Below are 266,600 nucleotides of genomic sequence, written 5' to 3'. Positions count from 1 at the left end.
AGTGGATGAGGAAAGTTGAGATCTGTACCATGCAGTCACTTTTAGAGTTGGGGATGTGGCAACTGTTAATAAATCATTAAGAACACATTGTGTGTCAGCATTTATTTATTACATTCTCTGTGTGTTCCCTTACAGACACCATGGGGATGTATCCCTCAGGGATAACTGAGGTAAGACTGTTTTGCTTACTATTCTTATAGGCAGTGGCAGACTTACTATTAGGCAGTAGTGGCAATTGCCTCAGGCCTCACATCATCAAGGGGCCTCATGAGCTGGGCAAAAAATAATACAATTATTTCTCCGCTTGATGCTCCCCCATGCTACAATCAGAGCGGGACTGAGAAAATAAGAAAGAAAGATTTAATTTTAACAGAAAAATGACCCGAGCTAACACATTTCTTAAGTAAAAAGTCAGGTGCTGCTAATAATACTGCCATTGTTGCCAAGGCAGAGCACATGTATGTGTTGCCCATGTATCTGATGCTGTCTGGCCAAAGAGAGTATGGCATATCAGATACACCAAAAGTATGTGAACACCTGCTCTTTGAACATTTCATTCCAAAATCATGGGCATTAATATGGAGTTGGTCCCACCTTTGCTGCTATAACAGCCTCCACTCTTCTGTGAAGGCTTTCCACTAGATGTTGGAACATTTCTGTAGGGACTTTCTTCCATTCAGCCACGAGCATTAGCGAGGTCAGGCACTGATGTTGGGCGATTAGGCCTGGCTCGCAGTTGGCGTTCCAATTCATCCCAAAGGTGTTCGATGGGGTTGAGGTCAGGGCTCTGTGCAGGCCAGTCAAGTTCTTCCACACCGATCTTAACAAATAATTTCTGTATGGACCGTGATTTTTCCACAGGGACATTGTCATGCTGAAACAGGAAAGGTCCTTCCCCAAACTGTTGCCACAAAGTTGGAAGCACAGAATCGTCTAGAATGTAATTGTATGCTGTAGCATTAATATTTCCTTTCACTGTAACTAAGGGGTCTAGCCTGAACCATGAAAAACAGCCCCAGACCATTATTCCTCCTCCACCAAACTTTACAGACGGCACTATGCATTGGGGCAGGTAGCGTTCTCCTGGCATCTGCCAAAGCCAGGTTCGTCCGTCGGACTGACAGATGGTGAAGCATGATTCATCACTCCAGAGAATGCGTTTCCACTGCTCCAGAGTCCAATGGCGGCGTGCCACCGCTTGGCATTGCGCATGGTGATCTTAGGCTTGTGTGCGGCTGCTCGACCATGGAAACACATTTCATGAAGCTCCCGACAAACAGTTATTGTGCTGAAGTTGCTTCCAGAGGCAGTTTGGAACTTGCTAGTGAGTGTTGCAACCAAGGACAGATGATTTTTACGTGCTTCAGCAATCGGCCTTAGTGTTTTGTGAGCTTGTGTGGCTTACCACTTTGCGGTTGAGACATTATTGCTCCTAGACGTTTCCACTTCACAATAACAGCACGTACAGTTGGCTGGGGCAGCTCTCACAGGGCAGAAATTTGATGAACTAACTTGTTCGAAAGGTGGAATCATATGACACTTGTGTGTGTGTCTGAAATAACCGAATCCACTAATTTAAAGGGTTGTCCACATACTTTTGGCGTATGATCCACTATTGCTAGAGATCCTCAGGAACAACCACACGAACGTGACAGAGGAAAGAAAGGTAAACTCACGATGTAATGGAATGATGCAAAATGTAAGGAAACTAACACTGAAGTCGGTAACAGTTATAAATGTACAGTATGTGGGTATAACTGACAGTGGCTACAGATTGCGTAATCGATGTCATTTCAATTTCAATTACGTTGAACCAACGAGCAATACACGTTGAATTGACGTCTATGCCCAGTATGAAATTAACTCGGTAGGTTTGGCCCAGTACCATCATATCCGCATGACTACAGAAGTCGATAGCTTGGGTCTCCACATTTCATCCCAAGTTATAAGGCCAGCATTTAATGAACTTCAATGTGGAAAAGGTGACATGTTGATCAGTGATATGTTGATCAGGCTGCTGAGGGGAGGACGGCTCATCACAATGGCTGGAACAGAGCGAAATGAAACCATGTTTGATGTATTTGGTACCATTACACTGATTCTGCTCCAGCCATTTACCACAAACCTATTCTCCACAATTAAGGTACCATCAACCTCTTGTGATGTTGATATGCTTCAGTTTGCTGCCATATGACTGTTTTCACCTGTTCAGCAATCATAAGGTAAAATAGATCGAAAACTGTTTATTTATATATCCAAATGGCTTATTCATTTACCTAGCTCTTCTCAATATCTCTTCTCAATGTGTAGATTACAGTGCATGGAGAATGTTATTTCTACCGGGAATTTTTTTTGTAGATGTTCTACTTGGAACCAACAAGAAAAGTTGAAGATGAGATCTGTACCCTGCAGTTACCCTGAAAGATAGTGGTGGTGACCTATAGGATTTCCTGATGCTCTCATTAGCTAAGCTTTTCAAACATGCTTTCATGACGAAAATGGATGAGCGATAAACTAACATGGTTCTTCAAACAATAGCCTTGTAAGAAGAGAATGTATATTGGTTCTGTAAATAACTCTTATTAGGTTGGTGTTTTCATTCCTCAAGGGGGCAGCATTACGTTACCTTTCCCTAGAATCTGGAGTAGATAACAGTGGGGAGTAGATAACTAGTGTCTGTTTACACATGGTTTCAATCTGCTGACCCAGTGAAACTGCTTTACATTCAACAGTAAATGTTACAGACAATTGACCTTAACTTTCCACCATAGTCATATCATAACTTGCCTAGTGAAATAAAGGTTCAATAATATACCAATATAAAATAATTGACCCCATCCTTGTCTGATTAGAGATCAAATGGACCAGTTGGACCATATCCTAACTTCGGAACACACACACACAGAGAGACATGAGTCACATGACTGACAGACAGACTTTTTGCATTTTGAAGTCTTAGAACCACCTGGTGGAGATGCCCCATTTCACATCAATGTGTTTTTCATCTGCCACAATCCAAGAATCACAACTCTCTTTCCTCTGATGTCAGAGTAGCAAAGACACCAGCACCTGTGCCTCAGTATCACCATCACTTTGTACTTCAGACTATAGTTATCATGACCACTTTTTCTCAGCCTTAGCTCATCTTTGTCTTCTCAGATCACTCCTATTCCCCAGCGACACACTCTCCACCCTGCAGTGTCCCCCACTCACTCACCCACACCGGACCTGCGCTCTGCCCTGTATGTGACTGAGTGGTGGACGGAGGTCTGGTCCTTGTGAGTCATATGTTCTCACCTCTCAATGGCTGACTGCTACAGAGCTCCATATGAGAGGCCCTGAATCACAGCTCTACCATAGTCCGGCTGTTAGACTGGAGGGAGAAGAGTAGGGCCTGGTGGGTGGTGGTCCGTGTGTCACTCCTTTCCTCATATGAAATGAACTGTCACAGATTGGAGAGGTGAAAAGTGCTCCTTCCATATGGTGTTTCTGTGTGTGTTAATTATATAAGTGTGACGTGTACCTACATGTGCCTGTGTGTTGTGGGTGGCAGGGGGAAACGTCTTGCCTTACTGTATGTCGGGATATGCAAAGCTTGTTCTCAAAGGCAATTAATGGGGATGGGGAAGAGAGAGAGATATGGTAACAACAATAAAAATCACTGTGTGACGTGTAAAATCACTGTGTGACGTGTAATGCCTCTGTTGACTCCCCAGCCGTTGTGTCCGTCTGTGAGGGTGAATGGAGCCGTCCTCTATGCAGCACACAAACTTTAACAACAAGTGCTGTGCTTTGGCAAAATTAGTTATGCAAGAAATGTCGGTGGAAACGATATATACATATAACCATCAATTCGAAGTAAACTTGGGAGTCACGCGATGACATGTTACGTGGTCCTCCCACTACGACTCGTTGGGAAAACATGCGTTTTTTTAGGCTTACAGATGAAAATACAGTATGAGTGCTGTTGGCTAGAGCGCATAATATCAGTGGCACACACTATATAACGCAACCGTTTTTTGTGAGAAAGCCATCAGTTGAGTTGGGGAAAAAAATATTTAACGTGTATTGGTAATTTAAACGCAAAAATATACAGTATTTTCTGTAGCCTACGTCATCACGCACAGCCTTTTATTTGCAACAAGTCAATTTGATGGAAACATCTCTGGTTGGAAAATGTTCATATTGTTTTGATATGGATTTTAGAATATTTGCATGAAAATCAGATTGCTGTACACAAGACTGTGATCATCTCAAGGACCTTAAACGGTGTTTTACCAAGTAACTGGGTAAGAGTTCTGCAATCCATAATAAATTAACTGGGTTATGTCATAAAAAATTACACTGGCAGTGGACTGTAACGGTTTGACATGGTTGCAGCAAAGCATACAATGATAGTCGAAAGCTAAGATGTTTGTCATCCTATATGCTCTAAAAGTTAGGGGTTCAACAGGGGTTCTCCTACGATCCTCAAAGTTCTTTGAAGAACCATAGGGTTCTTGGCACTGAAATCCGCCCCCAAAAGGTTCTTCCAAGAACCCCATAGGAGGTGGGGTTCATCGAGGAAAATCCTTAGTTGGTGGGGGTTCTTGCAGGAACCTGACTGCCCAACTGAAAAATGTGGATTTGAATTTGAAAGGATAGCAGGTGCAGGCACTTAACTGAAAAGTGTAAAGATCTCCTCAATGTAAGGTAAGGTTTGTCCCTTGTATGATCAAAATGTATATTGTTTTCTGATGATACTATCTATCTTTTCATATTTGTGCAAATCTTTCTATGACAGAAAATGGACAAAATTCAATGGATATCAATCAACAAAGTGGTAACAATATGTAGGCTATAAGAATATGTTGAAGGTTATCTGTATTGGGTGCAGATGACTCATTTTTGTGTCTGTCTGCAGGTATACAGACGAGAACGCATACAAAGGTACAGTATGTCAATTGGTATTGGTATGTTATGCAGATCACATTTACCATCCTCCTTCCTTACCTCTTCAATGAATATCCCATAGGCCTCTACATTATGGATAAGGTATATGTATGAAAACCATTATCAAAACAGTTTTTTTTTTTTTCATTCACATTTACCACAAAAACCAAGGTATGAATACTATTGTGTGCATGTTTTGTTAATCATCAGTATAATTACATTTTTTTTGATTCACAGACTTTACCCTCCCGACATCTCTGAATATAACAGAAAACCTATTTGATCACCATGCACTGAAAAATGATTCTGGCTATGGATACAGAGAACATCAACACATTAACATCAACACGCCAGAGGATATACCCATTGGACTTGGGGCTCTGTTGGGAGTTTACCTCGTATTTTGATTTTTTAATTCTGCTTTGCCACTAAAATCATAAACACTGCCAACTAAAATATTGTTATTGTTATTTTTATGCATATTATTATTATTCATAATAATACTTGGTATTTGTATGTTACGCAGATCATAATAATAATAGTAGGGGAGGGGGTAGTTCAGATATTAGCCCCAAAAGGTTCTTTGAGGATCCATTAAAAGGGGTCATTTGAAGAACTGTGGGGTTCCCCCTGAAGGATCCTCCAGGAACCTTTTATATTTAGAGTGTACATGTGTTTACCTCTTCAGAACAGGTTGAGTCATGAAGTGTCAGAGTTAAGACTGTGTTTGTCATAAGGCCAGTCTACCTACCTACAGCCTTAAGTTCTGTCTCTTCAGTGTCTCTGTTAAAGCGTCAGGTGTGTTATGGTTAAAGAGACTGACAATTCCAATTAAAGTCTAATCCAATTGTTAATTTACTATAGGGCCTCCTGTTTGTGTGTCAGCACCCAATTCAATTAGGTGCAGGACAGATAAAGGGCATTGTCTGCCCCAGGAGCAATGAGGTGCCTGTAGGTTTCCATAGGTGTCTGGCTATACCTCTCACAAACAGGTAAGGAAGAATAGAAGCAATGGTTATATTTTGGGAGAATAAATTACATGCTGATGAAATGTTCATTGTATTTCACAACACAATTCATGGGCCACAGAGTGGCACCTCTGACAGTTGCGAGGCCTTTTCAGAAAATAAACTGACAACTAAGTGAAAAATGTGAAAAATGCAATAGAAAAGGTCAAACTGAAATGTTTATGAAAAGTGTCTGTAGCAGCAAGTCACTGACATTTTGGTCAGGATATTGTGCTGCGCTCAAACCTAGATGCTTTGATAAAACAATTTGTGGGCCCATGTGCCTTCGCCATCATCCACCTGATCTTTTCTAAAGAGTCTTCTTCCTCCCATTTTTAGACACAGAAAATCTATTTGTTGCTGAGGCAAGGTTTCCAGGGAAACAGATGGGTTGATCTAAACCTGAAGAAGGACCAAACATCTGTAAATTATATCATACAGCCAGCTGCACTGGGAAATGCTCCACTGAGTTCACGTTCTGCTGCTGTAGGTATACAGTAGCCTATATCCCAATAAATGTCTAAACATATTTGGCAATGTCAAATCATGTTCCATTGAGAGTTCCAATATGTGAAACAGCACTTGCCCAATGTCTGGAACTCTAAATCACTGGAAATGTCTGCATTATACAGAAAGTGAAAAAACGGATCGAAACAACTGTAAGATGGGAGCCACATGTTAACCATTTTGTCATTTTGCTGTATGTTTTTCCTTCTCTTTTCCACCAGTGTATCATATTTTTATTTTAAAGCCTATATGGTTTTGACTGATGCTGGAAATTAGTGCAAACTATTTGATGTTGCAGTGTATCTGATATAGATTGTTGTTGTTTTAATTGTATTTGTCTCCATCAAATAAATTAATGGTCACTCTTCACACTAACTACATAGGGTAATTACTCATGAGGGATGATCAACTGGTCAATTATTGATGCCACTTTCTGCATGATGCGATCTAAACACAACAAGAACAACTTAATACGTTTATACTCCTGTCTAAACTTGTGTGCTCAAAGCCTGTTGATTCCTTCATATATATCATGTAAACACGTCCTGTAAGAGTGTATCTTCTGACTAATTCACGAGCTTCAGTGATTGTGACTGGCTCTCTTGAGGATCTCATTTTCTCTTATTGGTCGGCACCCAACATCGCCCGGGAGAGTGTATAAAAAGCATCATATTATTCCATCTAGCGCAAGTCGATCTCTAGGGTGCGGAGGAGACTATATAGTTCTGCAAACAGTGCGCGATCCAGAGGAGGCGGGAGAAAACACCTGTTACGGAAGAATCAATTCGACAAAGCAGCCTCCACGTCTTCAGTAAGTTTATTAAGCTGAATTCAACCGGTGTCTAAAATTGAACATTTGTCTCACTCAAGAGCGCATAATGAAATATATTTCGGCACCGAGAGCATATAAACTTCTAATTTTCACTTGTTGCACTTTATTTCCGCGTTAAGATAGGCATAGGCTAATGTAAACTACTACATGATTTACTTTTTAAATAACACATTGACTTTATTCCAGTGCACCACGTTTTGCTAAAATCTAAGGAGATCCGTCTTGATTCTCTATAAAGGTAGAGTTATTATAAATTCAAGCTTGTGCAAATTCATCACAGACCAGACCTTTAGCCTATAATTTTGTCCGATCTTCCATATCGTAGTTAATATGCACAACATGTCAGTTAAATGTAACTTAACGGAATTACAATACAATAGAATAGAATACCATGACTGTTAATAAAGTGGATTTCAATGTGCTTATTAAGGGTGTTTATTGTTACGTAAAATTTTAAAACGAACCAAATCAAACCTCAACCAACTTAACAGTGGTTCTAAAATGAATAAATGTAATCTATTGAAAAATTAATGAGTGAAGGCTACATGTGTTATTCTGACTAATGCAGCAGTCTTTATTACTCCACAGGAGCAATATGCTGTGCTGCATGTTGACATATACTCACTGCTACCTAGACAACATGTATGAATGTACTACTGTATGAGTACAAATAATAGTGTTTTCTTAGCCTTTGTAAATAAAGCATGTGCTAACATTGCATGTATTCTTTCAGAGATGCAAACTAGTCACCTTTCGGTGAAATTCGGCGTTTTGAATCCAAAATAGGTGACTTGCGTGATTCGTGTAACCGACAAATTACTGTCGTTTGGAAAGTTTGAGGTGAGGGAGAAAGTTTGGTGGAACAGGTATTAGCATTGTTAAGTATCTTGCTAGCTGGATTGAATTCTCCGTTAGCTAGCCAGAGAAATGTTGAGCAACATTAGCCAATTTATCTGATCAAATAATTGAGTTCATGGTGTGAAAATTAGCTTGCTAATAACGTAGACAGCTAGCTAACGTTACAACATCAAATTAGCTAACATTACTAACCTAACCAATTGTATATAGTATTAACTGGTATACGACACCTTGCCGATGTTGTGCCGAAAATCTCACCCTGCCTGTTCTATAGAAAGTATTTGACTCGAGCCACAAAATTAAGGAAATTAGAAGGGGAGGGGGGGAGTAACATTTAGGGAAGCAATAAATATTTCAGAACAACTACTAGTTGAATAAGACATGTAGAAATGACGAATTTTGGCAAAGATATTTATTTATAGACTAATACACTTGAAACAAATAGCCAAACCGAAACTGCAGACAATACTTGCTCCCCCCGCGATCAAACCGACATAAAATATAAAATGAAACACAGCCTAACGTGATGAGAAATCTCAACTAGCAAGCAAGTTGCAGCAATGAAGAATTGAGTGCGTGCGCGTTCACACGAAGGGGGAGGGGGATTCTGGCAGGGGGGAGATTTTCGGCACAACACTGTTCCTCAAGTTATAACGCGTTAGTTGCTTACTGGACCCTGGAAATCTGTGTGAAATGTTAACTAGCTAACGAACTAACCACTATCTGTTAACTAATGTTTCCCTATACAGTATGTGGTTCATTTTCAGATTGAGAGAATTAGGTGAAAATGAGGCGTTGCTTGTGCAAGTGGAGCTGGAGCTGGGCCTGGTTTAAACTGGATGCCACTATAGATGTGAAAAGAAAGCCACACACTTTCCCTCTTTCTCGCTTTTGCTGGCACATTGTAGAACAGATGTCCACAGGCATAAAGTGTACAATGTAATAATGTGCAGTGTACTCCGAAGATATTGTTTTTGTTGTGTTGAACTTGACAGTAGCACGTGTGTGTGTGACTGAGGGGGGATTATATATTGTTTTACTCAGTGAACGTTATTTTTGCGCACATGTAGCTTTGTGCACTTGATCGATGTCTATAGTGGCCACTATAATAGAGTAAAAATAGAATGCCTGTTTGTTTTTCCCAAGTGTGTGGTTTTTTCCCGTTTATGTGTGTGGTCACAAGCGTTTTATTAAAAAGGTTGTCATGGATAACTGCAATATTAGGGTATTGTTTTTTTCTCAAGACTTGAGTGTCATTTGCAGTGAAGTCTAGGCAACAAATAACATTGGATTGCTTTCTTTACATTTTTTAGCTCTAAGTTAGGTTCACATGAACCACTTTATTTTACACACAGACTGATCATGTATATCATATTCTTGGTTGTTTAATTAGTTAAAACCTGCATTTGCCCCTAGCAGGGATTTTTTTCCATGTTTCAGTGAAGAGAAAAAAAGTGTCACTTTTTTGGGCCCTCACCAGTTTGCATCCCTGATTCTTTACATACAGTTGAAGTCGGAAGTTTACATACACCTTAGCCATATACATACACCTTAGCCGAAAACTCAGGTTTTCACAATTCCTGACATTTAATCCTAGTAAAAATGCCCTGTTTTAGGTCAGTTAGGATCACCACTTTATTTTAAGAATGTGAAATGTCAGAACGATAGTAGAGAATTATTTATTTCAGCTTTTATTTCTTTCGCCACATTCCCAGTGGGTCAGAAGATAACATACACTCAATTAGTATTTGGTAGCATTGCCTTTAAATTGTTTAACTTGGATCAAACGTTTTGGGTAGCCTTCCACAAGCTTCCCGCAATAAATTGGGTGAATTTTGGCCCATTCCTCCTCACAGAACTGGTGTAAATGAGTCAGGTTTGTAGGCCTCCTTGCTCGCACACGCTTTTTCAGTTCTGCCCACAAATGTTCTGTAGGATTGAAGTCAGGGCTTTGTGATGGCCACTCCAATACCTTAACTTTGTTGTCCTTAAGCCATTTTGCCGTAACTTTGGAAGTATACTTGGGGTCATTGTCCATTTGGAAGACCCATTTGTGACCAAGCTTTAACTTCCTGTCTGAGGTCTTGAGATGTTTCTTCAATAAACACATCATTTTCCATCCTCATGATGCCATCTATTTTGCGAAGTGCACTAGTCCCTCCTGCAGCAAAGCACCCCCACAACATGATGCTGCCACCCCTGTCCTTCACAGTTGGGATGGTGTTCTTTGGCTTGCAAGCCTCCCCCTTTTTCCTCCAAGCAGAACGATGGTCACCTTGACTAAATAGTTCTATTTTTGTTTCATCAGACCAGAGGACATTTCTCCAAAAAGTACGATCTTTGTCCCCATTTGCAGTTGCAAACCGTAGTCTGGCTTTTTTATTGTGGTTTTGGAGCAGTGGCTTCTTCCTTATTGAGTAGCCTTTCAGGTTATGTCGATATAGGACTCGTTTTACTGTGGATATAGATACTTTGGTACCTGTTTCCTCCAGCATCTTCACAAGGTCCTTTGCTGTTGTTCTGAGTTTCATTTGCACCTTTCGCACCAAAGTACGTTCATCTCTAGAAGACAGAACGCGTCTCCTTTCTGAGCAGTATAATGGCTGCGTAGTCCCATGGTGTTTATACTTGCATACTATTGTTTGTACAGATGAACGTGGTACCTTCAGGCATTTGGAAATTGCTCCCAAGGATGAACCAGACTTGTGGAGGGCTACAATTTTTTTCTGAGGTCTTGGCTGATTTGTTTTGATTTTCCCATGATGTCAAGCAAAGAGGCACTGAGTTTGAAGGTAGGCCTTGAAATACATCCAGAGGTACACCTCCAATTGACTCAAATGATGTCAATTAGCCAATCAGAAGCTTCTATAGCCATGACATAATTTTCTGGAATTTTCCAAGCTGTTTAAAGGCACAGTCAACTTAGTGTATGTAAACTTCTGACCCACTGGAATTGTGATACAGTGTATTATATGTTAAATAATCTGTCTGTAAACAACTGTTGGAAAAATGACTTGTGTCATGCACAAAGTAGATGTCCGAACCGACTTGCCAAAACTAGTTTGTTAACAAGACATTTGTGGAGTGGTTGAAAAACGAGTTTTAGTGACTCCAACCTAAGTGTATTTAAACTTCTGACTTCAACTGTACCTCTTATTTAGGCTGCAAAATATTATTTTTTTTCAACACCTCTATAATTAAGCAATAAGGCACGAGGGGGTGTGATATATGGCCGATATACCACAGCTAAGGGCTGTTCTTATGTACGACACAATGCAGAGTGCTAGGTCACAGCCCATAGCCATGGTATATTGGCCTTATATCACAAACCCCGAGGTGCCTTATTGCTATTATAAACTGGTTACCAAAGTAATTAGAGCAGTAAAAATAAATGTTTTGTCTTACCCGTGGTATACTGTCTGATATACCACAGCTTTCATCCAATTAGCATTCAGGGCTGGAACCACACAGTAGTGCCTAAGAACAGCCCTTAACCGTGGTTTATTGGCCATATTCCACACCCCATCAGGCCTTATTGCTTAAGTATACACTTGACACATTGGGGTCAATTTAATTGATTTCATCGTTTTTAGATTCAGTTAACCATTTCTTACACAGATATAGCAACAGTTGCAATGTGATTTACTCAGTGTGTTAATTCATGTATTTCATAACTGCTGCCATGTTTGTGCTTTTGCCTCCAGACAGAGAAACACCCTTGTATCCCACCTGGTGAAGCCCAGTGGGATAATGTGGGTTCTGGACAAGATCCGTGGGTCGGTAGAGACCACTGTTCTCCGGCGGGGGGAGAATGGGGTCAAGGACAGCAATACTCCAGTCTACAGCAACGTCCTCACCCCTGATAAGATCCCTGACTTTTTCATTCCCCCCAAGCTGGTCTGCTGCCCCCCAGAGCCTGAGACCCTGGACGTCGTCAAGCCGAAGGAGGGGCTGCGGCCTTCGGCCTCTGAGCAGACCATTGGCAGTAAGAAAATCAGCAGCCCTCGCAGCCCGCGTCTGGTTGCCAAGCTAGCTGGGGACACCAAGAACCTATTGAGGGCCGCCAACCGTCACATTATCCAGATAGAGAGCGCTGATGACATGGTGGCAGGGGACACCAACGCTGACCCTCAGTCTCAGACCGCTATGTCACTGCCCTACGTCCCCAAGACCCAGACTTCCTATGGTTTTGCCACTTTGATGGAGAGCCCCCACACCCGCCGCAAGGAGTCCCTTTTCCACTGTGACCAGACCAGCCCCCTGACCTCTCCCAACTCCCAGAGGAAGGGGAAGAGCAGCGTTAGCGAATGCAACCACCTCAACCCCCCTGACTTCAACGCCTCTCACAACCCATACCGCTACTTTAGTGGAGGGGAGAGTGATACCTGTTCCTCGGCTGAGTCCTCTCCCTTCAACTCCCCACTTCTCTCCCGCTCTGCCTCGCTGCTCAAAGTCTTCACCCACGAGACACAGGCAAAGGTGGTGAAAGCCAAGAGGACGTTTGCCCGCCACAGCTCCTTGTCCACAGACGAGTGCAGCTCAACCGAGCCCAGTCCCAATGTGCTGCGGCGGCTCCACTCCTCTTCACTCCATGGCGGTGGGCCGTCGGACCGGGAGCACACCGTCAACCTACACAAGGGCGGCAGGGTGAGGCTCATCGCCGACTACGATGCTGGCACGGCCCGCCTGCGCATTCGCATTCTGGCTGCCGAAGAGCTCTACGACAAGATGTACGACATTAAGAGCATCAACTGCTGCGTGTCACTGTACCTCAACCCTGGCAAGATGCAGAAACAGCGGAGCACTATCATCAAGAACAGCCGAAATCCTGTGTTCAACGAGGACTTCTTCTTTGACTCTGTGACATCAATGCAGGTGAAGAACCTAGCAGTGAAGATCAAGGTGGTGAATAAGGGCACCAGCCTGAAGAGAGACACTCTGCTGGGGGAGAGAGAGATCCCTCTGGGGAAGCTGCTCCATGGCCCCTAGGTCTGTCCTGACGATGCAGAATGGTACTCTGACTAACACAGAATGAGACCATGAATGATGATGTGCGTGAAAAAAGATATATAACTGGGGTTAGATGTTTGCTTGGTCTCCCCTGTATTCACATAGAACTGTCTGAAAGGAAGTCAATGTCTGGTCTGGTCTAGCAGTTTGTCTCTTAGCTGGTCACCTCCTCAACCTTCTATTTCCTGAACCTGAAGCCCTGCACAGCCCAACTTGTAAATCATGTGGTGGACAATCGAATATGGCACAGATCAAAAAACACCTGCTTGTTTGAGGGACTCACTTTTTGTACTCTCTTGATCTCGACGTTGAATGTCGCATGGTTGCAATTACATGTGACTCAGACAATACAGGATGCGAGTCTCTATGATTCAGTTTTTATTCAGCACTACAATGCTTTTATGGATCAGGGCGTCTTTGATGTTGCCACTATAACTTGATGTGCAAATTATCCTTTGATCCTGATTGTTGTTGCGATCCACAGTAGCCTACTACCGGAAGGAAGGCCAGTCTGTTATGTGACCACAATGTCCAAAACCTGGAGAATAGAGATCAGACGTCACCGTCTGCTTCCCTAGCGCTTGGTATGAATATGTAAATGCAGTGATATGTTAGCAGTTTGTACTTCAGTTTCATAACACCCACAAGCCTTACCAAGAGTGATAGATAGACAGAAAGAGAGAGTGACAGAGGGAGGGAGGGTGTATGCATTACATTTTAAAGAGTGTGACATTCAAAGGTGTTGAACATAATTTTATACATAGATGTTGTATTTGTATAAGACATATGCTTCAGTATGATGTATACTGCATGACCAAAAGTATATGGACACCTACTCGTCAAACATCTCATTCCAAAATCATGGGCATTAATATGGAGTTGGTCCCCCCTTTGCTGCTATAACAGCCTCCACTCTTCTGGTAAGGCTTTCCACTAGATGTTGGAACATTCCTGCGGGGATTTGCTTCCATTCAGCCATTAGTGAGGTTGGGCACTGATGTTGGGCGATTAGGCCTGGCTCGCAGTTGGCGTTCCAATTCATCCCAAAGCTGTTCGATGGGGTTGAGGTCAGTGCTCTGTGCAGGCCAGTCAAGTTCTTCCACACTGATCTCAACAAACCATTTCTGTATGGACCTCGCTTTGTGCATGTGGGTATTGTGATGCTGAAACAGGAAAGGGCCTTCCCCAAACTGTTGCTGCAAACTTGGAAGCGCAGAATCATCTACAATGTAATTGTATGCTGTAGCATTACAATTTCCTTTGACTGGAACTAAGGGGCCTAGCCCAAACAATAAAAAACAGCCCCAGACCATTATTCCTCCTCCACCAATCTTTACAGTTGGCACTATGCATTGGGGCAGGTAGCGTTCACTGAAAAGTCACTGAGCTCTCAGTGAGTTCTCATGCTACTGCCAATGTTTGGCTATGGAGATTGCATGGTGGTATGCTTGATTTTATACACGTCAGCAACGGATGTGGCTGAAATAGCCCGAATCCACTCATTTGAAGGGGTGTCCACATACTTTTACAACATTATGACTTTGTAAATTATGTACTGCTGGAGAGTGAATGATTAGCAGCCCTCTGACCCTGAAAACCTTATAATTTGCTGACTTCATTATTATGATGGTGTTTTCCACTCCTGGCAGTGTAGACAAGCCACTAGGCCAGAGGACTGAGAAAGGAAAAACATTTACAATAAAAAATATTTACAATAAACATGATTTGACATGAAGGATAGCCTTCTACTCTCTGCATGTGCTCTGCTGTCCTTTAAAATGAATTACAATACATCTGATCTGATTGCAATTTCAAGAAGGAGACAGAGGAAAGAAGCAGAGGTTGTTTCTGCAGATGGTTAAAGGGTCACCACACACATTCATCTTTGAGATATGGAGTCATTTAATCATGTCAAACATGACTATTTTACAGAAAATAGCCATTGTTTTTGTGAGTTATACATTCCCTGTCATGTTTTAACCTAGACTATACAATAGAGCTCTCTACAATACCATTGCTTTTCTCCATGCTTATACTTTATATAACTTTGTTTGGCTCTAACTGAGGATTTTGTTATTGTGGGAAATCTGTAATCTGCTACGATACTATTAAATGATTCATCTGTGTGTGCTCAATGCTCATGCTATGCCTGCTGTACATGGGTGTGTGCTCACTGAGTTGTAACCAATCCCTTCTTTGGCTTACTAAATCCCTTCTTTGGCATGACTAAAAAGCTAAAATATTGTCAGTAGATTTTATAATACTTCTTTGTAGTAGGCAGGGTCAAAATGTAGCCTAAGTGCTTTTATGATAAAAATGTAATTAAATCAAAAAGTGAGTTGTGTATTTTGGGGATTGCCAACTATTTTTGTAATTGATTGTCTTTTCTTGTTTCTCATCTACAGATGTAGGATTTTAATTTGAGCCAGTTTTCTACAGCAGTAAAATAATCCTGTGGCAGCAGGAAATGTGAATTATTATGTGGATTATAATTAATGGACATTGTTGTGGGCTTTGATACATTTTTCGCATATCAAGTCTGAATTTTCCAAGTGGAAATTGCAATCTTTAGAATCCTTTTTAAAACTCAAATACACGACAAGTTTGCATTTCCTACTGTGCAGAAAAATTCTCAGCAACAAAAGAGTTATCAAATTAAGATCTTACATCTGTATTTAAAAAAGACAGCCCAATGTACATTTGAACTAGGAATAATTCTCCTGAGAAATGAAAGCTTCCAGCACAGTCATCTCACTCAACAGGTTAGATACGTAATTAAAACATGTAAAAAAGATCAGCAAACATTTCAAATGGATTCAATTAACTTTCTCCTCATGACTGTGTTTTCAATTATGCTCTGATTTGAAGTGCTTTAAATACTGTAGGCCAGATCTCCTTGCTGATTATCTTCTATACCAACCACAGGGTTAATTATCCTGGTTGAATACACTGTAAATATATATATCTTACTAACTAGGCTGCTTATGATGCCCAGGTGTGTTGTTTTGTGGGATGCCAGTGGGAGGGCTTACTGTCAGCTAAATAATGGATAAATATATGTTTTATACATGCAGTCATGTATCAAATGAATACAGTGATTTTAGATCTGAGCACCTGATGTCTAACAGTGGAGGAATACCCACTATCCTCTAAGATGTGTGTTTTTCTCTGTTTGTTATGGGGAAGCCCAACACCTCTATTGGGGGTGCAGAAAACCTGCAGATGTATAATGTATATAGCCACTTTAAATGGGTTTGCCATCATAGTATGGACTTGCTTTTTAGAATTAGACCTCTGCTTGATGCAGTAGATACACAGTTAGCCAATTTGATTGGCAACCTTGATTTAAGTCTCTGAGGGATTGCCAGAATGAACTTTACAATTAGCTAGCTGTTGGTGTTCGGAAATCATTCCTTGTTATTCTGTGCTAAATGGCTATTTAATTACACAAGCTAAAAAGGTGTGACTGTCAATTTTTTAAAATTAAACTCGGAAGACTGCTTATGCGAAATAATGAAAGTGGGGAGGATATTTATTTCCTGTGATCTAATTTCTGCAGTGGAGAGAAGATGTTTAATATGCTGAACTTGTTCTGTTTCTCAAGAAAATGAAACAAGTGCCAATCCGTCATACTTGATGCCAAATTCTTTAATTGTTATCTCAAGGTGTTAGACAAATGATGGATGCTAGTTAGTTTCTATCTACTGTATTGTTATTGTTGGTGTGAGTACTTATGTATTTTATACTATGATGTCATTAGTAATGGACACCTGTGGGTTTTCCTGACTGTTCCTCAAACTGTGTTGATATAGGCCTATGTATGACTATGAAATGCCTTGATTAAAAGCAAATTTATTGTAGATTCTTCATGTCATCATTACTACTTTGTTGACATAATGACATTATACAAATCAGTGCTATAGCAGTGACCTCACATTGTGTTAATCATCAGATCTGATACAACAGTGATTCTCATATTAGGGCTCTATTCAATTGGTATTGCGAAATTCAGCTTTACAGTGTGATTGAAAGTTAAAGGCAATGTTCCTGTGTTAGCGGAGACTGCGTTCACGGTATGTCGGCTCAATCGGAAATTACCTTGCCATTCCTAGTGTGCAATCTATAACGATTCAGTGATACTGATTGAATAGAGCCCTTAGTGTGCTAGTCAGAATAAGAGTTCAGAGAATACATTACTAATAATGATTTTAGAGTCCCAAAGGCACATGGCTCCATTATCTCTACATAATTGTACACCTCTGCCTAAGAATATGTCTTCTGTGTGAATCAGTAGGGCACCTAATCAGAGCAGGTTCTGATGAAGCAGCAGTCATTAAAGCAGCAATCCTCTCTACAGTGTCTAAGGGTCAGTCCAATTACTGCAGTCACCCACTGTCAGCTCTTTATCACATGAACTCATGGAGTCAATTAGATCCTGGATTGTGCCAAGGAAACTCAGTCTGTAGTGTCCCGTATCTTATCAACTTATGCTTCGCAGCTGTAATATGTGTCCTATAACTCCTTATCTGATCTCCTCTGATGGCAGTTTAAGTTCAAATTATAATCACTAAGAAGTATTTCACATTTTGTTATACTGTCCTGTGAGTGTGAACTTTCTTAAGGTATTATCCGACAAGTGGTCAGGTTCCTTATTAACCTCTAAAAATCTAAGCCGTTGGCTAAATTGTTTTAAGATGGTCATACCATGGATCGTTTAGCTATTTGATTTTGAATTTTAGGACCCCTTTAGGTATCCCCCAAAAATAAAATCAAAATATTTGATAAAACATTGAATTTGGCCTTTACGGCTATTGCCCATAGAAACGCATTGAATAACATATTCATAAATGGCAAAATAGACAGTAAAAAGATCAATCATAAGGAATAAGGTAGAAAGAAGCAATACAACTTCTTTAGACTAGTTGAGTGTCTGGAGCATCAGCATTTGTGGGTTTGATTACAGGCTCAAAATGTCCAGAAACAAAACTTTCCTCTGAAACTCGTCAGTCTATTCTTGTTCTGAGAAATGAAGGCTATTCCATGCGAGAAATTGCCAAGAAACTGAAGATCTCGTACAACACTGTGTACTACTCCCTTCACAGAACAGTGCAAACTGGCCCTAACCAAAAGAAAGGTCTTTGTATCTGGCCGTTTTGAGCCTGTAATCGAACCCACAAAGGCTGATGCTCCAGATACTCAACAAGTCTAAAGAAGGACAGTTTTACTGCTTCTTTAATCAGGACAACAGTTTTCAGCTGTGCTAACCTAATTGCAAAAAGGTTTTCTAATGATCAATTGGCCTTTTAAAATGATAAACTTGGATTAGCTAACACAACGTGCCATTGGAACACAGGAGTGATGGTTGCTGTTTCCAGCTACAATAGTAATTTACAACATTAGCAACGTTTTTCAATTTGATGTTATTTTAATGGACAATAAATGTGCTTTTCTTTCAAGAAGAAGGACATTTCTAAGTGACCCCAAACTTTTAAATGGTAGTTTATATACAGTACCAGTCAAAAGTTTGGATACACCAACTCATTCAAGGGTTTTTCTTTATTTTTACTATTTTCTACATTGTAGAATAATAGTGAAGACATCAAAACTATGAAATAAGACATGGAATCATGTAGTAACCAAAAAAGTGTAAAATAAATCAAGATATATCAAGAATGCCGTTCAGATAGTTTGTACCGTGAGAAGACAGATTTTTGGGTTGTCTCATGGTCTCTCACAAACACCTCTGTAGCTCGGCCTCCTTCCACCGCAGATGTGGAATGTCCGACATTGGCGAATGCGGAGGATTGAGTCGAAGCCCACTAAAAAAAATGGATATCTCTAGCTTAAAGATCCACTATGCAGAAATCGCTCTGCCATTTCCAGGTTGCTAAAATTCTAATAGTTGGCCTAATTTCAGTTTATGTGACAAAATAAGCATTGTATCTAAACCACTGTGAAATATATTTTCCATTACCAAGAATATTGTACATTCTGCTGTTTGAAGCTGGATCGCAAAAGCAAAAGGAAAAGATGCAAAAACGAAACTTCAGAACGGGAAGCATAGAAATAGCACACATAGAACAATCTACTGCTTCTTAGACTTGCTTCAATGTGAATTTTCTATGATACTTAGATTGACACATGGGGCCTCCTACCCAGATGCACGCTCTCTCTCTCTCTCTCTCTCTTTCTCTCTCTCTCTCTCTCTCTCTCTCTCTCTCTCTCTCTCTCTCTCTCTCTCTCTCTCTCTCATATACTGTATATATTATCTGATCTAGCTGTATGGCAGCATGGCACACCTGTTCCTCCAAATTAGGTCCAGACCCTGTACCTGTCTCTACTTACCCGGCTGTGCCTTCTATGAAGGAGCCTCTGTCCTCTTCTGTTTTTTTTGGGCTACAGGCTGTTTCCAACCATCCATAAACAGCAACAGCAGATCTTGTTTCTGTTTAATTGTCAGTTTCAGTTTACATATTCTAAAGTCAAACCATTTGTTTGGAAGTGTAGAACCAATCTTGGCAGCCACATCATGAGGGGGGTGAGTGGGAGTTGGTTCCAAGACAGCATGCAGGAGAAAACAGCTGGTACAAACATGGATACAGATGGTAATTTCTGTCATGGCAGAAATCAAAAAAGAGATATAAAATGAAGTAAATAGAAACAACCAGTCAGAACATACAGGTAACTGTCTAAATAATGAAATCACTTGAGTAAATGAGGGATACAAAGTATATTAAAAGTCAGTGCTTCCACACAGGTTTATTAACATCCCATCATGCTTATGGTCATGTATAAAAATGCTGGGCAGGCCATTATTTTGGTTATCATGGCTATGCCCCCATAGGATGACAATGCCCCCATCCATACGACATGAGTAGTCACTGAATGGTTTGATGAGCATGAAAACGATGTAAATCATATGCCATGACCGTCTCAGTCACCAGAACTCAACCCAATTGAACACTTATGGGAGATTCTGGAGCGTTGCCTGAGACAGTTTTTTCCACCACCATCAACAAAACACAAAATTATTGTATTTTTTTGTGGAAGAATGGTGTCGCATCCCTCCAATAGAGTTCCAGACCATTGTAGAATCTATGCCAAGGCATATTGAAGCTGTTCTGGCTGTTGGTGGCACAACGCTCTATAAAGACAGTTTATGTTGGTCTTTCCTTTATTATGGCAGTTACAGTTGAAGTCAGAATATTGCATACACTTAGGTTGGAGTCATTAAAACTTGTTTTTCAACCACTCCACAAATGTTTTGTTAACAAACTATAGTTTTAGCAAGTCAGTTAGGACATATACTTTGTGCATGAGACAAGTCATTTTTCCAACAATTGTTTACAGACAGATTATTTCACTTATAATTCACTGTATCACAATTCCAGTGGGTCAGACATTTACATACACTAAGTTGACTGTGCCTTTAAACAGCTTGTAAAATTCCAGAAAATGATGTCATGGCTTTAGAAGCTTCTGATAGGCTAACTGACATCATTTGAGTCAATTGGAGGTGTACCTCTGGATGTATTTCAAGGCCTACCTTCAAACTCAGTGCCTCTTTGCTTGACATCATGGGAAAATCAAAAGAAATCAGCCAAGACCTCAGAAAAACAATTGTAGACCTCCACAAGTCTGGTTCATTCTTGGGAGCAATTTCCAAACAGTTGAAGGTACCACATTCATCTGTACAAACAATAGTACGCAAGTATAAACACCATGGGACTACGCATCTGTTATACAGCTCAGCAAGGAAGAAGCCACTGCTCCAAAACCACAATAAAAAAAGCCAGACTACGGTTTTCAAGTGCACATGTGGACAAAGATTGTACATTTTGGAGAAATGTCCTCTGGTCTGATGAAACAAAAATACAACTGTTTGGCAGTAATGACCATCTTTATGTTTGGAGGAAAAAGGGGGAGGCTTGCAAGCCGAAGAACACCATCCCAACCATGAAGCACGGGGGTGGCAGCATCATGTTGTGGGGGTGCTTTGCTACAGCAGCACTTCACAAAATAGATAGAATCATGAGGAAGGACAATTATGCGGATATATTGAAGCAACATCTCAAGACATCAGAAGGGAAGTTCAAGCTTGGTTGCAAATGGGTCTTCCAAATGATCAATGACCCCAAGCATACTTCCAAAGTTTTGGCAAAATGGCTTAAGAACAACAAAGTCAAGGTATTGGAGTGGCCATCACAAAGCCCTGACCTCAATCCTATAGAACATTTGTGGGCAGAACTGAAAAAGCGTGTGCAAGCAAGGAGGCCAAAATCCATCCAACTTATTGTGGGAAGCTTGTGGAAGGCTACCCGAAACGTTTGTCCCAAGTTAAACAATTTAAAGGTAATGCTACCAAATACTAATTGAGTGTATGTAAACTTCTGACCCACTGGAATGTGATGAAATAAATAAAAGCTCAAATAAATAATTCTCTCTACTATCATTCTGACATTTCACATTCTTAAAATAAAGTGGTGATCCTAACTGACCTAAGACAGGGCATTTTTACTAGGATTAAATGTCAGGAATTGTGAAAAACTGAGTTTAAATATATTTGGCTAAGGTGTATGGAAACTTCCGACTTCAACTAGTCAATACATTTCACTGGCTGTCTGCTTTTCCTCCTCATCAAAACCTCCATCCCTAATTTACCAGAGAGACTGTTAGGTTTCACATAAACAGCAGTGGCAATCAACAGGCGGGCCACCTGCACAGATTACACTGCCATGCTGCTCGAAATGTTTTCACATTTTCTTCATCTGCCCCTGTACATTTCCATCTCCCCTGGTTTGTAAATTGATTTATGATGTTGTCTCTGCTGAGTGTCGGGGGTGGATGGTGCTGGCATTAGAATACAATGGAGCAGGGATTCTGACTGAATGCTTCACTCCCTGTATATTTTTTAACTATGAGCCTCTATAAAATTCAATTGTGGCAATTTCCATCCCCGGCTTCCTAGACTTTAGGGAGTTAAGGTTGAGGGCTATTATTGGCATTCAGATTACTATGGCAACCACAGAACATGAAATCCAGAGATGGGTCTGAGTGAAGGAAGGAGAGCGAGAGAAAGATGTTATGTTATGAAACTGTTTCCCTGTAAAAAAAAAAAAAAAAAAAAAGCCCAAATGATCAAGAACAGATTCAAGTCAACACCCGGCTTCCTTTCAGGCCTGATCAGAAAGTGACTGCACACTGAACATCCCTACTTACCAATGTAGACGTAATGGTTTAAAAATACTTATAGAGCAGGTGTGTTATCTTGTTATTATAGAGCAGGTGTGTTATCTTGTTATTATAGAACAGGTGTGTTATCTTGTTATTATAGAACAGGTGTGTTATCTTGTTATTATAGAGCAGGTGTGTTATCTTGTTATTATAGAACAGGTGTGTTATCTTGTTATTATAGAACAGGTGTGTTATCTTGTTATTATAGAACAGGTGTGTTATCTTGTTATTATAGAGCAGGTGTGTTATCTTGTTATTATAGAACATGTGTGTTATCTTGTTATTATAGAACAGGCGTGTTATCTTGTTATTATAGAACAGGTGTGTTATCTTGTTATTATAGAGCAGGTGTGTTATCTTGTTATTATAGAACAGGTGTGTTATCTTGTTATTATAGAGCAGGTGTGTTATCTTGTTATTATAGAGCAGGTGTGTTATCTTGTTATTATAGAACAGGTGTGTTATCTTGTTATTATAGAGCAGGTGTGTTATCTTGTTATTATAGAACAGGTGTGTTATCTTGTTATTATAGAACAGGTGGGTTATCTTGTTATTATAGAACAGGTGTGTTATCTTGTTATTATAGAACAGGTGTGTTATCTTGTTATTATAGAACAGGTGTGTTATCTTGTTATTATAGAGCAGGTGTGTTATCTTGTTATTATAGAGCAGGTGTGTTATCATGTTATTATAGAACAGGTGTGTTATCTTGTTATTATAGAGCAGGTGTGTTATCTTGTTATTATAGAACAGGTGTGTTATCTTGTTATTATAGAGCAGGTGTGTTATCTTGTTATTATAGAGCAGGTGTGTTATCTTGTTATTATAGAGCAGGTGTGTTATCTTGTTATTATAGAGCAGGTGTGTTATCTTGTTATTATAGAACAGGTGTGTTATCTTGTTATTATAGAGCAGGTGTGTTATCTTGTTATTATACAACAGGTGTGTTATCTTGTTATTATAGAGCAGGTGTGTTATCTTGTTATTATAGAGCAGGTGTGTTATCTTGTTATTATAGAGCAGGTGTGTTATCTTGTTATTATAGAGCAGGTGTGTTATCTTGTTATTATAGAGCAGGTGTGTTATCTTGTTATTATAGAGCATGTGTGTTGTCTTGTTATTACAGAGCAGGTGTGTTATCTTGTTATTATAGAACAGGTGTGTTATCTTGTTATTATAGAGCAGGTGTGTTATCTTGTTATTATAGAGCAGGTGTGTTATCTTGTTATTATAGAACAGGTGTGTTATCTTGTTATTATAGAGCAGGTGTGTTATCTTGTTATTATAGAACAGGTGTGTTATCTTGTTATTATAGAGCAGGTGGGTTATCTTGTTATTATAGAACAGGTGTGTTATCTTGTTATTATAGAACAGGCGTGTTATCTTGTTATTAAAGAACAGGTGTGTTATCTTGTTATTATAGAGCAGGTGTGTTATCTTGTTATTATAGAACAGGTGTGTTATCTTGTAATTATAGAGCAGGTGTGTTATATTGTTATTACAGAGCAGGTGTGTTATCTTGTTATTATAGAGCAGGTGTGTTATCTTGTTATTACAGAGCAGGTGTGTTATCTTGTTATTATAGAGCAGGTGTGTTATCTTGTTATTATAGAACAGGTGTGTTATCTTGTTATTACAGAGCAGGTGTGTTATCTTGTAGGCGGAAAGTAGGAACAGAGACACATGATCTGATTTGCCCGAAGTGGGGACAAGGAATGACTGTGTACCCATCACAGATATTTGTATATATACTGAACAAAAATATAAACACAACATGCAACCATTTTAAAGATTTCACTGAGTTACAGTTCACATAAGGAAATCTGTCTTTTAAAATAAATTCATTAGGCCCTAATCTATGGATTTCACATAACTGGGCAGGGGTGCAGTCATGGGTCCCCGCCCACTGGGGAGCCAGGCCCAGCCAATCAGAATTAGTTTTCCCCCCACAAAGGGGCTTTATTATTAAATACTCCTCAGCACCCCGTTTGAGGTCATTTGGACATACTGCCAAATTCTCTAAAATGACGTTGGAGGCGGTTTATGGTAGAGAAATGAACATTGAATTATCTGGCAACAGCTCTGCTGGACATTCTTGCAGTCAGCATGCTCCCTCAAAACTTGAGACATCTGTGGCATTGTGTTGTGTGAGAAAACTGCACATTTTAGAGTCATGATTAAACGTGCTGTTTAATCAGCTTCTTGATATGCCCCACCTGTCAGGTGGATGGATTTTCTTGGCAAAGGAGAAATACTCGCTAACAGGAATGTAAACAATTGTGTGCACATTGAGCCACTTTGTGTGCTTTTTGTGCATATGGAACATTTCTGGGAATTTGTTTTTCATCTCATGAAACATGGGACCAACACTTACATGTTGCATTTATATTTTTGTTCAGTGTACATAGTCCAGCAAGTTGTTTCCTTTCGTGTGGCAGGATACATGTTGGTGATATTTTGGAAAAATGTCTTTTAAACGTGCTTGGTTAAAATCACCTGCAAATTAAGACTGCTTCCGGGTGAGAGGATTCTTGCTGGCCAAAGGTATTTTACAGTTCGCTGAGGGCCGCCTTGGTGTTTGCTCGTGGTGGTATGTACACAGCTGTGATAAGAACACACATTAATTCCCTCTGCATATGGTGGGGTTGGCATTTTAGCATCAGAAACTCCAGGTCAGGTGAACAGGAGCTCGAGATGTTTTCAACTTCGGTACACCAGGAATTGATGAGGAATCATACACCTCTCCTTACTCTTACCAAAAGCCACTGTTCGATCCATATGGAAAATGAAAAGCCGCATGGTTGAATAGCAGAGTCAAATGTATTGTCTGTAAGCCATGTCTCTGTAAAATCAAAGACACAGCATTCCCTGATGTCCCTCTGCGAACGAAGCCTTGCTTTGAGTTCACAAAGTTTATTTTCCGCGATTGGACAATAGCCAGCAGGATACTAGAAAGAGGAGGCCATGTAGCCCAGCCTAGATTGGAGTCAAAAAATACCATCAGGTTTTTATTTGGGGCCTCTGAGAGAAGGTAAGTAGGTTTAGGTGTACTCTTAGAAGTAAAGGAGCCTCTAATAACCTTTTGGGGTTCAAAAGATTGCCACTGTGGGGGAACCGTTTCAGGTTAAAAAGGTTCCTTGAAGAACCCCTCTAAAAAGTAAAAAGGTTATTCAAGGAACCCCTGTGTAAAGGTTAAAACAGGAATCCTTTTGTTATGGGAGGGGTTTGGTCGATGGTAGATGTCATTCTTGTTCATCAAGTTTGTACAATGAAAATTTAAATTCTCCTTGAAAATGTATGCATATCACATATTCTAATATAATATTAATAATATGAACATTGCTGATTGCATATTGTACCGAAGTGGCAATTATTCCAACATCGGTATTTGTACAGGCGCTTAAGGAATTCATTCATCTCTGTAAGCCTCATTGAAGCTATGAAACTGTCAGTGTTCAACCTTATCATGAGATGACAATAAAACAGAACAGATGAAAATAAATGACATTTACTCTCACTGGTGGCCAAAAATAACCATATGAAGACCACGCCCCTACAAAGCCATGTCTTAATAACACAGCATCAATAACCCAACCTGGTTCTTTTTAAAGAAAGCAACCCAACTAAGTGACCCAATGCATGTAACTCAGCAGTTGGGTCATCCAAACAACCCAGCATTTTTAAGTGTAGGCTAGGTTGAAAATACTGTAGCTAGCGACCTAAGCTAACACCTAATAATTATCATATTTTCCTCTTCTTCTGAGTATGGCAGCACAACAAATCCAAGTGCTCTGCAAGTGCTCTAATTCATCAAGACAAACACAAGTGTTACTTGTATGACGCTTTGAGTAAATATTAGTATTGGTGTATTGGTGTTCCTGACATTTTTAGTTGCATAATGCTTGAGGTCCTTGTGTCATAAAGTGGTCTTAATTTCCTATGGTAACCTTGGGAACCTGTGGGGACCTTTGACCCTAGACAGCCTATGATTGAGGGGTAGAATGGGAAGAAATTATATGTTTATTGTCATGAACCATGAGTGTTTTCTCATGGATGGACTGACAGATTGGATTGAACAATGTATTCCCAATATCCTGGTTAAGCCAGGGTGAGTGATCACCACACAGCAGGCATTGTTTGTTGTCCAGATTAATCAGTACTGATAAAATGTGTGTGTGTGTGTGTGTGTGTGTGTGTTTGGGGGGGGATTACATGGCATACCTTGGAGTTGCCATGGTGACAGGCAGGACATGGACAGACACCTGTGAATTAACATTAGGCTGGCTGGGGTAGTAGCTCACCAAGCTCCCAGTGCTGTTTTAATTACTGGAAGGCAGGCGGGGGGAGCGGAGACGAGAGGATAGGATAAGAGAGGAAAGAAGAGGTGAGGAGAGGAGGAGAGGAGATGAGGAGATGAGAGGAGGAGAGGAGATGAGGAGATGAGAGGAGGAGAGGAGGAGAGGAAAGGAGGAGAAGGAGATGAGAGTGGTGCACTCAACAACCTGCATTATTCCAGCCCTTTAACAACACACTGCTGCCATAAAATCAAAGGGAATTGTCTTTGAAATAGACAGGTGTCCAGGGAGACAGAGTTCTCTGTGAATGAAGGGGCTCCACCAGGGCCAGTTACTCAATCTGATTTGGTTAACCAAGACACTGAACTGTACTCACCGTCACACCTCCTGATCCATTCTGGGAAGTGATGCTGATTTCCATGGAAGGCTAAACACAGAGGACTATGTGTGCATATTAAAGTCACGCTAGTTCAGTCTAACAACCTGACTCACCTAACAAGGGCACACGAAATGGGGCTAATATTTTTCAATTGACCTTCATGGGAGAAATATGACTAATCTACATGCAGTATCTCTATCATTTTCTTTGTCAAAAATTGAGGACCACTGATGTGTGTGTGTGTATATATATATATATATATATATATATATATACAGTCAAAGTCAGAAGTTTACATACACTTAGGTTGGAGTCATTAAAACTCGTTTTTCAACCACTCCACAATTTTCTTGTTAACAAAATATAGTTTTGGCAAGTCGGTTAGGACATCTACTTTGTGCATGACACAAGTCATTTTTCCAACATTGTTTACAGACAGATTATTTCACATATAATTCACTGTATCACAATTCCAGTGGGTCAGAAGTTTACTGTTGACTAAGTTGAGTATGCCTTTAAACAGCTTGGAAAATTCCAGAAAATGATGTCATGGCTTTAGAAGCTTCTGATAGGCTAATTGGCATAATTTGAGTCAATTGGAGGTGTACCTGTGGATGTATTTCAAGGCCTACCTTCAAACTCAGTGCCTCTTAGCTTGAAATTAATGATCTGCCTTCTGTCTGTACTGGGTCTGAAGTTCAAATGTATGCAGATGATACAGTGATATATGTGCAAAGAGCAAACAACAAGCTGCACAAGAACTCACTACTGTAATGGTCCAGGTTACAAAGTGGCTCAGTGACTCGTGTTTGCATGTTCTTTACAAATAGGGCAACAGATGCTACTGAGCCAGATGTCTATGTGTCAGGGGAAAAGCTCCAGGTGGTATCTGATTTTAAGTAACTTGGCATCATACTTAATTCCAACCTCTCTTTTAAAAAGCATTTGAAAAAGGTAATTCAAATAACCTAATTCAAGCTAATTTCCGATTTATACGAAATTGTTTGACTACAGAGGTAGCAAAACTGTACTTCAAATCTATGATACTCCCCCACTTAACATAATGCTTGACTAGTTGGGCCCAAGCTTGCTGTACAACATTAAGACCTATTCAGTCTGTCTACAAACAGGCTCTCAAAGGGCTTGATAGGAAGCCCAATAGCCATTATCACTGTTACATCCTCAGAAAGCATGAGCTCCTGAGTTGGGAAAATATTGTGCAATACACCGATGCATGTCTTGTATTCAAGATGCTAGATGGCCTGGCTCCCCCTCCACTCTATTTTTGTTAAACAGAAAACCCAAACATATGGCAGCAGATCCACAAGGTCTGCCATGAGAGGTGACTGTATAGTTCCCTTAAGGAAAAGCACCTTTAGTAAATCCGCTTTCTCTGTGAGAGCTTCCCATGTCTGGAATAGACTGCCATCAGATACACATAACTGCACCACATATCACACTTTCACAAAATGCTTGAAGACATGGCTAAAGGTCAATCATATTTGTGAACATGGTCCCTAGCTGTGTGTTGCCACTTTCCATGTTGTCTGTTGTCTGTAGCTTGTGAGGTGTGGAAACACTTTGTTGCTTTTATGAATTTTGTCTTGCTGCTTTTTGTTCTATGTTGCTCTGTCTGTATGCTACGTCTTGCTTGTCCTATGTTGCTCTGTCTGTATGCTATGTCTTGCTTGTCCTATGTTGCTATTGTTTATATTGTAATTGTTTTTAATAACCTGCCTAGGGACTGCTTGTGTACTAACACCATGGGACCACACAGCCGTCATACCGCTCAGGAAGGAGATGCGTTCTGTCTCCTACAAAATGAACGTACTTTGGTGCGAAAAGTGCAAATGAATCCCAGAACAACAGCAAAGGACCTTGTGAAGATGCTGGAGGAAACAGGTACAAAAGTATCTATATCCACAGTAAAACGAGTCCTATATTGACATAACCTGAAAGGCCGCTCAATAAGGAAGAAGCCACTGCTCTAAAACCACAATAAAAAAGCCAGACTACGGTTTGCAACTGCAAATGGGGACAAAGATCGTAATTTTTGGAGAAATGTCCACTGGTCTGATGAAACAAAAATAGAACTGTTTAGTCATAGTGACCATCGTTCTGCTTGGAGGAAAAAGGGGGAGGCTTGCAAGCCAAAGAACACCATCCCAACCGTGAAGGACAGGGGTGGCAGCATCATGTTTTGGGGGTGCTTTGCTGCAGGAGGGACTGGTGCACTTCACAAAATAGATGGCATCATGAGGATAGAAAATGATGTGGATTTATTGAAGCAACATCTTAAGACATGAGTCAGGAAGTTAAAGCTTGGTCACAAATGGGTCTTCCAAATGGACAATGACCCCAAGTAAACTTCCAAAGTTTTGGCAAAATGGCTTAAGGACAACAAAGTCAAGGAATTGGAGTGGCCATCACAAAGCCCTGACCTCAATCCTATAGAAAATTTGTGGGCAGAACTGAAAAAGCGTGTGTGAACAAGGAGGCCTACAAACCTGACTCGGTTACACCAGTTCTGTCAGGAGGAATGCACCAAAATTCACCCAACTTATTGTGGGATGCTTGTGGAAGGCTACCCAAAACGTTTGACCCAAGTTAAACAATTTAAAGGCAATGCTACCAAATACTAATTGAGTGTATGTAAACTTCTGACCCACTGGGAATGTGATGAAAGAAATAAAAAGGTCAAATAAATCATCCTCTCTCCTATTATTCTGACATTTCACATTCTTAAAATAAAGTGGTGATCCTAACTGACCTAAGACAGGGAATTTTTTCTAGAACTAAATGTCAAGAATTGTGAAAAACTGAATATAAATGTATTTGGCTAAGGTGTATGTAAACTTTCAACTTCAACTCTACATTTACTGTACTTTTCATGGCATTTGTTGATAACAAAATCTGAAAATACTCTGGATACAGTAACCTGATAAGAATATTATTGCAAAATTTGAGGTAGGTGGAACATAAGACAAAAAAATACAAGGGTTTGAGTGAGAGGTCCAACTCTCACCTCTCCAAAGTGTGTACAGTTCCTAAGTAATTTTATTGCACTTAACGTGTGTCCTCCATAACACAACCAAGCCGTACTGCTTCTTGACACAATGCCCACTTAACCCAGAAACACCAATGTGTCAGAGGAAACACTGTGCACCCGGCAACCATGTCAGCATGCACTGCACCTGGCCCGCCACAGGAGTTGCTAGTGCACAATGGGATCCCTGCTGGGCAAACCCTCGCCCTAACCCAGAAAACACTGGGCCAATTGTGTGCCGCAACATGGATCTCCCGGTCACGGCCGGCTGCGACAGAGCCTGGACTTGAACCCAGAATCTCTAGTGGCACAGCTAGCACTGCGATGCAGTTCCTTAGACCACTGTGTCACTCGATAGGCCCTCACTGCACTTTTATGACTCAAACTATAAGGTGCTTTTTTTAGCTCTCCTAGCTGTGCCCTTGAGGAACTAGAGCAAGCACACTTGTAGTTGTTTTTATGGAACTCAGCCCTGCATCACCGCCTTTACACAGTTACTGTTGTTTTACGGCATCAAAAAATGTCCCATTATAAATCGCAATCTGGGTCAGGTGGGAAAAATGTGAAAGCTTGTTCTATTGCCAACATGACTAGCTAAATTGTAAAATAGGATCTTACAGTGTTAGGCTTTCACAAGGAAATTCAGAGAAGCAGATCATAATTTTGGTGCACATTGAATGGAGTCATAAGTGCATTCAGATGCATGGTCTACGGCAACATTACTTTACAATACAACAAACATAGGCTCATTCTGTTCAGGACAACACAGGGTATAATTCCATGTCATCTTGTAACTGTACATCAAACATAGTGATCATAAACATCATAAACAGCCTAGTGGTTAGAGCGTTGGACTAGTAAAAATCAGATCTCTGAGCTGACAAGGTACAAATCTGTCGTTCTGCCCCTGAACAAGGCAGTTAACCCACCGTTCCTAGGCTGTCATTGAAAATAAGAATTTGTTCTTTAACTGACTTGCCTAGTTAAATAAAGATATAATGAAAAAAAAATCAACATTGAAGCTGTATTTTGCACTTGCGTGTGTTTGGCTTGCTTGTATCACATCGAAGTGCTATTTATTATAATCCTCATTGTCTCATGGGAGGGATGGGGGCAACTTCTTGTTGTGCGCGTCGCTCAAGTTCAGAATGGCTGTCAGTCAAAACCCATACAGCGCTGGGAAGCGCAGAGCCAGAGCTCTGACGGCATGTATAACATGTTACTGTACAGCCACTGCGTTCCAATTTAGGCAATTTTCATTGTCCACATCGGCCATTTTCAAACCGTATACAGGCACGACCCACTGGGCACAGACGCGAAATCAATGTCTATTCCATGTTGGTTCAACGTCATTTCATTGAAATGGCGTGGAATCAACGTTGATTCAACCAGTGTGTGCCCAGTGTGTAGTGTAAAGGGCCACCAAATGGGGTTTTAAAGCTAGCCTGACCTGGCGTGAATCTATTCCCAACACGTTTTGTCTGCATATGCCTTCCCGCTGGACTCAGACTGGGTGAGTCAACGTGGTTTCCACGTCATTTCAATGAAATTACTTTAAACGAACATGGAATAGACGTTGAATAGACGTCTGTGACCAGTGGGTTTTTACGTTGAGAAGAGGCAGACAATCATGGTGAGGAAATTTAAATGATGAACATCTATTTTAAAATCACTATTACTCTCCTCCCACCCTAAATCGACTCTCCCCTCACTTATGTCTCTCTTTCTCTCTCTATATACATGTTCTCTATCTCTCCCTGGCGCATGTAAATGCTCCCTAATTGCTGAAGGAACTTAGTTATAATGCTGTGCCTATACTATGTCACATCTTTTTCTGTGGCAGCAAATCCATTTTTTCTGCTGTTTTCTGAAACATGTAGAAAGCCCCTGTATTGCCCTCTGTGATGTTGGCACGATCTGTTGGTGTAATCCCCCATTTGTTCCAATGCCAAGAAATCCATAAGACCAAGAATATCTCATATTTTATATTGTTACAGTCACCATGTAACATGCCATTCTATTTGAAAACGGCAGTTGACTCAATGTTGCAAGAACACTATGATACTGTGAGTCTGGTAGTGATGGGAAAGTCCCAGTCACCTAGTTGTAATGAGGGTGAAATTCAGTCTAACAAACTCTCCTATTCCTCCACAGGTGGATAAAGAATGAATCATATTTTTTACAATTATTTCTATCATGGAACATGGACAGTCAGTGTAGAACACCTAATGCTAACCCTCCTTTTTAATGATCCAGAGGAGACAGTTTAAATTGACACAAAGCTCCCGTGGAGATGGTTTTATGAGAGAGTGATATGGCCGCTTAATAAGACGGGTTACATCTGAAGAAAATAGGTAGGGCTATTAGTCAGAGTTTCTACAGAGGCAAAGAGCAAAGAGCAACTTGGCATCTCTAAAGAGCATAACATTCAAAACCTCTGCTGTGAATGTAAATTAGTAGACAGTACTGTTTTACCTCTTATTATTTGTTGATAATCAGGAAATGATTAATAGATGGGTTTTTTCTATGCTAGTGATATATAGATGGGGTTATCTATGCCAGTTATAGAGAGATGGGGTTATCTATGCCAGTTATAGAGAGATGGGGTTTTCTATGCCAGTTATAGAGAGATGGGGTTTTCTATGCCAGTGATACAGAGATGGGGTTATCTATGCCAGTTATAGAGAGATGGGGTTATCTATGCCAGTTATAGAGAGATGGGGTTTTCTATGCCAGTGATACAGAGATGGGGTTATCTATGCCAGTTATAGAGAGATGGGGTTATCTATGCCAGTTATAGAGAGATGGGGTTATCTATGCTAGTGATATATAGATGGGGTTATCTATGCCAGTTATAGAGAGATGGGGTTATCTATGCCAGTTATAGAGAGATGGGGTTATCTATGCTAGTGATATATAGATGGGGTTATCTATGCCAGTTATAGAGAGATGGGGTTATCTATGCCAGTTATAGAGAGATGGGGTTATCTATGCTAGTGATATATAGATGGGGTTATCTATGCCAGTTATAGAGAGATGGGGTTATCTATGCCAGTTATAGAGAGATGGGGTTTTCTATGCCAGTGATACAGAGATGGGGTTATCTATGCCAGTTATAGAGAGATGGGGTTATCTATGCCAGTGATAGAGAGATGGGGTTATCTATGCCAGTGATAGAGAGATGGGGTTATCTATACCAGTTATAAAGAGATGGGGTTATCTATACCAGTTATAAAGAGATGGGGTTATCTATACCAGTTATAAAGAGATGGGGTTATCTATGCCAGTTATAAAGAGATGGGGTTATCTATGCCAGTGATAGAGAGATGGGGTTATCTATGCCAGTTATAAAGAGATGGGGTTATCTATGCCAGTTATAGAGAGATGGGGTTATCTATGCCAGTTATAGAGAGATGGGGTTATCTATGCCAGTTATAGAGAGATGGGGTTATCTATACCAATTATAAAGAGATGGGGTTATCTATGCCAGTTATAGAGAGATGGGGTTATCTATGCCAGTTATAGAGAGATGGGGTTATCTATGCTAGTGATATATAGATGGGGTTATCTATGCCAGTTATAAAGAGATGGGGTTATACATGCCAGTTATAGAGAGATGGGGTTATCTATGCTAGTGATATATAGATGGGGTTATCTATGCCAGTTATAGAGAGATGGGGTTATCTATGCCAGTTATAGAGAGATGGGGTTTTCTATGCCAGTGATACAGAGATGGGGTTATCTATGCCAGTTATAGAGAGATGGGGTTATCTATGCCAGTGATAGAGAGATGGGGTTATCTATGCCAGTGATAGAGAGATGGGGTTATCTATACCAGTTATAAAGAGATGGGGTTATCTATACCAGTTATAAAGAGATGGGGTTATCTATACCAGTTATAAAGAGATGGGGTTATCTATGCCAGTTATAAAGAGATGGGGTTATCTATGCCAGTGATAGAGAGATGGGGTTATCTATGCCAGTTATAAAGAGATGGGGTTATCTATGCCAGTTATAAAGAGATGGGGTTATCTATGCCAGTTATAAAGAGATGGGGTTATCTATGCCAGTTATAAAGAGATGGGGTTATCTATGCCAGTGATAGAGAGATGGGGTTATCTATGCCAGTGATAGAGAGATGGGGTTATCTATGCCAGTGATAGAGAGATGGGGTTTTCTATGCCAGTTATAAAGAGATGGGGTTATCTATGCCAGTTATAAAGAGATGGGGTTATCTATGCCAGTTATAAAGAGATGGGGTTATCTATGCCAGTGATAGAGAGATGGGGTTATCTATGCCAGTGATAGAGAGATGGGGTTTTCTATGCCAGTGATACAGAGATGGGGTTATCTATGCCAGTTATAGAGAGATGGGGTTATCTATGCCAGTTATAAAGAGATGGGGTTATCTATGCCAGTGATAGAGAGATGGGGTTATCTATGCCAGTTATAAAGAGATGGGGTTATCTATGCCAGTTATAAAGAGATGGGGTTATCTATGCCAGTTATAAAGAGATGGGGTTATCTATGCCAGTGATAGAGAGATGTGGTTATCTATACCAGTTATAAAGAGATGGGGTTATCTATGCCAGTTATAGAGAGATGGGGTTATCTATGCCAGTGATAGAGAGATGGGGTTATCTATACCAGTTATAGAGAGATGGGGTTTTCTATGCCAGTTATAAAGAGATGGGGTTATCTATGCCAGTGATAGAGAGATGGGGTTATCTATGCCAGTAATAGAGCGAGATGGGGTTATCTATGTCAGTGATAAAGAGATGGGGTTATCTATGCCAGTTATAAAGAGATGGGGTTATCTATGCCAGTGATAGAGAGATGGGGTTATCTATGCCAGTGATAGAGAGATGGGGTTATCTATGCCAGTTATAAAGAGATGGGGTTATCTATGCCAGTTATAAAGAGATGGGTTTATCTATGCCAGTGATAAAGAGATGGGGTTTTCTATGCCAGTGATAAAGAGATGGGGTTATCTATGCCAGTGATAGAGAGATGGGGTTATCTATGCCAGTGATAGAGAGATGGGGTTATCTATGCCAGTTATAAAGAGATGGGGTTATCTATGCCAGTGATAGAGAGATGGGGTTATCTATGCCAGTTATAAAGAGATGGGGTTATCTATGCCAGTTATAAAGAGATGGGGTTATCTATGCCAGTGATAGAGAGATGGGGTTATCTATGCCAGTTATAAAGAGATGGGGTTATCTATGCCAGTTATAAAGAGATGGGGTTATCTATGCCAGTTATAAAGATATGGGGTTATCTATGCCAGTGATAGAGAGATGGGGTTATCTATACCAGTTATAGAGAGATGGGGCTATCTATGCCAGTTATAAAGAGATGGGGTTATCTATGCCAGTTATAAAGAGATGGGGTTATCTATGCCAGTTATAAAGAGATGGGGTTATCTATGCCAGTGATAGAGAGATGGGGTTATCTATGGCAGTTATAGAGAGATGGGGTTTTCTATGCCAGTGATACAGAGATGGGGTTATCTATGCCAGTGATAGAGAGATGGGGTTATCTATGGCAGTTATAGAGAGATGGGGTTTTCTATGCCAGTGATACAGAGATGGGGTTATCTATGCCAGTGATAGAGAGATGGGGTTAACTGGCATGTTAAATGTACAACCAGAGGAAAAAAAACTCTGGACCAAATTTACTCCACACATAGAGATGCATACAAAGCTCTCCATCGCACTCCATTTGTGAAATCTGACCATAATTCTATCCTCCTGATTCCTGCTTACAAGAAAAAATTAAAGCAGGAAGCGCCAGTGACTAGATCAATAAAAAAGTGGTCAGATGAAGCAGATGCTAAGCTACAGGACTGTTTTGCTAGCACAGACAGGAATATGTAGCGGGATTCCTCCAATGGCATTGAGGAGTACACCACATCAGTCATTGGCTTCATCAATAAGTGCATTGATGATGTCGTCTCCACAGTGACTGTACATACATACCCTAACCAGAACCAATCGATTACAGGCAACATTCGCACAGAGCTAAAGGCTAGAGCTGCCGCTTTCAAGGAGCGGGATTCTAACCCGAAAGCTCATAAGAAAACCCGCTACAGCCAAAGCGTCAATACAGGACTAAGATCGAATCGTACTACACCAGCTCTGACGCTCTCCGGATGTGGCAGGGCTTGCAAACCATTACAGACTACAATGGGAAGCACAGGCGAGAGCTGCCCAGTGACACTAACCTACCAGACAAGCTAAACTGCTTCTATGCTCGCTTCGAGGCAAATAACACTGAAACATGCAGGAGAGCACCAGCTGTTCCGGAAGACTGTGTGATCACGCACTCCGCAGCTGATGTGGGTAAGACTTTTAAACAGGTCAACATTCACAAGGCCGCAGTCCCAGACGGATTACCAGGACGTGTACTGCGAGCATGCACTGACCAACTGGCAAGTGTCTTCACTGACATTTTTAACCTCTCCCTGTCCGAGTCTGTAATACCAACATGTTTTAAGCAGACCACCATAGTGCCTGTGTCCAAGAACACTAAAGTAATCTGCCTAAATGACTACCGACCTGTAGCACTCACATATGTAGCCATAAAGTGCTTTGAAAGGCTGATCATGGCTCACATCAACACCTTTATCCCAGAAATCCTAGACCCACTCCAATGTGCATACCACCCCAACAGATCCACAAATGATGCAATCTCTATTGCACTCCACGCTGCTACTCTCTGTTGTTATCATCTATGCATAGTCAGTTTAATAACTTTACCTACATGTACATATTACCTACACTAACCGGTGCCCCCGGATATTGTCTCTGTACTGATACCCCCCTGTATATAGTCTCGCTATTGTTATTTTACTGCTGCTCTTTAATTACTTGCTACTTTTATTTCTTATCTGTATTTTTTTTAAACTGCATTGTTGGTTAGTGGCTCGTATGTAAGCATTTCACTGTGAGGTCTGTTGTATTCGGCGCATGTGACTAATACAATTTGATTTGATATAACTGTTGGAATTCAGTCAGGGTCTCAACTTACTGTTAAGAGTTAGAATAGTAGAACACACAAGGTGCAATTTCTAAACTTGTTTGTGCATCAGCAGTTTTTCTCTTGTTATATGTCACTCACTGACAATAACTCAATTAGCCCATGTTAGTAAAAATGTTTCAAATCAAATAAACATGAGCAGAATTCAAGCCCTTAATTAAATTCAAGCCCTTAACCAACAATGCAGTTTTAAGAAAAATACCTAAAAAAATAAGAAATAAAAGTAACAAATAATTAAAGAGCAGCAGTAAAATAACAACAGCGAGATTATATAAAGGGGGTACCATTTATAGTAAATTGGTAAATTAGTCCATTTAGTCTAGTCAGCTATCTTAACTTGTAATAACCACGGTCGATTTACCGTGCCCAGGGGCCCTGACCTCCAGGGGGCCCCCTTTAATTTGGTTAGTCACTCTCACTCAGATATCATATTAATATGGTATAAGTCACAAGTCATAGCAAAATGTGTCGGAAAGCAGGAAATTAGCTGTAAAACTGCAACAAAAAGTTATGTACAGCAAACATTTGTTCACCTTTTGTTAATAAAATACTTTTTCTGCTAACACATTCCTCTATATGTATAAAATTATAGTTTTTAATCTCGGTGCTATAAGTCAATGTGACTTAATGTGTAGCATCTCATTGTATAGCTAATAGGCTATGTGTATGTAGATCAACTGAGGTGAGTAAAGCTACAGCAACCAATGTGATAATGGCTGGGGAAATTTTTGCTTGTTTTTTGCTGTTCTCCAAATTGCATTTTATAGTTTTTGTTGTTGTTGTTTTTAGCAGCAGGATCATCAGTGGTCCCTAACCGTAGATCTGTTCTTGTAAGGGTTTGGGCAGCCAGACAAGTATTGCAGATCATTGTGATCTGTATTTAATAGGACAGATATACTGTAGCTTATGTTGTTTGCTTGCATCTGTTTTTCTGTCCCTGAATAACAGGGGGAGTAAGGAGAATAAGAATAACATTACCCAGTTGGGACTATTTCTGTCTCATGGTGTATGCAGGACAGGTGCATTTTCACTTTCTCATTTGACACTTTATATATCTCTCCACTCTCTAATCTAAAAACAATCATCTTTCTCACCTCAGCTTTGAAAAATCTCAATTGTTGTAAAGTCATGTAGGAAGGATTTTCACATACTGAAACATGAATGGAGAGAAGGACTGTCAGTTTCCTCCTCCTCTCTTCCTCTTCTCCACCGTCACTCTCTAATCCTGACTACTCCCTCCCTCCCTCCCTCCGCAGGATTTGAGTCGCTGGCGGCGTAGTGTGTTACTGATGGTAGGCTTTGTTGCTTTGTTACTCCCTCCCTCCCTCCCTCCCTCCCTCCCTCCCTCCCTCCCTCCCTCCCTCCCTCCCTCCCTCCCTCCCTCCCTCCCTCCCTCCCTCCCTCCCTCCCTCCCTTCCTTCCTTCCTTCCTTCCTTCCTTCCTTCCTTCCTTCCCTCCCTTCCCTCCCTTCCTTCCCTCCCTTCCCTCCCTTCCCCTTCCTTCCTCCTTCCTTCCCTCCCGCCGTTTGTTGCTTTTATTTCCTCCTGTCCCTCCCATCCTATCGTTCAGCCACTATGCTCCCCAGTGTTAGGAATAATCTCTGAGCAGCCTTAACACAGCGCAGGCAGGCAGCTGAGACTGCTGATCTGGGCTGCTGGGCTCTGAGTCTCCTAATGCATCTGGGTATCATGCACAGCAAGGGGCTCCACCTCTGTGACTGCACTGTCCCCCTCCAGCTGTCGTTATTTCATACGGCCCCATAAATCAGTATTAAGAAATATGAGTACTTATTTGTAATGCAATTAGGCTGCTAGATCTGCACAAGTCTCAGCTCTCTGCTTACTGTCTTTGAGGTGAGGCAGAATAAAAGTCTCCCCAGTCTGAGCACTCTCTCTCTCTCTCTCTCTCTCTCTCTCTCTCTCTCTCTCTCTCTCTCTCTCTCTCTCTCTCTCTCTCTCTCTCTCTCTCTCTCTCTCTCTCTCTCTCTCTCTCTCTCTCTCTCTCTCTCTCTCTCTCTCTCTCTCCCTCTATAAGCTAAATTATATATTGTATTATTCTCTTTTTTTAAGGGGTGGATCAATTACTGCACCAGTAAATCTGTGTGAGGGATATGGTCTGTCTTGATATACACGTTCTACCATAGCACGTTAATTATGGGGCGGCAGGGTAGCCTAGTGGTTAGAGCGTTGGACTAGTAACCGGAAGGTTGCAAGTTCAAACGCCCGAGCTGACAAGGTACAAATCTGTCGTTCTGCCCCTGAACAGGCAGTTAACCCACTGTTCCTAGGCCGTCATTGAAAATTAGAATTTGTTCTTAACTGACTTGCCTAGTTAAATAAAGATAAAATAAAAAAATTAAATGCCTGTGCTGATAACTAACTACATGCAGACAGAAAAGGCCCAATGGCAGCACTGTCTAAATTCATCTGATAAGTCAGTGCATTGTATAAACAATATCCTTCTCCTTTCATTATCAATTATCTTTCACATTAGCATCCCTTCAGTCTATACAGATGTAGGATCTTAATTTGAGCCAGTTTGTTACAGCAGGAAAATAATCCTGCAGCAACAGGAAATGTGAGTTATTATGTGGATTATAATTAATGGAACTTTTTATAGGGGTTGATAAATTTTTTGTAAGGGAAAATCAAGTCTGACATTTCAAAGTGGAAATTACGAACTTCAGAAGCCTTTTTAAACCTTAAAATATACATTTACAAGTTTTACATTTCCTGCATTACAGCAAAGTTTTCCTGCAACAGGGTGATCAAATGAAGATCTTTTTTCAATGCTTGTTGTGCTACTTCTAGTCGGTCGCACTGCAGGTAACAATAACTTATTACCATACTCTTACTGTGCTATCTGAGCTGTTATTAAGTGCTACCCTCTAGCCTCCTCACTCTCTCCATGAATTCTTGTCTGCTTCAAGCAAACTGCTACCTCACTAATCCCCCTCCTCCTCCTTCCTGTCTCTCCTCCTGTCTTATCTTATCTCCCATCTCTTGATTCTGATTTGCAACTTAGGGGAGGATATGAAAGGATTAGCTTTAGATTCTCTTCTCCTCAGCAGCATAAGTCCATGTGGTCCTGACTGGCAGGCTGAATGGATTTCCTATGTAGTCTGGGTAACACATTTCTGTCACTCTCAACCAACCACCACCAGCTCCCTGCTCCTACCTTTTGAATATGTCGCGTGTCATATACAGTGGGGCAAAAAAGTATTTAGTCAGCCACCAATTGTGCAAGTTCTCCCACTTAAAAAGATGAGAAAGGCCTGTAATTTTCAGCATAGGTACACTTCAACTATGACAGACAAAACGAGAAAAAAAATCCAGAAAATCACATTGTTGGATTTTTTATGAATTTATTTGCAAATAATTCTGCCACTATGGCCTATTTATTGCTTCACCCCCTTATCCTACCTCATTTGGACACATGTATATAGAATTTCTCTATTGTATTATTGACTGTATGTTTGTTTATTTCATGTGTAACCCTGTGTTGTTGTTTGTGTTGCACTGCTTTGCTTTATCTTTGCCAGGTCGCAGTTGTAAATGAGAACTTGATCTCAACTAGCCTACCTGGTTAAATAAAGGTGAAATATATATATTTGTTTAAAGATGAAGATCAGATCAAATTTGATGAACAATTTATGCAGAAATCCAGGCAATTCTAAAGGATTCACATACTTTTTTCCTTTCACTGTAATTGTTCACGCATTGTTCACGCATTTTCATCAGCAATTTATGCTCTTTCTCCCTCTTCCTCTGCCTGTTCCCTCCGCTTCTCATTTGAGAGTTGTGTTGTGCTCCAGAGAGAGCCTCCCTCCTTCCTGCCATAGCCAGGCACAGTGCATGGAGCCCAAGGGATGTTGTGCTCAGTGCAGGGGGATCGGGGTCACCCCTGTTGTTGTCTGGATCCAGTTGTTGCCACCCGGTTAAGGGGTTTTAATCACGTTGACAGGGGCCTAGGATGGAGGGTCCATTCTACTACCTGATCTCTCTGATGAAGTGGAGAGACACTGATGGGCTGATGTTGCTTTCCACAACAATATAATTCCCTGATGCCCTGAGCTAATTTCACAGCCATTTGGAGGAGGAGATAATTTTGTTCAATTATTCCCCCTTTAACACAGAACTACACTACCGGTCAAAAGTTTTAGAACACCTACTCATTCAAGGGCTTTTCTTTATTTTTTACTATTTTCTCTATAAAGAATAACCCTTGAATGAGTAGGTGTTCTGAAACTTTTGACCGGTAGTGTCAATATAAATAAAATAATATGCAGTATGTACACAAACAATATCAATAACGATAGTGATATACAAGGTAGTTGTATGCATATAATCAGAGGTAAAGTGGCTGAGCAGCAGGATAAAAAAATAAATAGTAGAAGCAACGTATGGCGTGTTAGGAGTGAGTCATTTGAATAGAGGCACTGCAGATAGTGCTGATGACTAGTCCGTCTGAACCACGCATGAACAGGGAATCTATGTTCGGAGAGCCTGTTTCTGTCCTGCCCTTGACTTTGGTGCAGGGCATGTGATGTCAATATCCTCTTCGTCGCAAAACTCCTTGATCTTCTCAAAAAGATACTTTGTCTAGCTGTGTCCAGTCCAGGTGGTGCTTGTACAGGCAGACCATCTATGGGAGGAAGGATGTCAGCGTTGCGCAGCAGCTGAAACCTGGTCCCGACTGAGTCCGAACGCTCATTGGCGATAACAAGACCACCTCCCAAGTTTAGATAAGACAAATGACCTCATATAATGCAATGAAAATTATATTCACCTGAAGTGCTGGCACTGCTTGATCTGTGGCAGCTGCCTGAAGGACGGAATCAGGTGTTGTTGCCAGCCATAGCTTTCCACCAGCACCGTACCATCCTCCAGTCCAACCAGCTGTGAGATGTTGACCCCTGTCACAGTGCTGTCCTTCACAACACCAGCAATCTCAGACAAAGTGTTCACTTTCTACCAAAGTGTTTGTGTCCTGGGTGGCATCCTGGCAATACTATTGCATTATCCTCTGCGTAGTTGTTGATGAAGTTCACCACTCGCTGCAAGTCCTCATGCTTCAGGTGTAACCTGTGCTTGCTTGGGCCAGCTCTCTTTTCGATGGGGGGGATTATACTATTCTCTTTGTATGACTTGTGGAGGACAGTTAGGCGTGATGCTGAAAGACAAATTCCAGACACTAAGGTTACACACACTTCATACATGTAAGTTCATGTTAGCTAGCAAGCCAGTCACCTAACCTCCACTAACGTTAGCTAGCTAACAGCAAGCTTTAACTTGGGGTCTTTGTTTAGACATTTAATATTGCCGTTAGCTAGCTAGCTAAAACATGAACTAAAATCCCAATCCGTAGAGTAACGTTAGCAAGCCAGCCATCGAACTCCAGCTGGCTAACTAACAGCAAGCTTTAACTAGCAATACAAACCGATTGTCATAGCTAGCTAAAGTTAATCAAAATAAGTTCAATGTTAGATTCTTTCCCGTATACATGGACAAAATATTATTTTATTAAATAAGACGTCCTGTGTCATTTCCGTTTAGTTTGAACAGCTTGTTTGGCCCGTTGTGTCAAATCCCTCTGGTTCACACGGACCATGTGCAATACCATAATAATCATCAGATCTTTCTCCATCTCTGTCACCGATACCATGGTTTTCCTTAGTTTGAAGATGTAATCCGGATACATGTGTTATATATAACAGCATTCTGTGTTCTCTTTTCAACTCCTTATGCATTTGCAATCAAACAGCAGAATTCCATTAATCTCCTTATCATACTCTGATTCTACCAGAAATTCCACAGATTTCAAAACTAAGGTCAACTTCTTCCGTGACAACAACACTGTTGATTGTCGCCATTTCTTCTCCATCACTGTCATCAGAAGACTCTAGAATGTCTTCTTCAATGAAAATGTTTTTACCCAAATCAGGGATTTCCTCATCGCCTGATTCATTTTCAGAGTCAGAGAGAGTCAGCATGGCACGATCGTCCTCCAGAAAGTAGTCCATTACAACTTTTTCCCACTGACCTTTGTCGATAGTGCTTGATAAATTCAGGGCAGCAATGTTATTGAGAGCAGTAGCAACATATTTGCAGGTCTCCATGGATAACGTTATATCTTTTGGAAAAAAACTGCAGTAGAAAGGACTATCTACACATTACGAGCAGCTCATCTTATAGACACAAGGTGCTACACCGCAGACCAATCCAAACTCATCTCTCGACACTTCCAGCCCACTCATTATCTCTGCCCACCATAGCTAGCGAGAAGGTTGCTGGCTTTTTATGTGGCTAAACCAACTAGGCTCGTAATTTCACAATTTTATTCGTAATTACAGGTGGAAAACAAGTTTGATATTAAGGCACATGAAAGTTCATAAGTTTGAGAAGGCATTTCTGACAAAAAATGCATTTTGATAAAAAAATATTTTTTATGTTCAAACGCCTCTCCTGTGAAGTCCTGACTTGCGACATACGCCTAGTTTCCTGAATCAGGTCACGTGTATATGTATTTTATCCAATTGAAGATGGAAGTTTACATACACCTCAGCCAAATACATTTAAACTCAGTTTTTCACAATTCCTGACATTTAATCCTAGTAAAAAACTCCCTGTCTTAGGTCAGTTAGGATCACCACTTTATTTTAAGAATGTGAAATGTCAGAATAATAGTAGAGAACGATTTATTTCAGCTTTTATTTCTTTCATCACATTCCCAGTGGGTCAGAAGTTTACATACACTCAATTAGTATTTGGTAGCATTGCCTTTAAATTGTTTAACTTGGGTCAAACATTTCGGGTAGCCTTCCACAAGCTTCCCACAATAAGTTAGGTGAATTTTGGCCCATTCCTCCTCACAGAACTGGTATAAATGAGTCAGGTTTGTAGGCCTCTATAGGATTGAGGTCGGGGCTTTGTGATGGCCACTCTAATACCTAGACTTTGTTGTCCTTAAGCCATTTTGCCATAACTTTGGAAGGATATTTGGGGTCATTGTGCATTTGGAAGACCCATTTGCGACCAAGCTTTAACTTCCTGTCTGAGGTCTTGAGATGTTGCTTCGATATATCCACATAATTGTCCTTCCTCAAGATGTCATCTATTTTGTGAAGTGCACCAGTCCCTTGTGCAGCAAAGCACCCCTACAACATGATGCTGCCACCCTGTTCTTCACAGTTGGGATGGTGTTCTTCAGCTTGCAAGCCTCCCCCTTTTTCCTCCAAGCAGAACGATGGTCATTATGGCCAAACAGTTCTATTTTTGTTTCATCAGACCAGAGGACATTTCTCCAAAAGTACAATCTTTGCCCCCATGTGCAGTTGCAAGCCGTAGTCTGGCTTTTTTATGGCGGTTTTGGAGCAGTAGCTTCTTCCTTGCTGAGCGGCCTTTCAGGTTATGTCGATATAGGACTCATTTTACTGTGGATATAGATACTTTTGTACCTGTTTCCTCCAGCATCTTCACAAGGTCCTTTGCTGTTGTTCTGGGATTGATTTGCACTTTTCGCACCAAAGTATGTTCATCTCTAGGAGACAGAACACGTCTCCTTCCTGAGTGGTATGACGGCTGCATGGTCCCACTGTGTTTATACCTGCGTACTATTGTTTGTACAGATGGACGTGGTACCGTCAGGTGTTTGGAAATTGCTCCCAAGGATGAACCAGACTTTTTTTCTGAGGTCTTGGCTGATTTCTTTTGATTTGTGATGTCAAGCAAAGAGACACTGAGTTTAAAGGTAGGCCTTGAAATACATCCACAGGTACACCTCCAATTGACTAAAATTATGCCAATTAGCCTATCAGAAGCTTCTAAAGCCATGACATCATTTTCTGGAATTTTCCAAGCTGTTTAAAGTCACAGTCAACTTTGTGTATGTACATTTCTGACCCACTGGAATTGTGATACAGTGTATTATATGTTAAATAATCTGTCTGTAAACAATTGTTGGAAAAATGACTTGTGTCATGCACAAAGTAGATGTCCGAACCGACTTGCCAAAACTATAGTTTGTTAACAAAAAATTAGTGGAGTGGTTGAAAAACGAGTTTTAATGACTCCAACCTAAGGGTATGTTAACTTCCGACTTCAACTGTATGTATATATAGTACCAGTCAAAAGTTTGGACACACCTACTCCTTCAAGGTTTTTTCTTTATTTTTACTATTTTCTACATTGTAGATGTAATGAACACGATGGGAGACAGAGATTTGGTTTCAAGCACAGGGTGCAGCAGGTGTTTATTGTAAAGGACCACAGGAGGAGGCAGGTAGCTGGGTCCAGGGGCAGGCAGAAAGTCATACACAGGAGGAGGCAGGTAGCTGGGTCCAGGGGCAGGCAGAAGGTCATACACAGGAGGAGGCAGGTAGCTGGGTCCAGGGGCAGGCAGAAGGTCATACAAAGGGTCCAAAAATGCAACAGTACAGGCAGGGAAAAGGCTAGTAACATCTTCTGGGAGATCAGGCAATAGGTTGATAACAGGACATCCGATAGGCTATGCTAAAGTACAGGCAGGGAACAGGCAAAAGGCAGGAAAAAACTATCATACACGGGAGGAGTAAATTATGGGGGGGGGGGTGCTCCGACTAGAAGTGTGTCACAAAACAATCAATACCTCACATTGATGAGGTGCAAAGAACTGAATTTAATAGTGTGTGATAATGACATACAGATGTGTGAACAGGTGATCAGAATTCAGGTGATTGGGATCTGGAGAGTGAGCTGCGTTCAGGTGATCTATGTGTTTGAGAGTGTGAGCTGGAAAGTGGGCTGCGTTCAGGGGATCTGTGTTTGAGAGTGTGAGTTGGAATTAGTTGGAAGAACACCAAAAAAGTGTTAAACAAATCCAAATATTTTTGAGATTCTTCAAAGTAGCCCCCTTTGCCTTGATGACAGCTTTGCACACTCTTGGCATTCTCTCAACCAGCTTAATGAGGAATGCTTTTCCAACAGTCTTAAAGGGGTTTCCACATATGCTGAGGACTTGTTGGCTGCTTTTCCTTCACTCTGCAGTCCAACTCATCCCAAACCATCTCATTTGAGTTGAGGTCGTGTGATGGTGGAGGCCAGGGCATCTGATGCAGCACTCCATCACTCTCCTTCTTGGTCAAATAGTCCTTACACAGCCTGGTGATGTGATTTGGGTCATTGTCCTGTTGAAAAACAAATGATAGTCCCATTAAGCGCAATCCAGATGGGATGGCGTATCGCTGCAGACTGCTGTGGTAGCCATGCTGGTTAAGTGTGCCTTGAATTCTAAATGAATCACAGACAGTGTCTGCATCTCCACACCATCACACCTCCTCCTACATGCTTCACAGTGGGAACAACATATGCAGAGATCATCTGTTCACCTACTCTACATATCACAAGGACACAGCGGTTGGAACCAAATATCTAAAATTTGGACTCATCAGACCAAAGGACAGATTTCTATCGGACTAATGTCAAATTCTCGTGTTTCTTGGCCCAAGCAAGGGTCTTTTTCTTATTGGTGTCCTTTTGTAGTGGTTTCTTTGCAGCAATTAGACCATGAAGGCCTGATTCACGCAGTCTCCTCTGAACAGTTGATGTTGAGATGTGTCTGTTACTTGAACTCTGTGAAGCATTTATTTGGGCTGCAATCTGAGATGCAGTTAACTCTAAAGAACTAATCCTCTGCAGCTGAGGTAACTCTGGGTCTTGAAATGTTCCGTATTAACTGACCTTCATATCTTATTTTTCAGTTAAGAACAAATTCTCATTTACAACGACGGCCTACCCCGGCCAAACCCTAACCCGGACGACGCTGGGCCAACTGCTCTATGGGACTCCCAATTACGGCCGGTTGTGATACAGCCTGGCATCAAATCAGGGTCTGTAGTGATTCCTCTATCACTGAGAGGCAGTGCCTTAGATTGCTGCGCCACTCGGGAGCTCACAATACCACAGATTAAGTAATGATGGACTGTCGTTTCTCTTTGCTTATTTGAGCTGTTCTTGCCATAATATGGCCTTTTTTTTAACCAAATAGGGCTATCTCTGTATACCACCTCTACCTTGTCACAACACAACTGATTGGCTCAAACACATTAAGAAGAAAATAAATTCCACAAATTAACTTTTAACAAGGCACACTTCTTAATTGATATGCATTCCATGTGACTACCTCATGAAGCTGGTTGAGAGAATGCCAAGAGTGTTCAAAGCTGTCATCAAGGCAAAGGTTGGCTTCTGTTTTTGGTTACTACTTGATTCTATATGTGTTATTTATAGTATTGATGTATTCACTATTATTCTACAATGTTGAAAATAATAAAAATAAAAACCCTTGAATGAGGAGGTGTGTCCGAATCTTTGACTGGTACTGTATATATTTACCCCAAAATATATGGGGATGGGAAATTATGCAGACAATTACATTGATATAAGATAAAAATCTATCTGCAATTTTGAAGCTGATCTACCCCCTAATTTTTACAACAACATAAAAAAAATAATAATAAAGGTTACGGGTATATACGGTAGACCCTTGACTGTGTCTCTCATTGTGGATTGGACTGTATGGGGCCATAAGCAAACAATGAAGGACTCATCCAGAGGCGGTGCTCCTAGAGGCCGGTGATTTTAATGCAGGAAAACTGCATGCCATCTGTGCAGCTGGAGGCAAAAAAAACTCTAAATCACCTTTACTCCACACACAGAGATGCATACAAAGCTGACCCTCGCCCTCCATTTGGCAAATCTGACCATAATTCTATCCTCCTGATTCCTGCTTACAAGCAAAATCTCAAACAGCATGTGCCAGTGACGCACTTAATACAGAAGTGGTCAGATGAAGCGGATGCTCAGCTTCAGGACTTTCGCTAGCACAGACTTGAATATGGTCCGGGATTCATCCGATGGCATTGAGAAGTTTGCCTCATCAGTCACCGGCTTCATTAATAAGTGCATCGCCGACGTCATCCCCACAGTGACATTACGTACATATCCCATACAAAAGCTAGGGATTACAGGCAACATCTGCACTGAGCTAAAGGCGAGAGCTGCCGCTTTCAAGGAGCAGGACACCTATAAGTTGCTCAGGATGACTGTGTGATCTCCGTCGCCGATGTGAGTAAGTCATTTTTGATTGTAGTTTTTTAATGATAATTTGTTTTGTACATGTTACCCCTTTTTCTCCCCAATTGGTAGTTACAGTCTTGTCCCATCGCTGCAACTCCCGTACGGACTCAGGAGAGGCGAAGGTCGAGAGCCATGCTTCCTCCGAATCATGACCCTGCCAAGCTGCACTTCTTCTTGACACACTGCTCGCTTAACCCGGAAGCCAGCTGCACCAATGTGTCAGAGGAAACATTGTACAACTGGCGACTGAAGTCAGCGTGCATGTGACCAGCTTGCCACAAGGAGCCGCTAGAGCGCGATGGGACAAGAAAATCCTGGCCGGCCAAACCCTCCCCAAACCCGGACAAAGCTGGACCAATTGTGTGCCGCCTCATGGATCCCCCGGTCGTGGCCAGTTGTGACACAGTGATGCTTTTAGCACTGCGATGCAGTGCCTTAGACCGCTGCATCACTCCGGAGGCCAGTAATACTTTTAAACAGGTTAACATTCAGAAGGCTGCAGGGCGAGACGGATTACCAGGATGTGTAACCGGTCTGAAATGACTAGTTAGTTAGCGGGGTGCGCGCTAACAGTGTTTAAATCGGTGACGTCACTTGCTCTGAGACCTTGAAGTAGTTGTTCCCCTTGCTCTGCAAGGGCTGTGGCTTTTGTGGAGCGACGAGTAACGATGCTTCGTGGGAGGCAGTTGTTGCTGTGTGCAGACGATCCCAAGTTCGAGCCCAGGTAGGGGTGAGGAGAGGGACGGAAGCTATACTGTTACATTGATGCTGTTGACCCGGATCACTGGTTGCTGTGGAAAAGGAGGGGGTGAGTGTAACCAGTGTGAAATGGCTAGCTAGTTAGCGGGGTGCGCGCTAACAGTGTTTAAATCGGTGATGTCACTTGCTCTGAGACCTTGAAGTAGTTTTTCCCCTTGCTCTGCAAGGGCTGCGGCTTTTGTGGAGCGATGGGTAACAATGCTTCGTGGGAGGCAGTTGTTGATGTGTGCAGAGGATCCCTGGTTCGAGCCCAGATAGGGGCGAGGAGAGGGACGGAAGCAATACAGTTACAGATGCATTCTCATAGCATGGGCTGACCAGGTGGCAAGTGTCTACACTGACATTTTAAACCTCTCCCTGACCCAGTCTGTAATACTTAGATGTTTCAAGGAGACCACCATAGTCCCTTTGCCCAAGAACACCAAGGTAACCTGTCTAAATGACTATCGACCCGTAGCACTCACTTCTGTAGCCATTGCTCACATCAACACCATCATCCCAGACACCATGGACCCATTCCAATTTGCGTACCGCCCCAACAGATCCACAGATGACGCAATCTCTATAGCACTCCACACTGCCCTTTCCCACCTGGACAATAGGAACACCTAAGTGAGAATGCTGTTCATTGACTGCATTGACTATCTACGTTTAACACCATAGTGCCCTCCAAGCTCAACACTAAACTAAAGACCCTGGGACTGAACCCCTCCCTCTGTGTTTATGGGATAGACAGTAATTCGGTGGGTTATGGGTATTTATGGTATATGCTTGACTGTGTGCGTACATCTCTCGTTGTGGACTATTGGAGATAGAGATACAGATAGAAAGATAGAGATTGATTGAGGTAGGGGGAGGCAAAAGGGAGGAAAGAAATAGAACACAAAGAGGTGTTGATATTGACAGGTTCGGAGTCAGACTGAAGGTAGTCTCATTACACAGCATGTGAGTTGATTGAAAGACTTCAAGTGAATCATCATCCTAAATATTAGTGAAAAATCTGTCTCCTTTCATCCAGTCATAGCTTCAGTGAGGTTTTAAAAATGTCTTAATTTGTCCAATTTTTTAGTAAGGTACAGCATCTATCTGCTGGTAATTCTCTTTATTTTCAAGTCACATATTTTGAGGAGCATTAATCAAATAGCAATTATTCATCATTTAGCAATATTCTTCCCTATCATTTTCCCCATCCATATCCTTTCCCCCATTCTTTCCCACCGGAGGTCCTCTCTGTTTCTTCAACCTTTACTACTTTATTTCTCCATTCCCCTCTTTAATTACATTGCTGATTTGCTGTCTAAATCTACTCCCCAGCATAGACTGCTACTCCATCCCTGTGCTCTGTGCTTGATAGTGACTGATGAAGGTTGTGCAGCCATTGGCCAATTATAGCCGAGATGTGAATTCCCTGTAATGGATTCCATTACGTTAGCGGACATATTATCTGAAATGACTGAACTCCCTTTGGAGCATCCGTGTTATCTGTTGTCTGACGTGTTTGAAGGCACTTTAATCTACAGCACAATCAAACATACCATCCCCCCAAACATACAGTTAGTAATCTGTGTGCCTGGATCATCTTGGTTCATTATAATGGTCTTGAGTCACTAATAAAGGGCTGTTATAACTGGACTCCACGGGTCAAGGGGCGGGTGCATAAGGAAAAAACAGCTGAAAAATCTAAACTAAACTATAAATAATAAATAATATGGACTCTAAAATTCTGTAAATCATGTTATGTAATTGTGAGCTCAAATGTATTGGTATGAAAGTTGAATTGTAGTTACAGTTGAATTCGGAAGTTTACATACACCTTAGCCAAATACGTTTAAACTGCATTTAAGCCGAGTAATAATTCCCTGTCTTAGGTCAGTTAGGTTCACTACTTTATTTTTAGAATGTGAAATGTCAGAATAATAGTAGAGAGAATGATTTCTTTCATCTTTTATTTATTTCATCACATTCCCAGTGTAATGGCCACTCCAATACCTTGACTTTGTTGTCCTTAAGCCATTTTGCCACAACTTTGGAAGTATGCTTGAGGTCATTGTCCATTTGGAAGACCCATTTGCAACCAAGCTTGAACTTCCCTTCTGATGTCTTGAGATGTTGCTTCAATATATCCACATACTTTTTGTTCCTCATGAAGCCATCTATTTTGTGAAGTGCACCAGTCACTCCTGCAGCAAAGCACTCCCACAACATGATGCTGCCACCCCCGTGCTTCGCGGTTGGAATGTTGTTCTTCAGCTTGCAAGCCTCCCCCTTTTTCCTCCAAATATAACAATGGCCATTATGGCTAAACAGTTGTATTTTTGTTTCAGACCAGAGGACATTTCTCCAAAAAGTACGATCTTTGTCCCCATGTGCAGTTGCAAACCGTAGTCTGACTTTTTTATGGCGGTTTTGGAGCAGTGGCTTCTTCCTTTCTGAGCGGCCTTTCAGGTTATGTCGATATAGGACTCGTTTTACTGTGGATACAGATACTTTTGTACCTGTTTCCACCAGCATCTTCACAAGGTCCTTGCTGTTGTTCTGGGATTGATTTGCACTTTTCGTGTTCATCTCTAGAAGACGCGCCTCCTTCCTGAGCAAAATGACTTCTATGTGGTCCCATTGTGTTAATACTTGCGTACTATTTATTGTTTGTACAGATGAACATGGTACTTTCAGGCTTTGGAAATTGTTCCTAAGGATGAACCAGACTTGTGGAGGTCTGCAATTGTTTTTGGAGGTCTTGGCTGATTTCTTTTGATTTTCCCGTGATGTCAAGCACTGAGTTTGAAGGTAGGCCTTGAAATACATCCACAGGTACACTTCCAATTGACTCAGATGATGTCAATAAGCCTATCAGAAGCTTCTAAAGCCATGACATAATTTTTTAAATTTACATCGAATGTGTCGTCGAAAATGGAATGAGACGGAATTCACGACACAAGCGGTTCACAAGCGGTTTTGTGTTAGGCTATAAAAATGTATTTGATCAAACAAAAGACCATTCATTGTGTAACAATGAGCATTGGGATTGCAAACAGAGGAAGCTCATCAAAGGTAAACAATTTATTTTATTGCAGTTTGTGATTTTGTTACGCCTGTACTGGTTGAAATAGTTGTTTCTTATGGGGCTCTATCTTCAGATAATCGCATCGTATTCTTTCGCAGTAAATCCTTTTTTAAATCTGACAATTCAGTTGGATTAGCAAGATTCTAGGCTTTCGATACATGTGAGACACTTGTATTTTCATGAATGTTTAATATGACTATTTATGTAGCGATCACCGTATGTTGTCGAATTTCATCCCGCTAACGGGTTCGGTGCGCAGAGAGGTTAATGACCCGACTAGATCATAAAGGAACAATTGTCCAGACAGAGGATTGAGTTTACGAATTTATGGTTTATTAACCCAAGTTCACACAGGCTACTGTTTGACCGTAGCCTACTCCAAATAAATGAAGAATACCCTATATCCAGGGCTTTAATGTCCATGGGAATGGAGAGGGGCTGAGTGGGGATGCCCAGCTCAGAAGCCAGGGTAGAGTCCAAAAAGCTCTCATCGGCCCCAGAGTCGATGAGGACCCGGAGCGATCTCGACTGGTTCTACCACAGCAAAATGGCATGAAAAGGGGTGCGGGTAAGGGAAAAAGAAAAGTTTCCCGTATGTCCCACCAGAGTACTCGCTCCTGATGGTGAGCCTGGTTTTAGTGGACATGTGGACACAAAAGGACCACAATACAGACAACTCTTGGTTTGGAGCCTGTATAGCCATTCAGCTGGAGACAACCCAGCTCTGCCTAGTTGCATAGGCTCGGGAAGAGGTGGATCATCAGGCTTTGGCGACTCTCGGGGGAACTTGGGTAGCCTCGGTCCCTCTAGGCAACGGAGCCGTCGGGGAATTCTGGGATGCCTCAGAGGCAATTTGGAATCCTTGGATGGGCGAGTGCAATCAAATCTCCTCTCTCTCTTTCGTTTCCGTAGTCGCCCATCGATCCTGATGGTCAAGGCGATGAGGAATCAAAATCCATTGGTAGTTCCCAGGCTGCAAGCTCAGTCTTCACTTCCTCCGATACTCCATGCAGGAACACGACGAACAGCGCTTTGGTGTTCCAGGCACTCTCCGCTGCCAATGTGCGGAAATCCACAGTATAATCTGCAACACTGCGGGATTCCTGCTGAAGCTGGTGTAGCTTCCGGGCAGCCTCTCTCCTGGACAATGGGGCATCAAAAACCTTCTTGACCTCCACCACGAACTCCTCCAGACTGAAGAATATGGCCAACTGTTGTTCCCATACTGCTGTACTCCAGGCGAGAGCCTTCCCGGACATCAGTGTGATGAGGTACGCTATTTTAGAGCGGTACCAGGGGAAGAAGGAGGGCTGAAGCTCGATGATGAGGGCACACTGAGCAACAAATGCCCGACTCTCCATCGAATCATTCCGGTGGAGGTGAGCGGGGTTCCCGGGAAACTGGGATGACCAGTGAGGCGGCGCCGCTAACAGCTGGGCTACTGAGGGGCTGTGAGATTACCGTCATGGTAGGCTGCCTCCCAGACAACCCGCAGAATTGCTCCAGCAATGAGTTCAACGCTTGGTCATGGCGTTCGGCCAAGGTCTGGACCCCTTCCACAAGGCCACGAAGCAACTCCTCATGCATACCAATGGTGGCTCCTTGGGAAGAAATGGCGTTGCGAAGCTCGTCCGAGTCTACTGGGTCAGTCATGGCCAGTTCGTACTTTCACGCTTAAGGTAAGACCCAGGTGCAGACAGTGTCGAAATAACAAAAGTTTATTATTCAAACAGGGGCAGGCAAAAGGACAGGTCAAGGGCAGGCAGAGGTCAGTAATCCAGATAGGTGTGGCAAATGTACAGGATGGCAGGCAGGCTCAGGGTCAGGGCAGGCAGGAATGGTCGAAACCGGGAAACAAGAAAACAGGAACTATAGCAAAGACAGGCGCAAGGGAAAAAACGCTGGTAGGCTTGACAAACAAAACGAACTGGCAACAGACAAACAGAGAACACAGGTATAAATACACAGGGGATAATGGGGAAGATGGGCGACACTTGGAGGAGGGTGGAGACAATCACAAAGACAAGTGAAACAGATCAGGATGTGACAATAAGTACAATCATGTGTGAGATAATGACATTTCACTCCATCATGTGAGATGTAATTCATTCAAAATGAATTGAGGATAGAATGGTGGCTGTAGGACCAGTCATTCCTAATCAGAGGAATCATCAAAATGCCAATACTGCTGGCCTCTTTTTGACTCACAGTCTCACTATCTTATGTCTCCTCAATGGAGTCAGGGTTCAGGAGTTATTTTACACACAGACACACAGACACACAGACAGACAGGCAGACAGACAGACAGACAGAGAGAGAGAGAGAGAGATATGGTCATTTAAACTTTGTGTAAAAGGGTCAAAGGGGGAATATTCAGCATTACTAGCTGAATTAACAATGTATGGTTCCACTGTATTAGTAACGAAACTTGTCATATGAATGGGCAGATGAAATGGGCAGATAAAATATGATAAAATATGATAAACCTGCCACCAGTCCACCCACAGCCATCTCACCCTCTCCTTCCCTCTCTCTCTTCTCTCCGGTGTATCAGTCACACAGTGAAGCAGGACGAGCTGTCTGGGTGAAGACAACACCAGGGAAAAGCAGAGGCAGCAGAGGCAGCTGAAAACCTTTGAATCAAAGGTTTAAACTGTAATAAAAACAGAAACATTCAGTCTGATTTTTTGAGACAAAGGTATTACAGAAGATAGAGATGGTTATAATGGCAGATCGAAGTTCATGCATAAATTGTGGAGAAAGGTGTGCAGGTGGGAAAATTATATTGGGAAGTGAGCTGGCAGCCGGAAGGTTGCTGGTATCAAATCCTAGATGCCATTGCCTACTGTTGTGCCCTTGAGCAAGGCCCTTAACCCCCGAAAATAACTGCTCCATGGGCGCCCAGTGTGGCAGCCCCCTCTCCAATATGTGTTTTTTCTGAGTCAAATTTAGTTAATAATTAACAACTAAAGTAGTCTTAATATATGAGGAGTCATTTCAGTTGCAGATCATATCATATAGATTAAATGTATATCAAACATCTACTGTAGAACTGAAAACCAACTTAAACTATGCTTATTCTTGATTCCCTGACATAGGCTACACTCTTAGAAAAAAGGGTTCTACTATGGGGATAGCCAAAGAACCCTATAAAGTTCTAGATAGCACCTTTTTTTCTAAGAGTGTATCTATCCAGTGACTCAACTCATTTCTAAAGTGTATGAAACGCCATGACATTCAATCATCTTTGTAGAGTTCCATAAGTGGCAAGATACATGCATACCAATGTTCTGATGTACATGGGAATTATTTACATACACACACACGCATACACCCCAGTGGCGGACAGTGACGTTTACGATGAGCATGGCCTTATTTCTATTACAGCATATTGGATGGCTGTCATTCAATCCCATTCACACAGCTCAATGTAACATCGATAGGTTTAGGCTACTACATAATACTCCAATTTCCCCTATACCCATCATGAGGTTGCTACAACCTAGCTTATGAATGAAAGTTTATAACGAAGGTGCACAGGTCAAGAGAAAGGTTTGAGTAATCAAGGTGACAGAGAGTGACACATTCAATACCACCTTGCACACTCTTGCCCGTATCTAGCTGATCTAGGGTGTAATCATTAGTCCAACAGTTGGAAACAATAGTTTCTATTGGACAAATTCAGATGTTTATCCAGGTTTAGTTTGATTCCATTTAAGGTATGTTTGGAGCATAATGTATTTACAGTTTTATTCACATGTTTTCAAGTACTTGTAACAAATAATGCATTCCGATTATTGCATCTATTGTAATGGACACCTATGATGTGTGTAAAATACTTTTTTAAAGGTTGTACTGATGATAATGAGCTAAGTTATTTGCCAGCTATGTGTGTCGTCATGTTTGTTGACATTATACAACAAACATGTATATGACATTCTGGGTGTCATCTGTCAGACCAAAGATGTTATAATGAGGTGAAGGAATGGTTCACTCGTCTTTTTCCGGAAGTGAATGAATTCCCTGGGTGAAGTGAATTCCCTGGATGATTGTAGACGTATAAACAGACCAAACTCATCTTGTCTCCTCTTATTATCTTTGGTTGATGTGAAAAAATAAACATTCCGGCGTGCACAAACTACCCATCATCGGATTACTTTCGATTTCTACAAAGTGTTTTATTCAATTATTTCGATCAATGGTGAGCTCACCCGTGATGTGATTCATTATAAATAGTAATTGCTATTAGCTCATTTATATTGTAGTTTCTGTCAGCTGGGAGTTAAAAAAATATGATTGCTTGTGTTACGTCAATCTTTCCTCAGCTAGGACAAATGTAGCCTACATTTTCTGGTTTGGATTATTGTGTTATGCTGTAGCTACATCTGTGAATGTCTGAACATTGCATCCAAAAACGGGTCACATTCTGGACATAACTTTGTGCAAAATGTTTATGTGAAAAAAAAGTGTGGCCAGCTCAAATGCTGATTGTTGCGTCAATCGAAAATGGACGTTCTAAATAAGCACTCTAATCAAGTGTTCTAATCACACCAGTTTGATCATAAGCAACAGGGACCACTATAGAATGATCACACCCGTTTGTTGGTACGTGGGAAAAGGTTAAGTCTCCTCAGATTCCTGTGGTATTGAGATTCTCCTGGCTCCAGCGACACAATCCCCCCCGTTCTGCCACCCCTATTGCCTGAAGTCAGCAGAACCTGCCCCGGGACGTCTTCCTGGGGGCTCGGAAGTCACCCTGGACCTTCCGGAGGTGTTCAACAAGGCCCAGGCAACTTCGCTTCCGCTGCACCAATTGACTGTGGGATTGACCTTCTCCCAGGCACCACTCTGCCCCGGGGACGACTGTACTCTCTGTAGGGACCAGAGACCAAGGCGATGGAGACCTATATTGGGGACTCCCTAGCTGCAGGATTCATCAGACCTCCTTCTTCTCCCGCCGGTGCAGGGTTCTTTGTGGAGAAGAAGGACAAGACCCTGCGCCCGTGCATCGACTCGCGGGGTCTCAATGACATAACGGTGAAGACCTGCTACCTCTCATCTCCTCTGCCTTCGAGCCACTCCAGGGGGCCACCGTGTTTTCCAAACTGGATCTACGGAACGCCTACTACCTGGTGCAGATACGGGAAGGGGACGAGTGGAAGACCACCTTTAACACGGCCAACGGTCACTACAAGTACCTGGTCATGCCATTTGGCCTTACCAAAAGCCCATGCTGTGTTCCAGGCTCTGGTCAATGATGTTCTCCGCGAAATGTTGAACCGGTTCGTCTTTGTCTACCTCAATGACATCCTCATCTTCTCCCACTCCACCCAAGGACATGTGCTCTACGTCCGACAAGTTCTCCAACACCTCCTGGAGAACCAGATGTTTGTAAAAGCAGAGAAGTGCGAGTTCCATCGCTCCACCGTTCCTTTTCTAGGTTACATCATTGCTGCAGGGAGTGTACAAATGGATCCCGGGAAGGTGAGAGTGGTGGTGGATTGGCCCCAGCCTACTTTCAGGGTGCAGCTGCAATGTTTCCTGGGGTTCGCCAACTTCTATCGCCGCTTTATCCGGGGTAACAGCACCCTGGCTTTCGCCAGTGTCAGCACTCACCTCGCCCAAGGTTCTGTTCACGTGGTCTCCAGCTGCTGATTTCACTTCACCACAGCTCCCATCCCGTTCATCCTGACCCATCCAGGGCAACAGGGTGAATAATAGCCTATATTACCTGGGCTCTCCATGTATCACCTCTTTGGGAATGTTACAGGGGGATTTGAGGAATTATAGCCAAGTGTATTTGTTCCTTGGTTTAAGGGTGATACTCTCAGGCCCGATTCATCGGCAAGGTTTTCATCTGCAAAAGTTCTAGCCTGAATAAGACAGGAATCTTTGCTCTGTGGTAGACAGACACATATCTGCCCAGACGAGAACTACAGTTCATGGAAAATAACAAGTGTAAATAGACTGTTGGATGAGATTAATCCAACCCCCATGGCCCTCAACCTCAATAGCCGAGATTCAATCCGATCGGAACCCACACGAATACACACACGCACATGGACACACACACACACACACACACACACACACACATTCACACTACTATAGCCTTGAAGGTCTGGCAGGCCATTTCTCTAGTCTGGAAAATATCATTAGGCCTATACAATGGGTTGGTAGTGTAAGTGTTCTGTAATGTCTTCTTTGAAAGCGTGTTTTTAAATATCCCCCAGCACTCCTCATCCACAATCAGCATAGCGCTCACACTGCACACCAAGTGGGACTTGCCCCCAGCTCCATCAAGTGGAAAATTACTTTGTGATGGGAATATTATCGTTCTTTTGCAAAGATGGGCTCACACCTCTGCTTGTGTGTTTTGGTTAAGAGTGTGTGACTGTGTGTAGGTGTGTGCAGGTGTCTGTGTGTGCAAAAGCAAGTGTGTGTGTGCGTGTGTGCGCGTGCGTGTGTTATGAGGGTGTACCTGCAGTACAATTAGTCCCACTGCTCACAGAATGGACCTCATCACAGGTTTTACACAGCAGGAAAGGTCAGCCTCATTCACCACTCCTAATCAAACAACCATTAGTATGCAATATGTAAATAAGACACCTAGCACTCCCCATCCACTGATCCACTGACGCAACACGGGCCACAGCCTTCTTGACACTACAGGTGAAGGATCTTAATTTGATCACTGCTTTGTTGCTGAGTATTTTCCTGCACTGCAGGAAATGCAGATAAGCTTTGTGATTTATATCAATTCACTGAAAATCTGAGCTAAAACATGGTTATGTTAACAGTATTGCACTTTTCATGTAGCAATACTTTTCAAGTTTGGCTAGCTAATAGCCTAACCATCAATCAAGTAACATTATGGACTACACATTCAAATCCTTTTGCTGCAGGATTATTTTGCTGCGACAATACTGGTCAAACTAAGATCTTACATCTGTACCCCCAAATGTTGACAGATTTGAGAGACATGCTTTTACGAAGCAAATTGGAGTGTAAATTGTGAGAGACAAAACACCACAGAAGGTAATTGCACACTCACCAACCACTGGATATGAAGTGAGAACAAAGACAGAGAGGAGGGAGGTATAAGTGGATCAGGTGTTTTTATCAGATGTTTTTATCATCAAATGTGAAGCTAAAGATACTATTTTTGGTAAATACTGGTTCTTACTCATCAAGTAATCCAAGCGTGTGTTCTCATCATCTGAGTCAGATGCTTGACCAGATTTGCAATAGAGCAGCCAGGTGTGCTATCATACGAGTGCATAATTGGCTCTGGCAAATGATATGCATTCAAATATCTGTTGTTCTGAGTCCACTATGACTCTCTTCTCTCTGTACAGTCAGGTGTAATGACAGGCTATAATGACTGTGTCATTTGTGGAGATAGACAAAAGATGGGCACAGTGAGTGTGTGTGGGTGCTGTTACTATCCAAAGCCCTGACCATCCTCCTCAGTGAATTTCATTAAAAAAATACATTTTTAAACATTTAAAAAGTTCTCTTTTTTAGATAAAACTATACTAAATATAATCACAAGTCACCAAATAATTGATCAAAACACACTATTTTGCAAAGAAGGTCTACAGTAGCCTCAACAGCACTCTGTAGGGTAGTACCATGGTGCAGCCGGAAAACAGCTAGCATCTGTCCTCCTCGGGATACACTGACTTCAATACAAAACCTAGGAGGCTCATGTTTCTCACACCCTTCCACAGACTTACACAGTAAATATGACCACTTCCGGAGGACATCCTCCAAACTTTCAGAGCTCCTCCAGCATGAACTGACATGTTGTACACCCAATCAAAGGATCAGAGAATGAATCTAGTACTGAACGCATAAGCTACAGCTAGCTAGCACTGCAGTGCAAGTTTTATCTCCCAAAGATTAATTGTTTTCACAGACAATCGGGCCAGTGTTTAAATTGTAGGCCTACTTGAAGTTCAGTAGCAGTTGTTTTGATGTACCTTCTAATAAATGATTGTAACTTTATGGCAGGATTTTTTAGGTGTCTAGAGTAAATCTGGAGAGAGAGAGAGAGAGAGAGAGAGAGAGAGAGAGAGAGAGAGAGAGAGAGAGAGCACTACAATATATTTTTTTGTTGTCATATTGATGTGTCTGTCTCATGGCTACCCATGTATTTCCATGGAAATATTACATTTATTTGGAAAATAATAAATATATATATTTTTTAAAAGCATTCATGATTTCGGTAAATGTAATATACTATTACTCTTGTTAAAAATCTCTATTAGTTACTCTTGTTAGTTACTCTTGTTAAAAACCTCTGTCTATTAATTAGTTCTATTTGCTAAAGTAACACGTTACCATTTGTCACTGTCTGTCACCTCAAATTTGTCTCTCGACCTGTGTGCACCTACATTATATGCTTTCATTTATAAGCTAGGTTGTAGCAACCTCATGATGGGTACAGAGAACATTTAAGATTGATGTAGTAGCCATAACTTATTGATGTTACATTGAACTGATTGAATGGAATATGAATGACAGTCATCCAATATGCTGTAATAGAAATAAGGCCATGCTCATGGAAACATTTTTGTCCTCCCTCATCTTAAACGGCACTGACCACCAAATTTTGCCTTTGCTGGGATTTTGCCTGCGTTTTTTTTATTCTGAAAAATTCCCCAGTCCTTAACGATTACAAGCATACCCATAACAAGATGCAGCCACCACTATGTTTGAGAAAAGAGAGTGGCATCCGCCAAATCCAGATTCGTCCATCAGATGGTGAAGCATGATTCATCACTCCAGAGAACGTGTTTCCACTGCTCCAGAGTCCAATGACAGTGAGCTTTACACCACTCCAGCCAACGCTTGGCATTGCGCATGGTAATCTTAGGCTTGTGTGTGTCACACCTTGGTCTTAGTATTTTGTGTTTTCTTTATTTATTTGGTCAGGCCAGGGTGTGACATGGGTTTATTTTGTGGTGTGTTTGTGTATTGGTTTTTTTCGTAGGTTTTGGGATTGTGGCTTAGTGTGGTGTTCTAGCAAAGTCTATGGTTGCCTGAGGCTGTTCTCAATCAGAGGCAGGTGATTCTCGTTGTCTCTGATTGGGAACCATATTTAGGCAGCCATATTCTTTGAGTGTTTCGTGGGTGATTGTTCCTGTCTCAGTGTTTTGTATTTCACCAGATAGGCTGTATAGGTTTTCACGGTCCGTTTGTTGTTTTGTATTGATCGTGTTTTGTCTACATTAAACATGTATCGAATTAACCACGCTGCATTTTGGCCCGACTCTCCTTCAACGGAAGAAAACCGTAACAGTTGTAGGCTGCTCGGCCATGGAAACCCAATTCATGAAGCTCTTGACAAACAATTATTGCAGTGGCATTGCTTCCAGAGGCAGTTTGGAACTTGATAGTGTGTGTTGCAACTGAGGATAGATTATTTTTTACGTGCCATGCGCTTCAACACTCGCCGGTACCGTTCTGTGAGCTTGTGTGGCCTACCACTTTGCGGCTAAGCCGTTGTTGCTCCTAGACATTTCCACTTCACAATAACAGCACTTACAGTTGACCAGCAGCTCTAGCAGGGCAGGAATTTGACAAACTGACTTGTTAGAAAGGTGGCATCCTACGATGGTGCCACCTTGAAAGTCACTGAGCTCTTCAGTAAGGCCATTCTACTGCCAATGTTTGTCTATGGAGATTGTATGGCTGCGTGCTCGATTTTATATACCTGTCAGCAACAAGTGTGGCTGAAATAGCCGAACCCACAAATTTGAAGGGGCGTCCACATACTTTTGGCCATGTAGTGTATCACTGGGAAATTGATATTGCAACAATGTTACATTTTGATATTGTTTCTGTATTCACTTGACACTGATCTTTTTTTTTTTGTATATGAACCTTTGTGCTTTTTGTGTCATGTTCACATCAAACAACTACTTCACAAGGTGCATATTCAAATCAAGATAATCATGTTGATCAAAGAAAGATAAGTGTGTGAGCATGTGCAGTAGCATGTATCCGCGGAGTACCAAGTAGTTCACTCAGAAAGAGTCACATTCTCATTTCTCAAGGAATTGTAATTGTTCAGATTAGACTCTGGACATCATTGTTGAAGAGCTGTCTCAGGAAGCCAGTTTTATCTGCATTATCTGCATGCTCTGATGAGTGCAATAATAACTTCTATTACATTGGAGGAGTTGTCCAAAATAGCCCAGCACCCTCTCAGATATGGAGAGGCTATCACTATCTCAGACAGTTATACCTTTACACACACACACACACACACACACACACACACACACACACACACACACACACACACACACACACACACACACACACACACACACACACACACACACACACACACACACACACACACACACACCCGCCCACCTTTCCATCCCTGGTTTCCTGGAAGCCCAGAGCTATAATGTGTTTCTAGACAGAATCAGTGATACAGAATACAGAGGAACAGACACATAGTCCCCTGAGGCGTAAAGGAGAGCACATATAAACAGACTCTCTCCCCTCCCATCAAGCTGACCTGATCTGGATGTGATGCCTGTTAGATGTCCTGGTGGCACAATTAGACCTGTGTTTACTTTCGCATTAGCTCAAGTGTCAGCAGTGTCAGCAGGGCCGTCATCATCAGAACACAGAGAACTGTCTGTCTGTCTGTCTGTCTGTCTGTCTGTCTGTCTGTCTGTCTGTCTGTCTGTCTGTCTGTCTGTCTGTCTCTCTCTCTCTCTCTCTCTCTCTCTCCCTCTCTCTCTCTCCCTCTCTCTCTCTCTCTCTCTCGTTTTGAGTGGGAGGTGAGTGAGACAGATAGAAGTGTGTGTGTGGTGAAGGGATATACCATTACCAGGGGCATGAACTAGATAAGAATGTTACACACTGTTGCACCAGATCCTTAAAGAGGTAAATGGCTGATGTTTCAAATATTTGTCTTTTAAATTTAGGATTGGTAGTGATAGAGAGTTATACCATAACATAAAGTCATAAAGAATAAACCTAATCTAGAACATACCATTCTACCAATTAGTTAACATGACATAAACTAACATGGATAACATGAAGTGATAATCTGCAGTTTAAACCTATAATTTAAGAACACCATGAAGTTATAATCAATCAATCAAATTGTATGCAATGTATTTGTGCACAATGTGTTTATAACAAAGTGGTTAACGTGGTATATACTAGCACATTGTATATAATCTCTTATAACACACTGCAGACAAATATACTGTTTGCCGACTGGAGGTGTCCTGATGTTGTCTTCCACAGCCCTAGGATCAGACATATACAGTACATTCGGAAAGTATTCTTTCCTGGCTGGGCCATTCAAGGACATTCAGAGACTTGTCTCAAAGCCTCTCCTGCGTTGTCTTGGCTGTGTGCTGAGGGTCATTGTCCTGTTGGAAGGTGAATCTTTGGCCCAGTCTGAGGTCCTGAGCGCTCTAGAGCAGGTTTTCATCAAGAATCTCTTTGTACTTCGCTCTGTTCATCTTTCCCTCGATCCTGACTAGTCTCCCAGTCCCTGCCACTGAAACACATCCCTATAGCATGATGCTGACACCGCCATGCTTCACCATTGGGATGGTGCCAGGTTTCCTCCAGACGTGATGCTTGGCATTCAGGCCAAAGAGTTCAATCTTGGTTTCATCCGACCAGAGAATCTTGTTTCTCATGGTCTGAGAGTCCTTTAGGTGCCTTTTGGCAAACTCCAAGCGGGCTGTCATGTGCCTTTTACTGAGGAGTGGCTCAGTCTGGCCACTACCATAAAGGACTGATGGGTGGAATGCTACAGAGATGGTTGTCCTTTTAGTACGTTCTCCTATCTCCACAGAGGAACTCTGGGGATTTGTCAGAGTGACCATCGGGTTCTTGGTCACCTCCCTGACCAAGGCCCTTCGCCTGATTGCTCAGTTTGGCCAGACGGCCAGCTCTAAGAGGAGTCTTGGTGGTTCCAAATTTCTTCCATTTAAGAATGATGGAGGCCACTGTGTTCTTGGGGACCCTCAATGCTGCAGAATGTTTTTGGTATTTTTCCCCAGATCTGTGCCTCAACAAAATCCTGTCTCGGAGCTCTACGAACAATTCCTTCGACCTCATGGCTTGGTTTATGCTCTGACATGCACTGTCAGCTGTGGGACCTTATATAGTGTGCCTTTCCAAGTCATGTCCAATCAATTGAACTTACCACAGGTGGACTCCAATGAAGTTGTAGAAACATCTCAAGTATGATCAATGGAAACAGGATGCACCTGAGCTCAATTTCGAGTCTCATAGCAAAGGGTCTGAATACTTATGTTGTCACGACTTCCACCGAAGTCGGCATCTCTCCTTGTTCGGACGGCGTTCTGCGATTGACGTCATTTTCTAGTCATCACCACTCCATTTTTCTTGTCTTGTTTCCATACACACCTGGTTTTCATTTCCCCAATCAATCTACTTGTATTTAACCCTCTGTTTCCCATCATGTTTTATGTGTAATTGTTTCATGTTATTGTGGTGTCTTATTACGCGCTTTACTTTTGTTATGTTCTGTGTTTTGAGCGCATTTGATTTATGTAGTGCTCTCGTTTTGGAACTAAAATAAAAGTGCGCCTTTTTACCTCATGCTACTCTCCTGCACAAGACGTCGCCTCTTATACACCCGGTTGACATATGTAAATAAGTTCTCTGTTTTTTATTGTTAATAAATTTGCAAAAATGTCTAAAAAGCTGTTTTTCCTTTTGTCACATCTGCTCCCGCTCCCCCTCTCTGGCACTCGAGGTCACCAGGCTGCTCATCATTACGCTGTCACCAGCGCTTCATTGGACTACCCTAAACTCCCTCATATCATTGATTGTTTCTCTTGTCCAGACGTGGTTCTTGTTTCGTTTCATGTATGTTCATTATTAAATCATCACCCTGCACTTTCTTCCCGTCTCCCAGTGTCTGTAGTTACGGAACCGTGTGTATATTGATGAGTAAAACAAATAATTTAATCAATTTTTGAATAATGCTGTAACTTTATAAAATGTGGAAAAATACTGAATTATTTTCCCGAGTGCACTGTATATTAGAGCAGAGCTGGGAGGGATTGTTTTAAGATGGTCATAACATTGATCATTAAGCTATTTGATTTAGAATTTTAGGACCCCTGTACAGTACCAGTCAAAAGTTTAGAATAATAGGGAAGACTTCACAACTATGAAATAACACATATGGAGTCATGTAGTAACCAAAAAAGTGTTAATTTAACATTTTTAGGGCAAGGCATCCCGTCAGGGACACCGTGACGGGACACTTGTCAACAATTTCCGGTGAAATTGGAGGTCGCGCAATTCAAATAAATAATCGTAAAGATTATGGATATTAAACATGTAGGCACATACAAGCGTCTTATATCGGTTAAAGCTTAAATTCTGATTAATCTAACTGCATTGTCCGATTTACAGTAGGCTTTACAGTGAAAGCATGCCATGCGATTGTTTGAGGACGGTGCCCCACATGAATATATTCAACCAGCACAGGCTTCATAAAATCAAAAATAGCGATTAAATAATCACTTATTTTTTGAAAATCTTCCTCTGATTTGCAATCCAAAGGGTCCAAGCTATAACATGCATGGTTGTTTTGTTAGATAAAATCCTTCTTTATATCCCCAAAAGTCTGTTTAGTTGGTGCCATCGATTTGAGTTCAACATGCAGACAAACTAATCCAAAAAGTTATCACTAAACTTTATTAAAACAAGTCAAACTACGTTTCTAAGTAATCTTTAGGTACCCTAAAATGTAATTAAACTATAATATTTCATACGTAAAGAAGTATGTTCAATAGAAAATTTAAATTAGAAAATGCGCGTCCTCTTCACCGCGCTCCCACAGACTGATTTCCAACTGTGACCCCCAGTACCAAAACTCATAATAAACAAGCCTGAAACCTTGAACAATGACTGTTGACATCTAGTGGAAGCCATAGGAATTGCAATCTGTGAGCTGGAATTGCATAGGACCCATAGCTTTCAATTGTAAGAGAATGGCACCTAAAAAAACAAACATTCCGGTTGATTTTTCTTTGGATTTTCTCCTACCATATCAATTGTGTTATAGTCTCATACATTATTTCTATTTTAACATTTGTATTTTAACATTTCAAACTTCAAAGTGTTTTCTATCCAATGGTACCAATTATATGCATATCCTGGCTTCTGGGCCTGAGTAACAGGCAGTTTACATTGGGCGTGCAAGTAGCCACCCATTGCCTTGATGACAGCTTTGCATACTCTTGGCATTCTCTCAACCAGCTTCATGAGGTAGTCACATGGAATGCATTTCAATTAACAGGTGTGCCTTGTTACAAGTTCATTTGTGGAATTATTTTCCTTCTTATTGCATTTGAGCTAATCAGTTGTGTTGTGGCAAGGTAGGGATGGTATACAGAAGATAGTGTCACGTATACTCCCTCTCCGGCCTCTAGGTCATCAGGATGCTGATTATCCCACACACCTGTCACCATTGTCTCGCACACCTGCGCCTCATGACACTCACCTGGACTCCATCACCTCCTTGATTATCTTCTCTATATGTCACTCCCCTTGGTTCTTTCCTCAAGTGTTATTGACTCTGTTTTCATGTCGGTGCGTTGTTTGTGTTAAGTGTTAATTGTTTCATTTATTTATTATAACACTCACTCCCTGAACTTGCTTCCCGACTCTCAGTGCACTCGTTACAGATAGGTTAGGGGTTATACAGAAGATAGACATATTTGGTAAAAGACCAAGTCCATATTATGGCAAAAACAGCTCAAATAAGCAAAGAGAAATTACAGTCCATCATTACTTTAAGACATGAAGGTCAGTCAATCAGGAACATTTCAAGATCTTTGAAAGTTTCTACAAGTGCAGTCCCAAAAAACATCAAGTGCTATGATGAAACTGACTCTCATGAGGACCACCAGGAAAGGAAGACCCAGCGTTCCATCTGCTGCAGAGGATAAGTTCATTAGAGTTACCAACCTAAAAAATTGCAGTCCAAATAAATGCTTCACAGAGTTCAAGTAACAGACACATCTCAACATCAACTGTTCAGAGAGGTCTTCATGGTCGAATTGCTGCAAAGAAACCACTACTAAAGGACACCAATAATAAGAAGAGACTTGCTTGGGCCAAGAAACACGAGCATTGGACATTAGACCGATAGAAATCTGTTCTTTGGTCTGATGACTCCAAACTTGAGATTTTTGGTTCCAACCACTGTGTTTTTGTGAGACGCAGAGCAGGTGAACAGATGATCTCTGCATGTTTAGTTCCCACGATGAAGTATGGAGGAGGAATTGTGATGGTGTGAGGGTGCTTTGCTCGTGACACTGTCAATGATTTATTTATAATTCTAGCTGTACTTAACCAGCATATCTACCACAGCATTCTACAGTGAAACGCCATCCCATCTGGTTTGTGCTTAAAAAAGCTTAAACATTTAAAAAAAAAAATATTTAACCTTTATTTAACCTTTCTAGCACAGCAGAACCACTCAACAACATTCCGCTGAAAAGGCAGCGCGAGAAATTCAAATATATTTTTTTGAAATATGAAACTTTCACACATTAACAGGTCCAATACAGTAAATGAAAGATGAACATCTCATTAATCTACACAATTTCAAAAATGCTTTATAGCGAAAGCACCACATATGATTATGTTCGGTCATAGACAAGTCGAAAAAACACAGCCATTTTTCCAGCCAAAGATAGGAGTCACAAAAAGCAGAAATATAGATAAAATTAATCACTAACTTTTGATGATGTTCATCAGATGACACTCATAAGACATCATGTTACACAATACATGTATGTTTTGTTCGATAATGTGCATATTTATATCCCAAAATCTCTGTTTACATTGGCACCTTACGCGCAGTAATGTTTTGATTCCAAAACATCCGGTGATTTTGCAGAAATACTCATAATAAACATCGATGAAAGATACAAGTGTTAATCACAGAATTAAAGATAGACTTCTCCTTATTGCAAATGCTGTGTCAGATTTAAAAAAAACTTAATAACATAAGTTACTCTAAGTTACTCTACTCAACAAAATGGATGCAGTCTATCACAGTGCATCCGTTTTGTCACCAAAGCCCCATATACTACCCCCACTGCAACCTGTATGCTCTTGTTGGCTGGCCCTCGCTTCATACTCGCCGACAAACCCGCTGGCTCCAGGTCATCTACAAGTCTCTGCTAGGTAAAGCCCCACCGTATCTCAGCTCACTGGTCACCATAGCAGCACCTACCCGTAGCACGCGCTCCAGCAGGTATATCTCACTGGTCACCCCCGAAGCCAATTCTTCCTTTAGTCGCCTTTCCTTCCAGTTCTCTGCTGCCAATGACTGGAATTAACTGCAAAAATCACTGAAGCTGGAGACTCATATCTCCCTCACTAGCTTTAAGCACCAGCTGTACATAGCCCATCCAACTACCTCATCCCCATACTGTATTTATTTATTTATCTTGCTCCTTTGCACCCCAGTATCTCTACTTGCACATTCATCTTCTGCACAGCTACCATTCCAGTGTTTAATTGCTATATTGTAATTACTTCGCCACCATGGCCTATTTATTGCCTTACCTCTCTTATCCTACCTCATTTGCACACACTGTATATAGACGTTTTCTACTGTATTATTGACTGTATGCTTGTTTTTTCCATGTGTTGTTGTATGTGTTGAACTGATTTGCTTTATCTTGGCCAGGCGCGGTTGTAAATGAGAAATGAAGCACAGCCGAGAGCTGCCCAGTGACACGAGCCTACCAGCCGAGCTAAACTACTTCTATCCTCGCGTCGAGGCAAATAACACTGAAACATGCATGAGAGCACCAGCTGTTCCGGAAGACCTTTAAACAGATCAACATTCACAAGGCTGCAGGGGCAGATGGATTACCAGGATGTGTACTGTGAGCATGCACTGCCCAACTGGCAAGTGTCTTCACTGAAATTTTCTAACTCTGCTCGTCCAATTTTGTAATACCAACATGTTTTAAGCAGACCAACATAGTCCCTGTACCCAAGAACACTAAGGTAACCTGCCAAAATGATTACCGACTTGTAGCACTCACGTATGTAGCCATGAAGTGCTTTGAAAGGCTGGTCATGACTCACATCAAGGAGTCATTAACACCATTATGCCAGAAACCCTAGACCCACTCCAATTTGCATACCACCCTAACAGAACCACAGATGATGCAAACTCTATTGCACTCCACACAGCCCTTTCCCACCTGGACAAAAGGAAAAACCTATGTGAGAATGCTATTCATTGACTACAGCTCAGCGTTCAACACCATAGTGCCCACGATGCTCATCAATAAGCTAAGGACCCTGGGACTCAACACCTCCCTCTGCAACTGGATCTTGGACTTCCTGACGGACCACCCCCAGGTGGTAAGGGTAGGTAACAACACATCCGGCACGCTGATCCTCAACACAGGGGTCCCTCAGGGGTGCTCAGTCCCCTCCTGTACTCCCTTTTCACTCATGACTGAACTGCCAGGCACGACTCCAACACCATCATTATAGTCTGCGCCGACAGAGATGGCCGCCTCGCTTCGCGTTCCTAGGAAACTATGCAGTTTTTAGTTTTTTTTACGTGTTATTTCTTACATTAGTACCCCAGGTCATCTTAGGTTTCATTACATACAGTCGAGAAGAACTACTGAATATAAGATCAGCGTCAACTCACCATCAGTACGACCAAGAATATGTTTTTCGCGACGCGGATCCTGTGTTCTGCCTCACAAACAGGACAACGGAGTGGATCCCATGCAGCGACCCAAAAAACGACTCAGAAAAAGAGGGAAACGAGGCGGTCTTCTGGTCAGACTCCGGAGACGGGCACACCGTGCACCACTCCCTAGCATTCTTCTTGCCAATGTCCAGTCTCTTGACAACAAGGTTGATGAAATCCGAGCAAGGGTAGCATTCCAGAGGGACATCAGAGACTGTAACGTTCTTTGCTTCACGGAAACATGGCTCACTGGAGAGACGCTATCCGAGGCGGTGCAGCCAACGGGTTTCTCCACGCATCGCGCCGACAGAAACAAACATCTTTCTGGTAAGAAGAGGGGCGGGGGCGTATGCCTTATGGCTAACGAGACATGGTGTGATGAAAGAAACATACAGGAACTCAAATCCTTCTGTTCACCTGATTTAGAATTCCTCACAATCAAATGTAGACCGCATTATCTACCAAGAGAATTCTCTTCGATTATAATCACAGCCGTATATATCCCCCCAAGCAGACACATCGATGGCTCTGAACGAACTTTATTTAACTCTTTGCAAACTGGAAACGATTTATCCGGAGGCTGCATTCATTGTAGCTGGGGATTTTAACAAGGCTAATCTGAAAACAAGACTCCCTAAATTTTATCAGCATATCGATTGCGCAACCAGGGGGGGGAAGACCTTGGATCATTGTTACTCTAACTTCCGCGACGCATATAAGGCCCTGCCCCGCCCTCCTTTCGGAAAAGCTGACCACGACTCCATTTTGTTGATCCCTGCCTACAGACAGAAACTAAAACAAGAGGCTCCCACGCTGAGGTCTGTCCAACGCTGGTCCGACCAAGCTGATTCCACACTCCAAGACTGCTTCCATCACATGGACTGGGATATGTTTCGTATTGCGTCAGATAACAATATTGACGAATACGCTGATTCGGTGTGCGAGTTCATTAGAACGTGCGTTGAAGATGTCATTCCCATAGCAACAATTAAAACATTCCCTAACCAGAAACCGTGGATTGATGGCAGCATTCGCGTGAAACTGAAAGCACAAACTACTGCTTTTAATCAGGGCAAGGTGTCTGGTAACATGACCGAATACAAACAGTGCAGCTATTCCCTCCGCAAGGCTATCAAACAAGCTAAGCGTCAGTACAGAGACAAAGTAGAATCTCAATTCAACGGCTCAGACACAAGAGGCATGTGGCAGGGTCTACAGTCAATCACGGACTACAGGAAGAAATCCAGCCCAGTCACGGACCAGGATGTCTTGCTCCCAGGCAGACTAAATAACTTTTTTGCCCGCTTTGAGGACAATACAGTGCCACTGACACGGCCTGCAACGAAAACATGCGGTCTCTCCTTCACTGCAGCCGAGGTGAGTAAGACATTTAAACGTGTTAACCCTCGCAAGGCTGCAGGCCCAGACAGCATCCCCAGCCGCGCCCTCAGAGCATGCGCAGACCAGCTGGCCGGTGTGTTTACGGACATATTCAATCAATCCCTATACCAGTCTGCTGTTCCCACTTGCTTCAAGAGGGCCACCATTGTTCCTGTTCCCAAGAAAGCTAAGGTAACTGAGCTAAACGACTACCGCCCCGTAGCACTCACTTCCGTCATCATGAAGTGCTTTGAGAGACTAGTCAAGGACCATATCACCTCCACCCTACCTGACACCCTAGACCCACTCCAATTTGCTTACCGCCCCAACAGATCCACAGATGATGCAATCTCAACTGCACTCCACACTGCCCTTTCCCACCTGGACAAAAGGAACACCTATGTGAGAATGCTGTTCATTGACTACAGCTCAGCGTTCAACACCATAGTACCCTCCAAGCTCGTCATCAAGCTCGAGACCCTGGGTCTCGACCCCGCCCTGTGCAACTGGGTACTGGACTTCCTGACGGGCCGCCCCCAGGTGGTGAGGGTAGGCAACAACATCTCCTCCCCGCTGATCCTCAACACTGGGGCCCCACAAGGGTGCGTTCTGAGCCCTCTCCTGTACTCCCTGTTCACCCACGACTGCGTGGTCACGCACGCCTCCAACTCAATCATCATCATTATTTGCGGACGACACAACAGTGGTAGGCTTGATTACCAACAACGACGAGACGGCCTACAGGGAGGAGGTGAGGTCCCTCGGAGTGTGGTGTCAGGAAAATAACCTCACACTCAACGTCAACAAAACTAAGGAGATGATTGTGGACTTCAGGAAACAGCAGAGGGAACACCCCCCTATCCATATCGATGGAACAGTAGTGGAGAGGGTAGCAAGTTTTAAGTTCCTCGGCATACACATCACAGACAAACTGAATTGGTCCACTCACACAGACAGCATCGTGAAGAAGGCGCAGCAGCGCCTCTTCAACCTCAGGAGGCTGAAGAAATTTGGCTTGTCACCAAAAGCACTCACAAACTTCTACAGATGCACAATCGAGAGCATCCTGGCGGGCTGTATCACCGCCTGGTACGGCAACTGCTCCGCCCTCAACCGTAAGGCTCTCCAGAGGGTAGTGAGGTCTGCACAACGCATCACCGGGGGCAAACTACCTGCCCTCCAGGACACCTACACCACCCGATGTTACAGGAAGGCCATAAAGATCATCAAGGACATCAACCACCCGAGCCACTGCCTGTTCACCCCGCTATCATCCAGAAGGCGAGGTCAGTACAGGTGCATCAAAGCTGGGACCGAGAGACTGAAAAACAGCTTCTATCTCAAGGCCATCAGACTGTTAAACAGCCACCACTAACATTGAGTGGCTGCTGCCAACACACTGACACTGACACTGACTCAACTCCAGCCACTTTAATAATGGGAATTGATGGGAAATGATGTAAATATATCACTAGCCACTTTAAACAATGCTACCTTATATAATGTTACTTACCCTACATTATTCATCTCATATGCATACGTATATACTGTATTCTATATCATCGACTGCATCCTTATGTAATACATGTATCACTAGCCACTTTAACTATGCCACTTTGTTTACATACTCATCTCATATGTATATACTGTACTCGATACCATCTACTGTATCTTGCCTATGCTGCTCTGTACCATCACTCATTCATATATCCTTATGTACATATTCTTTATCCCCTTACACTGTGTATAAGACAGTAGTTTTGGAATTGTTAGTTAGATTACTTGTTGGTTATTACTGCATTGTCGGAACTAGAAGCACAAGCATTTCGCTACACTCGCATTAACATCTGCTAACCATGTGTATGTGACAAATAAAATTTGATTTGATTTGATTTGATCATTAAGTTTTCCGATGACACAACAGTGGTAGGCCTGATCACCGACAACTACGAGACAGCCTATAGGGAGGAGGTCAGAGACCTGGCCGTGTGGAGCCAGGACAACAACCTCTCCCTCAACGTGATCAAGACAAAGGAGATGATTGCAGACTGCAGGAAAAAGAGGACAGAGCACGCCCCATTCTCATTGACAGGGCTATAGTGGAGCAGGATGAAAGTTTCAAGTTCCTTGGTGTCTTCATCACCAACAAACTAACATGGTCCAAGCACACCAAGACATTCGTGAAGAGGGCACGACAAAACCTATTCCCCCTCAGGAGACTGAAAAGGTTTGGCATGGGTCCTCAAATCCTCAAAAGGTTCTACAGCTGCACCATTGAGAGCATCATCACTTGTTGCATCACTGCCTGGTATGACAACTGCTCGGCCTCTGACCGCAAGGCACTACAGAGGGTTGTGCGTACGGCCCAGTACATCACTGGGACCAAGCTTCCTGCCATCCAGGACCTCTATACCAGGCGGTGTCAGAGGAAGGCCCAAAAAATTGTCAGAGACTCCAGCCACCTTAGACATAGGCTGTTCTCTCTGCTACCGCACGGCAAGCAACACTGGAGTGCCAAGACTAGGTCCAAGAGGTCCATAATAGCTTATCAAATGGCTACCTAGACTTTTTGCATTAGTCCCCCCATTTTTACACCACTGCTACTCTCTGTAGTTATCATCTATGCATAGTCACTTTAATAACTCTACCGACATGTACATATTACCTTAATTACCTCGACTTACCAGTGGCTCCGCACATTGACTCTGTACCGGTACCCCCCTGTATATAGTCTCGCTATTGTTATTTAACTGCTGCTCTTTACTTACTTGATACTTTTATTTCTTATTCTTATTTGTACTGCATTGTTGGTTAGGGGCTCGTAAGTAAGCATTTCACTGTTGTATTCGGTGCATGTGACTAATACAATTTGATTTGATTTGAATATAACTCAGGACCTCAGCCTTGGAAGCCAGCTTGTCAATTTGTCAATTTGGTAGAGGAGGAAATGAGAGTTTAGCATATTTTACGACAGACACTGTCTGTTCGCTCTAACAAAATGGTTAATTGAACAAGCATGGGAAACAATGTTTAAACCCTTTACAATGAAGATCTGTAAAGTTATTTGGATTTTTACGAATTATCTCTGAAAGAAAAAGGGACGTTCCTTTTTATGCTGAGTTTAGTCATACACACACAAACAAACACACAATGCTTTTAACATAGCGTACAATGTCCCTGTGGAATGCTTTGGACACCTTGTAGAGTCCATGCCCTGACAAATTGAGACTGTTCTGGTGGCAAAAGGGGGTGCAACTCATTATTAGGAAGGTGTTGCTAATGTTTTGTACACTCAGTGTATTTTGTAGTAAGAGTATAATTGAATATAACAGGATAAAACAAATGATATTTTCCACACACAACTTGTCACAGGAAGCTGTGGAACCGTTGTCATATAAAGAAGTAATATTTTGAAACAGAGCCAAAGCCCATGCTTTTTTGATTCGCATTTCATATTTCCTACCCTCACTCCACTTTGTTAGGGATTAGTCATTGGGTCTTACATTGAGATGTTTCTGATTAGTGAGAGATGAGCAAACGAGTAGATGAGCTATACCACCTCCACTTATTTGCCCAGCCAGAAACAAATGAACCAAATAGGCTATTCAGGAGTTCAGTGAAACAAAATCACATTGATTGAGACAAGTCAGTGAACCCGTATGAAAAAAGATTGCAATCAGAGTGCAGTATAACTGCAGTATAAGTGCAGTATGCTGCAAATACTGTGTCCAAAATAACTGTTTTTTCACTGCAGTAATGTTGCAGTGTAACTGCCATTAGAGTGCAGTATAACTGCAGTTCGACGGCAGTACACTTGAGTTATTCAACAATTACATGCGTCCAAAATACCACAGTCCACTGCAGTTATTGCACTTTTACTGCCGTTTCAAAACTGCAATCTTTTTTGTATGGGAAGTCACAACAAAAATGTGACATTGATTGATTTATCAAGACGAGACCCCACACTTAGCTCAAGCAACGCGATGGACCTGACCCAATCAAAACGATGCTAAAATTATAATCTGGTTGACCACATGCGGGTAGGCTGCTTCAACAATTGGATGACTTTGGGAGTTTTAGTAAGCAACAATTTAATGCATGCCTTCAATTGTACCTGCCTAATTTATTCCAATAATTTCGTAACTCAGTGATATTTATTCCCACAGTAATTTGTAGTGGTGGGCTATGTGAAAAGATGGGAGAAGTGACATGCCTCGCAACGTTTAGAACTGCCAGGAGGATGGTTAACTGCCGCTGCCTAGCAACCATCAATAGTTTAAGAGTGTAGTGCGTGCCGCTGCCGCCTCAGCATTACGGCTCCGTTTCATACTAAGCCGTAGTCAAAAGTTTACTGAAATGATTTCTAGGTTATTAGGTGGAAAGAAAAGTTTCGGCTTTGATACCAGCAATACCTTAAAGATAAGGAAAAGACGGAAGAAATTAAGGTATTACTTGAATATGTGTGTGTTTGTGTGTGTGTGTGTGTGTTTGTGCGTCAGAGGAGGCTGGTGGGTGGAGTTATAGGAGGACCGCCTCATTTTAATGGCTGGAATGGAATTAATGGTACATATCAAATACATGGAAACCATGTTTGACTCCGTTCCATGTATTCCACTGCAGCCATTGCAATGGGTCCGTCCTCCTATAGCTCCTCCCACCAGCCTCCACTGGTGAGCATGTAGGCGGGGGTTTTAATAAAAGGGAAATAGTCACAGTGCAATGTCAGCGCAGAGCTACTTCGTCGCACACATAAAAATAGTTCATCTTTCATACATTGCCAAAAGTACCAGTGACATGAGATGATTTTGGCATATTCATGTCTGCCTGACATTTAAAGAGATTGATTTGTCAACTATGGCTGCAGTGCAAGCAGAGGCATCATGCCCATGGGGGGCACTGGGGCACGTGCCCCCTCAGATTTGTCTTTTCTTTTTTTCTTTTTTTTAAAGAAGAACAAATTATATAAGAGTATTTTTGTTGTTGATGTTGTTTCTCTGTAATACTATTAGCCACCTAGCAATATTATTAAGCTGGCTTTAGCTAGTCCAATCTCCCAACCTCATAACTAGCTACCAATAAGCCAATTCAGGCTATCAATCAAGTTAGAGTAGCTGTAGCTTGAACTGTTTAAAGTGGCATGCCTGCTGGCAAGATTGGTAGAAAAGCAAGCGATTACTAAATGTACTGAATCAGACTCACATTCCTTTCAATCGTTTACCCAGATTTGAGCAAAGATGCAGAGAAGCATATTTATTTTCTTTAAAAAAGGGGGGGGGGGTAGCTCACCCCCCCATCCTAACATATTTTGTGCCCCATCAGATTTTTGGGGTGCATGAGTGCAAGCTAGAGTGGGATTTATAAATAAGGTGGATTTGATAGCAGGTGGGATGTACACAGCTAACTCATGAAGATGGATCTGTTTTTGGGAACATCATACTGACACACACACATACGCACATTCATCTTCTCCTGAAATACCATTGCTATTGATTGATCCCTCTTGGAGCCAAAACTAAGCACACACACATGACACAACCTTTTCCTAGCTCCCCTGTGTAGTGATGAAAGGCCTGTGTGAGGATTCCCCTCGTCTTCTTCATTCCCAGCCGCACAGAACACCCTTCTAGAACACAGGTATCTTTGTGATGTGTTGTAGAGAGGCGAGGTAATAGCTCTGGCTGTTTGAGGGCTGGCTGTTTTCTGCCTTGTGGTTGTCTGTGTATTTCTGTGGGTATGCTGCTGTAGACTGGACAAGCTGATAAGAAACAGTCAAAGCCTCCCATCTTCATTAATGTCTCTCAAGGCAGATACACAGAGCATCAATCAGCTTGATAAACAATAATCTTCAAGAAAATGATATATCCTTTCAAATATTATTCTTGCTAATTGATAGAAATACAATTCTTAGACTGAAAAATTGCAATTTGTAGATATTGTAAATATTCTCCATTCACCCCCACAAAATAGCATTTCAGATCATTTCCACAGAGTGAAGCAAATAAGCTTTTCTTCCACAGGTCTTTTTCAATAATTTTCAGTGAATAGAAGACAATTTAAAATTGTTATCAACACCCAAAATGAATCAATTTGGCAGCATGGAATCAGCGCGGTGCTCTAGCCTTGGATACACCAGCTGGCTTGGGCTTTTCTACCGGGGCTTACCCCTCACTGAGACCAGAGCTGGCCTGCAGAGTGACGGAGAGCAAGGGGGAGTGGGAGGAACATCCATCTGAATACCCTGCAACGATAATCAACCAGAAGCAGCTCAGTCTTTTGTTGACTAGGAGTCCAAGACACGCAAAAGACAGGCTGTATATCAATAACCAATTACTGGCACAGCTGTTCCTCCATTGTTCCTCCTCTGAGCAGGAACAAAACCACACTGAAACACCATCTTTAGAAAGAAAATCTTCTCTTCTAATCGTTTCCAAAAGGTCTTGCTAGACCTTGTCCATCTACTAATATCCCCTTCTTTGTTTCTTCTATTCTCCTTATATGGAGCCAAGCCTATTTATTTAACCTTTATTTAACTAGGCAAGTCAGCTAAAAACAACTTTTTATTTACAATGACAGCCTACACCGGCCAAACCCGGACGACAATGGGCCAATTGTGCGCTGCACTATGGGACTCCCATTCACAGCTGGTTGTGATACAGCCTGGATTCAAACCAAGGTGTCTGTAGTGATGCCTCTAACACTGAGCTGCAGTGCCTTAGACCACTGCGTCACTCAGGAGCCTATCAGGTAATTTTGTTTTGTTGTGGTACTTTTTTCACCCCCTCTGCTCTGCAACATCAGTTGGAACTGCGTTAATTAAATAGAGAGAAAGAGCTGCGGGCCCTGGTTTTTTAATGTGGAAGAACAGCGCTTCAAACTAAACTCAAAATGTTCCCAATTAAAATGAAGATGAATTGCAGCCCCTAGTCCCCTATTGCGCCTCTGTGGCTGAACCTCTGAGTGGGTCTCCAAGCTACTGCCATTCAGACAGGCCTGTTGATGCACCCGTGCGTCAATCTGATTAACATAATAAAAAAATCCTCATCAATATCCGTCAGTTTAAGCTAGATATATGTTTTTTTTTGCATGGGCTGCATCTCAATTTGCCACATCCTCCTATGTCGGCATCTGCGGTGGAAAGTGGCAAAGCTACAGCTATACTTGTCAGACCAGGAAAACAAGTACCAGTCAAAGTTTAGACTACTCATTTTTCTTTATTTTAGGTTTTACAATTTTCTACCAAAACTATAAAATAACACATATGGAACCATGTAGTAACAAAAAACTGTTAAACAAATCAAAATATATTTTAGATTTTAGATTCTTCAAAGTAGCCACCCTTTGCCTTGATGACAGCTTTACACACTCTTGGCATTCTCTCATCCGGCTTCACCTGGAATGCTTTTCCAACAGTCTTCAAGGAGTTCCCACATATGCTGAGCACTTGTTGGCTGCTTTTCCTTCATTCTGTGGTCCAACTTATCCCAAACCATCTCAATTGGGTTGAGGTTGGGTGATTGTGGAGGCAAGGTCATCTGATGCAGCACTCCATCACTCTCCTTCTTGGTCAAATAGCCCTTACACAGCTTAGCAGTGTGTTGGGTCATTGTCCTATTGAAAAACAAATGATAGTCCCACTAAGCACTAACGTTAGTATTCAGCTAACCACGGTTTGTGGTCATCAGCTATCCTTTAGCTAGAAAAGCTATCGCCAGTTTTGTACAACGCGACTCAGACCAGAACATACCGGACCTATTTTTCTCTCCATATCCCTGGATTTCAACCGCAAGCTCTGGACATTTACTATCCTTGTGACTATTGGCTTACGTCGATCCCGGAGCAAACATAAATTATTCCGGAGCTAGCCAGCTGAAGAGTTCCATCAGCCACTCCTGGGCTACAATCACCTATCCGGACCCGTTTTACTGCCGATGCGGAGCCCCACCGGGCCTTCACGACTGGACTACCGACGTTATCTGCCCAACTGGCCCCTCCGTCGCAACGTTACCCGAGCGCCCATCTGCGGCCCGCTAATCGTTAGCGGTCTTATCGGCTGCTATCTGAATAGGTCTATCGGACAATTTTTCTTGGGTCACTATAACTATATCTATTTTGCCAATTGGATTGATCCCCTCTACCACACGGAACCCCACTAATCTACCGACGGAAACACACGAAGTGGCTAAAAACAGACCTCCATCCTATGCTAGCTTGCTACCGATGGCCCGGCAAGCTGTCTGAATCGCCGTGACCCCATCCAACCTCACTACTCACTGGACCCTTATGATCACTCGACTAAGCATGCCTCTCCTTAATGTAAATATGCCTTGTCCATTGCTGTTCTGGTTAGTGTTTATTGGCTTATTTCACTGTAGAGCCTCTAGCCCTGCTCACTATACCTTATCCAACCTTTCAGTTCCACCACCCACACATGTTATGACATCACCTGGTTTCAATGATGTTTCTAGAGACAATATCTCTCTCATCATCACTCAATACCTAGGTTTACCTCCACTGTATTCACATCCTACCATACCTTTGTCTGTACATTTATACCTTGAAGCTATTTTATCGCCCCCAGAAACCTCCTTTTACTCTCTGTTCCAGACGTTCTAGACGACCAATTCTCAAAGCTTTTAGCCGTACCCTAATCCTACTCCTTCTCTGTTCCTCTGGTGATGTAGAGGTGAGTCCAGGCCCTGCAGTGCCTAGCTCCACTCCTACTCCCCAGGCGCTCTCTTTTGATGACTTCTGTAACCGCAATAGCCTTGGTTTCATGCATGTTAACATTAGAAGCCTCCTCCCTAAGTTTGTTTTATTCACTGCTTTAGCACACTCTGCCAACCCGGATGTTCTAGCCATGTCTGAATCCTGGTTTAGGAAGACCACCAATAATTCTGAAATCTTCATCCCTAACTACAACATTTTCAGACAAGATAGAGCGGCCAAAGGGGGCGGTGTTGCAATCTACTGCAGAGATAGCCTGCAGAGTTCTGTCCTACTATCCAGGTCTGTACCCAAACAATTTAAAAATCCACCCCTCTAAAAACAAGTCTCTCACCATTGCCGCCTGCTATAGACCACCCTCTGCCCCCAGCTGTGCTCTGGACACCATATGTGAACTGATTGCCCCCCATCTATTTTCTGAGCTCGTGCTGCTAGGCAACCTAAACCGGGACATGCTTAACACCCCAGCCATCCTACAATCTAAGCTTGATGCCCTCAATCTCACACAAATTATCAATGAATCTACCAGGTACCACTCCAAAGCCGTAAACACGGGCACCCTCATAGATATCATCCTAACCAACTTGCCCAACACCTCTGCTGTTTTCAACCAAGATCTCAGCAATCACTGCCTCATTGCCTGCATCCGTAATGGGTCAGCGGTTAAACAACCTCCACTCATCACTGTCAAATGCTCCCTGAAACACTTCAGCGATCAGGCCTTTCTAATCGACCTGGCCGGGGTATCCTAGAAGGATATTGATCTCATCCCATCAGTAGAGGATGCCTGGTTATTTAAAAAAATGCCTTCCTCGCCATCTTAATTAAGCATGCCCCATTCAAGAAATTTAGAACCAGGAACAGATATAGTCCTTGGTTCTCTCCAGACCTGACTGCCCTTTACCAACACAAAAACATCCTATGGCATTCTGCATTAGCATCGAACAGCCCCCGTGATATGCAACTTTTCAGGGAAGCTAGAAACCAATATACACAGGCAGTTAGAAAAGCCAAGGCTTGCTTTTTCAAGCAGAAATTTGCATCCTGCAACACAAACTCAAAAAAGTTCTGGGACACCGTAAAGTCCATGGAGAATAAGAACACCTTCTCCCAGCTGCCCACTGCACTGAAGATAGGAAACACTGTCACCACCGATAAATCCACCATAATTGACCATTTCAATAAGCATTTTTCTACGGCTGGCCATGCCTTCCACCTGGCTACCCCTACCCCGGTAAACAGCACTGCACGCCCCACAGCAACTCGTCCAAGCCTTCCCCATTTCTCCTTCTCCCAAATCCAGTCAGCTGATGTTCTGAAAGAGCTGCAAAATCTGGACCCTTACAAATCAGCCAGGCTAGACAATCTGGACCCTTTCTTTCTAAAATTATTCACCGAAAATGTTGCCAGCCTGTTCAACCTCTCTTTCATGTTGTCTGAGATTCCCATAGATTGGAAAGCAGCTGCGGTCATCCCCCTCTTCAAAGGGGGGGACACTCTTGACTCAAACTGCTACAGACCTATATACATCTAGACCTATATCTAAGTATGGTTCCCAATCAGAGACAACGATAGTCAGCTGTCCCTGATTGAGAACCATACCCGCCCAAAACAAAAAATACAAAACATAGAAAAAGGAACATAGAATGCCCACCAAAATCACACCCTGACCAAACCAAAATAGAGACATAAAAAGCTCTCTACGGTCAGGGCGTGACAGTCAGCCTTCTTCTCTGGAGCCATCTTATACATACACACATATTGAGATGGATATTACACTCATATGTACAGAGACCGTATTGCTTCAATTGCACCAATATAAAATCCGAAGCCAGCTGTCTGTTTGTGGACACACACACCTGTCCTTACAGGTTCTCTCTCGGGCCACACCTTAAGCACACAGGGGTTTATTGAAATGATACATGGCAGGTTAAAGATCCTGTATGACTATTTGAAAAAACCTGTTAGGGAGGCTGCGAATTTTCGCAGCTTTTTGTTAAAAATCGCGCAACATTTCAGCGCCCTGCTACTCATGCCAGGAATATAGTATATGCATATGATTAGTATGTGTGGATAGAAAACACTCAGACGTTTCTAAAACTGGTTAAATCACGGCTGTGACTATAACAGAACGTGCGTTTCATCGAAAAGTGCAGGAAAATCTGATCACTGAAAATGGAAATAAATATCCATGCGCCACTTCCAGGAATTGTTAAAGGTGAACCGTATTAAATGAGGCCGAGGTTGCAGTACCTACAGCTTCCACAGGATGTCTAGAGTCTTGTCATTTGCTTAGGCTTTGATTCTTGGTCGAACCGACCCAAGGGAACCGATTCCCTCCGGCCTCAAACAGGATGTTTTGGTTGAGTTTTTTCCGGGCATTTTTTCCAGACGGTCACCTATAGAATTTACATCGCCTCCTGATGAATTTTATCGCTTATTAACGTGTACTAATACCTAAAGTTGCATTACAAAAGTATTTCGAAGTGTTTTGTGAAAGTTTATCGTCGACTTTTTTAATTTTTTAAAAATGACGTTGCGTTATCAAACTCAGTTTTTTCCTTGATTACACAGTCTTCATAGATCGATATCTAGGCTATATATGGACCGATTTAATCGAAAAAAAGACCCAAATAAATGTTTATGGGACATCTAGGAGTGCCAAGAAAGAAGCTCGTCAAAGGTAATGAATGTTTTATATTTTATTTCTGCGTTTTGGGTAGCGCCGGCTACCGCAAAATCTGTCGTGTTAGGTGACGTTGCAGTATTTTGGGGGTACATGCTATCAGATAATAGCTTCTCATGCTTTCGCCGAAAAGCATTTTACAAATCTGACTTGGTGGATAGATTCACAACGAGTGTAGCTTTAATTCACTACCTTGAATGTGTATTTTAATGAAAGTTTAATGAAATTATGAGTTTTATCAAAAACTATAGGTGGCGCTCTGAAATCCGCTGAGTGTTGTTCCTGCATGGGAACAGTATTTTGCGTCATCCTTAAGAAGTTTTAAGCTAAGCCCCTCCTCCTTGGAGTCATAAGTGACAGGAAGCTATATCAACATGGCAAGCAATTCAGCAGTACACTACATTTCCCATGAGTACCATAGTCTGAAGAAAAACAAAAAAACAGAATCTTTGTCAAAACATCTTTAATCTAATCTGAAAATATTTCCACCAAATTCTTGCCAAATCTATACAAAATATTTGCACCAAATAAGAGTTCTCCCAATGTTTAAGTCTGTAAGATATACAACAACTCCAGTTACTGTGGCTATTGATGAGGTTGTCTAATATAAAAATAAGCTGAACACAATTAATATTTCACAACAGCAGGGTTTATGTTCAGTTCTGCAGGGGAAGATACAGTATATAGCTATACAACAGTTGCACATTCAGACTCAAATCAAATATTTGGTCAAAAGTTAGAAAACACAGGTCAAATCCTTATACTGTATAGATTATTCACACTGTCCCAAAGCAATATTCTGAAATCTTGATTAAATAGATGCATACTACACTATATGATCTATGTCAATTTGTCATTACTGAATTCAATTAAATGGAAGAGGTTTTAATCTGATCTTGAAGTCCTTTTACACACACACACACACACACACACACACACACACACACACACACACACACACACACACACACACACACACACACACACACACACACACACACACACACAGGTTAGAATATTAATACCTGTATTATCAGACAGACTCCACCCTGCTCCACTCACTCATATTGAGATGGATATTACACTCATATGTATAGAGACAATATTGCTTCAATTGCACCAATATAAAATCCAATATAAAATCCTACCGACCTAGTAACAATTTGAGCACAGCCAAAGCCTACTGAGCTAAATATCGACTGAACATAAATTTGGATATCGGGACCAGAGTAAAAGAACTAGCCAACGATAAATAAAGAGATGTAAATAATAAATACAATGATTAAATCCTTGTTTTGCTGGGTAACCTTTGATGACACTCCGCAGCACAGCCCGAAGAGATGATCAGGAAACTCCACCGCTCAAATCAAAGCCCTACCGTGGGCTGTAGCCTATCACCATTCACATCACAACTACACTCTGTTCTTTTTATGTTGATTTTTAGAGGTATCAGACAGTAGCAAGACTTGAACCGCACAGGATACCAGGCTTTCATTTCTACTGGCCTCCCTCAACCACCTAATAGCATTAACAGCAGCATGCCTGCCAGCTAGTATTAACCCTGTACTTGGCTCCTGCTCTTAAAGGGATATTTCACACAAATTACACAATGACACATTAGTTTCCTTACCCTGTAAGCAGTCTGTGTACAAGATACAGTATGACAGCAATCCATTCTTTGGTTTAGTTTCCCTTGCACGTTTTCCAAATGCAAACATTTGTAGCACAAATCTGTCATGGGACCAATTTTATAATTTATGTCCAAATTATCCTAAAGTATCGTGAAGCTCACCAAAGTAACTTATAGATGATTTGAACATGATGCCCAAAAATTGCTAATAATCGGTCCCATGACTTGAATGGGATTTGTGCCACAAATGATAAACATTTGCATTTGGAAACAGTACCAGGGAAACTAAACCAAAGCATGGATTACTGTCATACCTTGTACATAGAATGCTACAGGGTAAGGAAACCACCCAGATTACAAAATGACACATTGAATTATCCCTTTAAGGACTCTGATTTGTTGGGCAATGTATTGATTCACTGGTATTGTTGTTCCCATATGAACTCAATGTATAGCAGTTCGTGATTGGTCGAAAAGCAAGCACATTATGGGATGAGACAAGAACATCCACAATGAACCAAACCAAGAATCCTAACAGTGTAGTACAGCATTGCATTGCATAACATACTGTGTCAGGGGAACCCATCGACTCTCACATTTCCCGCCTCCACCACACCTCACACCTGGAATACAGCTATCAAACAATAAAACAAATGAAAAGACTAACCAAATACAAAATGTTACACCAGCCTTATTTGGTGGCACCTTCTCATAAGTGTAAACTTATTAGTGTAAATGGTGTGTTGTGTTATGTAATGGCTACAACACGTGTACAGTAGCGTTCATTCAACACACAGATAGAGTGGAAGCTTCTGTAGTGATCTCTAGAGCAGAGGCATTTTCTATCAACATGGGGGTGTTGGTGATACATATGGGCTATAGAGTTCTCCTCTCCACATGCTAAAGTGATCACTAACATAATGGAGGCACAGCACTTCATGACATTTCTAGTCCAGTTTCAAGCACTGGTAGGGCACTGCATCTCCAAGCCCTTACACACAACATTATACAATAACAACCAGAGGGGGAAATAACTATGATCAGATCCTGTAGTGTGTGTGTGTGTGTGTTCAGGAGTCCATTCTGTCTGAGATTCCTTCCTACAATAAGAAGGTTTGGCCAGAAAGCATCCCCATCCCCAGCACTGAGATGGAGAGAGGAGAAAAGTGAGCGAGGAATGGATCGGGGGAGAGTCTCTTCAGCCCTGAGTGTTGGTTGAGTGTTGGTCCCCAGGCAGGAGGGCCCCAGGCCCATCAGATCACCCCATAGTCCCTGAGGGCCTTGAGGAGCACCGTGTCCTTGACGGCATTGAATACATTGCAGATGTTGTTGGTGTCGGTGGCGCAGGTGAAGTGGGGGTACAGCGTCTTGCTCTCCTCCTTGTCCCGGCTGCGAGTTTGCTGCTTATACATCTTCTGTATATACTTCATAGCATCCTGAGCATCACGTCGCTTTCCTTCAGGTGTGGGGTGAGGGGGAGGACAGGGGCAGGGTAGAGATGGAGAGGGAGGAGAGAAAGAGAGGGGAGAGAAGAGAAGAGGTCAGGGGGTGTGGGTAAATGGGAGAGAGAAATTGGAGGCCAATAGAAACAAAGATGAAAAGCAAAGGATAAAATCCCAAGATTGTACAGAAGTACAAAAATAATTAAATATGTTCTAAGGCAACCATCGCATAATGTTACCATCGCAACGCTATAGCGCAAAAAGTTTAAATAGCAACTTTACATCAAACGGCCAATATGGATGAACCTAACCTCAGGGCGTCAGGTAGCCTAGCGGTTAGAGTGTTGGACCAATAACCAAAAGGTGGCTGGTTTCGAATACCCAAGCCGACAAGGTGAAAAATCTGTTGATGGCACCTAATTTGCTCCAGGTGGCCGTACTACTATGGCTGACCCTGTAAAACAACACATTTCACTGCACCTATCCGGTGTATGTGATAATAAACAAAACTTCAATTCAGAGTTTATGGAGGAAGGAGTAAAGTCTCCCCAAACCCCCTGGAGGGATGGCTTGGCAATGCAAAGTGCAGGGTATTTATAGTTGCCATGGGCAACTTGCCGGGGGAGTGGAAGTGTGGTGGGGAAGCTCTAGAGAGGCTCGGCAACCTTCCTTCCACATCAGTGGAGGCACATCGTTAGTAAACTATGTACCCACACCATACACATGAAATCAATCACACATTCAACCCTTGCTGAAACAATAATCCCTGTATTAAGAAACAATGATTTGGTACTTAAAGAACATTATGTTTACTGGTTTTGCTATAGCCAGCATGGTTATGTATTCATGTGAGAACTCACCCTATGAAACCCCTTTCAAAAGAGGTTTGAAATTACTTTCTAAATGACTTTTTTGAATATCATAAGGCAGGGCATCAACTAGATTCTTGAGTGGATGGTCAAGGGGCTGGAACATAATTACAAAAAGCACAAACAGATATAATATTTGAAAAAAACAATCATTTCAAACCTTGCTTACTTATGTACACAATCACATATACAGTATCTCTCTATTACGCATGGGAATACTTTGGAACACATTTACAAAACTAAAATCACTTGGAGCTAATTTGCTGGTGGTTTTACAGTCTTTTTTACATGTCCAACTATAATGCAAAAACCCACCAGTTGGGGTCATAAGGTCTCTGTTATTCCAGCCAGAAGCAGCAGTTAGCTACAACTCCATCGCTCTGAGAAAGAAAAACTAACACCAAGGGATGTGACTCAATGAGTTTACATCCATCATCACACCGCTATTTACCTCGATGGAGGGGATGTGTGTGTGTGTGTGTGTGTGTGTGTGTATGCATGTGTGTGTGTGTAGACCTACCTGTGAACCCTGGGAAGTACTTCTGCAGGTCGGACGCCTGGATCTTATCAGCGAGGATGTCTGTCTTGTTGAGGAAGAGGATGATGGAGGTGTTTAGGAACCAGGGGGAGTGGATGGTGGTGTAGAACAGAGCCAAGCTCTCCTCCATACGGTTCTAATGGGGGAGAGGAGGGAGGGGGAGAGGGAAGGGAGAGGTGGGAGAGGGGGGAGAGGAGAGAATATGGGGGCAGGAGCACAGTGGAGGTTAATGAATTTAGAGAAAGTCTCAAAAGTGGCCAGGAAAGATAAGCGGCTTAGTGAGCCTTGGTCAGGAGGGAGGGAGGGTTGGAGAGATAGTGGTATGGCAGCAGGTTTTGATACGCAACACTGAAACCTGTTGGCCATGGCCAGAAAAACCTCTGGATAGAAAACGGAGGTTTCAATGTTTACTTGGTTGAGACCAAAATTCAAACTATGCTATGAAATGAAGGCCAAGGACAACACAGAGGATAAACAGATAGACAGACAGATAGACAGGCAGGCAGACAGGCCGGCAGGCAGGCAGACAGACAGATAGGTAGAGACAGACAGGCAGTCTGCCAGTCAGACAGACAGAGACAGGCAGCCAGCCAGTGTGTAAGACAGACAAGCAGGCCGAGACAATCAGACAGACAGAGAGACAGAAAGACAGACAGGTACTCACATCGGTCTCTCTCTCCTCCAGGACCTGGTCGTACTCACTGAGGGAAGCCAGGAAAATGAGGGATGTGACGTCCTGAAAACAATGGATCCACTTCCGCCTCTCTGACTTCTGTCCACCCACATCCACAATCCTACCCAGTGAGAGAGAGAGAAAGTTAGAAACACCTATTGGAGCATCTTTCAACAAACACACACACACACACACACACACACACACACACACACACACACACACACACACCATTGTGACCTTTATCAATAAGGTGTTTGTGATGCCACGCAAGGCAGGGGCCTTGTCTCAACGAGGCAGCTGGTCAGAGTTGATAATGAGCTAGAAGTGTTTGAGGTGTAGCTAACACTGTGAGAAAGGCTGAGAGGCATATCCTCCTGTGTGTGCCGATACTTATTTCTTCTTTCTCCTTCTGTCACACATCAAACCTGTTTTTCACAGTTTTCAAGTCCCCATGCAAATGAGCCTCATAGAGCATTTGGCTCTAAATAAAGGCCATAATTGATACCTCACCATTTCTATCCCTGTATCCTGCCTGCCTGATTACAGAGACAAATTACAGTCCAACCTTTCACAACAGGGGTGGTGAAAAACACCACACCTGAACACAGCTGGACCTTTCATATTAATAACACAAAGGTTTCGTAAAAAACAATGACATTGCCATGTTCAAAAGCACAAAAATAAATGTGTATGTTTTCAGCAAGTTCTCTGGGTAATGTGATTGTATGTGCTTGTAATTCCACTGTGTCTAAAACAGCCAAGGGTAGAGTCAGACAATATCAAAGATAGCCTATAGCTTAGTCCACAATCTCATCAGCAGCTCTGGTGTTCTATTAGTTCCCTTGAAGTCTGGGTGAGTCCAGGGTGAAAAATCTGAGTGATATGAGTGAGGGTGCGGTCACCTGAGTGTGATTTTCTCCACAGTGAAGGAGTAGTCATGGATGCCGGTGGTGGGGAATCGAACTCGCAGTACGTCCTGAGCAGTGGGGATGTAGTCTGGGGCTGATATGCGGTCCAGATTTGTCATGTAGCTGAAATGGACAGAAGCAGAGAAAGAGGGAGAGGGCAAAAAAGAGAGAGGAACAGACAAAGAAAGACCGAGAACACAAAAAAATGTGATACAATTATCTTTCCCATGGTAATGACAATGGTAGTAGCAAGTTCATTCTGTACATGACACATGTAATATCAACTGTATATTACATACAACAACAATCAACACAAGTTGAGTCGCAGAAGGAATTGAGCTGGGAAATTAGAAAAAGGCACATGGAGTCCTTACCACTGTGTTGGGATTATTGTTTTAATGGTTTATGTTGACACAACCTGTCATTAATTGGATGTTGACTGACTGTGTGCATGTTTCTTATCATGTTGATATAATGACTCAGAGCTAGCTGAGTAAATACTGAGAGAGCAGGGAGAAGGAGAGAGAGGACAGGAGGGGAGACAGGTAGGGACAGATAGCAGTCCAACATTAGGCCTATTTCATTTTCTCGTAATGTGATGCATCATTTACTCTGACATCAACTTGTTGACTTTGTCTGTATCAATCTATTCAATTTCAACTTAGTTAGTAAATTAATTATAAAAGGAAAATAACTTTACTATCGGGTAGCTTTCAAGAATGGGTGGAAAGTGAAAAAGTATACTTTTGAGAAACGATCTGTATTGTGACCGTGTCCACAGATGACGCAGTCCGTATTACACTCCTCACTGCCCTCACTCACCGGGACAAAAGCAATACCTATGTAAGAATGCTGTTCATTGACTACAGCTCAGCATTCAACTCCATAGTTCCCTCCAAGCTCAGGACCCAGTGACTGAACACTGAACACCTCCCTCTGCAACTGGATCCTGAACTTCCTGACGGTCTGCCCCAAGGCAGTGAGGGTAGGCAACAACACATCCACCACTCTGACCATCAACACGGGGGCCCCTCATGGGTTTGTGCTTAGTCCCCTCCTGTACTTCCCGTTCACCCACGACTGTGTAGCTGCGTACGACTCCAACACCATCTTCAGGTTTGCTGACGACACGACGTGGTAGAACTGATCACTGATGGTGATGAGGCAGCCTATAGGGAGGAGGTTAGAGACATGGCTGTATAGTGCCAGGACAACAACCTCTCCCTCAACGTCAGCAAGACAATGGAGCTGATCATGGACTACAGGAACAGGAGGGACGAGCACGCCCACATCGGCATCGATCGGGCTGTAGTGGAGTGGGTCGAGAGATTCAAGTTCCTCAGTGTCCACATCACTAAGGAATTAACATGGTCCACACACACCCACACAGTTATGAAGAAGGCACAACAAAGTCTCTTCTCCCTAAGAAGGCTGAAAAGATTTGGCATGGGCCCTCAGATCCTCAAAAAGTTATACAGCTGCACCATTGAGAGCATCTTGACTGGCTGCATCACCGCTTGGAACGGACTGCAAGGCACCAGACCAAAAGGCGCTACAGAGGCTGGTGAGTATGGCTCAGTACATCACTGGGACCGAGCTCTCTGCCATCCAGGACCTCTATACCAGTCGGTGTCAGAGAAAGGCCACAAAAATTGTCAAAGACTCCAGCCACCCAAGTCATAGACTGTTCTCTCTGCTATTTGATTTGATTTAAAAAATGAATTCAAATGGTGCCGGACAAGATGGCTGTTTGTGAATATGTGTTTTTAACATGGCTGAGATCTGGTTGTGCATTTATTTGTGGAGAATTAGCCCCCTCCAATGGACATCATGTACTTTGCAGTTGATAAGGACAGTGTACAACGCACAGTGCTGTACAATGGGGACACAGTTCTGTGAATGAAACAATTCTGTGAACAACAACAATTTTCATTCATTGTGATTATTAAGGTATAACATTTTGTATTGACATAGGTATCTTACCAAGGAAGCAAAACCATCTACTTCATATTTTTTCAGCCTCTACTGAAAAAAGCAGGTGCAAACTTAGCAAATATTGCACCTGGGGCAAACGCTTAGTAAATGTCTCCCACGGCGAGAGAGACAGAGAGAGAGAAAAAGACAGAGAGCGAGACCAAGAGATACTGGTGGTACTCACTACTCTGTGGAGTCCAACAGCTGGTACTCGCTGCGGCGGCTGTAGCAGACCCGGAGGCCTGGGTCGGCCCAGAGACGGCGGATGGCATCCACATTGCCTCTGTCCAGCTGGGTGACAGAGACATCCACATCCTGCACCCACCTGTCATACATCTGAGGGCAGATAGATAGATGCTAGAGAGGGTGCCTTTCACTCATGGTTAGGCCAGTTTGATTGAACAGTATGTAACCAGACCCTGACCTCATTCTCTGGGTAGGCATAGGGCAGTCTGAGGGTGATCATGGCCCGGGTCATAGCCTTCACAGCTGTGAAGATGTTCTGATAGATGAGCTTGGCGAAGTCCCGTCTTTCCTCCTCAGAGAAGCCTCTTCCATGGATGATCCTCATCTGTCTGATGAAGGTGGTTTTCCCACTCTCCCCCGTGCCTGAGGATACATAGCCCAGTGGACAGTCAGAGAGGAGAAGAATATGACCACTTCTCAGAAGATGATTAAACAATGCAATGTTACAATAAGTTGTTGATACACTGAAGAGAGTCAGAGCCATCATTACACCATTCAAATTTGCATTTGGAAACATTCAAAACCTCACACATGCTTTCAAGCGATACCAGCCATCTGCCTAGTGATATAACCTGGACTCACGGGTAGACATAACATAATTTACATTTACAATGTTACGTCTAGTCTATGAGACCAGGCTGAGTGACAAACCTTCTATGAGAGGAAACAGCCCTCAGGTAAACGCCTAAGAGGAATGCATAGTTAACCATAAACTAAAGCTTTCGTGAAGTTGACAGATTTTACAGCTGTAGGCCACCGTCAAGTCAGGATGGTAGTTTATTGTAGCCTAATTAATTGGTTATGATACAGTTATTACACTTGAGAACATATTCCACATCTGACTTGTCCTGTCCAATGTACCCTTTGCAAAGGATTCAGGTCAAATGTTGGGTTTATGTGCAGGCTACTAAGGTTCGAATAAATAAATCCTGTCCAAAGCGTCCTTTGCAAAGGCTTCAGGTCAAAATGCTGGGTTTATGTGCAGGCTAATAAATAAATGTAATAACATTTAATAATCTCTCTAGTTCTTCACCTTTTATTCCCCTTTCTTCAAATGGTTGAGTTTTTATTTGACAGAGTATTATGTGTATAGAACTCCAGGGATGCAACTTAGGTTTTAGAAGTGGGGGGGACATCATTTTTTGGTGCTCGGAGACGTCTGCATGGTCCTAAAGCACACCGTTACACAGGAAGTTCACCAGATGTGGCATCATTCATTTTCAACGAGTGCACACAGAGAAAGGTGCGGGGAAGTGTCACGTTCTGACCTTAGTTATTTTGTTATCTCTTTGTTTTAGTATGGTCAGGGCGTGAGTTGGGTGGGTAGTCTGTTCTTTTTTCTATGTTGTGGTTTTGTGTTTGGCCTGCTATGGTTCTCAATCAGAGGCAGGTGTCGTTAGTTGTCTCTGATTGAGAATCATACTTAGGTAGCCTTTTTCCACTTTTCCACTTCGTGGGTGATTGTTTTCTGTTATGTGTATGTCACCTTACAGAACTGTTTCGTTTCGTTCTCCTTTGTAATATTGTTTAGTGTTCTCGGTTTAATAAATATATGATGAACACTTACCACGCTGCACGTTGGTCCTCACCTCATTCCAACGACGAGCGTTACTGGAAGGTGTGAGAATGCTGCTACTGGATCAGTTGAAAAGCTCTGCTCAACTTATGCACATGTTACGCGGCCACCACTGCCGTTAACTAATCAAGTGAGAAGCAGATGTTTGCTTTAAAATCTTCCGTTCATGAAACATACTGTAGTTTAACTTGTCATTTGTTCCGGACAAGCAAAACCAACAAAAATATATTGAGGAAAGCCAATCATCTTTGTGTCTGGTTTTCCAATTCTATATGATGTAAATTTGTTAGAATACAGAGACAAAATCAGAAGGTCAACGGCATGGAGGATTGCAGAGATTGTTGGTGTTGATGGTGGGCGAAGAGAGATTTGCACAACGTTTGCTTGTGCTGCTAGCTAGCTATGAACTAAACCTAAACTTCAAAACTGTGATCAAAGCCACCATTTGTAAATGTGTTGACTAAATTAAATTGTGAAATTCACCAGTAACACACATTTATAATATTGTAAATTAAACATTTTAATTTCCCATGTAATATGTTACCAATTGGATTATGGTATCTTAACATTATGATCCTCATATTTTAGCTTAGTTATGGCTCTTTCATTATACCTGTGTCATGACGTTGATTATTATAGCTCACTTCCTATAAAATACATAGGCCTACATGTATAATGCACATGAATGCATTATAATGCTTCAGTCTGGTTTTAGACCCCATCATAGCACTGGGACTGCACTTGTGAAGGTGGTAAATGACCTTTTAATGGCATCAGACCAAGGCTCTGCATCTGTCCTCGTGCTCCTAGACCTTAGTGCTGCTTTTGATACCATCGATCACCACATTCTTTTGGAGAGATTGGAAACCCAAATTGGTCTACACGGACAAGTTCTGGCCTGGTTTAGATCTTATCTGTCGGAAACCATTCACAGTTTGTCTCTGTGAATGGTTTGTCTTCTGACAAATCAACTGTAAATTTCGGTGTTCCCCAAGGTTCCGTTTTAACACCACTATTGTTTTCACTCTATATTTTACCTCTTGGGGATGTCATTCGAAAACATAATGTTAACTTTCACTGCTATGCGGATGACACACAGCTGTACATTTCAATGAAACATGGTGAAGCCCCAAAATTGCCCTCGCTAGAAGCCTGTGTTTCAGACATAAGGAAGTGGATGGCTGCAAACTTTCTACTTTTAAACTCGGACAAAACAGAGATGCTTGTTCTAGGTCCCAAGAAACAAAGAGATCTTCTGTTGAATCTGACAATTAATCTTAATAGTTGTACAGTCGTCTCAAATAAAACTGTGAAGGACCTCGGTGTTATTCTGGACCCTGATCTCTCTTTTGATTAACATATCAAGACTGTTTCAAGGACAGCTTTTTTCCATCTACGTAACATTGCAAAAATTAGAAACTTTCTGTTCAAAAATTATGCAGAAAAATGAATCCATGCTTTTGTTACTTCTAGGTTAGACTACTGCAATGCTCTACTTTCCGGCTACCCAGATAAAGCACTAAATAAACCTCAGTTAGTGCTAAATACGGCTGCTAGAATCCTGACTAGAACCAAAAAATGTGATCATATTACTCCAGTGTTAGCCTCCCTACACTGGCTTCCTGTCAAGGCAAGGGCTGATTTCAAGGTTTTACTGCTAACCTACTAAGCATTACATGGGCTTGCTCCTACCTAATCTCTCTGATTGGTCCTGCCGTACATACCTACACGTACGCTACGGTCACAAGACGCAGGCCTCCAAATTGTCCCTAGAATTTCTAAGCAAACAGCTGGAGGCAGGGCTTTCTCCTATATAGCTCCATTTTTATGGGATGGTCTGCCTACCCATGTGAGATACGCAAACTCGGTCTCAACCTTTAAGTCTTTATGATTGATCATATGATTGAGTGTAGTCTGTCCCAGGAGTGTGAAGGTGAATGGAAAGGCTCTGGAGCAACAAACCGCCCTTGCTGTCTCTGCCTGGCCGGTTCCCCTCTTTCCACTGGGATTCTTTGCCTCTAACCCTATTACAGGGGCTGAGTCACTGGCTTACTGGTGCTCTTTCATGCCGTCCCTAGGAGGGGTGCGTCACTTGAGTGGGTTGAGTCACTGATGTGATCTTCCTGTCTGGGTTGGCGCCCCCCCTTGGGTTGTGCCGTGGCGGAGATCTTTGTGGGCTATACTCGGCCTTGTCTCAAGATGGTAAGTTGGTGGTTGAAGATATCCCTCTAGTGGTGTGGGGGATGTGCTTTGGAAAAGTGGGTGGGGTTATATCCTTCCTGTTTGGCCCTGTCCGGGGGTATCATCGATGGGTCCACAGTGTCTCCTGACCCCTCCTGTCTCAGCCTCCAGTATTTATGCTGCAGTAGTTTATGTGTCGGGGGCTAGGGTCAGTCTGTTATATCTGGAGTATTTCTCCTGTCTTATCCATTGTCCCGTGTGAATTTAAGTATGCTCTCTCTAATTCTCTCTTTCTCTCTTTCTTTCTCTCTCTTGGAGGAGCTGAGCCCTAGGACCATGCCTCAGGATTACCTGGCATGATGACTCCTTGCTGTCCCCAGTCCACCTGGTCGTGCTGCTGCTCCAGTTTCAACTGTTCTGCCTGCGGCTATGGAATCCTGACCTGTTCACCGGACGTGCTACCTGTCCCAGACCTGCTGTTTTCAACTCTCTAGAGACAGCAGGAGTGGTAGAGATACTTTCAATGATCAGCTATGAAAAGCCAACTGACATTTACTCCTGAGGTGCTGACTTGCTGCACCCTCGACAACTACTGTGATTATTATTATTTGACCATGCTGGTCATTTATGAACATTTGAACATCTTGGCCATGTTCTGATATAATCTCCACCCGGCAGAGCCAGAAAAGGACTGGCCACCCCTCATAGCCTGGTTCCTCTCTAGGTTTTTTCCTAGGTTTTAGCCTTTCTTGGGAGTTTTTCCTAGCCAGCGTGCTTCAACACCTGCATTGCTTGCTGTTTGGGGTTTTAGGCTGGGTTTCTGTACAGCACTTTGAGATATCAGCTGATGTACGAAGGGCTATATAAATACATTTGATTTGATTTGAATGTGTACTTTGGGTAAAGGAAATTGTGGCTTTGATTTGCAAACATTGTTGTGCAAATCTCTCTTCATCCACCATCAACACCAACAACCTCTGCAATCCTCCTCCATCCCATTGACCTTCTGATTTTGTCACTGTATCCAAAAAGAATTCTCAGCAAATAAACACGGTAGAATTACAATGCTTCCCACGCCCTATTATTTTCCTTTTTGACATTTGAATTAGCCCAGTCAGCTCCTTTTTTCATGTACAGTACTGTACCTAGAATACAAGGGTTGGATTTGCAATAAACAATTTCATATGTCAGAAAAATCATGTACGAAATCTGACTTATGGTTAGCCTCATATATATTATCTACTGGTATCATTGTCCCCCATGATGAAATTGGGAAAGGACTGTGGATCTGTCTCCGTCCGCTAGTATGTTCGTACTTTCATCACATGTGATATCTCAAGACAGCACTGGCCCGATTTTGACAAAACTTGGGTGAATGATCCGTCTTGCCATAGAGATCTGGCATTTACAAAATGACATTGATTGGCCAGATGGTGGCTCTATAACAAGTAATTGAAAATGCAACATTTGAAAGGTAATGTTTAAACTAAAGTCATGAAATTCGGGTACAATAGGTCCTTCTACTTACAAACAACAGATTTGCCTCAGGGACCCATAAAGTCCGGCATGATGGACTTTCCGCATTTTGTGAAAAACACTTGCAAGAAACTTGATATGTGGCATCTATGGACAGTCTCTCAATGCAATATTTCCCAGACTAGTACCTAAAACAATGTGTGAGTTTAGCTATTCTCTGCTTCAGATGTACAATGACAAGGGCGCATTGCACATGCCCATAAGGCCACTAATGTTATTATACTGCAGGCCTATGGCTGCATTGGTGATGCATGCCAATATAATAAGCTGCAAAATGGGTTCACATGGCTGATATCCTGAGACAGAGTGACAATCAATTAAAACAGATTGGAAAGCTCACAACTGGACAAAAAGCTCATGCTAATTTGAAAAAGCAACACAGAAACACAGACAAATTAAAGACAGATCCCCTTCACCCCTTTTTATTGCAGAATTGTGACCTGTGATTAATGAACATTGACACTAGTTCATCTTGAATAACAGTTTTAAGTTAACAATTTAAACAAGTTTAACAACTTTACTTCAATGAATCAACAATGAATAAATCAACTCAGTTTATTTGTACATTTTGTAATGACATGTTAACTTGTTCGTACATGTTAGACATCTTAGTAAGTAGGCTATTATTACTAAAGCATACTTTCAGTTGAACAAAAACTAGTCCATACCAGAGGTAGTCAACCTTGCTCCACACCCTGGTCTACCTGGTGAGCAGACTTCTATTCCAGCCCAGCAATAATACACATTTTTATCAACTCTTTAGGTTCGATAAGTTGTATCAGGTGTGTTACTACTGGGCTTGAACAGATGCCTGCACATCCAGCATAACTCCAGGAGCAGGATTGGTCTGCTCCAGTTGTAATAGGTTTGAAGCCTACATTGTGTGTGAATTTGAACTGTATTGTTGTGTACCTTTGCTAACATAAGTACACATACAACCCATGGCATACAAGAATGTGCCAGCAGTCTCTTGGGACATCCATTGGGACCACTTAATCTGAGGACAGACTTTCAAAGCTCGCCATATCTGAGTACAGAAAACATAAAAAAGAAACAGGATTCATTATATTACAATTAGCAAGACAACCATGACTAGTATGTTGCTATTATCTCACTGTCGTCATATTTTTCCTCTCTATGGACTAGAACTGGAGAAGCTTTTCATAATGTCCCCCCTCAAAATTACCTTCCATATACAGTGCATTCAGAAAGTATTCAGACCCCTTGACTTTTTCCACATTTTGTTACATTAGGGCCTTATTTAAAAATGTATTAAATTGTTTTTTTCCTCATCAATCTACACATAATACCCCATAATGACAAAGAAAAAACAGGTTTTTAGAATGTTTGTAAATGTATAAAAATAAAAAACTGAAATATCACATTTACATTAGTATTCAGACCCTTTACTCGTTACTTTGTTGAAGCACCTTTGGCAGCGGTTACAGCCTCGAGTCTTTTTGGGTATGACGCAACAAGCTTGGCACACCTGTATTTGGGGAGTTTCTCCCATTATTCTCTGCAGATCCTCTCAAACTCTGTCAGGTTGGATGGGGAGCCTCAATGCACAGCTATTTTCAGGTCTCTGCAGAGATGTTCGATCAGGTTCAAGTCTGGGTTCTGGCTGGGCCACTCAAGGACATTCAGAGACTTGTCCCAAAGCCATTCCTGCGTTGTCTTGGCTGTGTGCTTAGGGTAGTTGTCCTGTTGAAAAGGTGAACCTTCGCCCCAGTCTGAGGTCCAGAGCGCTCTGAAGCACGTTTTCATCAGGCCAAAGAGTTCAATCTTGGTTTCTCATGATCTGAGAGTCCTTCAAGTGCCTTTTGGCAAACTCCAAGTGGGCTGTCATGTGCCTTTTACTAAAAAGTGGCTTCCATCTGGCCACACCACCATTAAAGCCTGATTGGTGGAGTGCAGCAGAGATGGTTGTCCTTATAGAAGGGTGTCCCATCTCCACAGAGGAACTCTGGAGCTCTGTCAGAGTGACCATCGGGTTCTTTGTGACCTCCCTGACCAAGGCCCTTCAAACCCGATTGTTCAGTTTGGCCAGGCGGCCAGCTCTAGGAAGAGTCTTGGCTTTCCCCAGATCTGTGCCTCGACACAATCCTGTCTCGGAGCTCAACTGACAGTTCCTTTGACCTCACAGCTTGGTTTTGGCTCTGACATGCACTGTCAACTGTGGGACCTTATATAGACAGGTGTGTGACTTTCCAAATCATGTCCAATCAATTGAATTTACCACAGGTAGACTCCAATCGAGTTGTAGAAACATCTCAAGGATGATCAATGGAAGCAGGATGCACCTGAGCTCAATTTTCGAGTCTCATAGCAAAGGGTCTGAATACTTATGTAAATAAGGTATTTCATTTTTTTTTAAAGCAATTTGCAAAAAAAATCTAAAAACATATTTTCACTTTGTCATTATAGGATATTGTGTGTAGATTGATGAGGATTTGTATTTATTTAATCCATTTTAGAATAAGGCTGTAACGTAACAAAATGTGGAAAAAACAATGGGGTCTGAATACTTTCAGAATGCACTAGTAGTCTTTTCCTTTTTCTGACAGCTGGAGCAGCAAATCCTTTCACCCTCTTCCATTGCTGTTGTTATCTACAAATGCATTTGGAGCATGTGTTTTTAATTTACAGTGATAAAGAGACCTACATCAAGATAACAAGCTAATAGGAATTTAGCTAGCTGATGATATTTCACTTAGCTAGCTATACAGTATGTACAGTTGGCTAGCTAGCAGCTCATTAACCCACACAGAGTGGCCTTCCTATGCTAGCTAGCAGCTAATATATAGTACATTGTTTCTTTTTTTCATTTTCAAAATGTATACTTACTAGAATACATTCACACCTATGCCCTCGAAGCGGCCAGTCTTTTGCAGCGAAGAGTTGACAAGCGGAGGCCCTTTTCAGGTCAAACAACAAATTCAGCAGAAGTTCCACCCCCATTCATTTTCAAATTAAGGCACACAGAGAAATGTGCGGGGGATTGTGGGAAGATGAGCGGCGAGAACCCTGCTAGTGGAGCAGTACAAAAAGTTGAGCTCTGCTCTACTTTATGCAAATTGAAAACTAAATTAAGTGAAGCGTTGGAGCGAAGCGTTGTCAAGAGGAGGCACCGCCTCTGGTAGAAACCAGAGTGGCACCTGTTATCATACCATTATACCAGGCCCCACACGCAGAAATATCAGCTCACAGAGAGAAGGACAAGATTTAACTCAACTCAACTCTAGAGCAATGGTCACCAAGGCATTCCTAGTCAAATGCCAAACATTTCTGTAAAAAACCCAAAGATAAAGCCTTGTGTTCCTTTTTTTGTTGGCGGTAGATGCACCCGATTCAGCTGCCCCGCGCCGAGTAGGCAAGCTGTTGCCATTATGAATCATTTCATGTCTGAAGGTACAAACTCTGCCTTCCCAGCGGGCCCAGAGAGCAAATCAAGTGCACTATAGGCTTACCGCTGGCCAATCGGATGGCTCAGATTATAGTGTCTGCAGTAACGTAGCGTAGCAGGCATAAGAAATCTACAGCAAAGTTGATACTGTGATATTTCAAAATGTTTCAAACTATGACTACAGAGAGACTGTCAACGAATACAGCTATGAGCTGCTGTTTTTATGATTTCATGTTTAAGTTCTTACTCAGCACTGTCAACACTTTGTATTCAACACTTTTATTAGCCATAAAATGCGCTTTCTTCCTATTTCCACTCAGCGCTACAACAAGCACTAAAGCAGTAATGAATGAGTAAGTTGATCTGTAGGCTTCCGTTGTTATTATTAGCGGCTTGGGTCTTTTTTAATATCAAGGAATATTTCACTTTCTCTGTTCATAGGAGTAACAATATGAATTTGTGCATGATGCAGAAATAATGCGATGCGACTCGAGTTTCGCCATCAGCTGAAGACGGTGTCCCTTTTTGGTTAGTGTCAGTGGAGGAAAGGGAGAGCGGAGGGCTGTTGAGTGGCGAACCCTCAATCTTCTGCTCTTTCCCTCTGCTGAGACAGACCATCAGATGCATGCAACATCAGCCCAGTAAAATAGAAAGCAAATTATTTAAATCTCAACTTGCATTTTGACTCAGAAAGTGATCTTGACCTAGAAAAGGTTGGTGACCACTTCTAGAGTTTTCCCTGTTAACACTTTCAACATTTCTCTTTACTGTGGCAATTGTGATTGAATCAACGTAATATTAGCCACTTTCAATTCAACATACCGAAATAAAAGTAACTATGCAAGAGATTTTGTTGTAGGCAGAACACATCGGAGTAGGATTCTATTGCATTGACACCAGTGAATGGGAGTGGAGCGGAGCTAGAGCGGAGCATGCCCAATTTGACTGGTCTGAGGCTGGAGCACCAGCCTTCTCGCACCTTCCAATTTCCCTCCAGTAGCGCTCACTTCATGAGCTCAGGGCCTACCCGGCCCAGCATGCATTTGTAGTCTACTTGTGTGCTGCTATAGACCCTTGCTTTAGCTACTGTCATGGAGTTTGCTTAATATTTTCAGAAATAAACTGATAGAACACACACGTGCTAAATCAAGGTGACTTACATAGATGAGGACCGAGAGCAAGAAAGGGAGTGTGGTGATGTAATGTCCACAACTAAAGAATCGTTGTGGAATCTGAATAGACACATATCCCCAAGGCATGATGGTGTACTTAATATGTGCACATGCTAAAAGAAAGGAACGAGGTGTGTCATTGTAGCAAAGTATTTATAAACTAATAATCAGATCTCTTCAACGTTTCGTTCATTTTTTACAGGAGGGAGACTCCGGAAGCGCTGGACAAGCGGGAGCACACGGAGGGAAGAGACGGAGAGACAGCCTGGTGCGTGGGGCTGCCACAGGAGGCCTGGTGCGTGGAAGAGGCACCGGATGAGACCACCGAGCCTGCACAACCTGTCCCGGCTGGATACTCCCCGTAGCCCGGCAAGTGCGGCGGGGTGGAACAGACCGCACTGGGCTGTGCTGGCGAACCGAGGACACCGTGCGTAGGGCTGGTGCCATATAACCCGGGCAGAGGAGACGCACTGGAGACCAGATGCGCTGAGCCGGCTTCATTCCTCCTGGATCGATGCCCACTCTAGCCCGGCCGATACGAGGAGCTGCGATGTAGTGCACCCACGGTAAGCACGGGGAGTTGGCTCAGGTCTCCTACCTGACTTAGCCACACTCCCCGTGTGCCCCCCCCCAAGAAATGTTGGGGCTGCCTCTCGTCCCTGTTGTGCTGCCGTGCTAACTCCTCATATCGCCGCCGCTCGGCTTTAGCTGCCTCCAGCTATTCCCTGGGGTGGCGATATTCCCCAGCCTGTGCACAGGGTCCCTTACCGTTCAAAATCTCCTCCCATGTCCAGGAGTCCAGGACTTTCTGCTCCTGGTTACCACGCTGCTTGGTCCGGTTGTGGTTGGTACTTCTGTCACGATCGGCGTAGGTGGAAGAAGGAGAGGACCTAGGTGCAGTATGGTAAGTGTTCATGTTGTAAATTTAATCAAAACTGAACACTAAACAAAATAACAATGAGGAATAACGAGAACGAAACAGTTCTGTCAGGTGATACACACAAAACAGAAAACAACTACCCACAACTCAAGGGCGAAAACCCGGCTGCCTAAGTATGGTTCTTAATCAGAGACAACGATTGACAGCTGCCTCTGATTGGGAACCATACCAGGCCAAACACATAGAAATACAAACATAGAAAAAAACATAGAATACCCACCCACATCACACCCTGACCAAACTAAAAATAGAAACATACAAAGCAATCTACGGTCAGGGCGTGACACATTGAATATCCCTTTGAGCATGGTGAAATTATTAATTACATTTTGGATGGTGTATCAATAGACCTAATCACTCCAAGGACACAGGCGTCCTTCCTAACTCAGTTGACAAAGAGGAAGGAAACCGCTCAGGCCAATGATGACTTTAAAACAGTTACATAGTTTAACTACAGCATTGTAGCAAAAAAAAAGTACTTTATCCTGAATACAAAGTGTTATGTCTGGGACAAACCAATGAGTACCACTCTTCATATTTTCAAGCATGGTGGTGGCTGCAAATTTGTTATTGGTATGTTTGTCATCAGCATGGACTAGGGAGTATTTTTTAAATAAATGAAACGGAAGAGAGCTAAGCACAGGCAAAATCCTAGAGGATAACCTGGTTAAGTCTGCTTTCTTGTGAGACAAATTCACCTTTCAGCAGGACAATAACCTAAAACATTAGGCCAAATTTACACTGGAGTTTCTTACCAAGACAACATTGAACATTCCTGAGTGGCCTAGTTACAGTTTTGACTTAAATTGGCTTGAAAATCTATGGCAAGACCTGAAAATGGTTGTCTAGCAATGTTCAACAACCAATTTGACAGAGCTTGAAGAATTTTGAAAAGAATAATGTATAAATATTGTACAATCCAGGTGTGGAAAGCTCTTAGAGACTTACCCAGAAAGTCTCACAGCTGCTATCGCTTCCAAAGGTGCTTCTACAAAGTATTGACTCAGTGGTGTGAATACTTATTTATGTAAATGAGATATTTCTGTATTTAGAGATATCAGCTCAAAATAATCTACAATTTCTAAAAACATGTTTCCACTTTTTCATTATGGGGTATTGCATGTAGATGGAAAATGAAATCAGGCTGTAACACAAGTAAATGTGGAATAAGTCAAAGGGTATGAATACTTTTTTAAGGCACTGTAACTACATGCCCATCTCGTGACATCTTGGCACACCTGATCCAGGTATTGTAAAAAGAAAGAAGAAAAAAAAAGATCACTGTCATTATATCAAATTGTTAATCGAACTCTATGATGATGGCTGTAATGCCACATAGCACACATTTTTGACACAAATGTAAACAATCTTTGGGACAATCTCATTAGGTTTCAAAGCTATTGTAATTGCAGTTTGCACAATAACTTTAACATGTGACGCAGATGCACCAGGTTCAAATGTTTATTCGCGTTGTGTCCCTTGGACCTTGGGAGGATGGGGTTGTATGAGATAGCTACTGAGTAGAGGGGACATTGACGGGTCACCATCTCAAATGGCAAGGGTGGGCAGTTCAATATTGGTTTCTTGCTATTATAGTTCACGTGTCCACTGTCCACCTAGGTAATTGTTTTGGAGGGTGGGTGCTCCATATGTTAAACAGCGAAGTTAACTATAGTGTATAGCCAAGTTTTAAGGATATATCCTTTAGAATGTAATTTAAATATCTTTACAATTAGTTTTAGAACACCTACTCATTCAAGGGTTTTTCTTTATCTTTACTATGAAATAACACATACGGAAAAAACTATGAAGTAACACATATGGAATCATGTAGTAACCAAAAATGTGTTAAACAAATAAAAATATATTTTATATTTGAGACTCTTCAAATAGCCACCCTTTGCCTTGATGACAGCTTTGCACACTCTTGGCATTCTCTCAACCAGCTTCACATGGAATGCTTTTCCAACAGTCTTGAAGGAGTTCCCACATATGCTGAGCACTTGTTGGCTGCTTTTGCTTCACTCTGTGGTCCGAATCATCCCAAACCATCTCAATTTGGTTGAGGTCGGGGGATTGTGGAGGCCAGGTCATCTGATGAAGCATTCCATCAACCTCCTTGGTAAAATAGCCCTTACACAGCCTGTAGGTGGGTGTTGGGTTATTGTCCTGGAGAAAAACAAATGAGTCCTACTAAGCCTAAACCAGAAGGGATGGCGTATCGCTGCAGAATGCTGTGGTAGCCGTGCTGGTTAAGTGTGCCTTGAATTCTAAATACATCACAGACAGTGTCACCAGCAAAGCACCCCCACACAATCACACCTCCACCTCCATCCTTTACGGTGGGAAATACACATGCGAAGATCATCCGTTCACCCACACCGACACACCGGCAAAGACAAGGCGGTTGGAACCAAAAATCTCACATTTGGACTGCAGACCAAAGGACATGTCCATTGCTCGTGTTTCTTGGTCCAAGCAAGTTTCTTGTTATTATTGGTGTCATTTAGTAGTGGTTTCTTTGCAGCAATTTGACCATGAAGGCCTGATTCAAACAGTCTACTCTGAACAGTTGATGTTGAGATGTGTCTGTTACTTTAACTCCGTGAAGCATTAATTTGGGCTGCAATTTCTGAGGCTGGTAACTCTAATGAATTTATCCTCTGCAGCAGAAGTAACTCTGGGTCTTCCATTCCTGTGGCGGACCTCATGACAGCCAGTTTCATCATAGTGCTTGATGGTTTTTGCAACTACACTTGAAGAAAATGCCAAAGTTATTGAAATTTTCTGTATTGACTGACCTTCATGTCTTAAAGTAATGATGGACTGTCATTTCTCTTTGCTTATTTGAGCTGTTCTTGCCATAATGTGAACTTGGTCTTCTACCAAATATGGCCATCTTCTGTATACCCCCTTATCACAACACAACTGATTGGCTCAAACACATTAAGAAGGAAAGAAATTCTACAAATTAACTTTAAAAAAAGGCACACCTGTTAATTGAAATGCATTCCAGGTGACTATCTCATGAAGCTGGTTGAGAGAATGCCAAGAGTGTGCAAAGCTGTCATCAAGACGAAGGGTGGCTATTTGATTAATCTGTTTGTTTAACACTTTTTTTCATAGTTTTGATGTCTTCACTATTATTCTACAATGTAGAAAATAGTAAAAATAAAGAAAAACCCTTGAATGAGTAGGTGTTCTAAAACCTTTAAACGGTAGTGTACAGCTACAAAATTAATAGAAATCCAATAGGAGAAAAAAACATGTTAATCCTATAGGATCATATAGTATTCCAATACAAAGATCCAAATAGATTCCAATAGAAAAATTATTTCAGCTTTTGGAACCAGTCCTATTGGACTCCAACAGGATTCTATCCTATAGGATTTTATTTACAAGGATATAATAGAAAGATCCTGGTATAGCGGTCTAAGTTTCTGCCTCAGGACAACATATGCACATTGTGCATGAAGGAATAGTGAAGACATGAGACCCACAGCTCAAAAAGATCACCTATTGATCTTAAGGACAACGCCATATCCTACCTAGACTAGCCTACAACACCACAATGCAATGAATAATTCCATTATTGTTTTCAAGTGAGTACAAGATTCTACTCTAGGCTGCAGTAAAAATATCATTTGAATAACCCCACAAAAGCCTTGTAATTTGATTAGTTGTGGGTCTACTCTTTACAGTTTATAAGGTCTAGAAAGGCACAGTAGCAGGTCAGTCTGGCTGTTTTTTAAATTCTGATACTAAGATATGCTGCCTGTTGCGGATCATCATTTTCCCAAGTCGTCCTATAATACTGTGGCCACATATGCTCCAGGCGGGCCCAGTTATTCAGGAAAGCACACGCTCTGCCTCCTCTCCCCGTAACACACGCTCTGCCTCCTCTCCAATTCGAGCAGCTATTCCTCGCACACCTAGAACCTAATGCTTCAACTTAACTTTTAAAATGCATTACTTTTTATAAGTGGTAAAAACACAACCAGACACAATGTTTTAACCTGATTAGGTTACATCAAAAGTCTCCTGTAGGCATGCATACGTCCATCCAAAATATCATTCCAGCATCCTCAAAATGGCTTGACATTAACCAGGTTTCCATCCAACCTTTTTATGCGAGTCAAGTACATGTTGGATAAGAAATGTGACAACATCCTGGGAAAGCATTAGATTTATTAGGATACAAATAAATTAATGATGAACTTCACAGGGTGGTGAAAGTATACGGTGATAAGCTTGAAGCTCCTTTCAATAAATATCAAGGGTCTTATTCTGGTGACATGATGATCGATGCTCGGCTGCCGTTTTACAAGATTCTTGCCAAGAGCGAACTGTTGGCTAGAGCACACGTGCCAATACCAAAGTTGGCACATTCGCTATACCTACGCAACATTTTTTTGTGACAAAACCATTTGTAGGCCTAGAGTTGAAAATGTGATGGAAACGCAAAACAGTTATTAAAATGTTCCCATCACCTTCATATGCTGTGTAGTTGTAACACTGTATTTAATTACTGTATTTCTTCATCACCTGTTGAAAGGCTTATGAAATGTGATTTTGAAATTTCAGAAAAGATTCAACTAAATATGATTTAGTTTGAAGGTTCTGAGTCTGTATTTACAGTGGGGCAAAAAGTATTTAGTCAGCCACCAATTGTGCAAGTTTTCCCACTTAAAAAGATGAGAGAGGCCTGTAATTTTCATCATAGGTACACTTCAACTATGACAGACAAAATGAGAAAAAAATATCCAGAAAATCACATTGTAGGATTTTTAATGAATTTATTTGGAAATGATGGTGGAAAATAAGTATTTGGTCAATAACAAACAAGCAAGATTTCTGGCTCTCACAGACCTGTAACTTCTTCTTTAAGAGGCTCCTCTGTCCTCCACTCATTACCTGTATGAATGGCACCTCTTTGAAATTGTTATCAGTATAAAAGACACCTGTCCACAACCTCAAACAGTCACACTCCAAACTCCACTTTGGCAAAGACCAAAGAGCTGTCAAAGGACACCAGAAACAAAATTGTAGAACTGCACCAGGCTGGGAAGACTGAATCTGCAATAGGTAAGCAGCTTGGTTTGAAGAAATCAACTGTGGGAGCAATTGTTAGGAAATGGAAGACATACAAGACCACTGATAATCTCCCTCGATCTGGGGCTCCACGCAAGATCTCACCCCGTGGGGTCAAAATGATCACAAGAACGGTGAGCAAAATCCCAGAACCACACGGGGGGACCTAGTGAATGACCTGCAGAGAGCTGGGACCAAAGTAACAAAGCCTACCATCAGTAACACACTACGCCGCAGTGCCAGACGTGTCCCCCTGCTTAAGCCAGTACATGTCCAGGCCCGTCTGAAGTTTGCTAGAGAGCATTTGGATGATCCAGAAGAAGATTGGGAGAATGTCATATGGTCAGATGATACCAAAATATAACTTTTTGGTAAAAACTCAACTCGTCGTGTTTGGAGGACAAAGAATGCTGAGTTGCATCCAAAGAACACCATACCTACTGTGAAGCATGGGGGTGGAAAGATCATGCTTTGGGGCTGTTTTTCTGCAAAGGGACCAGGACGACTGATCCGTGTAAAGGAAAGAATGAATTGGGCCATGTATCGTGAGATTTTGAGTGAAAACCTCCTTCCATCAGCAAGGGCATTGAAGATGAAACGTGGCTGGGTCTTTCAGCATGACAATGATCCCAAACACACCGCCCGGGCAACGAAGGAGTGGCTTCGTAAGAAGTATTTCAAGGTCCTGGAGTGGCCTAGCCAGTCTCCAGATCTCAACCCCATAGAAAATCTTTGGAGGGAGTTGAAAGTCCGTGTTGCCCAGCAACAGCCCCAAAACATCACTGCTCTAGAGGAGATCTGCATGGAGGAATGGACCAAAATACCAGCAACAGTGTGTGAAAACCTTGTGAAGACTTACAGAAAACGTTTGACCTCGGTCATTGCCAACAAAGGGTATATAACAAAGTATTGAGATAAACTTTTGTTATTGACCAAATACTTAATTTCCACCATAATTTGCAAATAAATTCATTAAAAAATCCTACAATGTGATTTTCTGGATTTTTTTCCCCTCATTTTGTCTGTCATAGTTGAAGTGTACCTATGATGAAAATTACAGGCCTCTGTCAGCTTTTTAAGTGGGAGATCCTGCACAATTGGTGGCTGACTAAATACTTTTTTGACCCACTGTATTGAAGTTTAACTATAATATTTGTTAGATTCTTTTCTGGTGGATTAAACAGAAATTGCAATTTTTTATTTTTATTTTACCTTTATTTAACTAGGCAAGTCAGTTAAGAACAAATTCTTATTTTCAATGACGGCCTAGGAACAGTGGGTTAACTGCCTGTTCAGGGGCAGAACGACAGATTTGTACCTTGTCAGCTCGGGGATTTGAACCTTTCGGTTACTAGTCCAACACTCTAACCACTACCCTGCCGCCCGGTCCCTCCTGTCTCATTTTCCAGGATCTAAATAGCAAAAGAGATCCTAGATTTGTACTAATTTACAAGATACCTTGTAAATATGGGCCCAGAAGTACGCAGCATATAAAGAGGATTTTGTTGCCAGTATTTCCCTGGGTTAGTTACTCTGTCTAAGGCTAAAAAGGAAGCATGGAATTCCTGATTGACCATACTGCCATTCGGAAAGTATTCAGACCGCTTGACTTTTTCCAAATGTTGTTATGTTACAGACTTATTCTAACATGGATTAAATACATGTTTCTTCTCATCAATCTACACACAGTACCCCATAATGATGAAGCAAAACCTTTTTTTTCAGAAAATGTATTATAAATGTAAAACATATACTGTATTTACATAAGTATTCAGACCCTTTGCTATGAGACTCCAAATTGATCTCAGGCGCATCCTGTTTCCATTGATCATCCTTGAGATGCTTCTACAATTTGATTGGAATCCACCTATGATAAATTAAATTGATTGGACATGGTTTGGAAAGGCACACACCTGTCTATATACGGTCCCACAGTTGACATTGCATGTCAGAGCAAAAACCGAGCCATGTGATCGAAGGAATTGTCAGTAGAGCTCTGAGGCAGAATTGTGTCGAAGCACAGATCTGGGGAAGGGTTCCAAAACATCTCTGCAGCATTGAAGGTCCCCAAAAACACAGTGTCCTCCATCATTCTTAAATGGAAGAAGTTTGGAACCACTAAGACTCTTCCAAGAGCTGGCCGCCCAGCTAAACTGAGCAATTGGAGGTGAAGAGGGGGGAGGGGGGTGACCAAGAATCCGATGGACACTCTGACAGAGCTCCAGAGTTCCTCTGTGGAGATGGAAGAACCTTCCAGAAGGACAACCATCTCTGCAGCACTCCACCAATCAGGCCTTTATTTTATTTTTTTATTTCACCTTTATTTAACCAGGTAGGCTAGTTGAGAACAAGTTCTCATTTGCAACTGCGACCTGGCCAAGATAAAGCATAGCAGTGTGAACAGACATCACAGAGTTACAAATGGAGTAAACAATTAACAAGTCAATAACACAGTAAAAAAAAGGGGAGTCTATATACATTGTGTGCAAAAGGCATGAGGAGGTAGGCGAATAATTACAATTTTGCAGATTAACACTGGAGTGATGAATGATCAGATGGTCATGTACAGGTAGAGATATTTCGGTGTGCAAAAGAGCAGAAAAGTAAATAAATAAAAACAGTATGGGGATGAGGTAGGTAAAAATGGGTGGGCTATTTACCGATAGACTATGTACAGCTGCAGCGATCGGTTAGCTGCTCAGATAGCAGATGTTTGAAGTTGGTGAGGGAGATAAAAGTCTCCAACTTCAGCGATTTTTGCAATTCGTTCCAGTCACAGGCAGCAGAGAACTGGAACGAAAGGCGGCCAAATGAGGTGTTGGCTTTAGGGATGATCAGTGAGATACACCTACTGGAGCGCGTGCTACGGATGGGTGTTGCCATTGTGACCAGTGAACTGAGATAAGGCGGAGCTTTACCTAGCATGGACTTGTAGATGACCTGGAGCCAGTGGGTCTGGCGACGAATATGTAGCGAGGGCCAGCCGACTAGAGCATACAAGTCGCAGTGGTGGGTGGTATAAGGTGCTTTAGTGACAAAACGGATGGCACTGTGATAAACTGCATCCAGTTTGCTGAGTAGAGTGTTGGAAGCAATTTTGTAGATGACATCGCCGAAGTCGAGGATCGGTAGGATAGTCAGTTTTACTAGGTTAAGTTTGGCGGCGTGAGTGAAGGAGGCTTTGTTGCGGAATAGAAAGCCGACTCTTGATTTGATTTTCGATTGGAGATGTTTGATATGAGTCTGGAAGGAGAGGTTACAGTCTAGCCAGACACCTAGGTACTTATAGATGTCCACATATTCAAGGTCGGAACCATCCAGGGTGGTGATGCTGGTCAGGCGTGCGGGTGCAGGCAGCGAACGGTTGAAAAGCATGCATTTGGTTTTACTAGCGTTTAAGAGCCGTTGGAGGCCACGGAAGGAGTGTTGTATGGCATTGAAGCTCGTTTGGAGGTTAGATAGCACAGTGTCCAAGGACGGGCCGGAATATATAGAATGGTGTCGTCTGCGTAGAGGTGGATCAGGGAATCGCCCGCAGCAAGAGCAACATCATTGATATATACAGAGAAAAGAGTCGGCCCGAGGATTGAACCCTGTGGCACCCCCATAGAGACTGCCAGAGGACCGGACAGCATGCCCTCCGATTTGACACACTGAACTCTGTCTGCAAAGTAATTGGTGAACCAGGCAAGGCAGTCATCCGAAAAACCGAGGCTACTGAGTCTGCCGATAAGAATATGGTGATTGACAGAGTCGAAAGCCTTGGCAAGGTGAATGAAGACGGCTGCACAGTACTGTCTTTTATCGATGGCGGTTATGATATCGTTTAGTAACTTGAGCGTGGCTGAGGTGCACCCGTGACCGGCTCGGCTGTGATAGAGTGGCCATAGACATTCCTCAGTAAAAGGCACAACAGCCCGCTTGGAGTTTGCCAAAAGGCACTTAAAGGAGTCTAAGACCATGAGAAACAAGATTCTCTGGTCTGATGAAACCAAGATTGCACTCTTTGGCCTGAATGCCTAGCGTCACATCTGGAGGAAACTTGACACCATCCCTACGGTGAAGTATGGTGATGGCAACATTATGCTGTAGAGATGTTTTTCAGCAGCAAGGACTGGGAGACTAGTCAGGCTGAAGGAAAGATGAACAAAGCAAAGTACAGCATTATCTGTGATGATAACCTGCTCCAGAGCGCTCAGGACCTCAGACTAGGGTGAAGGTTCACCTTCCAATAGGACAACGACCCTAGGCTCACAGCCAAGACAACATAGGACTGACTTCAGGACATGTCTCTGAATGCCCTTGAGTGGCCCAGCCAGAGCCCGGACTTGAACCCAATTGAACATCTCCAGAGAGACCTGAAAATAGCTGTGCAGCAACGCTCCCCATCTAACCTGACAGAGCTTGAGAGGATCTGCAGAGAAGAATGGGAGAAACTCCCCAAATTCGTGCAAAGCTTGTAGCATCATACCAAAGAATGCTCGAGGCTGTAATCGCTGCCAAAGGTGCTTCAACAAAGTACAGAGTAAAGGGTCTGAATACTTATGTATACGTGATATTTCCGTTTTTTCTTTGTTTATTTAAAAAACACATTTATATAAACCTGTTTTACTTTGTCATTATGTGGTATTGTGTGTAGATTGACGAGGAAAAAAACAATTTAATACATTTTCGAATAAGGCCGTAACTGTGGAAAAAGTCAAGGGCTCTGAATACTTTCATAATGTACTGTATATACTGACAAAATAGAAGGAAAGAGAGATTCCCTGGTGGTGGAGAGGATAAAAGACCTGGCATAAGATCCAAACATTGCAGGTTCAAACCCTACATGTGCAGATTATCAACATAAAACATGGTTGTGTTTGTATGATTAAATGCTGTTAAAATGTCCTATGAATGAAATTAAAATGCATTGTGTCTCTATATCACCTACAACACAGTCCTCAAATGCATATTGCCATTACATTTGGAGAAAAACATAATGGGGATGATTTTCATGTTGTGGTAATATTAAGTAAAACTTAAATATGACATTTTCTAAATGTTCTTGAAATGTTCTGAGGACATCCAATACAAGGTAAAATGAATATTGTGTGAACATCAATGGAATATTATGTTAAACCTAAAACAACTATGCAATGAACATCATAAAAACTGACCTATTTCATTCTTACAACATTAAAGGCAATGTCCTGTGTAACATAACTTAAACATTGTATGAATGTCATCACAACTGAGCATATTTTGTGTTTTGGGAACCTAAACATGTTTATGTACCAACACTGTTCCCACAAACTAATTGCACTACCGTTCAAAGGCGACCGTTCACTTAGAAATGTCCTTGTTTTTAAATGAAAAGCACATTTTATGTCCATTAAAATAACATAAGATGTATCATTACATTGGTAATGTTGTAAATGACTATTGTTGTAATTGACTATTGTAGCTGGAAACATCTGCTGGAAACAGCAGATTTTTTTAGGGGTTATCTTCATAGGCGTACAGAGGCTCCTTAATCAGCATCCATCACTCCTGTGTTCCAATAGCACATTGTGTTAGCTAATCCACGTTTATCATCTCAAAAGGCTAATTGATCTTTAGAAAACCCTTTTGCAATTATGTTAGCATAGCTGAACTGATGTTCTGATTAAAGAAGCAATAAAACTGGCCTTCTTTCGACTAGTTGAGTATCTGGAGCATCAGCATTTGTGGGTTCAATTACAGGCTCAAAATGGCCAGAAACAAATAACTTTCTTCTGAAACTCGTCAGTCTATTCTTGTTCTGAGAAATGAAGGCTATTCTATGCGAGAAATTGCCAAGAAACTGAAGATCTCATACAACGCTGTGTACTACTCCCTTCACAGAACAGCGCAAACGGGCCCTAACCAGAATAGAAAGAGGAGTGGGAGGCCCCGGTGCACAACTGAGCAAGAGGACAAGTACATCAGTGTCTAGTTTGAGAAACAGACACCTCACAAGTCCTCAACTGGCAGCTTCATGAAATAGTACCCGCAAAACACCTGTCTCAACGCAGGTAGCCTAGTGGTTAGAGCAGACTAGTAACCGAAAGGTTGCAAAATTGAATCCCTGAGCTGATAAGGTAAAACATTTGCCGTTCTGCCCCTGAACAAGGCAGTTAACCCACTGTTCCTAGGCTGTAATTGAAAATAAGAATTTGTTCTTAACTGACTTGCCTAGTTAAGTAAAGGTAAAATAAACTAAAAAACAGCGAAACTGGCAGCTTCATTAAATAGTACCCGCAAAACAACCGTCTCAATGGCAACAGTGAAGAGGCGACTCCGAGATGCTGGCCTTCAAGGCAGAGTTGCAAATAAAAAGCCATATCTCAGACTGGCCAATAAAAATGAAAGATTAAGATGGGCAAAAGAACACAGACACTGAACAGAGGAACTCTGCCTAGAAGGCCAGCATCCCGGAGTCGCCTCTTCACTGTTGACGTTGAGACTGGTGTTTTGCGGGTACTATTTAATGTGAAGCTGCCAGTTGAGGACTTGTGAGGCGTCTGTTTCTCAACGTTTTGGTAACATATCTTTTGTGATGTTACCACAGTGTTCCCACCAGACTGTTTCCACAACCTAATGACACATTTCGGGAACATTTAATGAACAGATTAAATGTGTTATAGGAACGTTCTTGCAACATCAGGCAGATGTTTTATACAACAACAACAAAATATCTCCCTTTTGTGGAATGTTCTGTGGTGGTTGTTACAACATTTTTGTGAATGTTACAATAACATTCCAAGGATATTTCATATAAAACATTTTTGATAAATAAATAGATTTGATCAAAAACATTCTCTGAATTCTCTGAATGTTTTTGGGATGTTATAATCTTAATGTTAGATAACTTGAATATAATAGGAATCTTAGCTAATGTTCTGGGAATGTTCCTGGTTTTCTGGGGAATATCTATTCATTTTTATATTTAAAGAGGACATTTGCCATTGGCTACGCCGATTCGCATTTTGAGAAATCCCCCGGATTTTAATGTCTATGGAAATCCCATGCAGCCTATGTTATCCTCACAATTAATCCTGATAGGTTTCTGAAATGACCTTAGTGATCACTGTTTTACAGCCTGTGTTCGAAATAGCTGCTCAGTGAAACGACCTGTCCTGATTTGTCATAGACGCTTGCTAAAAAACTTTAATGAGCAAGCCTGCCTTCATAAACTTGCCTCTGTAAAATGGTATAGAATTAGCTTGATTCCCTCTATCGAGGACGCTTGGACCTTTAAAAAAAAATATATTCAGTGGTATTGTTAACAAACACGCCCCCATAAAGAAAATGAGAATTAAAAACAGGTTCTGCCCCTGGTTAGACCGTGATCTTGCAGAGTTACTCCACCTCAAGAATTGCATTTGGTGAAAGGCTCGGCACATGCAAACTCAGGCTAACTGGCTATCGTTCAGGCAAATGAGAAATAAGTGCACTCAGGCTATCCGGAAGGCCAAAGTTATTTACTTTAAGGAGCAGTTCTCTCTTTGTGGGTCTAACCCCAAGAAGACACCTGCCCATGTCCTTTAATGTTGATGATGTGGTTGTTACTGACACAAAGCACATAGCTGAGCTCTTTAATCACCACTTCATTAAGTCAGGGTTCCTATTTGACTCAGCCATGCCTCCTTGCCCGTCCAACATTTCCTCATCTCCTACCCCTTCTAATGCTACTATTCCTGATGCTTTACCTCTTTTTTCCCCTTTTTTATTTATTTTTTATTTAACCAGGTAGGCTAGTTGAGAACAAGTTCTCATTTGCAACTGCGACCTGGCCAAGATAAAGCGTAGCAATTCGACACATACAACAACACAGAGTTACACATGGAATAAACAAAACATACAGTCAATAATACAGTAGAACAAAAGAAAACAACAAGTCTATATACAGTGAGTGCAAATGAGGTAAGTTAAGGAAATAAATAGGCCTTGGTGTCGAAGTAATTACAATAGAAATTAAACACTGGAATGGTAGATCGGCAGAAGATGAATGTGCAGGTAGAGATAATGGGGTGCAAAGGAGCAAAATAAATAAATACCAGTATGGGGATGAGGTAGGTAGGTAGATGGGCTGTTTACAGATGGGCTATGTACAGGTGCAGTGATCTGTAAGCTGCTCTGACAGCTGGTGCTTAAAGCTAGTGAGGGAGATGTGAGTCTCCAACTTCAGAGATTTTTTACAATTCGTTCCAGTCATGGGCAGCAGAGAACTGGAAGTAAAGACGATCAAATGAGGAATTGGCTTTGGGGGTGACCAGTGAGATATACCTACTGGAGTGCGTGCTACGAGTGGGTGCTGCTATGGTGACCAGTGAGCTGAGATAAGGCGGGGCTTTACCTAGCAGAGACTTGTAGGTAACCTGTAGCCAGTGGGTTTGACGACGAGTATGACAAGTCTTTCCCCTGCCCCGCTACAAAGTTTCTCCCTGCAGGCAGTCACTGAGTCCGAGGTGCTGAAGGAGCTCCTTAAACTTGACTCCAAAAAAACATCTGGGTCAGATGGTTTAGACCCTTTCTTCTTTAAGGTTGCTGCCCCTATCATCGCCAAGCCTGTCTCTCCTTTCTGTGGAGGTTCCTATTGCCTGGAAGGCAGCCATGGTTCATCCTTAATTTAAAAGGGGAGATCAAGCTGATCCTAACTGTTATAGGCATATTTCTATTTTGCCCTGTTTATCAAAAGTGTTGGAAAAACTTGTCAATAAACAACTGACTGTCTTTCTTCATGTCTATATGATATTCTCTCGGGCATGCAATCTGTTTCCGCTCAGGTTATGGATGTGTCACTGCAACCTTAAAGGTCCTCAATGATGTCACTATTGCCCTTGATTCTAAGCAATATTGTGCTGCTATTTTTATTGACATGGTCAAAGCTTTTGATACAGTAGACCATTCCATTCTTGTGGGCCAGCTAAGGAGTATTGGTGTCTCTGAGGGGTCTTTGGCCTGGTTTACTAACTACCTCTCTCAAAGAGTGCAATGTATAAAGTCAGAAGATCTGCTGTCTCAGCCACTGCCTGTCATCAAGGGAGTACCCCAAGGCTCGATCCTAGGCCCCACACTCTTTTCAATTTACATCAACAACATAGCTCAGGCAGTAGGATGCTCTCTCATCCATTTATATGCAGATGACACAGTCTTATACTCAGCTGGTCCCTCCCTGGATTTTGTGTTAAATGCTCTATTTTTCTACAACAAAGCTTTCTTAGTGTCCAACAAGCTTTCTCTACCCTTAACCTTGTTCTGAACACCTCAAAAACAAAGGTCATGTGGTAAGAAGAATGTTTCTCAAATGTAAGATTTCGAAGTTGTTCCAAACTTCAAATTTCGAAGTGTTTGGTTACTTCTCTGTATCGTTCCAAAGTTACATTTTGGCATTAACTCCGAATTCTTAAGTATAGGCATTAACTCAGAATTCTTAAGGTTAGGCATTGACTCAGAATGGTTAAGGTAAGGGTTAAGGTTGGGGATAGGCTTAAAACTCAAATAGTTTAAAACAACTTTCTATTGCTGGATTTGAACATACAACATTTACGCCCTAGCAAAACCAAAGCCAACCTGAAGGTAACACTGCTCACTGTTGCCACTTGTGGCCGGTTCCCAAGTCATCTCCAGACATCCTCAGACATGGATGGTTGTCTAATACTGACTTGTGTGATACAAGTCAGTACTCACCTGAGTGACCTTCCTGAAAACATCAGCTATGCAGGTGTCTTCTATCGCAGGTTAACACTTAATCTGATTAAATCTAGGTCTAAGTGTACACCTCATGTATTCCTACCCACTAAATGGATTTTGTACTCCCATTCCTGGTGTCCTCAGTAGGCTATCTAATATAATACATTCTTTCTCAAAACATTGTTTGTTTTTGTAGTTAAATGTCTAATTTGGCTGTTCATCATGGGTTTAAATGGGTGAAAAGAAGGCTTCAACTTCCTGTTCATTTTGTCTGTCCTTATTCAACAATAATACGTTCTTAGACCAAAGAGTGAAGGAATAAAAACTTCACATTTTGTGATGACAGCAATGATACTGGTGAGCAATGACCGTTCTGTGGGCTATAATAAACACAATAGATTTCAAGTCCATAGAAAGGAAGACAGAAGATACTAACCGAGTAAAAGAACTTTGATTTCTCTGCGTTCTCTCTTCTTCTGCTTTCGGAGAATCCTCTGAATCTCCTTGTCAATAGCAATAGTCTGCCTCTCTTCATTGTCCAGGAAACAAACGCAGGTCCGACGGCACCATTGCCAGCACGCCATGTCAAACTCACTAAAATAGGTAGATAAATAGATGTGTTTATAAATAGGCATACTATATTTCTCAGGCTAAACCCAATAAAGTTGGCAGACATGTGCACCGAATATAGTCATTCACCTGCGCACCAGGAAATTATGAGTGGTGTTTTTTCCCTCAGAATCAGAAACGTGATCATTGCATAATGTTTCTCAAACTGCTTCTTCATACCATTGAAACACAAATGAGTCTCAATCATCAGACACAGATTGATTTTACTCTACTTTTTATTGCGTTTTTTTATTATGGTCGTTAAATCACAATTAACTTTCCCGTTAGAAACCCTATGACAATTCTTGTCACGAACAAACATGGAAGTTATTAAAAACAAATAAGTCATATGTTTTAATCAAAACGATTTACCTTCAATGTGTCACACGCCTTGTAAAGCAGATAGGCCTACAGAAGACTTTCGTTGTGCCCGATCCATTCTTCCCGTGTCTCTAATATATTTATTTTAACTGCATGAATTTTCCGTTGAAGCATGACAGACTATTTCCAGGTTTCAATAGCTTTTCATCTAAAACAAGTAAGCAGATCTGTGAATAGGTCTACGGGTTCCGTAGAATATGCAGAATATGTAGTTTGATGAAACACTCTCAGTCAGTTGAGAACACCAAATTGAGAAGTCCCTCGGGCACATAGCCTAGAATAAATACTTTTAGACTTTGCTGGAGTAGATTACTCATAATTTTCCTATTTCTAACGAACATTTCTTATGTATAATTACAGGGTCAATAGACATATGAATCATTCTAAAAGTGTTTTTGGTGTGAAATTAATGGCACAACAGGTATTTGTCACTCCTCTCCCTATCCAACTTTCTGTAAGTCAGTGAATCTTTTGTCTCAGCAGGCAGAACCGGTTAGTCAGGACATTCATGCACTCTCCAACAGGTATCAGATATTAAGATTGCCTGAGCTCCACATTGCCATGGGAACAAGGTGTGGTAAGCCACTGTTAAGAAAGGGAGGGGAAGTGAGAACGATATGGTGAATGGACAGTAAAAGGAAAGTTCCCTTCTTTCTGCTAAATAAAGTAAATTAGGTGATAATAGTGATAACCCAAAGTCAGGGATGAGTACATGGAAGAGGAAGCTCAGCTCAGGCAGTATGAGGTACAGCCCAGGGGAGCTGCCCAACCTATTTCTATCTGTGGAAAATGGAATGAGGTAGCCAATACAAGGCATTATCAATGATTAATCCCAGAACAAATCATCTGGTATTTCATGGATGTTGCACCTGCCTGTCTGCAATCTATGTTGCTATTGCATAGCAGCCTACCCTACGGTTCTACGATGCCTGATTACCTATAGTTCAACTTTGCTTTGTTGCCCTCTACTTGCTCCGCCCCACTCTGTGTATTGAGTGGAGTCCATCCACACAGGTGAGGAGGTTGATGACGTCAGAATAAGGTTATGTTAAGGCATGTTGTGAAAACAATAAAATATGCATTAATTTATGCATTTATGCAGCAAATCATGCTTTTCTAAAATAGTGCTAGTAAGTGTGTGTGTGACATACTCAAGAAAGACACACCTGTTTAACTACAGCACCAGTCAAAAGTTTGGACACAGCTACTCATTCAAGGGTTTTTCTTTATTTTTACTGTATTCTACATTGTACAATAATAGTGAAGACATCAACACATATGAAATAATACATATGTAATCATGTAGTAAACAATAAAGTGTTAAACTAATCAAAATATATTTTAGATTTTAGATTCTTCAAAGTAGCCACCCTTGATGACAGCTTTGCACACTCTTAGCATTCTCTCAACCAGCTTCACTTGGAATGCCTTTCCAAAAGTCTTGAAGGAGTTTCCACATATGCTGAGCACTTGTTGGCTGCTTTTCCTTCACTCCAACACATCACTTCACTCCAACTCATCCCAAACCATCTCATTTGGGTTAAGGTCGAGTGATTGTGGAGGCTAGGTCATCTGATGCAGCACTCCATCACTCTCTTTCTTGGTCAAATAGCCCTTACACAGCCTGGAAGTGTGTTGGGTCATTGTCCTGTTGAAAAACAAATGATAGTCCCACTAAGCGCAAACCAGATGAGATGGAGTAACACTGTAGAATGCTATGGTAGCCATGCTGGTTAAGTGTGCCTTGAATTCTATATAAATCACAGACAATGTCACCGGCAAAGCACACCATGACACCTTCACCTCCATGATTCGCGGTGGGAACCACACATGCAGAGATCATCTGTTCACCTACTCTGCATCTCACAAAGACACGGCGGGTTGGAACCAAAAATCTCAAATTTGAACTCAAACTAAATGACAGATTTCCACCAGGAGAGTACCTCGTGAAGCTGGTTGAGAGAATGCCAAGAGTGTGCAAAGCTGTCATCAAGGCAAAGGGTGGCTACTTTGAAGAAGCTCAAATATAAAATATATTTTCATTTGTTTAACCCTTTTGTGGTTACTACACGATTCCATATGTGTTATTTCATAATTTTGATGTCTTCACTATTATTCTACAATGTAGAAAATAGTAAAAAATAAAGAAAAACCCTTGAATGAGTAGCTGTGTCCAAACTTTTGACTGGTACTGTACATTGTTTAAATATACCATTACATGATGTAAGGCTACTTCTTTAATGTTATCAGTGAACTGACACTATCAGTTAAATAAAGGCAATAGGGTTGAAACCAAGCGCTCACCCTTTCTGTCAGATAGGTGAAATGTTAGGATGTCTATGAAGTACAGTACATCCCAAAAACGTGCAATTACCTTTATTGTCCACATGGTGTCACCTGGATCAACTTTATTAGAATACAGCAGTGGTGACAATGCATTGCTCCATTTAATCAATCAGCTGCATGAGTAAATTCTACACTGCAAAAAAACAAGATTGTTGTCAAATAAGGATAGTGGGAATGTGTGTGTGAAATACACTGGAATAAAGAAATCAATCAATCAATCAACTAATCATGCACGTTGCTGCATCAAGTACTCTTTTCTTTGTGTTGCTCATCTGTATGCATGACTTTGCCTGGAATGCAAACTATTTCTGTTTCACTTTCACATTGTTTTCAAAAAAGTGTGCGCTGAATACAACAGTGAAATGCTTACTTACAGACCCTTAACCAACAATGCAATTCAAAAAGAGTTAAGAAAATATTTACCAAACTAAAGTAAAAAAATAACAAAAAGTAACACAATAAAATAACAACAATGAGGCTATATACAGGGGGTTCCGTTACTGTGTAAATGTGCAGAGAGAGAAAGGTTAGTTGAGGTAATTTGTACATACAGGTAGAGGTAAAGTGGCTATGCATAGATAATAAACAGCGAGTAGCAGTAGTGTAAAAACAAATTAAAAACAAGTATCAAACCGGACAGCGGAAAACCCACAATATAACGAACACCTTTACATAACAGAAACAAGCCCACACAAACACAAGGGGGCTAATCAAACTTAAATAACACCAACCCAAAAACCCCAACAAGGAACAGGTGAAAACAATTAGACAAAACCAAACGAAAAGGGAAAAAGGATCGGTGACAGCTAGTAGCCCGGCGACGATGACCGCCGAGCGCCACCCGAATGGGAAGGGGAGCCACCTTCGGTGATATTCGTGACATCTCTATCCCCAACGCACTAGACGACCAGTTCTTATAGCCTTCAGCCGTACACTTATCCTACTCCTCCTCTTTTCATCTGGTGATGTAGAGGTTAACCCAGGCCCTGTAGCCCCAAGTTCCACTCCTATTCCCCAGGCACTATCATTTGTTGACTTCTGTAACCGTAAAAGCCTTGGTTTCATGCATGTTAACATCAGAAGCCTCCTCCCTCCTCCCCTTGTTTTATTCACTGCTTTAGCACACTCTGCCAACTGTGATGTCCTAGCCATGTCTGAATCCTGGCTTAAGGAAGGCCACCAAAAATTATGAAATTTCCATCCCCAACTACAACATTTTCCGCCAAGATAGAACTGCCAAGGGGGGTTGCAATCTACTGCAGAGACAGCCTGCAGAGTCCTGTCATGCTATCCAGGTGTGTGCCCAAACACTTTGAGCTTCTACTTTTAAAATCCACCTTTCCAGAAATAAGTCTCTCACTTTTGCCACTTGTTATAGATCCCCCTCAGCCCCCACCTGTGCCCTGGACACCATATGTGAATTAATTGTCCCCCATCTATCTTTAGAGTTTGTACTGTTAAGTGACCTAAACTGGGATATGCTTAACACCCCAGGCATCCTACGATCTAAGCTAGATGCCCTCAATCTCACACAAATTATCACGGAACCTACCAGGTACAACTCTAAATCCGTAAAAATGGGCACCCTCATAGATATCATCCTGACCTCTAAATACACCTCCGCTGTATTCAACCAGTATCTCAGCGATCATTGCCTCATTGCCTGTGTTCCTAATAGGTCCGCGGTCAAACGACCACCCATCATCACTGTCAAACGCTCCCTAAAACACTTCAGCGAGCGGGCCTTTCTAATCGACCTGGCCTGGGTATCCTGGATGGTTGTTGACCTCATTCCGTCATTAGAGGATGCCTGGTTATTCTTTAAAAGTGATTTCTTCACCATCTTAAATAAGCATGTCCCATTCAAAAAATGTAGTACTAAAAACAGATATAGCCCTTGGATCACTCCAGACCTGACTGCCATTGACCAGCACAAAAACATCCTGTGGCGTACTGCATTATCATCGAATAGCCCCAGTGATGTGAAACTTTTCAGGAAAGTTTGGAACGAATATACACAGGCAGTTAAAATGCTAGCCTTTGCTTTCCTAACAGAAATTTGCATCCTGTAGCACAAACTCCAAAACATTCTGGGACACTGTAAAGTCCATGGAGAATAAGAGCACCTCCTCCCAGCTGCCCACTGTACTGAGGTTAGGAAACACTGTCACCAACGATAAATCTATGATAATGTTTATGATAGCATTTTTCTAAGGCTGGCCATGCATTCCACCTGGCTGCCCCCACCCCGGTCAACAGCTCTGCACCCCGAACAGCAACTTGCCCAAGCCTCCCTATTTCTCCTTCACCCAAATCCAGATAGCTGATGTTCTGAAAGAGCTGCAAAATCTGGACCCCTACAAATCAGCTGGGCTAGACAATCTGGACCCTCACTTTCTTAAAATATCTTCAGCCATGGTTGCAGTCCCTATTACTAGAATGTTCAATCTCTCTTTCGTGTCGTCTTAGATCCCTAAAGATTGGAAAGCTGCTGCGGTCATCCCCCTCTTCAAAGGGGGTGACACTCTAGAACCAAACTGCTACAGACCTATATCTATCCTACCCCTGCCTTTCTAAAGTCTTCGAAAGCCAAGTTAAAAAGCAGATCACCGACCATTTCGAATCCCACTGTACCTCCTCTGCTATGCAATCTGGTGTCCGAGCTGGTCTTGGGTGCACCTCAGCCATGCTCAAGGTCCTAAACGATATCATAACCGCCACCGATAAAAAACAATACTGTGCAGCCGTATTCATCGACCTGGCCAAGGCTTTCGACTGTCAATCACTGCATTCTTATTGGCAGACTAAACAGCCTTGGTTTCTCAAATGACTGCTTCGCCTGGTTCACCAACTTCTTCTCTGATAGAGTTCAGTGTGTCAAATTGGAGGGCCTGTTGTCCGAACCTCTGGCAGTCTCTATGGGGGTGCCACAGGGTTCAATTCTCGGGTCGACTCTTTTCTCTGTATACATCAATGATGTCGCTCTTGCTAATGGTGATTCTCTGATCCACCTCTACGCAGATGACATCATTCTGTATACTTATGGCCCTTCTTTGGACACTGTTAGCAAACGTCAAGACAAACTTCAATGTCATACAACACTCCTTCCGTGGCCTCCAACTGCTCTTAAATGCAAGTAAAACTAAATGCGTGCTCTTCAACCGATCGCTGCCCGCACCTGCCCGCCCGTCTAGCATCACCACTGGACGGTTCTGACTTAGAATATGTGGACAACTACAAATACTTAGGTGTCTGGTTAGACTGTAAACTCTCCTTCCAGACTCCCATTATGCATCTTCAATCCAAAATTAAATCTAGAATTGGCTTCCTATTTCACAACAAAGCATCCTTAAATCATGCTGCCAAACATACCCTCGTAAAACGGACTATCCTACCGTTCCTCGACTTAGGCGATGTCATTTTCAAATTAGCCTTCAACCCTCTACTCAGCAAATTGGATGCAGTCTATCACAGTGCCATCTGTTTTGTCACCAAAGCCCCATATACTACCCACCACTGAGACCTGTATGCTCTCGATGGCTGGCCCTCGCTTCATATTCGTCGCCAAACCCAATGGCTCCAGGTCATCTATAAGTCTTTGCTAGGTAAAGCCCTGCCTTATCTCAGCTCACTTGTCACCATTGCAGCACCCACCCGTTATACATGCTGCAGCAGGTATATTTCACTCGTCACCCCCAAAGCCAACTCCTCGTTTGGCCACCTTTCCTTCCAGTTCTCTAATGCCAATGACTGGAACGAATTGCAAAAATCACTGAAGCTGGAGACTTATATCTCCCTCACTAACTTTAAGCATCAGCTGTCAGAGCAGTTTACCGATCATTGCACCTGTACATAGCCCATCTGTAAATAGCCCACCCAACAACCTCATCCCCGGAATTTTCTGGAAATGTTCCATGGGAAGTTAAGCCAGGATTTGGGGAATTTTGCTTCAATTCATCAAAAATGTTAGCATATAACAGTGAACCTTTTTTTGTGGGATACACATAAGGCAATTCTAGATCTTGTGGCATATTTTGGTTAAACTATCCCCAAATCAATGGAATTGCAACCCTCTGCATGCACAGTGCATTCTTCCATTACATGTGCAGTACACTCTTCCATCACATGTACAGCTGATTCTCAAGATCTTGCACATCAATGAGCCCACACGACTACAGTGTCTGTGCCAATGACTACATACTTTCTCGTATGGTGTGATTGCAATACTGGGTGGGGTGAATATATTTTATATGACATACATGATTCTTTTGTTAACTAGTAAATAGTAGCCTACAGCAAAGTGTGTTTAACTTCTTGGATATAGGGGGCGCTCTTTTAATTTATGGATAAAAAAACGTGCCCGTTTTAAGCGCAATATTTTGTCACGAAAAGATGCTCGACTATGCATATAATTGCCAGCTTTGGAAAGAAAACACTCTAAGGTTTCCAAAACTGCAAAGATATTATATGTGAGTGCCACAGAACTCATGCTACAGGCGAAACCAAGATGAAACTTCAACCAGGAAATGAAGGAATTTTTGAAGTTCTGTTTTCCATTGTCTCCTTATACGGCTGTGAATGCGCCGGGAATGAGCCTGCCCTTTCTGTCATTTCTCCAAGGTGTCTGCAGCATTGTGACGTATTTGTAGGCATATCATTGGAAGATTGGCCATAAGAGACTACATTTACCAGGGGTCCGCCCGGTGTCCTTTGTCTAAATTGGTGCGTAATCTACAAGCTGCACGCAGTCATCCAGTGATTGAGAGGAGAGAGGAGGCTTTCAACGAACGATATATCATGAAGAGATATGTGAAAAACACCTTGAGGATTGATTCTAAACAACGTTTACCATGTTTCAGTCGATATTATGGAGTTAATTTGGAAAAAAGTTCGGCGTTTTGAAGACTGAATTTTCGGGTTTTTTTGGTAGCCAGACGTGACGCACCAAACGGAGCAATTTCTCCTAAACAAATAATCTTTCAGGAAAAACTGAGCATTTGCTATCTAACTGAGTCTCCTCATTGAAAACATCTGAAGTTCTTCAAAGGTAATGATTTTATTTGAATGATTTTCTGGTTTTTGTGAAAATGTTGTCTGCTGATGCTAACGCTAAATGCTACGCTAGCCGCGCTAGCTGTTACACAAATGCTTATTTTGCAATGGTTGAGAAGCATATTTTGAAAATCTGAGATGACAGTGTTGTTAACAAAAGGCTAAGCTTGAGAGCTAGCATATTAATTTCATTTCATTTGCGATTTTCATGAATAGTTAATGTTGCGTTATGGTAATGAGCTTGAGGCTGTATTCACGATCCCGGATCCGGGATGGCTCGACGCAAGAAGTTAAATAATTTCTAACTTGTTAACAATTTCTGCTAGTTAGGTTTTGCTATCATGTGGGTTTTAGCTTGCTTGAGCCTGCAAACTGAGGAGTGTTAATTCACCTGTTTCCATACATGTTTCATTTTGAAACATTTATCTTACAAAGGAGTTGTTTAATATAACTGCTTAACTATTTATCTGTAAATGGAATTGTATTTTGTTTGTTTTACAAAATTTTTTCTAATCTTTACAGGAAAATGCAGCAGGCACTATCTGATGGGTAGAGACATTTCACTGCAGCTAATGTAGAAAGAAAAGCTGTGTACATTTACAAATACTGTGCCAAATCATATTTGAAGAATGCAACAAAGATGCAGAATCATCTGGCCAAGTGCATAAAGTTCCCTCAGCGTTCACAACAAGCAACCTCTGAAAAAAGTCCCTCTACTTCTATTCAAGGTGAAAATTATGAATCAGACACCTTATCGATAGCAACAGCTCATGGTCTTCCTGGAATCAGAAGTTGTTTTTGACTCAATGGAGGAATGTAGTCAGAGAAATGCTGATGAATGTCTTGCTCAAGCTTTGTATGCCACTGGTTCACCCCTGATGCTCACAGGCAATGTGTATTGGAAGAAATTTCTGAATGTTCTTCGCCCAGCATACACCTCTCCAATCAGACATGCTTTATCTACTAATTTGCAGGATGCAGAGTTCAGCAGAGTTCAAGTGAATGTCAAGCAAATCATAGAGAAAGGAGAATGTATTGCAATCATTTCTGATGGGTGGTCGAATGTTCGTGGGCAAGGAATAATTGACTACATCATCTCCACCCCTCAAGCAGTATTCTACAAGAGCACAGACACAAGGGACAACAGACACACCGGTCTCTACATTGCAGATGAGCTGAAGGCAGTAGTTAATGACCTTGGACCACAGAAGGTATTTGCACTGGTGACAGACAATGCTGCGAACATGAAGGCTGCTTGGTCCAAAGTGGAGGAGTCCTACCCTCACCTAACACACCCATTGGCTGTGCTGCTCATGCATTGAATATGCTCCTCAATGACATCATGGCACTGAAAACAATGGATACACTCTACAAGAGAGCCAAATAAATGGTTAGGTATGTGAAGGGTCACCAAGTTATTGCAGCAATCTATCTCACCAAGCAAAGTGAGAAGAATAAGAGCACCACATTGAAGCTGCCCAGCAACACCCGTTGAGGTGGTGTTGTCATCATGTTTGACAGTCTCCTGGAAGGGAAGGAGACTCTCCAAGAAATGGCCATATCGCAGTCTGCCGATATCGACAGCCCCATCAAGAGGATCCTCCTGGATTATGTATTTTGGGAGAGAGTGGTAAGCAGCCTGAAACTCCTGAAACCTATTGCAGTTGCCATTGCATGGATTGAGGGAGACCATGCCATCCTGTCTGATGTTCAGACTCTGCTTCCTGATGTAAGAGAAGAAATCCGTACCGTCCTGCCCACTTCACTGTTGCTCTAAGCAGAGGAAACTGCAGTTCTGAAATACATAAAAAAGTGTGAAGACTTCTGCCTGAAGCCCATACACGCTGCAGCGTACATGTTGGACCCCAAATATGCTGGCAAGAGTATCCTCTCTGGTTCAGAGATCGACGAGGCCTATGGTGTCATCACTACCGGGTCTCGCCACCTTGGCCTGGATGAGGGCAAGGTTCTTGGCAGTCTGGGAAAGTACACTTCCAAGCAAGGGCTTTTGGATGGAGATGCAATATGGCAGTCGTGCCAACATATCTCATCAGCCATCTGGTGGAAGGGACTTTATGGATCTGAGGCTCTTTCCTTTGTTGCCTCCATCATCCTCCACAATCCCAACAACATCAGATGCCTCAGAGTGCAACTGGTCCTTGTTTGGGAACACACACCAAAGCACGCAACAGGCTTGAAAAATTGGTGGCCATACAGGCAAATTTGAGGCTTTATGAGCCTTACAAAGAGCCATCCTCAACAAGGTTGGAAAGTGACAGTGAAGATGAGGCCTCAGTCTGATGTTTAAGAGGTGGACATTGAGGAGGTCCAGGGAGAAGACATGGAAGCCTGAGAGGAAGACAACCAAAGCTTTAGTTTCTAGTCTATCATTTTACAGATGTACCCCCTCCCCGGAGGCTGAACGCCCCGGGCGGCAGGGTAGCCTAGTGGTTAGAGCATTGGACTAGTAACCGGAAGGTTGCAAGTTCAAATCCCCAAGCTGACAAGGTACAAATCTGTCATTCTGCCCCTGAACAGGCAGTTAACCCACTGTTCCTAGGCCGTCATTGAAAATAAGAATTTGTTCTTAACTGACTTGCCTAGTCAATTTTTTTTTAACCGTCACGTATGATCTCTCTCAGGTTTCCTGCGCCTCAGCGGAGGTGACTGGTCCGCTCCTGAACCACGGGATCGTCATTTTGGTCTGTGTCCTGCAGCTGGAGCCGCGAGTCGGGGAGCGGGTCCCTCTCCAGCCTGCTATTAATGCGCACACCTGTCACCATCGTTATGCGCACCTGGACTTAATCACCTCCCTGATTACCTTCCCTATATATGTCACTCCCTTTGATTCCTTCCCCAGGCGTTATTGTTTCTGTTCCAGTGTCATGTCGGTGTGTTGTTTGTGTTTCTTGTTTTGCATTTAGTTGCGTTTTATTTATTAAAACACTCACTCCCTGAACTTGCTTCCCGACTCTCAGCGCACTCCTTACATCAACAGCTCGCAGATAGTATGGGTAGGCCTATAGCCTACATGATGAGATTATTGTGGACAAAATAATTGCATCCTGGCACGCATCGATGCTCATGTCACCAGAATAAGACCCTCGATATTTATTGGAAAGGATAATCAAGGTCATGCAGCTTGCACCTTCACCACCCTGTGAAGTTAATTTAATCTGTAGCCTAATAAACTGCATGGTTTCCAGACAAGTTGTCGTTGGAGGACCACACAACATGCCATGACTCAGAGCAGCGGTCTACCCTAAACCCTAAATCTTGTCATGAAAAATGTGGAAATTAAGCACGTTGAGACTAAACTGCTTGGTGTAACCCTGGATTGTAAACTGTCATGGTCAAAACATGGATGAAACAGTAGCTACAATGGGGAGAGGTCTGTCCGTAACAGCGCTGCTCTGCTTTCTTGACATTGCTGTCAACAAAACGAGTCCTCCAGGCCCTAGTTTTGTCACACCTGGACTACTGCTTAGTCATATGGTCAAGTGCAATAAAGAGGGACATAGGCAAATTACAGTTGACCCAGAACAGAGCAGCATGGCTGTCCCTAAAATGTACACGGAGAGCTAACATCAATGACATGTCAATTTCTCATGGCTCAAAGTAGAGGAGCAATTGATCGCATCACTACTTCTCTTTATGATAGGTATTGACATGTTGAAAGCACCAAGCTGTCTGTTCAAACATCTAGCACACAGCTCAGACACCCAAGCATACCCCACAAAACATGCCACCAGAGGTCTCTTCACAGTCTCCAACAAATGCGACCAAATATGTGATGAAAAAAAGACTTTGCATGATTCCATGGTACAGGGTGTATAAGTTGATATATAAAACAATGCAAGATTGAAGACTTTGTGCTTTTCAGCTAAAATTATTATATAGAATTCTTGCCACCAACAAAATATTGAATATTTGGGGCATAAAATCATCGAAGCTCTGACGATTTTGTTGTGAGCATACAGAATCAATAGACCCATTTATTTTGGTATTGCCCTTAGGTAGCCTGTTTCTGGTCTCAGGTTCAGGAATGACTGAAAATGCATAGCATTGATCTAAAATTGACCCTAGATGTCACGTTCTGACCTTTATTTCCTTTGTTTTGTCGTTATTTAGTATGGTCAGGGTGTGAGTTGGGGTGGGCAGTCTATGTTTGTTTTTCTATGATTTTGGGATTTCTATGTTTCGGCCTAGTATGGTTCTCAATCAGAGGCAGGTGTCATTAGTTGTCTCTGATTGAGAATCATACTTGGGTTTCACTGTTTGTTTATGGGTGTTTGTTCACCACACAGTACTGTTTTCGGTTATTCACGTTACGTTTATTGTTTTTGCATTTTAGTGTTCAGTTTGTCTTTAAAATAAACACCATGAACACTTACCACGCCGCATCAGATGAAGGAGGAAAACCATTACATTAGAAATAGAACTGTTCGGAGATCTGGAGAGACCGGGTCAGTCAATTACTAATATACTAATACTCCTAGTAAAAATATTTATCTTCAACTTGCAATCTGTGGATTCCATTCGATTAGATAGATTGAAATTGTACGTTAAACATCACAGCATAGTTAAAAGATATGTTTTGCGTAAAAATCCGAAGAGTGTGGCCAGCATAGATAGGTGGGATGGGCTGAGGGTTGGGATGTGGAATCGGAGACAAGTGGGAGTGGAGTTGCTGTGCGGGAGATATAATAATGGTCAAAGATAAGTCAAAAATAAAACATAATAAAAAGTATGTTTGAATGACACTGAGGGGCAGTGCTTTTACAGCTAATGCCAGTTTGCCTGAGGCTGACGCCGTGCAGGTGTTTGTACACATGCATATATGCACACTCTTGTTCAAATAAACGCATACAAGAACACACACACACACGTAATAGTGCCAGATATGCACACAAACATACAGTTGAAGTCGGAAGTTTACATACATTTAAGGTGGAGTCATTAAAACTTGTTTTTCAACCACTCCACAAATTTCTTGTTAACAAACTATAGTTTTGGCAAGTCGGTTAGGACATCTACTTTGTGCATGACACAAGTAATTTTTCCAACAATTGTTTACAGACAGATTATTTCACTGTATCACAATTCCAGTGGGTCAGAAGTTTACAGACACTAAGTTGACTGTGCCTTTAAACAGCTTGGAAAATTCAAGAAAATGATGTCATGGCTTTAGAAGCTTCTGATAGGCTAATTGACATCATTTGAATTAATTGGAGGTGTACTTCTGGATGTATTTCCAGGCCTGCCTTCAAACTCAGTGCGTCTTTGCTTGACATCATCGGAAAATCTAAAGAAATCAGCCAAGACCTCAGTAAGAAAATTGTAGACTTGCACAAGTCTGGTTCATCCTTGGTAGCAATTGGTAGCAATTTCCAAATGCCTGAAGGTACCACGTTCATCTATACAAACAATAATATGCAAGTATAAACACCATGGGACCACACAGCCATCATACTGCTCAGGATAGGAGACGCGCTCTGTCTCCTAGAGATTAACGTACTTTGGTGCGAAAAGTGCAAATCAATCCCAGAAAAACAGCAAAGTACCTTGTGAAGATGCTGGTGGAAACAGGTACAAAAGTATCTATATCCACAGTAAAACGAGTCCTATATCGACATAACCTGAAAGTCCGCTCAGAAAGGAAGAAGCCACTGCTCCAAAACCGCCATAGAAAAGCCAGACTACGGTTTGCAACTGCACATGGGGACAAAGATCGTACTTTTTGGAGAAATGTCCTCTCATCTGATGAAACAAAAATATAACTTTTTGGCCATAATGACCATAGTTATGTTTGGAGGAAAATGGGGGAAGCTTGCAGGCCGAAGAACAACATCCCAACCGTGAAGCACGGGGGTGGCAGCATCATGTTGTGGGGGTGCTTCGCTGCAGGAGTGACTGGTGCACTTCACAAAATAGATGGCATCATGAGGAGGTAAATTATGTGGATATATTGAAGCAGCATCTCAGGACATCAGTCAGGAAGTTCAAGCTTAGTCGCAAATGGGTCTTCCAAATGGACAATGACCCCAAGCATACTTCCAAAGTTATGGCAAAATGGCTTAAGGACAACAAAGTCAAGGTATTGGTATGGCCATCACAAAGCCCTGACCTTAATCCTATAGAACATTTGTGGGCTGAACTGAAAAACCATGTGCGAGCAAGGAATCCTACAAACCTGACTCAGTTACACCAGCTCTGTCAGGAGGAATGGGTCAAAATTCACCCAAGTTATTGTGGGAAGCTTGTGGAAGGCTACCCGAAACCTTTAACCCAAGTTCAACAATTTAAAGGCAATGCTACCAAATACTAATTGAGTGTATGTAAACTTCTGACCCACTGGGAATGTGATGAAAGAAATAAAAGCTGAAATAAATAATCCTCTCTACTATTATTCTGACATTTCACATTCTTAAATGAAAGTGGTGATCCTACCTGACCTAAGACAGGGAATTTTTAGGATTAAAAGTCAGGAATTGTGAAAAACTGAGTTTAAATGTTTTTGGCCAAGGTGTATGTAAACTTCCGACTTCAACTGTATAGTTGGCATTGCTGTTATGATTTTAGTTGTCCTTGATTTCCTTTGTTTTTATTTTTTTGCATTGTTTTTATTTTTTTTGCATTGTTTGCTGTTTTTATTGTTCTTATTTTTTCTCTTTAGTTCATTCTCTTGGTTGTTGGTGCATTGGGGGTGGGGAATGGAATTAATTGTATTTTATTTTTCTTCTTCGGGGGGAGGGGACTGTTGGATGGGTCTTGAATGGTTGAGGGACAGCTTTTGGGGAACTGTGGGGGGATCTTGGAGGTTTCGGGTTCACGTTTTTGGCCTGGTGGGAGATCTGTCAACGTGCCCTTGAGCAGGGCATTGACCCTGGATGCTTCTGTGTGTCGCTCTGAATGGGAGTCTGTTGGATGACTGGTATTGTGTAGTTGTTGAGCGGCTTCACTGCTAGTATATAGTATATTTCGGATATTCAATAAAAACTCTTTTTTTTTAAAGTTTGCCGATGACACGACAGTGGTGGACCTGATCACCAATGATGCTGAGACAGTCTATAGGGAGGATGTCGGAGACCTGGCAGTCTGTTGCCAGGACAACAACCTCTCACTCATCGTGGACAAGACAAAGGAGCTTATTGTGGACTACAGTAAGCGGAGAGCTATTCTCTCTGCTACTGCACAGCAAACGGTACTGGAGCACTAAGTCTGGGACCAAAAGGTTCCTGAACTGCTTTTACCCCCAAGCCAAAGGACTGCTAAATAGTTAGTCTGGGTAGCTACTTGGTTATCTCAATTTCCTCGCACTGGTACCCCATGTATAAAGCCAAGCTATTGCTTGCTCATAATGTATTTACTCGTGTTACTATTTTTTACTATTATTATTATTATTATTATTAATGATGCCCACTGCCTTCTTTTGTTCCTCAGACACACAATTAATCAGGACCTGGTCACTGATTGATCCCACTTTTCCCCGCACAAGATTCACCTTCTTCGAGACCCCAAATGGGTCTCACAGATTACCATCCTTATCAAAAATTGCATCGGAACAAGAAACAAATCCTTGTCTGACATACACTTATCATCCCCTTCAGTTTAACACTTTCTTCTTTATCATTCCATTATTTGATACTACTGTTCTTCATTCTTCTTCAACTCCACTCGCGTCTCGAAGTCTGATAGTCGAAATGGCGGCGAGTAGTGCGGACGAAATGGAGGAAATGGAGAAGGTTGGAGAATCAACAGCTGTGCTGGAATGTGTATGGGTGTCAGTTTTGATGATATGGAAGGGGAGGATGAGGGTCAAGGACCAGAATGGTCTGTAGTGGAAAGACATAGGAAGAAGAGATATCATGATACTGAAAGCAGTGGAGCGCATAGTAAAGAAAGTATATAGAAAGCCAAGGTAGGAAGCAAGAGTAATAATGTTTTGGAGTGGAAAGTGGTGATGGTGTTTGATAAGACCACAGGGCCTCATTTACACCCTATCCGACTAACCAACGTTGTAATAGAAAGAGATCGGTGAAGTCAAATTAGTTAATTGGAAATGGTAGATTGTTAATATGTTGTGTTAGCCAGGCTCAGCAAGGGAAGATTCTGCAAATGGAAAAGCTTAAAGTGAAGAAGATTAAAAGTCATGTTCTCTTATACTAGTGGAGTCATCACTGGGGTCCCAATATCTATTTCCATAGATAATATTAAAGAAAATGTGAATTGAGGCAGAGTTATTGAGGTTAAAAGGTTGATCAGTAGGAAAGAGGGTCAAAGAAGTGAAAGCTTATCAGTGCTGCTGAAGTTGGAGTAGGTTTTGCCTGGAAAAGTACAGATATATTTATTTTAGTTTAAATTCCGGAGAATTTGTCCAATCCCCATTGCGGTGTTTTAAATGCCAAATAATGGGACATATAGTTGTTCAGTGTAAAGGAAAGGAAATATGTGCCAAGTGTGGAGGTGGACATGATTACGGTGAATATGGGAGCAATGTGAAGGTTAAGTGTTGTAATTGTTGAGGGGAACATAGTGCAGCATTTGGTAGATGCCAGGTGCAGAGAGAGGCTAGAGAGGCTCACAGATATAGAATCAGTCATTATGTATTGTATGCAGAGGCTGTAAGATATAGGTGGAACTACAGTGTGGAATGATGGAGCTTCCATGGCGGCTCCTGTACTAAGTGGACCAAGTGTCGGGCTGGTGATTCTGCTGGTCCTGGCATGGTTTCGAGACCTTTTCAGCAATCTTGCACTCATTAATATGCCGTGTCAAAGGACACTTTGACAGTGAATGAAGTTAACTTCATAGCTTTCATTGGTAAGGTTATCAACACAACTTGGGTTGTGGAAATCAGAAATGCCAGGTTGAAGGTTATTGTGGATACGGCAAAATAGTTACTGGGGGTAACAGATGTTACTTTTGAAAAGGTTGCAGACATGCTGAATAATCCTAATTGTTTCAGCATGATATAGATTAAGTTTAATGGGTTGGGGGGCTTGGGAGGTTGTTGTTTCACTTTGGACATCCACTTCCGCCATGCTCCTTCACCTTGTATGGTGTCTTATTTCCATTGTAGAGTGGTAACTAATATCTTATAGGGTGTCCAATCAAAAATGCATTTTTTGACCAATGGGTAAAATAATATGTAAATTGTGTAGATACTCCTCTAGGAAAAACAAAGGACTGAACCTCATGTCTTTACCATAATCCGTTCAAAAGTTATTGGAGTTTTAACCCTTGTAGGATGGCCAGAATTAAGGTGACTAAATCAATTGAGGTCAGAATGAAATCAGAAAAATTGCATCGCATCAGCTAGAATGGATTCTGTGCGAGAATTAAGGCTAATGGCTACCTGACACACCTACTTTCCTAATGAACTCGTCATCTTACTTTACGAATCTGCAGAATACAAAACAGAGGTAAGATGGATATCGATTTTCAGACGTGACATAGTATTTTAATATTTTAGTAAACGCTCGTCCTACTAATTCGAAATTCCTGTTCTTTTTAGAAGATTTCTCACAAAAACAAGGGTCTCAGTGAAATGTCAACAGAGCACTGAGCATATCAAGCTTTTTATTTTCAAAGCCTTTTACATTTAATTCAGCTCCTGTCATGCTAATTTAGCTTTTTGCGACCCGCAGAAACAACTTTGAAGACGACGACTAAAAAGTGTAAAATCCTCAAAAGCTGTTACTAGAAACCTGCACCGTTACTGTCAACAGAGCTCCATGCTTATTTTCGGATGTATTAGGTTATGAAATGATTGCCCAAAAACACTTTTTGGATATAATGCAAATATGTTAGAGAAAGACCCCACTGAACGATTCAGAACCTTAATACTCATATATCTTGCAAAAATTGATTTTATACCATAAGGAAGTTAAATTCCATTACTGAAGGTACCAGTACCATTCAAAGGTTTTTCTTTATTTATTTTTTTACTATTTTCTACATTGTGAATAATATTGAAGACATCAAAACTATGAAATAACACACATGGGATCATGTAGTAACCAAAAAAGTTCAAAGTAGCCACCTTTTGCCTTGATGACAGCTTTGCACAATCTTGGCATTCTCTCAACCAGCTTCATGAGGTAGTCACCTGGAATACATTTGCAACAGTCTTGAAGGAGTTCCCACATATGCTGAGCACTTGTTGACTGCTTTTCCTTCACTCTGCGGTCCAACTCATCCCAAACCATCTCAATTGGATTGAGGTCGGGTGATTGTGGAGGCCAGGTCATCTGATGCAGCACTCAATCACTCTCCTTCTAGGTCAAATAGCACTTACACAAATTATAGTCCCACTAAGCACAAACCAGATGGGATGGCGTATCACCGTAGAATGTTGTGGTAGCTATGCTGGTTAAGTGTGCCTTGAATTCTAAATAAATCACTGACAGTGTCACCAGCAAAGCACAAACCCTTCTCCTCCTCCATGCTTCACGATGGGAACCACACATGCAGAGATCATCCGTTCACCTACTCTGCAGTTCACAAATATACAGAGGTTGGAACCCAAAAAATCTAATTTGGACTCTGACCAAATGACAGATTTCCACCAGTCTAATGTTCATTGCTCGTGTTTCTTGGCCTAAGCAAGTCTCTTCTTCTTACTGGTGTCCTTTAGTAGTGGTTTCTTTGCAGCAATTCGACCATGAAAACCTGATTCATGCAGTCTCCTCTGAACAGTTGACGTTGAAATGTGTCTGTTACTTGAACTCCGTGAAGCATTTATTTCTGAGGCTGATAACTCTAAAGAACTTGTCCTCTGCAGCAGAGGTACAAGTTCTGGGTCTTCCTTTCCTGTGGTGGTCCTCATGAGAGCCAGTTTCATCATAGCGCTTGATGGTTTTTGCAACTGCACTTGAAGAAAATGTCTAGTTCTTGAAATTTTCCGGATTGACTGACCTCCATGTCTTAAAGTAATGATGGACTGTCATTTCTCTTTGCTTATTTGAGCTGTTCTTGCCATAATATTGACTTGGTATTTTACCAAATAGGCATATCTTCTGTATATCAACCCTACTTTATCACAACGCAACTGATTGGCTCAAACGCATTAAGAAGGAAAGAAATTCCACAAATGAACTTTTAACAAGGCACACCTGTTAATTGAAATGCATTCCAGACGACTACCTCATGGAACAGGTTGTGAGAATGTCAAGAGTGTGCAAAGCTGTCATCAAGGCAAAGAGTGGCTACTTTGAAGAATCTCAAATATAAAATAGATTTTGATTTGTTTAACACTTTTTTGGTTACTCCATGATTCCATATTTGTTATTTCATAGTTTATGTATTCACTGTTCTAATACAATGTAGAAAATAGTAAAAATCAGGAAAAACCCTTGAATGAGTAGGTGTGTCCAAACTTTTGGCTAGTCCTGTATATATAATAGACAATATTTTATTAAACAATGTTGTATTCCTGAAATCACAACTAGGAAATAGTAACTTCGATGAATATTTGAACATGGGCGGTAGGTAGCCTAGTGGTAGGTCTGTAACCGAAAAGTTGCTGGATCAAATCCCTGAGCTGAGAAGGTAAAAATCTGTCGTTCTGCCCCTGAACAATGCGGTTAACCCACTCTTTCCCGGTAGGCCGTTATTGTAAATAAGAATTTGTTCTCAACTAACTTACCTGGTTAAAAAAAACGCGCCAGTGACTAACGACGTTTGACAGGGGGATGGGAGTTGTCCATCCAGTCATATCTGGAACGGTGGTTGCTGTTCCTCGAAAGAATATAGTTATTCACTAGTTGTCATAATGATATCTAAACCACGCCAATTTCTACAAATTACCGTCGTAAACTGTGATTTCAAACCTAACTATAACCACTGCTAACCTTATATAATGACCAAAAAGTAAATGTCTGATTTCATGAATTTGTACGAGCCAATTTCGACGTTGTGGCTGGGATAACTAGTGACAACCAAAGGAAAGAGTTTGTAGGTTTCTCTAGAAACTTTTAAAACCTGCCCGTAGACAGCGTAAACCCCACCCTTTCACTTATGATTAACCACCTCAATTCTCCGTTTTGATTTGCTTTCGCTCTGTCAGTCACTTTTTCCCGAAGTGTCGCCAGCAACAAAGTAGTGTGTACATCACACCGAGGGATGAAGGGAAAAAATTCAAAGGGAGGCGAAAAACAGATAAGGTCACTTTTGCTGTCAGTTAGGTTTTTGATAGCTAGTTTGAGTCTACCTAGCTAGCTACGTTTTTGGAAAATGTTACCACAATGAAGAACGTTAGCTAGCCATATTTGGCGTTTTAGCTAGCTAAATGTAACATAAATGGCTAGCTATCCATTTTAGCCAGCTAGCTAACGTTACCGCTGGCGAGTAAGCCATATTTAGCTAGCAAAAGCAACACACGAGATAGCTAGCTTGCTATCCTAGCTAAATAAATTAAAACGACTTAAGCATTATTTTTCGGCTTTTATTATTTTCTTAAATCCCCGTTGTGATTTGCCGTTTGACAACTAGTTACTCCTTTAGTTAGCTGATGGACAGTTTCACAGACGTTCTTTGTCACTTCTCGGGCGTTTTAAGGTATTGGTTCTGGGGCGGCTAGGCGAAGCAGGAGACTGTACAGATGTGGCAGCCAAGTTTGTCCCCTTGTCTCCGGGACCTGGGTTGGTAAGCACACGGCAATTTAGATGCGTTGGGGGAGTTGATGCTAGAGCTAACTACAACATTTGGCAATAAATAGATTGTTCGTTTTTGGAGAGAAACGAAAAATATCTAGCTAAGTTAGATATTATCCAGATGACTGTCAAGTGTTAGCTAGAAAATTCAGCTGGCTAGTTGTTGTCGAGTTTAGCAGAGCTAACTGGGCCTCATTATCTATATTTGTGTCTGCTTCAACTATATTAACCCAAACTTGACAATTGCACGAGACTTGCAGGCTGTGAAATATTCCGTGTAGCTGCTGCTAATGCTACAGTAGCTCGCACACAGGCGTCTTCGAAGGAGGGCAAACTTAATCGTAGGTAACTGACTACATTTGTTGCATCCACAACACTAATTTGTTTTTACCACTGGACTGTCCATTCTGATTTACAAAAGGGATCAGAACAATTATTTGCTACTAAGTGTGAGGCGTGGGCGCCCCATTCAAGTCGGGCTTTTAAATACTGCGGTGATGACTTTAGAATCCATGATGGCTTGTTGCCTGAGCGAGGAGGCGAAGGAGTCCAAACGAATCAACGCCGAGATCGATAAGCAGCTTCGCCGAGACAAGCGGGACGCGAGGAGGGAACTCAAACTGCTTTTATTGGGTACAGTAACATTAAACCATCCTTCCTCCATACACACCCCTAACCCATAGTTGAATTACGCAGAAAGATGCCTGAATTATTCAATTGCTGGAATTCGTATGTGATTGCTCTAAATGTCGGAGTCAATAAAGCATCATTGCTGAAGTGATACCATTCATCAGGGCATAAATTATGCTGTTGCTATGTCTAATGATATGACAGTGTATTTGCTGTATAAAGATTTATAGTATGCTAAGCAAGTTGCCCCCAATTACATAACGACTGCAGAAGTAAACCACAGTTTCCATATGTTGATAACGTTATCCGATAAATATAAAGCCGATTTAACTTTATGATTTGAATGGCATTGAGAAAAACACTGTACTCGAAATCCTGCTACTATATAGGCCCAACACCTATGATTCTACACAAATTATGGTAACATTGAAATGGCCCATCTGTCAAAGCTGTACATTCAACACCACCAGTGGTGGAGTGGTGCCTGGAGAAGTGTCTATACTGTAATTTTGCCAAAATCTTTTCCTATAGTTTATTTTTTCTGATCTTTCAGGTTTTCACCCTCTCACATGTTTTGTTGTATAGAAAAAGGACATGTGATGTAAGTCCTCAACAATGCTTATTATCCGGAGACCATTTTTGAGGTCTGGGAAAAATGGGATTTTTTTGTTGTTGTTGTTGGGTGTGGTTGCTGTTTAATACAATTGCTCACCTATCAAGATACTCTTTGTCTAGCAGTGTTTTTGTGCTGTATTGTTGTCCCATTTTTATTTTTAAATGTAACCTTTATTTAACTAGGCAAGTCAGTTAAGAACTTATTCTTATTTACAATGACGGCCTACCGGTGAACAGTGGGTTAACTGCATTTTTCAGGGGCAGAATGACAGATTTTTACCTTGTCAGCTCAGGGATTCAATCCAGAAACCTTTTGGTTACTGGTCTAACCACTAGGCTACCTGCCGCCATATGTGATGGCAGAGTTTGCAAATCTAATCCCGATTGATACATATCATATCATTCTACAAAGTAGGCCTACTTTGCAGTCAACATTTTAATTGGGAAGTTTATTTTGGGGAAGCCTTAAGACATTTTTATTCAAACAGAGGATGATGACTGAATTACGCATGGCAAAGATTCAACCAAGGCGTCGGACCAAACTTATTCAATACCTGGTTAGCATATCCTTAGTGACCATTTACTGGTAGATATCATAAGTTCAAATTACTTTCCTACCAACCCTACCGGCTACCGATGTCGTTCTTCTGCGAGCTGCTCCATGCAATGAGAGCTGTGCACTCTTGCTGCCTAGATGCTAGTCTATTCCACTGAAACGGTGCGCATGTGAATGTATATTTCACGTGGTTTGTGTAGGCTACTTTGTGCATGATTTCTCTCGTGTACTACATTTTTAATATGGCGTATACCTCCACTACACTACTTTGGGATTAAGAAGTGCCCACTGGAAGGAAAAGTGGGTATACAGCGTATAGCCTCAATGACACCACTGAACAACACACTGGCTCAGTTGACCTTAGTTCACTCTAGATTTCTACTGTTTTTTATCAAAGATGAATTATGTTATTAATTATGTTATCATAGATCTCTATAGTTTGAATGGCAAACTGAAATCAATGTTGAATGCATTACTAGAGCATAGGCTAGTTTACGCTGTTCAGTAAGTAAGCTACAGTGGGTTAAGTCTCATGGGTTCTGTAGTCAGAGCTAATGTCTTCAGATTGTTCTTGTGTTTTTATAGTTGGGGGGGGAGCAGCAATTAAGAAAATAATTAGATCAGAGACATAGTCTGGAGCTTGGGTCACAAAATCAGACATCCTCGTGGTGGGCCTTTTGTGCCTCCAGGGCTGACATAACTAAGCTCTATCACAGTGACTGTCAGGTTGATGACATGGTTGTAAAATAATACAACATGGTGGCTTCTTGGACAACATAGATGCATCACACAACTGACTTCACCTTGTTCATACTTTTCTCTTACACGCAGAGGAGTGTAGTATGGAGCGAAGTTGCATAATTTAACCCATTGGTGATGGTAAATAGGGCCATAAGTTTTCCCTGACCTGATAACTTATAACTAGAAACCAGAGTTTCTTGGTGGGTTAGGAAAAACTAATGGCCCTAGTATGGCTGGTTTAATCCTGATGGTTGCTGTAATAGTAGCAACTGATTTCTATAAGGAGTGACCAATGTACAGTATGAATACCAGCATGGACATAGTTTACTCTTACACAGCACTAAAGCTTGGATCAGCACAAAAGCTGGTGGAGTGGACATTATTGTTGCGCTTATACCGAAACTGGTACTTTTTCAGTAAATGGTTTGGTAGTAGAATTTGTTACGTTCCGCACTTCAGTCAAATGTGTCTCACGTGAAAGACAGACTTGATCCTCTCAATCTGTGCAGCCCCTTTTTATAGTGCAAAGTGTCTACTCTATTTACTAATTCATTGCTAGAGCTGTCTGGGCTGCATTGTTAGCTCCCCACTCATGCTGCACAGAAGTTAACACACTTCAATAAATGCAACACGGCATGTAGAGATGTTGAAACGGTTCATTACTGTTTTCGAAACAATGTCCATACAGGATAGAACACTTTTTAAAAACATTTATTTTTTATACAATTCAAGACGATACCAGCAGCTTCCAACTTTAATTGTAGGCTAACTTTCCATGCTAGTTTAGAGATGAATTCGCTACCCTAGTACTTTGTGATAATATTTCAACCGTAATGCAAAATGTTCTGATTTCTAAGATTGTCACCAGAAAATTATTAATTCACTTAGTCTCTCTCAACAAACTCATTCATGTCTTTGTCTCAGTCTCCCTCTCCTCCTGTCTGGTTTCCACCAGATTCCATAGCCACATTCTGACTTGGAAATTACATCATTACTTTCTTAAAGAGACAGCGCACACTTTTATAAAATAGTTTTTTTATGCAAATGTTTTTGATCAGTACAATAAAAATGTTCTATCAGTTGCCTATAAAATAAGTCCTAAATGGAAGGGATTGTCATCTCTAGTCCAATGAAATCACCTAATACAAGCTCAATAACTCTGCAGGCACACACTCCTATTGAATAAGCAGCATTCACCTGTATTGCTACATCTTGATTTACCCAGTTTATGAATAGAGATTTACCATTGTTATGTAGTTAGATTCGTAAAAAACAAAGTCAAATTGATTCATTAATGCATACATGGCTGTCTCAAAAAAATGGACATACAATTTTTAACGTGTAGTGATGTGGAACTCAAGATGCCCAACGATTGAACAGAGCAGTTGCTGTCTGGATCAAGTGCCATTCTATGACTGGCTAATAAACTTTTTTTTTCTTGTGGTATCGCAAAGGTCTTCCGTTAGAGTTCAGATGTCAGCATTTTCAAAACGCGGACATCAAATTAACTTTTTAAACTATTTCATCTGCATTTGAAAGTCTTTTTTTGGTCCAAAATAGGGATCAGGGGTATGCAAATATGCCACAAATTAATTGATAGTTAAAAAGCAAGGTAGTTTGTACAAAATTGATGCGTGGCCATCATATTTAATGGTTATCATAATATGATAGTATGATATATATTTGTAATAATGCAAATTACAAGAATACTGACTGAACAATTATTTTAACTTAATACATCAATAAAAATCAATTTAGTCTCAAATAAATAATGAAACATGTTCAATTTGGTTTAAATAATGCAAAAACACTGAAGAAAGTAAAAGTGCGATATGTGCCATGTAAAAAAGCTAACGTTTAAGTTCCTTGCTCAGAACATGAGAACATATGAAAGCTGGTGGTTCCTTTTTAACATGAGTCTTCAATATTCCCAGGTAAGAAGTTTTAGTTTGTAGTTATTATAAGAATGAAAGGACTATTTCTCTATACCATTTGTATTTCATATACCTTTGGCTGTTCTTATAGACACTATAGTATTGCCAGCCTAATCTCGGGAGTTGATAGGCTAGAAGTCATAAACATCGCTGTATTCAAGCATTGCGAAGAGCTGCTGGCAAACGCAGTAAAGTGTCGTTTGAATGAATGCTTACGAGCCTGCTGCTGCCTGCTGCTCTACAAAATATCAAATCAAATCATAGACTTCAATGTTATGTCATAACTATGTAGAATTCTGGAAAATGTATTACGGTCTTTGTTAGGAAGAAATGGTCTTCACACAGTTCGCAACGAGCCAGGCTACCTAAACTGCTGCATATACCCTGACTCTGCTTTCGCTGAACACAAGAAGTGACACAATTTCCCTAGTTAATATTGCCTGCTAACATGAATTTCTTAACTAAATATGCAGGTTTAAAACATATACTTGTGTATTGATTTTAAGGCATTGATGTTTATGATTAGATACATTGGTGCAACGACAGTGCTTTTTTTCATGAATGCGCTTGTTAAATCATCACCCGTTTGGCGAAGTAGGCTGTGATTCGATGATAAATTGATTATTTGCAAGGCGCAACAAGCTAGTTAAACTAGTAATATCTTTTTCCCCCTTTTTTCCCCCCAATTTCGTGGTATCCAATTGTTTTAGTAGCTACTATCTTGTCTCATCGCTACAACTCCCGTACGGGCTCGGGAGAGACGAAGGTTGAAAGTCATGCGTCCTCCGATACACAACCCAACCAAGCTGGCGCTGCAGTACAGCGCCCTTAACCACTGCACCACCCGGGAGGCTAAACTAGTAATATCATCAGCCATGTGTAGTTAACTAGTGATTATGTTAAGATTGTTTTTTTTTATAAGATAAGTTTAATGCTAGCTAGCAACTTACCTTGGCTCTTTGCTGCACTCACGTAACAGGTGGTCAGCCTGCCACGCAGTCTCCTCGTGGAGTGCAATGTAATCGGCCATAATGGGCATCCAAAAATGCGGATTACCGATTGTTATGAAAACTTGAAATCGTCCCTAATTAATCGGTCATGTCTCAAGTCCACAGTGCTCATTTGTGAATAAAAAATATTTAATTATTTATAGTAAAATAAATGTTGCAGTAGATGTTTTCAGTATTTCTGCCATTTTCTTCATAGCTGGTAAATTAATCACACGGAGTCTAAGAACTGTGAATTCTATATAGCCTATTCCACCTCGCACTGCAACACTGCCTGGCTGGGGCTGTGTGCAAGTGAAGAACTGCCCACTGGTGTAAAAGTTGGTCTAATTTACTTGAAACGGAAGTCTACTAATGTGAAACTTTGTCCTTGTGTTTCTTGCCCATTCACATTTTGTTCATAAGCTAGGTAGTTTTTCTATGTTTGAGTTTCAACTGCTAGGGAAAAGAAGACAGCGCTTCTACTAGTCAAGATTCAAATCTCGCAGGCACAAACATGACTGAGTGGTGTTACCATAGTAACCTCCCGCCCTTAAAGGGGAAGGTGAACATTGTCTCATTTGTGATATCTTGGTTAAAATAATCACATCACAAAAAATGAAATTAAACTATATACCACGTTACTTCTTACTACTAATACATTTGTTTTAGAAACATTACAAAGCATGCTCATGTTTTTTTGTCTTTTGTTGGTGTAATTTTACCTGCAAGAAAAAATTTACCTAGTAAAAAAGTCTTAGTGGTAGGTTTTTAAATCTACCTGCCGCAGTGGCTGGTAGACCAAAAATGTAATTTTATGCCCTGGTGATGGTATCGTGATTAGGGTTGCAAAAGGTCGGAAACATTCCGAAATGTTCCATGAAAGTTAAGCCCGGGTATTTTGCTTAAATTCATCAAAAAAGTTAGCTTACAACAGTGACCGAGAGACAGAAGCTGTTTTTCAATCTCAAGGCCGTCAGACTGTTAAACAGCCACCACTAAATCAAATCAAATCAAATCAAATTTTATTTGTCACATACACATGGTTAGCAGATGTTAATGCGAGTGTAGCGAAATGCTTGTGCTTCTAGTTCCGACAATGCAGTAATAACCAACAAGTAATCGTAACTAACAATTCCAAAACTACTGTCTTATACACAGTGTAAGGGGATAAAGAATATGTACATAAGGATATATGAATGAGTGATGGTACAGAGCAGCATAGGCAAGATACAGTAGCTGATATCGAGTACAGTATATACATATGAGATTAGTATGTAAACAAAGTGGCATAGTTAAAGTGGTTAGTGATACATGTATTACATAAGGATGCAGTCGATGATATAGAGTACAGTATATACGTATGCATATGAGATGAATAATGTAGGGTAAGTAACATTTATATAAGGTAGCATTGTTTATATATTTACATCATTTCCCATCAATTCCCATTATTAAAGTGGCTGGAGTTGAGTCAGTGTCATTGTCAGTGTGTTGGCAGTAGCCACTCAATGTTAGTGGTGGCTGTTTAACAGTCTGATGGCCTTGAGATAGAAGCTGTTTTTCAGTCTCTCGGTCCCAGCTTTGATGCACCTGTACTGACCTCGCCTTCTGGATGATAGCGGGGTCAACAGGCAGTGGCTCGGGTGGTTGATGTCCTTGATGATCTTTATGGCCTTCCTGTAACATCGGGTGGTGTAGGTGTCCTGGAGGGCAGGAGGTTTGCCCCCGGTGATGCGTTGTGCAGACCTCACTACCCTCTGGAGAGCCTTACGGTTGAGGGCGGAGCAGTTGCCGTACCAGGCGGTGATACAGCCCGCCAGGATGCTCTCGATTGTGCATCTGTAGAAGTTGGTGAGTGCTTTTGGTGACAAGCCAAATTTCTTCAGCCTCCTGAGGTTGAAGAGGCGCTGCTGCGCCTTCTTCACGATGCTGTCTGTGTGAGTGGACCAATTCAGTTTGTCTGTGATGTGTATGCCGAGGAACATAAAACTTGCTACCCTCTCCACTACTGTTCCATCGATGTGGATAGGGGGTGTTCCCTCTGCTGTTTCCTGAAGTCCACAATCATCTCCTTAGTTTTGTTGACGTTGAGTGTGAGGTTATTTTCCTGACACCACACTCCGAGGGCCCTCACCTCCTCCCTGTAGGCCGTCTCGTCGTTGTTGGTAATCAAGCCTACCACTGTTGTGTCGTCCGCAAACTTGATGATTGAGTTGGAGGCGTGCGTGGCCACGCAGTCGTGGGTGAACAGGGAGTACAGGAGAGTGCTCAGAACGCACCCTTGTGGGGCCCCAGTGTTGAGGATCAGCGGGGAGGAGATGTTGTTGCCTACCCTCACCACCTGGGGGCGGCCCGTCAGGAAGTCCAGTACCCAGTTGCACAGGGCGGGGTCGAGACCCAGGGTCTCGAGCTTGATGACGAGCTTGGAGGGTACTATGGTGTTGAATGCCGAGCTGTAGTCGATGAACAGCATTCTCACATAGGTATTCCTCTTGTCCAGATGGGTTAGGGCAGTGTGCAGTGTGGTTGAGATTGCATCGTCTGTGGACTAACATTGAGTGGCTGCTGCCAAAATACTGACTCAACTCCAGCCACTTTAATATTTGAAAAATCAATGTAAAAAATGTATCACTAGCCTCTTTAAACAATGCCACTTAATTTAATACCCTACATTACTCATCTCATATGTATATACTGTACTCTCATAATCGGTCAACCTTTAGTATATTTTTCAACACCGATACCAATTATTGGAGGACCAAAAAAGCAGATACCGATTTAAAAAAAAAAAAAAATATATATATATATATTTATTTATTTATTTGTAATAATGACAATTACAACAATAGTGAATGAACACTTATTTTAACTTAATATAATACATCAATAAAATCTATTTGGCCTCAAGTAAATAATGAGACATGTTCAATTTGGTTTAAATAATGCAAAAACAAAGTGTTGGAGAAGAAAGTAAAAGTGCAATATGTGCTTTGTAAGAAAGCTAACGTTTCAGTTCCTTGCTCAGAACATGAGAACATATGAAAGCTGGTGGTTCCTTTTAACACGAGTCTTCAATATTCCCAGGTAAGAAGTTTTAGGTTGTAGTTATTATAGGGCTATTTCCCTCTATTTCATTTGTATTTCTGTATACTTCTGGCCCCTCCTTGGACACTGTGTTAACTAACCTCCAGACGAGCTTCAATGCCATACAACTCTCCTTCCGTGGCCTCCAACTGCTCTTAAACGCAAGTAAAACTTAATGCATGCTTTTCAATCGATCGCTACCCGCACCTGCTCGCCCGTCCAGCATCACTACTCTGGACGGCTCTGACTTAGAATACGTGGACAACTACAAATACCTGGGTGTCTGGTTAGACTGTAAACTCTCCTTCCAGACTCACATTAAGCATCTCCAATCCAAAATTAAATCTAGAATCGGCTTCCTATATCACAACAAAGCATCCTTCACTCATTCTGCCAAACATACCCTCGTAAAACTGACCATCCTATCTCACTGGTCACCCCCAAAGCCTCCTTTGGTCGTCTTTCCTTCCAGTTCTCTGCTGCCCATGACTGGAACGAATTGCAAAAATCTCTGAAGCTGGAGACTCACATTTCCCTCACTAGCTTTTTCTCCTTGTGGAGTGCAACGAAAGAGAGGAAAGTCGTTATTGCGTTGGACTAGTTAACTGTAAGGTTAACTAGTTGCCACCAATTGTGCAAGTTCATCTACTTTGTGCATGACACAAGTAATTTTAACAATTGTTTACAGACAGATTATTTCACTTATAACTCACTGTATCACAATTCCAGTGGGTCAGAATTGTGATTTTTCTGGATATTTTTTTTCTATCATAGGTACACTTCAACTATGATAAATTACAGGCCTCTCTCATCTTTTTAAGTGGGAGAACTTGCACAATTGGTGGCTGACATTTTTGCCGCTCTGTACAGTGGGGAGAACAAATATTTGATACACTGCCGATTTTGCAGGTTTTCCTACTTACAAAGCATGTAGAGGTCTGTAGTTTTTATCATAGGTACACTCAACTGTGAGAGATGGAACCTAAAACGAAAATCACATTGTATGATTTTTAAGTAATTAATTTGCATTTTATTGCATGACATAAGTATTTCATCACCTACCAACCAGTAAGATTTCCGGCTCTCACAGTCCTGTTAGTTTTTCTTTAAGAAGCCCTCCTGTTCTCCACTCATTACCTGTATTAACTGCACCTGTGTGAACTCGTTACCTGTATAAAAGACACCTGTCCACACACTCAATCAAACAGACTCCAACCTCTCCACAATGGCCAAGACCAGAGGGCTGTGTAAGGACATCAGGGATAAAATTGTAGACCTGCACAAGGCTGGGATGGGCTACAGGACAATAGGCAAGCAGCTTGGTGAGAAGGCAACAACTGTTGGTGCAATTATTAGAAAATGGAAGAAGTTCAAGATGACGGTCAATCACCCTCGGTCTGGGGCTCCATGCAAGATCTCACCTCGTGGGGCATCAATGATCATGAGGACGGTGAGGGATCAGCCCAGAACTACACGGCAGGACCTGGTCAATGACCTGAAGAGAGCTGGGACCACAGTCTCAAAGAAAACCATTAGTACAACACTATGCCGTCATGGATTAAAATCCTGCAGCGCACGCAAGGTCCCCCTGCTCAAGCCAGCGCATGTCCAGGCCCATCTAAAGTTTGCCAATGACCCTCTGGATGATCCAGAGGAGGAATGGGAGAAGGTCATGTGGTCTGATGAGACAGAAATAGAGCTTTTTGGTCTAAACTCCACTCGCCGTGTTTGGAGGAAGAAGGATGAGTACAACCCCAAGAACACCATCCCAACCGTGAAGCATGGAGGTGGAAAACATCATTTTTTGGGGATGCTTTTCTGCAAAGGGGACGACTGCACCGTATTGAGGGAAGGATGGATGGGACCATGTATCGCGAGATCTTGGCCAACAACCTCCTTGCCTCAGTAAGAGCATTGAGGATGGGTCATGGCTGGGTCTTCCAGCATGACAACAACCTGAAACACACAGCCAGGGCAACTAAGGAGTGGCTCCGTAAGAAGCATTTCAAGGTCCTGGAGTGGTCTAGCCAGTCTCCAGCCCTGAACCCAATAGAAAATCTTTGGAGGGAGCTGAAAGTCCGTATTGCCTAGCGACAGCCCCGAAACCTGAAGGATCTGGAGAAGTTCTGTATGGAGAAGTGGGCCAAAATCCCTGCTGCAGTGTGTGCAACCCTGGTCAAGAACTACAGGAAACATATGATCTCTGTAATTGTAAACAAACGTTTCTGTACCAAATATTAAGTTCTACGTTTCTGATGTATCAAATACTTATGTCATGGAATAAAATGCAAATTAATTACTTAAATCATACAATGTGATATTCTGTATTTTTGTTTTAGATTCCATCTCACAGATGAAGTGTACCTATGATAAACATTATAGAACTCTACATGCTTTGTAAGTTGGAAACACTGCCGATTTTGCAGGTTATCAAATACTTGTTCTCTCCACTGTATCTTTATGTACATATTCTTCATCCCTTTACACTTGTGTGTGTATAAGCTAGTTGTGAAATTGTTCGGTTAGATTACTTGTTGGTTATTACTGCATTGTCAGAACTAGAAGTACGAGCATTTCGCTACACTCGCATTAACATCTGCTAACCATGTGTATGTGACAAATACAATTTGATTTGAACCTTTTGTGGGATACACAAGGCAATTCTAGTTTTTGTGGCATATTTTGGTTAAACTATCCCCAAATCAATGGAATTGCAACCCTCTGCATGCGCAGTGCATTCTTCCATCACATGTACAGCTGATTCTCAAGTTCTTGCACACTAATGAGATGCTATTGAGCCCACAATACTACACTTGTCTGAGCCAAGAACTACATGATTTCTGGTAAGTTTTGATTGCAATACTGGGTGGGGTGAATATATTTTATCACATTTTTTTGTTAACTAGTAAATAGTAGCCTAAAGCAAAGTGTGTTTAAATCATTTCTAACTTGTAAACAATTTCTGCTAGTTAGTTTTTTCTTCCATTTGGGTTTTAAGTTGCTTGAGCCTGCTAGCAGAGGAGTGTTAATTCACCTCTTTCCATACATATTTCATACAAAACATGTATCTTAAAAAGGAGTTGTTTAATCTAACTTCTTAACTTCACTGCTCAAAAAAATAAAGGGAACACTTAAACAACACAATGTAACTCCAAGTCAATCACACTTCTTTGAAATCAAACTGTCCACTTAGGAAGCAACACTGATTGACAATAAATTGCACATGCTGTTGTGCAAATGGAATAGACCACAGGTGGAAATTATAGGCAATTAGCAAGACACCCCCAATAAAGGAGTGGTTCTGCAGGTGGTGACCACAGACCACTTCTCAGTTCCTATGCTTCCTGGCTGATGTTTTGGTCACTTTTGAATGCTGGCGGTGCTTTCACTCTAGTGGTAGCATGAGACGGAGTCTACAACCCACACAAGTGGCTCAGGTAGGGTAGCTCATCCAGGATGGCACATCAATGCGAGCTGTGGCAAGAAGGTTTGCTGTGTCTGTCAGCGTAGTATCCAGAGCATGGAGGCGCTACCAGGAGACAGGCCAGTGCATCAGGAGACGTGGAGGAGGCCATGGGGGCAACAACCGAGCAGCAGGACTGCTACCTCCGCATTTGTGCAAGGAGGAGCAATGCCAGAGCCCTGCAAAATGACCTCCAGCAGGCCACAAATGTGCATGTCTGCTCAAACGGTCAGAAACAGTATGAGGGCCTGACTTCCACAGGTGGGGGTTGTGCTTACAGCCCAACAGCGTGCAGGACATTTGGCATTTGCCAGAGAACACCAAGATTGGCAAATTCGCCACTGGCGCCCTGTGCTCTTCACAGATGAAAGCAGGTTCACACTGAGCACATGTGACAGTCTGGAGATGCCGTGGAGAACGTTCTGCTGTCTGCAACATCCTCCAGCATGACCGGTTTGGCGGTGGGTCAGTCATGGTGTGGGGTGGTATTTCTTTGGGGGCCGCATAGCCCTCCATGTGCTCGCCAGAGGTAGCCTGACTGCCATTAGGTACGGAGATGAGATCCTCAGACCCCTTGTGAGACCATATGCTGGTGCGGTTGGCCCTGGGTTCCTCCTAATGCAAGACAATGCTATACCTCATGTGGCTGGAGTGTGTCAGCAGTTCCTGCAAGAGGAAGGCATTGATGCTATGGACTGGCCCGCCCGTTCCCCAGACCTGAATCCAATTGAGCACATCTGGGACATCATGTCTCGCTCCATCCACCAACGCCATGTTGCACCACAGACTGCCCAGGAGTTGTTGGATGTTTTAGTCTAGGTCTGGGAGGAGATCCCTCAGGAGACCATCCGCCACCTCATCAGGAGCATGCCTAGGCATGGTAGGGAGGTCATACAAGAACGTGGAAGCCACACACACTACTGAGCCTCATTTTGACTTGTTTTAAGGACATTACATCAAAGTTGGATCAGCCTGTAGTGTGGTTTTCCACTTTTAATTTTGAGTGTGACTCCAAATCCAGACCTCCGTGGGTGGATAAATTTGATTTCCATTGATAATTTGTGTATGATTTTGTTGTCAGCACATTCAACTATGTAAAGAAAAAAGTATTTAATAATAATCTTTCATTCATTCAGATCTAGGATGTGTTATTTTAGTGTTCCCTTTTTTATTTTTTAGCAATGTATTTATCTGTAAATGGAATTGTATTTTATTTTTTACAATTTCTTTCCTAATCTTTACAGGTAAATGCAACTATCTGATGGGTAGACATTTCACTGCAGCTAATGTAGAAGGAAAATCTGTGGAAGGTTTGCAAAGATGTAGAATCATCTGGCCAAGTGCATAAAGTTCCCTCAGCGCTCACAACAAGCAACCTCTGACAAAACTCCCTCTATTTCTATTCGAGGTGAAAATGATGAATCGGACACCTTATCGATAGCAACAGCTCATGTTCTTCCTGGAATCAGAAGTTGTTTTTGACTCAATGGAGGAATGTAGTCAGAGAAATGCTGATGAATGTCTTGCTCAAGCTTTGTATGCCACTGGTTCACCCCTGATGCTCACAGGCAATGTGTATTGGAAGAGATTTCTGAATGTTCTTCGCCCAGCATACACTCCCCCCAACCAGATTTACTGGATACAGAGTTCAGCAGAGTTCAAGTGAAGGTCAAGCAAATCATAAAGAAAGGAGAATGTATTGCAATCATCTCTGATGGGTGGTCGAATGTTCGTGGGCAAGGAATAATGAACTAAATCATCTCCACCCCTCAACCAGTATTCTACAAGAGCACCGACACAAGGGACAACCGACACACCAGTCTCTACATTGCAGATGAGCTGAAGGCAGTAGTCAGTGACCTTGGACCACAGAAGGTATTTGCACTGGTGACAGACAATGCTGCGAACATGAAGGCTGCTTGGTCCAAAGTGGAGGAGTCCTACCCTCACTTCACACCCATTGGCTGTGCATCTCATGCATTGAATCTGCTCCACAAGGACATCATGGCACTGAAGACAATGGATACATTCTACAAGAGAGCCAAAGAAATGGTTAGGTATGTGAAGGGTCACCAAGTTATTGCAGCAATCTCCATCACCAAGCAAAGTGAGAAGAATAAGAGCACCACATTGAAGCTGCCCAGCAACACCCGTTGGGGTGGTGTTGTCATCATGTTTGACAGTCTCCTGGAAGGGAAGGCGTCTCCAAGAAATGGCCATATTGCAGTCTGCCGATATCGACAGCCCCATCAAGAGGATCCTCCTGGATTATGTATTTTGGGAGAGAGTGATAAGCAGCCTGAAACTCCTGAAACCTATTGCAGTTGCCATTGCATGGATTGAGGGAGACCATGCCATCCTGTCTGATGTTCAGACTCTGCTTCCCGATGTAAGAGAAGAAATCCGTACCGCCCTGCCCACTTCACTGTTGCCCCAGGCAGGGGAAACTACAGTTCTGAAATACATCAAAAAGTGTGAAGACTTCTGCCTAAAGCCCAAACACGCTACAGCGTACATGTTGGACCCCAAGTATGCTGGCAAGAGCATCCTGTCTGGTGCAGAGATTGACAAGGCCTATGGTGTCATCACTACCGTGTCTTACCACCGTGGCCCGGATGAGGCCAAATTTTCCACTGTGCTAAATTTGAGGCTTTTTGAGCCTAATGACGAGCCATCCTCAACAAGGTTGGAAAGTGACAGTGAAGATGAGGCCTCAGTCTGATGTTCAAGAGATAGACATTGAGGAGGTCAAGGGAGAAGACATCCAAAGCTTGTATTTCTAGACTATCATTTTACAGATGTATGTTGAAAATGTTTGCGGGAGATCATTCAGCATTCCCTTTTGTTGTTCAGTGAAATCATCCAATTTCATTCATGTTCAATTTGTAACTACATTTTATTTATTTTTCTAATGGAAGGATTTAATCATTTCAATTATGTCTACTTATGTTACATGGTAAATATATCCAATACAAAAAAATTAATGGTATTTATATTAATTTGCATATATTTCCGTTAATTCCCATATTCCTTTTAATTCCCACGGATAGTTTCCACCGGAATTTTCCCACAAAATGTGCAAACCTAATCGTGATACCGAACCTGGTATCGAAGTCAAAATTCTGACATTTCGACACCACTTGTGTACGTAATGTGAATTTAAAAATCAGTCTTTTGTTCTTTACCAGGTCATATTTTTGGTGCTCAAGAATGAAGTATTAGGCTTATTGTAGATTACTATTTTATACTGGGAAATGTACAGTATTTTGAAGGTGTTACTGAAATGTTAGACAAATAGGCTGTTTTGCTACATTATCAGGTAGATTTCCCCTGATCCAGAATGTGTTAAACTTGTTCAGAAACTCTGTCCATGTCTCTACACACACATGGAACTGCCAGTTTCCCTCTGGTTGCTGCTCATAATTGCATATCTTAATTGGTTCTTCTCAGTGTTAATGAGATTTGTTTGGAAGCCTATTTCTTAGTCTGTTTAAACCATAGTCTTTAATCCGGAAAATCTGGATCATCAAGGTCTTTGTACAAGCTGATCTCTGTCAAGGGGCATTGGTTAAGCATACTAATAGTTTAATATAACCAGCCATGCTTTCTTTTTTGACCACTGCCTTATTAATTCTGCAACAGTTATTGCCAATTCATAAGCCAACTAAGGCATGACAGCCTTTTATGAAAGGAAATGCGAAGAACAAGGCCTAGCTGCTACACTAGCAGTGGGTGAACGGAGGCCAGGAAACCTGGGCATTCTGGGAGAGTCTAGCGACTCAAATCTTTTCTGTGTTTTTATGTTTCAGGTTAATTTAGGAGAGAATATAGTGTTTGGCCTATATCTGGATTAAGGGTGGCTTTTGGGAACAAATGGGTTTCCAGGGATTTGGACAAAGTTGGGCAAATTGTACATATTTTAATGAATGGCCTTAGGCTGAGTCTACACCTGACATTAAAAATAACTTCTGAAATCCAATTACATTAACAAACCATTCAGATGACAATCCATTCATGGGCTTTGTTCTGCAAATGTATCCCATCTCAAATATACACAGACCTGCCAACATGCACTCATTTTGCGTACCAACTACCCAATTCTCTGTCCATGTACGCATGTATGAGATCTGAGTTAAAAGTACACAGAAATGAATAGGACCTGATTTAAAAAAAAAAAAAAAAAACATTTGTTGCTTCTTTGTACAAATAAATCCACTGAGTAAATCGAACATCCCGATTCTCGAGCTGCAACACACAGACATGTATGGAGTTTGTGTCAACGGAAATGGAGGTTAATACATTGTTATTCGACATAACTACCCAGTGTATCCCCTCCTACTGTTTGATGTGATACTGAGTTTGCCGACTGTCAGCTGTACGTAAACACATGGACAAATCGTTTTTCCACGCCGTGGAAAGGTGGCACGCACCAAATTGGGGTTTACATCTCCAATTTTCCTCGTGTGTCTGGTACTCTAAAAAATTGGACAGGGTTGGCAGATCTCTATACAAATACATCTATGTTGTGATCGGCTCACACACCTAGAAATTGCTACAAAGCAGATTTAAAATATCCATGTCCATCAGTGGAGGTGGTCAATCACTATTAGATCCCAAGTAAGTCTGTGACGATTATAGCATTTTGGGTAACGATTAGGGCTAGGTTTAATTGTCATGCATATGCGCACAGTTACTGTCATAATTATCATTTTTTGCTGAAACATGTTTTGAGCTTGTAATATATCATAATGCACCTTTTCAAAATTAGCTATGACATACCTAATGAATACAACATCGTTTTGGTGACACCCCTGTCTCAAAGACAAGTAGTTTTTACCGCTTGGAACTTTTGGAAATGTAGCTTCTCCTCCTGACTGTGCCATACTGCTGGTAAAATTTATTTTACCAACTTTACACTCTTCATGTAAAAATGGAAAACTGCTATTGGGTAAACTACACTTAGTGTACAAAACATTAGGAACACCTTTCTAATATTGAGTTGCACCCCCTTTTTAATTTTTTTATTTTTTTTACCTCCGAACAGCCTCAATTTGTCGGAGCATGGACTCTACAAAGTGTCGAAAGCGCTCCACAGGAATGCTGGTCCATGTTAACTCTAATGCTTCCCACATTTGTGTCAAGTTGGCTGTATGTCCTTTGGGTGGTGGACTGTTCTTGATACACACTGGAAACTGTTGATTGTGAAAATCCCAGCAGCTTTTCCCTGTGGGACTCCCGGTCACGGCTGTTTGTGACACAGCCTGGGATCGATCCCGGGTCTGTCGTGACTCTTCAAGCACCTCGATGCAGTGCCTTAGACCTAACATCCGATCTCATTGAATTTGGCAACTCTCCAATCATAATGGTGCAGTTTCATACAAGGGTAACTTAAATAAGGCTTTAGACTGGCAAGCAGTGGACTGATTGTCTTGTCAGATAAGGTTTTTAGAGACACAGGTTGAAATATACTCAACAGAAATATAAAAGCAACATTCTACAATTTAAACTATTTTACTGAGTTAGTTCAAATAAGGAAATCGGTGAATTTACAAATTCATTAGGCCCTAATATATGAATTTCACATGGCTGGGAATTCAGATATGCATCTGTTGGTCACAGATACCTTAAAAAAATAATAATAGGGGCGTGGATCAGAAAAAGTCAGTATCTGGTGTGACCACCATTTGCCTCCATGCAGCATGACACCTCCTTCGCATAGAGTTGATCAGGCTGTTGATTGTCGCCTGTGGAATGTTGTCCCACTCTTCAATGGCTGTGCGAAGTTGCTGGATATTTATGGCGGGAACTGGAACAAGCTGTCGCACACGTTGATTCAGAGCATCCCAAACATGCTCAATTGGTGAGTATGCAGGCCACTGGAACATTTTCAGCTTCCAGGAATTGTGTACAGATCCTTGCGACATGGGGTTGTGCATTATCCTGCTGAAACATAATGTGATGGGGTCGGATGACTGGCATGACAATGGGCCTCCAGAATCTCGTCACAGTATCTCTGTGCATTAAAATTGCCATTGGTAAAATGCAATTGTGTTCATTGTCCATAGCTTATGCCTGCCAATACAATAACCCCACCACCACCATGGGGCACTCTGTTCACAATGTTGACATCCGCAAACCGCTCGCCCACACAACACCATACACGTGGTCTTCGGTTGTGAGGACGGTTGGACATCCTCTAAAGTGACGTTGGAGGCAGCTAATGGTAGAGAAATTAACATTCAGTTAACTTGCAACAGCTTTGGTGGACATTCGGGTCAATTGCACGCTCCCTCAACTTGAGACATCTGTTGCATTGTGTTGTGACAATTGTCCCCAGCACAAGGTGCACCTGTGTAATGAGCATGCCGTTTTAATCAACTTCTTGATCTGCCACACCTGTCATAGTATCTTGGCAAAGGAGAAATCTCGCTAACGGATGTAAATTTAAATATACACTACCATTCAAAAGTTTGGTCACTTAGAAATGTCCTTGTTTTTGAAAGAAAAGCAAAAAAACGTTGTCTGTCAAAATAACATCATTGATCAGAAATACAGTGTAGACATTGATGTCGTAAATTATTATTGTAGGTGGAAACGGCTGATTTTTATTTTATTTTTATGGAATATCTACATGTGCGTACAAGGGCCCATTATCAGCAACCACCACTCCTGTGTTCCAATGGAATGTTGTTAGCTAATCCAAGTTTATAATTTTAAAAGGCTATTTGATCATTTAGAAAACCCTTTTGCAATTATGTTAGCACAGCTGAAAATTGTTGTGCTGATTAGAAGCAATAAAACTGGCCTTCTTTAGACTAGTTGAGTATATGGAGCATCAGCATTTGTGGGTTCGTTTACAGGCTCAAAATGGCCATCTGAAACCCGTCAGTCTATTCTAGTTCTGAGAAATTAAGGCTATTCCATGTGAGAAATTGCCAAGAAACTGAAGATCTCGTACAAAGCTGTGTACTACTCCCTTCACAGAGTAGCGCAAACTGACTCTAACCAGAATAGAAAGAGTGGGAGGCCCTGGTGCACAACTGCGCAAGAGGACAAGTACATTAGTGTCTAGATTGAGAAACAGATGCTTCACAAGTCCTCAACTGACAGCTTCATTAAATAGTACCTGCAAAACACCAGTCTCAATGTCAACAGTGAAGAGGCAACTCTGGGATGCTGGCCTGCTAGGCAGAGTTCCTCTGTCCAGTGTCTGTGTTCTTTTGCCCATCTTAATCTTTCATTTTTATTGGCCAGTCTAAGATATGGCTTTTTATTTGCAACTCTGCTTAGAAGGCCAGCATCCCGGAGTCACCTCTTCACTGTTGACATTGAGACGGGTGTTTTGCGGGTACTATTTAATGAAGCTGCCAGAAAAAACATGGTTCTCTTTCAAAAACAAGGACATTTCTAAGTGACTCCAAACTTTTGAACGGTAGTGTGTAATTGTTTTTATTTAACCTTTATTTACCTAGGCAAGTTAGTTAATACCAAATTATTATTAACAATGACAACCTGCTGTTCCCCGGTAGGCCAACTGCCTTGTTCAGGGGCAGAATGACAGATTTTTACCTTGTCAGCTCAGGGATTAGATCTAGCAACCTTTTGGTTACTGGCCCAATGCTCTAGCCGCTAGGCTAACTGCCACCCCATGTAAACAAATGTGTGCACAATATTGAGAGAAATGAGCTTTTTGTGTGTATGGAACATTTCGGGAATCTTTTATTTCAGCCCATGAAACATGGGACAAACACTTAACATGTTGTGTATTTTTTTTTTTCAATGTATATTGTTTCTGAACGTTTACCTTATGGCTTCATGGAAGAAATGACCTCCCTACCACCATGTCACAGTTCTGTCTGTAGTTCACATAAGTTCTTGTCATGACTAGATTAGTCAGTCATGCTAGTTAGCAGCTGGCTTTAAGTGTATGGTCCCAGTCATGAACACTGCTTCATACAATATCTCTCCTCAGAGATAACAAGCCTGGCCTTCCTCACCACAGTTGGCCTTGGTGAGGTCTCTGCAGAAAAGGAGGAAATTAATCAAGATTAGACTTCACTGGCCCTTCTATAAGACCATAAAGTCAGGTTTCTTGTCGGTTGAATTCTGATGGGGAATTTCAAAAACCTCATTGGAGTTTTTCCTGATCATGTGACTCGTTTAGGAAAGCTCCAGGCTGCATAGCTGATTCCTGGCCCTTCCCACTGGTTAATACAGATGGAGAAGGTGCAAGGAAGACATAAGGTAGGCCAAGGTAGTCTTGCCAGAAGTGTGAAAGGTTTTAGCAGCTCTGTTAAGAGTAAGGCATCAACAACTCCCCAGTTCAGTGGCAGTGCTCAAGCAGGCATCTGAATTGGCAAGGATATTGATAAACATTGACTAAAAATATCAGAGGAGAAGGGAAAAATATTGCCCTGCTTTTCCTCCTAAATAAATGAGATGGTAAAATGAAAATGTTGAAAGAAACTCTAAATTGCAGCATAGTGGGAATGAATACAAACAGATCAGCAGAGCTTCTTATTTTTTTTCTCTTTCCTGTTATCCATGTGCACATTGTTTTTTACCTTATAGCCTCTTAAGCACAGCATAATAATGCACATTCCTCATGCTAGCTGTTTAATCTATGGGCTTTTGCAATCATCACCTTTGTCTCTCATCCAATGTGCATAAATCTTGATGTATTTATGTCAAATTACCCTCTTCTCTCATAAGGTGATTTTCAACAACAGTTTTCGAAAACCATCCACCTCCCCACCAGCAGCAGCTATAATAAATAACCTTAAGGCTTGTCATTGGAACTCCTTTCCCCCTCAAGGCCATTCCCCAAACTATTTGTATAATGTCATATTGCATTGCTTCTTTGTTTGTTCATTTAAACCTGAACTCGATTGAACTTGAGTTCTATCTAATTCATTCTCACTTCATTTGGGATCTATATTTACTACTGTTGATTCTGTAGTGCACTGTGCTTTGTCGTTTCGGTGTTACGGTGGCATTTGTGTCACTCGACTTTGCAACCATTAAAAACACGTCATGTGTTTTTGTTTATATTGAACGGTTTATGATTAAACGATGCAATTCCTTTCTACTGCAATTTTATTTTAAGGTACTTAGTGCAAGCGAATTGGGTTGTTTTTGAGATTTTAGCATTTTATTTTTTGAATGCTAGAAATGAAAGGTATTTTATATATTGTATAGCTCAATAAAAACAAACGCTATTAAAATACGTGTCCCTAAGTTGTATGTCATTCAGGGCTCAACATTCGGATAGAGGAAATGTCTGAATTCAAAGTAGGCTGTTCCATGATGACTGAGTTGCGCATTGCTAATGTTCCAAGACTTTTAAATACCTGGTTTGCATACCCTTTCTGTCCCTAACATTTACTGGTAGATATAACTTGCAACATTTTCCCTACCCCTACCACTGTCTGTCTTTAGTGAGCTGCTCCACTCAACAACCAGTTTTTTGAGCGCTGCGCTCTCTCTGCCCTACCGATTATCGAGGTATATATATATATATTTTTTTAATCTATTTATCCGTTATTTTATATGTGTGGCGCACGTGTAATAAACAGTCGACATAATGAACTAACCGCTTCGGAAATCCATATTTTAAAAATTTATATAGCTTAGATAAAAAATTGCATTATTTTTTTTATTTTTTACTGACTGGGATAATTGACTGGCCCGAAACATTTCTAAATCTTCCACGGGCCAGCGGGCAGCCCTGAATGTCGAGCCCTTTTTCATTGGTGTTACTGCCTTGAAAATCACTAATTGCAAAGATGAACAAGGACCTTGAGGTTTCCCTCCAGTGGCAAACTGTTATCAGGGGGAGGGGTCTATATTACAATACATTTGTTTTTAGCTAATCAGTCACATTTGAGAATTACATTGATAATTTGTCTGAATAGTGTTCACTACACACAGGTTGACAGTCTTTGTTACTCATTTTTAATGAGGGAAATTACATTGTGAGCAAAATGATTAATCATTTCACTTTCATAAATTGTTTTTAAAGGGTTAATGACCTTGGATTTGAGCATCTGTGGCCTCCATTTAAGAACGCCAATGTAGTGGTGGTTTTGTCGTGTTTCAGAACAAAATAAATGTGCAGTTCCTTTGTGATCTGTGCTCTTCTCAGGGGTGTGGCTGATTGTGTTAGCTGTTTAGAGGAGCTGGCAGGCCGGCTTAGGAGGTGCACTCCTCGTTGTAGCAAATGAAAGTCACAAGTGAATAAATGTGCACCGAACTGAGCTGGAGAGCAGCAGCAGCAACAGCCGCGTATGAGGTTTACTCTGTTACACAGTCTGGCATGAATGAAAGTGTGTGTGTCGGAGTGCATGCAATGTTCTTGTACACATGCCTTTTTAGTTAGGTAGCTGTAATTATAGGTCAAGATAGATGGCCACCTAACCCCCCCTGGTCCTACATTTTTGGTGTTTTGAAAGATCCTGCTCTCTGGAACAGAAGGAAGTGTATTTAGGCTGCTGAGCTCCAGATTCAGATCCCAGGCAGCTCAACTTGTTGATGTCCAGGACGAGCTCTCCTCTGGCTAATGAGAGGCTGCTCTGCTGTGAGTGGATTTGTGTCTCCAGCCCCCTCTGCCTCCCACTGGGTGGCCCACCTCTACCTCCCTCCACCGCCACTGTGCCAGGCAGCACATCCACTGACACACTCAGTCCCTGTGCTGAAATCCTCCAAGATATGTGTGTGTGTGTGTGTGTTTGTGTTAGAGAGCTGAGTGCCAGGACTCAGAAGTGTGCGTGTTCTCGGCTCTGTGTTCCAGCTGACACATCGACTGCAGAATAGGGATGTAGAGATTCGCCGATATGTATTGGTCCCCGATTTAGAATTCTTTTAAGATGGAGTGCATCAGTCTGCAGACCCCAAACCAATCTAAATGTAGCATACATCTGTCAGAAAAGCGATTTTCATTGTACCTTCCCAAATACCTAATATTTTGTGACAACTGATGCGTCCTCTCCGTTCTCCTTCAGTGTCAAACTGCGTGTAATTGTGTTGAGTCATTGATCTACAAGTCATTTTGTATGTCGAACAGACCCAGGCAATATCAGTAGGCTAGTCAAACTGTGCTCAGCTTCAGGAGCTGACCAATGTGAGGTAGGTTGCCTGTTCCTGATCTGCGTGGTACTTTCAGCTAAAATGGCTTATGGGATATTGGGCTTTATTAGTTGAGAAACATGTGTAATTTGCTAGGTTATCTACAGTGGCATGAAAAAGTATGTGAACCCTTTGGAATTATCTGTATTTCTGCATAAATTGGTCATACAATTTGATCTGATCTTCATCTAAATCACAGCAATGATTAAGCAGACACAGTCTGCTTAATAAAACACAAACAATTATATGTTTTCATTTCTTTATTGAACACACTGTGTAAGCATTCACAGTCCAGGGTGGGAAAATTATGTGAACCCTTGGATTTAATAATTGATTGACCCTCTGCCTTTGGCAGCAATAAGCTCAACCAAATGTTGTATGTAGTTGCGGGTCAGACCTGCACAACGGTCAGGAGGAATTTTAGACCATTCTTCTTTACAAAACTGTTTCAGTTCAGCAATATTCTTGGAATGTCTGGTGTGAACTGCTCTCTTGAGGTCAGGCCACAGCATCTCAATCGGGTTGAGGTCATGGCTCTGATTTGGCCACTCCAGAAGGTGTATTTTCTTCTGTTGAAGCCGTTCTGTTGATTTTACTTCTGTGTTTTGGGTCATTGTCCTGTTGCATCACACAACTTCTGTTGAGCTTCAATTGACTGACAGATAGCCTTACATTCTCCTGCAAAATTATAAACGCAGGAATTAATTTCTATCGATGATTGCAAGTTGCCCATGCCCCGAGGTAGCAAAGCAGCCCTAATCATGATGCTCCCTCCACCATACTTAACAGTTGGGAGGAGGTTTTGATGTTGGTGTGCTGTGCCATTTTTTTTTTCCCACACATAGTGTTGTGTGTTCCTTCCATACGACACAACTTTAGTTTCATCTGTCCACAGAATATTTTGCCAGTAGCACTGTGGAACATCCAGGTGCTCTTTTGCGAACTTCAGACGTGCCGCAATATTTTGTTTGACAGCAGTGGTTTCTTCCATGGTGTCCTCCCATGAACACCATTCTTCATTGGTGTTTTGCGTATCGTAGACTCAACAGAGATGTTAGCATGTTCCAGAGACTTCTGCAAGTCTTTAGCTGACACTCTAGGATTCTTCTTAACCTCATTGACCATTCTGCGCTGTGCTCTTGCAGTAATCTTTGCAGGACGGCCACTCCTAGGGAGAGTAGCAACAGTGCTGAACTTTCTCAATTTATAGACAGTTTGACTCACTGTGGACTGATGAACATCAAGGCTTTTAGAGATCCTTTTGTAACCCTTTCCAGCTTTATGCAAGTCAACAAATCTTAATAGTGATGCAACAACAACATTTTTGCCGATACTGATATCCGATATTTTCCTTGACCCCCAAAAAACGATACAGATATAGAAAATTGGAGGCCTTTTTTAGCATTCTTTACAGTTAAATAGTTAATACACATGGATGCAACGGTCTAAGGCACTGCATCTCAGTGCACTACAGTCCCTGGTTCGAATCCAGGCTGTATCACATCTGGCCGTGATTGGGAGTCCAATAAGGAGGCGCAAAATTGTCCCAGCGTTGTCCGGGGTATGCCATCATTATAAATAAGAATTTGTTCTTAACTGACTTGCCTAGTTAAATAAAGGTTACGCACCACACTGACCAAAAAGTTATTTTGTTGGCATTTACGTATGTCCCCATTACCAGTAAAACATAATCAGGACTCATTTCTTTCACTTAGTTGCTGTTCTGTTTCTTTGTTCAGTCATTTCATATTCAACCTGGATTTCTATGGAATGCCATTTGGGTCTTTGCATGTAAAAATAAAACCACGTCAAATAGCACTGTCATGTCAGATAAGCTTGTTGACCAATCAGGACCTGAAAATGACTGCACGTCACATAATAATTTAACGCGTTCATAATTTTTTACGTAATTACTGCACATTGATTACACTCGTATTTCATATGCCACAACGATTCATTGATACGTATGCTATGAACCTGGTAAAGTGTTTCCGCGCACCTACAGTGCTGGTCATTAAAAAAAAGCTAGCTAGTTCATGGATGCAAACAATGTTCTTCCCCAAAAACATAGCAAAACGACATTGTTTCAGTAGCTATATAGTTGGCTAGCTAACTATATAGCTACTGAAACAATGTCGTTTTACTATATAGTTAGCTAGCTAGCTAACTATATAGCTAGGTGTCATGTAAAATAACCTTAATTTATAAGATGTTCTTATTTGATTAATGGCGGTCGGCCCCGTCTGTGAAGCTAGCCACAATAGTGAACAAATCTGGATGTATTATACATTAGAATTAATTGCGTTGGGGGCATACTTATTTCACTGTACAGTCTTACCTATGGATTGTGGCTCAATGACATGGGGTTTCGGTCTACTCCGTGACACCCAGAGAACATTAGCATTGTAGCAGGACTGTGAATTGAGACACATTTATTGTCAACCTGTGTATTGATAACACTATTCCAGAGGAAAAATAATACTGCATGGTTGCTTGAGTCTGATAACTCTTGAGGACGTTAGGAAAAAATATATTGGGTATTGAGTAGACTTATACCGCATTTCATTGTTCCCCAATCCTTAGGCAAAGCTTTACAGTGCAATATGAATGTCAATTGTAACCTTCTGCATCACTTTCAAAGAGGTACTTTTATTTTGAATGCAAACCGCAAATTCCACTATTGTGCCTAATCCTTATTATGGCTAGCTTCACAACACATAACCCGGTTAGGTCGAGCCTCACTATCCAGGTGAAGCTAGCTGGCTGCTTATAACGTTAGCTTTGGGCAACAGGGTTAAGTATCTGGCTAGCCATTTATTTTTATGAACTGAAGTTCAATTTCAATAGGCGAACAACAAGTGGCTACCTAGCTAATACTTAGTCACAAGGATTCTTAAATCATTGCTAAGATAGGTGAAAATGACTGCAGCTTCTACTGGACATTGTTTTCAGGCTGGTTGTATTGGTGCTAGCTAGATACCAAGCTAAAGCTAGCTAGCTACCCCAGAAGTTGCGGTCGAACAAATAATGCTTTATTGCCAACGCGGTATTGTCAACCCATCGTTCGTGGCCGGTGTTTGCTTGTTTGCAGACTTTTTTTGTACAGCTTTGACAGTGGTACTGATAGCAGTGATGGTGCTTGGCTTGCACTTGCAAATTCAGAACACACAACATTCTATAATAGAATGGTGTTGTTTGACGTGTCAAATTTTTCAAGAGCTTATTTAACAGGGCAACATCTGGGCAATATAGCGCACTTGGTAATGTTAGTGTGCATCGGTGCTCGACCAGTCGCGAAAGCCAACATCACCCATGACAGAGAACGGTTGATTATCAAGGGCAATGAATTCCGTTATCTTGGCATTTTAATGGATTTTGCCTTTGAATTGTCTCGCTGAAATTATTTTACAAATGACATCTCGACTTGTAGACTGCTCGATCCACACAGCAGACATTGTGGGTTAGGTTAGTAATGCTGTGTTGCACGTGTAGTGCAACATTTTACGTCATGTACCTATGTTATGTAGGTATGTACGTCAGCTTTGACATCGGGTTTTCACATTGGCGTTAAACTAGACATCGGGCCGATACCGATGTCGGCATTTTTAGCTAATATCGGCCAATTTCCGATATGTTCACCGATTTATATCGTGCATCCCTAATTCTTAGTCTTAGGTCTCCTGAGATTTTGTTCGAGGCATGGTTCACGTCAGGCAATGCTTCATGTGAATAGCAAACTTTTTATATTACAGGGCAGCTCTAACCAACAGGGGGGATAAATCCAAAGTTGTGCTATAAGTCAAATGAAATGTGATTGGTCGTGTACACATTTTGTACCAGGTCAGACCCCCCTTAGCCTCCAGAACAGCCTGAATTCTTCAGGGTATGGAAAAGTTTCACAGGGATGTTGGTCCAGTGGTACACTACCACCACCAGCCTGTACCATTGACACCAGGCAGGATGGGTCCATGGACTCATGATGCTTTGCCAAATCCTGACTCTGCCATCAGCATGACACAACAGGAACCTTGATTTGTCGCAACGTTTTCCACTCCTCAATTGTCCAGTGCTGGTGATTGCATGCCCACTGGAGCTGCTTGTTGTTTTTAGCTGATACGAGAGGAACCTGGTGTGGTCGTCTGCTGCAATAGCCCTTTTGTGACAAGGATCGACGGGTTCCGAGATGCCTTTTTGCACACCACTGGTGTACTGCCGTATTATTTGTCTGTGGCCACTGTTAGCTTGCACAATTCTTGCCATTCAATTCAAGGGGCTTTATTGGCATGGGAAACGTGTTAACATTGCTAAAGCAAGTGAGGTAGATAATATACAAAAGTGAAATAAACAAAAATTCACCGTAAACATTACACATACAGAAGTTTCAAAACAATAAAGACATTACAAATGTCATTTGTGTTGTAACAATGTACAAATGGTTAAAGTACACAAGGGAAAATAAATAAGCATAAATATGGGTTGTATTTACAATGGTGTTTGTTCTTCACTGGTTGACCTTTTCTTGTGGCAACAGGTCACAAATCTTGCTGCTGTGATGGCACGCTGTGGAATTTCACCCAGTAGATATGGGATTTTATCAAAATTGGGTTTGTTTTCAAATTCTTTGGATCTGTGTAATCTGAGGGAAATATGTGTCTCTAATATGGTCATACATTGGGCAGGAGGTTAGGAAGTGCAGCTCAGTTTCCACCTCATTTTGTGGGCAGTGTGCACATAGCCTGTCTTCTCTTGAGAGCCATGTCTGCCTACGGCGGCCTTTCTCAATAGCAAGGCTATGCTCACTGAGTCTGTACATAGTCAAAGCTTTCCTTAAGTTTGGGTCAGTCACAGTGGTCAGGTATTCTGCCACTATGTACTCTCTCTTTAGGGCCAAGTAGCATTCTAGTTTGCTCTGTTTTTTTGTTAATTACTTGACACATTGGAAATAATTATCTTTTTGTTTTATCATGATTTTCTTGGGTCTAATTGTGCTACTGTCCTGGGGCTCTGTGGGGTGTGTTTGTGTTTGTGAACAGAGCCCCAGGACCAGCATGCTTAGGGGACTCTTCTCCAGGTTCATCTCTCTGTAGGTTGATGGCTTTGTTATGGAAGGTTTGGGAATCGCTCCCTTTTAGGTGGTTGTAGAATTTTCTGGATTTTGATAATTAGTGGGTATCGGCCTAATTCTGCTCTGCATGCATTATTTGGTGTTCTACGTTGTACTTTTTTGCAGAATTCTGCATGCAGAGTCTCAATTTGGTGTTTGCCCATTTTGTGAAATCTTGGTTGGTGAGCGGACCCCCAAACCCCACAACCATAAAGGGCAATGGGCACTATGACTGATTCAAGAATTTTTAGCCAGATCCTAATTGGTATGTTGAATTTTATGTTCCTTTTCATGGCATAGAATGCCCTAGGGGTCGACCGATTTTTTTAAATTGGAATGGCCGATTTTAATTGGGGCCGATTTCAAGTTTTCATAACGATCGGAAATCTTTATTTTGGGACACCGATTTGACCATTTAAAAAAAAAAAAAAAATTTTTTTTTACACCTTTTATTTAACTAGGCAAGTCAGTTAAGAACACATTCTTATTTTCAATGACGGCCTAGGAATGGTGGGTTAACTGTCTCGTTCAGGGGCAGAACGACAGATTTGTACCTTGTCAGCTCGGGGATTCAATCTTGCAACCTTACAGTTAACTAGTCCAACACTAACCACCTGCTTTACATTGCACTCCACGAGGAGCCTGCCTGTTACACGAATGCAGTAAGAAGCCAAGGTAAGTTGATAGCTAGCATTAAACTTATCTTATAAAAAAAACATTCAATCATAAACACTAGTTAACTACACATGGTTGATGATATTACTAGTTTATCTAGTTTATTCGTGGAAAAAGGACTGTCTTTGCTCCAACGTATACCTAACCATAAACATCAATGCCTTTCTTAAAATCAATACACAGAAGTATATATTTTTAAACCTGCATATTTAGCTAAAAGAAATCCAGGTTAGCAGGCAATATTAACCAGGTGAAATTGTCACTTCTCTTGCGTTCATTGCACGCAGTCTATGATTTGATATTTGATAGAGCAGTCTGACTGAGCTCTGGTAGGCAGCAGCAGGCTCGTAAGCATTAATTCAATCAGCACTTTCGTGCGTTTTGCCAGCAGCTCTTCGCTGTGCTTCAAGCATTGCGCTGTTTATAATGTCAAGCCTATCAACTCCCGAGATTAGGCTGGTGTAACCGATGTGAAATGGCTAGCTAGTGTGCGCGGGGTGTGCGCTAATAGCGTTTCAAACGCCACTCGCTCTGAGACTTGGAGTGGTTGTTCCCCTTGCTCTGCAAGGGCCGCGGATTTTGTGGAGCGATGAGAGGTAACGCTGCTTCGAGGGTGGCTGTTGTCGATGTGTTCCTGGTTCGAGCCCAAGTAGGAGTGAGGAGAGGGACGTAAGCTATACTGTTACACTGGCAATTCACTAAAGTGCCTATAAGAACATCCAACAGCCAAAGGTATATGGAATACAAATGGTATAGAGAGAAATAGTCCTATAATTCCTATAATAACTACAACCTAAAACCTGTTACCTTGGAATATTGATGTCTCTTGTTAAAAGGAACCACCAGCTTTCATATGTTCTGAGCAAGGAACATAAACGTTAGCTTTTTTACATGGCACATATTGCACTTTTACTTTCTTCTCCAACACTTTGTTTTTGCATTATTTAAACCAAATTGAACAGGTTTCATTATTTATTTGAGGAAGTTAAAATAAGTGTTCATTCAGTATTGTTGTAATTGTCATTATTATAAATAAATAAATAAAAATCGGCCAATTTAATTGGTATCAGCTTTTTTTTGGTCCTCCAATAATCGGTTTCGGTATCGGCGTTGAAAAATCACAATTGGTCGACATCTAGAATGCCCTTCTTGCCTTGTCTCTCAGATCGTTCACAGCTTTGTGGAAGTTACCTCTGGCGCGGATGTTTAGGCAAAGGTATGTATTGTTTTTTTGTGTGCTCTAGGGTAATGGTGTCTAGATGGAATTTGTATTTGTGGTCCTGGCGACTGGACCTTTTTTGGTCTTACTGAGATTTACTGTCAGGGCCCAGGTCTGGCACAATCTGTGCAGAATATCTAGGTGCTGCTGTAGGCCCTCCTTTGTTGGTGACAGAAGCACCAGATCATCAGCAAACAATAGACATTTGACTTGAGAGTCAAGGAAGGGTAAGGCCGGGTGCTGCAGACTTTTATAGTGCCCGCGCCAATTCGTTGATATATATGTTGAAGAGGTTGGGGCTTAAGCTGCATCCCTGTCTCACCCCATGGCCCTGTGGGAAGAAATGTGTGTTTTTTTGCCAATTTTAACCGCACACTTGTTGTTTGTGTACATGAATTTTATAATATCGTATGTTTTACCCCCAACACCACTTTCCATCAATTTGTATAGCAGACCCTCATGGCAAATTGAGTCGAAGGCTTTTTTGAAATCAACAAAGCATGAGAAGACTTTGCCTTTGTTTTGGTTTGTTTGGTTGTCAATTAGGGTGTGCAGGGCGAATACATGGTCTGTTCTACGGTAATTTGGTAAAAAGCCAATTTGACATTTGCTCAGTACATTGTTTTCATTGAGGAAATGTAAGAGTGCTGTTAATGATAATGCAGAGGATTTTCCCACGGTTGCTGTTGATGCATATCCCACGGTAGTTATTGGGGTCAAATTTGTCTCCACTTTTGTGGATTGGGGTGATCAGTCCTTGGTTCCAAATGTTGGGGAAGAAGCTAAGGATGATGTTAGAGTTTTAGTATAGCCAATTGGAATTTGTTGTCTGTATATTTGATCATTTCATTAAGGATACCATCAACACCGGAGGGTTTTTATTTAGTCCTGTAGCTCATTCAAGGTCATTGGAGAATCCAGTAGCTTTTGGTTGTCTTTAATTGTTGATTCTAAGATTTGTATTTGATCCTGTATATGTTTTTGCTCTTTGTTATTTGTTATAGAGCCAAAAAGATTGGAGAAGTGGTTTACCCATACATCTCCATTTTGGATAGATAATTCTTTGTTTGTTTAGTATTTTCCCAGAAGTGGTTAGTCTATAGATTCTTCAATTACATTGAGCTGATTTCTGACGTGCTGTTCCTTCTTTTTCCGTAGTGTATTTCTGTATTGTTTTAGTGATTCACCATAGTGAAGGTGTAGACTCAGGTTTTCCGGGTCTCTATGTTTTTGGTTGGACAGGTTTCTCAATTTTGTTCTTAGATTTTTTGCATTCTTCATCAAACTATTTGTCATTGTTTATTTTCTTCGGTTTTCTATTTGAGATTTTTAGATTTGATAGGGAAGCTGAGAGGTCAAATATACTGTTAAGATATTCTACTGCCAAGTTTACACCTTCACTATTACAGTAGAAAGTTTTACCCAGGAAATTGTCTAAAAGGGATTGAATTTGTTGTTGCCTAATTGTTTTTTGGTAGGTTTCCAAACTGCATTCCTTCCATCTATAGCATGTCTTAATGTTACTCAGTTCCTTTGACTTTGATGCCTCATGATTGAGTATTGCTCTGTTCCAGTAGACTGTGATAGGGGTGTCAGTGGGCTGACTGTGAATGCTCTGAGAGACTCTGGGTTGAGGTTAGTGATAAAGTAGTCTACAGTGCTACTGCCAAGAGATGAGCTATAGATGTACCTACCATAGGAGTCCCCTCAAAGCCTACCATTGACTATGTATATACCCAGCGTGCTGCAGGAGTTGTGACCTGTTTTTGTTGGTTATGTTGTCATAGTTGTGCCTAGGGGGGCATATGGGGGAGGGAATGCTGTCACCTGCAGGCAGGCGTTTGTCCCCCTGTGTGCTGAGGGTGTCAGGTTCTTGTCCGGTTCTGGCATTTAGGTTGTCACAGACTAGTACATGTCCCTGGACCTGGAAATGATTGATTTCCCCCTCCAGGATGGAGAAGCTGTCTTCATTAAAGTATGGGGATTCTAGTGGGGGGGATATAGGTAGCACACAGGAGGACATGTTTCTCTGTTAAGATAATATTGGGTCTCTTTCAACCACTCTCATCAAAGAGCTGTTTTTGCCCACAGGACTACCACTGACGGGATGTTTTTTTATTTGTCGCATCATTCTCTGTAATCTCTATGCACTGCTGTGCGTGAGAAGTCCGACAGGGCGGCCGTTTCTGAGATACGTATCCGGTGCGCCTGGCACCAACAATCATACCCCACACAAAGTTGAAGGTGCAGTGTACTGGGTGGAGGCAAGCTAGTGGTGACAATTTTAAGTCTGATGGCCTGGAGATCGAAACTGTTTTTCAGTCTCTCATTCCCAGCTTTGATGCACTTGTACTGTCTCCGCCTTCTAGATGGTAGTGGGGTGAACAGGCAATGGCTTGGGTATCTGAGGTCCTTTTGCTCTTCATGGCCTTTCTGTGACACCGGGTGTTGTAGATGTCCTGGAGGGCAGGCCCGGTGATGTGTTGAGCTGACTGGACCACCCTCTGGAGAGCCCTGCGGTTGGTGCAATTGGCGTACCAGGCGGTGATGCAGTACAGCCCGACAGGATGCTCTCAAGGGTGCATCTGTACAAATTCGTGAGGGTCTTAGGGGCCAAGATTAATTTCTTCAGCCTTTGTTGTGCCTTCACCACACTGTCTGTGTGAATGGAACATGTAGCTTTTCACCCTCTCCACTGTTGATGTGGGCATGATGACTCTGCTGTCTCCTGAAGTCCACAATCTGCTCCTTTGTTTTTATTGACGTTGAGGGGGAGAGATATTCATTGGCTATGACACAGCTAATTTGTAAACAATCAATATTAATACATTACTAGCTAAAACACTTGTGAAGGTGATTTCAGAACCAAAGTGTGCTACATTCCCCCCAATCTGTTAGTGGGGTGGTAGATGCCTGGTCTCCCTTATGGCTCAACTCATAGTACAGTACATACAACATTTACACACAGTGTCAGCTTAGACTGATTCAACTCAGAGGCAGCTTTTACACAATCAGCCAAATTCTGTTTTTTTGTGTGTTTTTTCCCCCCACTAATTGTCATTTTTGACCAATCAGATCCATTTTAGACAGTTGGAAAACTGAGCTAATTTGGGAATCCTGTCTTGTGTGAGTCATTTTAGGGGAACACTGGTGCAAGTCCTGAGATCCACACCTTTATTGGATGTGGTTGCTGCTGTGTCAATGATGACCAGTGCATTTATGTGAGTCAGGTCTATCCTAGACATTTCTAGGGGTGTGTCATTTTGCTCAGGGAAATAATAGACTAACTTCTTTGTTTGTACCCCCTCTCCCCCCACACAAGCTATTCATATTTACTTTGATAGGGCATATGTTAATTCTGTTATTTTATGGCTGGTTTTCTGTTTAATTTGCACATACAGCACCTGTTGAGATTCAGAGGAGATTGGGTGGTAAGACGAAGTGTTTGTTTTTCGGCGCACCCAAATAATTGTCTTTGATTTGACACCCATTTTGTATTACCAGCAACTGTACTGACTAAGGCACACCACTATTGAGCACCTGGCTGCCACTGAACTACCTCATTTACTCATCCATAGCTGCTAATGTCCCACACACAGGCCCGGTCCTGGCTGTTCTGCTGCCCCCACGTGAGACAAAAAAAATTGCCGCCCTCATGACATTGTCATAAATTTGATCTCCAGCCTATAGGCTACAGAAAACGTTAGTCTTTCTATTGTAGGCTATTAGCTACATGATTTGTAAATTTGGTGGAGAGGTGTGTCTTTCCAACAGAATGCTGTTAGAGAGGAACACTGAGCATGGACAATATTTTGTGCCCCTGCTTTTGATAGTGGGTAGACCTACTGCTTACCCAATCGATAGTTTCATATCGGGAAATGTATTTTTGACAATTTATTGGTTGGACAATATTGCAATATTATTTTTGAACGTAGCTTTAGTTTAAGTTCAAATATACACGTGAACTTTCTTTGAAATCATACAGCTACTTTGCTGCACCTGCAGCAAAATTCCAGTATTTTTACTTCATAGCTTTTTCTCCATCTTCTTTTTAAATTAGGGAGACAATTTGTTTTCAGCACTTATTTCCATGACATATCAAAACTCGTTTTCTCATGGCTCTCTTCCCATCTGCAGTAGACATATGGTGAGCATTATGTCTTGAACATTGAATTGCAATCAAATCACAGTATAAAATCGCATTATGTATAGAATCACAATACATATCGTATCGTGATCATATTGTATCGTGAATTTACTGGCAATTCCCAGCCCTACTAAATGGTAAGGTAGCCTATATGTGTTGTTGGAGGTGCGTCTTGGTCAGTTTAGCTCGGGGAAATGCCGCTCCGTCTAATCCTGCCTAATGGGCCCTGCCCACTCATGAGCTTATTTGAAATATGAATTGGCTTGTACAGCCTGACCTGTCATTCTAGTTTATGGCACACAACATAGGGAATCCTAGATTTGTATTTAATACATCTGCTTCAGCTAACCACATGCATTTGTTTTGTATACCAGTAGTCTCACTTGCCATTAATTATGGCCCCATCTCTCTTGAATGCTCTGAATTGTTTATCATGTGTGAGCTGACTGCTGCTGCCATCAAAATGAATCACCTGATTTTATCTATACAGAAGCTATCAATGGGACGTTCAAGACAATCTCCACCCAGATATTAATGGGATGTAGGAAATCTTAGCAACATGTTAATCCTGACCCCGGGATAGCTCAGCTATGTCTAGAGTACACCTTTGCCCACAGTTGGGTGAGCTCAGTCTTCCACAGAGGGATAACTCAATCTGTTGCAGATACAGAGGCATGCCTCTCTTTTGAGATGGGAAGCAGTGGCATTGTTTTTTCAAAGTGGTGTATTATCGCTGTGTTAATGTTAACTGGTGGTGGCTACAGTGAGATGAGACCAGTGTTTTTTGTACCATTTGAAATTCTTTGGTGGCCCGGCTAAGCATTTTTATTCGGGTCGCGTAAGGCCAAAGTGTACAAAATGGTTTCAATATTTTTGGGATGGAAAATGCTTTGTCCACTTAAACTTAAAAGTTAACCAAAATAAAAGCTATACAGTCAAGGAGAATTGGAAAAATCCCAAAGCAATGATTTTAAGAGTATAGATTTTATGTTTGAGCAAAAAAATACTGCATTAGCCATGGCAAAATGTGTAGAATTGCAGGAAATGTGCTGTAAAACTGCAACCTTTCTCTCAGCTGCATAGCACAATGAGTTGAATTGCAGGATATTGGCTTAGAAATAAATGTTTCTCCACACCGCCATGATGGGGACTTCTAAAATTCAGCTGTGCTGACCGCACCCCCTGCCACGCCCACCACATTTTTGATCCAGAAAAACCCTGGAGACTAGAGGGTGTTTGCATTGGAGCTTTATTGCCATGCAAACTAGTTGCCACAGGATTTCCATGTATAATAATAATCATATTAATCACTAGCGTCCTAGACAGAGCTGAGACTGACTGGCATAGAACAGTTAGTGGTGGAGGCTGTGAGGTCTGCTCTGCTGCTGCTGAGGTAATGACCGTCCCAGTGGCTTGAAATGAGGTGTCAACAGCTGGCAAGTTGTGGCAACACCATGTCACCAAGGTTGTGGGTTTAATTCCTGCCTGGGCCTCCTACTCAAAATACTGTACAGTATCGCTTTGAATAAAATTGTCAGGTAAATGGTAACCATATTATAGGTTCACCCACATAGGTATAGGCCTAAAATATATTCATTCACCTTATGGGCCACTGTGACTACAGTGCTTCATCAATGGAGTCATTTTCATTTTGTTCTAATGAGATGTAGACCCAGCAATCTAGAAGTGTCACATTAGACATGGCTGTGATTTACACACTAACACTGAGCACCTAGGCCATCCTGAATGGCACAGAAGTGCATACAGTGGGGCCAAAAAGTATTTAGTCAGCCACCAATTGTGCAAGTTCTCCCACTTAAGATGAGAGGCCTGTAATTTTCATCATAGGTAAACTTCAACTATGACAGACAAAATGAGGGGGAAAAAATCCAGAAAATCACATTGTAGGATTTTTAATGAATTTATTTGCAAAATATGGTGGAAAATAAGCTTTCAAAACCTGGGGCACTTCCGGATTGGATTTTTTCTCAGGCTTTCGCCTGCAACATCAGTTCTGTTATACTCACGGACAATATCTTTACAGTTTTGGAAACAGAGTGTTTTCTATCCAAAGCTGTCAATTATATGCATATTCTAGCATCTTTTCCTGACAAAATATCCCGTTGAAAACGGGAACATTTTTTTTCCAAAAATGAAAATACTGCCCCCTAACACCAAGAGGTTAATCCGCTTCTTGATATGCCACACCTGTCGGATGGGTAGATTACCTTGGCAAAGGAGAAATGCTCACTAACAGTGATGTAAACAAATGTGTACACAAACTGAGAGAAATACGATTTTTTTGCGACAGGAACATTTCTGGGTTCTTTTATTTCAGCTCATGAAACATGGGACTAACCCTTTATATGGTGTTAATATTTTAGTTCAGTATAGTTCTAACCTGTGTTTGACTGCTCTGTTGGTTGAGCAAACAGTGATATTGACACACCTGAGTTTCGTCAGTTCTGTGGCAGCTTGTGAAAGCCTTAACCAGATAACCCTCTCCTATGTCACTCCCAGACATGGCATTGCTGCACACTTGTGTGTCCCGTTCTGATCCTCCCTATTGGATCTAAGGTGAGTGAGTCTATCCAAATGTTAAATTCATTAGGATGATGCTATGATACCAAAACACTATTACACGACATGTAAGATATGGGGCTAGGCCACCCCTTGTGGCCTAGAAAGGCCTAAACCTTTAAGACCGTGTCTGATGTGTGTCTGTCTGCGTTGTCAGGTGTCACCAGTGTGGGCTTCGCTTGCTCAGTCCCTGTGTTGCTTTCTCTAAGTTCCAGAAAGACAAGTTAGAAGGTCGGAGCACATTTAGATTAACCCAAGGAGAGATTGCAAAGCCCACTAGTCCTTTACCCAGGGGGAAATATGTCTATTCCAGTACTGCTAGTTCTGATTAGATGGGAACCAAAATAGGCAAAATATTAGATAGACGTCTAAGTCCTTTTAGAAGGAAAATATTGTTGGGAACGCTTTCCAAACTGGAATAGAGCTGCTCTCCACAGAGAGAGATGCTCTCCCTCTCTGTCTCGCTCTGCCCACTCAGTGGATACTCAGATTACTCCTCTGATCAGTCAGCGGAACAAACAGAATCTGCTGAAGACAGACGAATCCACCCGGATGGCGATTTCTCCTCTCCGACCCACTCCCTCCCTCCTACTCTCCTGATGCTTATCATTGTGTGAGAGGCACGGGAGAAATGACTGTCATTTGGTCTTGTGGTAAGGCTGCAGCCTGTAGGATCTATGTCCAGGGCCTGAGGAAGTGCCGTGGCAGCGGGTGGTGAGGCCGAAGCTGCATCTTAAGTCTTAAATGGAGGATGTCTACCAATTTGGTTTAGTCTGTCTAGGTCTTTCACCTTAGTGCATATGAAGGAAAGGAGACAAGAAGAGGACACAACGGAAGACTATTGAGATGTAGGCTACCTAGTGCCTACAAGTCTGCTCCACGCAGGCAGGGACAGGAAGCAGCCTTGACCAAGCTGCTGCTGATACACTAGCACAGACAAAGAGGAGGGACTGGGGGAGGGAGGGATCATCTTGTGACAGGGTCACAGGAAATGAATAAGTAAGAATTGTATATATCAGTACTGCAAAACTTGTTTGGAGCAGCTGTCCAACATTAAGATGGTAATCTTAAATGCAAATCTCCCTGCTGGGTGGGTCCCCAAGTGTTAGGGTTTTGAGTTCCTTTAAAACCTGGCCTGCTAACCGCCAAACCCATTGAAGCCTCCCTGTGAACACAGCCTGGGGCCTCGTATCCAGCCAGTGTCCTGATGACATTCTGTTGAACTGGCTGCCTCATCGCTTCGCAGGGGAACATTATGGGAATAATTTACAAAAGGGGGCCTTACTCCTCTACTCTGTCAAATTTACTGCCATTTTTCTCCTCAGTGAGGAAGCCAACCGCAGCCTCAAGTTATTACCCTCCGTTAGTTTGGAGCAGAAAAGCATCCCTTTGCCTTCGGCTACCACCACAAAATGAAATGGATCTGTTTTGACAGATTTTTTTTTTTATCACTCCGAGCTCATGGTTATCAGAGGTTGAAGCCCGGTTCTGTGGTTAGGCATGATGCGTCTCTGCTTCACTAATCTCTGTTAACCTCGAAGTAAGATCTTCCGTAATTTGGTCAGCTGCGTGATTTAACTTCTGTGCTCATAAATTTTAGAAATTGAGAGAACCGGCAACAGTCTCTACCATCACACAATAATCCTTCCTCCTGATTCGTTTGATTGCTCATGCCTTGTCCAGTTCTTCTAATCGCTGACTCTCACACAGTACCTGGTATGACATCTGGACATTTTTACTAGGTCCCTTCACTTCCCTCCCTGGGCTGCCTCCAGGGTTCCATTGAGTATCTGAGGTTCTTCTTCATTCAGTAGGATTCAGTGAGAGAGAGCGGTTTCAAGGACAGTGCGCATGTGAGACTAATTGTGGCCCTCATTGAAGTCAGACCATCTGTAGGAAACACTGTCTAGCCTGAAAACAAGTTAACTGACCAGCAGAGCTCTCTGAGGAAGACAAACTCCAGTCAGGGCTTTGACACATCAATGCATCTTTATCACAGAGAGCAGAGTAAAGCATACAGCACTACAACGCACGCACACACAAAAGTATCTGTGGACACGCCTTCAAATGAGTGCATTCGGCTATTTCAGCCACACCTGTTGCTGACAGGTGTATAAAATCACGGCCATGCAATCTCCATAAACGAACATTACCAGTAGAAGGGCCTTACTGAAGAGCTGTGACTTTCAACGTGGCACCGTCCAACTTTGTGCAACAGTTTGGGGAAGGTCCTTTCCTGTTTCAGCATGACAATGCCCCCATGAACAAAGCGAGATTCATGCAGAAATGGTTTGTCGAGATCAGTGTGGAAGAACTTGACTTGCCTGCACAGAGCCTTAACCCAATCCAACACCTTTGGGATGAATTGGAACGCCGACTGTGAGCCAGGCCTTATCGCCCGACCTCACTAATGCTCTTGTGGCTGAATGGAAGCAAGTCCCTGCAGCAATGTTCCAACATCTAGTGGAAAGCCTTCCCAGAAAAGTGGAGGCTCTTATACCATCAAAGGGTGGACTAACTCCATATTAATGCCCATGATATTGGAATGAGATGTTTGACGAGCAGGTGTCTACATACTTTTGGTCTTGTAGTGTACACACACACATTATATGCCTACTGATCATTCCTTTATTAGAGGCTGTAAAAAATTATTCCAGATTAAATACAAGAGGCCCTGGTTGGCACATGGTCAAAATGGACAATGTCCTAAAAAAAGGCTTATGTCCTCAATCCATCCACCTAACACTAGGCCTATCCTTTGTTAGCCTATATGTTTTTTGTATTTTTTTCTCAGTGCATGAAATGGCCTTGTTTCGAACGGTAGCTACTATCTGAAGAACTTGAGACTGACAATTTTTAGGGCCTTCCTCTGACACCGCCTGGTATAGAGGTCCTGGATGGCAGGAAGCTTGGCCCCAGTGATGTCATGGGCCGTTCGCAATTCCCTCTGTAGGCCGAGCAGTTGCCAAACCAGGCAGTGATGCAACCAATCAGGATGCTCTCGATGGTGCAGCTGAAAAACCTTTTGAGAATCTGAGGACCCATGCCAAATCTTTTCAGTCTCCTGAGGGGGAATTGGTTTTGTTGTGCCCTCTTCACAACTGTCATGGTGTGCTTGGACCATGTTAGTTTGTTGGTGATATGGACACCAAGGAACTTGAAGTTCTCAATGTGCTCCACTACAGCCCCATCGATGAGAATGGGAGCGTGCTCAGGCCCCCTCTTCCTGTAGTCCACAATCATCTCCTTTGTCTTGATCATGTTGAGGGAGAGGTTGTTGTCCTGACACCACACTGCCAGGTCTCTGACCTCCTCCCTGTAGGCTGTCTCATCGTTGTCGGTTGTCATTGGAAAACTTAATGATGGTGTTGGAGTCGTGCTTGGCCATGCAGTCATGAGTGAACAGGGAGTACAAGAGGGGACTGAGCATGCACCCCTGTGGAGACCCTGTGTTGAGGATCAGCGTGGTGGATGTGTTGTTACCTACCCTTATCACCTGGGGGCGGCCCATCAGGAAGTCAAGGATCCAGTTGCAGAGAAAGGTGTTTAGTCCCAGGGTCCTTAGCTTATTGATGAGCTTTGAGGGCACTATGGTGTTGAATGCTGAGCTGTAGTCAATGAATAGCATTCTCACATAGGTGTTCCTTTTGTCCAGGTGGGAAAGGGCAGTGTGGAGGACAATAGAGATGGCATCATATGTGGATCTGTTGGGGCGCTATGCAAATTGGAGTGGGTCTACAGTTTCTGGGATAATGGTGTTGATGTGAGCCATGACCAGCCTTTCAAAGCACTTCATGGCTACAGTTGTGAGTGCTACAGGTCAGTAGTCATTGAGGCAGGTTACCTTAGTGTTCTTGGGCAGAGGCACTATGGTGGTCTGCTTAAAACATGTTGGTATTACAGACTCGAAGAGGTTGAAATGTCAGTGAAGACACTTGCCAGTTGGTCAGCGCATGCTCGCACTACACGTCCTGGTAATCCGTCTGGCCCTGAGGCGTTGTGAATGTTGACCTGTTTAAAGGTCTTATTCACAATGGCTGAGCAGAGCGTGATCACACAGTCTTCTGGAACAACTGGTGCTCTCATGCATATTTCAGTGTTATTTGCCTCGAGGCGAGCATAGAAGTAGTTTAGCTCATCTGGTAGGCTCGTGTCACTGGGCAGCTCTCAGCTATGCTTCACTTTGTAGTCTGTAATGGTTTGCAAGCCCGATGCTTGCCTTGTCTTGCTGCTCGGGCTTCTGAGGTCTGAAAGGAGCAGCAGCAGCCGCCATGCAGCCAAGTCTACAGAGACAAATAGAACAGGTGTTAATGGGCTGTTTCATGTTGCTCCCCAGCCTGGCATGTGTGCAACGATGGCAGAACAAACAGGGTGAGCGGGTAGCACTGAACTGAAGAGACAGAAGGACCGTGTGAGAGAGTGAGTGGAGGAAAGGATGGGTATTGAAGAGAAGACTACGTAGAGGGAGAAAGGAGGAGAACAGAGAGCGAGGAGAGCTGCTGAAGCGGTGGAGACAGCCTGGGTACTGGGAGTGGAGAGGATGGCTTGTTGGAGTGGGTGAAGGGCTGACCCTGCCCACTACACGTTTTCATTTGAGGAGGCTTTCCTGACAGAGGTGCGACTGTTTCCGTCATATGGATTCTAAATCTCTGGTGGAATGGGGGTGTCTGGTTTGAAGCATGTCTGTTTAATGAAAATATATTCCCAAATATTTTCTTTTAAGCTGTGTCCACTGAACTGACATGCATGATAGTTACTGACACTGATGTTCAGATGAAGGGAATTCTTTAATACCCAGTGGCCCTCAACTCAAACAGGGGCGTGAAGAATACTGTAGCTGCTGGTAAAGTAATTAAAAACGTATAAATGATCACTCCAGTGATATGCAACTTTTCAGTGCTACTGTTTTTGCCATGTAATGTTGTATAAAACAGAATCGGACAACCGCGTAGTAAAATAGTTTACCTAGTAGGCTTGTTTGTTCTATGAGAGATTCTTCTTGCGGTGTATTCAAGTTACAATAGGGAGGGAAACACGTATTCTGACAAGCAGTCCATGCACAACAATTCAATATGCAATTGCGAGATTAAACTTTTGAATGCAGTTTTGGAAAATCTATTAGACTTTTGGACTTTTAAAAAATTGGGGTCCCAGTTTTTTTCCCCCATTGCTACCATTTTATTTATTTACTCGTGCAAGTGGCAGCGTTTTACAAATTCAGTTACTACCGGAGTTTCAAGCCTGGTTTAGAAGCAGCTGCACAACAATAGTGATGGGTCGTTCATGAACGAAAGGCTTTTAAAGTTTATTTTTGGGGAATGTCGGGAACCGAATACCATATGTGAAAGAGCTGTTCATTTGGCTCCCTGATTTGCATACTTTTAATATAGCTTTTTTTACTCGAGACATTGATTATCTGCAGATAAATTGTAAAAACATTCTCTGAAGATGGTAATTCCTAAGTGCAGGAGCAATATAGTGAGGTGAGAGCCTCATTCTGTTCCACTAATTTTTTCAGTGCGTACATTTTTATTTGCAAGGCATCTAATTTTGCCAGGTAAAAATGTCTTAACTCACATTTCACCATCTGACATAATGGTAGGCAATGGTTTAGGCTTTAAATGTACAATTTTTTCATGTTTTTTAAGTTCTAAGACTGAAGGAAGAGCTGTTTGAAAGCTAAATGATCCGTCTCACAGAAAAGACTCAGAATGCCATCGCTACCCATCATAGCTCAAAGGGGACAATGGCGTCTTAAAAGGGCAATGACATACTTTGTAGTAAACCCCAAAAATCTAATTTTTCAAGTGAATAACAATTATATATTTAGAGTAAAATTACTAATAATCACAATCAGATGTGTCCAATGGGGTAAATGTAGATGGACAATCCCCATGCTTCAGCTTACAGTGCATCCGGGAAGTTTTCAGACCACTTTCTCCACATTTTATGTTTACATCCTTATTCTAAAATGTATTAATTGTTTTTCCCTCATCTACATGCACTACCCCATGAGGACAAAGCGGAAAAAAATTTTTTTTTGCAAATCTATTTAAAATAAAGGATTCAGACCCCTTGCTGTGAGACTCGAAATTGAGCTCAGGTGCATCCTGTTTCTATTGATCATCCTTAATTTCCACACATTGGAGTCCACTTGTGGTAAATTCAATTGATTGGACATGATTTAGAAAGGCACACACCTGTCCTATGTAAGGTCCCACAGTTGACAGTGCATGGTCAGAGCAAAAACCAAGCTGTGAAGTCAAAGCAATTGTCCGTAGAGCTCCGAGACAGGATTGTCGAGGCACATATCTGTGGAAGGGTACCAAAATAATATCTGCAGCGTTGAAGGTTCCCAAGAACACAGTGGCCTCCATCATTCTTAAATGGAAGAAGTATAGAAGCACCAATACTTTTCCTAGGCCAAACTGAGCAATTGTGGGAGAAGGGCCTTGGTCAGGGAGGTGACCAAGAACCCGATGGTCACTCTGACAGAGCTCCAGAGTTCCTCTGTGGAGATGGGAGAACCATCCAGAAGGACAACCATCTCTGCAGCACTCCAGCAATCAGGCCTTTTATGGTAGAGTGGCCATACGAAAGCCACCCCCCAGCAAAAGGCACATGACAGTGCTGTTGGAGTTTGCCAAAAGGCACCAAAAGACTCTCAAACCATGAGAAACAAGATTCTCTGGTCTGATGAAACCAAGATTGAACTCTTTGGCCTAAATGCCAAGCGTCATGTCTGGAGGAAACCTGGCACCATCCCTACAGTGATTCATGGTGGTTGCAGCATCATGCTGTGTGGATGTTTTTCACTGGCAGGGACTGGGAGACTAGTCAGGATCAAGGGAAGGATGAACAGAGCAAAGTACTTGAGAGATACTTGATGAAAACTTGCTCCTGAGTGCTTAGGATCTCAGCCTGGGGCGACGGTTCACCTTCTAACAACCCTGAACACACAGCCAAGACAATGCAGGAGTGACTTCGGGACTACTCTCTGAATGTCCTTGAGTGGCCCAGCCAAAGACTGGACTTGAACCTGATTGAACATCTCTGGAGAGACCTGGAAATAACTGTGTAGCAACACTCCCCATCCAACCAGACAGAGCTTGAGAGGATCTGCACAGAACAATGGGAGAAACTCCCCAAATATAGGTATGCCAAGCTTGTAGCATCATATCCAAGAAGAGTCGAGGCTGTAATTTCTGCCAATGGTGCTTCAACAAAGGACTGAGTAAAGGGTCTGAATACTTATGTTAATGTCATAACCTATTTTTGCTTTGTCATTATGGGTTATTGTGTGTAGATTGAGGGGGGGGAAAAAACAATTTAATCAGTTTTAGAATACGGCTGTAACGTAACAATGTGTAAAAAGTCCAGGGGTCTGAATTCTTTCCGAAGGCACTGTAACTAGGAATAAAGTGGCCTATTCTGCCCTTGAATTGCGTTCCAATGCAAAACTAGACAGATAGCTAACAACTAAGTCTTCAATAAAACTCCCAAGGCGTGACTTTTCTTGAATTAACATATTGAAAACATTTGTGAAACGGTAAAATACAGAAAATAATATACTTTATTATTCCATTCACATCGACATACTGTAGCTGGACATTATACATTTCAAGTTGAATTTGCATAAATACAAAGCACGTGCTAAGGCACCATGTATCTGGCACGATGCCAAACCATATAACTAATTGTTACTCATTTGGTAATTGGCTAACTCTTTTAATTACTCATGTGCAACCACCTCCATACAATAACAAAGCATATTACACTAGAAACAGTAACAAAACTTCCGTATGTTTTAAAATTAGTTAACATGACGCACGAGCAAAGTAATACAGCTGACGGCATACATGAAAGGCAAGGAAATTTGTGTGAGTAAATGCAACCAACTAACATTGATAAGTAAGCAATTCTATTAAAAACCTCTTGAGCTTACTTGAGACGCAGACGTCCCACCTAGAGCTCTGGAAATGCACATGCGCTACGCTACACGCTAATAGTATTAGTTAAAACGCAAACGTTCATTAAAATACACATGCTTGGTATTGAAATAAAGCTACAGTCATTGTGAATCTAGCCACCGAGTCAGATTTTTAAAATGCTTTTCGGCGAAAGCATGAGAAGCTATTATCTGATAGCATGCAACACCCCAAAAGACCCGTAGGGGATGTAAACAAAAGAATTAGCATAGTCGGCGCTACACAAACCGCACAATAAAATATAAAACATTAATTACCTTTGACCATCTTCTTTCTTTGCACACCTTGATGTCCCATAATCAATACTGGGTCTTTTTTGGATTAAATCGGTCCATATATAGCCTAGATATCGATCTATGAAGACTGTGATAAACGGAAAAAATAGCGTTTCATAACGTAACGTCATTTTTAAAAGTTAAAAATTCGACGATAAACTTTCACAAAACACTTCGAAATACCTTTCTAATGCAACTTTAGGTATAACTACACGTTAATAAGCTATAAAAATCATCAGGAGGCGATGTAAATTCGATAGCCTGCCGTGTGGAAAAATGTCCGGAAAAAAGACAGACAATGCCTCGGGTTGGTGGTCGGAGAGAATCGGTTCCCTTTGGTCGGATCTACCAAGAATCAATTCAGATTCAAATGAGGAGACTCTATACACCCTGTGGAAGCTGTAGGTACTGCAAGCTTGGCCTCATATATTACGGTTCACCTTTAACAATTCATGGGAGTGGCGCATGGATATTTTTTCCCATCTCCAGTGATCAGATTTTCCTGCGCTTTTCGATGAAACAGACGTTCTGTTATAGTCACAGCCGTGATTTAAACAGTTTTGGAAACGTCTGAGTGTTTTCTATCCACACATACTAATCATATGCATATACTATATTCCTGGCCTGAGTAGCAGGACGCCAAAAAGTTGCGCGATTTTTAACAGAATTTCCGAAAAAGTAGGGGGAAGCTTAACAGGTTTTTAATAACAAGATTATCATCACTAGCAATATGCTTGAATCGAACTTACAAACAAATATTTTCCGAGGCTGAAGCCTGACAAAGACCTGCACCGTAGCGTTGTTTTTAGCTGCTTCTATGCTTGCAGAACAAATTCTCTACTTCTTCTTTTCGTACAGTCTTTCTAAATACCAGAAAGCTCCACTAGGGGGCGATAAACATTGGAACACAATGAAAATCCATCTTAACCTGTTATGGCTTTAATCTTGATACCGGGATCGATATGACAACTACCAGTGACAATAGAGGGTGCCAACATTCAAACCACAGAAATCTCATAATTACAATTCCTAAAACATACATGTGTCTTATCATTTTGAATCTATTTTCGTTGTTAATCCCACCAAAGTGTCCGATTTCAAATAGGCTTTTCAGCGAAAGCACTACAAATGATTGTTAGGTCTCCACCAAACCACAATAAGCACAGCCATTTTCCAGCAAAATATAGCATTCAGAAAAACCAGAAATAAAGATAATTCAAGGTTAGTGATTTAATTGTATCTTCATCAGATGACACTCATAGGACTTCATGTTACAAAATACATGCATGTTTTGTTTGATAATATCATATTTATATTTAAAAAATCTGGGTTTACATTGGCGCGTTAGATTCACCAGTTCCAAAAACATCAAGTGATTTTGCATAGCCACATCATTCAACAGAAATACTCAGCATAAATGTAGATGATAATATAGTTATACACATGGAATTATAGATATACCTCTCCTTAATGCAACCGCACGGCTACATGTCGTAAGGATATGTACACAAAAAAACTTTACGGAAAAAGTAATACATGCAATAATCTGAGACGGAGCTCAATTTAAAAACACCACAGCCGCAAAGATGGCGTCAACATAAACAAGAAATTACATGATAAATATTCCCTTACCTTTGATCTACATCAGAAAACACTCCAGGAATCCCAGGTCCACAATAAATGTTTTGTTTTGTTCGGAAATGTCCGTTATTTATGTCCAAATACCTTCTATTGTTAGAGCGTTTGGTATCCATATCCAAACGCTAATTCTGGTCAACTTCAAAAAGTAATATTACCGGTCGAAGAAACATTTCAAACTAAGTACAGAATCAAACATTAGGATGTTTTTAACATATAGCTTCAATAAAGTTCCAACCGGAGTATTCCTTCTAGTCTTCGTGAGCCATGTAACGCAAGTGGGTACCATGAGGAAAAAGTGCAATCACAAAATGGCTGCTTGATGGACAGCTGATATTTTTTGCTCTCATTCACTCCCACAACAACATAGAAGCCTCATTATAATTTCTATTGATGGTTGACATCTAGTGGAACCCCTGGGCAGTGCAACATCATTCATATCTCAAGGGGATTTCATTGGGGACTCTGGTGAATACATACAAGCCCAGATATCTAACTTCCTGTTTTGATTTCTCCTCAGGATTTTGCTTGTCATATGAGTTCTGTTATACTCACAGACATCATTCAAACAGTTTTAGAAACTTTAGAGTTTTCTATCCAACACTAATAATAATATACATATATTAGCAACTGAGACTGAGGAGTAGGCCGTTTACATTGGGAACCTTATTCATCCAAGCTACTCAATACTGCCCCCCCAGCCATAAAAAGTTAACCACTGTAATAAAATAATCTGTTACCTTCTGACAGGTTGGCAGCACATGGCCGATAGTAAACAGTAGCAGCAACATATGTATGTTTTAAAAAAAAAAATCGCTGCAGGTAGTCCGAGTAGCAATTTGGTTAACTATTTAATTAACGATTTAGCAGTCTTATAGCTTGGGGGTAGAAACCGTTCAGGATCCTTTTGGTTCATGACTAGGTGTGGCGGTAGCAGAGAGAACAGTCTATGACTTAGGTGGCTGAAGTCTGAGTAATGTACTGGACTGTCTGCACTACCCTCTGTAGCGCCTTTAGGTCGTGCCAAGCAGGGATGGAGCCAGTCAAGATGCTCTCAATGGTGCAACTGTAGAACTTTTTGAGGATCTGAGAGCCCATGCCAAATTTTTCAGCAAATGTAATCATGGTGTTGGAGTCGTTCGCAGCCACGCAGTCGTAGGTGAACAGTACAGGAGTGGACTAAGCACGCACTGCTTAAGGGCACCCTTGTTGAGGGTCAGCGTGGGGAATGTGTTGTTGCTGCCCTCACCTGCGTCCCGTCAGGAAATCCAGGATCCAGTTGCAGAGGGAGGTGTTCAGTCCCAGAGTCCATATCTTAGTGATGAGCTTTGAGGGTACTCTGGTGTTGAATGCAGATCTGTAGTCAATGAACAGCATTCTCACGTAGGTGTTCCTTTTGTCCAACTGGAAAAGGGCAGTGTGGAGTGCAATAGAGATTGCGTCACCTGTGGATCTGTTTGGGCGGTATGCGAATTGGAGTGGGTCCAGGGTTTCTGGGATGATGGTGTTGACGTGAGTCATGACCAGCCTTTCAGAGGATTTCATGGTTAGAGATGTGAGTGCTACGGGGCGATAGTCATTTAGACAGGTTATGTTAGTGTTCTTGGGCACAGGAAATATGGTTCTCTGCTTTAAACATGAAGGTATTAGACTGGGTCAGGGAGAGGTTGAAAATGTCCGTGAAGATATGTGCATGTGCCGAGTATGTCTCCTGGTAATCCATCTGTCCTTGTGAATGTTAAGCTCTTTAAACATCTTAATCACATCAACCAAGGAGAGCATAATCACACTGTCATCTGGGATAGCTGATACTCATCAACGTCTATAGCACCTTGCGGTCAAGTGCCTTGCAGTTGCCTTACTAAGCGGTGATGCTGTCAATGGTTCAGCTGTAGAACTGTGAGGATCTGAGGACCTTCTGCTGGGTACAATAAAAGTTCACTCTAAAATGTGCACACAGTACAATGCCACAGATGCCTCAAGTTGGGGGAGCATGCAATTGGCATGCTGACTGCAGTAATGTTCCACAGAGCTGTTTCCAGAGAATTTAATGTTCATTTCTGTACCATAAACCACCTCCAAAGTCGTTTTAGAGAATTTGGCAGTAAGCCTACCGGCCTCAACAGCAAACCATGTGTAAGACTGATACGCCAGCCTAGGACCTCCAATATCTGGCTTCTTTACCTGTGGGATCATCTGAGACCAGCAACCTGGACAGCTGATGAAAAGGAGTATGCACAACCAAAGAATTCCTGCACAAACTGTCAGAAACCGTCTCAAGGAAGCTCATCTGCATGGTTGTCATCCTCACCTGGGTTTTGACCTGACTGCAGTTTGGCGTCGTAACCGACTTCGGTGGGCAAATGCTCACATTCGATGTCCACTGGCACGCTGGAGAAGTGTGCTCTTCACAGATTAATCTGGGTTTTAAACTCTTCGGGGCATGTGGTGTCATGTGGATGAGTGGTTTGGTGATGTCAACGTTGTGAACAGAGTGCCCCATGGTGGCGGTGGGGTTATGGTATGGGTATGCATAACCTACGGACAAGGAACACAATTGAATTTTATCAATGGAAATTTGAATGCAGAGATATTGTGGCGAGATCCTGGGACCCATTGTCATGCAATTCTTCCACCGCCATCACCTCATGTTTTAGCATGAAAATGCACGGCCACATGTCGTAAGGATATGTACACAATTCCTGGAAGCTGAAAAATGTCCCAGTTCTGCATACTCAACAGACATGTCACCCATTGAGCATGTTTGAGATGCTCTGGATTGACGCGTTCCAGTTCCCGCCAATATATAGCAACTTCGCACAGCCATTGAAGAGGAGTGGGACAACATTCCACAGGCCACAATCAACAGCCTGATCAAGTCAATGCAAAGGTAGATGCCAACTGATTTTCTGATTTACGCCCCTACTTTTTAAAAACGTTACCAACAGAAGCAGATCAGTATTGCCAGTCGTGAAAACTGATGAATTTTTTTCAATTGACTGATTTCCTTTTATGAACTGTTACTCAGTAAAATTTGAAATTATTGTGTGTTGTTTTATTTTTGTTCAGTGTAATATTTGTTTTAACTCTATATAGTTGTGTTTTGTGGGTGGCACTGAGTAGGCTGATACCCCATTTCATAGGTAAGAGTGCAATATTAATATCCAATATGGACAATAGACTGACTGGGAAGGTTATTTTCCACAGTCGTCAGTCCTTCAATAAGGGCTAATGTTAATATTTGTGTAAACTTTTGAGAATTGTTTTCTGTGGGTGTCAATGAGTAGGCTGATACCCAGTTTCATCAATGCACAAGCCATAGGTAAGGCTATACAGTGCATATAAACTCAGCAAAAAAGAAACGTCCTCTCACTGTCAACTGCATTTAATTTCAGAAAACTTAACGTGTAAATATTTGTATGAACATAAGATTAAACAACTGAGACATAAACTGAACAAGTTCCATAGACTTGTGATTAACAGAAATGGAATAATGTGTCCCTGAACAAAGGGGGGCTCAAAAGTCAGTGTTGCATTAAGTACTGCAGTGCATCTCATCCTCATGGACTGCACCAGATTCGCCAGTTCTTACTGTGAGATGTTACCCCACTCTCCCACCAAGGCGCCTGCAAGTTCCCGGACATTTCTGGGGGGAATGGCCCTAGCCCTCACCCTCCAATCCAACAGGTCCCAGACGTACTCAATGGGATTGAAATCCGGGCTCTTCGTTGGCCATGGCAGAACACTGACATTCCTGTCTTGCAGGAAATCACGCACAGAACGAGCAGTATGGCTGACGATCAGTCATGCCAGATGGTCATGTCAGGTTGAGCCTGCAGAAAGGGTACCACATGAGGGAGGAGGATGTCTTCCCTGTAACGCACAGTGTTGAGATTGCCTGCAATGACAACAAGCTCAGTCCGATGATGCTGTGACGCACCGCCCCAGACCATGACGGACCCGCCACCTCCAAATCGATCCAGCTCCAGAGTACAGGCCTCGGTGTAATGCTCATTCCTTCGACGATAAACGTGAATCTGACCATCACCCCTGGTGAGACAAAACTGCGACTCGTTAGTGAAGAGCTTTTTTTTTGACTGTCCTGTCCTGTCAGCGACGGTGGGTTTGTGCCCATAGGCGACGTTGTTACCGGTAATGTCTGGTGAGGACCTGCCTTACAACAGGCCTACAAGCCCTCAGTCCAGCCTCTCTCAGCCTACTCCGAACAGTCTGAGCACTGATGGAGGGATTGTGCGTTCCTGGTATATCTCGGGCAGTTGTTGCCCTCCTGTACCTGTTCCGCAGGTGTGATGTACCGATCCTGTGTAGGTGTTGTTACACGTGTTCTGCCACTGCGAGGACGATCAGCTGTCCAACCTGTCTCCTTGTAGCGCGATCTTAGGCTTCTCACGGTACGGACATTGCAATTTATTGCCCTGGCCACATCTGCAGTCCTCATGCCTCCTTGCAGCATGCCTAAGGTACGTTCACGCAGATGAGCAGGGAGCCTGGGCATCTTTCTTTTGGTGTTTTTCAGTCAGTAGAAAGGCCTCTTTAGTGTCCTACGTTTTCATAACTGTGACCTCAATTGCCTACCGTCTGTAAGCTGTTAGTGTCTTAACGGCCATTCCTTGGGTGCATGTTCATTAATTGTTTATGGTTCATTGAACAAGCATGGGAAACAGTGTTTAAACCCTTTAAAATGAAGATCTGTGAAGTTATTTGGATTTTTACTAATTATCTTGGTAAGACAGCGGGCGGGGTAGTGCTTTAACCTCTCTGAACCACCCATACCGGATCCGGGATAATTGTCATCAGCAACGCTGAATAGCATAGCGCCACAGTCAAATAATATTACTAGAAAATATTCATATTCTTGAAATCACAAGTGCAATATTGCAAAACACAGTTTTAGCCTTTTGTTAATCCACCTGTCGTCTCAGATTTTGAAATTATTAAAGTTAAAGTAACAATGGCCGCCTTTCTCTTTTGCTCACAATTCACTCTGAGCCCCCACCTATCCACTTACGCAATGTGGTCGTTCACGCTCATTCTTCAAAATAAAAGCCTGAAACTATGTCTGAAGACTCTTGACACCTTGAGGAAGCGATAGGAAAATGAATCTGGTTGATATCCCTTTAAATGGAGCAATTGGAGGCTATGGAACATGGAGTTTTCAAAATAGAAGCCACTTCCTGGTTTGATTTTTCTCAGGGTTTTGCCTGCAATATCAGTTCTGTTATACTCAGAAAATATTTTGACAGTTTTGGAAACTTTAGAGTGTTTTCTATCCTAATCTGTCAATTATATGCATATTCTAATATCTGGTCCTGAGAAATAGGCCGTTTACTTTGGGAACGTTATTTTTCCAAACATAAAAATAGTGCCCCCTAGCTTCAATAGGTTAATACTTAAACGTTCTTTACACTTGCTTTTTTATGTGTAGACTCAACATTCTTAAATTTCCCATTGTTGGACACAACCGTTAGGAATGTCTATATAAAGATGCAAAAGGTTTGGGACCTGCACTGTTTTGGGACCTTTCACAACTTCCTTCACTCTCCATGATGAGCTCTGCTCTTCTATGGTGCCTGATTCATTTAGTCTCAGGTCTGTAGTCGCAATATGTGTGGGCATCGGGAATGTCTGCACACAATATAGGCCACCTGAGGCTCTTTCTCCGCACATCTCTTCAACCACCCCATGCACTTGTAGCATTATGCACCTGTAGCGATTTACACTTGTAGCATTATGTGCTAAGCTTTAGGTCTCTTGGTAGAAAGGAAACTGGGTTGTCAGGGCAGAAGTTTCACCTGTGAGTGTGTGTGTGTGTGTTAGTGTGCCCACTAATCGTCTTTGTAAAAAGTCTTTATTTTCCCCAGAGGGCCATTAATTTTGCAGCACATAGTAAAAACAATGTACAAATTACAATAAATATACTAAAATACAATATGTCCAGCAATATGTAGACAGGACAGCTAGAGAATATTTTTTGTGTCATTGTTTTGGCAATTCTCACACAAACATCAGAATAGGGATGAAGCTTATATGACATGCTTTTTACATTCGTATCACAACCATTTTTGGGAAAATCTTGATGAAAGTGGCCACTTTTTAGACCTATAAATGCCTCCTGAAAGACCCTATGATCTGTGAACTGTACATGATACAGAAAATATATTGGTGTCCTAATACTCTTATAATGTTTACATATGGAATATGTCTAGATAAAGAAAATCTATAAAATGTACTAAACATTAAATATCTCAAATGTACCCTTTTTCTTTAGTTCATTTTAGGACCTACTGTATTGTTTGAAACAATAAACTCTACAGGTACAGTGGGGAGAACAAGTATTTGATACACTGCCGATTTTGCAGGTTTTCCTACTTACAAAGAATGTAGAGGTCTGTAATTTTTATCATTGGTACACTTCAACTGTGAGAGACGGAATCTAAAACAAAAATCCAGCATTTTATTGCATGACAAAAGTTTTTGATCACCTAACAACCAGTAAGAATTCCAGCTCTCACAGACCTGTTAGTTTTTCTTTAAGAAGCCTGTTCTCAACTCATTACCTGTATTAACTGCACCTGTTTGAACTCGTTACCTGTATAAAAGACACCTGTCCACACACAATCAAACAGACTCCAACCTCTCCACAATGGCCAAGACCAGAGGGCTGTGTAAGGACATCAGGGATAGAATTGTAGACCTGCACAAGGCTGGGATGAGCTACAGGACAATAGGCAAGCAGCTTGGTGAGAAGGCAACAACTGTTGGCGCAATTATTCGAAAATGGAAGAAGTTCAAGATGACGGTCAATCATCCTCGGTCTGGGGCTCCATGCAAGATCTCACCTCATGGGGCATCAATGATCATGAGGAAAGTGAGGGATCAGCCCAGAACTACACGGCATGACCTGGTCAATGACCTGAAGAGAGCTGGGACCACAGTCTAAAAGAAAACCATTAGTAACACACTACGCCATCATGGATTAAAATCCTGCAGCGCACGCAAGGTCCCCCTGCTCAAGCCAGCGCATGTCCAGGCCCGTCTGAAGTTTGCCAATGACCCTCTGGATGATCCAGAGGAGGAATGGGAGAAGGTCATGTGGTCTGATGAGACAAAAATATAGTTTTTTTGGTCTAAACTCCACTCGCCGTGTTTGGAGGAAGATGGATGAGTACAACCCCAAGAACACCATCCCAACCGTGAAGCATGGAGGTGGAAACATCATTCTTTGAGGATGCTTTTCTGCAAAGGGGACAGGACGACTGTACCGTATTGAGGGGAGGATGGATGGGGCCATGTATCGTGAGATCTTGGCCAACAACCTCCTTTCCTCAGTAAGAGCATTGAAGATGGGTCATGGCTGGGTCTTCCAGCATGACAACGACCCGAAACACATAGCCAGGGCAACTAAGGAGTGGCTCCGTAAGAAGCATCTCAAGGTCCTGGAGTGGCCTAGCCAGTCTCCAGACCTGAACCCAATAGAAAATCTTTGGAGGGAGCTGAAAGTCCATATTGCCCAGCGACATCCCCGAAACCTGAAGGATCTGGAGAAGGTCTGTATGGAGGAGTCGGCCAAAATCCCTGCTGCAGTGTGTGTAAACCTGGTCAGGAACTACAGGAAACGTATGATCTCTGTAATTGCAAACAAAGGTTTCTGTACCAAATATTAAGTTCTGCTTTTCTGATGTATCAAATACTTATGTCATGCAATAAAATGCAAATTAATTACTTAAAAATCATACAATGTGATATTCTGGATTTTTGTTTTAGATTCCGTCTCTCACAGTTGAAGTGTACCTATGATAAAAATTACAGACCTCTACATGCTTTGTAAGTAGGAAACACTGCATCCAGCATCCATCATTCATGGTAAAAAATAATAATAATCGTACATACCCTGCTGTTCAACTGCATGTGCAATGATGTCCGAGGGGGAAAAATGTGGTATTTCAAGTAACTTCCTCGTAATTTTGCAAATGGACATGGCAGTTTCACGGCTATGGATTCAATCTTAAACATAGGGCGACTGTATCTGCGCTGTGAGGGATACAACATATTTCTCTGTGGATAAAAGAGTACTGCAGTGTCTTGGATAGTGGACTACACTCTCAAACTGAATCTATTTGGGAGCCCCTGGCCTAATCTGTTCATTGTCCTCTCTGTCTACTCAGGTACTGGCGAGAGTGGCAAGAGCACATTCATCAAACAGATGCGCATCATCCATGGGACGGGCTACACTGACGAGGACAAAAGAGGCTTCACCAAGCTGGTGTACCAGAACATCTTCACCTCCATGCAGTCCATGATCCGGGCCTCCGAGACCCTCAAGATCCAGTACAAGTATGAACAGAACAAGGTGAGTCTGACTTGGGGATAGGTATTGGGGTCAACTCATTGGACAATGTATTTCATTATATATCTAGAGGCTACACTAGGGATCACTAATGGGAGCAGCAATACATCCACAGGTACACCTCCAATTGACTCAAATGATGTCAATTAGCCTATCAGAAGCTTCTAAAGCCATAACATCATTTTCTGGAATTTCCCAAGCTGTTTAAAGGCACAGTCAACTTAGTGTCTATGTAAACTTCTGACCTACTGGAATTGTGATACAGTGAATTATAAGTGAAATAATCTGTCTGTAAACAATTGTTGGGAATATGACTTGTCATGCACAAAGTAGATGTCCTAACCAATTTGCCAAAACTATAGTTTGTTAACAAGAAATTTGTGGAGTGGTTGAAAAACGAGTTTTAATGACTCCAACCTAAGTGTATGTAAACTTCCAACTTCAACTGTATGCATGTAACTTGGCATTGCATGCAGATATCCATAGCAAGTGAAATTGATGTATTTGAATTAGGACTGGTGAACCGGAGGTGCACCCATCAGGACTTCTATAGCCTAGGTGGGGAATACTACTACAAAATCAGCTACGGACTAATTCCCTTCTGGCATTGTCTGAATTCTCATCCACTCATAGGACCGCTCACTGGCAACTGTTGGCTGGTAATCTCCGCATCGAATTGTCCAGCCACAGCTTTATATGTCCTCATCATCAAATGCAAACCGTATTCAAATAGACCATAAAAGTGGCTGTAAACCATGCCATAAAACGTAATGGACTGCTACAGCTACTCCAATCTGCTCTGTCCAGGTACAGACACTAAGTCACTGCCGAGGAGAGGCCTGAATGTATCAATGGCAAGACAGTAGTCTGTCTTTAGGCCTAAATTGATCGATAATAATCTGTACAAATGACCTAGCATGTTCTGATTTAACTGATCAGAATGCAGAAATGTGTAAATAACCCTGGAGCACTGTTACAGTGAATGTGAGTGACACTGTCCAATCTTTTACTCTTTTCCAACTGTTTCTCCTATCTGGTGTCCTCTTCCTCCCCCCAGTCCAATGCGTTGCTTGTGCGAGAAGTGGACGTGGAGAAGGTGTGTTCCTTCGAGCAGCCCTACATCAGTGCAATAAAGATGCTTTGGACTGACCCTGGCATCCAGGAGGCCTATGACCGCAGACGTGAATATCAGCTCTCGGACTCAACCAAATAGTAAGTCTATTTCTGGGATACACACATAATAGCTTCAGTGGTTAGAGATTGAGATTTTTAAATTGAAGAGAATGAGTTAGCATAATAGTGAATATCATCTCTCCCTGACTCTATTAAATAGTGTTTTGTATGAGAAAGTGAGAGATTTAAAGAGACCAAAAGAAAGAGGAAAAAAACAGAGGTGGAAAGAGGAAGAACAGACGGCAACGTTTCTCATCCTGCTCCACCTTAGTTCTATTTGAACTAACCTAACGAGACCTGAATTTCATGTTTGTTATGTAGAATTATAGGTCTGAATTTGTTCAACCCTAAAATGCAGAGTAAGCACTTTGTCACCATGGCTAATGCTTATAGCTTTCCAGGGGCAAAACACTTTGTTGTAATATGACTCAGAATCAATGTAGTGATTAGGCTACTCTGTTTTTATGACTGATAAGGTTATCAGGACTGTAAAAATGAACCCAAATGTCCACATGGACCATTTTAGGATGTTAAGTTACTTGGCCCTAAAGACTTGAGCTATTGTGATTCAGCCCCCCTAACAGGGTTAGTTATAATTATTACAAACGGATACTGCCTACCGTTAGTTTGTGAGTAGTAACAGGATACAGCTGTAATATATTAATGTACAGTGCCTTCAGAAAGTATTCATACCCCTTGACTTATTCCACATTTTATCAGTCTGAATTCCAAATGGATTCCATTATTTTTTTTCACCACACAATACCCCATAATGACAAAGTGAAAACATGCTTTTAGAAATGTTAGCAAATGTATTGAACATTTAAGTACGGAAATATCTCATTTACATAAGTATTCACACCCCTGAGTCAATACCGGTTAGAATCACCTTTGGCGGCGATGACAGCAATGAGTCTTTCTGGGTAAGCCTCTTAACACCTGGATTGTACAATATTTGCACATAATTTTTGTAATTCTTCTGTCAAGTTGGTTGTTGATCATGGCTAGACAGCCATTTTCAAGTCTTGCCACAGATGTTCATGCCTATTTTAAGTCAGAACTGTAACTAGGCCACTCAAGAACATTCAATGTCTTCTTGGTAAGCAACTCCAGTGTAGATTTGGCCTTATGTTTTAGGTTTTTGTCCTGCTGAAATGTAAATTCATCTTCCAGTGTCTGGTGGAAAGCAGACTGAACCAGGTTTTCTTCAATGATTTTGCCTGTGTTTAGCTCCATTCAGTTTGTTTTATCCTGTACCTCCCAAATTACAAGCATACCCATAACATGATGCAGCCACCGCTATGCTTGAAGATATGAAGAGTGGTACTCAGTAATGTGTTGTATTGGATTTTCCCCAAACATAACACTTTGTATTCAGGACAAAAAGTTTATCTTTGCAACATTTTTTGCAGTATTACTTTAGTGCCTTGTTGCAGACAGGATGCATGTTTTGGAATATTTGTATTCTGTACAGGCTTCCTTCTTTTCACTCTGTCAATTAGGTTAGCATTGTAGAGTAACCACACTGTTGATCAATCCTCAGTTTTCTCCTATCACAGCCATTAAACTCTGTCTGTTTTAAAGTCACTATTGGCCTCGTGGTGAAATCTCTGAACAACTCTCCGGCAACTGAGTTAGGAAGGACGTCTGTATCCTTGTAGTGACGGGGTCTATTGATACACCATCCAAAGTGTAATTAAAAACTTCACCATGCTCAAAGCGATATTCAATGTCTGTTTAGGTATTTTTTTACCAATAGGTGCCCTTTGTGAGGCATTTGAAAACCTCCCTGGTCTTTGTGGTTGAATCTGTGTTTGAAATTACTGCTCAACTGAGGGACCATACAATTATCTGTATGTGTGGGGTACAGAGATGAGGTAGTCATTAAAAAAATAATGTTAAATGCTATTATTGCACACAGAGTGAGTTGCTGCAACTTATTATTTTACTTGTTAACTCTTGAAACTATCAATCCCGGATCCGGGATTGTAATCATAGCCTCAAAATAATTAGCATAACGCAGCAGACATAAATACCCCTAGAAACTTTTCCTATTCATGAAAATCGCAAATGAAATGAATGAAATATATTCAAACACAAGCTTAGCCTTTTGTTATCAACACTGTCATCTCAGATTTTCAAAATATGCGTTACAGCCAACGCTAGACAAGCATTTGTGTTTATCATGGCATAATGCTATGCTAGGCTCTGCTGGCAGCAGGCAACATGTTCACCAAAATAAGAAAAGCAACCAAATTAAATCATTTACCTTTGAAGAATTTCTGATGCTTTCACTCAGGAGACTCCCAGTTAGATAGCAAATGTTCCTTTTTTCCAAAAATATTATTTTTGTAGGCGAAATAGCTCCCGTTTCTCATCATGCTTGGCTGAGAAATCGACCGGAAAATGCTACCACTACAACGCCGAACGTTTTTCAAAATTAGCTACATAATATCGATAGAAACACGGCAAACGTTGTTTAGGATCCATCCTCAAGGTGTTTTTAACATATATATTCGATAATACATCTGTCGAGGCAATTGGTTTCTCATAAGAAGCGATTGGAAAAATGGCTACCTCAGTATTTTACGCAAGCTTTTCTGTGGGAGACACCATGTGACCACTTGCTAAATATGCTCCCTTACGGCTATTCTTCAATGGAAATGCGTAAAAAGACTTCACAATGCTGTAGACACCTTGGGGAATACGTGGAAAACGTAAGCTCATTCGTAGCTCATTCACAACCATATAAGGAGTCATTGGCATGAGGCGGTTTCATAAAATGCGGCACTTCCTGGTTGGATTTTTATCTGGGTTTCGCCTGTAACATCAGTTCTGTGGCACTCACAGACTATCTTTGCAGTTTTGGAAACGTCAGAGTGTTTTCTTTCCAAAGCTGTCAATTATATGCATAGTCGAGCATCTTTTCATGACAAAATATCGGGAACGTTTTTCATCCCAAAATTTTAATAGCGCCCCCTAATGTATAACTGGTTTTTAAGCAACTTTCTACTGCTGAACTTATTTAGGCTTACCATAAGGGACTGAAGACGTATTGACTTAAGACATTTCAGCTTTTCATTCTTAATTCATTTGTAAAAATTGAACAACATAATTCCACTTTGACATTATGGGGTACTGTGTGTGTGTGTAGGTCACTACACATCTTAATTAAATCAATTTCCAAATTCAGGCTGTAACACAACAAAATGTGGAAAACGTCAAGGGGTGCAATGTATGTGATTATCTGTATGTATTTCTGTTTCCATGAGAAAGAGAGAGGGTGTGTGTGTGTACCTGGTTTTTGTCTGTGTGCAGGTGATTGTGCAGCGTCAGGCACACGTGTCATGTGTCCCCCTTCATTCCACAGTTACCTTAGAGATTTAGAGCGAATAGCGACCAAGGGGTACGTGCCCACTCAGCAGGATGTGCTGCGGGTTCGAGTGCCCACTACTGGCATCATTGAGTACCCTTTTGACCTGGAGAATGTAATCTTCAGGTACTGGTGTGAAGTGCTGCCTATACCTCCGCCTCTATTCTGCCCCCCCCACTGCTGCTGGCCGCACAGCCCTGGGTCCTGGTAGCGTGCTCTGAGACTCCTTCCTATCAGCAGCTCTGAGTTTGTCTGAGGCCAAATCACTACTCCTAACTATAACCAAAAAAGGAAAAGGGGTATTTAGTCCAGATCTTATTGAACTTGCGGACTGCCTCAATTTGAACTCAATATAATATAATGCAAGGTTTAACAGAGTCTCTGAGAGCTGCTATCAGGTACTGTACTCACTTTCTGGGAGATGATTGGGGGGTTTAGTAGGTGGTAGAGGTGGCAGGTGAAGGGTCACCCCCCCCAGAGCTCTCAGGAATGGGTTCTCCTGTTTGGGACTGACTGGTCCACTTGCTTTGGAGGGGGGGGTATCTGCTGTCATGCTTCACTCTCTCTCTCTCTCTCTGTCGTTCCTGTCTCTTTCTCCCGGTCTCTAGCTATCTAAGCGATCTGGATCGTATTGCAGAACCCAACTTTCTACCAACCCAACAAGATGTGCTTAGGGTTCGCATCCCCACCACAGGGATCATTGAATACCCTTTCGACTTGCAAAGCATCATTTTCAGGTAGAAAGACATTCACACTTTTACTCCCTTCCTAGTGTTTTGTATTTCCTCTGAAATACATAATTGTTTCAATATTCATGTTGACTGTGCGTTGTGTGATATCAGAGAACATTGATAATTTTCTCCCTCACAAGATCAACATGAACACTGATTCACCTGCTGCTTAATTTTATTCCTCATTGTTGTTTGATCTCCAGTTTTTACCCACCCATCATAATTGTCTCAGGCCCATCAAGTCTTAATTGTCACTATTTAATCCTCGAGATGAACACTGAACAACACTTCAGCCCCTTGCTTTGCATGGTACAATACTGGATGGAGTAGAATGATGAGCTAAATATCAGTTAGTCATCTGATGATTTAGTCATCATAACAGGGATGTTGAGAAGCCGTATACTCCAGGACTGTAACCAGTCTGGTGTCATTATGATGTAACCAGGCATGCTGCCTGTTAGTGTCGTCTGGGCCAAGCCAGTCGAGCTGAGGGAGTGAGGGGGGGGCAGGCGGAAGAGACTGATCACTGGGCACCAAGGTGTAGAACAGCCCCCCCCCCTCCTCCAAGAGGATAATCATGAGGAGATGAAACCAGCGAACGAGCGATTACAAAAGAGTGCAAATCGATAGGAAGCCAGCATGTCAGACCCTCCTACGCGCAGCAGCGCTAGAAATAACTCCCAGGCTCACAATGAGGTTGGACTCGAGGATCCCTCCATCGCTTCACTCTACTGCTACTGGATGGATAGGCTGTGAATCACTACAGCAGTGTTTAAGGACATGTAGCCTATATAATAATATATTACAGAGATATTCCTCAGGATTTAAGCAAATCCAGACGATCCGCATTTAAATCTCAATGAGAATATTTGGCTAGTCAGATGGGGAGAGACTTGTGATGCAAGGAGCCCCCCTCTTCACCTCAACCCAATGTGTGTTAGAGTGATGGGGTCTGGTGCAGCCCAGCCCGGGTTGTACTCACAGGAGCTGCACAAGGCAGGCTTTCATGAGGACAAAGTAAACATGTATGTCTGCTGCGTTCGGCCGTGGTGCTTCCCTCTCTTATTTGCCTTTTTGAAGTGGTTGAGAATGTCATGATTTCTCTGGGCTCATCCTCCATAGGAGAGCCTATCCTTCTAAGTAGGTCACCCATCACTGCTACAGGAAAGGAGGCCGGCTGATGCGAAGGAGCTTTTATTTTAGGCAGGATTCCTAGAGGACCCCATTTATCAACGCCTCCCCCCCTTCTCACTTTGCGGACGAGCCAGCCAGGGACGGACAGCGGTAGCTGCTGCTCACTAGGCTACGAAAGAAACCCTGATCCTCCTTTGATAAGATGGATATAGACTAATAGATCTCTCCCATCAACTAAACCACTGTTGGAAAATAGGAGGATTTCTGAGTTGCATGATGGCTAATCTGATCCATCATCTATAAATGCAAAATTCTATGAAATCCATGAAAATAATGTTTGGAAAACAACTGTAGCGGTATTCCCAAATCCTTGCCTCCACTCGGTACCCATGCTTGATCTGTGATGGAGGTGCCCTCTGCTCTCCCATTCTTCCCCTCTCCCTGTATTCTTTCTTTCCCTCTCTGTATCCTCCCCTTCTCCCCTCTAACCCCCCTTTCCTCTCTCCTTTTTGCACTGGCCTACCTCCCCACACTGCTGCTGGGCTTGTGCTCTGAATCTGAATTCACTGGCTGACTTAGATGCTGCTTCCAAGTGGGATAATGCCGTCCCGATCTGACCTCTCTGGCACACCTGCATCCATTTAGCTGGGAATGGGCTGGGATGTGGCTCTGCACAGGGCACACCTTTTCTCTTTTCTTTTTGGTTCAACTTGGGTCGTTTAACCTGTCCTTGCACTTTCTTTGATTTACTGTACTGTATGTTGCATTAGTGCATAATAAGTTATCCAACTTAATGATCAATTTAAGTTATTGATAGCATAATGCATGTCGCATGTACAGTATGTTTACTGTACATGCGTTTAATTTGTTTAATTCTCATACGTTAACATATAACTGCCTAACTGACAATCCTGACCATAAAGGAACATAATGTCTACATAATCATGTTTTCCAAACAGTTGTATATGATGGTAAACACAATCAAGTGGGTTTGAGTGCTTCTTTGCACTGATGTATTTTAAAAGCAGATCAGAAGGGTATACATCTTATTGCATTATAAGTACTGTTCCCAATGTAACAATCATTTTAATTCCTTGATATCCATTATATTTTTGCTTTGTTTGTCAGTTAACCGTATTCATTGCTAGATTTTGGGCATTATGAATCCTAAAAGGTGATAATGGGACTAACCTCAAATGTTTAAGTTTCACCAAATGATTTAGTTGGATACCCTAGTTACCACAATAAAAAACCCTTTTAACTTGCCATCAATGTCTGAATTTAGCCTAATTTTGAAAACTTCTCTCCTATATTCATCTCTCCATCTGGGTCCTGTCCAATCAGGATGGTGGATGTAGGGGGTCAGAGGTCAGAGAGGAGGAAGTGGATCCACTGCTTTGAGAACGTCACGTCCATCATGTTCCTGGTTGCCCTCAGCGAGTACGACCAGGTTCTGGTGGAGTCTGATAACGAGGTGAGATTGAACACACACACCAGGCACACTGTCATTAGTCTCTTATTTACAATCATATGGTAGATAGTAGCTTCTTATATCCTGCTTGTTTGTGTATGAGTCTGTTTTGTTTTGTTTTCCATTTTGCTGGTGTCCCTTTGACTGCACCTCCAGATGAAATGAGGATAATATGATCAGGCTGTTTAGTCATCGGAGAGAGCTGGTTTAGAACAACAAACTGTCTGATGGGTCATATGACAGAGTGTTTCATACAGCACTGCACCACGTTGCCAGGCGGAGCAGAGCGGAGTATTTTGGAGGGTAGAGACATCCACATCCTCCTGCGCTGCTCTCGCTACTGGATCTACCTGATCTGACAGTAAACATCATGTCACAGGAGCAGCAGAGCAGGCCCTCCTTACACACAGACAGAATGGGTGCCTCTGCATGGATAATGGGATTATATAATGCCAAAGATCTGCTCTCACATAGACTTAATGCAGACCACAGCAAGCTCACAAGAGCAAAGTTAATCCTAACATGCGCATTACTCCACCCATTATATTTTTCAACTACATATTTATTGATTCCTCCCCCCAAAATTTGGTGAACTTATTTGGAGGATGGGAGTAATACATCTCATCACTACCCCACCTTTATTTCCTATAAATGCCATGGGAGTCTTTGTAAATTGGTCTCTAGGGTACAATGATATTTTGAAAGCCATATGATTGTTTCACACTTATCAAGTGCAGTCAGGAATTTAAAATTACACTGAATTGAGTTGTATGCAGTGGCAATTGGCCATGTGTTTTCTAACCAGATTATTATTTTTTTGTTAGGCTAGATTCACTATTTTGTTAGAACTGTTATTAAATCAAGCAGTATCTTGGATTAATATGAGCTCATGAATGACCAAAGTTTTTATTATTTAACTAGGCAAGTCAGTTAAGAACAAATTCTTATTTACAATGACGGCCTACCGGGGAACAGATTTTTACCTTGTCAGCTCGGGGATTCAATCTAGCAACCTTTCGGTTACTGGCTCAACGCTCTAACCACTACGCTACCTGCCACCAAATATATGGGTTTGCTCTAGTAGAGAAGGGGTTGTTTCTTCATAGGATAAGTAACATTTACTGTCAAGTTTTTTGGCCCAATGGATGAATTGAAAGCAATAAATTAGTTGATTTTTAGATTATTGAACAGAACAAAATGTTAACACTAATTAGCATATTTTGAAATGTTTTTGCATGATATAGAATAATGAAAACTTGTTTGTTTTTCATTAACCTAATAATCACGCTAAAAACATCACCACTGTTGGCTCATTTCAAAGCAAGAAAACCAATTGCATATTTTAATAATAGCTACATGTAATAAAAGTTTAGGTTTGTTTTACATTCCCTTATTTTGTGCCTGCCATTTGGCTGTAGGCTACTCTGCTAGCAGCTTGCTAAAAACTGCAAGCAAGCTAGCATTTTAGCTTCTCACATCTCCCCCATGTGAAATAATCAGATTTATAATGAAATAATATACCCTGGCAAATATTCTTGTACTTGCCAGTGCAACCTACAAAAAATTTCCAGTTTTGATATACTGTTGAATGTATTCGCTCCCATATCAGCAAAAATAGAACATTTATCATGTTTGCTCACGGAGAAAAAGCACATTGCTAGCAGCTGTTTTTACCGTTTCAAAATAGCCTGGAATCACGTAGATATTACTTCTAAACAAAGTACCTTTTGGGTGGACTTGAAGGCCTCAAAGTTCTTTGGTTTATTGTTTGAACAGTCACTGTGATTATATTTTTATCTATGCAAAATAGACTACTTTGTGCATAGCCTATATAGATCAAATAAAGGAACCAAGCGAGTTCTGACCATCCTTTCCTTTCTCCTTTCTGTCCCAATCGCTCTACCTCCCTCTTTCTCTGTCAGAATCGGATGGAGGAGAGCAAGGCTCTGTTCCGGACCATCATCACATATCCCTGGTTCCAGAACTCCTCCGTCATCCTGTTCCTCAACAAGAAGGACCTCTTGGAGGAGAAGATCACTTACTCCCACCTGGTCGACTACTTCCCAGAGTTTGATGGTAAACGACTCTTTACCTTTATCCTAGAACCTCTCTGCACTGGCTAATGTGGCCATGTCTAGTACCAGTATCTAGCTACTGAGGCAAATTATCAAATATAATGCATGATTTATTTATTTATTATTGGAACATTATTCATTTCAAACTCTACAGGTGGCATGAACAGACCTGAATGTATTTTTGTTAGTATTTAGTGACACCGTGTGGCTAGACAATGAACTGAAATGTAATACAAATTCACACCATTCAGGATTTAAATCGCTTACCTTTTGAGATCATGTAACATGTCGTCCTTTCAATTTAAAATGTTGTGTGTTCGTTGGTAGCACAGGTACACAGTGATGTGTCCTGTTGCCTGTAGCTTTGGGATAATGTGTGTGTGTACCCCTAGGGCCCCAGAGAGACGCTCAGGCAGGCCGGGAGTTTATCCTGAAGATGTTTGTGGACCTGAACCCTGACAGCGACAAGATCATCTACTCCCACTTCACCTGCGCCACGGACACAGAGAACATCCGCTTTGTGTTCGCTGCTGTCAAAGACACCATCCTGCAGCTCAACCTGAAGGAGTACAACCTGGTGTGAGAGAGAGAAATTGAGAGAAACCTCACACACAGCACAGAGTACACATCTACACACACACCTGCACTAACACACACGCAGACACATTCACCAACATGCATTTACACACACACACACACACTCTTGATCACACATGCGTAATATATTCCAGGTTCTATTCACCCCTGGTCCCAACATCCTCCTGCTCCTTGTCTATGGTTTAATTGGATGTATTTTTCCAGCTCCAGTCATTCCCCCCACTCCTCTCTTCCCTGCCCACTGCAGCCTGCATCCCTCCACTGACTTGACTTGGTGGTTGACAGCTCTCATTTGTCACCTGGTGTGGCTTGCGTCTCTGGGTCACCCCTGTTAAAGGAGGGGGGCTTGGGGGTGGGTAGGTAGGTTGGTAGGTAGAAGTCTGTTTGATTTGGTGGCTTGGGTGATTTAAAGGAAGGAGAGCTGAGGTGTAGGAAAGCAGGAAAAAGCCAGTGTCCCCCCTTCACAGTCAGCAGGGTCTGTCTGTGGGATGGGGGGGGGGGGCTGGGCACCCACCCAGGGCTGGGCACCCACCCACCAGTCTGCAGAGGGTTGTGGGTAACTGCATAGAATCGTTGGAGCAGGTGCGGGTGGTGCTGAGGTGTGGGGGGGAAGCTCAACTCTACATCGTCTTTGAGGTGTGTGTTTTTTTCCAAATCTCACGCTATGCTAGAAGTCACCTTGCACTGTTGAATGTAAAAAGTGTGTGTTACAATCAAGTGGATGCTCACACATAGACAGAGCAAGGGTGGGAGAGATGAAGTAAATTGATCTGTGTATATTAAGAATTATTTTAGGTGAGTTTATTGACTATTACTATTGCTACTACCGCTGTCCCAATGATGTTAATTAAAGATGAACAAGACCGCAGCGTTTCTCATTTCCAAGAGGAAAGTCACAATTATCCAATAGAGGATGGAACCTACATGATTGGAAACTGTTAAAGTTTCCTCCTTAATCCGCTGCTCCCCTGTCCGTCAGACAAAACATAATTTACACAATTTTTCACAGAACCCCTTGTTGAATTGGCAGCATCTTGTAACATTCTAAAACGACAATATGAATAAACTGCAGCACTATTTAGATTTAATTTGTCATGATTTTTACTCCTTAAAATGCTGTACCATTTGCCAAATGTTTTGTTTGCTGTAGATACAATCAAGTTGCCAGTATCAGTTACATCCCCCAAAACTTTTCAGATACGATGAACAAAATCAACTCGTTGGGGAATGGGGTGATGGAGATGACTGAAACGAAATGTGTATATTTACATGTCTTCTCTTATAGTTGCATTGAAAAGTTTGGTACATTAATTTAGGCAAAACTAATTTATATTTGCCGTACTATACCGTTTCTTTTGGACAATTGCCTAATTAATTACAATTGTTTGATAGTGTGTTTCTGTGAATCTTCCAATGAAGGTAAACAACTTGCTGTACTTGTGCAGATGACATAAAGGAGTAGTAAGGAGCAATAGTTTGTTGTAATAAAGAAATCTTTAGTGCTGCCAGCTAACTTAAGTCACAAGTTGGTCCTCTACACGGTGTCAGTACAGCTTCTCTTTGTTAAAGGTATTGGATATTTTTTCCCTATTTGGCCAATATTTTGAGAAATGGTAGTGATAAATTAGAGAAGTGTTTTTTTTTATTTGTCTAATTTATGGACCAGAGCTCTAGATGTTGTTCATCTGACTCTTCCTCCCTACTTCCATCTAGAAGTGTCTCCATCAGATGGGAGACTGGGAGAGACAGGGTCCATACTGCTGTTAAAAAAATATGATTTTATCGGCATGTGATCTACCTTTCTTTAGAGACCTCATACTTTGTAGTTGCAGTTATGTTCTGCTTCAATTTTGAAATGCTTGAGAATGGGAAAATTCTTTTCCATTTTGGGTTGGTGCATTATGCAAATAGAAAAAAAGAGACTCATCAGTGGTTGAATTTAACTGGTCTGTGCTTGCATTTTTGTAATTTTAAGATTTTAGTTTGGTATTTGTTTTTAATCCCATATCTTGTCTTTTGCTTGATAGTTAAGATTCCATAGCTAACAATATGTCGATAGATTGCTATTTTGTCTTTAACGTAATTCAGGTGAGTTTTCATTATAAGGGCTACTACTAGCAAAGTTGACAGAGAATTAAAGGACTCTATGAATGATATAGAGCAATAGGTGCAATTAAAGTGAGTGTTATGAATCAGGGAGCCAGTGTTGGGGTGTGTTGATGCCAAGGGGAAGGCCATTGCCACAGGTTGAGTGCAAACTATCCAGGGATGCCAGTTGGTGATCATTGGAGGATGAATTCTGCTGGCTATTTGCCTGTAAACTTTGACCAGCCTGTTTGGGCCTGAGCAGAGCCTAGTAAAACCACGAGGGGATCGCATAGCTGCCTGCCTCAGCCAATCTTTAGTCTGCTCTTCCGTTCCCACCTGCCATTCATGTCTTCAGCTTGGCTTTAGTCCATTGTTGTGGATGGTTTGTGTTTTATGTGCCCTACTAGTCATGTTTCTATGCTTGACATTTATATACTAAGAAAGACCAGGACTGGAAGACATATGATTGCCACGGAGCTATTTGCACTCCAGAGAGCGTTGGGTGAGAGCGGTTAGGTGAAACTTAACACTTTAGAGTTATCATGAATGCAGACTTGTTTTTCATATTTTGTATTTTTGGTGCCAAAAATAATGGCCAAATTGAGTGCAGGGTGCCCAAATATTTTTCACATTCTACTGTACATGGCAATCACTTACCCTGCAAAGTGAAGTTTGTGCTCTGTTTAAGATCTTGCTGTGTGTTTACAATTACATTGAATTGCAACCTAAGAATGTTTTACCCATAATGTTGGCTTGGGTATACGTTTCAGTCCCCCTTAACTAATGTCCACTGTATACTAGCCTGGCTGAAAGGTCCAACTTTTACCTTTCCTCTACATTCTCTACCCCAGTTGTTAAATGGTTTGTGCAATTCATGGAAATATCTATAAATGTTGCTTTCACTGAAGGTGGAAAAGTATGACCTTTTTTTTGACTTAATTAAGTGCCACAGTGATTTAAAAATGTTGAAACATGTTGGACATTTTGTAATACCTTGTCATTTGGCCAACCCACGGTGGAGGCGGCCTTGTCGTGAAGGCAGCTTGTGAGTTGTCAGGGATGTTTGGTGTTGCATAACTTGTATTTGAAGGCCTTTCTTTGTTAATGGTCCCACACCTAATACTTTATATACCACATTATTTGTGAACTGTACATAAAAAGCAGAAATATGAATGCTTCCTGTACAACTGCAGATGAGGCTTTCAACTAAATTTGAACATACTTTTTGTCGTGATTGCATATGTCTGAACGGATGTTTTTGGTTTAAATAGTTGAGCTTGTAGGCAAGTTTTCATTTCTCTCTCAGGAGTACGAAAGTCTCTTGCCAGGGCAGGCTGGACTGAGATGTTGCCAGTGGTACTTCAGATCACCACCAACAAGGCAGCTTGTTTTTGAATTGTTTTAGAGTGGTTACTGCTTCTCTGCTGCTCTGTTACCTCAAGAAGCACACTCCATCCCCTTTGACCTGTGGTTTACTTTCTTAGGTAGAGTAGGGTTTAGTTCTACATGTGACACTCATGCTGGGCTCTCTTCATGCTTGTAACCCCCCAGTGGTTTTGCATTAATTTAGTTACATTGTACACCTTTTGCTCTCTACTGTAGGTATCTGCATCAGCTTGTGATCCAGTGGTTTTGAGGTGTATGATGTGCTGTGTGGTTGCTTCACTCTAAAAAACACTGTACAAATGTCTGGCGCAGGCCTCCCTCCCTGCTGTTGGCAGATATGAGAATGCTACCATGAGTTTTCTGAGCATACAGTCAGTGTTAGTTTAAACCAAGTACATTGGTTTTCTCCACATGTGGACTATGGACAGTGTGTATGTAGCTATGTGTCATGTGCACCCTCTACAGCACACTAATTGAACATCACAATAACTAGTAAGAGAACACGGAAGAAGTACTGTCGTCACTAAAACCAGCACAGTGGGGATTGAAGAAGGGATACACTACTTGAGGCAAGTCCATGCCATAGACTGACTAGCACTACAGTATATACAAACAGTTGCCACCATTTTTCCATACAGTTCATTTTGAAATAAGCCTGTTAAACTTTATTTATTGTAATGCTTTGCCAAGTGAAGGTACCGAAAGAGTAAAATACTGTAGCAGTTGGATTCATCTGTGTTTTTTAGAATATCAGCTGTTGTCTCCTCTTACTTGATCTTTAATCCTTTCTTTCTCACGGGTCAATGCACTGAACCTGCGCTGCAGCAATGGGACTTCCTGCATTCATGCAACTTACATGTTCATTTAAGCACGTTTTGTTGGTACTATGAGATGTGTATACACTTTTGATGGTTAATGCTTTTTCTTGAGATCCATACTGATGTGATGGATGCACAGAAATGCTAAAAGCTCTTATTGCATCTTTTTGTTTCTTTTGTAAGGCTGATGCATTACCTGAACTCTTGTATTTAGGAGCACTTAATATGATAGATTTTTAAATAAGAGGTTAAATAAACTTTGTGTAGTGGTGTATAAATTGAAAGTAATGTATTTTTTTCTTAAGTATACCAAATGTAAATTATGTACAATAATGAATGTGCCAATCCCCTTTCTTTGTAGAGCCAGACTCTTAACAAGTGCCAATGTTGTGAAAAATCATAAGGACCTATGTATTTCATGGTCCACTTTTTAAAACAAATAAACACTAAGTATGTGATTAAGATGAATAAATAAATTAAAATGAATGAAAAAGGTGAATTTTATTCTGTATTTAATGATAAACTGCTGTTTTGAAAGAAATCACATTTTAATTGCATGTGATGGTTTGGGTGGGGGGAGGGGGATAAACTGTATTAATGCGAAGCCCTCCAGAAAAGGGACCTAATGGGTATTGATTTACAGTATTTTAGCCATGTTTCTCTTTTGTATGTTTCATTTCAACCACTGTTGCCTGAACCTCATTCAAACATGAAAATGATTTTCATAGCCTTCTCCTTTAAAGAAAAAGTATTTGTTTTAAATTGGAATAAAATGTGTTCCTATACTCTGCTGGTGTTCTGTCTGTATATTATGAACTCATTTCTGAACAATTAGCTTTTGAAATACAGCCTATGCTGCACCTTTTAATGAGGCTTTATGATTGAAACAAAAAATCATCCAGAAGACAAACTTGATACATTTTATGTGGTTGACATTTGTTGTTGATACCACAGTGGGAAACGATAGATAACAGAAATTCAATGCAGCTAGTGTACTCATTCAAGGTGGAATTTGTTCCCTTCCACGAGGGGCGCTAGTTCTTTAGCCATTACATTTCTGGGATGACGTTTTGGGCATGTTGAGAAGTGCAACGTAGAACGTTTCAGATAGAAATGCATTTTCTTTTAACACCCACTGCGTTCTATTCCAATTGGCATAGAATATGATTTGTTCTGTACGGTGGATATCTTTGTGGGGCGTTTTGTGACGTCGCAACTTGCCTCAGGAATGGAATGTGGACTCCAGCCTCCGCCACAAATTCGGATTTAGGCTAGGGACAGATTTGACAGACGCTGAGCAAGTGTATACTTTAAAGTTTACTGTAAGATTTGTTAATTATTTAAGCTTTAGTTTTTTTGCGCCAACTGTTTGTTTACCAGCACTAGTTAATAAACGTGAGGAATTCAATTTAAGCGAATACAGAGGTCCATTTTGTTATTTTTGCGAATTCGAGCAGTTTTCCCTCTGAAGCGTTGTGTGTTAGCGGACATATAGCTTTAGCTGGCTTTGTTGGGTTGGCGAAAACACACGGCGAAAGAAGACCGAACAAAAGAAACCAGGAAAAAACCTAGCGTTATCCATAACATTTGTAGTTATATGCATATTATATTTAGCTAGCTAGTGTACTAGTTACGTTACCTATAAACTGAAAACTAACGTTAGCAACAGCGATTAATCATTTTGAGCGACAGCCTTTGAAGAATTAAGAAAGGACCATTCAAATGGTTGAGGTTTGTATTTCATCACCAACGAAAACGAGATTCCAGCTGGTAGCTACTAGGCTACTTTTGTCGAGTGATATACACCTGGACAAACAAGAGATATTGATTAGCTAGCTGACGCCAGCTGCATCACCAATTTTGGGGACAATAACTAGCGTTCGCTAGTGAGCTGGTCAACTCGTGTGATTATTGGCTAGATTCGAGTTTGCAAATACGGACAAAGAGGGGAACAACAAGCCAATATTTTTGGGGGGCTACATTTTGAACACTCATCATTCATCGTATTTGGGAAGGAAAACAATAAACAAGGAATTGACATGATGTTTCCACAATCCAGACATTCAGTAAGTGGATTTAATGTAATATTCGGAGAATCACTAGATTATTTTCTGTATTTAACTTGTTTGTCTGCGTGTGCCAGTTAGATTGTATATAGTTATACAATGAGCAGACATCGTTACTTTGTATTGCATCAGGTTTTTATGTTTTCAGCATGTCACTTCCATCAAAAAAATTGATCGTCACATTTAGTTTCAAATCTGAATTAAGCAGACCCCCGGGGGCAATTTGATTACTAAACCAGACATAAATTAGGGCCTATTTATGCCTAACCACCCGTATTATGCTTAGCTACTTGTTGTGCCCATACATTTGTATGCCGTTTGTTGACTGCGATTTCACTGGTTATTAATTAAAGTGGAAAATAATCATGCTCATTTCCAAGTATTTGCATCAAACTGTCGGTGACACAATTCCAATATTTGTTCTGTTCAATACAAAATCGCATGATTTGCATTGCTAATGAATTTGGATTGCAAGGCAGATGGGAAATGTAGAACGGATGGCTATTTTACTGTAGCTACAAGTATACAAGCCCGACAACGTAATGCATACAGTGTAGTGATTACTCTTACAGGGAGCCCCATATGATGACATTGAAGAAGTTGAGGGACTTTGCAGACATGATACAGGAACTGGGGGTAGATTTGGTTCATGTCCAATGTTGAAACATTTAAGATAATTAACTTTCGAAATCAGAACTGCCTGTCTATGATTTGTTGTCAATGGAATTTATAGTTTCTTTGACAACGATAAGTACGGCTGTCTACATGATCCTCTTGACAATAAAATACTTAAGTGAAGTATCTACCTGAGTATCCAGAATATACTGAGGGGTAGAGCTGGTACTGGCTTGCGATTCATGGCCTGCAACCCATGTAGTAGGTCTGTGTTGTGCCTTAATAACCACGTTTCCATCCAGTTGTTATGCAAGTATAGTAATGGCGTATTAATAAATAACATAACATGACAGGTGTTATGGAAACATGAAGTGTCGGTACAATTTCGTTCGACTTGCATGAAAATTGGTGGCGTAAACCATCACTTGGTGTCACGGGATGATATGCCAAATTGTACAACCACAACGTGGGAAAGCATTAAGGGCCTGATTCAGACTTAGGAAATGTACTCTTTTTATACGCACGCCTTTCCTACGCACTTCTCAGTAGTTCTTTTTCAGGCTTACGCGTCGAACACACCGACAGTGTCATTGCATTTTGGTACACCAGAATTACGTTAATTTCCAATGAAACGCTGCGTTTGCCTTGCAGCGTGGCAGACGCAGTTTCGGTGCGTTTACTCTTGTCTATACGTTGGATTTATCGAACCTATGCGTCAAACTGTATGCATAGATTGCTTGACAGACATGGTAGCAGAAGTTGAATGTTGAACCTTTGTTGCATACATGTGCAGATGATGCTGCATTCTATTTTGAGCAATGATGCTGACCGGTGTGATCGACAGCTTCATTGCATTTTGGTACACCAGAAGTAATTAATTTCCAGTGGAATGCTGCGTTTGCCTTGTAGCATTGCTGTTGCAGTGCGTTCTGTGTGGTGCATACTTTGGATTTATCGAATGTATGCTCAAAATGTATGTGTAGATGACTTGACAGAAATGGTAGCAGAAGGTGAATGTTGAACTTTTGTTGCATACACATCTAGATGATCCTGTATACTATTTTGCGCAAAAACACTATCGGTGTGATCAAGGCATTCATTACCATATGCCGGTGCAATGTTGTTCCCTTGCCTGCACTTGAATAAATGTAATTCACCTGGTGAAAACCCTCCCACTTGCTGTGTTTTTCCTCATGGAGTTGTCATTCAATAGGGGTTTCAGTACATTTATATAAAGACATCTTAAAAAAAAAAGAAATCTAACTTACTAGAGTATATGGAGAAAACGTTCATAACATTAGGGATCAATGAGAGAAGGCCATGTCAATACACACATTTGTCTCCTTTTCAGCACCAATTGGTGCATTCAAAAATACTCTATTTGGGGTTAGGAAAGTATTTATGAATAATTAAAAAACAGGTTTGGAACGCCTTTACACAAAATGTATTGGTTTATCAAAAATACACTGGTTTGATTCATCCTGAAAATTACCATATTCAACTGTTCCAGCCATGACAAATTGGAAGGTGAGAAAAGTGTAGAATATGGTTTGAACAGTAGTCTATAAATCTACCTTAATATTCCTCACTTATCGTGGAACTGTGACAACAGTCCAGTCATCATGAACCGTGTTCCAGGTTTAAACTGATACATATGGTCTGTGTTCCATAATGATTCAAATAGGCTACAAGTCCCAAATTATTTCACAACTTGTAATACTTTAGCCTACTATGAACCACTATTGCTAGCGATCCTCAGGAACAGCCACACGAACGTGACAGAGGAAACGTAAACAAACAATATATAATGGTGCAAAGTGTAAGGAAAGTAACACGGTTATAAATGCATGCGGGTATAACTGTGGCTACCGATAGTGGCTAATACAATACATTGTACTTTAAAAAAAAAAGTTTTTATATATACAGTGAAAAAGTCCAGGCATATAAATTAAACATTCTAGAACTCAAATGGGGTGTATCTGTAGACACACATTCATTTATTTGATTTCCACCTAAAACAAATAGCGGGTGAATAGCATGCTATTGTCATGCTTAAGATCAAGGTCAGACTACGCGTAGAGAGAAGTACTTAACTAAGGTCGGACCACCCGACCCCCACCGAAAGAGTTTGATGATGAGCTTGATGCAAATTTCCTATAAATATTGATGGTATTATTTGAATGCTGGTGAGATGATGATCGATGCTTGGCTGCAAGTTATCAAATAAAAATGATATTGCTCTTATCCATATCTTATAACCTATCCTGTCAACTTTATCAGAGAAATGTCTAGAGAGCATGCGGCAAAAACAGATTGGGCAAGTTTACAATTTATCGCAAAAGTTTTGGCAGTCGTCGGTAGATGGAAACACATTGAATTTCTTGGTGTTTGCAAAAGTACTTTTTATGTGCACTACGCCATCACACACAGCATTTTGTCCTCAATAAGTCAGTTACATGGAAACACCTCTCGTGGGAAAATGTGAATATTCTTTATGCATATTTTAGAATATTCACCAAAAAAATCAGTCTCCATTTGTATTAAAACCTAGCTATTGTGTGTAATGGAATGCATATTTCCCAGCATGAAAACAACTAACCCTGGTGGGTACCTTTTCATGACTGCAATAGGCCAAAATCTTTTTCCCAATTTCCCATGGTAATAGAAATTGGTATATGGAAGAAAAAAAACTGATTCTCAACCCATGGTCACATAACTCACATTTGTGTACATATTCGGGTAAAAAAGGAACACTTCAGTAAAAGTCTATTTGAAATGTTCACATTACTGTCATGTGCTAAACAAGCAATTGCATGTGTAGACCCTGTCGTTCCCAGCTCAAATAAAACCTGAAATGAAAGTTTTGGAATACAATGTCGGCAAAAACTATTATGTTACCACGGTGTGCTTGCTCCATAGCAACAATTTGTCATTGCCAGTGCCAACGTAGAAGGGGGAGGAATTGTTTGCTCAGGCTAGAGCCTGGATGTCTCACGATATGAATGGTGTGCCCTTGTGCATGCAGCCGCAGGATGCGTCTCTGTTCTAAGACTGGCAGTGTGTCTGAGAAGACTGCAACGGTTCCAACCACTTCATCAGTGTGCAGAGGAGAAGGAAAGAGCTCCTAATTGTGTGAAACACCGAACTGGATCCCCATCCCATTCTACAGAACCCTTCAACTGACTGAGACACTTTCTGTATTTTGAAAGTTATATCTTGAAAACTTGCTGACATGCAAAAAAACAGTGCACTAATGAAACAAATTAAGAGGTCGACCGATTATGATTTTTCAACGCTGATACCCGATTATTGGAGGACCAAAAAAGCCGATGACGATTTTATTTATTTGTAATAATGACAATTACAACAATACTGAATGAACACTTATTTTAACTTAATATAATACATCCATAAAATCAATTTAGCCTCAAGTAAATAATGAAACATGTTCAATTTGGTTTAAATAATGCAAAAACAAAGTGTTGGAGAAGAAAGTAAAAGTGCAATATGTGCTAACGTTTCAGTTCCTTGCTCAGAACATGAGAACATATGAAAGCTGGTGGTTCCTTTTAACATGAGTCTTCAATATTCCCAGGTAAGAAGTTTTAGGTTGTAGCTATTATAGGACTATTTCCCTCTACCATTTGTATTTCATTGACCTTTGACTATTGGATGTTCTTATAGGCACTTTAGTATTGCCAGTGTAACAGTATAGCTTCCCTCCCTCTGCTCGCTCCTCGCTGGGCTCGAACCAGCAACACAACGACAACAGCCACCATCGAAGCAGCGTTACCCATGCAGAGCAAGGGGAACAACAACTAGAAGGCTCAGAGCGAGTGACGTTTGAAACGCTATTAGCGCGCGCTAACTAGCTAGCCATTTCACTTCGGTTACACCAGCCTCATCTCGGGAGTTGATAGGCTTGAAATAAGTCATAAACAGCGCAATGCTTGACGCACAACGAAGAGCTGCTGGCAAAACGCACAAAAGTGCTGTTTGAATGAATGTTTACGCGCCTGCTTCTGCTTACCACCGCTCAGTCAGATACTTAGGTACTTGTATGCTTGTATGCTCAGTCATATTATATGCAACGCAGGACACGCTAGATAATATCTAGTAATATCATCAACCATGTGTAGTTAACTAGTGTTTACGATTGATTGTTTTTTATAAGATAAGTTTAATGCTAGCTAGCAACTTACCTTGGCTTACTGCATTCGCGTAACAGGCAGTCTCCTTGTGGAGTGCAACGAGAGAGAGGCAGGTCGTTATTGCATTGGACTAGTTAACTGTAAGGTTGCAAGATTGGATCCCCCGAGCTGACAAGGTGAAACTCTGTCGTTCTGCCCCTGAACGAGGCAGTTAACCCACCGTTCCTAGGCCGTCATTGAAAATAAGAATGTGTTCTTAACTGACTTGCCTAGTTAAATAATGGTATAAAAAAAATACAGATTTCCGATTGTTATGAAAACTTGAAATCAGCCCTAATTAATCGGCCATTCCGATTAATCGGTCAACCTCTAAAGCAAATACCAAAATATAGTTTTGGAGTTTCCTTTTAAGATCAATGGCATCATGAACTTTGCAACTACCAGGACATTTTAGCCAAAAACCTGGTACCTGGTTGCCTCTGCCAAGAGGTTGAAACTTGGCTTCAAGTGAATCTTCCAGAAAGATGTCAACATTGAACCACGCCCCATGGTGGCGGTGGGGTTATGGTATGGGCAGGCATAAGCTACGGACAACTAACACAATTACATTTTATCAATGTCAGTGCACCAAAATATGAGGTTGTGAGGCCCATGTTCATAATTTTTTATTTTAAGGTATCTATGACCAACCAATGCATATCTGTATTCCTAGTCATGTGAAATCCATATATTATGGCCTAATGAATTTATTTAAATTGACTGATTACCTCATATGAACTGTAACTAAGTCAAATCAATGAAATTGTTGCATTTGAACAAAAACAGTGTAATTGAGAGTGAAAAGGAATCTTTACTAAATATCACAAAACTGTTTAGTAATATTACAAAATATTACTAAACAGTCATCCTGTTTGCAACAAGGCACTAAAGTAATACTGAAAAAAATGTGGCAAAGCAAATTAACTTTGTCATGAATACAAAGTTTTATGTTTGAGGCAAACACATTACTGAATACCATTCTCCATATTTTCAAGCATAATGGTGGCTGCATCATGTTATGGGTATGCTTGTAATCGTTAAGGACTGGGGAATTTTTCAGGATAGAAAATAAACAAATTTATAGTTTTTTTTTATTTAAATGAATGGAGCTAAGCACAGGCAAAATCCTTGAGGAAAACCTGCTTCAGTCTGCTTTACACCCCAGACACTGGGAAATTAATTCACCTTTCAGCAGGACAATAACCTAAAACACAGGGGCAAATCTACACTGGCGTTGCTTACCAAAAAGACAGTGAGTGGCCGAGTTACTGTTTTGACTTAAATCTATGGCAAGACCTGAAAATGGTTTAGCAATGATCAACAACCAGACTTTGTTGAATTTTGAAAAGAATAATGGGAAATGTTGGTGTGAATACTTACAGTTGAAGTCAGGAAGTTCACATACACCTTAGCCAAATACATTTAAACTCAGTTTTTCACAATTTCTGACATTTAATCTTAGTAAAAAATCCCTGTTTAGGTCAGTTAGGATCACCACTTTATTTTAAGAATGTGAAATGTCAGAATAATAGTGGAGTTATTTATTTCAGATTTGATTTCTTTCATCACATTCCCAGTGGGTCAGAAGTTTACATACACTCAATTAGTATTTGGTAGCATTGCCTTTAAATTGTTTAACTTGGGTCAAATGTTTCAGGTAGCCTTCCACAAGCTTCCCACCAATAAGTTGGGTGAATTTTGTCCCATTCCTCAAGACAGAGCTGGTGTAAGTGAGTCAGGTTTGTAGGCCTCCTTGCTCGCACACACTTTTTTAGTTCAGCCCACAAATCTTCTATAGGATTACGGTCAGGGCTTTGTGATGGCCACTCCAATACCTTGACTTTGTTGTCCTTAAGCCATTTTGCCACATCTTTGGAACTATGCTTGGGGTCATTGTTCATTTGGAAGACCTATTTGCGACCAAGCTTGAACTTCCTGACTGATGTCTTGAGATGTTGCTTCAATAAATCCACTTAGTTTTTCTTTCTCATGATGCCATCTATTTTGTGAAGTGCACCAGTCCCTCCTGCAGCAAAGCACCTTCACAACATGATGCTGCCGCCCCCGTGCTTCACAGTTGGGATGGTGTTCTTCGGCTTGCAAGCCTCCCCCTTTTCCTCCAAACATAACAATTAGAGGCATGACCAATTAATTAGGGCCGATTTCAAGTTTTCATAACAATCGGTAATCTGCATTTTTGGACACCGATCATGGCTGATTACATTGCACTCCACAAGGAGACTGCGTGGCAGGCTGACTACCTGTTATCCGAGTGTAGCAATGAGCCAAGGTAAGGTGCTAGCTAGCATTAAACGTATCTTATAAAAAACAATCAATCTTAACATAATCAGTAGTTAACTACACATGGTTGATGATATTACTAGTTTATCTAGCTTGTCCTTCGTTGCATATAATATAATCAATGCGATGCCTGTTAATTTATCATAGAATCACAGCCTACTTCGCCAAACGGGTGATTTAACAAGCTCATTCACGAAAAAAGCACTGTCGTTGCACCAATGTGTACCTAACCATAAACATCAATGCCTTTCTTAAAATCAGTACACAAGTGTATATATTTTTGAACCTGCATATTTAGTTAGTATTGCATGCTAACATGCATTTCTTTTAACTAGTGTGCAGCAATTTGGGCCGCCTGGCTCGTTGCGAACTGTGTGAAGACCGTTTCTTCCAAACAAAGACAGCCAACTTCTCCAAACGGGGGATGATTTAACAAAAGCGCATTTGCGAAAAAAGCACAATCGTTGCACGAATGTACCTAACCATAAACATCAATGCCTTTCTTAAAATCAATACACAGAAGTATATATTTTTTAAACCTGCATATTTAGTTAAAAGATATTCATGTTAGCAGGCAATATTAAACTAGGGAAATTGTCACTTCTCTTGCGTTCATTGCATGCAGAGTCAGGGTATATGCAACCGTTTGGGCCACCTGGCTCGTTGCGAACTAATTTGCCAGAATTTTACGTAATTATGACATTACATTGCACAACCTTCAATGTTACAGCAATATTTAGACTTATGGATGCCACCCATTAAATAAAATACGGAACGGTTCTGTATTTCACTGAAAGAATAAAAGTTTCCAGATTTCAAATCAAATCAAATTTTATTTGTCACATACACATGGTTAGCAGATGTTAATGCGAGTGTAGCGAAATGCTTGTGCTTCTAGTTCCGACAATGCAGTAATAACGAGCAAGTAATCTAACTAACAATTCCCAAAAAAACTACTGTCATACACAGTGTAAGGGGATAAAGAATATGTACATAAGGATATATGAATGAGTGATGGTACAGAGCAGCATAGGCAAGATACAGTAGATGATATCGAGTACAGTATATACATATGAGATAAGTATGTAAACCAAGTGGCATAGTTAAAGTGGCTAGTGATACATGTATTACATAAGGATGCAGTCGATGATATAGAGTACAGTATCAACGTATGCATATGAGATGAACAATGTAGGGTAAGTAACATTATATAAGGTAGCATTGTTTAAAGTGGCTAGTGATATATTTACATAATTTCCCATCAATTCCCATGATTAAAGTGGCTGGAGTAGAGTCAGTGTCATTGACAGTGTGTTGGCAGTAGCCACTCAATGTTAGTGGTGTTTAACAGTCTGATGGCCTTGAGATAGAAGCTGTTTTTCAGTCTCTCGGTCCCAGCTTTGATGCACCTGTACTGACCTCGCCTTCTGGATGGCAGCGGGGTGAACAGGCAGTGGCTCGGGTGGTTGATGTCCTTGATGATCTTTATGGCCTTCCTGTAGCATCGGGTGGTGTAGGTGTCCTGGAGGGCAGGTAGTTTGCCCCCGGTGATGCGTTGTGCAGACCTCACTACCCTCTGGAGAGCCTTACGGTTGAGGGCGGTGCAGTTGCCATACCAGGCGGTGATACAGCCCGCCAGGATGCTCTCGATTGTGCATCTGTAGAAGTTTGTGAGTGCTTTTGGTGACAAGCCGAATTTCTTCAGCCTCCTGAGGTTGAAGAGGCGCTGCTGCGCCTTCCTCACGATGCTGTCTGTGTGAGTGGACCAATTCAGTTTGTCTGTGATGTGTATGCCGAGGAACTTAAAACTTGCTACCCTCTCCACTACTGTTCCATCGATGTGGATGGGGGGGTGTTCCCTCTGCTGTTTCCTGAAGTCCACAATCATCTCCTTAGTTTTGTTGACGTTGAGTGTGAGGTTATTTTCCTGACACCACACTCCGAGGGCCCTCACCTCCTCCCTGTAGGCCGTCTCGTCGTTGTTGGTAATCAAGTCTACCACTGTTGTGTCGTCCGCAAACTTGATGATTGAGTTGGAGGCGTGCATGGCCACGCAGTCGTGGGTGAACAGGGAGTACAGGAGAGGGCTCAGAACGCACCCTTGTGGGGCCCCAGTGTTGAGGATCAGCGGGGAGGAGATGTTGTTGCCTACCCTCACCACCTGGGGGCGGCCCGTCAGGAAGTCCAGTACCCAATTGCACAGGGCGGGGTCGAGACCCAGGGTCTCGAGCTTGATGACGAGCTTGGAGGGTACTATGGTGTTGAATGCCGAGCTGTAGTCGATGAACAGCATTCTCACATAGGTATTCCTCTTGTCCAGATGGGTTAGGGCAGTGTGCAGTGTGGTTGAGATTGCATCGTCTGTGGACCTATTTGGGCGGTAAGCAAATTGGAGTGGGTCAAGGGTGTCAGGTAGGGTGGAGGTGATATGGTCCTTGACTAGTCTCTCAAAGCACTTCATGATGACGGATGTGAGTGCTACGGGCGGTAGTCGTTTAGCTCAGTTACCTTAGCTTTCTTGGGAACAGGAACAATGGTGGCCCTCTTGAAGCATGTGGGAACAGCAGACTGGTATAGGGATTGATTGAATATGTCCGTAAACACACCGGCCAGCTGGTCTGCGCATGCTCTGAGGGCGCGGCTGGGGATGCCGTCTGGGCCTGCAGCCTTGCGAGGGTTAACACGTTTAAATGTCTTACTCACTTCGGCTGCAGTGAAGGAGAGAACGCATGTTTCCGTTGCAGGCCGTGTCAGTGGCACTGTATTGTCCTCAAAGCGGGCAAAAAGTTATTTAGTCTGCCTGGGAGCAAGACATCCTGGTCCGTGACTGGGCTGGGTTTCTTCCTGTAGTCCGTGATTGACTGTAGACCCTGCCACATACCTCTTGTGTCTGAGCCGTTGAATTGAGATTCTACTTTGTCTCTGTACTGGCGCTTAGCTTGTTTGATAGCCTTGCGGAGGGAATAGCTGCACTGTTTGTATTCAGTCATGTTACCAGACACCTTGCCCTGATTAAAAGCAGTGGTTCGTGCCTTCAGTTTCACACGAATGCTGCCATCAATCCACGGTTTCTGGTTAGGGAATGTTTTAATCGTTGCTATGGGAACGACATCTTCAACACACGTTCTAATGAACTCGCACACCGTATCAGCGTATTCGTCAATGTTGTTGTCTGACGCAATACGAAACATCTCCCAGTCCACGTGATGGAAGCAGTCTTGGAGTGTGGAGTCAGCTTGGTCGGACCAGCGTTGGACAGACCTCAGCGTGGGAGCTTCTTGTTTTAGTTTCTGTCTGTAGGCAGGGATCAACAAAATGGAGTCGTGGTCAGCTTTTCCGAAAGGGGGGCGGGGCAGGGCCTTATATGCGTCGCGGAAGTTAGAGTAACAATGATCTAGGGTCTTTCCACCCCTGGTTGCGCAATCGATATGCTGATAAAATTTAGGGAGTCTTGTTTTCAGATTAGCCTTGTTAAAATCCCCAGCTACAATGAATGTAGCCTCCGGATAAATCGTTTCCAGTTTGCAGAGAGTTAAATAAAGTTCGTTCAGAGCCATCGATGTGTCTGCTTGGGGGGGGATATATACGGCTGTGATTATAATCGAAGAGAATTCTCTTGGTAGATAATGCGGTCTACATTTGATTGTGAGGAATTCTAAATCAGGTGAACAGAAGGATTTGAGTTCCTGTATGTTTCTTTCATCACACCATGTCACGTTGGCCATAAGACATACGCCCCCGCTCGTCTTCTTACCAGAAAGATGTTTGTTTCTGTCGGCGCGATGCGTGGAGAAACCCGCTGGCTGCACCGCTTCGGATTGCGTCTCTCCAGTTAGCCATGTTTCCGTGAAGCAAAGAACGTTACAGTCTCTGATGTCCCTCTGGAATGCTACCCTTGCTCGGATTTCATCAACCTTGTTGTCAAGAGACTGGACATTGGCAAGAAGAATGCTAGGGAGTGGTGCACGATGTGCCCGTCTCCGGAGTCTGACCAGAAGACCGCTTCGTTTCCCTCTTTTTCTGAGTCGTTTTTTTTTTGGTCGCTGCATGTGATCCACTCGGTTACACTGGTTGTAAGGCAGAACACAGGATCCGCATCGCGAAAAACATATTCTTGGTCGTACTGATGGTGAGTTGACGCTGATCTTATATTCAGTAGTTCTTCTCGGCTGTATGTAAAGAAACCTAAGATGACCTGGGGTACTAGTGTAAGAAATAACACGTAAAAAAAACAAAAAACTGCATAGTTTCCTAGGAACGCGAAGCGAGGCGGCCATCTCTGTCGGCGCCGGAAGTACTTGACCATATTAATGAACTAAGGCTCGTATTTCTGTGTGTTATTATAATTAAGTCTGATTTGATAGAGCAGTCTGACTGAGCGGTGGTAGGCAGCAGCAGGCTCGTAAGCACTCACTCAAACAGCACTTTACTGCATTTGCCAGCAGCTCTTCGCAATACTTCAAGCACTGCGCTGTTTAAGATTTCAAGCCTATCAACTCCCGAGATTATCCTGGCAATACTAAAGTACCTATTAGAACATCCAATAGTCAAAGGTATATGAAATACAAATGGTATAGAGAGAAATAGTCCTATAACTAGAACCTAAAACTTATTACCTGGGAATATTGAAGACTCATGTTAAAAGGAACCACCAGCTTACATATGTTCTCATAATCTGAGCAAGGAACTTAAACGTTAGCTTTTTTACATGGCATATATTGCACTTTTACTTTCTTCTCCAACACTTTGTTTTTGTATTATTTAAACCAAATTGAACATGTTTCATTATTTATTTGAGACTAAATTGATTTTATTGATGTATTATATTAACTTAAAATAAGTGTTCATTCAGTATTGTTGTAATTGTCATTATTACAAATATATTAAAATCGGCCGATTTTAATCGGCATCGACTTTTTTTTTTGGTCCTTCAATAATCAGTATTGGCGTTGAAAAATCATAATCGGTCGACCTCTAATGTAAACTTCTTAAACTGTAAATAAGAGATTTCTGTTTTAATTTTCAATACATTTAAAAAAATGTCTAAGAACATGTTTTCACTTTGTCATGGGGTATTGTGTGTAGATTTTTTACATCCATTTTGATTTCAGGCTTTAACACAGCAAAGTGGATTAAGTCAAGGGGTATGAATACTTTTTGAAGGCACTGTAGATACAATACTGTTCAAAAGTTTGGGGGCACTTAGAAATGTCCTTGTTTTCCATGAAAACATACATGAAATTAGTTGCAAAATGAATAGGAAATATAGTCAAGAGGTTATAAATAATGATTTGTAATTGAAATAATAGTGTCCTTCAAACTTTGCTTTCGTCAAAGAATCCTCCATTTGTAGCAGGTACAGCCTTGCAGACCTTTGTCATTCTAGTTGTCAATTTGTTGAGGTAATCTGAAGAGATTTCACCCCATGCTTCCTGAAGCACCTCCCACAAGTTGGATTGGCTTGATGGGCTGCTCCCACAACAGCTCAATAGGGTTGCGATCCAGTGACTATGCTGGCCACTCCATTATAGACACAATACCAGCTGACTGCTTCTTCCCTAAATAGTTATTGCTTGGTTTGGAGCTGTTTGGGGTCATTGTCCTGTTGTAGGAGGAAATGGGCTCCAATTAAGCGCCGTCCACAGGGTATGGCATGGCAAAATGGAGTGATAGCCTTCCTTCTTCAAGATCCAAGACCCTGTACAAATCTCCCACTTTACCACCACCAAGCATCCCCAGACCATCATGTTGCTATGGTTGACAGATGACATCAAGCACTCCACCAGCATCTTTTAATTTTTTCTGCATCTCACAAATGTTCTTCTTTATGATCCAAACACCTCAAACTTAGATTTGTCTGACCATAACACTTTTTTTCCAATCTTCCTCTGTTCAGTGTCTGTGTTCTTTTGCCCATCTTAATCTTTTTCTCTTTATTGGCCAGTCTGAGATATGGCTTTTTCTTTGCAAGTCTGCTTAGAAGGCCAGCATCCCGGAGGCACCTCTTCACTGTTGATGTTGAGACGGGTGTTTTATGGGTACTATTTAATGAAGCTGCCAGTTGAGGACTTGAGGCATCTGTTTCTCAAACTAGACACACTAATGTACTTGTCCTCTTCCTCAGTTGTGCACCGGTGCCTCCCACTCTTTCTATTCTGGTTAGAGCCAGTTTGCGCTGTTCTATGAAGGGAGTAGTACCCAGCAATGTACAAGATCTTCAGTTTCTTGGCAATTTTTCACATGGAATAGCCTTCATTTCTCAGAACAAGAATAGACTGATGAGTTTCAGAAGAAAGTACTTTGTTTCTGGCCATTTTGAGCCTGTAAAAGAAACCCACAAATGCTGATGCTCCAGATACTCAACATGTCTAAAGTTTAAAAAAAAAAAATATATATATATATATATATTTAAAGGCCAGTTTTATTTCTTCTTTAATAAGAACAACAGTTTTCAGCTGTGCTAACATAATTGCAAAATGGTTTTCTAATGATCAATTTGACTTTTAAAAGGATAAACTTGGCTTAGCTAACACAACATGCCATTGGAACACAGGAGTGATGGTTGCTGATAATGGTCCTCTGTACGCCTATGTAGATATTCCATTAAAAAAGCTGCTGTTTCCAGCTGCAATACTCATTTGCAACATTACCATTGTCTACACTGTATTGCTGATCCATTTTATGTTATTTTAATAGGCAAAAAAATATATTTTAATGGGCTTTTTAAAAATAAAACAAGGACTTTTCTAAGTGACTCCAAACTTTTGAACAGTAGTGTATGTGTCAGATTGGAAGATTTAAACTGGAGATTAAGATGTGAGATGCTCTCTCAAACTGTGAAATGCTTAAAGTAGAATATTTCTCCTTCATATATTTCTTTAATAAACTAAGTATATTCCAAGTTATGGTGACAATTGTAAGTTTACGCTGTTTTACCTTGATTCCTATGCAATTAAGGTGTTATAATTTGAATGGTTTTAAAGCCCTATTCACACAGGACTAGTATTACTAGAGAATGTTGGTTATGTAAGTATTACCCCTTCATTCTGGGCGTGAAGATATTTCAACATGTCCAGGCGATAACAGGTTACACTGAGCTTGGCTTCCCAAGTTTCTAAATCAAACCAAACCGTCTTTGGTGTAGCGTCGCCATAATATTTGAATGAAGGAAGTGTGATCATAATCATTAGAATATTTTAGCCATCCGCAGTGGAAGACATCCTAAAATTCCCCCAGCCTTCAGATGTGTGCTAAACGGCGCACTTTCACTTGAGATGCATGTGTTATGGATGATAGTGAACTTGTCATTTCAAAAAGTTTACCTTAGTTGAATTGCTGCTTTGCGATCTATTAACAGCAAGGGTTGCATTAAATATACACTTTTTTTTACTTGTGCATTTGGCGATATTCAATTCATTGTCGCAACCTATAAACAAAATAATTCACTGTGAAAGTTTATACATGTAGGCCCTTCATATATAGGCTTTGCACAGCACATTTGTTTTAAGCATTCATTTATTGAATCAGTTGTTTTTTTGCTCAAACTTCGAGCAACACCTGTCAACCTTGGATATGTCTCAAAACACAGGGATGTCGAGTCGCACAGGACTAGTAGTATCAGAGGACCTTGGCGTTAGTAGGTTTTCGGCTGGAATTTTCGGCTGATTTGGATGGAACTTAAATTACTGATGTGGTAATTTGTGCTTTTGCACGTAATTATCTCCCCCAATAAACTACTCCTGTGGGTTTAATAAAGTGAATGTGCTTACAGTCCATGCGGTACTGTAGCAGTTACAGCATGATCTCTCATCTTTCAAGCCCCTGTTACCAGCACCAGGTGTTTAAACCCAGGTGTATTTGCATACATTTGGTTGTGAGTGACTAACACAGATAAGCAAATGGCAGATGATGGATAAAACTATTGCTGCTGTAAGTAGAACCCAAGGAACAGCTTGTCGCCACTGCTGCTAAATAGAAGCCTATAGACAATACAAGAAGTTTGGCCTTGATTCACAGGTGCACGATCTCACACACACACACCCAGCTTGTTTCGCTTTATCAATGCGTTTCCTCCCAGATCTGATGCCGTGGTGGGAGGGTCGGGGCAGAGGATGCACAGGCATTATTAAGGCCACTTGAATTAATAGTACAGCCCCCAGCCCTTTTCTCTAAAGCCTACAACTGGGGGTGCGGGGCTTAATCCCTGGTCCCCTGTATCGCCCATTAATCAAACTCCCACCCACCCCTGCTCAATCGCTCACTCTCTCTCTCTCTCTCACACACACACACACACACACACACACAAGGGTGCCATCTTCACTTTTCTCTAGCCAAAGCTGACATCCACTCGTCAATGCACTAAAGATTGCACACCCGTTTTAAAATAAAGATTTCCCATGTCTTTCGCTCTCTCCTACTCACCCATACACAACCTCAATAACAAGGGTACAGACATGTCTTAAAACACACACAGATATCCTTAGTGGCTTCAATGGTCTCATCTGCTTTGTTTTTTTGATCAAATTAAATGTGGAGCTTGACACACACACAGCCAGCAGATGTCAGGGCTGCTCATTAGCATGCCGGAGGGCCCAGTGCCCCACCAACCCCGCGGGGGGGCACAGCTATTGAGGGTCTGAGTGCAGGCCACGGGTCACAGGTGATATGGATTTTTGTGGGGGGCCACACCGGCTGGTTTTCAAGTGAATATGGGGTTGGGGAATTGGGACAGTCTCTAATTCCCCATCATGAACACACACATTCTATGCAGGGTATGCACACCATACACCTCTCCCCATCCTGGGTTCATACGTCCCAGTTATGGAGGACTAACACACGAGACTGGGCGGCAGGGGCGGCAGGGTAGCCTAGTGGTTAGAGAGTTGGACTAGGAACCAGTAGGTTGCAAGTTCAAACCCCCGAGCTGACAAGGTACAAATCTGTCGTTCTGCCCCTGAACAGGCAGTTAACCCACTGTTCCTAGGCCGTCATTGAAAATAAGAATTTGTTCTTAACTGACATGCCTAGTTAAATAAAGGTAAAATTAAAAATTAAACTGGTTCAGCCTCCCAAAAAACATTTATTTCACTAAAAGCAGTTTCAGTGAGTGCCAACTAGATGAAATGCTAAGGCCAAATAATGTTGAAAATTTGACTTTGCCATTGCTGCAAGTGAGTATGTAAAAAATATATATATTTTGAGCTCCTGGTTAGAATTCATTACTTCTCAAATCCTCAGAGAAGTGAAACAACCACAGCATTTATATTGTGCTACCTAAAAGAGCTGTTCCTCTTATTATTCAGAGACCTGAAGATTGCAAGAAGAGACACCTGTTACCGCCCATCTGGCTGTTCTCTCTATGAGTGATGTGTATGTGTGGGGGTAGATTTTATGAGCCTCTGTTTTATTTGTTCATAAATGATTGCATGCTTTGTTTGTGGGGGTTGGCCTTTTGTTGTCTGCATACCTTATTCCCGAACGTGTGTGTGTGTGTGTGTGTGTGTGTGTGTGTGGAGAAAGAAAAGGACAAAGAGGAGGATGATGAAAGAGAGAAAGCAGAGCATGATGAGGATGTTTGTATGTGTGTGTGTGTCAGTGAGGGTACAAGCAGTATGTGTGGGAGTGTGTGAGGAGGGGGGTCAGAAGTGGAGCAGTGCCTCCATCAGTATTCAGCAGTGGCTGTGTGGGTAGGGGGTGTAACCGCACCCCTGAGCAGAGCACTGGACTGGAACAAAGCGGCTAGGCAAGGGGGCTTTTGATTGGCCAACCCCGGCACAGGCCCCAGACCTGCCAGAACACAGGCACTGCAGAGACCAGACAAGAGAATTAGCTGTACTCTCTCCCTTCATACACGCAAGGCAGGAGAAAGACTTGAGCAACAAAACATCTCATCTTGGAGCTCATTGAAAACCTCAGAGATCTATGGCAGGAAGCCCTCCCAGACTGGACTGGTAGTGCCCAGGGTTAGGCTGTGGCCCAGCTGGGTCTAACTAGCCAGAAAGCTACCTTCGTTGTTTAGCAGGAGTCAGGGTCCAGAGGGAGCATTTTAGTGTTCCATGCATGTCAGGCCTTCTGCTTTCATTGTCCATTTTTTTATTTGTTTCTGAAGCTGGGAGTAATCATTGTACTGCCCTTTTGGACCCTTGTAAGTAATAACCTTGCTTTTTAGAAAGAGACATCAATCACAGGCACAACCACACACACTCTAATCTCACAGCCTCCTTCACCAGGATATTTTTAATCTTGCCCATGGTCTCCAAACCTACAGCCCTGCTGCCCTCACTGCTTTCCTCGCTCATGACAAATTTCCCCTTGCGTGGCTGTCTCCTTCGGGTTGTTACAGCCCCTGTGCTCTTGCCCTGGCTTGTGTGTGTACTGGTATGCCCTCCTCCAGATTGCATTGTGTGTTTGGACTGCCATGCTTGGCCGGCTTTGCGGTGGGGTGGGGGCAGCCTATATTTGCGAGTGCACTTCACTAGAAGTGATAAAAGTAGAATAATCACATTTTAAAGCATCTTAACAAGGTCAAATCAGCTGGGCTCAGGGTGGGGGATAACTGCGTCTCTGGAATGGGGGTAAGCCCCAGCCTGGTCCATGGCGATAATAATCAAATTCCTGGCCCAAACCGGATTAGACTCCCTGTTGCTGTGTCTAAGGCCCAGTCCGGCGCTTAAGACACAATCCAATTCCTCAGCCCCTAACATGCAGGGGTTAGCCCTGAGCCAGCCAGCTCACTCTACTGGGTACACTGGCTTTACAACCTCTAAGCTGGGCCTTTAGATGGAATTGTTTGTGGGAGCTCTTCTTGGATGGAAGATCTTATCATGCGTTGTAGTATAGTCCTTGCTATGTAGGTCTGTGTGCAACGCTGTAACTTTGCTGGATATTGTGGGGGTCAATGAGTTCCGGTGTCAACACCCCTCTATGGTGGTCCAAGGGCATGTACCCCCCCCACACCAATGTTTCTATATTACTTTAAACTGTGTTCTTACTCTTAAGTTCAGAAAGTCACCACCCCACCCCTTTAGCGACATTTAAATGTCAACCCATTATTCTATTTGTGTACTCTTTACTACGCTTGTCTAGTATATGGTCTTGCATAACTAATTTCTTATACCTAGTTAATTTAAATGGAGTCGAGGCAGTCTGAGTCCAGAAACTTCTTACTTGGTTACATAATTTAATTGCTGTATTAATTCATAAAATAATTCAGTGACAGTCAAAACCTAATGCTTCAATATGGCTCAAGCAGTAGACTTCAACATGCTCAAGCAATATATTTAAAAAATACATAGCAACAACTCATCATTCACCATAAAGTAAAACACATACACATTCAAAACAGTTAATAACCTTATACAAAGGGGGGCATATAGTGGTACAGAGTGGGGTCAGCTCTACAGCCTCAATTCACTTAAATGCACCAAATACCTGTTTTATGCGGGTCACTGCCAGAAATGAAGTTTGGGTATATTGTTTTCCTATCTATGGTATCCAGCTTCTCCTGGTGGATATGACAGACGGCAACAGTTCAATCAGCTTTGTGTCATTGTTAAGCGCAGCCACGTCTTCAATCTCCATGACAACCAAATGAAATAAAAATGCAGGCAACAACATTTGTTATAGCACTTGGGCTACAGTCCGTGAAGATGAGTTGAACTGATAGTGCTTTTATAACTCAAATTCTCACCTGATGACCGGTTCATCCTCTCCCTGCCTCAACGTGAGAGGTGCTCTCTCTCTTTCTCTCCTATCTTTGAACCCTGCCATAATCACATGACCAAATATCATTATAATATGAAAAAAATGGATGGCCTTAACAATGATTGGGTTAGCTTATTAACCAGATTTATTTTTTATTAGCTAAATTATTTATTTACTATGTGGCAATATGTATAGCTAGTGACATGACGTTGCCAGGTTAGGGGTGGTTTATGACACCCCTCCCCCATAAATACCTTTCGCCCTTTTTCTCGCCACTCTACAGAATGGACTCTTTGTTAACGTAGAGTATTGTAACATCAAAAGGTTGGGGAAAAGAACAATCTTTAGGTAATCCAACCAGTGGAAAGTATCCGTTGGTACTTAAAGAATATGATGTCCGATCAGTTGTCGTCTGAGACATTATTACTGATGATAGGATGACACAAACTGTATCTTGGAAAGTCTACACATTCTAGTTATCAGATTCACATAGAATCAACTTAAATGTTTAAATATGAAACTATTTGTGAAAAGATTACATGTAGTTTTAGTTTATAAAATGAGAGAATTGTTTTCATAAGAAAAAAATGCTCAATCAGTGGCCACGCCCACGTGAATAGGCATTGGTTGGAAATGATGAACCAACCCCTTTTCTCCATTTCTATAAGAGCCCCCCCCCCGTGACCCAATTGACGGTGAACTAAGCCAACCTCAGCGTGAGCTATGGTTGCGAATGGTTGAACGAAATGAACATTGTGTTCCCGAAAGACGTGAGGACTGATGTCCATGTGTTTAGAAGGGTGAATTTCAACGTGGAGGTGACAATTGAAACGCTGGAAGGATGAATTTTGACGATACCAGCCAGAATATAGCATGAGCTTATAGTATGGCAACTTGGTATGAACTTTGAACTCTTATTCAGTAAAGAAGTGATACATCCTAGACGTCGAGTTATCAGCAGCCGCTGTAAACGTGCGTGGCCTAGGAAAGGATGAGATCTCTGCTGTGCAACCCAGCCTTCCATCTTCGACCAATCTATAGAAGCGCAGCTCATAGTAAATGTATTTCTTGCATTTTCCTTTTCCGAATGGGCAGTCATTTAGAATGCATAAGATTCTGTATTTACGATGGCATAGCTTCATATGGTCCGATAGAGACCCAATCCTTTAGTTTCTGTTTCCCGCGCTTTCATTCAAACCCAACCCCCTTTTTTTGTGTAACCAGCCAGTTTCAGTTTCGTCCATTAGGGACGTTTTTTTTAATGACATAGTTAGTGATCAATGTATGATCCTTCCTGTGTATATGTAATTCTGTGTGATTATTTAGTAAAGAAATAATAAATAAACAATTGTATTGCTGATTCAACTTATTAGCCAGGGTTCGTGAAGATAACCAAGAATTTACGACGTTCAGATGAGACGTAATAATAATAATATGTTTAATAAATGACTGCTATTGATATTAAAGATTACCAGGTCTTTAAGAGTTTTTTTGAAGACAACAGCTCTATAAACATTATTCTGTGGTGCCCTGACTTCCTAGTTAATTACCAGTATGTGATTAGTTTAATCAGGTAATATTAATTACAGAGAATTGATTTTATAAAATAGCATGTCATATCATTTAATCCATAGCAAAGACACAACACTAGCTAGCTGACTACATAGTGCCAGTCTATTCTGAATTGTACAATGAAGTTAGCTAGCTAGCTATGTAGCCATTCATTCAGTTAGTTCTCAGCACTCCTCCCAAAAATATTATGTCCTGCACTTTTATCCTCTTTGACATTGTCACCTCTATTTAAGGGCTCTAGCTACTTTTTCACTAGAGTGAACACTGACTCACTGAGTGCTGCTCATTTCAAACTGCAGATACTGTGCTAGCTAGACATCTAACGTTAGCCTAGTTAAAATAGACAACTTAACATTGCATCAGTCGGTACAACTCTTTTTAAACTATCTCATCACAAATAGTTTACTAGTTTCACAACAGGAATACATTTATGAAATGTTCATGAACTTTTACTCGTTTTTAATGTTCAAAATATTTATACATTGGAACACTCGTGAATATAGCTGCCCAGGGCTAGAGACTAACTTTTTTCATCGTCCCAGAATTGTCCCGAAGTGCAATTTCAACCAGCCCAAATTTAACATTTGTTGTTTATTTTTGTTTTGAAATGCCAACATGGGTTTACTCATGGACCTAGGTCATTCAGTGATTATTAAAAGGCTGCTAAGAGTACTACTGAAATAAATAAATGGGTCTGTCAAATGAGCATGAAATTGATGTAAAAAAAATGTGCCTCTAAAAAGGCCAAGACTGGAATAATATTCAAATAAATGTTTCATAAATGGACAGGTAACTGACAAAATAAAAGAACTTGAGTAAATGAGGGATACAAAGTAGGCTGTATTGAAAGCAGCTGCTTCCACATGGCTGGTTCGTGGGTTAATTAAGCAATTAACATCCCATCATGCTTAGGGTGATGTATAAAAATGCCCAGTTGCCCATTATTTTGGCTACCATGTCTAGAAGAAGAGATCTGTGACTTTGAAAGACACTCTCAAAGGAGCATAGGGGTTTAAAGTGTGTGGAATTTCTTGTTGAAGAATGTTGTTCCAGCCCTCCAATAGAGTTCCTGACACTTGTGGAATCTATGCCAAGGTGCATTGAAGCTGTCTGGCTCATGGTGGCCCTACGAAGACACTATGTTGGTGTTTCCTTTATTTTGGCAGATACCTGTACATAAATCATTTGTCTACATCTCAAAGTGTAGCCTATATGATAAGTCCACACCAATGCTGACATGAGGGAGGCGCCAGAAAATGTAACCAAACTTTAATGAGACTTTTAATTAAATAAATTTAGGCTAAACGCCAGTCATGTTTGACAAATGTAATGAGGATAATTAACATTCACGTCTAAAAGCTATATTCTGTTGACCCAGGCCTACTCGAGGCACAGTTTGTTCAGAATGAAATGGTCACGAGCGAAGAAAAAGGCCAGTTACTATTGTGCACTGACCACACCCATCACCCACCTTGCAGTCAGCATTTTGAAACTATTTAACCATAAAATGTAATTGTTTTAAAACCTGGAGATTGTCATTTTCTGAGGCACGTCTTAGGCCTACCTTTTGAAGTAGCCTTGCCAAAGTCAGACCATAGAAATGTTGAGGGATTGTTTTATAAACACTTCCTTATGCCATTGTAACCAGCATTTCTTTCATGTTCTATTACTTTTCAAATCAACATTCTTTCATTATTCAACAGCCACTGCTGTGTGCGCATTTGTGTGCTTATAATGTGAAGAAATACATTTATCAAAATTTTAAGCTAAACATTCTGATCTGTGGCATCAACCTCATTTGCATTTTTAACATGTTTTGATGAAAGCCTACAGTGGTTGTATGGATTTTGGATCTATGGTGCCAGAACCATCCCAGGCATATTTTCTACGGCACGCCCTTAATTATGATCCCTGTAGCTACCTCTCCTCAGCGAACACCACAAAGAGAGAGAGCAAGTGCGTGCCCCTGAACTGTTACTGCAGATCAAAGCAATATGTCAGTCGGCTGCCTCTGGGGACCGGGCGCAACCGAAAGCATATTTTGGTGGTTGGGGATCCAATCATATACTGAACAAAAATATAAACGCAACATGTAAAGTGTTGGTTTCATGAGCTGAAATAAAAGATCCCAGAATTTTTCCGTATGCACAAAAATGTATTTATCTAAAATGTTGTGCACAAATGTGTTTACATCCCTGTTAGTGAACATCTCCCCCCCACCAAGATAATTACTCCACCTGACCGGTGTGGTATATCAAGAAGCTGATTAAACAGCACGGTCATTACACAGATGCACCTTGTGCTGGGGGCTACAAAAGACCACTCTAAAATGTGCAGTTTTGTCACTCAACACAATGCCACAGATATCTGAATTTTTGAGGGAGCGTGCAATTGGCATGCTGACTGCAGGAATGTCAACCAGAGCTGTTGTCATTTTTGTTCAGTATACTTTAGTTTTGTAGAAAATGAGGAACTGAGTCAGTTTTAAAGCCACATAAAACCAGCAGCTGCCTGGTGCTTTACAGTCTGAAAAATGTTTTCAAATCCATCAAACTGATCATGGTATAATATTGGGGATGGGGTCAAATTTATGTGTTTCTAATATTGGGGGGGGGGCGTCATGTCCCCGTCCCCCAAGTTACACACATCTGTGTGCTATGTTTGTTTACTATCGCTATAGGAGTCCATCTAAGGCAGTAAACAATTTGTGTTTCAGGTAGGTTTGTGTTGAGGTTAGTGTTGTTCATATGTCCATATGCGTTAGTAAACATATTTGCGTTGCGCATCATATTTCCCTTATCCCCCTCTAATTAATCTGTCTGTGAGAGATTCCCTTCTGGTTCTGTTCCACCCTGAATGTGGTGATGCAGAAGTTGGTCATGTCAATATCCTGTCATTGGTGAATGATTAGAACCCCCCCCCCCACCTTCCTTTCCTCCTCTCTCGCTCTCTCCTCAGTCTTCCCGTGGAGATGTAAACAGGGAGCCGGAGCTCCAGGAAATGCAATCCCCACACTGCTGTTCCCCTCAGGCAGGATTTACAATTGAGGAGGATGTTTTCTGATGATACTCTGTGTTATTGTCGGCGTGTGTGTGCATGCATGAAGCATAGCCTGTGGTCTGATCTGCCGAGCAGAAACAGGATTGGGTTTGTAATCCTTGTTTAAGATAGACATTATGGTGCGGAGTAGATTTCACTTGGATTATATGATTTCTTTTTTTCAATAGCTGGGCTGGGGGGGGGAGGAAAGGGATGGGTGGGGGCTGCAAATTTCCTGAAATTATGAATCCCATGTAGTCAGTGAAGACTATTGCCCCACCATAGCACAAAGCTTTGTAATGCTTTAATTGCATCTCAAAGGAGTGGGGAAGAATCAAATTAGGGATTGTCCTACATTTTGGAGCTGTGTGTGAACAGTACTTGTGTGCGTTTGTGAGAGAGGCAGTGTAAAAGTAGGCTGGATTTATTTATGTATGCGTGTGCATGATTCATTCCAAGGACTAGGTGTTGGCTTCAATGGCAGCAGCAGAGCATCTTTATGGAGGCTTATCTCTCTCTGCATTGAGACGTGCTGACTTCACAAACTAAAACACACATTTGCGCACTTACACACTCATACTTAAAATACACATTCTGTACGTACACACACGCGCACACATTTTACACTCTCACAACGAGCAGGCACCTTTTTTCGTCACACCAGATGGCATGTGTCACAATATTACGGCAGTATTTCATTAACATTATGTGCATCCATCTGTTGTGTGCTCTAAGGCCCCATAGAGCCTCTTGTTTCGGTCACTTTACAGCACTGCACCATCAATAGTAGACTCAGTACTACTGCATGTTTTATATAGCCTAGAGTACCTCAAATCGAATCAGTTTATTGGTTGCGTACACAGATTTGCCGACGTTATCGCCGGTGGAGCGAAATGCTTATGTTTCTAGTTCCAACAGTTCAGTAATACCTAGCAATACAATAACAATACACACATAATCCAAAAAGTGAAAAATAAAAGTTTGACATTTCGTAATGAGCAACATCAGAATGAGAATGTCAAGGTATATAAATTCTGGGGGAAAATCAGACATCACATGTGGGTGAGGTTAAGGGTAAGGGGCCTACATGGTTGGGGGTGCTCGAGCCAATAGTTGCACCTATCCACAGATCTAGGATCAGATTACCCTACTTCAAACCCCAGCCTTTACCATTTAGATTGGGGGACAAAAAAATATGACCCGGAATGCGCTACCTGAGGCTATTGACTCTTGGTATATTAAGTGTTTGCATACTGTTACACACTGAGGAAGCAAGAATCCCTCCCCCTCCCCAGTGCTAGCTCTGTCTGGGGGCTACCTGCAGGGCCAGGCTGACTATAGCCACGGTTTGCTTTGTCTTTGCAACGGTTGGCTGGATAGATGTTAAAGGTTAGATCAATTGGAATTTGGAGCCTGTAGGCTATGTTTGTGTAGAGATTTTGCTTGGTGATAACGATGATTGTAATGGATGAGGCCTACTTGTATGTAGCGGTTTTCACTTGGCGTTTTGATTGTAGGGAATGTGGCTTAGCATTTAGCCTTCCTTTGTTTTTAGGATAGTTAACATACTGGCTATCAAAAGTCTGTAAATCTTTTCAAACGGGTTTGGCAAAATCTCAAATCAGTCAATCTGTCGGATCTGGAACCAGCTGTGTTGTTCTTAGGAAAAGGTGTCTACTCCTGACGTCACAGTATCTACAACAAGCATTTCGCTACACTCGCATTAACATCTGCTAACCATGTGTATGTGACAAATAAAATTTGATTTGATTTGAAGCCGGAGGGTGCACATTTCCAAACTGGTTGCATTGTTGAAATTATAAGGAAAATAATTGTATTTCAACATGTTCTATCGAAGTGTTGTCCAAACTCCCAATGTAGTGAGACTCCTTTTAGTGAAGAAGCTATTTATGATTCATCACAAACAACAATTCTGCAATGTGTTGAATGGGCTTTTGAATGTGACAGGTCATTTTTTGTATAACTGTTATTATTGCTGCAATTGCAGATTTGCAAAATAATATATGCAGTTATGACTTGCTTTGAAACTCTTTAGAGTGGGAACATTTTAGAGATTTCCCACTTGACCCATTATGCAGTCTGCAAAATAAATGAGAAAACGTTCCTATTTGGGTTTAAAGCTGCAATGAGTCTGGCACAAAGACACAACTAAACTGAACAAAAAAAGAAACACAACATGCAACAATTTCAAAGATTTTACAGTTCACATAAGGAAATCGGTCAATTGAAATTAATTTAATAGGCCCTAATCTATGGTTTCAAATGACTGGGAATACAAATATGCATCTGTTAGTCACAGATGCCTTCAATAAAACGTAGGAGAAAACCAGTCAGTATCTGGTGTGACTGCACGAGACATCTCCTTCGCATAGTTGATCAGGCTGTTGATTGTGGCCTGTGAAAGTTGCCCCATTCCTCTTCAATGGCTGTGTAAAGTTTCTGGATATTGGCTAGAACTTAAATGCTGTTGTACGTGTCGATCCAGAGCATCCCAAACATGCTCATTAGGTGACATGTCTGAGTATGCAGGCCATTTTCAGCTTCCAGGAATTTTGTGCAGACCCTTGCAACATTGGGCCGTGCATTATCATGCTGACATGAGGTGATGGTGGCGTTGTCTGTTGCTTATGCCTTCCCATACCATAACCAATGTTCCCTCTTAAGCCGCACACCTCCTCCAGGACTGCCACGCTGAAGAAATGCCAGGCCGCGCAGAGAAAGACTTCATTGAGTTCGCCCCATTAGTTTGTACTATATAGATGTTTTTTTTCTGTGAGCGAATCAATATCATAGCAGCCCCTTTTTCAATACAAAAAAAAAATCTAACTGCAAAATTCAGTCTGTGACTTTGTTCTAGGCAGAGCCAAAGCGCAACAGTATAGAATTCTATTGGCAGGTAGCCCACGAGTGGGCTTTCAATCACCCGTGAGTTACTGCATGTTTCAGAGCAGAGTGTGTGCACATTTATTGATATTCTTTGCTAGTTAGCAAGTAATTAGCCCAATTATGAATAAGTATAGGTCAGCAATGTGGAGTTGCTGCTTCCTACAAGAGCACAAAATGTGTAAGCTACATTTCAAGCTGTCTTTGAAAAGCCAGTCAGGTATAAAGCTTATGTCTTAATTACAGGGGCAGTGTAGTATTTTCAGAGGCTTAAATATGCAAATCAGCAGAGGGGTAGCCTACATTATCTAATTCTCAATGGTAATAATAATACATTTTATTTTGAAGTGGTTTCTTGCATCATACAATGTACAGTCACCTATTTGGCCCATGGTGTTACAGACCAAGTAAAAAAACATTCAAGCCCTTCATAATGTAAACTTTTTAAGTCTCATGCAATGTATGCCAGCATTGAACACCACATGTAGGCTATATATGTGAAAATGTTATGGGATGTGCTCCATTGGTTTTGTTGGTATGCATATATTATGCTTGATAGCCACAATAGTCTATTGGCTAATGTCTAAAACTGTAGGGGTACAGCCTCAGTGGTCTCTGTAAACGCGCACTGGAAGTTCTTGCAACGGTCATGGTGCACTCTGTTCACAATGTTGACATCAGCAAACTGCTCGCCCACATAATGCAATACACGCTATCTGCCCAGTACAGTTGAAACCAGGATTCATCCGTGAAGAGCACACTTCTTCAGTGTGCCAGTGGCCACCAACGGTGAGAATCTTCCCACTGAATGCCAAACTGCAGTCAGGTCAAGACCCTGGTGAGGACAACAAGCACGCAGATGTACTTCCCCGGGATTATTTCTGACAGTTTGTGCAGAAATTCTTCACTTGTCCAAACCCAGTTTCATCAGCTGTCCAGGTGGCTGGTCTCAGACGATCCCGCAGGTGAAAAAGCTGAATGTGGTGGTCCTGGGCTGGAGTGGTTGTGAAGCCAGTTGGATGTACAGCCAAATTCTCTAAAATGACATTGGAGGCAGTTTATGGTAGAGAAATTAACATTAAATTATGTGGCAACGGCTCTGGTGAACAGTCCTACAGTCAGCATGCCAGTTGTGTGACACAACTGCACATTTTAGAGTGGCCTTTTATTGTCCCCAGCACAAGGTGCACCTGTGTAATGATCATGCTGTTTTAATCAGCTTCCTGATATCACATACCTGTCAGGTGGATGGATTATCTTGGCAAATGAGAAATGCTCACCAACAGGGATGTAAACAAATTTTTGCACATTTTAGAGATGCTTTTTGCGCAACTGGAACATTTCTGGGATATTTTATTTCAGCTCATGAAACATGGGACCAGCACTTAACTTCTTGACGCTACCCATCCCTTAAGCAGGATAATTGTCATCAGCAACCGCTGAATAGCATAGCGCCTCAGTCAAATAATATTACTCAAAATATTCATGAAATCACAAGTGCAATATTGCAAAACATAGCTTAGCCTTTTGTTAATCCACCTGTCGTCTCAGACTTTGAAATGATGCTTTACAGTGAAAGCAATCCAAGTGTTTGTGTAAGTTTATCGATTGCTGACAAAACATTAAGTACACTTAGCATCAGGTAGCTTGGTCACGAAAATCAGAAAAGCAATCAAATTAATCGTTTACCTTTGATGATCTTCGGATGTTTTCACTCACGAGACTCCCAGTTACACAACAAATGTTCCTTTTGTTCCATAAAGATTATTTTTATATCCAAAATACTTCTGTTTTGTTTGGCACATTATGTTCAGAAATCCACAGGAAAGAGCGGTAACGACAACGCAGACAAATTCCAAATAATATCCGTAATGTCCACAGAAACATGTCAAACGTTTTTTATAATCAATCCTCAGGTTGTTTTTAAAATATATAATTGATAATATATCAACCGCAAATGTCTTTCACAGTAGGAGAGGGAAAAGCAATACCTATCCAAACTCTGTTGCGCGAGCAAAACTCATGTGACCACTTGACGCGATGTTATCGTTCTGGCTCGTTTTTCAAAATAAAAGCCTGAAACTATGTCTGAAGACTGTTAACACCTTGAGGAAGCGATGGGATAAGGAATCTGGTTGATATCCCTTTAAATGGAGCAATGGGAGGCTATGGAACATGGAGTTCTAAATAGAAGCCACTTCCTGGTTTGATTTCTCTCAGGGTTTCGCCTGCAATATCAGTTCTGTTATACTAACAGACACTATTTTGACAGTTTTGGAAACTTTAGAGCGTTTTCTATCCTAATCTGTCAATTATATGCATATTCTAGCATCTGGTCCTGAGAAATAGGCTGTTTACTTTGGGAATGTTATTTGCCCAAACATAAAAATAGTGCCCCCTAGCTTCAAGAGGTTAACATGTTGCATTTATATTTTACATCCACTATCACCACTGCTTGTAAAGTGTAATGACCATACAATACCCACTCGTACTGTTGAGTCATTTCAGCATTTTTCATTTAATTTTTCAGTCATTTTTCTGAAATTGTTTCTGTAGTTAGAAACAAGTAAGATTGACATTCCTGAAACATTATTTTGTATACTTCTTTGAAAATCTGAAAATGTAAGCTAATTGATGGCATCCATATTGGCCATTTTAACTTTATAGGATTCAAATAAGTTCAATAAATATAGTACCCTACATCCGATTTGGACAAAACTTCTTCCTACCAATGAATAAGATGAGGGATCCCCCCGCAAAATTCTCTAGCCACCAACAGACCCCACGCCAATCCCACCCCAACAACCAGTATACAGTATCAGTTCTCTGACAAGTAGTGTGATGCTGGGGCTTGGATAATTGCTGCTTCATACCCTGTTCAGAGACATTAGCAATTGATGTCCCTTGCATTATTTACCATGAAGTAGTTTGAAAGTATCAGGTTTTGACCACTAGATGCCGCTGTTCCTGCTATACCACCACATCTATTGTGCTGGTCTCTTGTTTTTTATTAACTAGATCACAACATTTCCTTTGCAACTTTGAGTAGGAAACTAAGATTTGGCTCATGATGAAAGTAAATTGTGGTCATCCTCACAATTCGAACCAGTCCTCCATAAAGCAAATGTCACCATGAGGCCAACGGTGACTTTCTAACACAGTTAGTTTAATGGCTGTGTTTGGGGGCAGCAATTAGCCTCGTGGTTAGAGCATTGGGCCAGTAACCGAAAGGTTGCTAGATCGAATCCCCAAGCTGACAAGGTAAAAATCTGTCGGTCTGCCCCTGGACAAGGCAGTTAACCCACTGTTCCTAGGCTGTCATTGTAAATAATAATTTGTTCTTAACTGACTTGCCTAGTAAAATAAAGGCTAAATAAATAAATGGGATAACTGAGGATGGATCTACATTGTAGTTACTCCACAATACTAACAAAAATTACAGAATGAAAAGCATGAAGCCTGTACAAAATAAAATATTCCTAAATATGCATCCTGTTTTCAATCAGGCACTAGAAAATCAGGCAAAGAAATTAACTTTTAGTCCTGAATACAAAGCTTTATGTTTGGGGCACATCCAACACAACACAACAACACATCACTGAGAATCACTCTTCATATTTTCAAGCCTGGTGGTGGCTGCATCATGTTAAGGGGATGCTTGTCATCGGCAAGCACTAGGACGTTTATTAGGATTAAAAGAAACAATAGAACCAGGTATTCCCTCTAGGATTTAGGATTTTGTGCTTGGCTATCTGCTTTCCAACAGACACTGGGAGACAAATTCACCTTTCAGCAGTACGATTACCTAAAACACAAGGCCAAATATACACTGGAGTTGCTTACCAAGACATTGAATGTTCCTGAGTGGCCTAGTTACAGTTTTGACCTAAATTGGCTTGAAAATCTATGGCTGTCTAGCAATGGTCAAAAACCAACTTGACAGAGCTTGAATTTTTTGAAATACTGAACATGCAAATATTGTACAATCCATGTGTGCAAAGCTCTTAGACTTACCCAGAAAGACTCACAGCTCTAATCATTGCCAAAGGTTGTTCCAACATGTATTGAATCATGGGTTTGACTACTTATCTATTCAAGATATATTTATTTTATTTTCCATCAATTAAAAAAATAAAAACTTTGGCATTCAAGTATATTGTGGAGGGTCATTGACAATTAAATCCATTTTAATCCCATTTTGTAACACAATTTTTGGGGAAAACGGTTGAGGGTGTGAATACTTTCTGAAGGCACTGTATTATTGCACACTGAGTCCATGCAACATTTATTATTTATTACTTATGCTTGCCATAACAAATGTGTTGAATACTTATTGACTCAAGACAGATCAGCTTTTCATCTTTTATTAATTGGTAAAAATGTCTACATAAATCCACTTTGACATTATGGGGCAAGTGACACAATCTCAATTTAATCAATTTTAAAGTCTGGCTGTAACACAGAATATGGAAGAAGTCAAGGCGTGTGAATGCTTTCTGAAGGCACTGTATCTGAATCCTATAATTTAAAATGGTAAATATGGGTGCACTCACTTGGCTTAATTTCTCCGAAATGTTTCAACAGTAACTACAGAAACGATCATCTTAGATGGTTTCTGTCAATCCCCATGTGCTTTTTGAGGTGGAACGACCCTAGTGTGAGCCAGGCCAGACTGGTTTTTATTTCACTGACGTGTTTTGATGGTGTTTGTCTGTCCGTCTTGCAGGCTTCATCGCAGCAGCTGAAATTCACAACCTCCGATTCGTGTGACCGAATCAAGGACGAGTTCCAGTTCCTCCAAGCACAATACCACAGGTATCCATTTAGCACTGTTTCTCACAAAAACCCTTCAACCAAGGCTTATCTGAGGGAACTAGGGGTTAAGATACTAAACCTGTCTGCTATTTGTGAATACTCTGAGCATAACCATATCTTTGTAGGTGAGTGTACAGATTAGAACACTTGAATTCTATTCTGCTATGAGTTATGTTGCGTAAGTATACCGTGTGTGGTACTAGAGTACACTGCTGCACATGGTTCTGTGCAAAAGCCCACTGGAATAACCTACATGATTAGAATATCAAATAAATCACAGCAAGACTAATACATTTTATTTCGCCCCACCGTTAAACCCCCTTCAGAGGCAGATGGAAGCAGGTGAAAGAATACGTATTCTAGGAGTGTGCTATTGCTCCAGAGGAGAAGACATGAAAATAGGACATATGTTTTAAGAGCAGACCAATGGATGTGTGTGTCAGTTCTATTTAGAACCCTAGTCTAGAACTTTGTTCTCTTTCATGTAATAGAAAGCACTGTTATTGATGTCCTGCTATAACCACAACCTAACAAGATTGGCAATTGCTAGATGGCACAAGGTCATTTATTTTAACTGGATTGAGATGTACCAGAGAGTACAGTGTATTGCTCTGTTTGATTCATGACTAAATGTGTGGAGTTCGTGGATCTCATGGTACCCAAGGAAGGTTTCCGCTTTATGGATTTCTAGCCTTTGAAGCAGCAGGGCTACAACTGCCTCTGATTCCCTCCCTCTTTACCTGTGGTATAGGAACTAGGAAGTGTATTGGCTGAGGTTTTCTTTCCTCCCTGTTCTATTGAGCTTCATCAGAGGAGAAGCAGATAAAAGCCTGCATGTTTGTTCATTGTGTGAAATTTCTGTCTCTGATCATCAGTCCATTCCTAGTGTAGTAGGAACACCTCAGAGCCTGGGCTTTGGTGTGTAATTCCCTAGACAACCCACCGTTTAACCCCCTTCAGAAGCAGTTGAAAGAATACCTTTTCTCTACACCGTATTCAGAGCTTGCATACACGCTGCCTAATGACTTGAGCCGAGGAGCCATAGATGAGGCTTTGTAGAAGGCTGCGTTCAGCCCTTTTAGGGAAATGTTCTGCAGGTGGTCTCCTGAGCATAGTAGTGAGCATTGTAACTGTCACCCCTCCCCCCTCACATGCATAAATAGATCAGGGAATACATCAATCAAAATAAAGATGACAGCAGGAGCGATTTAGAGGCGGAAGGAGCGGCAATAAAACTCCATCAAAGTGTCGTTTGAAAGCGTCTCTCCGAGCCCCCGGGCCACCTCCACCAATCACAGGCGCACAAAGACAATCACAATCCGCTCTCAGGTAGGGTGGCAGCAGGGGAGGCTGGTTGTCATGACAACCAACCCCTGTGTTTGCGCACGCGCTGCTGCAGATATTATTATTATTTTTAGGAGGAAAAAGCGATTTGGCTAAGTGAAGGCTGCAGGCGAAAGAGGAGTAGAGACGGATGGATGGAGGGAGGGAGAGCTGTCTGAATGAAATGCGCCCCCCTGAGCACTTGTTTGGTCAGAGAATCTGAGGACTGCTGTTGAATTGTAATGAGGTTTATTCTTTAAAGGAAAATATTTGTTTGCAAAAAAGAATTCAATTTTAGATGTAAATGGCATAGGACCGAGAAGGGTCCAGACACCTGTTTGTTTTGGTGATTTCACTTGTTTTTGATAGACTTCCCACAAACAACGAATCACTTCCTCATTCTCGAGTTGTGCGGTACGAGGGCCCTGAAAAAACATGAACAAAAACAAATGCCTCCTTTTCGAAAACTGCAAAGCTCTCAGTGTATTGTCATTCTGAATCTCATCTCTAATCATCTAGTCCCCTATGCAGAAGTCCAGACCGGGTTTGTCCTTATAGTATAAACTTATGTTTATCAAAAACAAGTGAAATCACAAAGGTGTCCGGACCCATCTATAACATGGCATATACATCAAAAATAGAGATTTGGTTGTAAAAAAATAAATAATAAAGAATCATTTAACCTTTTCACTTTGGGCTGAGTTAACAGTGCCGCTGATATGATCCCATTTGCATCAACTATTTTTCCATGTCAGTGACTGAGTCAGTGACGGAGTCAGCGGTGGCTATGAGCAGCATTTTCCCAGTTGGGGACAATGATGAGGATTCGTCACTGCTAACGCTCTGCCTAATTTGAGTCTTCATTCACAGTGACACTGACGGCACAGATCTAGATCCCAAAAACAATCTTAATGTAAACACACCATTATAAACCCTGGTCTGGTATTCAGAACTGCTCCCTCCTGGTTAATGTTGATCCACTGGAACGCTCTACAGAGGGGGATGTCAACACGGACGCCATTCCAATATGAAAGCTTGTGATAAGTGGTGTGACAGTAGAGGCTTGGCCTCCTTTGTCCTGTCACCTCCTGTAACTCTTGCAGCGAGCGCTGTGACATGATTACAGCTAATGGCTGTCTGCGACACAGAGCAGAGCTGCACATCCACGTCATCCACCACCCGTCCGCTTTTTATAGGCAGGACATTTAAATCACTCTGGGAATACGTATGGGTATTTTATTAGGGTTTATTTGGGAGGCTTTTTTTCTCTTGGTGGATTGACACCTTGTAAGATCCGATGAGAGAAGGATGAAGTAATTTCCTGTCTTCCTGAAAAGGTATGAGTGATGCTTCCTGGAGCCTAAATATTTTCTATTTTGATCTCTTCTCTGCAGTTTGAAGCTGGAGTGTGACAAGCTGGCCAGTGAGAAGTCTGAGATGCAACGTCATTATATCATGGTGAGTTTTTTTGTGTTTGTGTCTCGCTGTGTGTGTGTTTGCCTGTGTCAGCCTGTGTGTGTGCTACTGGGAGTGACCCTGCTCTGTCAATGTCACTTTTTAAAAGGACATTCTACTCAAATGCATTAAACTGTAATAATGACACCATCTGAAATATAACTGATGTGGCTGTGTGCTCATGTGTGCGACTGCTAGTTCTGTTTGGTACAGATATACACTGAGTACGAATCCAGGTGAAAGCTATGACCCCTTGTTGATGTCATATCACTTCAATCAGTGTAGATGAAGGGGAGGAGACGGGTTAAAGAAGGATTGTTAAGCCTTGAGACAATTGAGACATAGGTGTGTGTATGGGTGCCATTCAGATGGTAAATGGGCATGACAAAAGGTTTAATTAAGTGCCTTTGAATGGGGTATAGTAGTAGGTGCCAGGCGCACCGGATTGAGTGTGTGAAGAACTGCAACGCTGCTGGGTTTTTCACGTTCCACAGTTTCCTGTGTGTATCAAGAATGGTCCACTCTCCAAAGGACATCCAGCCAGTGGTCGAAAACAGGTCATTGATGAAAGAGGACAACGGAGGCTGACACACATTGTGCAGAGCAACGGATGGGCTACAGTTAGTCAACTGACAGTCCAGTACAACATTGGTGCCCAAAGACCCATAAAACAATGCACAACTCGTTGTACCGTGACACAAATTGGGTATGGCAGCCGACGACCTTAGCGTTAAACTATTTTCAGCAAAAAAACAACTGCGGTTCCAGTGGGCTAAGGAACGAAAACACTGGAGAATTGGAAAACATTGCCTGGTCTGAGTCCCGGGTTCCTGCTCTTTCAAGCTGATGGGAGGATTAGTGTATGGACAAAACCACGAGTACTGTACATGCATCCATTATGCCATGTTTTGACATTAAAGGCTGTTGGTGGTGGTGTTATGTTGTGGGGTGTTGTTTTCTGGGCACTCATTGGGAGCCTTGAGCAATGTTTGAATGCCACAGGTAGGGCTGGGCGATATGACGATACATATCGTGTGACGATAGAAAAACGTCTATCGTTTCATATTATGCTCTATCGTTTATTTCGTGGTGTTGCAAATCACACTCTTTACAGCAATATTTTTTGTCAATTGGATTTCGCTTTGCGTTTTTCACACACATGCCATGTGGAAGGAAATTTGCAACACAAACAAACATGGAAGAGAGTGAACGTGACACAGAGCATAGAGACACGGAGCTTGTACCTAAAAGAGGGGCTACTTCGGTCGCATGGGCATGGTTTGGGTATGAAAAGTCTGACACGGACCAGAAAAACATCCTCTGCAAAATATCCCGCAGGCCGGTCGCAAAAACAGGCTCAAACACCACTAACCTCTTTTACCACCTACGCAAGAATCATGTGAAACAGTATGGAGAGAGTACGGATGAGACCCAAAAAAGTACAGTTGAGTGCTCAAAACAAACCCCCTACTCAGACGTTGCAAGAGGCTTTTGCCCGCGTCACACCACTTGGCAAAGAATCACGAAGATGGAAGGAGATAACAGCTTCCGTTACAACTTACATCTGCAAAGACATGGCCCCAATTTACACAGTCGAGAAACGGGCGTTTCGTGAGTTGGTGCTAATACTCGACCCAAGGTACCAAATGCAAATACCTTTTATTTGTTGAGAATAATTCAAAATGTAATAAGAAATAGGCCTTTACATGTGGTCGTTTTATATAAATTATTTATTCATTGAATTTACAGAAAATGTGTATATCGTGTTATGTATCGTTATCGGGATATGAAATGACCGATATCGGGATATGAGATTTTGGCCATATCGCCCAGCCCTAGCCACAGGATATCTGAACATCATTGCCAATCAGGTGCATCCCTCTGCAAATTGTTTTGTTTGTTTTTCGTCTCAGGGAAGCTCATCTGCGTGCTTGTCGTCCTCACCAGAGTCTTGACCTGACTGCAGACTGCTGGAAAAGTGTGCTCTTCATGGATGAATCCCGGTTTCAACTGTACTGGGCTGATGGCAGACGGTGTGTATGTCATCATGTGGACAAGCGGTTTGCTGATGTCAACGTTGTGAACAGAGTGCCCCATGGTGGTGGTGGGTTTATGTTATGGGAAGGCATAAGCTAAGGACAATGAACACACTTGCATTTTATCGATGGCAATTTGAATGCACAGTTACTGTGACGAGTAACTGAGGACAATAGTCGTGCCATTCATCCGCTGCCATCACCTCATGTTTTAGCACGATAATGCACGGCCCTCTTGCAAGGATCTGTACACAAGTCCAGGAAGCTGAAAATGTCCCAGTTCTTCCATGACCTGCATACTCACCAGATATGTCACCCATTGAGCATGTTTGGGATGCTCTGGATCGACACGTACGACAGTGTTTCCGCCAATATCCAGCAACTTCACACAGCCATTGAAGAGGAGTGGGACAACATTCCACAGGCCACAATCAACAGTCTTATCAACTCAATGTGAAGGAGATGTGTCACGCTGCATGAGCCAAATACAGATGCATATCTATATTCCTAGCCATGTGAAATGTTTAGGGCCTATTTCATTTAAATTTACTGATTTCTTTATATGAACTGTTTTTAATTTTTGTTCGGTGTATCTTTGGGGCGCCGCTGCTAAATGAATATAGGGGAAACCGCATTCATACCACCTACCACCACCTCTACAGGCAGCAGGATGTTTAACACTGCAACAATGTGGCAACAAAACATATTTTCACCTTTTGTTCTAGGACATTGAACAGGTCATTGAATTTGGCACCATTTTAGTCTAGCAACTACAACATACAGCAATATTGAAAATACCATCTCGCTCTTTTACCTTTGTCTCCTGTCTATACTCTCCCACCCCTTTCCTCTCTAGCCCTGTGCCCATCTCTCTCTTTTTTCCATGTCATTGTTCTCAGTCTTTCTGTCTCTCTCCTTCCTCTTATGATTTCTCCACTAGTCTCATCTGTGGTCCTTTTGTCTCTGGTGTTGTCATCCTCTCTCTCTTCTCTTCCCCCCAACACATACTCTCCACCTCTAGGTAATCTCATTGTCTCTGGCAAGGCCCGTGTAGCTGTCTGATTCTGTCTCTAATTGATCCGTTGACTGGCTTAATCTCATCTAATCTGTGCAGCGCTGCACTCGTATCCATCAGCGGATCAGTGTGTGTGTAGCCCCAGCCTGGTCCACCCTCCCTTAATTGCCTATCGGGTTCCCCTGCTTCGCCGGCTGCTATCGCCAGCACCTCAATTTCCCCAGCACCATAATTGCTTTAGGGACGTGCAGTTTCGGCTGGACAGGCTGTACTCCCTGTTGCGCGCGTGCGTGTTTTTGAACACTGGAGCCTGTGCCCTCACAGACAGAGCTGGTGATTTAACAGGGCTAATGCTGAGCCACTGGCCTGCTCATTAACACCGAACACTCTCTCACACACACACACACACACACACACACCATCCCTTTTCCGTCTCACAGCAACACAGGAGGACAACGGGATGGGTGGGTGTGGGTGTGAAGGGTTTTACCTGGTGTAACAGTAATGACATGATGCATGAGAACCAGGAGATGGCTCCTGTAGATGGCTCTATGGGTCAGAAGGAAATGCATATAGCTAGACAATCTGTCTACACTTTACAGGAGATAATGGAGTTTCCCTCTTTCTGTTATTATACTGTATAACAACTCCTCATCTTCCTTCTGCTTTACAGTACTATGAGATGTCCTATGGGCTGAACATCGAAATGCACAAGCAGGTAAGTCTCTGTCTATGTTAATAGGAAACCCTTCTTCAGCAGTGCTGTCGGAGATGGGAATCGGTTCTCAAGCCCCCTGTAGACAGACAGTGAAACATCTCTCTCTGGCAATCGCTGAGAAAACATCCCTATTCAGAGGGATTGTTCTAAAGGAAGGAGCAGTACAGTACTGCGCAGGGTAAAGCTCTAGTCTCTGTATATTACTACATGGACAGTGAAGAGTAGCATACTGCTGTCTAAGGGGCTAATCCGGTGCCTATAGATCGGGGGGTTTTGTTGGGAGGTGGGGGTGGTAATTTATGGGCCGGCTACTGGGGGAGAGCGATGGGCCTCTGTGGACCCGGCCTTATCTGTGACCTTGTCTGGCACGCTAAAAGATTGACGGCTCCTCCCTGACAGCCACACCGGCAGCAAAGAACACGCAGTGAAAAATCTAGTCACACACACACACGCTCGAGAACATACAAGCTCATACACACACAGCCCCCCTGCTCTGCCTCATGAGTACAATTCATCACCCCTACTCCTTTATGTGGCGGGGATGAAATATTTAGTCAATCGGGGGGCTGTGTGTTCGCGCGCTTGTGTGTGGATCCCCAATTATGTTAGCGCGTGTGTGTGCATGTGTGTGTGACTAGGTGCAGATGAACTGCGGCAGCATTAGAGGGTTGAAATTGAAGGGGATGTGTAGAACTGAATGTCGAGGAGAATTCACGCCTGCTCTTTCTCTGTCACTATCTTCTCAATTTTTATATTTCTCCATTTCTATCTTTGTCTTTTTAATTTTTCTCTTTCTTTCTCATTTTCTTTCTTTCATTCTTCCTCCCTTTTTTCTTTCGTTCTCTCTTTCTCCTCCCCAAGCTTTCTCTTCTCTCCAGCTGAGGAGCTCCAGACAGTTTAGTCAGCTTGTACTGGGGATATATTGAAAAGGGGTTATTGTTTCTTCTTTGTCTCCCTCCACTTAAAAAAAATATTCCCATCCCTGCCAGTTGCAAGACCCCCTCTCTGGTTAGCTTGAATGAATTGTTCTCCCACCTGACAGAACTTTCGGCATTTCCTCTTACTTTCGTGTGTGTGCATCATATTCTTCCTCACATATAGAAAGAGGCACAAAATGCATTTTAAGAGGAGAGCGAGATGTCAGTGTGCATGATGATGGAGTGATAAGTGTGGTGTTTTGTCTGGAATGGCGGTGTGTAGTAAATGAGTGTCTTCTCAGATATCACACTGAATTAGAAAGTAACACAATTAACACTGCTTTGCATGTTGGAGTTTGTTATGATAATTACTGCTGGAACGTAAAGTAATATATATGTGTGCTTGTGAAGTGCTCTTTGGGAGGGTGGGTTGTATGTTGATGTGAGACTGAGGCGGTGTTAAATGAAGCTAAGGGCTTATGTGTTTTATCTCCTCAGGCTGAGATTGTGAAGAGATTGAACGGGATCTGTGCCCAAGTCCTCCCCTATCTGTCCCAGGAGGTAAGAACACCCTCTAACCCCTGACCCCTAACCCCAAGTGGTGCCCTTCAGCCTGGAATGAGATCATTCTTATTTGACTCCTCTCCCCCATATGTGTCTCCATTCATCATTGCGAGCCCTGTAATGAAAGGGGCCAGAGCGCTTTGCTGTGATCCAGATAAGATATGCTAATTTGTGTCCATGACGAGATGACCCAGTACAACATGGGAGTGGATCATTGATTCTCTATCAAAGCCCAGCCTTGTGTTAGTGACTTAATAATTGAATGGGTGAGGAGCACAGGGTCAGTGTTGGTAGTATTGAGCCATCTAACCCCCCTGCATGTGTGTGTGTCCCAGCACCAGCAGCAGGTCCTGGGAGCCATTGAGAGGGCCAAGCAGGTCACCCCTCCAGAGATGAACTCCATCATCCGGGTAGGCTGCTCCCTCCAGGATGTCCTCTATGGGTCTGACACTCATCACTATCTAGCTATCAATCCATCATTATGATGATGCATCTGATGCTCTGGGTTTTAATGGAGCTTTATGTTTGGTGCTTTACTTGATGATGATATTGATGATGATGATGATGATGATGATGATAAAGGTATTTGTCTGGAATTTGTCAAGGCCCAGTCGTACATTTTGTGGAATGGATGTGCACAGTTTGTACACTTTTTTTTTTTGTGTGTGTGTTTTTTTGTAAACTTAAATTTAACATTTTAATTCATCAAATAAAAACTAATGGCATTGACAAAATGATTGGCACCAATGACCAAATGAAGCATTCAAAACACTCTCCCTACAATCAAACATGAGGGAGCTTTGATACTATTGTGGGGTTGCTTTGCTGCCCCTGGTCCTAAATGTGTGCAGGACCTTGTGAAATCAGTCAATTATCAATGTTATATGGAGTCCAATGTTGTTGTTTTTAAACTGGGTGTCAAAAAAAAAAAGTTTATAAACTGTGACGTTAAAGGTTGTTGGTCATCCAGCAGGACAACGACCCCAAAAACACATCAAAAGCACCCTGGAATGGTTCAAGAAGAAGCGCTACTGTTCTAGAGTAGCCAGTGAAGAGTCCAGATCTGAACCACACATTCATAACCTATGGCAAGAGCTAGAAACAGCAGTTGGAGAAGTTTTCTGTAGAAAAGTGGGCTAAGTTGCAGCAAGCTCATTGGTGGCTACAATAAGCATTTGTTGGGAGTTATCTTGGCCAAAGGCTGTGCAGTGAAATACTAGCTCCAGGGTGCCAATATGTTTATCCATGCCATTTGTCTTAATTTTTTACATTTCAAATTGTCAACTTAAGTTTACAATATAATGTATGGTTCTGCGATGTTGAAAATCCAATAACGTTTGGAGACCAAAAGTTGTTTTCAAATGTAACTTATTTTCAAAGAAATAGGTAGTTCTTTTAAGAAAAGTGCAGGGCTGCCAATATATGTGTGTGCGCACGTGTGAGAGCCATATGTACACATCTCTGTGTCTCCTCTGTGTTTGAGCTGTGTGTGTGTTGTCCACAGCAGCAGCTCCAGGCTCACCAGCTGTCCCAGCTCCAGGGTCTGGCCCTGCCCATGACCCCTATGCCTCTGGGCCTGAGTCAGTCAACCCTGCCGGCCGTCACCTCCTCTTCAGGCCTCTTCTCCCTCTCCTCCATCCTGGCCTCGCAGGCCCAGCTGGCAAAGGAGGAGAAGGCTTCTCGCGAGGGAGCTGACAGCCACCGCGAGGAGGACGGGGACAAGTCCGACTAGAGCTCCCTCCCGCCCTCTACCGCATATTAACTACCGCTGCGTCAGAGGGCTGTGGTCCTGTATATCTGCTATCTATCCATGCCAGTCCCTCTCCTCTACCCCATCTCCCCCTTTAGTCCTCCGACTTCTACGGCCTATCTGATGCATTTGCCGTCATTCCAACTGCTTCAATTTGTGTACAGTATAGATTTTTTTACTATCATTTCTTTCATGTATATATCTTTTTATTTTGTATTTTATTTTTGTGATTTGAGCTTGACTTGTCTTTTTGCTCATTTGTTTTTCCCTCATTCTGCTCCCTTTATGGCCCAGTGGTAAATGGATCTGTGTTTTTACACCACCCTGGCTGAGCGTCTCCTTCCTCTCTTATTTACCAAGGCCCATCTGGGAGCCTGAATGTCACATAGTATAAGTGGAATAACAAACCAGAAGAGATCCAACAGACAGGCTCGCGTCACCCATATCTCTAGCCTCTGTTGTGTCAACTTGATTCAGTTGGTTGATGTGGGGTAACTCTCACAATACGGTTTTCATAAACCAACTTTTAGACAGGTAACAGCAAAAACTGTCTGTTAATGTCTGAATCCTAGCGTCAAAATCCTGCATTGATATCAGTGAGAAAATGTTCTGAAAATTTGTTGGCCTCGCTTTGATTTTCAGGTTCTGATTCCTCCCCAGGTTAAGGAGAGTCGTTGAAAGATGTTAGTCTTCTTGGTGAAGCGTGTAACTTGGTGACTCCAGTCCCCAGAGAGCCCTGTCTAACCCACTGAGCTACTTTAGATGGCTTCCATGAAAGGCATGCTATCAATACTATCATAACAGTCTGAATGTACAGATCGCAGCGATGATTAACATTGTGCGAGATAGAAAACACCTTCAGATATTTTCTCTCCCTGGGGGTGATGCAGTAGGAGAGTGCACGTTGCCTCTTCAACACTAGAAAGCAGTAAGTCTTTTAGAAAGCAGCACTGAGTCACCTCTTTTGAACAGGGATCTCTGGTCTATTCTAGGAAACAGGTTGACATCTCGGTCTCATGTTAGGCAGCGGCATAGAACAAAATGTCCACTGCGCCCACTATCTTGTCACTCAAAAGATGAGTCTCTGTAAGAAGAAATGATGCATGATTTAGCTCTCGTATAGAATACAAATACAGCACTCACAAATGTGGATGCATTGTCCATGGCCAATGAATAGTTTTAAATGAACGTTTTTGATCAGTCATCTGAGTAGATGAAGCACAAATCGCCATTATTTTGGTGTGCATTTACATTTCAAAAAAATATATATATATATTTTCTACAAACCCCAACATGTTTCTCTCAGCCTGTTGGAGAAAGTGTGCGATTATTAGCTCGACCTGTAAGTGCCGCTGTAGGCTAGAACTAAAGGTTGAATGGTATAGAAGATGTGAAGCTGACTGCTGCTTTTACTGTACGATTGGGAAGGGATTGGTGTTATTGTCTGACCATTGCTTTGATCCCAGCCTGTTATACAGCGTGTGATGTATTGTATGTTTTTTTGTATTCCCCTTATATTAATAGACATCCTCTCTGTTTGATGGTGGGTTACACTGTGAGGGTGTAGAGATCTGTGTAAATGTCTTAGATAACTGATTTCATAGCCGTATGTGAATGCATTCATTAACCCCTGTAATATAGATTTGAACTTTGGTCAGTTAGTGGTGAGCCTGGGATTGACATGTGGCTTTTGTTTTAAGTCTACTACTGCTTGTGAACAGCACAACTTACTCTTATCGACGTAAACAGTAGTGATATGCAATGCGTGTGGGTAGATGCACACAAACGCATGTCTCTTGGAACTGTATTCCTTTCTATTAGCCACGAAATGTTTTAAAGTTTGGTCCACATTTTCTGTGATCAATACACTTGTTTGAATATTATCGCTATGAAATAGAATGAGAGTTAAAAAGCTTTTAAAGATTCCGCTAAATTAACGATGTATTTGTTTAGTAGTGGAGGGCCAGTTTATGTGTACAGTTATACTTCTAAAGCTTTATGTGTGGGTGAAAACGCGCTATGGTGATAATTTCACTTATGTTATAAAATACATTTTGCCAAGACAAATAAGGTTCCTCCTGTTGTGAATCGATCAATTGGGTCTCTAACATATCATTCCCATTATATCCCAAAAGTCGGGTTTCATAAACGAATACATCCGATAATAAGCACTGAGTTCTGTTGACAGATAGCTGTGCAGGTTTCGCATAACAACTTTTGAGGATTTGACATTTTGTGGTCGTCTTCAAAGTTTCCACTGGTCGCATGATGCTAAATTGGCATGAGCTGAATTAAATGTAAAAGGCTTTGAAAATACGCTCATTGCTCTGTTGACATTTTGGAGATACACTTGTTTTTGTGAGGAATCTTCAAAAAGGAATAGACATTTTTGAATTAATATGAAAACCGTATACTAAAATAAGAAAGTACTACGTCATGTCTCAAATCGATATCCATATTACCTCTAATTTATGTCCTGCGGCTTCGAGAAGGAAGATGAGTTCAATGGGAAAGTGAGCCTGTCAGGTAACCAGTAGCCTTAATTCTTGCACAGAATCCAGCCTAGCTGACACAATGCAATTTTCCAGATTTTTGACCCTGTTTTTTTCTCTGGCTTCCTTTGATTGTCACCCTAATTCTGGCCATCCTACAAGGGTACACACTCCAATAACTTTTGAATGGATTATGGTAGAGATATGAGGTTTGGACCATTGGTTTTCTTAGATGAGTAACATTGTTTTGCCAATTGGTCAAAATATGCGTTTTTGATTGGACACCACAGGTATATGGCTGCATCTTCTGTGTCTGTCCTGGATGATTCCTGTGCGCTGTCGTACAGTACTGATGTGACACTAGAGGAAGTGCAGTACTTTGACCTATACCTGTCCCTCTTTAACCCCTGACCCACTGTTTGCCCTTTACCCGTTGCCCCGTAGCGTGAAGCATTGTAAGCATTTTGAGCTTTGTATAGGCCATTTGAATACATATTTTGTGTATAATGAAAAAAAACTGAAGTTCATACTTTGGCCCCCAAAAAAACAAACAATTTGTGTCATGTAATTATAGCTTCATTTAAAGAAATGGTGAAATATAAAAATAACAAACATTTACTATAAATAAATGAAATGTTCTGCAGTAAGGAAGTACTTTTGGTGCCTTTACAAATAAAGTCAATCAAATCAATTGTTGTCTTTCCTGTTTTGTTCTTGTGCATCTTGTCCCAGAGGCAATGCAGTGGAGCTAAAGCGTCAATGGTGTAATGTTACTATACATTTCTCAGTGTTACTACTAAATGAAGGATGACCTTTTGATGACTAATACTAGCCTAGTAGTCTGTGAATGCCTGTGGAGCATTGAGGTCCCTGTAGTTCATTGTCACTCCACACGGCGGAAGTGTTGATTTAAAAACATCCTGTGTCATTTCTACACTGTGCTGGATAATTGCTGAGGTGTCCCTCCATGTGCATCTGTTGCAGATGCATGGAGTAGTAGAGGTATGTCTGTTCCATGGCGTTCCTGATTTGAGGTTTAGCTTCTCACCACCAGATGTTCTGTTTTATTATTGTAACATTGAAGACATTGGGACATACCTCAGTTGGTACCGCTCCACAACCCTCATGTAGATATCCCATCTATCTGTCAAAACGCACAACCCTCATGTAGATATCCATCTATCTGTCAAACGCACAACCCTCATGTAGATATCCATCTATCTGTCAAACGCACAACCCTCATGTAGATATCCATCTATCTGTCAAACGCACAACCCTCATGTAGATATCCATCTATCTGTCAAACGCACAACCCTCATGTAGATATCCATCTATCTGTCAAACGCACAACCCTCATGTAGATATCCATCTATCTGTCAAACGCACAACCCTCATGTAGATATCCATCTATCTGTCAAACGCACAACCCTCATGTAGATATCCATCTATCTGTCAAACGCACAACCCTCATGTAGATATCCCATCTATCTGTTAATCGCACAACTTGTCATTGCATTCACGGCTATTTTTATTACACACACACACAGATAGGGATACGCGGTTACACACACCCTATCCATATTGGTTATTTCTGCTGTGCGTGTTGAATGACAGTGTGCCCTTGGCAGTGTGAGTGTTGAATGACTGTGCCCTTGGCTGTGTGTGTTTGTGTGCTCGGAGGCAGTGCTGGTGAAACCTCAGAGCTACTGTGGCTCCAACCCGCTTCCTCCTCTCCTGCCCGCTCTGTATCTCCCCAAGGACTTCTCTGGATCTGAGCCCAGTACTTAAATAAATATGAAAGTGCCCTATTTTCTGTGTCAGGATACAGGACTCCTCTGAGAAGCACTGATGTGGTGGGAAGGTTTTTTTTTCCTCTGCGACACAGCACATCGTACGTAAAGGCTGAGAAAATCTTCTGGATTTCACTTCCATGGCTATATTAGCAACACTAACACATCATGCAGTGTCTTTTTAGATGTGTGTACTGTTAGATACTACTGCACCATTGGAGCCAGGAACACAAGTATTTCACTACCCGCAATACATCTGCTAAATATGTGTATGTGACCAATAACATTTGATTTGATGGAAATGCCCAGAAGACCATATTGTGATGTTGTCGAGTAACCATGTGCATGTACTGAGCAGAGGAGAGGAGATAAAGGGGAGCGCCTGAATGGAGAGCAAGAAGCGTTTTGATTAATCATGATTGACTCATTCAGAGCCATCGCTGCTTCCCCCATCACTCCCTCGCTCCTGCTCTCCTTGATGGCTTGATTATGGAGACGCTCTCTCTTCATCTCCTCCTTTCTCTCCTCACTCTCTCTCATCCCTCTCTCTCTCTGTCATCCCTCTCTCTCCAAGGCGATATATGCTGTGCTGGTTTATTCATGTGTCCCAGGGAACGGAAGCTGTCAATCTGTCTGCTTCTCATCCCCCCCCCCTCCATCCCTCTGTCTATCTCTCCTCCTGTCATTCCCTCACTGCCTCCCCCTGTCACTCTCCCTCTGTCACTCTCCCTCTCTTTTGTTCTGTCTCTTACATCTGTGGCGGTCTTTTTTCTCTGCAAAGGCCTATTTATCTTAATCTTCATTTATTTCACATGTCTTTCTTTTACACACACACACACACACACACACACACACACACACACACACACACACACACACACACACACAGTCCCAATTCAACCCTTGTGTCCTCCCTGTCAATCTTATTTTTTTCTCATCTGTTTTCTCTCTGTGTCTGTCTTCAGTCTCTGTGTGAGTGGAGTGTATAGTATGGCTCATCCCAGCTGGAGGAGTCCATGTTGACACGACCCAGCTGGAGGAGTCCATGTTGACACGACCCAGCTGGAGGAGTCCATGTTGACACGACCCGGCTGGAGGAGTCCATGTTGACACGACCCGGCTGGAGGAGTCCATGTTGACACGACCCGGCTGGAGGAGTCCATGTTGACACGACCCGGCTGGAGGAGTCCATGTTGACACGACCCGGCTGGAGGAGTCCATGTTGACAATTCAGCGCGTAACAACGAAATGTGGAATAAGTCAAAGTCAAAATGCTTCCTGAAGGCACTGTTTCCTCTTCTCACTGCCTCTCTATTCTGTGTTTGTGTGTGAGAGAGAGAGAGAGAGAGAGAGAGGGTGGAAAATGTGTCTCATCATTGGTCGGCTGTGGGATTTGCGGTAGCTGTTTTGGTGATCTAGTAACAGGAAACCTAACTGGAGAAATGAGGACTACTAAAAGTTTAATGGAGTCATGTGAAATACAAACAACACCCCCCCCCCTTTTTCTTCACTGCCTATCCATTCTCTCCTTCACTGTCCTTCCCGCTCTATCTCCCCCGTCTCATGTCCTCCTATAATTCCCTCACCTTCTATCTGTTCTCTTTATCTCTGTTCTTGCTCAACATCTTCCTCTCATTTCCCTGTCTCACCCTACCTCCCAATCTATCCTGACACTCTTCCACGCTCTATCGTTCTCTCTTCCCCTCTCTCTCTATGAATCATCCTCCCCCTCTCTCCAGTGCTAGTGAGAGAAAGAGTGAATGAGAGGAGAGGCAGTACTTTTGGTGTTCAGTGTAAAGCCCTCCCCAGTGTGGGAGTGAGCTGTTACCCAGCTGGCTGTGGGGCTTCCTGCCTGTCACTTCCCATCCCAGTGACACCACAGCTACAACATACAGAGCTGGCTAGAGTTCCACCTGGCCCCATCCTTGCACACACCCCTCCTCTCCACCACCTACTCTCTGGCTCTCATAGACACCCACACACATTACAGTCATGCGCAGTCACACACACACACAACCTTGGGGCAAAACACACACACACACACTGACTCACATTCACAAACACACACACCACCTACACTGTGTTGTAGACTCCCCCTTGCTCAAAGCCAAATTCATTCCGTGTGCACTCCTCCTCCTAGCTCTATTAGCAGCTTGCCTCCTCACCCCCAACTCTCTGACTGACTGGCTGGCTGGCAGTCCTCCTCCCTCCCTCCTCACCCCCAACTCTCTGGCTGGCTGGCTAGCAGTCCTGTCCTCCTCCCTCCTCACCCCCAACTCTCTGGCTGGCTAGCAGTCCTCTCTTCCTCCCTCCCTCCTCACCCCACCTCTCTGACTGGCTGGCTGACTAGCAGTCCTCTATCCCTCCCTCCTCACCCCACCTCTCTGACTGGCTGGCTGGCAGTCCTCCTCCCTCTCTCCTCACCCCCAACTCTCTGGCTGGCTGGCTAGCAGTCCTCTCTTCCTCCCTCCCTCCTCACCCCTACCTCTCTGACTGGCTGGCTGGCAGTCCTTCTCACCCCTACCTCTCTGACTGGCTGGCTGGCAGTCCCCCTCTCTTCCTCCCTGCCTCACCCCCACCTCTCTGACTGGCTGGCTGACTAGCAGTCCTCTATCCCTCCCTCCTCACCCCACCTCTCTGACTGGCTGGCTGGCAGTCCTCCTCCCTCTCTCCTCACCCCCAACTCTCTGGCTGGCTGGCTGGCTAGCAGTCCTCTCTTCCTCCCTCCCTCCTCACCCCTACCTCTCTGACTGGCTGGCTGGCAGTCCTTCTCACCCCTACCTCTCTGACTGGCTGGCTCTGGCAGTCCCCCTCTCTTCCTCCCTGCCTCACCCCCCACCGCTCTGGCTGGCTGGCAGTCTCCCTCCCTCCCTCCCTCCCTCCCTTCTCACCCCTACCTCTCTGACTGGCTGGCGGTCCTCCTCTCTTCCTCCCTGCCTCACCCCCACCTCTCTGGCTGGCTGGCCGTCCTCCTCTCTTCCTCCCTCCCTCCCTCCCTCTGACTCTCATGTCAACTGGGGCTGGGTATAGGGTTAGGCTGGAGCTGGAATCTGGATTCTTGGGAGGTGTGTGTTTGTGTGACTGCATATGACTGTGTGTGTTTGTTACTTTGTGTGTGTGTCTGTGTTGATCAGTGAGGCTGGCTGTGGTGTGGTGTGGCCTGGTAGGCTCAGGGGTCTCAGCCCAGCTGTGTGACTAAGGCTGCTGTTTCTGGAAAGCCCTTTCATCCTGATCCTCATCTCTTATTCATCCCTTTACAACCTCCATCCATCACGACTCTGAAGTAGGAAAGCACCTCCAGCTACATGTACAATAGTGCCTTTCTTCACTATATCTTTCTGTCACACGGTCTCTCCTCTTATTAACTCCTTTCTTTTTGCTAATGTTCCCTTGTCCCAGACAGTAAGCAACAGTGTGAGTGTCAATGACATGATGATGATAATGATGATAGGGTTATGATAGGGTTATTACTGTTGTAAACACAGACAAGCTAAAGTAACATCTTCTCCAGTTGGATCTCCCTCTTTCAGTCAGTCAGTCAATCAGCCCTGTGAGTCTTAGCACTGTATGATGGTACTGTTGACCCAGTTTGCCCTCCCTCTCCAGTCTCCACTCCCAGAGGGCCGTGCTCTGGCACTGGCCTGCCCCTAAGCTGTGGTCTTTGGGCGAGTGGCGTGTGGTTGTGGTGTGGTCATACTGTGGTCTCGTTGCACTGCCAGTGTGGTTCTTCCTGCTCTCTCAGACTGGGGCCTGTGACTTTCTGTCTGCTGACTGGCGTTTCCCAACGAAACCCTCTGTGGTTCTGCTAGGGTGTGATTAGAAAGCCAGTGTACATACTGTACATGCACACACACACACATTCTCTCACTCTTTTTGAGGGCTCCCGAGTGGCGGAGCAGTCTAAGACACTGCCTCTCAGTGCAAGAGGCATCACTATAGTACCTGGTTCAAATCCAGGCTGTATCACATCTGACTGTGATTGGGAGTCCCATATGGTGGCGCACAATTGGCCCAGCGTCGTCGGGGTTTGGCCAGAGTAGGCCGTCATTGTAAATAAGAATTTGTTCTTAACTGACTTGCCTAATTAAATAAAGGTTAAAATAAAAAATGTAAATGTACACGCTACCTTCTCTGGATCTCTCATAGCTCTCTTTCCTACTGTCGATCAGCTCATTATTACACTGAGTGCTAGTGTGCTTCACATCCTGAATAAACTGGCTAGCCTGTAAATCTGGGAGAAAATGATACATGTCATAAATGATCTTGCAGAAATTATGCTTTTCACCCAAAGACAAATTTGAACTGCATGTTAATTGGATTATCTCCTTCAGAGGAGGAGGGAACAATTTCATCCAAGAAGGACTGAAAGCTATGGCCATGTTCCAAAACTGTGAAATGCCTCCATCCTCACTCTTTTGAGATATTTGCTGATTAGTATGTGATTGGATTAAAGGTCAGCTCTCTATTCCAGGTTACATGAAGGTGAAGACAGGTAAGGATAGAAGCACACACTACATCACCAGTCTATCCACAGTGTGATCCACAGAGTGAAGCAGCAGCAGTAGCCAGTGTCTAATGAGTACAGGTAGTGTATAATGTCCTGTCACGGCTGCATGTGTAGAAGCCATTAGAGGCTCTATGGGAGATTTGTGAGACAGGCGGCCAGGGGGTCAGATGCTGCACAGAGACGCCCCACTGTGAGGTCAGAGACAGGGCAGAGGAAGGGGAGGGGGGAGGGGGAGAGAGAAGAGTGACAGAGGTGTAGAGCGAGTGAGGTATAGGGAGGGAAGAAGAGTGTGTTGTGGAGAAATGGGAGAGAGAGGGATCTGAGGGTCACAGAGAGGGGAGAGATACAGCTGGGAGGCAATTGGAAATAGACAGAAGAAGGGTAAGGGGTTGGCATGATTGTATTTAATTTGGTTCAGTTATATTTGTATAGTTTTCTCTGCAGAGGACTCAACAAAGCCACAAAATCCCACGGAAAGTACTGTATGTCTACAGCGACAGTGATGATACCTCATTGACATGAAGTATTGGGACAGATTCAGGGTAATATTAGTCTAATTTGGGGGGGGTGTATCCTGCATATGGTGTGTGTATCCATTTATGCATTTGTGTGTGTGGGCTTTGGGGTCTGGTGTGTGATGATAGTGGTCACTAATGTGACAAGGGGTGTCATTCTGCAGTCATTGTGTGTGTGTGTGTGTGTGTGTGTGTGTGTGTGTGTGTGTGTGTACGATCGTGTTTGTGCAGTGTGTGTGAGAGTATCAGTGTGTGTGTGAGAGTGTCAGTGGTGTCTAGTGGTGAGTCAATGGCTGCTGACAGCTGTGGAACATGCAGTCACAGTGCTCCAGTCCTGAGGGAATCCCTGACTGGTCCAACCTACAGACCCTCACCAGACAATGCCGCTGCTGCCCCCTCAATCACTCTGACATTTACTCTCACAGGGAAACATCCACACTGAAGGGAACTCAATGCAAAATGGCAGCTCACATACTGTACACACTGATAAGAATTCAATACAAAACAGAAGCCCACTATACAGGTGTATTTTTACCATAACTGTATAATGTGGGAAAAGTGTCAAGTATCAGCACTACAGGAAAAGGAGGGCCGAACACGCCCCCATTCACATCTACGGGGCTGTAGTCAAGCGGGTTGAGTTTCAAATTCCTTGGTGTCCACAAACTATTATGGTCCAACTACACCAAGAAACTTGTGAAGAGGGCACGACAATGCCTTTTTCCCCTCAGGAGACTGAAAAGATTTGGCTTGGGTCACCAGATCCTCAGAAAGTTATGCATCTGCAACATCGAGAGCATCCTGACCGGTGCATCACCGCCTGGTACGGCAACTGCTCGACATCTGGCCGTAAGGCGCTGTAGAGGGTAGTGCGCACGGCCCAGTACGTCACTGGGGCCAAGCTTCCTGCCATCCAGGACCTATATACTGGGCAGTGTCAGAGGAAGGCCCAAAAAATTGTCAAAGACTCCAGTCACCCAAGTCATAGACTGTTCTCTCACTTTAGCCCTACCTACTTGTACAAATTACCTTGACTAACCTGTACCCCCGCACATTGACTCAGTACTGATACCCCCTGTATATAGCCTCATTATTGTTATTTAATTGTGTCACTTTTTACTTTAATTTATATAGATAATATTTTCTTAACTATATTTTCTTAAAACTGCATTGTTCGTTAAGGGGTTGTAAAGTAAGCATTTCACAGAAAGGTCTACACCTGTATTCGGCACATGTGACAAATACATTTGGATTTTATTTGATTTGAAAACTAGATTTTCTCATAAGTGCTTTTCACCCAGAACCAAATTCTTCATTACACTTCACCCACTTCCCTCTTTGTGTGAGTGTGATCTTGATGTCCCTACCATCCACCAGATGGTGTCATTAGGCCAAATGATGTAGATGTCTCTCTGGGTCCCTCTCTCAACACCCCCCTCCCCCATACCCCACCATCCATCCATCCATCCATCCATCCATCCCACAATCATGTCTCTCTTTCCATATTTTTCACTTCCTTTGGTAATGTACTGTGTCTCATTTCCACCGTTGTGCTTTGATGATATCGAGAACATGTTCGAATGGAATGTGGGAGAGGGGGATGTAACATCTGGATTTCTATTTGGAATATGTTTTAAATGTGCATAATTGAGAGAGGGTTGGGTTTTGTATAAATGATTGTGGCTGTGTTTACGTGTGTTCTGTAAATGTATATTTCTATGTATATTTATCAGAAGAGGCTGGTGGGAGATTAAGATTAATATCACTTTATTGCTGAATTACCCACAAGCTCCAACCCAAATTTTACTTCTGCTTTTAACAAACACACACACATGCACATTAATAAATATTTATGTATCTGCATCTGCGTGTATGTGTTCATCACAGCATGCCTGCCCATTTCCATGCATGTGAAAGTGTGTAGTAGTTACTCTAAGTTCAGGGAAGGGTTAATGTTGTCTGTAACAGGATGGATTCCCAAATGGAAGACTATTAGCTGCTGAACTTAATTGGCATGACATGACCCAGGCACCCAGCCAACCTGCTTGGACATTCCACAGCTGTGTGTGTGGAGAGAGGGATGGATAGAGAGGGAGAGGAAGACAGGTAAGGAGGGAGTGAGGGGGATAGGGAGAGACAAATGAAAGGGAGTGAGGGAGGGAAAGAGATGGGAGGGATATTAGTACCTCATCTGTTTATCAGCCCATCTATCTTTCCACTTCTACTTGCTTCCATTCTGTAAAACAATAAATATTTGAGGCCTATAATGTTTTGCATGTGAATAATAATACAAATAGACGATTAAACAGCTTATCACATATGTGTGTGTGTTGTGTAGTCAGTTTCCATGACCAGGTTGCCTGTAGTGTTTTAACTGTTCTGTTTTAACATTTGGACTTGGCTGGGTACAACAAAGTAAGCCTTCCTCAATGCGGTTTTCTTTTGAACATAAAGCCCTGAAATGTCCTATCTGGTGTAATGCAGTTCCTCTTCACATGGATGATCACACCAGTGCGGTTGGTAATGTTTAAGATGAGGGAGGACGATACTTTTTTAAAATTAGCTTTAATGGCCTTATTTCTATTACAGCATGTTGGATGACTGTCATTCATATTCCATTCACCCAGCTTAATGTAACTTTGAGAAGTTTAGGCTACTACATAATACTCCAGTTTTCGGTTAGGATGCTCTCGATGTTGCAGCTGTAGAACCTTTTGAGGATCTCAGGACCCATGCCAAATCTTTTTAGTTTCATGAGGGTGAATAGGCTTTGTCGTGCCCTCTTCACGACTGTCTTGGTGTGTTTGGACCAATATAGTTTGTTGTTGATGTAGACACTAAGGAATTTGAAGCTCTCAACCTGCTCCACTACAGCCCCGTCGATGAGTATGGGGACGTGCTCGGTGCTCCTTTTCCTGTAGTCCACAATCATCTCCTTAGTCTTGGTTACATTGAGGGATAGGTTGTTATTCTGGCAGAACCCGGCCAGGTCTCTGACCTCCTCCCTATAGGCTGTCTCGTCGTTGTCGGTGATCAGGCCTACCACTGTTGTGTCGTCAGCAAACTTAATGATGGTGTTGGAGTCGTGCCTGGCCATGCAGTCGTGGGTGAACAGGGAGTACAGGAGGGGACTGAGCACCCACCCCTGGGGAGCTCCAGTGTTGAGGATCAGCGTGGCAGATGTGTTGCTACCTACCCTCACCATCTGGGGGCGGCCTGTCAGGAAGTCCAGGATCCAGTTGCAGAGGGAGGTGTTTAGTCCCAGGATCCTTAGCTTGGTGATGAGCTTTGAGGGTACTATGGTGTTGAACACTGAGCTGTAGTCAATGAACAGCATTCTCACATAGGTGTTCCTTTTGTCCAGGTGGGAAAGGGCAGTGTTGAGTGCAATAGAGATTGCATCATCTGTGGATCTGTTTGGGCGGTATGCAAATTGGAGTGGGTCTAGGGTTTCTGGGATAAAAGGGACTATGGTGGTCTGCTTGAAGCATGTTGGTATTACAGACTCAATCGGAGACATGTTGAAAATGTCAGTGAAGACATCTGCCAGTTGGTCTGCACATGCCCGGAGCACACGTCCTGGTAATCCGTCTGGCACGTCTTGTGTATGTTGACCTGTTTAAAGGTCTTAATCATGTCGGCTACGGAGAGCGTGATCACACAGTCGTCCGGAACAGCTGATGCTCTCATGCATGCCTCAGTGCTGCTTGCCTCGAAGCGAGCATAGAAGTGATTTAGCTTGTCTGGTAGGCTCGTGTCACTGGGCAGCTCGAGGCTGTGCTTCCCTTTGTAATCTGTAATAGTTTGCAAGCCCTGCCACATTCAACGAGCGTCGGAGCCGGTGTAGTATGATTCAATCTTAGCCCTGTATTGACGCTTTGCCTGTTTGATGGTTCGTCGCAGAGCATAGCGGGATTTCTTGTAAGCTTCCGGGTTAGAGTCCCGCACCTTGAAAGCGGCAGCTCTACCCTTTAGCTCAGTGTGAATGTTGCCTGTAATCCATGGCTTCTGATTGGGGTATGTACTGTCATGACGTTGGCCTGGGGGGTAGGTTTATGACAGTCATAAATACCTCTCTTTCCCCCTTTTTCCTCTCTCTACCCTACTGATGTTACATTTGCAAAACCATTGGTTAACATAGAGATTCTGGGAACATCAGAAGGTGGGGGGAAATTAACTATATTCTGGTAATCCGACCAATATGCGGTGGTACTTAATGAATATGATGTCAGTTCGGTTGTCATCTGAGACATTCTCATCAATGATAAGATGACAAACTCTACAGTGGAAAGTCTACACATCAGAGTTATCGGATTCACATGGAATTGTTGTTCAATTTAAATGTTTGAATATGAATTTATTTGTGATGGGATGAAATGTGATTTTAGCTTTTCAAACACGCCGTCCTCTCCCTTCCTATATAAGCCTTTGGCGACAATGTAACCTCCTGTTCCGAGGACGTGAGGACGACGATCCTATGTCAGAATGGTTCAGATAATAACTACAGAACGAAGCCAACATCAGCGTGAGCTTTGGTTGCGAATGGTATGAACTTTGAACTCTTATTCACTACAGAAGTGATACCTCCTAGCCGTTGAGTTAGCAACAGCAGATGCAAACGAGAGCTAGGAAGGAACAGACAGAGTATCCCGTCTATCACCTAACGACGTTACTACAACGTATCCAATTGACAACCAGAGACATTCTTCAAAGGACTCGGTTGGGCAACACAGCCTTCCATCTACCACCAACCTACCGAAGCGCAGCTCAGAGTAAATATTTATTGCATTTTCCTTTTCCAAATGGGCGGTAATTTAGAATGCATAAGATACTGTATTTACGATAGCACAGCTTCTTTCCTTTGTTCTTCAGTCTTCCCGCTCTTTCACTCAAACCCAGACCCTTTTCTTTTGTGTAACAAGCTGTCATATCTGTTCCGTCCGCTAGGGACATTTTCCTTTACGACGTAATTTGTAATTAAGTTATGATTTAATTACGTGTATGTGTAATTCTGTGTGATTAGTTAGGTATTTAGTAAATAAATAATTAAACCCAATTTTGTATTGCTGATTCAAATTGTTAGCCAGGGTGCGCGTAGATAACCAAGAATTTACAACTTTCAGATGAGACTGAATTAAGATGACGATTAATATTGACTGCTATTGATGTAAAATATTACTAGGTCTTTAAGAGTTTATTCGGAAGATAACAGCTCTATAAATATTATTTTGTGGTGCCCGACTCTCTAGTTAATTACATTTACATGATTAGCTCAATCAGGTGATATTAATTACGGAGAAATGATCTTATAGAATAGCATGTCATATCACTTAATCTGGCATAGCCAAAGACACGACAGTACGTACAGGCACTGTGGGGACGACATCCTCAGTGCACTTATTGATAAAGCCAGTGACTGATGTGGTGTATTCCTCAATGTCATCGGAAGAATCCCGGAACATGTTCCAGTCTGTGATAGCAAAGCAGTCCTGTAGTTTAGCATCTGCTTCATCTGACCATTTTTTTATAGACCGAGTCACTGGTGCTTCCTACTTTAATTTTTGTTTGTAAGCAGGAATCAGGAGGATAGGGTTGTAGTCGGATTTACCAAATGGAGGGCGAGCTTTGTAGGCGTCTGTGTGTGTGGAGTACAGGTGATCTAGAATTTATTTTCCTCTGGTTGCACATTTAACATGTTGATAGAGATTTGGTAGAACTGATTTAAGTTTCCCTGCATTAAAGTCTCTGGCCACTAGGAGCGCAGCCTCTGGGTGAGTGGTTTCCTGTTTGCTTATTTCCTTACACAGCTGACTGAGTGCGGTGTTAGTGCCAGCATCTGTCTGTGGTGGTAAATAAACAGCCACGAAAAGTACAGCTGAGAACTCTCTAGGCAAGTAGTGTGGCCTGCAGTTTATCACAATATACTCAAGAATTGTTTTTCAACAGAATCGGCGGAACAAATACACACCTGATCACACACAAACACAGTTCACTTACATAGCAGCCACAAACAAACAGCATGATCATTTTGCTCGTTGTATAACTCCTTCTAGCATCTACACGCTCCCCGTCCTCTCACCTTTTCCATTCGCTTGTGGATTTCAGCACACAACACATCAGATGTCTGCGACCAGGCGTAAAAACCTTTCCAAGCCAAACTTTCATATCATTACCGCTAACCACTACACACAGCCTACATCGTTGTCATCATATTAGCTAACATCATAGTCAACATAGCTACTAGAACTAACGTGTTAGTAAACCAGCTACAATCATGCAGTACACCGTAGTCAGCAAGCAGTTTAGCAGTTACACTGGCAAGCCCTGATGGAAATAAATTAATAAAACCAAAAGCTTACCCTGACTTGGAATAGTTTCAGTGTTGGATAGCCAGATAGCTAACATAGCATCCTTCTCTGTTTGAGCCGGGTGTTTGAGTAGGCTAAACTAGCTTGCTGCATTCACTAGCTAAGTGAAAGTGAAATAAATGCAAAGAAATAAAGCTAGCTCTCACTCTCTGAGTCAACTACTCACCACATTTTATGCACTGCAGTGCTAACTAGCTGTAGCTTATGCTTTCAGTACTAGATTAATTCTCTGGTCCTTTGATTAGGAGGACAACATGTCAGTTCATGCTGCAAGAGCTCTGGTGGGTTAGAGGACGTCCTCTGGAAGATGTCATAATTACTGTGTAAGTCTATGGAAGGGGTTGAGAACCATGAACCTCCTAGGATTTGTATTGAAATCAATGTACCCAGAGGAGGACGGAAAATA

The 266,600-nt window shown here is 42.0% G+C and overlaps 4 protein-coding genes and 1 long non-coding RNA gene across 16 annotated transcripts; 3 read left to right on the top strand and 2 right to left on the bottom strand.

Moving 5' to 3' along the window:
- The first annotated feature begins 7,089 nt into the window (after nt 1-7,089).
- On the top strand, nt 7,090-14,030 carry LOC112237237 (C2 calcium-dependent domain-containing protein 4C). Its single transcript, XM_024405870.2, has 2 exons — nt 7,090-7,257; nt 11,841-14,030. The coding sequence occupies exon 2, from the start codon at nt 11,887-11,889 to the stop codon at nt 13,123-13,125; it is 1,239 nt and encodes a 412-aa protein (XP_024261638.1). The 5' UTR covers nt 7,090-7,257; nt 11,841-11,886; the 3' UTR covers nt 13,126-14,030.
- A 69,054-nt stretch (nt 14,031-83,084) lies between these two features.
- Nucleotides 83,085-136,854, bottom strand: LOC112236833 (guanine nucleotide-binding protein subunit alpha-11). 5 transcript variants are annotated; one of them, XM_024405598.2, is made up of 8 exons: nt 136,558-136,854; nt 116,956-117,113; nt 91,100-91,284; nt 90,860-91,011; nt 88,696-88,824; nt 87,782-87,911; nt 87,100-87,253; nt 83,085-85,724 (listed from the first exon to the last, which is right to left on the bottom strand). In XM_024405598.2, the coding sequence occupies exons 2-8, from the start codon at nt 117,101-117,103 to the stop codon at nt 85,522-85,524; spliced, it is 1,101 nt and encodes a 366-aa protein (XP_024261366.1). In that variant the 5' UTR covers nt 117,104-117,113; nt 136,558-136,854; the 3' UTR covers nt 83,085-85,521. The 5 variants fall into 5 exon arrangements, with proteins under 5 accessions (XP_024261366.1, XP_024261302.1, XP_024261433.1 ...); XM_024405534.2 differs by lacking the exon at nt 136,558-136,854 and adding an exon at nt 117,501-117,976; XM_024405665.2 differs by lacking the exon at nt 136,558-136,854 and adding an exon at nt 117,219-117,291.
- Nucleotides 96,610-100,299, bottom strand: LOC121841041. Its single transcript, XR_006080083.1, has 2 exons — nt 99,062-100,299; nt 96,610-97,241 (listed from the first exon to the last, which is right to left on the bottom strand). It is a non-coding gene; the product is annotated as an uncharacterized LOC121841041 (long non-coding RNA).
- A 69-nt stretch (nt 136,855-136,923) lies between the features above and the next one.
- LOC112236359 (guanine nucleotide-binding protein subunit alpha-11) lies at nt 136,924-208,324 on the top strand. Of its 7 annotated transcripts, none has more exons than XM_042306654.1 (10): nt 136,926-137,074; nt 137,469-137,555; nt 137,824-138,196; nt 192,512-192,696; nt 193,751-193,905; nt 197,237-197,365; nt 197,848-197,976; nt 200,449-200,578; nt 202,498-202,651; nt 203,043-208,324. In XM_042306654.1, the coding sequence occupies exons 3-10, from the start codon at nt 138,061-138,063 to the stop codon at nt 203,231-203,233; spliced, it is 1,209 nt and encodes a 402-aa protein (XP_042162588.1). In that variant the 5' UTR covers nt 136,926-137,074; nt 137,469-137,555; nt 137,824-138,060; the 3' UTR covers nt 203,234-208,324. The 7 variants fall into 7 exon arrangements, with proteins under 7 accessions (XP_024261072.1, XP_042162588.1, XP_024261146.1 ...); XM_024405378.2 differs by having other exon boundaries at nt 136,926-137,555; nt 137,824-137,904; nt 138,071-138,196; XM_042306709.1 differs by having other exon boundaries at nt 136,926-137,555; nt 137,824-137,908; nt 138,071-138,196.
- A 396-nt stretch (nt 208,325-208,720) lies between these two features.
- LOC112236203 (TLE family member 5) lies at nt 208,721-253,705 on the top strand. Of its 2 annotated transcripts, none has more exons than XM_024404816.2 (7): nt 208,721-209,605; nt 240,656-240,744; nt 243,462-243,525; nt 247,247-247,291; nt 248,707-248,769; nt 249,108-249,182; nt 250,277-253,705. In XM_024404816.2, the coding sequence occupies exons 1-7, from the start codon at nt 209,579-209,581 to the stop codon at nt 250,502-250,504; spliced, it is 591 nt and encodes a 196-aa protein (XP_024260584.1). In that variant the 5' UTR covers nt 208,721-209,578; the 3' UTR covers nt 250,505-253,705. The 2 variants fall into 2 exon arrangements, with proteins under 2 accessions (XP_024260584.1, XP_024260645.1); XM_024404877.2 differs by having other exon boundaries at nt 208,727-209,605; nt 250,280-253,705.
- Nucleotides 253,706-266,600: the final 12,895 nt, after the last annotated feature.

This window comes from Oncorhynchus tshawytscha, linkage group LG01 (genome assembly GCF_018296145.1).
Source record: "Oncorhynchus tshawytscha isolate Ot180627B linkage group LG01, Otsh_v2.0, whole genome shotgun sequence".
Lineage (NCBI taxonomy): Eukaryota > Metazoa > Chordata > Actinopteri > Salmoniformes > Salmonidae > Oncorhynchus > Oncorhynchus tshawytscha.
Note: the sequence above shows the minus strand (reverse complement) of the source record. Positions and strands in the feature narration are given on the sequence as shown.

Bases quoted from the DNA above. Each gene is read 5' to 3' on its own strand.
- LOC112237237 (XM_024405870.2), top strand. From the start codon at position 11,887: ATGTGGGTTCTGGACAAGATCCGTGGGTCGGTAGAGACCACTGTTCTC.
- LOC112236833 (XM_024405465.2), bottom strand. From the start codon at position 117,154: ATGCCTATTTATAAACACATCTATTTATCTACCTATTTTAGTGAGTTT. The intron at 91,285-116,955 runs GTTAGTATCTTC...ATGTATCCTCAG, and splicing joins AATCAAAGTTCTTTTACTCG to GCACGGGGGAGAGTGGGAAA. The intron at 85,725-87,099 runs GTAGGTCTACAC...CCACACCTGAAG, and splicing joins GTACTTCCCAGGGTTCACAG to GAAAGCGACGTGATGCTCAG.
- LOC112236359 (XM_042306654.1), top strand. From the start codon at position 138,061: ATGACTTTAGAATCCATGATGGCTTGTTGCCTGAGCGAGGAGGCGAAG. The intron at 197,366-197,847 runs GTACTGGTGTGA...CCCGGTCTCTAG, and splicing joins CTGGAGAATGTAATCTTCAG to CTATCTAAGCGATCTGGATC. The intron at 197,977-200,448 runs GTAGAAAGACAT...CTGTCCAATCAG, and splicing joins TTGCAAAGCATCATTTTCAG to GATGGTGGATGTAGGGGGTC.
- LOC112236203 (XM_024404816.2), top strand. From the start codon at position 209,579: ATGATGTTTCCACAATCCAGACATTCA. The intron at 243,526-247,246 runs GTGAGTTTTTTT...TCTGCTTTACAG, and splicing joins TGCAACGTCATTATATCATG to TACTATGAGATGTCCTATGG. The intron at 247,292-248,706 runs GTAAGTCTCTGT...TTATCTCCTCAG, and splicing joins ACATCGAAATGCACAAGCAG to GCTGAGATTGTGAAGAGATT.